This window comes from Heterodontus francisci, unplaced genomic scaffold (genome assembly GCF_036365525.1).
Source record: "Heterodontus francisci isolate sHetFra1 unplaced genomic scaffold, sHetFra1.hap1 HAP1_SCAFFOLD_66, whole genome shotgun sequence".
Taxonomy (NCBI): Eukaryota; Metazoa; Chordata; class Chondrichthyes; order Heterodontiformes; family Heterodontidae; genus Heterodontus; species Heterodontus francisci.
Window position 1 is genome coordinate 8845471 of NW_027140986.1, and position 288358 is coordinate 9133828.

Below are 288358 nucleotides of genomic sequence, written 5' to 3' on the forward strand. Positions count from 1 at the left end.
GCCTTCCACCCCATCACAGTTTCTCTCTTTATCTCCTTCCTTTGTTCCCATTTTCCCAGCCTCTGTCCTTCCTGGAACACTGTTGCAGCACAAACCTTTCCTATTGTGAAGAAAATTCTCTTTCTCAAAATGCTGCCTCGCCTGCTAAGTAGTTACAACATTTTCAGTTCATGATTTAGATTTCCAGCATCTACAGTATTTTGACTTTTTAAAGAAGTTGATGTCATGGAGAAATGTGGTGAGGTTGCAATTGAATGTAAATACATACACACAATAGATAAATAACTTCGTAGAGAGTGGCAAATGGGAATATGATGGGATCAGGAAAGTAATCTTCTTCGGCACACACTTGGTCAAATGTTGACTTGTTGCCGAGGGCAGTCACCTCGATTACCATTACCACCATTACCAGCAATACAGCAATCACTGCGTTTCTGCTCAGTTTTGCTGTATTTGCCCACTGTTGAACAGCAGAGTGTATCTGAGACATTCCTCTCAAAACTTCTGCACTCCATATAAGCTTTATTGGGAAAACTGCCAAATATTTGAGGAAATGTGATCTCTAAGTGAGACTGTCGAGAGACGCAGAACACACTGAGACACTGACTGGTCATCATAAGTTGTGAATATTCACCATCGTTGAACTATACAGGGAGGGATGTGATGTGTTTCCTCTAAAACAAAGGAATCTGTTTTCTGGAAGGTGATCACTTGGATTCAATATCGGCTTTCCATTGCCGAAATCTGTGAAAAGCAGCTCACAGTCTGCAGAGCCTCAGAACAGCCACTGCGTGTTTTTCTGTTCTGTTGAACTGAGAGGAAGCACCTGGCGTTGTGGTGATTTCTCTGCTTCCGTTTTTCTTGCCTGCTGCTCTGTAATGTCAAGATACTGCAGCAGCATATTTCAACTCGGAATTTGAAATTACGTTGTTTAAAATCCAAAAGGCCAAAGTAATGGGGGAAGAATTTCTGGGCAATATCATTAATTCATTGGAAATATTTGACAGCTTAGTGTCTGCAAATAAACGTACCTCTTATCACAAAAACTGAATCACAGCACAGAGTATCTGTAATCTGTGTACAATTTCCAAATGTATAACACACAATATCAACAGGCCATGATAACTCACTCTGAGTTCAATTCAATCAGCAAAGTCAGATACACCAATGCATCAATTCTCGCTGTGGTTTTAATTTAAAATAGAAGAACCCATGAGATGTTGCCAGTATAGATTAATGAAGCAAAATACTGTTAAGAATCAAATACAATCAGGAGGATTGAGCCTGTGTTAATGTAAAGTGTTAACTCGCTGTGATCCGATCACTGGAAATGCAGCCTGTGTCAATATCAGTAGTTAACTTGCTGTGATTCAATTCAAAGAAGGGATCTGAAGGTAGACAGTTGCTTCAATAAACTATCCACTGTGCCCCAATAAATAACATTTAATGTCAGCCTGATTTCTCTGGGAGCGAAAGTAGATCTGGGTAATGAAAAGAGTCTGAAGAACTTAAAACAGATCAAGAAATGAACACAGCTGAGCAGCCACTATAGAGTTATCACAGATAGAAAATGTTCAAATGATTAATTCCTCCGGATCTCACATAGAATGAAACAAAAACTCCCCAGAAATGGACATTTAATAAAATAATTCCACATACTGCATTGTCAATATAGACAAAAATGATTTGAAACAAGGTAAAGCCCCCACAACACTGCCACCCGCTCTTTGGTTTCTGAGGATATGTCCGGTCCTTTCCCAATATGATAGACTTGACCCCTGAGGTGTGTTTTGCAGAAATCACAGACTGACAATTTCCGTATGAGCCATGGGTGTTGACAGCAACTGGTTGTCAGAGAAACATGAAACACACGCACAGAATCGTGGGGATTGAAGATATTTGGGTCAATCTCTTGTATCTGTGAGGAGCTAATCGATCCTGTAAACAGTGGCACTTACACATGAGCATACTGAGAAATGGTAACACTCACCAAGGAACTTGCAGTAAGCACTGATACTCAGCAAAGAACCTATATAAATTATGTTATACATGTAAGATCTCCTCAGACTTTCTCAAATACATAAGAGAATGCAGTATGAAAGTAGAGATCTGCCGATCTCTCTACCAACACTGTCATTTTCTGAGATCCCTGTTAATAATGTGACACTCAGGCAACCCAATAAACCCTGACCTTAAATCAGAAAGTGCTGGAAACACTCAGCAGATCGAACAGCATCTGTGGAGATAGAGTTAGCATTTCAGGTCTGTGACCTTTCATCAGAACTGGAAAAGGTTAGAAATGTAATAGTTTTTTTTACAAAGTGAAAAGAAGGCGGCAAGCAGAAATAAAATTAAGATGTGTGATAGGACGGAGAGCAGGAGAGATTGTTTGTTCTTGTTGTTATTATTCATTCATGGGGAGTGGGCGCCTCTGGCGAGACCAGCATTTATTGACCATCCTTGATTGCCTTTGCGATGGTGTGAGTTGCCTTCTTAATCTGCTGCAGTCCTTGGGGTGTAGGTACGCCCAACAGTGCTGTAAGGAAGGGAGTGCCAGAATTTTAACCCAGCGACAGTGAAGGAACGACGGTCTTGTTCTCAGTCAGGATGGTGAGTGGCTGGGAGGGGAATATTAAGGTGGTGGTGTTCATATGCATCTGCTGCCCTTGGTCTTCTAAGTAATATGGGTAGCGGCTTTGGTATGTGCTTGGTGTGTTGCCACAGTGTACCTTGTTCTTGATACACGCTGCTTCCACTGTGTGTCGGTGGTGGAGGGAGTGAATGTTGGAGGTTGTGAATAGGGTGCCAATCAAGCGGACTGCTTTCCTGGATGGTGTCGAGCTTATTGAGTGTTGTTGGAACAGCACCCATCCAGGCAAGTGTCGAGTATTCCATCATACTTCTGACATGTGCCTTGCAGATGGTGGACAGGCACTGGGGAGACAGGATATGAGTTACTTGCGGCAAAATGCCTCAACAGCCGACTTGTGTCTGCAGCCAAAGTGTTTACCTGGCTGGTCCAGTTCAGTTTCTGGTCAACGGTTACGCACTGGGTATTTATAGTGGGGGATTCAATAATTCTAATACCAGTGAACATCAAGGTGAAATGGTTAGATTGCCTCTTGTTTGAGATGGTCACTGACTAGCACTTGTCTGGTGCGAATGTCACTTGCAACTCATTAGCACAAGGCTTGATGTTCTCCATGTCTTGCTGCATATGAACACAGGCTGCTTTAGTATATTCTGATTCACAAATGGGGTTGAACATTGTGCAATCAGCAGCAAATATCCCCAATTCTGACCTGATAATGGAGGGAAGGTCATTGATGCAGCTGAAGATGATTGAGCCGAGCGCACTGCCCTGAGGAACTTCTGCACTGATGTCCCAGGGCTGAGATATTTGACCTCCAACAACCACAACCAACTTTTTTTTTTCATTGCAGCAGCTTTTTCGGGAGCAGAGTGTGAGCGAGTGAGCAGCTGGGAAGGTCAGTTTGAAAGTAAATTTAATTTCCTTTTGTTTTTCGGCGGAGGCCAGGGGGCTGCTGGGTAAGTAAAACACTATATATTTGGGCGGTTTAAAATAACTTTCCTTTCATTGCAGCAGCTTTTTCGGGAGCAGAGTGTGAGCGAGTGAGCAGCTGGGAAGGTCAGTTTGAAAGTAAATTTAATTTCCTTTTGTTTTTCGGCGGAGGCCAGGGGGCTGCTGGGTAAGTAAAACACTATATATTTGGGCGGTTTAAAATAACTTTCCTTTCATTGCAGCAGCTTTTTCGGGAGCAGAGTGTGAGCGAGTGAGCAGCTGGGAAGGTCAGTTTGAAAGTAAATTTAATTTCCTTTTGTTTTTCGGCGGAGGCCAGGGGGCTGCTGGGTAAGTAAAACACTATATATTTGGGCGGTTTAAAATAACTTTCCTTTCATTGCAGCAGCTTTTTCGGGAGCAGAGTGTGAGCGAGTGAGCAGCTGGGAAGGTCAGTTTGAAAGTAAATTTAATTTCCTTTTGTTTTTCGGCGGAGGCCAGGGGGCTGCTGGGTAAGTAAAACACTATATATTTGGGCGGTTTCTGAACCCGAGACACCACACTTGTCGTGTCTCCCTCCCGCCCTCCTCCTCTAACCAAAAAAAAAGGACTCGGTGGGGTGTTTATAAGGTAAGGCTTTTTCGATTTCTCTGGTTTTATTGTGATTGGTAAAAACTTTTCGTTCCTTATTCATTTAACTAAGTTAAGCTTAAGATTAAAAATGGCAGGAGATCTCAGACCCGTGTCATGCTCCTCTTGCTCAATGTGGGAGCTCAGGGACATGGCTGATGTCCCTGACTCCTTCACGTGCAGGAAGTGTGTCCAACTGCAGCTCCTGTTTGACCGCATGACGGCTCTCGAGCTGCGGATGGACTCACTTTGGAGCATGCGCGATGCTGAGGAGGTCGTGGATAGCACGTTTAGTGAATTGGTCACACCGCAGATTAGGATTGCTGAGGGAGAAAGGGAATGGGTGACCAAAAGGCAGAGAAAGAGCAGGAAGGCAGCGCAGGAGTCCCCTGCGGTCATCTCCCTCCAAAGCAAGTATACCGTTTTGGATACTGTTGAGGGAGATGGCTCACCAGGGGAAGGCAGCAGTAGCCAGGTCCATGGCACCGTGGCTGGCTCTGCTGTTCAGAAGGGCGGGAAAAGGAGTGGAAGGGCTATAGTCGTAGGGGATTCGATTGTAAGGGGAGTAGATTGGCGGTTCTGTGGTCGAAAACGAGGCTCCCGAATGGTATGTTGCCTCCCAGGTGCACGGGTCAGGGATGTCTCAGATCGGCTGCAGAACATTCTAAAGGGGGAGGGTGAACAGCCAGTTGTCATTGTGCACATAGGCACTAATGATATAGGTAAAAAACGGGATGAGGTCCTACAAGCAGAGTTTAGGGAGTTAGGAGCCAAGTTAAAAAGTAGGACCTCAGAGGTAGTAATCTCAGGATTCCTACCAGTGCCACGTGATAGTCAGAGTAATAATGAAAGAATAGTCAGGATGAATGCGTGGCTTGAGAGATGGTGCAGGAAGGAGGGGTTCAGATATTTTGGACATTGGGACCGGTTCTGGGGGAGGTGGGACTATTACAAATTGGACGGTCTGCACCTGGGCCGGACTGGAACCAATGTCCTTGGAGGTGCTTTTGCTAACGCTGTTGGGGAGGGTTTAAACTAATGTGGCAGGGGGATGGGAACCAATTGAGGTCAGTTGACAGTAAGGAGGTAGTAACAAAAGCTTGTAAGGAACTAGATAATGAAGTCAGTGTGACTAAGGGGAAGAGCAGGCAGGGAGCAGATGATGAATATAAAGGGACTGGTGGTCTGAGGTGCATTTGTTTTAATGCAAGAAGTGTAGTAGGTAAGGCAGATGAACTTAGGGCTTGGATTAGTACCTGGGAGTATGATGTTATTGCTATTACTGAGACTTGGTTGAGGGAAGGGCATGATTGGCAACTAAATATCCCAGGATATCGATGCTTCAGGCGGGATAGAGAGGGAGGTAAAAGGGGTGGAGGAGTTGCATTACTGGTCAAAGAGGATATCACAGCTGTGCTGAAGGAGGGCACTATGGAGGACTCGAGCAGTGAGGCAATATGGACAGAACTCAGAAATAGGAAGGGTGCGGTAACAATGTTGGGGCTGTACTACAGGCCTCCCAACAGCGAGCGTGAGATAGAGGTATAAATATGTAAACAGATTATGGAAAGATGTAGGAGCAACAGGGTGGTGGTGATAGGAGATTTTAATTTCCCCAACATTGACAGGGATTCGTTAAGTGTCAGAGGTCCAGATGGAGCAGAATTTGTAAGGAGCATCCAGGAGGGTTTTCTAGAGCAGTATGTAAATAGTCCAACTCGGGAAGGGGCCATATTGGACCTGGTGTTGGGGAATGAGCCCGGCCAGGTTGTTGAAGTTTCAGTAGGGGACTACTTTGGGAATAGTGATCACAATTCCGTAAGCTTTAAAATACTCATGGACAAAGACAAGAGTGGTCCTAAAGGAAGAGTGCTAAATTGGGGGAAGGCCAACTATACCAAAATTCGGCAGGAGCTGGGAAATGTAGATTGGGAGCAGCTGTTTGAAGGTAAATCCACATGTGATATGTGGGAGGCTTTTAAAGAGAGGTTGATTAGCGTTCAGGAGAGACATGTTCATGTGAAAATGAGGGATAGAAATGGCAAGATTAGGGAACCATGGATGACAGGTGAAATTGTGAGACTAGCTAAGAGGAAAAAGGAAGCATACATAAGGTCTAGGCAGCTGATGAAAGACGAAGCTTTGAAAGAATATCGGGAATGTCGGACCAATCTGAAAAGAGGAATTAAGAGGGCTAAAAGGGGTCATGAAATATCTTTAGCAAACAGGGTTAAGGAAAATCCCAAAGCCTTTTATTCATATATAAGGAGAAAGAGGGTAACTAGAGAAAGGATTGACCCACTAAAGGACAAAGGAGGAATGTTATGCTTGGACTCAGAGAAAATGGGTGAGATTCTAAACGAGTACTTTGCATCGGTATTCACCGAGGAGAGGGACATGACGGATGTTGAGGTTAGGAACAGATGTTTGATTACTCTAGGTCAAGTCGGCATAAGGAGGGAGGAAGTGTTGGGTATTCTCAAGGGCATTAAGGTGGACAAGTCCCCAGGTCCGGATGGGATCTATCCCAGGTTACTGAGGGAAGCGAGAGAGGAAATAGCTGGGGCCTTAGCAGATATCTTTCCAGCATCCTTAAACACGGGTGAGGTCCCGGAGGACTGGAGAATTGCTAATGTTGTCCCCTTGTTTAAGAAGGGTAGCAGGGATAATCCAGGTAATTATAGACCGGTGAGCCTGACGTCAGTGGTAGGGAAGCTGCTGGAGAAGATACTGAGGGATAGGATCTATTCCCATTTGGAAGAAAATGGGCTCATCAGTGATAGGCAACATGGTTTTGTGCAGGGAAGGTCATGTCTTACCAACTTAATAGAATTCTTTGAGGAAGTGACAAAGTTGATTGATGAGGGAAGGGCTGTCGATGTCATATACATGGACTTCAGTAAGGCGTTTGATAAGGTTCCCCATGGCAGGCTGATGGAGAAAGTGAAGGCGCTTGGGGTCCAAGGTGTATTAGCTAGATGGATAAAGAACTGGCTGGGCAACAGGAGACAGAGAGTAGCAGTAGAAGGGAGTTTCTCAAAATGGAGACGTGTGACCAGTGGTGTTCCACAGGGATCCGTGCTGGGACCACTGTTGTTTGTGATATACATTAATGATTTGGAGGAAAGTATAGGTGGACTGATTAGCAAGTTTGCAGACGACACTAAGATTGGTGGAGTTGCAGATAGTGAAGGGGACTGTCAGAGAATACAGCAGAATAGATAGATTAGAGAGTTGGGCAGAGAAATGGCAGATGGAGTTCAATCAGGGCAAATGCGAGGTGATGCATTTTGGAAGATCCAATTCAAGAGTGAACTATACAGTAAATGGAAAAGTCCTGGGGAAAATTGATGTCCAGAGAGATTTGGGTGTTCATGATTAGATTAGATTAGATATACAGCACTGAAACAGGCCCTTCGGCCCACCGAGTCTGTGCCGACCATCAACCACCCATTTAGACTAATCCTACAATCCTACCAAACATCCCCATCTGTCCCTATATTTCCCTACCACCTACCTACACTAGTGACAATTTATAATGGCCAATTTACCTACCAACCTGCAAGTCTTTTGGCTTGTGGGAGGAAACCGGAGCACCCGGAGAAAACCCACGCAGACACAGGGAGAACTTGCAAACTCCACACAGACAGTGCCCAGAATCGAACCCGGGTCCCTGGAGCTGTGAGGCTGCAGTGCTAACCACTGCGCCACTGTGCCGCCACAGTGTTCAGGTCCACTGTTCCCTGAAGGTGGCAACGCAGGTAAATAGAGTGGTCAAGAAGGCATGCGGCATGCTTTCCTTCATCGGACGGGGCATTGAGTACAAGAGTTGGCAGGTCATGTTACAGTTGTATAGGACTTTGGTTCGGCCACATTTGGAATACTGCGTACAGTTCTGGTCGCCACATTATCAAAAGGATGTGGATGCTTTGGAGAGGGTGCAGAGGAGGTTCACCAGGATGTTGCCTGGTATGGAGGGCGCTAGCTATGAAGAGAGGTTGAGTAGATTAGGATTATTTTCATTAGAAAGACGGAGGTTGAGGGGGGACCTGATTGAGGTGTACAAAATCATGAGAGGTATAGACAGGGTGGATAGCAAGAGGCTTTTTCCCAGAGTGGGGGTTTCAATTACTAGAGGACACGAGTTCAAAGTGAAAGGGGAAATGTTTAGGGGGGATATGCGTGGAAAGTTCTTTACGCAGAGGGTGGTGGGCACCTGGAACGCATTGCCAGCGGAGGTGGTAGATGCGGGCACGATGGAGTCTTTGAAGATGTATCTAGACAGATACATGAATGGGCAGGAAGAAAAGAGATACAGAACCTTAGAACATAGGCGACATGTTTAGAGAGAGGATCTGGATCGGCGCAGGCTTGGAGGGCCGAAGGGCCTGTTCCTGTGCTGTAATTATCTTTGTTCTTTGTTCTTTGTTCTTTGTTCCTTTGTGCTAGGTAATACTCCAACCAGTGGAGAGCTTTCCCTCTGATGTCCTTTGGTTCCAGTTTTGCTGTGGCTTCTTAATGCCATGCTCAGTCAAATGTTGCCGTGATGTCAAGAGCAGTCACGCTCCCCTCACCTCTGGCATTCAGCTCTTTTGCTCATGTTTGGACCAAGGCTGTAATGAGATCAGGAGCTGAGTGGCCCTGGCGGAAACTAAACTGAGCGTCAGTGAGCATATTATTGCTGAGCAAGTGCTGCTTGAAAACACGATTGATCACCCCTCCCATCTCTTTGCTGATGATCGAGAGTAGACTGATAAGGCGGCAATTGGCCAGGTTGGATTTGTTCTGCTTTTTGTGCACAGAGCATACCTGGGCAACTTTACACATCGCCAGGTAGATGTCAATGCTGCAGCCGTAATGCAACAGCCTGACTCGGCGTATGGCTAGCTCTGGAACACAAGTTATCAGTACTATTGCCAGAATATTGTCAGGGCCCAGAGCATTTGCAGTATCCGGTGCCTTCGGCTATTTCTTGATATCAGGTGGGGTGAATAAAATTGGCTGAAGAATGACGTCTGTGAAGCTGGTGACCTCAGCAGGAAGCCGAGATGGATCATCCACTCTGCACTTCTGGCTGAAGATGGATGCAAATATTACAGCCTTGTCTTTTGCACTGATGTGCTGGGATCCACTATTAGTGAGGATGTGGATATTTGTGGAACCTCTTCCTCCTGTTAGTTGATCATCTGTCCACCACCATTCGTGATTGGATGCGGCAGGACTGCAGATCTGTTTCAGTTTTATTGGACCTGCACTCATCCAGGCAAGTGTTACCTTGTAGGTTTAAGAGCGTACACAAAGCTTGTGGGAGGGGGTGGAGGAGTTTTATATCAACTTTGGGAAAAATGGAGTTCATCGACCAAAGGATTTACCTGTTTTTCTCGACAAGTTTTTTTATCTGGTGTGTCATCTGGCTTGAAAACTTGCCTGATTCAACAGGCTGAATTTTTCAAGCCTTTTGGAGATGGCCTGGGAGTCAGGACGGCTGGCAATACGAGTGGGGCAGGCATCGGGTTGGGGGCTGATCTGTGTGTTGTGGAATTGTTTAACTCTGTCGATCACATGTTGCTTCCACTGTTGGGTCTGCAAGTAGTCCTGTGTTGCAACTTCACCAGGCTGACCCTTCATTTTTAGGTATGTTTGGTGCTACTCCTGGGAAGCCTTCCTACACTCTCATTGAACCAGGGTTGATCCCACGGCCTGATGGTAATGGTAGAGTGGGGGATATGCCGTGCCATGAAGTTACACATTGTGGCTGAATATAATTCTGCTGTTGCTTCTGTTGCCTATGGCACAAAGCGTCTCGTGGATACCCAGTTTTGAGTTGCTACATCTGTTTGCAATCTATGCCATCTCGCATGGTGGCTTTGCCACACACTACAATGGTGACTATACCACTATGTAAAGACAGGACCTTGGCTCAAGAGGGACTGTGCTGTGGTTAATCATAGAGTCAGAGTCATAGAGTTATACAACACACAAACAGGACCTTCGGCCCAACATGTCTGTGCCAGCCATCAAGCACCTAACTATTCTCATCCCATTTTCCAGCACTTGGCCCGGACCATTGTATGCTATGGCGTTTCAAATGCTCATCTACATAATTCTTAAATGTCGTGAGGATTCCTGCCTCTACCACCTCTTCAGGCAGTGCGTTTCAGAGTCCAACGACGCCTCTGGGTTGAAATTCTTTTCCTCAAATCCCCTCTAAACTCCCTGCCCCTTACTTTAAATCCATGCCCCCTGGTTATTGATCCCTCAGCTCAAGGAATAAGTTTCTTCCTATCAAACCTGTAAATTCTTTTTTCTTTTGGACCTCCTTATCTCGAGAGACAATGGATACGCGCCTGGAGGTGGTAACCTGTAAATGCCCCTCAGAATATTGTATACCTCAATCACGTCCCCCCTCAGCCTTCTCTGCTGTATGGAAAATAACCCAAGCCTTTTCAGTCTCTCTTCATATCTGAAATGCTCCAGCACAGGCAACATCCTGGTGAATCCCCTCTGCAATCTCTCCAGTGCAATCACATCCTTCATATAAGGTGGAGACAAAAACTGGACACAGCACTCTAACGGTGGCCTAACTTACATTTTATACAGCTCCATCATAACCTCCCTGCTCTTATATTCTATGCTTCAGCTAAAAAAGGCAAGTATCCCATGTGCCTTCCTAACCACCTTATCTACCTTTGCTGCTGCCTTCAATGATCTATGGACAAGTACACCAAGGTCCCTCTGACCCTCAATTCCCTTGGGTCCTACTATCCATTTTATATTTTCTTGCCCTGTTAGCCCTCCTATGCATCACCTTTTCAGGATTAAACTCCATTTGCCACTGCTCCGCCCATCTTACCAGCACATCTATATTGTCCTGTCATCTAAGGCTTTCCTCCTTCACTATTTACAATATCATCAATTTTAGTGCCATTTGCAAGCTTACTAATCATACTTCCTATATTCACGTCTGAATCATTAATGTACACTACAAACAGCAAGGGTCCCAGCACCGATCCCTGCGGTACAACACTGGTCACACGTCTGCATTCCCAAAAACAACCCTCAGCCATCAGCCTCCACCTCCTGCCACTAAGCCAAATTTCGATCCAATTTACCAAATTACCCTGGATCCCATGGGCTATTACCTTCTTAACCAATCTCCCATGCGGGACCTTAGCAAAAGCCTTACTGAAGTTCATGTAGACTACATAATCCACTTTACCCTCATCTTCACATCTAGTCACCTCCTCGAAAAATGTCAATGAAGTTTGTTAGACAGGATCTTCCCCTGACAAAGACATGCTGACTATCGCTGATTAATCACTGCCTCTCAAAGTGAAGATTAATCCTGTCCCTCAGAATTTTTTTCCCAATAGTTTCCATACCACTGATGTAATTATCTGTTAGATCCCTGTTCCCCTTCTTGAATAATGGTACCACATTCAGTGGCCTCCAGTCCTCTGGTAACTCTCCTGCTTCCAGAGAGGATTTTAAAATTTGTGTCAAGGGCCCTGCTATCTCCTCCCTTTCCTGATATAACAACCTGGGATGCATCTCGTCTGGGCCTGGGGATTTATCCACGTTAAATCCCACTAAAACAGCTAATATTTCCTCCGTTTCAATGCTAATTTGTACAAGTATATCACAATCCCCCTCCCTGATCTCTATGCCTACATCCTCCTTCTCCATCGTCAAAGCAGATGAAAAGTAGTCATTTAAAACCATACTTATGTCCTCCAGCTCGACACACAGATTGACACTTTGGTCCCTAATGGGCTGTACTCTTTCCCCAGTTATCCTCTCGCCCTTAATATACTTGTAAAACGCCTCTGGACATTCCTTTCTCTTGCCCACCAGTGTTTTTTTCTGTCCCTTCTTCGCTCTCTTAATTACATGTTTTCAGTACACCCCCCACCCCCAACCGCCCTCCGCATTCTACAGGCTCGAGGGGCAGAATAGCCTACTCCTGCTCCTATTTTGTATGTATCTATTCTCCCCCATGGCCTCCACTGTTTTCAGCGCTCGAAATATGCCACAAGCCCCCTTTTTTCCTGATCCTATCCTCGAGATCCTTTGACATCCAGAGTTCCCTGGGCTTGTTAGACGTACCCTTCACATTTACGGGTACATGCTGGCTCTGAACTCTCACTATTTCCTCCTTGAATGACTCCCAATGGCCTGATGCAGACATTCCATCAAGTAGGTGCTCCCAGTCCACTTTAGCCAGATCCTGTTTTTCATATTCATATTGGCCTTCCCCCAATTCGGTACTTTTATTTCCGGTCCCTCCCGGTCCTTTTCCATAGCTACCTTAAATCTTACAGAGTTATGACCACTAAGCCCGAAATGCTCCCCCACTGGTACTTCTATAACTTGTCCAGCTTCATTCCCTCGGATTAGGTCCAGGACTGCCATTTGTTGTGTCGGACATTTTACTTCCTGGCTCAAAAACTCTCCGATATGCATTTTAAGAATTCCGCCCCCATTGAGCCTTTTGCACAAAGAATATCCCAGTTAATACTGGGGGAACATGAACTCCCCTACTATAGCCCTATCAGTGCCTCACATTTGCCTACGTATCTGCTCCTCTATCTCTCCCTGACTGTTTGGAGGCCTGTCGTACACTGCCAACCAAGTGATTGCCCCTTTTTTGTTTTGAAGTTCTCCTCATATGCCCTCATTTGAGGTTCGCTCTAAGATACCATCCCTCCTTACTGCAGTAATCGACTCCTTGATCAACAGTGCAATGCCACCTCCTCTTTTACCCCCTCGTCTTTCTCGCCTAAAGATTCTATACCCTTGAACACTGAGCTGCCAGTCCTGCCCTTCACACAAATAAGTTTCTGTGATAGCATTAATATCATAATCCCATGTGCTAATTAATGCCCTCAAAACATTGGCCTCGCTTTAATAAAATAGATGCAATCCATCCTTGCATTATTCGCTCATGCCTTAACAGGTCTGTATTTGCTCTGCCTTCCAAACTGACTTAGATTTTCTTTTTTATTTGACAGTGCATCACCTTAACTGTACATCCAGTCTGATGCCATTGCGCTGCCAAATTAGTTTAACCCCCAAAAGCCCCCCTCCCACCCCAACAGCACTAGCAAGTCTACCAACAAGGATGTTGATAAAACACACACACAGGCACACACAAACCGATCAGACCCCAGGCACTGAGTGAGACAGATATACAACCACAAACACAGACAGACAAAGAGAATCACACACACACCGATCAGACCCCAGGTTCTGAGCCAGACAGATATACAAACACACACACAAACACACACGGTGGGATGGGAACCTTTGCAAAGAGTCAGAGGAGGGACGATCAAAGACAAGGGCAAAAGACAGTAAGGGGAATAGGAAAAGTGAAAGGCAGAGAAAACAAGGGACAGCATCAAACAAGGCCGCAGTGAAAACTAGTGGGAAGGGACCACATAATGTTAAAAAGACAAGCCGTAAGGCTGTGTGCCATAACGCAAGGAGCATTCACAATAAAGTGGATGAATTAATCGCGCAAATAGATATAAACGAGTCTGATACAGTCGGGATTACGGAGACATGGCTGCAAGGTGACCAGGGATGGGAAATGAACATCCAGGGGTATTCAGTATTTTGGAAACAGACAAAAAGCAAAAGGTGGTGGAGTTGCATTGCTGGTTAAATAGGTTTTTAATGCAATAATGAGGAAGGATATTAGCTCTGGCGATGTGGGATATGTATGGGTAGAGCTGAGAAACACTAAGGGGCAGGAAAGGTTAGTGGGGGTGTGTATAGACCCCCCAAACTGTATTGGTGATGTTCGGAATGGCATTAAACAGGAAATTATAGACGCATGCAATACAGGGACATTTGTATTTTCGGGTGTCTTTAATCAGCCTATAGATTGGACAAATCAAATTAGTCACAATACCGTAGAGGAGGAATTTTTGGAGTATATACGGGATGGTTTTCTGGACCAATGCGTTGAGGAACCAACTGGAGAAGAGACCATCCTAGACTGGGGATTGTGTAATGACAGAAGAATAATTGACAATCTGGTTGTGCAAGACCCCATGGGGAAGAACGACCATAATATGAAAGAATTCTTCATCAAGATAGGGAGTGACATAGTTGATTCTGAGACTAGGGCCCTGAATCTTAGTAAAGGAAACTGTGAGGGTATAAGGCGCCATTTGTCTATGATGGACTGGGAAACGTTACTTCAAGGGACGACGGTGGAAAAGCAATGGCAAACATTCAAAGTGTGCAAGGATGGACTGAAACAATTGTTTATTTCTGTCTGATGCAAAAGTAAAACGGGAAAGGTAGCCAAGGAGAGCGAAGATGATTCTCGACAGGTGCGAGAGTAAGAGGGTAATTGTTATGGGGGACTTTAACTTTCCAAATATCGACTGGAAATACTATAGTTCGAGTACTTTAGATGTGTCAGTTTTGGTCCAGTGTGTGCAGGAGGATTTGCTGACACAGTATGCAGACAGGCCAACCAGGGGCGATGCCACATTGGATTTGGTGCCGGGAAATGAACCCGGCCAGGTGTTAGATTTAGATGTAGGTGAGCACTTTGGTGATAGTGATCACAATTCGGTTCGGTTTACCTTAGCGATGAGCAGCGACAGGTATATACCGCAGGGCAAGAATTATAGCTGGGGGAAAGGAAATTATGATGCGATTAGGCAAGATTTAGGATGCGTCGGATGGGGAAGGAAACTGCAGGGGATGGGAACAATCGAAATGTGGAGCTTATTCAAGGAGCAACTACTGTGTGTCCTTGATAAGTATGTACCTGTGAGGCAGGGAGGAAGTTGTCGAGCGAGGACTCTATGGTTTACTAAAGAAGTTGAAGCGCTTGTCAAGAGGAAGAAGAAGGCTTATGTTAGGATGAGATGTGAAGGCTCAGTTAGGGCGCTTGAGAGCTACAAGCTAGCCAGGAAGGATCTAAAGGGAGAGCTAAGAAGAGCAAGGAGAGGACACGAGAAGTCATTGGCGGATAGGATCAGGGAAAACCCTAAGGCTTTCTTTAGGTATATCAGGAATAAAAGAATGACTAGAGTTAGATTAGGGCCAATCAAGGATAGTAGTGGGAAGTTGTGTGTGGAATCAGAGGAGATAGGGGAAGTGTTAAATGAATATTTTGCGTCAATATTTACAGTAGAGAAAGAAAATGTTGTTGAGAATACTGAGATTCAGGCTACTAGCCTAGATGGGATTGAGGTTCACAAGGAGGAGGTGTTATCAATTTTGGAAAGTGTGAAAATAGATAAGTCCACTGGACCAGATGGGATTTATCCTAGGATTCTCTGGGAAGCTAGGGAGGAGATTAAAGAGCATTTGTTCTTGATCTTTTTGTCGTCATTGTCGACAGGAATAGTGCCGGAAGACTGGAGGATAGCAAATGTTGTCCCCTTGTTCAAGAAGGGGAGTAGAGACAGCCCTGGTAATTATAGACCTGTGAGCCTTACTTCGGTTGTGGGTAAAATGTTGGAAAAGGTTATAAGAGACAGGATTTATAATCATCTTGAAAAGAATAAGTTCATTAGAGATAGTCAGCACGGTTTTGTGACGGGTAGGTAGTGCTTCACAAACCTTATTGAGTTTTTCGCGAAGGTGACCAAACAGGTGGATGAGGGTAAAGCAGTGGATGTGGTGTATATGGATTTCAGTAAGGCGTTTGATAAGGTTCCCCACGGTAGGCTATTGCAGAAAATACGGAAGTATGGGGTCGAAGGTGATTTAGAGCTTTGGATCAGAAATTGGCCAGCTGAAAGAAGACAGAGGGTGGTGGTTGATGGCAAATGTTCATCCTGGAGTTTAGTTACTAGTGGTGTACAGCAAGGATATGTTGTGGGGCCACTGCTGTTTGTCATTTTTATAAATGACCTGGAAGAGGGTGTAGAAGGGTGGGTTAGTAAATTTGCAGATGACACTAAGGTCGGTGGAGTTGTGGATAGTGCCGAAGGATGTTGTCGGGTACAGAGGGACATAGATAGGCTGCAGAGCTGGGCTGAGAGATGGCAAATGGAGTTTAATGCGGAAAAGTGTGAGGTGATTCTCTTTGGAAGGAGTAACAGGAATGCAGAGTACTGGGCTAATGGGAAGATTCTTGGTAGTGTAGATGAACAGAGAGATCTTGGTGTCCAGGTGCATAAATCCCTGAAGGTTGCTACCCAGGTTAATAGGGCTGTTAAGAAGGCATATGGTGTGTTATCTTTTATTGGTAGGGGGATCGAGTTTCGGAGCCACGAGGTCATGCTGCAGTTGTACAAAACTCTGGTGAGACCGGACCAGGAGTATTGCGTGCAGTTCTGGTCACTGCATTATTGGAAGGATGTGGAAGCTATGGAAACGGTGCAGAGGAGATTTACTAGGATGTTGCCTGGTATGGAGGGAAGGTCTTACGAGGAAAGGCTGAGGGACTTGAGGTTGTTTTCGTTGGAGAGAAGGAGGAGGAGAGGTGACTTAATAGAGACATATAAGATAATCAGAGGGTTAGATAGGGTGGATAGAGAGCGTCATTTTCCTCGGATGGTGATGGCAAACACGAGGGGACATAGCTTCCAGTTGAGGGGTGATAGATATAGGACAGATGTGAGAGGTAGTTTCTTTACTCAGAGAGTAGTAAGGGCGTGGAACGCCCTGCTTGCAGCAGTAGTGGATTCGCCAACTTTAAGGGCATTGAAGTGGTCATTGGATAGACATATGGATGAAAATGGAATAGTGTAGGTCAGATGGTTTCACAGGTCGGCGCAACATCGAGGGCCGAAGGGCCTGTACTGCGCTGTAATGTTCTAATTCTAATTCTAATTCCATGACTTCCAAGGGAAATTAGAGAAAGCATTAGATCCAAGGAAGATGCATATAAATTCGCTAGACAAAAAAAACAACAAACTTTAGGATTGGGAGCAGTTTAGAATTCAGCATAGGAGGACCAAGGGATTGATTAAGAAGGAGAGCAGAGTATGAGAGCAAGCTTGTGGGGAACAAAAAAACTGACTGTAAAGGTTAGTGAAGTCACATGTAGGTCCCTTTCGGTCAGAAACAGGTAATTTATTATGGGGAGCAAAGAAATGGCTGACCAACTAATTGTATACTTTGGTTCTGTCTTCACATAGGAGGACTCAAATATCATACCAGAAATGTTGGGGAACACAGGGCTTAGTGAGAGATGGGAACTGAAGGAAATCAGTATTAGCAGAGAAATGGTGTTGGGAAATTGGTGGGATTGAAGGCTGATAAATTCCCAGGACCTGATGGTCTGAATCCCAGAGTACTTAAGGAAGTGCTCTAGAAATGGTGGATGCATTGGTGGCCATCTTCCAAGATACGATAGACGCTGGAACAGTTCCTGCAGATTGGAGGGTAGCTAATGTAACCCCACTATTTAAAACGGGAGGTAGAGAGAAAGCAGGCGATTATAGACCAGTCAGCCTGACGTCAGAAGTGGGGAAAATTCTAGATTCCATTATTGAGTATTTTATAGCAGAGCACTTGGAGAACAGTGGTAGAAACGGCCAGAGTCAGCATGGATTCACGAAAGGGAAAGTATGCTTGACAAATCTAATAGAATCCTTCGAGGATGTAACTAGTGGAGATGATGAGGGGGAGCCAGTGGATCTGTTTTATTTGGACTTTCAGAAGGCATTTGAAAATGACCCACATAAGAGATTAGCATGTAAAATTAAAACGCATGGGATTGCGAGTACTGTATAGCAATGGATAGAAAATTGGTTGGCAGACAGGAAAAAAGAAGGAGGGATAAATGGGTATTTTTCCAAATGGCAGGCAGTGACTTGAGGGGTACCACAGGGATCGGTGCTTGGACCCCAGCTATTCACAATACATATTTATGATTTATATGAGGGAACTAAATGTAATATCTCCAAATTTGCAAATGACACAAAACTGGGTGAGAGAATGAGTTGTGAGGAGGATGCAGAGAGGCTTCAGGGTGATTTGGACAAGTTGAGTGATTGGCAAATGCATGGCAGATGCAGTATAATGGGGATAAATGCGAGGTTATCCAGTTTGGCAGCAAACACAGTAAGGCAGATTATTATCTGAACGGCTAAAAACTGAGAGAGGGGAATATGAAATGAGTCCTGTGTGTTCTCATACATCCGTCGCTGAAGGTGAGCATGCAGGCCCAACAGGTGGTAACAACTCAATGTAATGTTGGCCTTCATAGCGAGAGGATTCGAGTACAGGAGCAGGGATGTCTTGCTGCAATTCTCCAGGGCCTTGGTGAGGACGCACCTGGAATATTGGGTGTAGTTTTGGTCTCCTTATCTGAGGAAGGATGTTCTTGCTATAGAGGGAGTGCAGCGAAGGTTTACCAGATTGACTCCTGGGATGGCAGGACTGACGTATGAGAGGAGATTAAGTGGGTTAAGATTATATTCGCTGGAGTTCAGAAGAGTGAGGAGGATCTCATAGAAACCTATAAATTTCTAACAGGGCTTGACAGGGCAGATGTGGGAAGGATGTTCCCGATGTTGGGGGAGTCCAGAAGCTGGGGTCATTGTCTAAGGATACGGGGTTAACCTTTCAGGACTGAGATGAGGAGAAATTTCTTCACCCAGAGAGTGGTGAGCCTATGGAATTCGCTACCACGGAAAGCAGTTGAGGCCAAAACATTTTAAGTTTTCAAGAAGGCATTAGATATAGCTCTTGGGTTTAAGGGGATCAAAGGATATGAGGCGAACGCGGGAACAGGTTACTCAGTTGGGTGATCAGCCATGATCATAATGAATGGCGGAGCACGCTCGAAGGGTCGAATGGCCTGCTCCTGCTCCTACACACATACACACACACGCACAGGCACACACCGATCAGACCACAAGCACTGAGCCAGACAGGTATGCAAATACAGACACGCGCCACACACACACACCACACACACACACACACACACACACACGCACGCACACACACACACGCACACACAATCACTGATCAGACCCCAGGCACTGAGTTGGAGCGATATCCAAATAAATGCAGACAAACAGAGGCAGACACCACACACCCACAGACACACAGCAAACAGATTCCCGGCACTGAGGCAGACAGTTGTACAAACATTTAGACACAAACAGAGAAGACACAAACACACACACACCGATCAGAACACAGGCACTGAAACGGACAGATGTAGACACACGCACAAAGAGAGACAGACAGGCACACATACACGTGCTCTCAAACACAGATCAGACGACAAGCATTGAGCCAGACAGATATACATACACACACAAACACACACACACAAACACTGATCAGACCCCAAGCACTGAGCCAGACCGATGAGCAAGCACATACAGTCAAACACAGTCACACACCACACACCCACAAATGCACACCGATCAGACCCCAGGCACTGAGCCAGACAGATATTCAAACACAAAGACACAGGCACACACAAACACACACACACACACAGATCAGGCACCAGGCACTGAGCCCGACCGATATACAAACACAAACACACACACACACACACACACACACACACATAGACAGAAAGACAAATACTCACCCAATACACACCAATCAGACCACAGGCACTGAGCCAGACAGATATGGAAACACATACATATAAACACAGACACACATATACACAATCGCGCACACACACTTATCAGAGCCCAGGCACTGCGCCAGGCTGATATACAACCACATACACACAGCCAGACAGCGAGAGAGAGACACACGCACACACACACACAATAACACCAATCAGAAACCAGGCTGTGAGCCAGACAGATCTGCAAAGCAGCACACACACATGCACATGTACAGAGACACACACACACACACACCGATCAGAACCCAGGCACCAAGCCTGACAGATCTACAAAGGCAAACACACACACGTGCACACAGATGCAAACACAAACTCACACACACACCGACCAGACCCCAGGCACTGAGCCAGACAGATATACAAATACAGACATGCGCCACACACACACACCACACACACACACACCAATCAGAACGCAGGCTGTGAGCCAGACATACAAAGATTCACACACACACGCAGACATACACAAACACACACACACACACACACACACACACACACACACACACACACACACACACACACACACACACACACACACACACACACACACACACACACACACACACACAGCTCATACCCCAGGAACCAAGCCAGACAGATCTACACATACAAATACAAACAGACGCCACACACACACTACACTCACCGATCAGAACCCAGGCACCGAGCCAGGCAGCTATACAAACACACACGCACACACACACAAACAAACATACACCAACTCACACAGGCCAGATTTGATTAAAGCCTAACCTGCTGCTGTTGGGGCACTGGCTTCCACAATCCCTTCCAGCCTCGAAAAGTAGAGAGGCAGCATTGACAGATTTAGTGGTTCGAATGGAGAGGCGCTTTGGTCGGATCACAGCTGTCCTTTAGTTTTCTCTCATGCAGATCAGTGATAGATAATGTGCAGCCCCATGGGAGCAGACTGGCGCCATGGGAGCTGCAGGCGGTGTCCTCTTTCAAGAAGGAAGTGCATCTGCGCCCTTGACAGGCCCTCGTTCGATGCCCACGCAGGCAACACCAAGTTAGTCGAGATGCAACAACCAGAAGTCAGTCCCACTCTCGGTCGCACTGCCGAAAATTCTGGTTGTAAATATCTGCAGTACCAATGTTTTTACTGCAGTAAGCGTCCACCACGCTGAGGTCAAAGGGGCAGCTCTAGAATTAGAAAACACACAGCCTTCAGGAAAACACTATTAGGTGGCCCATGAATGAATATTAATTTGAGTGCAATTTGTGAACGTAATATTAGTTAAACGTTTATCCATGTCAATTTATGCAGATTGTTTTGTTAATAACTTTAGTTCCTTCACAGTGTGTGGGCATGTGAATGCCTCATGCAGGGATATTCTCTGTCCAGGTGCAGTGGAGATCTGAACTAAATGTCAGAGAAGAATGATGTTCTTGGATCTCTGGGTGCAGGGGTGGGAGGAAGGGGTGTGGGTAGCATTTGAATACATCTGATGTTTAATCACGTGTTCTCAGACCTCTCATGTTACTCGCTGCTTCACCGTGCCATGCCAGGCACCACATGGTCAGCTTTCGGTGTGGTCTCCAATTCTGCCTTCACGATGACAGTGCAGTGACTGGCACGACAGAGTCATCTCTCAGTGTGGGCACCAGGTCTGGCTGCTGATACAGCGCAGTGGGAGGGAAGTATAAAATATTTGTCAAAGAGGAGAATTGCTTTTGTCATCTCCCAATGTGATGTCCCTGTCTCACTGCAGTTACTGTCCCCCTCCCACCATCTCCATCTGCTGGTGTCCCTGTCTCACTGCAGTTACTGTCTCCCCTCTCACTATCTCCATCGATAACTCTGCCACACTCTCCTTGGTTTCTGCAAGTGTATCCGGTCCTTTCTCAATCTGATAGACTCCTTCCCTTGAGGTGTGTTTTGCAGATATCAGAGACTGACAATTTCAGTATGAGACATGAGTGATGACAGCAACCAGTTGTCAGACAAACTTGAAGCACACGCTCAGAATGGTGCAGGTTTAAGATACTTGGGTCAATTCCTTGTGTCTGCGAGGAACTGATCAATCCTGTAAACGGTGGCACTTACACATGAACATACTGAAAATTGTAATAATAACCAAGGAACTTGCAGTAAGCACTGATACTCAGCAAATAACTTATATAAATTATGTTACACATGCAAGATCTCCTCAGAATTTCGCTTAAGAGGATGTCGTATGAAAATAGAGATCTGAGGATCTGTCTGCCAACAGTCATTTTCTGGGATCCCTATTAATAATCTGACACTCGGGCAAACCAATAAACACTGAACTTAAATCAGAAAGTGCGGGAGATACTAAACAGATCTGACAACATTTGTGGAGACAAAATTAGCATTTCAGGTCTGTGACCTTTGATCAGAACAGGGAAAGATGAGAAATGTCATAGTTTATTTTTTGAAAGTGAAAAAAGGGGTCAAGAAGAAATAAAGTTAAGATGTGCGATAGGACGGAGGGCAGGAGAGATTATTTTTTTCATTATTATTCATTTATGGGGAGTGGGCGCCCCTGGCGAGACCAGCATTTCTTGACCATCCTTGATTGCTTTTGAGATGATGTGAGTTGCCTTCTTTAACTGTTGCAGTCCTGGGAGTGTAGGTATAGCCATAGTGCTGTCAGGAAGGGAGTGCTAGAATTTTAACCCAGCGACAGTGAAGGAACGATGATACAGTTCCAAGTCAGGATGGCGTGTTGCTTGGAGGGGATTGTTTCAGGTGGTGGTGTTCATATGTATCTGCTGCCCTTGTTCTTCTAGGTAGTAGTGGTAGCGGCTTTGGTAGGTGCTGTTCGAAGGAGACTTGGTGTGTTGCCACAGTGTACCTTGTTCTTGATACACACTGCTTGCACTGTGCGTCGGTGCTGGAGGGAATGAATGTTGAAGGTGGTGGCTGGGGTGCCAATCAAGCGGGCTGCTTTGTCCTGGATGGTTTCGAGATTCCTGTATGTTGTTGGAGTTGCACCCATTCAGGCAAGTGAAGAGTATTCCATCATACTCCTGACATGTGCCTTGTAGATGGTGAACATGCATTTGGGAGACGGGATATGAGGTACTAGCGGCAGAATTCCTAACCTCCGACTTGAGCCTGTATCCGTAGTGTTTACCTGTTTGGTCCAGTTCACTTTCTGGTTAATGGTTACCCACTGGATTTTTGAAAGTGGGGGTTTCAACAATTCTAATGCCATTGAACATCAACGGGAGCTGGTTAAATTATCTCATGTCTGTGATGGTCACTGACTGGCACTTGTGTGGTGCAAATAGTACATGCCACTTATTAACACAAGACTTGATGTTGTCAGGTCTTGCTGCATATGGACACAGGCTGCTTCAGTATATTATGAGTCACAAATGTTGTTGAACATCAGCGAATATCCCCACTTCTGACCTTATAATGGATGGAAAATCATTGATGAAGCAGCTGAAGATGGTTGAGCCGAGCACACGGCCCTGATGAACTCCTCATGGTGGGGCTGAGATGATTGACCTCCAACAACCACAACCAACGTTCTTTGTGCTCGGTAATTCTCCAACATGCCCATTGATTATAGTTTTTCTAGAACTTCTTAATGTCATGCTCAGTCAAATGCTGATGTGATGTCAAAAGCTGTCACACCCCCCTCACATCCGAACTTCAACTCTTTTGCCCATGTTTGGACCAAGGCTGTGATCCGGTCAGGAGCTGACTGGCCATGGTGGGAACCAAATTGAGCGTCAGTGAACAGGTTATTGCTGAGCAAGTGTCGCTTGATAACAATGACCACCCCTCCCCCTATCACTTTGCTGATGATCGAGAGTAGACTGATAAGGCGATAAGTGGCCAGGTTTGAGTTGTCCTTTTTTTTTGTGAACAGGACGTACCTGGGCAATTTTCCACATTGCATGGTGGATGTCACTGTTGTTGGCATACTGGAACAACTTAGTTTGGCGTATGGCTAGCTCTGGAACATAAGTTATCACTACTATTGCCGGAATATTGTCAGGGCCCATAGCATTTGCAGTATTCGGTGCCTTCAGCTATTTCATGATACGTGGAGTGAATAAGATTGACTTTAAACTGACATCTGTGATATTGGCGGCCTCAGGATGAGGCGGAGATGAAACATTCACCCTGCACTTCTGGCTGAAGATAGATGTAAATATTGCAGCCTTGTCTTTTGCACTAATGTACTGTGCTCCCCGATTAGCGAGGATGTGGATATTTGTGGCACCTCTTCCTCCTGTTACTTGTTCACTTGTCCACCACCATTCGCGGCTGAATGCGACAGGACTGCTGAGCTGTTTGTGTTATTGGACCTGCACTCATCCAGGCAAGTGAGTGGGGACAGTATGAAGAATGATTTTTTTAACTGTTTGCTTGTAGGTGTAAGAGAGCAAGATAAGTTTGTGGGAGGGGGGAGGAGGAGTTGTATATGAACTGTGGGAAAAATGGAGTTCATCGACCAAAGGACTTACCTGCTTTCTCTAAAAGCCTCTTGTGTGTCATGTGGCTGGAACTCTTTCCTGTTTCAATAGGCTGATTTTTAAAGCCTTTTGGAGATGGCTTTTGAGTCAGGAGGACTGGCAATACGGGTGGGGAAGGCAACGTGTTAGGAGCTGATTTGTTCGTCGTGGAATTGTTTAGCTCTGTCTGTCGCACGATGCTTCCACTGCTAGGCATGCAAGTAGTCCTGTGTTGCAGCTTCACCAGGCGGACACCTCATGTTTAGGTATGTTTGGTACTGCTCCTGGGAAACCCTCCTGCAATCTCATTGAACCAGGGTTGATCCCACGGCTTGATGGTCATGGCAGAGAGAGGGACATGCCGTGCCATGAAGTTACACATTGTGGTCGAATATAATTCTGCTGTTACTGATGGCCCAAAGCGCCTCATGGATACCCAGTTATGAGTTGCTAGATCTGTTTTGCAATCATTTTAGCATGGTGGCAGTGCCACACAGCACAATGGTGAGTATACCTCAATGTAAAGACAGGACTTCGTCTCCACGATGACTGTGTAGTGGTCACTCCTACCAATATTGCCTTTGACAGATTCATCTGCAGCAGGTAGATTGGTAAAGACGAGGTCAAGTAGGTTTTCCCCTCTTGTTGCTCCTCTCAGCGGCTGCCACAGACGCAGTCTCGATGTTGTGCCGTTTAGGACTCAGCCAGCTTGGTCAGCAGTGGTACTACCCAGCCACTCATGCTGATGGGCATTGACGTCTTCCACCCAGAGTACATCTTATGCCCATGCTGCGCTAAGTGTTTCTTCCAATGGGTCTTCTATATGGATAAGCACTGATTCTTCAGCCAAGGCATGGGGGAGGGGGCGTGCAGGCGAGGTGGCAATCAGCATGAGGTTTCCTTGTCCATGTTTGATCTGATGCCATGAGACTTCATGAGGTCCAGAGTCAATGTTGAGGGCTTCCAAGGCAACTTAATCCTGACAGTATACCGCAACGCCAACAGCGTCGGTGGACATGTCCTTACAGTGTGACAGGACATATCTGGGGATGATGATAGTGGTGTCTGCGACATTGTCCGTTATCTATGATTCCATAAGTATGACCAAGTCAGGCTGTTGCTTGCGTAGCCTGTGGGACATCCCTTCCAATTTTGGCACATGCCCCCAGATGTTACTCAGGAGGATTTTGCAGAGTTGACAGGGCTGTGTTTCCAGAGCCGAGGTCAATGTTGGATGGTTCTTCTGGATTCATTCCTTTCCTTAGACTTGTTAGTGGTTTGATACAACTGAGTGGCTTGCTAGACTAGCTCAGAAGATATTTTATGAGTCCACCACATTGCTATGGGTCTGGATTCTCCTGTAGGCCAGACCGGGTAAGGACAGCAGATTTCCTTCTGTAAAGGACTTGAGTGAACCAGATGGATTTTTTTCAACAATCGACAATCTGTTCACGGTCACCATGACACTAACATTGAATTCCAGATGTGTGAAATAACAGAGATAACACGGAATAAAAGGAAAAGGGAGTGCTAAGAGTTGTAGTAGACAGACATAGTATTACTCCAGAGAGGGTATTAAATGCAGTGCAATGATAATCTCTGTCCAAAAGCAAAAGCACGCCAAACTGACACATGGTTAAAAATAAAATGAAATCAAATAAATTAAAAAAAAAACTAATGGCAGTCATGAACTCAGATCGTTGAACTCGATGTTGAGTCCAGAAGGCTGTAGAGAGTCTAGTCAGAAGACGAGGTGCTTTTTTCGAGCTTGTGTTGAGCTTCACTGGAACACTGCAGGAGGCCAAGGACAGAAATGTGGGTGTGAGAGCAGGGTGGTGAATTCAAATGGCAAGTAATAGGAAGCTCGTAGTCAAACAACAAAGACAATAATGTCACAAGACCTTTAATTTCTTTGTGTTGAATGTTAAGAATTCTGTGTGACTTTAAATGTTTGAGCAAAATAATTTTCTGTGAACATTGGATGCTGAAACTTGGTGTTGGAACTGAGTTCAGATGGCCGTCACCTGTTGCCAAACAGCTCAACAGGGAAATGACAGGAAGATTTATGAATGTCACATGACTTATTGTTCGGGATGTAGTTTCACTTTGCAGAGTGAGAGATCAGTGAGCTGAGCAGCATTGCAGCGAGCTGGCAGGGACCTATGTTTGCAGACAAGGGAAAAGAGCTATTATCTGAAAAAATAGGATTTTCCTCTCTTGGAAAAAAAATCCGACATTTGCCGTGTGGTTGTGGTCTGCTTGGAGAGGGAAAAAGAGCTCTGGAGAGAGAAAAGACCAAGGAAAAGAGGAGTTGCTACATTCTGTGGTGGAAAACTACTTTGCAGAAAGGAAGCCCTGCATTGTTAAAGGAACAGAATCATATTGCCTCCAGTCTCTGAAAAATCTCTGCCTCAAAACTGATTCCTGTTGCCTGTTATATTTTAGAAAACCCAGATAGCTCAAGAAATCTTATATTGCTAGACAGCTGCTTCAAAATCCAAGTAGGCCTGTTGCTACACCCGTTGCTGAAAGGTCTGTGTGACGCCTGCTGCAGACGAATCGCCTTGAACTCCAAACTATCAACAAACTGTTCATTGAACCCGCCTGTAGAGATTTCAAGCGGCATCCGACTATTGGACTCTGGGACACCTCACCGACCCGGGAATATCTGACCAGAATATTATGACGAAGTTATTTTATTATTCTCAGGAAACAGTTGGAAAGAGAAAATACTTTTCCCCCGGTTAACCAGTGTTTGAATATATATGTGTGTGCATAAGAGTTAGGAAGAGTAATAAGATATAAAATATTTTCATCATTAGATTTGTTTCATAATTGTTTAGGATTTAATTTATTAAAAATAATTAATTTTGTTGTTTAAGAAACCTGGTTTGGTCTGCTTTATTCTTGGGGGGTGGGTGGGGTGGGGGGTGGTAGGGGGTGCAAATAAAGTGTTTAATGTGATTATTTTTCTGGTAGCTGGAACACTTTACTAATATGTTGTGATCTGTGGAGCTGTGAGACTGAATTAACTCTTGCTCATAACAGTATTCTAAATTGAAGGAAGTACAACTAACTTGGTGCTTCACCTGGAAAGATTGCTTTTAGCCATGGATGGTGAGGAGAGAGGAGGTAAAAGGCTTGTGTCACATGGTGTGTTTACCCTGTGCAGAAGATGACTAATCTGCAAGCTGTAGGCTATGGGGTCAATATGAGCGTATGTCATTTGGGTTCATGTCGACAACATTACAGGCATATCACCAGTACCGAGCTACCCCAAGTCTGCCATACACTTCTCCCCCTAGATCACTGTATTTGTGTTGGGGGCAGAGAGACGTTCGGTGTGTTAGTAGTGGTGGTTGGGTTATGAATGCTAATACAACTTACTTTGCTCTTAAACTCAGCAACCTGCTTCTTTGGTAGGTAACTGGCACCCACCCGGAGGCATGGACAGCTCACCTCCCTTAGTGCTGTGGCGTTCTGTACTGGCCTTCTGAGCTCGGGAAGCAACACCGGTAGTGCTCTCTAGTATTTCTGGCCCTCTTGGATCATATGCCTTGAAAAGTATAGGAGGAGATTTAACTCTACCATATGAGCAAACTGTTCACTTCCAGAGTTGGAAAACTGGTACGCTCCAGCAGTTCCCACCAGGCTTAGAATCTAACTACTGGCCATTTTCTTTACAAGAGGGAATGGTAAGAGCACTGTGCCGGTACACCCCGGGCCCTTTGTTTAATCTTGTGACTATTCACCTTGTGGCTTCCCCTGGGCCCAGTGTTTAATCTTGTGACTATTCACTGTGCGGCTCCCCACGGGCCCTGTGTTTAAACTTGACATGGATCACTGTGCAGGTTCTCCCCGAGCCCTGTGTTTAACTTTGACACAAATCACTGTGCAGGATCCACCTGAGTAATGTGTTTAAACTTGACACGAAACACAGTACAGGATCCTCCGGGCCGTGTATTTAATCTTGCGACTATTCACTGTGCAAGTTTCCCCCAGGCCATGTGTTTAAACTTGTCCCCATTCACTGTGCAGGATCCCTCGAGCCCTCTGTTTAGACTTGTGACTAATCACTGTGCAGGAGGCCCTGGGCCCTGTGTTTAATCTTGTGATAAATCACTGTGCATCTTCCGCCCAGGCCATGTGTTGAAACTTGAGACAATTCACTGCACAGGTTTCCCTGGAAGCTGTGTTCAACCTTGTGACGATTCACTGTGCACGACGGAGCCACTAATAAGTTTTCTTTTTTCCATAACCAAGGATTCCTCTCCACTGTGGGTGACAGCGCCCTCAATCGTGTCCAGCCTATTTCCTTCACCTGAGCCCTCAGCCCTTCCTCTGCCTCCCAGAACCGCGACAGGGATCCTCTTGTCCACATTTTCCTCCCACCAGACTGCACATCCAAATGATTATCCTCCGCCATTTCCGCCACGTGCAGCGTGATGCCACCTCCAAATACATCTTCCTCTCCCTGTCAGCCATCCGAGGGGATTGTCCCCTCTGCAACACCCTGGTCCACTCCTCCATTACCCACGCCACCTCGTCCCCGTCCCACGGCACCTTCCCATGCAAGCGCAGGATGTGTATTACCTCCCTTTTTATCTTGTCTCTCTTCACGATCCATGGCCCGAAACACTCATTTCAGATGACACAGCCTTTTACTTGTACTTCTTTCAAATTTGTATAGTGCATTCGCTGCTCACATTGCGGTCTCCTCTACATTGGGGAGACCAAACGCAGATTGGTTAAACGCTTTTCTGAACACCTCCACTCAGTCTGAAAAGAGGATCCAGATCTATCTGTCACTGGCCATTTGAACACACACCCCTGCTGTCATGCCCACATCTCTATCCTTGGATTCCTGCAGTGTTCCAGTGAACATCAACGCAAGATCGAGGAACATCACTCCATTCTCCAGTATGGCACTCTACAGCATTGCGAGCTGAACATTGAGTTCAATAATTTCAGAGCATGACTGGCCCCCCATTTTTTTTATGTTTAACTTTATCTTTCATGTTTACTTGTGTTATTTTACTTTGTTTCATCATTCAATTTTTTTCACCATATTCCTGCCCACTGTGTTTATTCAGCTTTGTGCTTTTGGCTGGAGCTTTCGTTATTCAGTCATTTAAAACCCTCTCTGCACTGACGTGTTGTCTTTAACCACGCCATGAACACACTCTCTTTGCCTTTGCCCCACGACTTCCTGCTCAGCTATTCTCTGTGACACTCTAGCCTATCAACACTTTGCAGTTTGATCTCTTTTGCCCCACGTCCGCTTTATTTGCTTAAACCCTATCACATTTCTAACCTTTGCCATTTCTGATCAAAGCTCACTGACCTGAAACGTTAATTCTGTTGCTCTCTGTCCAAATGCAGCCGGACCTGCTGAGTATTTCCAGCACTTTTAGTCTTTATTTTATAACCCTTTCTTTAGTCGATTTCCAAACTCAGTTTCCATCCCAAGCTCTTGCCTTTACATGGTGCCTCCTTAATTTGTGCCTATCTTTTCCTGAATTCCATGATTGAAGTCCTCCAATCAGACATCCGTCACTGCCACAGTACCATATCAGCTCTTATCAAAATCACAAATGGCATCCCGTGTGCCTGAAATAAACATCAACTTTTCCTCCTTCAGTTCTCGACCTGTCTGCAGCAATTGACTGAGTTGATCAGTCAATCCTCCAAATCTCTCCACCATCCTCACCGTGTCTGGAACTGCAATCACCTGTTTCCATTCTTATCATTATAATCATGGCCAGAATATCGACATCAGTGGATTCTATTCCAATTTCTGCAGCAGTGTCTCTGTTTATCCCTAAAGGTCTATTTATCACTTACATTCTGTCTTCCAGTGACATCACCCAGAAACAGAATGTCAGTTTCAATATTTGTGCTGAATACACCAAACTCTACCTCACCCTCATATCTCTCGTTCCTCAGTTGTCTCTGGATTGTCACACAGCATGCCAGAAATCTGGTACTGGGTGAACAGCAACGTCCTTCAATTAAATATTGGAAAGGCAGAAGCTATATCCTTTGTTTCTTGCCACAATCTTCACTCTCTAGCCATAATTCCTTTTCCTGGAAAGTGTCGATGACTGAACCCTATTTTTTGCAACCTTGGTCAGATAGTAACCTCGAGATGAGCTGACAACCAAAAGAATACGCCATCGCAATGACCCATTCCGCAGCCCCCGTTTCACCTCAAATGCTGCTGATAACTCATCCGTGCTTTTATCAGCTACTGATTTGAATGTTCAAACACACTCCTGACCCAGCTCCCACATTCTGAGCTCGTATTTTTTCTTCACTTTATTTGGAGGAATCATACTCACTGTGTGCGCTGTCAGAACCAGCTGCTGCCCAAGTTCACTAAAGCACATGAATGGTCACCAGGGAGGAAATCTGATCTCAAAGTCAGGAGCCAATCAAACAGCAGCCAGCACATGTTTCTCAACTACCAGTAAGACATGGTCACATGACTAGGCTCTGGACCTGGTCAATTCCACTATCCCTGTCTCCGACTCCAGTTTTTGTCTGCCCACGACCAAATCAGGAGCACAGCCTAAACGGTAGGTATCCCGAGTGCCACAGCTCAATTCCTGGCCAGGATTAATACCCCAATCCCTGTCCAGTACCGTTCCACCTAAATCCCGTTGTCCTCATTGCTCCACTGCAATAATTTGAAGAAACTTGGACGACCTTATCAATCCTGTTGTGGAATACACCCTGTCAATCACAACAATCTGCCAAGCTATAAATCGCTGTGAACTTACTCCACTCCTCCCTTGTCATCTGTTTTCGAACAGTATTTGCTATGCACCACTGTTTCTGCTGTACCGTCAGCAGGTGTTTCCCAATAACCTGTACCCAGGACATCGGGAATTCCAGCACTACATCATTTCGACTCTCTTCTTGTCTTCAAAACCCGTCTCGAAATCGATATCACTTACTACGTGCTTATCAATCTCGCACTCTCTATACTTTTCCACTCGCTCTTGATGTCACGTTGTTTTAACCTGCTCTATTTTGTCTTCTGAGATGTCTCTTTGGATGTGTGTAGCGCTTTGTTAATGTAAGTTGTCATGGTTTTGGTCAGCGACCATTTCGCTGCAGGTCACCGGTTTCTTGCCACCCCACCTTCTACTGTCTGGGTTTACCCACTTCTTTCCTCATTGCAGTGGAATGTATGTTGGTAAAGTGCATAAGTAAAGTAGGAGAGGAACCATCACAAGACGAGTGATACTGGTCAGCTGTCCTATAACTGCTGGAGCCTGCTTTTTTTGAGGACCTGTGCAATGGGATTTGTGTCATTTTTTTTTTCAATATATTTGAGCACTAATATCATCTTCCACAATTATTGTCATGCCCAGTAGAACCACGCCAAATTCATATATTTTAACATAGAACTTCACTGAGTGTGTAGCATTTTGTAACTGACCTTTCTTTTAAAATGGATCAAACGAGCAGCAAATGATGGCCACCAAAGGTCACCTGACCTGATCAGTGAATTTCTAAACAGCCATACTGTCTGGCAAGGACAAAATGATACATTCCAGATTAAGAAGTGGCAACTCAACGTATTCTGAGACAATCCAAGAGGCAATCCTGAATTGAATGGGGCTTTCTGAAACAAAGACCGTAATCAAGCAATAATCCAGTTAATGAATAATCACCCTAATTCCAACAGCATATTTTGGAAGGGGAAATGTGATAATGCACATGGTACGGTAACCATGTTGGTTTATTTTTATTATTTATGTGCTGTCTGAAGAAAGATGCAACAGCAGCAGCAGAAAGGGCAGCAAAATCTATGCCTTAATAATTGAGACTGTAACATGGTGAGGACTCCAAGCCTGTTCTATTTCAAACCCACCAATACTGAAACGTGACCTCGTGGTAACGAAACTAAAAGCAACCAAGTTTGTGGCCTGCAGAAATTCTATCCCTTCAAGAGAATTCTGAAAGCCGCTTCAGCACGTGACACCGGCTGTTTAACTACACTTCAGGAGTGAAGACGTCTTTTTCACAAGATCTGCAATGTGTCTTTTCGAGAACGAGCCATGTGAATTATGAACTATTATTTTGCTTATAAATTTTAAAAGTGCACTATTCTTTTCAACTGTACTTTCCTTCAGTGTGTTTGTGTATGTGGCTGTGTGAGTGAGTGCGATAATGTTTGATTTCGTGGTGAGTGTTGCATGAAGAGTCCAAAGGGTGTGCATTCATGCAATGCAGGACATGTGAAGAGCAGTTCTGGTCTTCAAACAGGAGCTGAAATGCTCACATGTAGCGTGCATATTCGAAGAAGAATCACAAGAAAAAGGATAAAGTATAATGGACACATTGATGGACTGGTAATAAAATGCTACTAATGAGCCAATGTTGCAAATTATATGTTAATTGAGCATGTACAGCTACATGGTCTACTTGTGATGAAGAGCAGCTGATACTAATTGTGGAAAGATCAGGGTACATATGGAATAACCAGTTTTCACCTGGGGAGGGGGACGGGGGAGCTGGTCTGGAGATGGGAAATGTCGTCTGCACTTATGCTGTATGGATTATTGTGAATAAATCTGTGGGAAAGTAAGACTGGCTCCTGCTTTGTCCTTTGACAGCTGCAGGGCAGGTGAACGAAATATTCTGTGAAGCTATGGGCGCCTCCCTCAGGGTAGTTCAAACCAATAAGAAACCCACTCACCGCAAAGTAAAAATCTGCAATAATAATTGCATTTCACGTGAGGCAGAGGCAGAAGGAGGTGGACATGCTTTTGTTGTCAGATTTGCCTTGAAGATTTTTTTAGGGGGTTTGTTGAATGTCAAGTTACTAAGGGTGGATCTGATCCATCCTGATATTGTGCGAAATTGAACATACAATCACATAAATATTAGGGAACAAAATGTAAAACTAGGATGTAGGGGGAAAATTGATCATCCCGACAATGGAAACGAAATTATTGAAAGAGGAAAATGTTTGTATTTACAAAGGATTGAATCTGATTCACCAGAGAGTCCGTGTGTTTGATTTCCGTTTGACATGAATGTGAAATCTGCGGCAGCTTTGTCTTTGCAGCCAACTGGCATAGTCATCGGGGATTTCTTGTTGCTGTGTTTCGGTAACCCAGAAGATACAATGAATTCCTGGGGTGGGAATTATATTACTTACTTTCCATGGAACTCATTCATTCTGTTGCCAATCACATTCAGAACTCGTAGCCAGAGCTGTGCTGTTAACAGCTTTCTCAATCACCTACCAACTGGACCCTCAAGCTGCAGATGCATCAACAAGAAGGTAACGATAGCCCTCCCATTACCCCGACATTCATCACCGCAATTCCCATGTTGCTATGATGGACTGCCAAATAGTGGGAAGAGATGGTTCATCTAATTCCCCAGAGCAAGGTTTGCAAGCCCCATGGTTCGATGGATAGCAGCATAACTCTCCCTCTTGTGTCCTCCCCTTCACAACATGTAAACTAAGTATTGACGGGGAATAAACGAGCCTGTATCAGATCCAATCACCCCTCCTCTTGTCCATATATGATACAACCCTGCGTATTGTAGTTGTTTTCCTGATCATTACAATGTATCTTTTCGATATTATCACAGCCAATCATTGAAGGTCGTGGCTTGATTCAGCAAATAGATCAACGACAGTTTATACTTCCTCCATCTATCTGCAATTTGCCACTTTCAATTATTCGGTCAAACACTGAAGCCAGGATGCGAAGAAACTTACTGTGGATGAATGACAGACAAGCTGAACCTGTCCTCGTTCGCTACCAACTAAAAACACCACAGTTTTTGCATTGTTTGCATCAGGCTTGTGCTCATAAAAGGACATTAAAACCACAGCACACATTTGCCAGGAAATTGCCGAGTGCAACAAGTGAGAAACTAACCTCCTCCCCTTGATATTCATCATCGTGGTCACTCCCTAATTACCACATTATCAACATCCTGGGCATTTCCTTTGATCAGAAATTTAACTTTGCCAGCCAAATAAATTTTGTTGCTCCAAGAAAAGATCAGACGCTGGAATTTATGCAACAAATAACTCATCCACTGCCTCTTACGTTCGCAATCTACAAGGCATAAGTCAGAAATAATGGAATGCTCTCCATTTTCCTGGATCTGTGCCGCTTCCAACAAAACCCAAGCGCCTCTGTAAGATCCAAGCAAGTGAACTCACTTGATGTGCACCTGATGCACCACGTTAACAATTAACCCCTTCCACCACCAGCACACAGTGGCTGCCATGTGTACCATACATAATATCACAATGCAGGAAGTTACTAAATTTACTTCGACAGCTCCTTTCTGGCACGCGACCTCTCACACCTAAAAGGATAAGAGAGTGGACGCATGGAAACATGGACACCTGCAACTTCCCTCCAAGCCAAACACATCTTGAGTTGGAACGACGTCACCATTTATTCACTGTTGCTGTGTCAAAATCCTGGAACTTTCTTTCTAATTGCACTGCGGGTATGCCAAAAGCATATGGAGCCTAGGGTTTCAAGAAGGTGGCTCTCCATCACGTTCTCAAGGCAAACAAAAGATGGATAACAAATTCCAGCCTCGCCAGAAATGCCCTCAACCAAGTAACATGAAGGAAGAGCCTTCAACATGCTCCCTCAGGCTAAGCCCACATTGGCGCCCTAGCCGGCTCGGAGATCAGCAACCTCCCCTTGTATCCAAGCCATCAGAAACCTGCTGTTGATCCCCTCTGAAATATTGGATGCTCTCACACTTTGCTTCCATAACTGCAATCCAGCCTTCTACACCTCGACTCTCAATTTCCATACTTCTCTCCTTACCAAGTGACCCAACTCCTTCCACCGCAACCTACAGGCATACTGAATGCTACAGCTCAGACCTTAATCTGGTCAAGGACGCATACTCTTGAACTCTGCCTTCATGCCAAATTTCACATTTTTGCAGTGGTTCCAGTGAATCAATTTGAAGAACTTTGTCAATTCCTAACATTAGTTTCGTGGTCCAGTCCCCGTCCAGCTCAGTGATCAACCACAGCCATAGATCTCTTTGCATATTCTCCACCGTTTATGAATAGGTGGTCTCCCAATTAAGATGGAGATGAGGACGAATTTCTTCTCTTGAAAGTTCCATCGCATTTAGAATTAACTTACCCAGAAGGCAGTGGAGTCTGAGTCATTGAATATATTCAAGGCTGGTTTCGACTGACTTTTCATTTACGAGGGAGTGAAGAATTATTGTTGTCTGGCAAGAAATTAGAATTACAGCCATGTTCAGATCAGCCATTATGGTATTGAATGGCAGATCATGATCCATGGACTGATAGGCCTACTCCCGCTTTTATTTCCAAAATCTTATCATCAAATATGAGAGGAAAGCTGTTGCATCTCTTGCTCTTGAATAGAAAGAAGCTGCGGGCAAGGAAACTAGATCATGGGTGTGACGGAAGAATGAGCAAAGATATTTTGTTCGCGATTTTAGTTGGACATGGTGGAAATAGAGGATGAGGATGTGTTGAAGGTGGAGGCGTTGGAGTGGAAAGTGAGAATAAGTGAATTAATATCATGGTTCTGGAAGGTAGGGAAGGAGGTGAGGACAGTCACTCGGGTGATGGAACAGATAAAGCTGAGGCCTCTGCAAAACTAATGTGAGGAATGCACGGTTAATGTGAAATGAAGAGACTGCAGATGCTTTGGTATTTAAGATGGCATCGTTGTGAAAAATAGATGGCGATGAGGATGCTGAGAGAATGGAAGCTACTCTTTACGCAAAGCAGAGTTGGAGGAAGTGTGGTCAACATATCTGTGGGACTTGGTGGGTCACAGTAAATGTTGATGCAGAGCCTGTTCATTTAAATGGAGAGAGGGAATTCTTGGAAGAGAAGTGAAGGGTCACAGATGGACCGTTTTCAGGTGAGGGAGGGACAGATATTTCATTGCAATTGTGATTACGTTTTCGAGGTCAATGTGAAAGAAGGTTTTGACACAAATCCAGTCATCAATGTATCGGATAAAGAGGTGGAAAAGGGAACCACAGTAGCTAAGAGCTGGTGAGGGATAGAACGAAATTGAAAATCCTGACATTGTGCCCAGTTCTAGGCACCGAACTTGAGGAACAATGCGTAGGCTTTATAATGGGTGTAGAAAATGATCAAGAGAAAATTTCCAAGTGTGACAGTTGTTTTACACCGACAGATTAGAGAATCAAATTGAGAGAAAGGTTGATATAGTTGTTCCAACCCACGGGCGGTTTAAACAGAGTAGACACAGATAAACGGCTCTCATTGGCAGACGTGGCGAAAACCAAAGGAGACATGCTTAAGGCATTGGCAATAGAATCAGTGGCGACATAAGCGAAAACGTATGCTTCCACAGCACGTGTTGAGGATATGAAATGTGCTGCCTGATAGTGTGGTGAATACAGATTCAATCAGAAACGAACTGAATAAACAACTGAAGAGAAAAACAGTGCAGGTCAGTGAGGTGGAGATGTGGAAGTCAGATTAGCTGATCTGCCCGTGCAGGGAACAGACACGGACAAGACAGACTAAATGGCCAAATGCTGTGTTGCAACCATTCTATGTTCCTTTTTTCTTTGGATTTATGAATTGTTGAACAGAATTGTACAGCGAAAGAGAGCACCCAAAGTGTAGACGAACATCCCTTAGAGGCTTCTCTGTCGAAAGGAATTTAATTTCTGAATAGTCATGCAGAGTGAAGGTCTTCACTGAAACAACATGGGATCTACAGATGGGACTCATGATTTTTGTAGGACTTCCTTGATTTCTGTTTAACACAGCTTCCAGTTATGATTAGTTGCTTATTGTGATTTGATTTACCCAGTCTTGGGGGCTGGGGATGAGGATGGGTCCAAATCAATCTTAGTGCAAAATATATTCCATCAACAGGGAATTAACACAATCTGTTTGTTAAAAGATTCAGAAAAACTGTTTGAGCAATTTTGCAACCTCAGTTTCCCCATGGAGATCCGGGAGGGTATAAAGTTAATGCACTAGGAATGTGTCACCTCAGAATTTATTTCAGAGATATTACCTGCAGCACGAACAGACCGAACACTCCGAGCAGAAAATTCACCGACCAATTCAATGGGTGAGGAAAATAGTCTGTATGATCCTTGCTATCATTGGCGTTCCTGGTAAGTATCTCTAACCAATGAAGTTTACAAATCTGTGTACGAGCTGGTTTCTTCCATTACCATGGGAATAGTAATATTGCATGAGATCGAATGGTTACAATTACACAGACGCACATTCAATAATATCATTGCATTAATTTCCTGAATTATCTGGGCACTTTTAATCTGTTGTCTCAACTGTTTCTAGCTCAAGGCGCACTGCATTGTAAAATTATTGAATTATGTGGAATGTTGTGTTCTGTCGAATCACAGCTCAAAGCAGGAAAATCTCAGAGGGTGAGGATTACTGCAATTATCTGTTAATGTAGAATTATACAGTGTGTGCGCACTGACTGGAGTGGAGCACCTGACCTCAGCGATCATGTATAACTGGGAGTCTCTATCACTCTAGAATTGCACTGATTGTGGCTGACTAACTGGTGTGGACAAAGTAACACGAGGGATCGTGTATTTTCAGGACTATCTGTCATTGTATTCAATGCAGGTCCCCATCTTACTCTTACTCTACGTAGAGTTGTTGGCAGCACTATCGGGTGCTGATTCATTTCCTTCCCAAGCACGGTCCTGAGAAGCGTTTGGTCATAAGTGCACTGAAATAATAAATAATCCTCTTCAATATTACGAAAAAAAACTGATGACTATGACTTTTTAATGGACAAGTTACCGATTTTACAGCACAGGAACTGGACATTTGGCACAACTAGATCACGACTGTCTTCCTGCTGTGCACGAGCCTCTCTTCATTCCAGTTCATCTAATCCTATCTGCATATCCTTCCAATCCTGTCGCTTCTTCTTATTTTTTTTTCCATTGCAAGATGTCTCAATTCCACGTTCTCAGCACTCCAAGTAAATAAGTCTCTCTTGAATTCCATCGTGCATTTATTGATGACCATCTTATTTTGAGGAAATACTGAACTGGTCACCAGCAAAGGTGGAAATATCAGCTCCACGTTTTCCTTCTCTAATCCCTTTAGAATTTCAAAGGCCTCTATTAGTTGGACACACATTCTTCGCTTATCGACAGATTAGAGCCACAACATACCCCGATAATTATAATCTGTCAGTTATGGTATTTTTTGTAAAGAATATGTGCACCTGCTGGTTACCCTGGATACTTTTATCATGTGCAGCCCAGAAGAGTACATTATTATTTATGTGTTCAATCACTGCCTTTCTAATATGTTAATGAAATTCCTGTAGAAATGAACGCCTGCGCTTTGATCATATTTGCACTGTCTCACGAAAATCCCTTCTCAATTTCAATCATTTATACATCAGATGGAATGGCCCAAGACTTATGAGTGCCTCCTATCGGAGGGACTAATTCGTATCAAAGATAAATGTCTTCGACGCCAGGGAGTGATTCGAGTCCGGGATGGGTTTCTGCAGTGGGAGTGGTTGCAGACTGGGTAAAGTTCTTCAATCTACTCGTCTTTTGGCTCCTCATCGCTGTAATGAACTGGTTGACCAGTGTCCGGTGAGCAGTTGTTCACCCCGTCCGGGATTTGTTATATCTGGAAGTGCTGGTGTTTGAGGCAGATTGGCGTCATGGACCCGATCTGACTCGACCCCAACCCACACGGTTTTTGGTGCTAAAATCCTTCCTGCCTGGGTTGAGAAGTGGAGAATGTTTTTCAGTTTTTTCAAGAATTTGCAACCACTTCTCCCTTCTCTCCTTTACAGTTAATTTAGTGTCAATTGTGATCCTGTCCAACGCAAATTGTGGACCCTCCACCTGCACCACTCGCTACCTGGTGGCCATGTCAACGGCGGATCTACTGGTCATTATCACTGAGACCATACTCCGGAGAACCAATAACCTTTATTTCCCATTAAATGTCCTGGTCCACACCTCTGTATGTCGCCCTCTCTCTGTCCTGATCCGTGCAGCCATCGACTGTTCCGTCTGATTCACCAACACTTTCAAAGAACAACAAAGAACAAAGAACAGTACAGCACAGGAACAGGCCATTCGGCCCTCCAAGCCTGCGTCGATCTTGACGCCTGCCGAAACTAATACCTTCTGCACTTCCGGGGCCCATATCCCTCTATTCCCTTCCTATTCATATATTTGTCAAGATGTCCCTTAAACGTCGCTATAGTATCTGCTTCCACCACCTCCCCTGGCAGCAAGTTCCAGGCACTCACCACCCGCTGTGTAAAAAATTTGCCTCGCACATCCCCTCTAAACTTTGCCCCTCGCACCTTAAACCTATGTCCCCGAGTAATTGACTCTTCCACCCTGGGAAAAAAAAAACTTCTGGCTATCCATTCTGTCCATGTCGCTCATAACTTTGTAAACCTCTATCATGTCGCCCCTCCACCTGCGTCGTTCCAGTGACAACAATCCGAGTTTGTCCAACCTCTCCTCATAGGTAATGCCCTCCAGACCAGGCAACACCCTGGTAAACCTCCTTTGTACCCTCTCCAAAGCCTCCACGTCCTTCTGGTAGTGTGGCGACCAGAATAGCATGCAATATTCTAAGTGTGGCCCAACTAAGGTTCTGTGCAGCTGCAACATGATTTGCCAATTTTAATACTCTATGCCCCGACCGATGAAGGCAAGCATGCCGAATGCCTTCTTGACTACCTTATCCACCTGCGTTTCCACTTTCAGTGACCTGTGGACCTGCACGTCCAGATCTCTCTGCCTGTCAATACTCCGAAGGTTTCTGCCATTTACTGTATACATCCCACCTGCATTAGACCTTCCAAAATGCATTACCTCACATTTTCCTGGAAAAAAACTCCATCTGCCATTTCTCCATCCAAGTCTCCATCCAATCTATATCCTGCTGTATCCTCTGACAATCCTCATCATTATCCGCAACTCCACCAACCTTTGTGTCGTCCCCAAACTTACTGATCAGACCAGCTACATTTTTCTCCAAATCATTTATATATATTACAAACAGTAAAGGTCCCAGCACTGATCCCTGTGGAACACCACTAGTCACATCCCCCCATTCAGAAAAACATCCATCCACTGTTACCCTCTGTCTTCTGTGCCTGTGCCAGTTCTGTATCCATCTTGCCAGCTCACCTCTGATCCCGTGTGACTTCACCTTTTGCACCAGTCTGCCATGTGGGACCTTGTCAAAGGCTTTACTAAAGTCCAGATAGACAACATCCACCGCCCTTCCCTCATCAATCATCTTCTTCACTTCCTCAAAAAACTCAACCAAATTAGTAAGACACGACCTCCCCTTCACTAAACCATGCTGTCTCTGGCTAATCAGTTCGTTTGTTTCCAAATGGGAGTAAATCCTGTCCCGAAGAATCTTGTCTAATACTTTCCCTACCACTGACGTAAGGCTCACCGGCCTATAATTTCCTTTATTATCCTTGCCACCCTTCTTAACAAAGTAACAACATTGGCTATTCTCCAGTCTTCTGGGACCTCACCTGTAGCCAATGAGGATGCAAAGATTTCTGTCAAGGCCCCAGAAGTTTCTTCCCTTGCCTCCCTCAGTATTCTGGGGTAGATCCCATCCGGCCCTGGGGACTAATCTACGTTAATGCTTTGCAAGAAACCCAACACCTCCTCCTTTTTGATAATGAGATGAGTGAGACTATCTACCATCCATTCCCTAGGCTCATCATCCACCAAGTCCTTGTCATTGGTGAATACTGATGCAAAGTACTCATTTAGCACCTCGCCCATTTCCTCTGGCTCCACGCATCGATTCCCATCTCTGTCCTTGAGTGGGCCAACCCTTTCCCTGGTTGCCCTCTTGCTCTTTATATATGTATAAAAAGCCTTGGGATTTTCCTTAATCGTGTTTGCCAATGACTTTTCATGACACCTTTTAACCCCTCCTAACTCCTTTCTTAAGTTCCTTCCTACTGTATTTATATTCCTCAAGTGCTTCATCTGTTCATAGCCTTCCAGCCCTCACAAATGCTTCCTTTTTCTTTTTGACTCGACTCACAATATCCCGTCTTATCCAAGCTTCTCGAAACTTGCCAAACCTGTCTTTCTTCCTGACAGGAACATGCTGGTTCTGGATTCTAATCAGCTGACGTTTGAAAGACTCCCACATGTTGGATTTTGATTTACCCTCAAACAACCGCCCCCAATCAAAATTCTTCAGTTCTTGCCTAATATTGTTGCAATTAGCCTTCCCCAAATTTAGCACCTTCACCCGAGGACTACTCTTATCCTGATCCACAAGTACCTTAAAACCTATGGAATTATGGTCACTACTCCCGAAATGCTCCCCCACTGAAACTTCGACCACCTGTCTGGGCTCATTCCCCAACACGAGGTCCAGAATGGCCCATCTCTAGTTGGACTATCTACATACTGTTTCGAGAAGCCTTTTCACATTTGATCGATTTGTCGCCATTTGTTGCCCGAAGCTGAAATCAAAATATTGCACCAGGAAAACTGTGACATTGGTTCTAACAACTACCGGCATTCTGCTCTGTCTAAAAAATATTCACATCTGCTTTAGATTTAAACCGAAATGGATAATCTACAATGTAGAATGGCACTGCTCGAACAAGCCAAGCTATTTTCCTGAACCTCGATGGATTGGATTTACAATGTTTGAAAAAGCTTTAACACCATTATTGCCATTCATTTTAATTCTGTTGCTGAATGCTCTGACGTTCAGACACATTCTTGTGACCAATCGAGTTCGTCAGAGACTGAGGGGTCAGAGCAAGAAAGATAATCACGGTGACTCTGAAATGGAGAGAAGAAGGATGTCTATGATTTTACTCTTCACCATATCTGGCAGTTTCATATTTCTGTGGCTGGTGTATATTTTATATATATTTGATGCTGGTTATTTCTTCGATGATGATTCTGATTGTACCTTTGAAGATGTCGCATCTTTGCTGCGGAATTTAAGTTGCTGTACAAACACTTTTAAATATGTGGCCGCTCAGTCCGAGTTCAGACAGCAGTTAAAGAGCGCAGTGAAATATCCAGTTCCATCAATTATTAAATTAATTAATAAACAAAGCAACTGAGACCAGCTTAAAGATCCAGTGGTGAATGGACAAGAGGTGGCCTCTGGAGGTCCAGATGAAAATGGCCTGTATGAGTAAAGACAAAGCCGAGAGCTGTTAGTGACGGGAAGAGGGGTTCGAGAGCGAGAGGATCGGAAGTAAATTAGCAGGAACCAGAAAAGATAACGAGCAGCGAGCCAAGGGAAAGAGATGAACTTCGTAAAGGGGTCAGGAGGAGAGTGATTGCTCTCCCTAAAGGAGCTGATGTGAAAGAAGCTTGAACTGGATATGACACCTATCATTAAACAAGAACCATGCAGTTTAATAAGTATGCTAACTGACTTGATCAATTAAATATATCTGTAGAAGAAAACATTTATATTTAAGAACAACATTTTTTCCAGAGATTCCACTGGACACATTTATTCTTAATTGCTTTGGCACCCTGGGAAGGTTGAGGTGGATTGTTGTTGACAGTTGACATTGTTGATAAGAAGATGAAACATTGCTTGTACAACTGTTTTGTATCTACAAGGATGTGTTACTTGTTGACACAGTGAAATTTTAACTCTAGGAGCCGAGGAAATAAGCGATGGACAAGCTTTTAGCATGCTCCAATCTAATTACAGAGGTGTGGAGACAGCAGATGAACCTCACGTTAAACTAATGGAAGAGGGAATTCAAAGTATTTAATATTAAGAAATCGGAAGCCCAAAAGATGGAAACTCAGAGTCTTTGCTGGTACAGTTTACAATGGTGTCTGTGATGTAATTATTCTGAAACACAGTTCAACGTAATGTCAATTCAGAGACAGGGGAACAAAGACATAGCGTGTGTGGCAACATTCAAGAAATCCTGGCCTTGAAGGATACGAAACTTCCATGTTGCCTTCAGTGCTTTTTGTTAAGTATTTATAACATCTTGCTTAAAAAATTATTCGGGATTCATAAGTAGCCGTTATTTGTAACTTGTTAGATCAGGCACAACTGAGGATCCCATTGTAATAAATTGAAAATTCAGAACTGAGAATTTTTAAGTAAAATTGTTTCAAGCCTCAAAATCCCAAAAAATGCAATGGTGCAATTTGGATCCAGCCGTTGAAAAAGGCTGAAACGAAATGACTAGCTGTGAAGTTGAGTGGAATCTTGCTCTGATTAGTCTGACCAACTTTTTTTCATTCAAGGAACGGAATTCCTGAGCGCAACAACCAGACATAGATCCGGAAGACCTGTGACTAAGATGTCATTTGAATTACGAGGTCAAGGATTGGTCAAAAACCAAGAACGAATGTCAGCGGAAAAGAGGAATAATTTAGTATTTTAAGCTTCGAACAATCACAGATTCATAGAAACATGAGATTTCTAAGGCACAGAAAGAGACCACTTTGACCCATCGTATCTGTGCCAGTCGAAAAAGGATCCATCCATTCTAATCCGACCTTTCAGCATTTGGTTCATAGCCCTGCAGATCATGGTAGTGGAGGTGCATATCCAGTCTCCTTTTCAGTGAGTTGAGCATCTCTGCCTCAACCACCCTTTCAGGCAGTGAGGTCCAGATCCCTCCCACCCTCTGGGTGAAGAAAGTTTTTCCTCATCTCTCCTCTATTTCTCTAGCAATCAGTTTAAAGCTATTCTCCCTCGTCCCTGACCTCTCAGCTAAAGTGAATAGATCCTTCACCTCCGTTCTATCCCGACTCCTCAAGATTTTGTACATATCAATCAGATCTCCCCTCACCCTCCTCTGTTCCAAGGAGACTAAACCCAGCCTATTTAATCTTTCCTCCTACCTGCACTTTTTCCAGTCCTGGCAACATCCTCATAAATTTGCTTTCCCTCGCCACTGCAATTACATCCCTTCTTTAATGAGGTGACCAGAACTGCACACACTACTTAGGTTGTAGCCAAACCAATAAGTTTGACCGTTCCAGCATAGCCTCCCTGTTCTTATATTCTCTACCACAGCTAATCTTATCTTCTTCTTTGGCCTCCTTATCTCGAGAGACAATGGATACGCGCCTGGAGGTGGTCAGTGGTTTGTGAAGCAGCGCCTGGAGTGGCTATAAATACCAATTCCAGAGTGACAGGCTCTTCCACAGGTGCTGCAGAGAAATTTGTTTGTCGAGGCTGTTGCACAGTTGGCTCTCCCCTTGCGCCTCTGTCTTTTTTCCTGTCAACTACTAAGTCTCTTCGACTCGCCACATTTTAGCCCCGTCTTTATGCCTGCCCGCCAGCTCTGGCGAACGCTGGCAACTGAATCCCACGACTTGTGATCAATGTCACAGGATTTCATGTCGCGATGGCAGACGTCTTTAAAGCGGAGAAATGGACGGCCGGTGGGTCTGATACCAGTGGCGATCTCGCTGTTCAATGTGTCTTTGGGGATCCTGCCATCTTCCATGCGGCTCACATGGCCAAGCCATCTCACAGCAAATAAAGGAAAGGGTTCCCTATGCCTTCAGAACCACGTTATCGACCTGTCCTGCTACCTTCAGGGATCACTGCACATTGACTCCCAGGTCCCTCACTTCCTCTACACTTCTCAGTATTTTCTCATTTATCGTGTACTTCTTTGCCTTGTTTGGCCTCCCAAAATACATCAGCTCGCATTTCTCTGGCTGGAATTCCATTTGTCACTTTTGTGCCAATCTGACCAGACCATCAATATCTTCCCACAGCCTACAGCTATCCTCCTTGCTATCTATCAAACAGCTAATCTTCGTCTGGTCTGCAAACTTCTTGATCATGCCCCCTACCTTCACGTCCAAATCGTTAAGATATACCACAAAGAGCAGGGTACCCAGTACTGAGCTCCACAGAATAACAGTGGAAACAGCCCTCCAGTCATTAAGACACCCGTCAACAATGACCCTTTGGTTCCTGCCACTAAGCCTATTTTGTATCCACCTTGCTGCATTTCTCCGAATCCCATGGGGATTTTTTTTACCAGTCTGCCATGTGGAACCTTGTGAAAAGCTTTGCGAAATTCTATGTTGACCACATCAGCTGCTCTACCCTCATCTGTCTTCCTTGCTACTGCTTCAAAAAATGTAATCAAGTTGGTCAAACAAGATCTTCCCTTAACAAATCCATACTGACTATCCCTGATTAACCTGCGTCTTTCTAAGTGACAGTTTATCCTGTCCCTCTGAATAGATTCCAATAATTTGACAACTACTGAGGTTAGGCTGACTGGTCTGTAATTATTCAGTCTATCCTTCGCTCCCATTTCAATCAGAGGTACGACGTTACGAATTCTCCAATCCTCAAGCACCGCACCCCTGTATCCAGTGAGCACCACGGTGCTGTCGAAGCTGTGGATAGCACGTTTTGCGAGGGAATGGCTGCACAGGCAGAAAAGGGATGGCTGTCCACCAGGAGGAGTAGTCGGCGCAGGCAGTAAGAAATGGAGTCCCCTGTGGCCATCCCTCTCTCAAAACGGATATACTGCATAGGATACTGTTGGGAGGCGGGCGTAGGTGGGGGTGGGGGGGGGGGGATGGCCTCTTAAGGGAAAGCAGCAAAAGCCAAGTTCATGGCACCACAGATGGCTCTGCTGTGCAGCAGAGCAGGAAAAAGACTGGGAGATCCATAGTGATGGGAGACTCAATTATGAGGGGAGCAGACAGGCGTTTCTGTGGCCGCAAACGAGACTCCAGAATTGTGTGTTGTTCCGTGGTGCATGGGTCAAGGATGTCTCAGAGCGGCTTTTTCAAGGAAAAAGCATGTTATCCCTTAAGGACTCTCTCTCATTAAAAAGTGGTTCGAATGTCTTTGAACATGTGTTTCTTTGTCCTTTGCCATTACAAAGAGAGGTGGGATGTCATTACATCCAGAGAGCCTTTGCTTCACCACTCTAAAACTAGTAGAGTTAACCCTTTCCGTTAGCAACATAGAAGCACCTTAAAACATTTGGAACATTTATAACAGCATGGTAATATTTTGATCTGAAGGTTTGGCCTTTTTTAAAAAGTCTGGAATTGGCATTAATTCATTCATACATTTGTTTCTATTTATTATCTTCCCAGAGAAAGCTTTTTTTAATTATTTGCAGTCAACATCCATACAACTGCAGACATTACTGTCTCTGGCAAATTCAGCTGAAACCACGAGACATGGAAATAATTGTTTATGACCTTTAAATCAATAATAAATAAATTAATACAGTTGCTATTCCAAGCACTCAAAAGGATACTTCCCTGTGTTTAAAGGGCTTTAAACATACATAATTTTCAAAAAAGTTAATGGAAATACTGTCTTGGTGGTTGCTGAGTGTGGAGGAAAACCTTTTTTTAAGGCACACAAGTCGAGGATATTGTCAACTGACGAAACCATTATTTGAATTTGGGAAACATAGATTCAAAAGCAAAACAGAACAATTTGGTGCATTTCCTATCAAGAGTAAAGGGGTATCTGAGTAAACAACAAGCCAGCTTACATGATCTGTTGTTTTAACTGTATGTACTGACATGATAATAGTTTAGGAATTAACTGCACTCCTGTGAAAGGATAATGACTGTCATCGAGTGAGGTGATGTGCAGGTGGGGTGACAGTCTTCAATCTGAAGTTTGAACAGATAATAACATTCTTCATCATCAGTAGTCATTCGGGGTTATGACATTTTAGAAGGTAAGAACATGCAAAATGTTTGCAGATCACACCACGTATGAGCTCGAGAATAGAAATAGTGGTCAACAACAATAATGAGATTAAGGAGGAGGCAGATTTTGTCCTGTTGGGGAATTGGAGATTCTTGGAATGGTGTTTTAAAATAACGAACGTTACTTAATGCTCGTAATAATTAATGAGTGGGCACATTAAGAAAGGAATTAGTCAATTTCATACTTTGTGAATGATAATATGATTAGTAAATGGCTCGTAACTATTCCTTGAATTCACATTTAAACATCCATCGACAATATAAATGTGCGAGGTGGGTTAAAATCAGTTGAGCTGCATTTATCTTTAAATAAGCAACAATTGTGTAGCAACTTGCCATAAGTCATTTGAGTTCTAAGAGAATCCAGTTTCTGCTTTACCCTAACATATCTCAAGCAAATAGGAGAGAAGCTATTCCAGTATGACCACTGGGATTTAGAAGTGCAACAACAGCAGAGACAAAGGCAAAGGAATGATTATTGGAGGAATCAAATGAATAGACAAACAAAACATGGCAAGTCGTGGAATCAAATGGAATATTGATTCTTGAAAACTCTGGTGAGGCCGCACCTTGAGTATTACGTGCAGTTCTGGTCACCGCATTATAGGAAGGATGTGGAAGCTTTGGAAAGGGTGCAGAGGAGATTTACTAGGATGTTGCCTGGTATGGAAAGAAGGTCTTACGAGGAAAGGCTGAGGGACTTGGGGTTGTTTTCGTGAGAGAGAAGGAGGAGGAGAGGTGACTTAATAGAGACATACAAGATAATCAGAGGGTTAGATAGGGTGGATAGTGAGAGTCTTTTTCCTCGGATGAGGATGGCAAACACGAGGGGACATAGCTTTAAGTTGAGGGGTGAAAGATATAGGACAGATGTCAGAGGTAGTTTCTTTACGCAGAGAGTAGTAGGGGCGTGGAACGCCCTGCCTGCAACAGTAGTAGACTCGCCAACTTTAAGGGCATTTAAGTGGTCATTGGATAGACATATGGATGTAAATGGAATAGTGTAGGTCAGATGATCGGCGCAACATCGAGGGCCGAAGGGCCTGTACTGCGCTGTAATATTCTAAATTCTAAATTCTAAATATTGTATTGGATAATAAAGTTTCTTCAACAGTTGGTGAGCAACAGTTGTTAGAGAATAACTCCAAATAGCTGGGTTGGTAACTGAAGGTAAAAGGAAAGGTCAACAGTTGTTTTTTTCTCAATATAATAGGTAGGTTGTTTTTTTGAGGGAATCAAGGTCCCTAGCGTAAATAATCTAATTGTTGGGTAATTTAAGGGTATAAATTAAGGGTAAGTCATGCATGGCAGCTCGGCAACCTGGATTGCTCCTCCTGTGTAATGTGCGAAGCCAGGGACACTTCCAGTCTCCAGGGCGAACACGTGTGCAGGAAGTGTCTCCAGCCGCAGCTACTCGAAATCCGCGTTTTGGATCTGGAGCTGCAGCTGGGGACACAGTGGAGCATCCGCGAAGCTGAGATCCTCGTGGATAGCACGTACAGGGAGGTGGTCACACCGCAGGTAAAGACTGCTCATTCAGAAAGTAAATGGGTGACCGCCAGGCAGTGTAGAAGAACTAGGCAGGTAGTGCAGCAGTCCCGTTGTTCCATCTCCATATCTATATTCCGCTTTGGACACTGTTGGGGGAGATAATTTCTCAGTGGAACGTGGCAAGCGCCAAGTCTGTGGCACCATGGGTGGCTCAGCTGCACAGGAGGGGAGGAAGAAGTGTGGGGGAACTATAGTAACGGGGGATTCCATCGTATGAGGTACGGACAGGCGTCAATGTGGCTGCAAACGTGAATACAGGATGGTATGGTGCCTGGCTGGTGCTTGGGGCAAGGATTTCACGGAACGGTTGCAGGACATTTTGAAAAGGGAGGGTCAACATTCAGAGATCGTAGTACACATTGGGACCAACGACATAAGTAGAAAGAGGGATGAGGTCCTGCAACAACTATTTAGTGTGTTCGGCAGCAGATTAAAAAGGAAGACTTCAAATGTTCTAATCTCTTTTTTACTCCTGGTGCAACGCGCTAGTGAGTAGAAGAATAGGAGGATAGAGTAGATGAATGTATGGCTGAGGAGATGGTGCAGGAGGGACGGGTTCAGTTTCCTGGATCACTGGGTCTATTTCTGGAAAAGGTGGGACCTTTAAGGCTGTTGAATTGAGGGTGCTGATTCGCACATGGGAATATATCATTGCCATCACTGTCGTTCTGAGGTTAGCTTTCTCTCGGTCTGCACATTCTTTCCATGTGTCTCTATCTGCCCCCGTGCTTTCTCTTCTCTGTCTCACAATCGCCTTCGCCATTTAAAACTTTAAAAAAACATGCCACACACAGCAATGTGATTTGCCGTTATTTGAAATGGTGAGGCAGATTCAGCAGCTTGTTCCCAGTTTCAAGAGGGTGTTTCGCCCTTTTTGGGGACTGAAATCTGGCTATTGTCGCATTTCTGCTTGTGGGATCTTGCTGTGCATAAAGTACACTGCAGCATTTCCTACATGACAACAATGAGGACACTTTAAAGTTTAGCTTCCTGCGGGTCTGATTGTGGCTTTCTCTGTGGTTTTACAATAATTTTACAACAATTACAAAAGCTGAATGTGATGCTGTGTAAAGGCTTGTCAGAAGTTTAAAGATGGAGTTAAGCATTTTCTGAGGACTGTGATGGGATATCTGGCTATTATCACATTGTGGGATCCTGCTGTGCATACAATCCCTGCATCAATTCCCACATTACAGGTGAGGAAGAAACAGATGGAAAGAAAAAGAGGGTGAGTGAGAAACAGCTGGATGTGGCAGGTTAAATTCAAACAGAGAGAGACAGGCGGACTGTGGGTGAGGGAGGGAAGGCAGAGAAAGATGTAGAAAGGCTGAGAGTGAGAAAGAGCGAGAGAAAGAAAAAAATCAACAGTCAAAAGCTTGGTAGACTGAATTTTGAAGTGTCACCATTGTTGGGATATTGCTGTGCACAGCTTGCCTGCAGAATTCCCTGCATGACAACAGTGACTGCATTTTAGAAGTGAATTCATTGTGTGTAAATCTCTTTCGAAGGCCTGGAATTAAAGACCTGAGCTTGAAGCTGGTATAACTCCCGAATAATTGCTGGTGTTTTGGGCAGTGCCATGAATTTGAGGGTGAAATGAAATGTGTAGCAGCCATTTGAATTCAGAATGAGGTTCTGAGACTGGATTTCTGCGTCTCTCTCTCTCTCCCTCTCTTTCTCTCTCTCTCTCTCTCTATCTGAATGAGAGTAACAGGAGGAAGAGAGATGCAGGAAAGTGAGGGACACATGAAGGGAATCAGAGGGGGAGAGAGGGTTATCACACTGCTGCTTGTGGGATATTGCTGGGCACAAACGGCCTACAGTATTTCCTATATTGCAACAGTGACGGCCACTTTAAAAATTAATTCATTTGATTGTCAAATGCTTCCGAGAATCAGCAATTAAATGGCTGAAATGTGAAGGTTTGTAAAGGCTTGCTATCATTACCAAATAATGTTTGTGTTTTCAACTGTTGGCTGAATTTGACAGTGAAATGAATCGCCTGGGGGACATTTGATTTCAGATTTTCAGGGATGAGAATGTGTATTCCTCTCTCGATCCTTCCAAAGGATAGGGGATTGGGGTCGCCAGTGTTCGTGTGTTTAATCCAGACAAATGTGAGCTCATGCATTTTGGAAGATGTAATGCAGTTCGGAAGTACACAGTAAATGGCAGAACCCTTTGGAGTATTGACAGGCAGAGTGATCTGGGCGTACAGGTCCACAGGTCACTGAAAGTGGCAATGCAGGTGGAGAAGGTAGTCAAGAAGGCATACGGCATACTTGCCTTCATCGGTCGGGGCATAGTGTATAAAAATTGGCAAGTCATGTTGCAGCTGTATCGAACTTTAGTTAGGCCACACTTAGAATATTGTGTGCAATTCTGGTCGCAACACTACCAGAAGGATTTGGGGCTTTGGAGAGGGTACAGAAGAGGTTTACCAGGATGTTGCCTGGTCTGGAGGGCATTAGCTGTGAGGAGAGGTTGGATAAGCTTAGATTGTTTTCACTGGAACGACGGAGGTGCAGGGGTGACACAATAGAGGTTTACAAAGTTATGAGCGGAATGGACAGAGTGGATAATCAGAAGCTTTTTCCCAGGGTGGAAGAGACAGTTACTAGGGGACATAGGTTTAAGTTGAGAGGGAGAATGTTTAGATGGGATGTGCGAGGCAAGTTTTTTACACAGAGGGTGGTGAGTGCCTGTAATTTGCTGCCAGGGGAGGTCGTGGAAGCAGTTACGATAGCGACGTTTAAGAGGCATATTGACAAATACATGAATAGGATGGGAATAGAGGGATATGGTCCGTAGAAGTGCAGAAGGTTTTAGTTTAGGCATGCATCAAGATCGGCGCAGGCTTGGAGGGCAGAATGGCCTGTTCCTTTGCAGTACTGTTCTTTGTTCTTTGTTCTCTGGACACGTGGCTGCAGTTGACCAAAGCTGGGAACTGTAATTTCAATGGTATTCACCATTTCGGACGGAAAGGAAAAAGGAAAATGATGTGGGGCTGTATTGGTAATGAAGGATGAGATGCTGCATTAGTTCAATTCTGCAATGCATAGTCACAAATAACTCTTTTTAATCACTTAATTGAAAGTCCACAGTTAAAGAAGCAGCCATATCCCACAATGAAGAAGAGCAGCCTTGAGAGAGATATTCTGCACTTGGTATTTAATTACTGAATGACCAAAGTTAAAGGGGACAGCCAGAATCCACAGTGAGGTAGAGCAGCCCTCAGGGAAACATCCACACATTAGGAGTTAAATTGCTGAATGGTCACAGTGGAGTGAAGGGCATCACTGAAACAACATGAGACGAGAGATATGATAGATGATGTTTGAAAGAACAACCTCATTGAGAGGAGAATAAGGCATCTAATTTCTATGAGTTAATTGATATGATTAGAATCGCCCAGTCTTAGCATTTTTCCAGTTCAACTTCAGAAACATATGTATTTTATTACAATCGGGACTGAACTCGATGTCGTAATCTGTTTGTTCAAATTAAGAATAAAAGTTGCAGTTTCAATTTCCCCGTGGAGATCCCACAGGGTATAAATTATAGGCTCTGGGAATGTATCACTTCAGAGTTTAATATAGAGAGATTGCCTGCAGTACAAAGGGAAAGATCACTTCAGACAGAAAATGCTTGAAACATTGATCAGTATCAGGAAAATATATTACCTTATCCTTGCCATCATTGGTGTTCCTGGTAAGTGATTATAACCATTGAAGTTGTGTAAAACTGTGTGTGAGCTTGTTTATATTTCTTCTCTGATAAAGAATGTTACTTGGTGATTTAGTGGGCAGCGATATACAGACAACCGATCACTGATATCATTTACTTATGTCAAATATCCAGCATTATCGCTGCGGTTTTATTGTATTCCCTTTACGGATAATAAAGCTCTGATTGTAACAGATAGGCTCTCTGAATTGTCAAGTTATTGCATTCAAAGGAAAATCGTGTAATGTTAACTTAGATATCACTGAAGCCAAAACTTTAAAAAGAAGGTATTATTGGAACTATCAGTCACTGTAGAATTGTACTGAGTGTGGGTCACTAACGAGAGCGAAACATCTGACTCCAGTGGGAGTATCTGTCATTGTGGCATTGTGCGGAGTGTAGGTCATGAACTGGAGTGGGACACCTGATCCCAGTGAGCATGTTTTACTGTAATGACTGCAATTGTCCAATCCGTTTCTATATTGAAATCTTTGTTTCAGATGATAGATCTCTCTATTGAGATGCCTTTGGCTCTTATGAATTGATTGCTAAGTGGAAGATGTTTACTGAGGTCTTCTAATCCATGTATAAATTTAAATGTACTGATATTTCTCTGTTTCTTTGTGAAATGTTCCGACTGAAACAGATGCTAACTATTTAACGACAATTAAATCGCAGGACAGCACTGATACAGTATTCTAATACTGTAATAATTACTTATTCTTAAGATGAGTATAGTTACTGTAAACACTATTTATTTTATTTCTGATTAATCCCTTCACCCAACATCGTCCTGCGAAGCTGTGGGTCACGTGTGCTGAAACCAATTACCTATTAATGGCACAGGATAAATATTGGGCTGTGTTTGTTGAATTGTCCACTGCTGCAACAGATTCATCTTTGACGGATCAGTTCATGTCTCAGGTTCAGAATCTCAACAGATGTAACCTGCACCAATCTCTGTCCTTGGCTCAGTGAGTTGTGTCCCTGTGACGAGATACCGACAGCTAATGAACATACATATCCGGTTTTCATAATGCAGAGATCAGTGCAAGGGAGGTAAATAATAACTTTGTAAAATATGAATGGTGAAATAAACAGTATACTTCTCTCAGCTCTGGTGTCATCCTGTTAAAAATAATTGCACCATCGCGAGTGCATCAGTATCCTTTTTGTAACATGGAGACTAGAACTACACACAGTCCGCCAAGTTTTGTAAAACTATGGTTCTATTTTAGTATAAGCTCAGCTCTTTGTTTTTCTTCAATTCCAATCCTCTGGAATTGAACTCCTGTGATTGTTTTGTATTTTACGGGCCCGTTAATATGTGTTGCTATTTTAAATGATTCGAGAATCTGTCCCCTGAACCTCTTTTCCCCTTTGACCCCATTCAGACTCTTGTCGTCCAAGCATTATTTGAGATGCTTATTTTTCAGAACAAAATTCAGCAGCTCACACTTGGCACTCCTCAAAATAATTTGGCATTTAAATGCCCTTTGTGCAACTTTATCAAGTCTTATTAATAGTGTTTTCAGGTAGTTGGTTGCATTCTTACTCGGTATCAACTGTACTCTGAATTTGGACTTGGCTGCAAATTGTGAAATTGTGCTTCTACTTCCCACATCCATATGGTTTATTTAAGTGGTGAAGGACAGTGTTCACAGCGGTGACCTTTGTGGAAAACACTTCCCAACTTCTGCCAATCTGACAAAATACCTTTAACCCTTATTCCCTGTTTTCTGTTTTTGTAGTCAGATTGTTGTCCATTCTGCTACTTGTCCCCTAAATTCACTTGCTCTGAGTTTAGTCTGATACATGGTCCCTTATTGAAGACCTTTGGAAAATTAATGGCCATTACATCAACTATATTACATGTATCTCAGCTTTCTGACATTATTCAAAAATCCAATAAGGTTGGGCAAGTATGACCTTCATTTTGGAATATGTGCTGAATATTCTTCATTATATTTTGTGTTTCCAGGTGTTTATCCATTACATCTCAGAAAAGGGATTCCAGTGACTTCTGTGCCGCTGACGCTAACTGATATGTAGTTATTTGGACATGTTCTGCCTTATGTGTAAAATACAACAACCACATTAACTGTCCATCAGTCGTCTGAGACTATTTCCTTACCTGATGATTATTAATGAACCGATAATAATGCCTCTTGTCCTGCTTCCCTATCTTTTTAGTATGTGCGGACACAATGAATCCGAACCATAGACTTTTCCCACTCATTGTTACTTTATCAAACATTTACCACTTTCTACCTGAAATGTTGTGAGATTTATTTTATTGGAATTTATTCACTATTATTGGGCAGTTATTTTTTCCCCTCAGAGACCTCTCTTCCCCTTCTTCAGGCTCTGGCTCCTCATTCCCTGGCTCATGTACCCCTGACTGTCCCAAAACACATGAGACTTCCTATCTTTTGAGCTCGCAGATGTGTTCCAGAAATCCATTTCCATGTTTGTCCATGTCAGTTTGTCCTCTCTGCTCCAAAGTCCAGTAAATGCGAGCTGTCCTTATGCTCAGTGGATGGGATCATTCCTGACTGACGCGATGGACTGGGTCCTGTGCAGGAGGCAGGATTCCCGGAGTCGGCCTGAAATGTCAGGTGGAGGCCTGCATATTGTCATCCTCTCCCTCCAACCCTCCTCCCGCCACCCCAGGACCGAACTTCCTTTCCCATTAAAGACTTTACAGGGCTGTCGGTTGCACAATCACAGGGCCGGCAGCCTCGCAGTAATGGCAGCACCACCGGGAGCGGTGGCCACTGCCTTTACTAGGAACATAGGAAGAGGAGTAGGCCATTCAGCCCTTTGAACCTTCTCCACCATTCAATACGATCATGGCTGATCATCCACTTCAATGCCTTTTTCCCACACTATCCCGATATCTCCTTTTGTCATTGGCATTTCGAAATCTCACAATCGCTGCTTTAAACGTACTCAATGACTAAGCTTCCACAGCCCTCTGAGGCAGGGAATTGCAAAGATTTACAACCTTCTGAGTAAAGTAATTTCTCTTCATGTCTCTCCTGAATGATTTACTTCTTATTTTGCAATTATGTCCCCTGGTTCTGGACTCCCCACCCAGGGTAAACATTTTCCTTGCAACGACCCTGTCTGTCCATTTACGTATTTTTTTATGTTTGCATTAGATTACCTCTAATTCTTCGAAACTCGAGAGAATACTCGCCCAAATTCCACAATTACTCTTCATAGGACAGTCCCGCCATCCCGGGAACAAGTCTGATGAACCTTCGTTGCACTCTCTCGATGGCAATAAGATCCTTCCGAGGGTAAGGGGATCAAATCCTTACACAATCATCTTGGAGCGGTCTAACCTAGATTCTATACAGTTGAAGCAAGACTTCACTATTCCTGTACTCAAATCCTCTTGTGATAAAGGCTAGCATACCATTAGACTTCTTAATTGCGTGCTGAACCTGCATGTTAGCTTTCAGTGACTTATTGACAAAGATATCGAGGTCCCTTTGTACGTCTACACTTTCAAAACTCTTGCCATTTAAGATACACTCTGCACTTCAGCTGCTCCTGCCAAAATGGATAAGTTCACGATTTTCCACATTATATTCTATCTGCCACTGTTCTTGCCCACTCAGTGGGTCTGATCAAATCCCCTTGAAGCCAATTTGCATAATCCTCACAAAGCACATTCACACCGAGTTTTGTGACATCCACCAACTTTCAAATATAACATTTGGCCCCAACATCCAAATCATTAAGATATCTTTTGAGCAGCTAAGGCCCGAGTACTGATCCCTGTTGTACCCCACTATTTGCAGCCTGCCAATGGGAGCCTGCAAATGCCAATGACACGTTTATTCTTACTCTCTGTTTTCAGCCTGTTAATCAATCCTTAATCCATGTCAGTATAATGCCTCCTATCCCACGTGCTTTAATTTTGCTATCAATCTGCTGTGGGTGACATTTTCAAAAGCCTTCGGAAAATCCAAGTACAACAGGTCCATCGACTTCCCTTTCTCAAGTTTTCTGATAAAATGCTCAGAAAACTCCAACAGGTTGGTCAAATATGAATTCCCTTTCATGAAACCATGTTGACTGTGCCCAAGCAGAACATTATTATCCAAGTATCCATTTATCACATCCTGTACAATAGATCTTTATATTTTCCCTACTACTGATGTAAGTCTAACAGGTCTGCAGTTCCCTGTTTCCTGTCTCCCTCCCTTCGAAAATAGTGGTGTGACATGTGCTACCTTCAAATCTGCAGGAACCTTCTGCCCCATTCATTTCTCCAACACAGCCTTCATCATCACACTAATGTCCATCATATCCACTTTCTCCCGAGTACCTTGGATCTCTACTTTTGGGAGATTTCTTGTATCTTCCTCAGTGAAGAAAGGCACAAAGAAATCATTTAGCTTCTCTGCAATGTCTTTGTTCCAATTATAAATTTTGCTGACACTGCCTGCAATGAACCCACATTTGACTGAGACAAACATTTCCTTTTTGTGGACATATAGAAGCTTTTGCAGTGCGTTATTGTGTTTGTTTTTTGGTTATTACATTCCTATTCTGTTCTCTCTTTCTTTATCAGGTTGTGGTGCTGCTTTAATGTATTCTCAAATCTTCCCATTCCACTGGTTTACTACTATTTCTGGCAACTTTATTGGCATTTCATTTTAATCTTCTGCAACCCTTAACTTCCTTTGTTAGCCACTGTTGACTTCCTTTACTTTTAGCGTTTTTGTACCTTGAAGGAATGTACGGTTGCTGTAAACTATGAAATGTTTCTTTGAAGACTATCCAGTGCGTCTGTACTGTCAGACCTTTTAATGTATTTTCCCAATCCACCGCAGCCAATTTGCCCCTCATACCTTCATAATTTCATTTGTTCAAAATTAACACCCTGGCTTCAGGTTGAACTACCTCACTTTCAAACATAACGTAAAATTGATCAGAAATGGTCACTCATCCTGGAAGCATCTTTGCCAACAAAATGATGAATTAGCCCTTTCTCATTACCTAATACTAAATCTAAAATAGCCAGTTATCCCGTCTGTTCCCCAACATATTGCTCCAGAAAACCATTCCTAACATTCCAACGACTCGTCCTCCACAGCACTAGTGTTCATTAGATTAACCCTGTCTCTCTGCAGATTGAAGCCACCCATAATCACTGTATTACCCATGCTACATGTTTCTAATCTCCTGATTAATGCCACGCCCCACACTGTCACTACTGCTTGTTGGCCGATGAGCAACTCCTGCCAATGTTTGCTGCCCCTTGCTATTTCGTACCTCCACCCAAACACCACATTTTGTTCTGACGATCTGAGCTCATCCCTTCCGAATATACTAATCCAATCCCTTATTGTGAGCGCAAAACGACCTCCTTTACCTGCTTCCCTTTCCTTTCCAAATGTTGAATCTCTTTGAACATTGGAACATTAGAACATTACAGCGCAGTACAGGCCCTTCGGCCCTCGATGTTGCGCCGACCTGTGAAACCATCCGACCTACACTATTCCATTTTCATCCATTTGTCTATCCAATGACCACTTAAATGCCCTTCAAGTTGGCGAGTCTACTACTGTTGCAGGCAGGGCGTTCCACGCCCCTACTACTCTCTGAGTAAAGAAACTACCTCTGACATCTGTTCTATATCTATCACCCCTCAACTTAAAGCTATGTCCCCTCGTGTTTGCCATCACCATCCGAGGAAAAAGACTCTCACTATCCACCCTATCTAACCCTCTGATTATCTTATATGTCTCTATCAAGTCACTTCTCCTCCTCCTTCTCTACAACGAAAACAACCTCAAGTCCCTCAGTCTTTCCTCGTAAGACCTTCCCTCCATACCAGGCAACATCCTAGTAAATCTCTTCTGCACCCTTTCCAAAGCTTCCACATCTTCAGTTCCCGGTCTTGGTCACCCGATAGCCACGTTTCTGTAATGACAATTAGATCAAACCATTTACCTATGTCTGTGCCTTTAAATAACCAACCTTGTTTCGAATGTTGTGTGCATTCAGGTAGAGTGCCCTTAACCTTGTCTTCTTAATATTATTCTGCATTCAAAACCTGGTTGAGCCTTGCCTTTATTTCGCCTACCTTCTAATGCTGCTGTCTTCTATTCTACCTCCTGTTTCAAGCTCTACTTCCTTCCAATTTGAGCTATGCTTCCGGTTCCCATCCCACTGACAAGGTTGTTTAACCCTCCCCAGCAGCGCTGTCCAATCTCCCTCTGAGGATATTAGTTCCAGTCCTGTGAAGCTGCAGCACCGTTAATAGGCCACTCAAGGGCCTCAGTTGGCCTCTGGGCGTGAAGGCATCATTTGGCCTATCCAGCTCCTGGGAGAATCAGAACCTGCAATCCTGGTGTTCGGTTCTGTGACAAATGATTCTGCCTTGATTCTCCAAGCCCCCACAACAAAACCCGACTTCGGAAGGAGAACAGGCTCCAGAACAGTGAGTCTGTTTCCCACCTAGTTTCCTTCCACCATCTTTTGCTGGTAGATTCCGAGGGTCCCATTTGAAGTTGATTGGTTTTGTGTCATTCGCTCACCATTTCCTCTGGAATTCCACTCTTTGTCAGTGACTCTGGCCTGGGAATCAAAACCAAACCCGTTTTGTGATCCTGACCCCTCTGCAGGAACCCTGTTGTAATTTATAGGTGTATGGACCTCGGGTGTAAACAATGGGAAATTACTCACTCAAATAATGTCTCCAGAAGACTGTATGGGTTAAGCTGTGCTTCATTTGCTTAGAATACCGGGACCATTCTTTGTTCCCTTCCTTCACATTTTTTCCCGATAGTTTGCTGACTGTGTTGATGCATTTTACTTCTTTTGCCTTGAACTGGAATATTTCATCAACTTTTTCCCTCAATCCCATCCTTCCCTGGTCTTCTCATAGCCGTCTCTGACATTTCCTTTTCCTTCCTCGACCATACTGCCTCTATTTCATGGATTGGCTATCCACGAATATCTACGATAAACCCACCAACTCACACAGCTACCTTGATTACCTTTCCTTCCACCCTAGAACGACTCTGTGCCATTCTCCCAGTTTCTCCATCGCTAGTCCATCTGTTCTAATGATGTTACCTTTCAAACCAATACGTCATTAATCGCCATCCAACGATTACCCTCCAGAGTGGTTAACAGGACATTTCATCGTGTCTATCCTATTTTCCGTTTTACTGCCTTCACCCATTCCCCTCCCAGCCAAAACCATCATAATGTTCCTCTTGTCCTCACTTTCCACCCCACTCGCCTCCACAATGAACACACCATCCTCCAACATTTCCACCATGTCCAGTTAACTCCAGCACTAAACATATATTTCGCTCCTGGTCCACTCCACAGTTACCCACAATATCAGATAATTTTCCCTGTCACCTTCCCATGCAAGGGCAGGAGAGGCAGCAACTCCCTTTTCAATTCCTCCCTTCCCTGTATCCAAGGCCCCAAACAATCCTTCCCAGTGAAACAATTTGCTATACTATTTACCATTTAGTAATAGTTTTCAGTACGCATGGTCATTGGGACAGGAGCAAATGCAGATTGGGTGATTGCATTGCATGACTCCTCTGTTCAGTCTGCAAGCGTAATCCTGAACTTCCAGTCACTTATCACTTTAATTCTACACCTTCCTCCACTCTGACCTCTCGATCGCCGACCCCCTACCCTCTTCTATTGCAGCTCAATTTCGAATAGGCGTTTTATTGCATCTCGGGTTCAACATGGAGATTAAAATATTCAGTTAATAAATATTGCTTCCACTTTCTCGGACAGCCTGTGCTGTTACTGGGGAATGGTTACACCCGAGTCAGTCGGAGTGGAGATGGTGTCGGGATTCTCTATTAATGCACAGCTGGTGGGTTTACCCACAATTCTGTGTCACTTTTGCAGGCTCGTCTTTGCCAGAGTTCCTAGGTTCCTCAGTCCTTTTGTAATCTGCTGTAACCATTTTAACCACCTACCTTTTAATCCTCTCCTTTTTCTTTGTCCCATTCGCCATAATTTTGCTTTTCTTTGCACCATTCCTGCCCTGCAACTGATCACAGGCCTTCCCCATTGTTATGTCCTCTCCCATACCCGACTTTTCACAGACTCTATCATTGCTTTAAAACTGTTCATCTCTAATATCGCCGAGTACTGGAGAAAGCCTATCAGATTGAATCGTTAACTCCCTTGCTATATCGACAGATTTTGTCTGCCCTGCTGAGTGTTCTCTTTAATTTTTCCACGGGATGTGTGTGCTGCTGGTCAGGCCAGCATTGATTGGCCACCCCTTATTTCGCTCGACAACTGAGTAATTTGCCAGACCAGTTCAGAGGGCAGCCAAGAGTCACCACATTGCACATGGCCTGGAGTCACATGTAGCCAGATTTCCTTCCCTAAAGGGGATTAGTGTAGCAAATATTTTGTGGCCAATAACAATTGCCAGTATCATTCCACTATTAACTTTTAATTCCTGTTTTTTGTTGATTGGCCGACTTCATAAATTACATTGAATTTAAATTCCACCAACTGCCATGGTGGGATTTGTATCGGTGACCCCGGGGCATTAGCGTGCTCCTCTTTATTACTCACTTAGTGACACTACAACACCTTTTCCTCTTCAACATTGTCCAATTTTCAATCAGATTTACAGCAGTGTCAATATTTTGTTTTTACTTTTGTCTGGATATTAACGGGTGAGTGACATCGGTGGGGTTAGGTGTTCCAGAGTTGTACCTGCATACATTAACATTTTAATCCTTGTCAGGTACACCGCCTGATGTCACACTAACATGTTTTGCTTACAATTGGTCAGGGAGGAGTGTCGAGCAGATCTTCGGACCAGGGCTGTCCAAATACGGACCCCGGGGTATGGGAGGAACTGCCTGACATTGGGGTCTCCAAAGTCTAACTCTGGAGCGAGAGAGAGTCTTGAAATGTCCGATCACTGGGTTGCCAATCCTGAAAGCAGGGGAGGGGGCTCCTTTCCTGAAGTGTGATCTCAGGCCAGGGAAGGATGGGTCCTGGAGAGTATGTTATCCAAGAGACGACGTATGGTCTGATCAAAGGACAGGGGTTCAATCCTGGAGGGAATTCTGATCCCGGAAGGGCGGGTCTAATTCCGGGAGTGGGGTCTAATCTCGCCGTTCGGGGTCCAGTTCTGGTGGGGGGTGTTCAGAATGGTCAAACCTGGCTTTCTTTGTACATGGCGTTTCACATGCAAATGTTCCCGATGATAACAGCGAAAGCAGGCCGGCCATAGTTAAACCTGTCAAACACATAAAAACAGAAATTTCCAGCATCAGTAAAATATTCCAATTGCTAACCTGCCTCCTTGGAGCGTTGGTCTGCCAATCCCCTGTCACAGCTTCATTAAAACCAGAAATGGACGGGTCAGAGGTGGGTTGTGATCGGAGTTGAAATTTCTAAAATGTTAACCTCTGACACGCCAGCAACTCACCTATCTGAGGTGATGAAATCCTGCCCTTACTGTCTGTAAAATGTTGATCATTAATTTACAGTCATTGTTCCCTTTTCTCTTTTCCAGTTAATTTAGTGGCGATTGTGATCCTGGCTCGGGGAAAATGCGGCCTTTCCACCTGCACAACTCGGTACCTGTTGGCTGTGGCAATGGCGGATCTACTGGTCATTATCACTGACGTCATACTGTTTTGGATCAGTACTTATTATTTCCCAATTTCCTTCCTGAAAATCACCCCTGTGTGTAGTGTTAACACTGTCCTGGTCTGTGCAGCCACAGACTGTTCTGTCTGGTTCACAGTCACTTTCACCTTTGATCGATTTGTGGCCATTTGTTGCCAGAGGCTGAAAACAAAATATTGCACCGAGAAAACTGCGGCTGTGGTTCTAGCAACAACCTGCATTCTGCTCTGTTCAAAAAACATCCCCTACTACTTTATCCTTGAACCTCAATGGGTAATAGACAATGTACCGTGGTTTTGTGTTATGAAAGCAAGCTATTATACTGATACTGGATGGGTGGGATTTGACTTGTTTACTAAGCTTCTAACCCCATTGCTCCCTTTCGCTTTAATTCTGTTGCTCAACGCTCTGACAGTTAAACACATTTTAGTGGCCAGTCGAGTCCGTAAGGGACTGAGGCGTCAGATCAAGGAGGAGAATCACAATGACCCAGAGATAGAAAGCAGAAGGAAGTCTGTGATTTTACTCTTCACCACATCAAGCAGCTTCATTCTTCTGTGGTTCGTGCATGTTGTACATTTCTTATATTATAAAATCACAGTATCTGATCCCAGGGATTACAACAGTTCTGAATCTATATTTCGACAAGTCGGATGGATGTTGCGGATTTTAAGTTGCTGCACAAATACATTTATTTATGGGGTGACTCAGTCCAAGTTCAGAGAGCAGTTCAAGAGCGCGGTGAAATATCCAGTTACATCAATTATTCAACTAATGAATAAACAATACAACTGAGAACAGCCCAGAGGCGGGTCCCTGTATCTCCAGTACATTAATGTAATATTTATCCACAATGGGAAAGAGGTGACTGACAGCGGGTTGACCCACAATACATTGGTAGGTTGGGGTCATGAAGAGACACTCGCCAAAGAGCAGTGCAGCAGGAGATAAAAGATGTCAGACAGCTTGATGACTGAAAAACCACTGGTGTTGGGGTTGTCACACACACCAAAGGGCAGCTGGGCAGCGTGCCAGAAGAAAACAGTTGGATACCAGAAATACACTGACCGCGTTTGGCAAGGTGGATGGTTGCACATGGCAAAGAACAGTGTGCTGGTGGGCAAGAATTGACCTTTGGAGGACCGGACAGAAAAGGGGGAAGATAGAGAGTCAGAGTTCCCTCTGTAGAATATGAAGGGAAATAGCAATCACAGTCTCCCCTTAATCACCACCGGTTCCATTCACAGTTCATCAGTGCAACTCAGAAAACAAAACTTGGTCGGAGACCAGAAAAATGCTGCAGATGGTGGAAAGCTTTTTGTGTCAGTCATTGTTGTTAATATTACTTGAGCATATTTTAGAACAAGAACAAAAAACAAAGAACAGTGCAGCACAGGAACAGGCCATTCGGCCCTCCAAGCCTGCACAGATCTTGATGCCTGCCTAAGCTAAAACCTTCTGCACTTCCGGGGTCCGTATCCATCTATTCCCATCCTATTCATGTTTTTGTCAAGATGCCTCTTGAACGACACTATGGTACCTGCTTCCACCACCTCCTCCGGCAGCACGTTCCAGGCACTCACCACCCTCTGTGTCAAGATCTTGCCTCCCACATCCCCTCTAAGCTTTGCCCCTCTCACCTTAAACCTATGACCCCTAGTAACTGACTCTTCCACCCTGGGAAAAAGCTTCTGACTATCCACTCTGTACATGCCGCTTCCAACTTTGTAAACCTCTATCATGTCGCCCCTCCACCTCCGTCGTTCCTGTGAATACATTCTGAGTTTATCCAACCTCTCCTCATAACTAATGCCCTCCAGACCAGGCAACATCCTGGGAAACCTCTTCTGTACGCTCTCCAAAGCCTCCCCATCCTTCTGGTAGTGCAGCGACCAGAATTGCACGCAATATTCTAAGTGTGGCCTAACTGAGGTTCTGTACAGCTGCAACATGACTTGTCAATTTTTATACTCGATGCCCCGACCGATGAAGGCAAGCACGCCGGATGCCTTCTTGACTACCTTATCCACCTTCGTTACAACTTTCAGTGACCTGTGGACCTTTACGCCGACATCTCTCTGCCTGTCAATACTCCTAAGTGTTCTGCCATTTACTGCATACTTCCCACCTGCATTTGATCTTCCAAAATACATTACCTCACATTTGTCCGGATTAAACTCCATCTGCCATTTCTTCACCCAAGTCTCCAACCGATCTATATCCTGCTGTATCCTCTGACAATCCTCATCACTATCCGCAACTCCACCAACCTTTGTGTCGTCCCCAAACTTACTAATCAGACCAACTACATTTTCCTCCAAATCATTTAAATATACTACAAACAGCAAAGGTCCCAGCACTGATCCCTGCCGAACACCACTGGTCACATCCCTCCATTCAGAAAAGCACCCTTCCACTGCTACCCTCTGTCTTCTATGACGGAGCCAGTTCTGTATCCATCTTGCCAGTTCCCCTCTGATCCCATGTGACTTCACCTTTTGTATCAGTCTGCCATGAGGGACCTTGTCAAAGGCTTTACTGAAGTCCATATAGATAACATCCACTGCCCTTCCTTCATCAATCATCTTTGTCACTAACCCTTCGCAAAACCATGCTGCCTTTCGCTAATAACTCCATTTGTTTCCAAATGGGAGTAAATACTGTCCCGAAGAAACCTCTGAAATAATTTCCCTACCACTTATGTAAGGCTCACCGGCCTATAATTTCCTGGATTATCCTTGTTACCCTTATTGAACAAAGGAACAACATTGGCTATTCTCCAGCCCGCTGGGACCTCATCTGTAGCCAATGAGGATGCAAAGATTTCTGTCAAGGCCCCAGCAATTTCTTCCCTTGCTTCCCTCAGTATTCTGGGGTAGATCCCATCAGGCCCTGGGGAATTACCTACCTTAATGCTTTGCAAGACACCCAACACCTCCTCCTTTTTGATAATGAGATGTCTGAGCATATCTACACTCCCTTGCCTTTGCTCATCATCCACCAAGTCATTCTCCTTGGTGAATACTGATGCAAAGTCCTCATTGAGCACCTCGCCCATTTCCTCTGGCACAACACATAGATTCCCTTCTCTGTCCTTGAGTGGGCCAAACATTTCCCGGTTACCTCTTGCTCTTTATATACGTATAAAAAGCCTTGGGATTTTTCTTAATCCTGTTTGCCAATGACTTCACATAACGCCTTTTAGCCCTTCTGACTCCTTGCTTAAGTTCCTTCTTACTGTCTTTTGATTCCTCAAGGAATTCGTTTGTTCCTAACCTTCCAGCCCTTACGAATGCTTCCTTTTTCTTTTTGACGAGATTCACAATATCCCGCGTTACCCAAGGTTCCCGAAACTTGCCAAAGTTATCCTTCTTCCTCACAGGAACATGCTGGTCCTGGCTGATAATCAACAGACATTTGAAAGACTCCCACATGTCAGATGCTGATTTACCCTCAAACAGCCGTCCCCAATCAAAATTCTTCAGTACCTGCCTAATATTGTTATCATTAACCTTCCCCCAATTTAGCACCTTCACCCGAGGACTACTCTTATCCTTATCTACAAGTACCTTAAAACTTATGGAATTATGGTCACTGTTCCCGAAATGCTCCCCTGCTGAAACTTCGACCACCTGGCCGTGCTCATTCCCCAATACCAGGTCCAGTACAGCCCCATCTCTAGTTGGACTATCTACGTCTTATTTCAAGAAGCCCTCCTGGATGCTCCTCACAAGTTCTGCATCTTCCAAGCCCCTAGCATGAAGTGAGCCCCAGTCAATATAGGGGAAGTTAAATCACCCACCACTACGACCCTGTTACCTTTACATCTTTCCAAAATCTGTCAACATATCTGCTCCTCTACATCCCGCCGGCTGTTGAGAGGCCTGTTGTAAACCCCCAACGTCGTGACTGCACCCTTCCGATTCCTGAGCTCCACACATATTGCCTCGCTGCATGACCCCTCCGAGGTGTCCTCCCGCAGTACAGCTGTGATACTCTCCTTAACCAGTAATGCAACTCCCCCACCCCTTTTACATCCCCTACTGTCCAGCCTGAAGCTTCGAAATCCTGGAACATTTAGCTGCCAATCCTGTCCTGCCCTCAACCAAGTCTCTGTAACTGCAACAGCATCATAGTTCCAAGTACTAATCCAAGCTCTAAGTTAATCTGCCTTACCTGTTAGACTTCTCGCATTGAAACAAATGCACTTCAGACCACCAATCCCGCTGTTCCCCGCAACATCTTCCTGCCTGCTCTTTCTCTTAGTCTTACTGGCCTTATTTACTCGTTTCCCTTCATTTAGTTCACTTGCTGTCCTACTGCTCTGGTTCCCACCCCCCTGCAACACAAGTTTAAACCCTCCCGAGTGACGCTAGCAAACCTCGCAGCCAGGATATTTGTGCCCCTCCAGTTTAGATGCAAACCGTCCTCCTCGTACAGGTCCCATCTGTCCCTGAAACGATCCCAATTGTCCAGATATCTTAAACCATCCCTTCTGCACCAGCTGTTCAGCCACGTGTTTAGCTGCACTATCTTCCTATTCCCAGCCTCACTGGCACGTGGCACAGGGAGTAATCCCGAGATTGCAACCCGAGAGATCCTGTTTTTTATCTTTATACCTAATTCCCTGAACTCCCCCTTCAGGACCTCATCCCTCTTCCTGCCTCTGTCGTTGGTACCGATGTGTCCCACAACCTCTGGCTGTTCACCCTCTCCCTTCAGAATACCCCCTGTCCGTTCAGAGACATCCTTGACCCTGGCACCAGGGAGGCAACATATCATCTTGGAGTCTCTTTCAGGTCCACAGAAGCGCCAATCTGTTCCCCTGACTATCGAGTCTGCTATAACTATTGCTCTTCTGCGCTTTGTCCCTCCCTGCTGAACAACAGTGCCAGCCGTGGTGCCACTGGTCCGGCTGCTGCTGTTTTCCCCTGTTAGGCCATCCCCCCCAACAGTATCGAAAACGGTATACTTGTTACAGAGGGGGATAGCCACAGGGGACTCCTGCATTGACTGCCTGCCCCTTCTCGTGGTCACCCGTCCATCTGCCTGCACCTTGGGTGTAACAACGTCTCTAAGACTCCTGTCTATGACACTTTCTGCCACTTGCATGCTCCTAATTGCGTCCAGTTGCCGCTCCAACCTATCCATGCGGTCTGTGAGGAGCTGCAACTGGGTGCACTTCCTGCAGATGTAGTCCTCCGGAACGCTGAAACCGTCACGGACTTCCCACATCTCACATGTGAAGCACTTCACCCCTCTAGCTGTGATGTTAGCACTAATTAGTCAATTAATATAAAATAAATAAATACTTTTTAAATCCTTACTAAATTGTTATGAATAACTATATGGTCCCCAGTGCTAGATTTCGACAATAAATATTAAATGTTGTCTAAATACAGTAATCTCCTCCCTCTGTTTTAGTTACTATACTTATTAATTAGTTAATTAGTGTTTTAATCAATTTTTATCAGTTTTGGTTTCAAATTCCCTTACAGTTTCCCTACCAGCCGATCAGGTCACAGCTTTCCTGTGACGTCACTTTTTCAGTTTTTTCCGCCACCCGAGGTAACTTGCCGCTCCGGAACTCCGCCCTCCGAGTCTGCTCAGAGAATCCACGAGGTAAGTTTTTGATACTTTCCGGTCTCAAACTCCGCCATCCGAGTCTGCTCCGAGAATCCCCGAGGTAAGTTTTTTATACTTACCGCTCTGGAACTCCGCCCTCCGAGTCTGCTCCGAGAAATCCCGAGGTAAGTTTTTTATACTTACTGCACTGGAACTCCGCCCTCCGAGTCTGCCAATTTTATGGACACTTTATTGATTTTCTTTCCCTGACATTTCCCCAACCTGGTCACTGCTCTCTCTCTCTCTCTCTCTCTCTCTCTCTCTCTCTCTCTCTCTCTCTCTCTCTCTCTCTCTCTCTCTCTCTCTCTCTCTCTCTCTATCGCTGGGTCAGACTGTGATGTTGTTGGGAGCTTTATTGGGAAATACTCAAGCTGCCATAAGTAAAGGAGTGCAGAATCTCGGAGAGTGGTAGAGGCTGGAGGAGTTTCCACAGATAGGCGGGGTGAAGTGCTCGAGTCGGAAACACAGATCGGGACGCTTGTAGGGTTTGCAAATATTAAAGGGATATGGATGGTTGTTGGGGCTTGAGGAAGTTAGAGAGATTGGGTGTGTTGGAGGTTTGAAGGATTTGACCGAAGTAAAGAGGGTTGTCCTGCTTGAGGTGGTTGCGGAGATAGGGTGACTTGCAGGGCTGCAGGAGGATACAGGGATAGGGCGGGTTGTAGAGCTGGAGTAGGTTTCAGCAATAGCGACTGTAATAGGGGTTGCAGGAGGAGATACAGTTGGGGAGTATTGCTGGGGCTTGAGGAGGTTGCAGACATAGTGAGGGGTGTGGAACCTGAGGAGGTTGCAGAGATGGGGATGGGGACATGGAAGGATTTGAACACAAGGATGAATATTTCTTTTTTAAAAATCATGTTGTTGGACCAGGGTCGAATGTCGGTCAGCAAACACGAGGTAGATGGGTGAACGGGACCGAATCCGCGTTACTAGATGGGACAGCAAGGAATTGGATGTTCTGAACTTTATGGAGAGTGGGAATAGGGAGGCCAGTAAGAGGAGTATTTGATTTATCAAGTTTTAGATAACAAAGGCATGGCTGATGGTTTCCACCGCAGATGAGCTGAGAGAATAGAGAATATGGGCATTATTCACCTACCCACTCACACTCAGTGTCACTATTAGATTAAGATCGCACATTAACCCATTCATAAACCGCGCTTACTTGCTCACAGATCATAAGTACATAATGCAGTGTCATTCGCCACTCGATGAAAGAATAAATCTGTTTCCAAAATATTTTCTGTCTAGATTGATTCACAGCATCTGCTTCCCATTAGCAACACCAGCATTAATTGCCGATCCTTAATTGCCCCTTGAGAAGATGATGCCCGGCCTTCTGTCTTGAAGTAACTGCTCTTACCCCAGCAATGGAGCTCCCACAGTTGCGACTATTGAGTGAGTTCCAGGATCTGACTCAGTTGTACAGCCTTCCATGGAAGAATTGCATGCCAACAAACTCTGTCTTTTTTTTCTCAGGTAAAGACTGGGCCACGTGGATGAGGGAATCTATGGAATTGCCAGAAAGAAACGTAACATATTTACTTTCATAACAATTTCAAGCAAATAAAACAATCTGCTTGCTGCAGCTAGAAAGCCACAAATTCCTCCTGGCGGCGCTGTTGGAGAAGACGAATAATTTTGGCTCATTCCTGTCTCCTCCCGGATTCTCCTTGCCAACAATAACGGCCATGGGCTGTCTTGCTGCCCGTCAGCGGCCGCCATCTTTGTGAGAGGCAAAGACAAAAAAAAACAACAAATGAACTTCAAATGGGCCTGATTAAAATACTGGCTATTCCCAATGAATGAAAGAAAACTGAAAGTTTTTAAACTAATAATATTATTAGGAGCCACATCGGTTAACACATTTACCCCAAACCCCGCTCAATGTGACATACACACAAGTACAATCGCGCAGTCACATTCATAAACACCATCTCAAAAACACACACACACACACCCACATACTAATTAAAAGTCACCATGTCATTCTCACGAGCAATTAGATATGGGCAATAAATACTGGCCTAGCTAGCCACGCCCACAGCCCATTAAGGAATAAAATCAAAGCACACACACACACACACACACACACACACACACACACAAATACACCTGCACGCGCACCCACCCCCGCCCCCACCACACACACACACAATCCACTGTGATTCTTGTGGCAGTAGGAACTGAGTTCTCGTGGAAAAAAGTGTTGCGGAGAAGAGAATGAGGGTAAATGAGGAGGAGAGGATGTTGCCGTTAATGTGATAATCGTCGGTAGCACAAAAATCTACTGTGAGGTTGCAAGTACATACAAAAATAAATGATTGTTCATCATTCCTTGCACATAATAACGGGATCTAATCTGCTCAGTTTAGTGTTATTACTACTGGTATACATATAATTAGCTGGAGGCCATTCAGCCCTCAAGTTTGAACTGCCATTCAGTGACATCATAGCAGATCGGAATCTGAACTCCATAACCCACGGCAGATTTCATATTCCTCAATCCACTTGGCGAAAAATAAATCTAACCACCGCAGGTTTAAAATTATTCATTAAGCTCCACCGTTTCCTGATTTTTTTTCATGGGGGAGAGTTCCACACAAGCAATATTCTCAATGTGATGCAGTGTTTCCTATCTTCCATCATCTATGGCCTGCCTTGGACTTTAAAGGTCTGCCCTTGAATCTAGCACTAGTAGGAAAAGGCTAATGTCCACACAATTCTTATTAAGTCCTTTCATATCTGAAAAATCTTTAATCAAAACCTATGCTACAGCCCTTCCTATCTCTGTAAACTCCTTCACTCCTACAACTCTCCCTATGTCTGTCATCTCCTCCACTTCCACAGCGCTCCCTATATCTGTAATCTCCTCCAAATCTGAAACGCTCCCTATCTCTGTAAGTTGCTGAGACCCTGAGCTCTGGAATTCCCTCCAGATCCTACAACTCTCCACATCTCTGAAAACTCCTCCAGCCCCTACACTCTCCATATCTCTGCAACTTCCTGAAGTCCCTACAACCCTACCAATTTCTGTAAGAGCCTCCAGCCCCCGAAAGCCCTCCCAAGCTCTGTAACTACCTCCAGACGCAACATCCGTCTCGATTTCTGTTATGTCATCAAACCTGAAAAAATAATCCTACCTCTGTCATCTGCGCCAGCATCTACAACCCTACCTATCGCTGCAATAACGTCTGAAACAGCTAACAATGCCTATGTCTCTGACCTCCTCCAGTCCCTACAGTTTATTACTATCTTGGTAACATTCTCTAGGTAATACAACCCTCCCTATTGCTGGAACATCCTCTGATCCCTACAAGGCTTCTCCATCTCTGTAACCTTCTCAATATTCCACAAATCTTACTATCCCTGTAATCTCCAGTAGCCCCGACAACCCTCACTAGTTCTGAAAACTCCTCCAGCCCCGACAAACCTCCCTATCTTTGAAGGCTCTACCAGCCCCTAAACCCTCATAAATCGCTACCTACTCCAAGCCCTAAAACCATCATATCTCTGTAACCTCCACCAGACCCTGCAGCTCTCTGAATCTTTGTAACCTCTTCCAACGCCTCCCCAGCTCTGCAAAATCCTCCAACCCCAGAAAACCTCCCTATCTCTGTAACCTCCAGCAGCCACTCAACCTTCCCTGTCTCTGTAACCTCTCCAGCCACAAAAAACTTTCCTCCCTCTGTCGAATCCTCCAGCCTTCAAAAGGAGTCAACCGTTTTAATGGCCGCAGCAAGGCAAAAAATAAAAAATATCTAAATAAACGACGCAGACGTTTGAAATGTATTACAGGGTATGTTTGTTGAGAGGCTTAAGGAAGGAATTCCAGAGCTCAGGGCGTCAGCAACTGAAGACACAGCCGCCAATTGTGGAGCGACGTAAATCAGGGACGAAAATGGTCAGAACTGGATGGTCACAGAGATCTTGAAGGAATTGTATGGCTGCAGGAGTCTACAGAGACAGGGCTGGAGGCGATTGCAGAGGTAAGGTGAGTTTACTTCCAGCCGAGGCTTCAGAGATAGGGATGCTTGTAGGACTAGGTGAGGTTACAGAGATAAGGAGGGCCATAGATTCTGCAGGATGTTACAGAGGTCGTGAGCAGTGTGGGACTGGAGGATGTTACATAAATAGGGAGGGTCATAGGTACTGCAGCAGGTCACAGAGATAGGGAAAGGAGTTAGGGACAGGGAAGGATTTGAAGAAAGAGGATTTTTTTTAATACCAGAGTTGCTGGACCAGCAGCTAATGTAAATCATCAAGCACAAGAAGGGACAGGTGAACAGGACTTGGTGCGAGTTAGGATTCGGGACAGCTTGAATGTTACATTGTACGTTAGATAACGTTCCTGTCCACAGTCCCAGAATATGTTCATCACAGCAGGCGTCTTCGTGTTTTATGTTGTATTGATACCTTTCATGCCCGGCCCACTGAAAGCATTTATCACATGGTATAGTATTGCACAGGGGAACAATCAGAGAAAAACTGAATGCAGAGCTTGCGCGATTGCTGCTCACGCTGGCCAACATAAACTCCCACTCATTCCCGTGGTTTAGAGAACTGTCTTCTCTCCGCAATTTTCATAGGGTACTATCCCGCTTCAAGAAAATGGTTTAGAAACAAAGGAAAGTGAAAATATTTACAGAATAGAAGGAGGCTATTCAACTCATCATCCTGGTGCTGGATCTATCCAGTCTAATCCAGCTTTTCAGTGTTTGGGAGTTGCTGAGAGAGTCTCTGTGTCACCGAAGGCAATTCATGGGTTCTTGCTGTGCTATGTTGTTTTCCAATGCTTTTTAATCAATTTGCTCTCTGTCCATGTTGTCTTAAGGAATTTTCATTCTGAAAACTGCATCGTGAAGAAGAAAAGAGGGTAAGTTTAAGACGAGAGATCCTTGGACAGGAACTTTCTCCAGAGGGGATGGACTGAGGCCTTGTCCACAGGCTGCACACAAAGGGCCCACGTGAGTTGTGTCTGTTTATAAGCCCGGGGTTTAAATTCCTCTCTGGTGCCCTGGGTTAACTATTTCCTACTGAATTGGGGCCCTGGAGTTTTAGATAGATTGAAAGCCTGGGGTTGAAGGAGCAGCCCCAGGAGGAAGTCTCATTTGCCACTTGCTCCTTCCAGCCCTGTCTGTGAGGTTTTGTTGGTGCCCATTTTACTTCATTTTACAGTAGTTCTGAGGTTTGCTTTCCCTCCATCTCCGCATTCTTTCCCTGTGTCTCTATCTGCCCCCATGCTTTCTCTTCTCTGTTTCCCTTACCCACTTAAACCTTTAATAAATTAACAAAAAACACACACAGCAATGTCGTTATTTGAAATGGTGAGACAGAATGAACAGCTTCTTCCCAGTCTAAAGATGGGGATTTGCCCTTTCTGGGAACTGTAATCTGGCTATTATCACATTACTGCTTGAGGAATATTGCTGTGCTTCAAGTGCCCTGCAGCATTACCTACATGACAACAATGAGGACACTTTAAAATTCAGGTTCTTGAGAGTCTGAGTGTGGATTTCTCTATTTTTTCTCTCCAACTTCCTCTGCTTTTGTCTCACCCGCACTTTCTCTATTTTAACTATTAATCAACAGGTGCCACAATGAGAGGTGTGGTTATTTTAAAGGGCAATAGAAATACTTCAGAGGACGGTTCAAACCTGATTAAATCCCAGTTTGAGAGAAGAAGAAACATATGTGCATTGAGTGCGTGGCTGGGGGTGGGGCGGGGTGGGGGCGGGGGGAGCTAGAAAAAAGGTAGGGAGAGAGATGTTTGAGATTTTCAAACTGCAGGAATGTTCCTCCCTTTGGGATCTCTAAACCTGCAGCACGAAAAACAGATTATCTGCATCTGATCATAGTGCTGCCCGTGGGATACTCCTGTGCACATATTTCCTGCAGGTTTCCCGCTTTGCAACAGTGATGGCCACTTTAAAACACTAATTCACTGAGTGTCAACTACTCCTGAGGGCCAATAATCACAAGAGCTGAACGTGAAGCTGTATAAAGGGTTGTTTTATGTTTAAGGATGGAGTTCAGCATTTTCTGAGGACTATCTTGCTATAATCACATTGTGGGATCCTGCTGTGCATACATTCCCTGCATCAATTCCTACATTACAACAGATGGAGAGAAAAAGAGCGAGAGTGAGAAACAGCTCTAGGTGGCAAGTTAAACGCAGAGAGACAGGCGAAGTGTGGGTGAGAGAGGGAAGGCAGAGAAAGATGGAGAGAGACAGAGAGAGAGAGGCAGCTGGGGTGTGAGTGAGGGAGGGAAGACAGAGAAAGATGGAGGAAGAGAGAGAGCGAGAGAGAGAAAGGAATCCACAATCAAAACCTTGCTAAACTGAATACTGCTGCATCACCATTGCTGGGATATTAGTGTGCACAGCTTCCCTGCATTATTCCCTGCATTTCAACAGTGACTGAATTTTAGAACTGAATTCATTGCGTGTAAAGCTCTCCAGGAGGCCTGGAAGTGATGTCCTGAGCGTGAAGCCGGTATAATTCCCGAATATTGCTGGTGCTTTTGGCAGTGCCATAAATTTGAGGGTTGAATGAAATGTGCAGCAGCCACTTGAATTGAGAGTGAGGTTCTGAGAGTGGATTTCTCTGTCTCTTTCTCTGTCTCTCCATCTGTCTCTCTGAATGAGAGTAACAAGAGGGAGAGAGACACAGGGGAGTGAGGGAAGCATGGAGAGAATCAGAGGGGGAGAGGAGGGGTTGAGGAGAGGCAAAAACAGATGTAGAGAGACACACAGCGAAATGGAGAGAGAGCGAGGGAGAGAGAGAGAGACAACAGGAAATTACAGGGTAAACACATCAACACTTCCCATTCTCTGGCTCTGTGTCGGGGGAAGTGATTCCAAGATGGGGAGACACTAAGAAATTGTTTTGTGTTAGTGAGTGAGGGAAAGGGTCCGGGGCTCTTGCTGTGTTTTATTTCTGTTCAAAAATGCTTTGCTTTCTTTGAATCAATTTTATTTATCTTATTCCCAAGGAGAATCCCTTTGGAAGCTGCAGTTTTGGTGATGCAGAGGGAGAACCTTCTGGCCACGTGGGATCGTCAGACAGAGAGGTAAGTAATAATAAATATATATGAATCATTGTCAAATTCATTTCTAGATATATAAAAGAAGACTGTGTGATTGCGGGGCTGATAGAAAAACAAAGTGCTGGAAATGCTTGGTATTTCCAACACGGTTTTTATTTCAGATTTTCAGCATCCGCAGTCTTTTGGTTTTGTGTTTTCGGGAGTCTGTGGATTTTGTAACACAAGGGAGGGGGCTGGAGGGGGCAAATAGTTTGGGAAGCGCTGCCCAGAACAGTCAATGTAATCCCGCAGATTTCCCTCTCTCGCTGCAACCTGTTCATGGCACCTTCCTCCTTGTTCCTAGCTCTGTTTCTTCACATATTTAAATCCCTATCTCTGCATCTCTCAACATCCTTTCTATCTCTGCCCCTCTCTAGAGTCTCACAAGTTTTCGTTTTCATTCTCTTTTACGACTCTCTGCATCTTTATCTGTCTCTCTCTCTCAGTCCATTTCTTCCCTCACTCACTTCCAAATACCTGAATCTTTCGATGTCTGCTCCTCCTTTCCTGCAAGATTATCTTTGCATTTCCGCCCGCCGCCCCGGGACGCCACTCGCTATTCTAGGAACACATCTTACTTTGTATCTCTGCCCCTCCAACGCTTTCCATCACTGCTTCTCTCAATATCTGCATCGGTGCTGTATTCGCTCTCCACACCTCCAGCTTTCTCTCTGTCTCTCTCTGTCTCTCTGTATGTCTCCATTTCTCTCACTCCCTGCCCTTCTCGGTATTTCTGACCCCCTGTTCTCAGTTTCTCCCTCACTGGTTTCTCAATCCCTGCATGTCATTCTCCATCTCCCTTTCCAATTATTTTTCTCTCTCTCTGTTCTGTCCGAACTTCGGATTCTGTTTTCTGTGTCTCTATCTCTCTGTTTGTGGGTGGATTTTAACTCTCTGCCTTGGTGTTGCACAGGGATGTTCTGAACCGTGATTCTGATTTTCATCTCTCCCCAGTTTTGCTCCCATTGATGTAAAAACAGAGGAGAGATGCTGAACAGGCAGCCGATTCACAACCACCCTCCACCTTGGTTTGCCACATTGGCACCAAGTCCGAGTCCAGCCCAGAGTTTCTTTGTTTCTCTGTGTACCTGCTCCCCGACTGTCTCTGCCTGTCTTCTTGTGGCCCGATGGGGGAAGGGACATATCAGTCATGATCTAACATGGGTGGGACAGGCTCAAAGGGCTGAATGGCCTCATCCCGTCTTGTGCCAGGCAGTGTGTGCGTCTGAGCGTGTCTTCCTCTGTTTCATTACCTGAAGCTGATGGGGAGAACAGGTGAAACGCCTTTCTGCAGAGAGGGATGTGTCTGGGGCTGGGGTCGTCCTGTGCGTTAAAGGCTCAGAATGCTGTTAGCCACCGCCCAAATATATAGTTTTTACTTACCCAGCAGTCCCCTGTTCCTCCGAAAACAAAAGGGAATTAACTTTAACTTATACTGACACTGACCTCCCAGCTGCAAGTTCGCTCCGCACCTCCGCTTCTGTCAAAGCTGCTGCACAAAAAGCAGTGTTGGATTCACAAGTGAATGGTCGGTGGGGAATGGGCCGTCAGCCAAGTGACAATTGGAACGTTGGAGTCTGGATGAGACAAAGATATGGATGTACATTTCAATATCTAATGGATTGAGACAAGAGTAGAACCAAGAGCAGTGATACTATGATGTGGAAAGAGGGGATAACTGCAACAGCGTGGCACATGGTGTTATGAACGTTACTCTACTTTGTTAAAAATGTATTTTTTAAAGAATGTATAGTTAAGCTAAAAAAATGTTGTGTCAGATTTTTTTACTTTTATTCATGTGGACTAAGGGAGCCGGATTGGCAACAGTATTGCTGTTTGTCACATGGTTTGGGTTAAAGGCAAGCAGAAGCCCTGGCAATAGGGGCAGAACAGTAAGCACTTCTTTGATTGGGCAAGTCCAGTATTAATAGAGGGTATCTGGGTGGGCAGAAAGCTGCCAAGCATTCTGCTTGTCAGTCACAGTGTGTGTGTGTGTGTGATACCTTCTGGAGGAGTCACAACTCAAGTTTGCTGCAGAAGAAGGAGGGAATTTGAAGGACGAACCAAGACCACAACGTCACTCATTTTCCCGCAATTCCAGAAACGACTCTACGAAGTACAATGTATCAGTTTTTCTTGTTTCCTGTATTCCCTGCCAAATTCCTTTTCAATGCCACATGAAGAGAGCAAATTCTGGAAGATTTAAAAGATCTTGCCTGTGTGTGTTCGGAGGTTGGACCTTCTGCCAGTTTGTAGAACTGTGTCTCATCTGCTATTTTTTTTTCAGTGGTAGGCAAGTGATCTGCCCGAATGTGTTTTCTGTCTCTAATAGAGATCTGATCTAAAAATCGTAATTGTACATATGTGTGTGTGTATGTTTCTGTGTGTGTGTGTGTGTGTGTGTGTGTGTGTGCATGTGTGTGTGTGTGTTTGTTTGTTTGTGTGTGAAGAGTTAGGGTAGAAAAGGGGACTTTTTAAGAATTTCGTGTTGGATTTTCAAATGGTTTTCAAACCGGATTGAGTGGCTGGCGGCTGCTGATCTCTGCTTGTTCCAGGTACCGTTTACCGGGTGGTGGCACCCCTCCACCGCCTTTGTTCGGCGGAGAGTTTCATCTGTTGACTTTTTTTAATTAAAATAAAACCACCCAGTTTGTATATTTTTCTGAGTTGCACTCATGCTGGATTTTGGAGGGTGGTGTACCTGAGCAATCATATTGAGTGAACATGCGGAGGTTTGGATAATCTGCAGAAGCGATTGGAGAGAGTTCGAGCGGTAGATAGAGAGAGAATTTGACTGAGAGACGGAGAGAGAGCAAGTGAGAAGGAATAGAGAGAATGAAACAGATAGAGGAAGAGAAATACAGAGAGAAGGGGAAAGAGAGGGAGAAAAGCCACAGTGTAAATAATTCGCGAGGATGAACTGCTGAATTTTCCAGAACGATTACACTGAAATGGTGATTTGAAGGTATGATGAGGATGTTGCCAGATTGGGTGAGATTTCCTTGCTGCACTCACTCCTGTGTGTTTAACCCCGTCATATCCTCAACCTGTTTTAGTGACTGTTCCTCTTCATTGTTTCTGAACAGGGTACAACTAAATAGAACCAGTTATTTACTGATTGGATTCTTTGCTCCACTTGTTCGCTTTCCAAACACTTCAGGACCTGCCTCCCCTCCAGTTCACAAATATCCTTTACTATCCCTCCAATCCAATCACTGGCTCAGACTCCATCGGCCTCTTCCGCCTGATCTGAAGTCTCAAACTCACCGCAGCGGCTCTCGACCTTTTCACATTTTGAGACAGCCCCTGATAGATCTCTTAACCATTAAAACAAAAACAGTTCCCCGGTCCCCTCACTTTCTCGGCTATTGGTCTGGAGGCTAAACTGCATTTAACCCGTTGGATTCCTTGTTTTAAACACCCAACTCCCTTCCAAACTGGCACGGAGCCCTCATTCAGCCCTTCCACTGCATCAAGTAATCATTTTATTTCATCTTTATTTTAAATCAATTTCCCAATCAATTATTGATAACTTTGTTCAAAACCATTATCTGCCCGAAAGTGCTGGATGCTGCAACAAAACTGTAAATTTCACACCAGATCCTGTCAAACTGCTGTGTTAGTTGAAGGTCTGATCAGTAATTTCTCTCCCTCCTTTTCTATCTCTTTCAGTTAACCTGGAGGCGATTCCTATCCTGTCCCGAGGAAAGTGCGTTCTCTCCAAATATATCACTCGCTACCTGGTGGGAATGGCAGTGGCTGATGACCTGGTCGTTATCACTGATCCCATATTGAGGTTGATCCGTGGATATATTTTCCATATTCATTCCTGTTCATTGCTCCCATCTGAAGCTCAGTTCAATTCCTGATTTTTGCGACCACAATGGTTTCTGTCTGGCTGACAGACGCTTTCACCTTTTATCGATTTGTGACCATTTGTTGTGAGAAGTTGAAGACAAAATATTGCATTGAGAGAACAGTGGCTGTGGTTTTCGGAACAGTGAGTGTGCTGTGCTCTTTAGAACGTGTTCCCTGGTGCTTTATATATGAACCTGTATACATAATTGATAATGTTCCCAGGCACTGTATCACTGAACAGAGCATTAAAACTTCCCCCACATGGACCGCGTTTGAGTAGTTCCATCGCATTTTAACTCCCTGTTTCCCGTTCGTTCTGATTTTGCTGCTCAATGTTTTGCTGGTCAGACGTATTTTAGCAGCCAGGAGAGACCGCAGGGGACTCCGGGGCCTCAGCAGTGGAGAGAATCACAATAACCCAGAGATGGAGAATCGAAAGAAATCCATAATTTTACTGTTTAGTATTTCTGGCAGTTTTATACTGATATGGGTGACACAGGTTGTATTTTACATCTATCAGCGAATTACAAAACAATATTCTTCCTCCGCCAATAGCCCTCCTTAGATCACAGAACAGACAGCAGCAATGCTGCAGCTTCTCAGTTCCTGCACCAACACATGTATTTACGCTGTGATCCAGACTAAATTCAGACAGGCACTGAAGAAGGTCGTGAAATACCCACTCAATCTAATTGTTAAATTATTGAAATCGTAGAAAAGAGAAGGTTTCCGTGTTCTTGTAATAAAATCCATTCGACTCCACAGCCCAAACTCACGACACGGTGATAGATTTTCTATTCACAGCACCGAATCCTGATATGATTGTCAATTTGATTTTGTAATGTTTGATTAAACATTGGACCTAATGAATCTGGTTATCTTTGCAGAAAACACATGAAATGTTTCTCAAAAATGACGGTGTTGAAGAGCACAGCTGGAGATCAGCTGAAGCAGCTCTCAATAAAAGGAGGCTTGATGACAGAGTGACAGGGCGGTGTACTGGTAACGTCACTGAGTTAATAATCCAGAGGCCCATGCTAATGCCTTGGGAACACGGGTTCAAATCACCCCATAGCTGCTCATGGAATTCAAATTCATGTAATTCAAAAAAATCTGGAATTTTAAGCTGGTCTCAGTAATAGTGACAAGAAATTAGCACTGCTTGTCGGAATAAAACCATTTGGTTGTCTATTGCCCGTCAGGTTAGGAAAGTTGTAGTCCTTACCCGATCCGGATTATATGTGAATCCTGACCGACAGCAATCTGGTTGTGTTAACTGCACAAGACACTCAGTTATCAAGGACAATTAGGGATGGACTACAAACGTCCCATGAAAGAATAAATAATATACGATGGAGGGTGAGGGAGACACCCAGGAAAGCAAAGGCATGAATGAGGAGAGTGAAAATCAAAGATGAAAATAGGCAACAAGTGAGAATGCCTCGCAGAGACAAGCGAAGGAAAATTGCAAAAGGAGAGAACAGAGCAGAGAAATGTGAAAATGTCTACTCAAACAAAGAGATGTGGAGTTCAGCAGAGCAGGAGCATGAAGGAGAGAAATATTAACACCCCAAAGCCAAGAAGGAGGCGGGAATTGTTTGCTACACAAAGCTATAATTTATTTATTTAAGTTGCATGTATACAGCCTCTTGTTACATGCAAATATCTCTGAATACTTTACACAACGAATGGTATGTGAAGGGCCGGAATTTGTTGGCACAATTGGCAGTCAGAAAAGGCAGCGGGAACACCTAGTTGGCCTTTCTTAGCCTCCCCATCCCCAGACCCTCAACATCGCCCACCGTCACCTCCCTCCTCCTGACCATCCCACCCCCAGCGCAATCTTGGACTGCTGAAGCAGTTCAGTATCCGGCAGCGGAATCTCCATCCCTTTGAAGATGGGATTTCTCGTTTTAAACAGCTGTCAGCTGATCATAGGGCCAGCATTATTGATAGACCACTCGGAGCAGTGGTAAATGCTGGTAATGCTGAGACCTTCGAGAAGGCCTAGCAATGGAGAGCCGGAACTCTGGCAAGTGAAGGGGCGTTTCTGGGGCAAATCTGTCTGCCCCAATGTGGGGGGTGAGGGCGGCTCCAGGGAGTGGTGGGGTGGAAATGAAGTGCAAGGAAGGGAAGTACAGGAATACTGAGATTTGCAGGTGGATTTCCTCCATTGGCCACAGATATCCCACAGAGGAGGGTCCCCTAAGCCTGCAGGGAGGGTGCCTCATATGATTAGGTGATGTCACGGCTGATGGAGGCCATGCTAATAGACAACATAAGGTTCCTAATTGGCCTCTGCTTGGGAACAACATTGTCGCAATATCCCACTCCAAGAAAAGTGGCGTGGCGAGGGGTCATATGACTCCTGTATCCGACCACATCTCCTGAGTGATGCGGGTGGTGAGGGGGAGTTGGTGGAGGAGTTCGGTGTCAATAAAATCCAGTCAGCATTGTGGAGGCTGTTACGGTGTTTGGCACTGTTAACCACAGCATCCTCCTCCAACGCCTCTCCACTGTCATCCAGCTGCACGGGGCTTCTGTTGCCTGGTTCCATTCTTATCCAGCTAATCATAGCCAGTGTATCATTTGCAAAGGCTTCGCTTCCTGTTCCCGCAACGTTACCCCTGGTGTCTAGCAATATTCTATCCATGGACCCTTCTGCACGTCATCTCCATAATGCTGCTGGTGATAGATGGAAAAACGTGCAGAAAAAAAGGTCGAGCGGGCAAAATATACTCAGAGCGACAGAGACAATGAAAGACAGAGAGAAGATAAAGGCTGTGACAGGAAGTGAGTTTAACACACAGACTGCAATGACTATATATCCTTTCTAAACAACACCTCATAATGAGCCTGGAGAATGTATGTGCTAGCTGTCTGAGAATCAACAGATGGAACAAGCAGTCAGGTTAATGTCTGTTCGGGGGTAATACCCTTCAGGGTTTTATGTCAACTCAACAGGTAATGCATATAGGATGTGTCTTGTGTAACTGAACCTGCTCGCATTTACTGCGGCAGTTTAACTTGCTGCTATGTACAATGTGTAACTTTACTAATGAGCTTCAGTCTTGTGTAATCAATCAGAATGTATTCTTAACCATTCTTCTGTGTTCCTGAACTAGGTCCCTCTGCACTGTACTTTTCTCTATTTTCACACCATATTTTATTTTTGATTCACATTGCATATTCAAGATGGTGATTGACGGGATGTCAACTAAACACTGGATTAGAAGCACTTTCAGTCTCAGCCCAGTTTTAGGTCTAACCTTTGAAATAACAGCTCGAATTATATATTCGACAGCAAATACCCTCTTCCTGTGCGTTCTTTCAAAATAATAAACTTCAGTCCATTTACTTTAAACAGATGTCATTACTTCATTCAGTGCACTGCATTCTCTATGTTACAAACTTTAGTATTACAAAGTCAATACAATATTCTGTCTACAGAAGCTCACATTTCAAGGATGAATTCACTCAATCTACTTTATGCCTTGTGTTAATTCCCATCTTGTGATTTTTTAAACACATTTTGCAGGTCTGATGGCGTTAAATCTGTTCATTTATTGCAAACATTGATTTAAAATGAGGGACAAATTAAGTCTTTAGATTTCTATCACCTGTGCCCTCAGACACATATGAATGACTCAATGACTCTTAACAGCCCGTTCTTCCTCGCACATTATAACATACAATGAACTGGAACAAATAGTGACACACTCATATGAGAATGTGATGGTCAATGATCCATGTCTGCCATCCCTTAGAAGCATTCTAGGGAAATAAACTGGGATAGGAAAAATGAATTGGTGATGTAGAAATCTACTGCAATGGAAGAAATGCATTGAGGTTCCAGAACCGATGAGGACAGGAGTAGACCCATCGGAATTCGACGTGTTGGTTGGAATGGTGGAAATCATTAGCTTTTCCAGAAATCAAATGGATCAGGGAAAAAAAATCATTGAGGTTCCAGATATATACTGAGAAAATAGCACTGAGCTTCTATATGTCTACTGGAACGTAACAAATCGATTGGGATCCACAAATATTGGGCAGAAAATAAGGGTTTCTTGAAATCCGCATGGATGAGTGAAAGCAATTGGGTTTACAAAAAGCAACTGGATCTGTTGTGTTGAAGAAATCCATTGTGTTCGAGAAATTAGTTGAGGCTGAAAATTCTGTTGGAGTTCCAAAAATCTACTGGGGTTCTAGAAATCCAGAATAGGTGGAGACATTCATTGGTGCATCACCAGTGTGATTATGACGGCCAATGTACATATATTTCTTGCTCTATTGTACAGGTCCCTTCCAATAGCTTCTTACACGGACAGGTAGAAAATTAATGGCATGAGATAGTGTGTCCGTGATAGAGTTCCACCGGAATTTCAAACATTTCATTGAAGAGCACACAAACGCAGATTGTTAAAAACAGTTTTGTCATGTCATGTCTGGTACGTCTTCATCTGTGTCCTCCAGCTAGTGTCTATTTGTCACCGGAAATAGTTTCCACTCAGTCACTCTGTGAAAATAATCGTTTATTTGAGACACCTTAATCAAATATACTCTCAACTGTCCCTGTTCAAAGCGGCAGTTAATTCACCAAAGGGGAGATGTTATTATATCAAATGTCACCGTGGAAATTTGATTTGAATTGGATTTCGAGTTTGGGATGGACATTCTCATAAAGGACATGTTCCAAGCTTCGTGGGCTGGCAGCGACTTTTGTAAAAGCACAAACAGTGACTTTTTCTCCGAGACCAGGGCTATCAGAATCACCTGAGAACTGCCCCTTTTTCACCATAAGACAAATTGCATTTCCCGTTCAAGACAGAAACCAGCTATTTTAAAACTGATTGCAGATGCTGGCCATTTCTCGAAAGACCGTGCATTTCTCGAATGGAGCAAGAAATAACCTGCTGTAGAAACGACAGGAGAACGGGCTAAACGAAAATTTGTAATGAATAACGAACCAGAATTCATTAATATGCAGACACCAGCGAGCATGATGGTCATAAGATGTTAGAGGCAGACCTTCAGTTTGAGGAGAAAGGTTGCAGAAATGCTCTGCTATTCACCTTGAATAAGGCTGACATGCTATGAAAAGTAGGCTCAGCCCGTTAAACTCGGATGTGTTAATAACAGGCACAACTAGGTACAAATAATCGGAGGCACTGAAATAAGTATTCAGTACAGTAGGTATCCAATAAATAGCACATGTGCCAATCACCTTAGACATCTCTCCTCTGGTTACCTTCCCTTCTGACGGGAAGGAGTTTACTTTGGGAAAACAATTCCTGATTTGGAAAACGTCTGCCCATCTCCTCATGGATTTGCTGATTTAAGACAACAAGCTGAACCATCAAGCACTGCTCCAGGTTGATATGTAGCGCTCCCCTTCCCTCATTCACATCGACTGCTCAGAGAAAAGCGCCAACTACCTGGAAACAAAACACAGTTCTCCTGTTCGCATCCCCTGGTCAGAAGATTCTCCAGGAGCATTTTATGAACAAACAGGCCACTGCCCTTCCAAAGGTCAGCCCTCCTATTGCAGAGCTTATCTATTGTGAAGACACTCAGAATAATGACTGAGTTCAAGACACAAAGGAACATTGATGTGAATAGAACATCTCCCCCCAGGAGCAGCTGTTGCAGCAGAGCAAGGTAAACGGTGTAACATAATGAAAATGAAAGTGAGAGTCGGCTCGGCCGTAGTAAAATGACAATGAAATGGAAGCAAATCAGTATTGAAACTGGACAGGAGAGCAAGCTGGGGGAAGAGGCAGGTCTGCATGCTGGAGAGTGCACGAAAGACATGTGTAACTGTGGGGATGTAAAAGGAGAACAATGGGTTTTGAACATCAAGAACAAATGCATTTACATGGAGTGATGTTTGGTTTCTTGTTGCAGTTCTATTAGCAGGTGTGGCAGATGTTTGAGACAAAAAGCAAGGTAAACCTTAACACAGATTTGAATTGATGTTGTTGTGCAGAATATTAACCAATTGTCCAGTCAAAGCGTCCGAAAATCTGCTCTGGTAGTCTTAAACAGACCACTGCAATGCTGGTGTAAGGAGGATATACTTGGTAAAGAGCATCTCACCAAAAAAGCTGCCTACTCTGATCAAAGTTCCGCAGTTAGCTGCTAACACTTCCAGTTTCTCCTCTCAGCAGTTTTTCTGACAATACAACAGCAATAAATGCATTGATGGGATTGGAGCTTGGCAGAGACTCAACGCTCAATCCAGCAGCTTTGACCGCTCAGTCCCGCCACCACGCCGGGCCGAACTCAGTATTGATGCTGTTGGCTGGTGGTTGAAAGCTGTCATTCCTGCTATTTATTCTCTGAGTGCAATGATTGCAGAGAGAAACAAGGAAACAAGAGAACATTGTGAGGTATATTCACGGGATGATGTCACCGAGAGGTTAAAATAGCTGACCTCGAATCCACTACTCTCTGCATGCATGATTCAGAATTCCAATATCATTGTTATTGTATCTCAGAATAGAGGTGTTTTTGCCTTTCTTTGACAAATCCAAGAGTCCAACATCTGAGTCCCATCCTTCCACAATATGCAGTGCGGATGCTTTGCAGAGCTGTCTTACTCTTCTTTGCTCAAATCAGCAGTTATAATTTCCACCCAAACTATTTCTGCAGGGAGGTGCTGTCAGTTGAAAAATCTGAGCTGCCTGAATTCTCATTCCAAGTAACCAATGACACCCTGGTGATCGAAGTATCTCTGCAAAGTTGATGATTTCATCATTTTTCTATTTTTAAATTTCTGATTTCACAACAACAGTATTACTGAAAATACAAAACCTGCCTCAGGTTCGCAGCACCAGATATACCTTTTCTCAGCTCTTCTCAGACAGATGTTCGCTCTTCACTTTCTTACAGGCACTGTTCAATCAGGCGTTTCCACGCACAGTAGCTGGAAGCAAGGCTCTCCATAGCTACGTTGCTCATGTTATCAGAGTTTCTCAGAGAATTCCAAAGGGAGGGTGTCCCACATTGTCTGTGATGGAGTACAATGGGTTAATGAGTTATCAAGTGGATTTGAAGGATTTAAGCAGGGGTACCAAAAGAGTAAGGGAGTTTCACAAGATATCGGAGAGGTAAGAGACAAAGTGTGGTTGAGAAAATAATGATCTCTAGGTGAATGAAAGCAGGCCAGGTACGCTCAGGGGGTATTGTATGGGATAAGGGACGCTCGCGAGATATAAGAGAGGGTCAAGGCGCTTTCAGGGTAGCGGAGACGGTAATGAACACTAAAAGGCATCACATGGACTGATGGAGGCTCAGGATGTCTTAGAGACCAGAAGAGACGTTCAGGAGTTATTGGGGAAGGTAAAGCGTGCTCAGCTTTTACCAAAGAACGTAACAAACCGCTCAGGATGTTTCAGAAATGTTAAGTTAGGCTCTGGCTATTTCAGAGAATGTAAAGGACACTTATACACCTCGAGTGCTTAGCTCAGACCCTTTGGCATGGAAGCTTCAAGTGTGATATCATTGAGGCATTTAAGATGATTAATGGATTGAGTGGACTGATCGAGTGAAACTATCTGAACAATGAGTCATAATGAGAAAGAATAAAAGACTCTAAAGACACATGAATAATGCAGGAACTGAGGGCAGTAATTTGAACACTCATGCACACTCACTATAAACTAACAGGTAATGGCAAGGACATGGCCATAATATTCCATCACACTCCTGGCTGCTCTATTCTCCATAAGGCTGAAATGATCCAAACCTCTGCTTCCCATATCTTAACTTTGCACCAAATCCCTTTTCTCCCTATCACCCCTATGCTCGTTATCCTACAGTGGGTCCCAGTCAAACATGGTCTTGATTTTAAAATTCTCCTTGTTTACAAATACCACCATGCCTCGTCCCTCCCTCTCTCTTTAATCTCCTCCAGATGCAAAACCCTCAGAGATGTCTGCTCTTCTCTAATTCCGGTATTTTGTCCATCCCTGATTTTAATCTCTCCACCATTGGTGGCCACACCTTCAGTTGCCCAGGCTTCAATCTCTGGAATACCCTCCCTACACCTCTCTGCTTTTCTACCTTTATTTCTACCTCAAAGACACTCCTTACAACCTACATCTTTGACCAAGCTTTTCCTCACCTTTCCTGCTATTTCTTTAGGTGACTCTGTGTCAAACTTTGTTTTATAATTCTCCAGTGAAGCACCTTGAGAAGTTTTATCATGTTAAAGGCGTTATACAAATATAAGTTGTTCTTGTTACTGACATGACCGCTCACTTTAAACTCCATCTGCCCGAAGTATGCCAACACTGGCCTCACTGTAGGCCAGTGAGCATAGGGATGATCGGGGGCAAAAGGAACTTGGTGCAAAGTTAATATATGGGCACCAGAGTTTTGGATCATTTCAGGCTTATGGAGAATAGAATGTGGCAGACCAGCCAGGAGGGTGATGGAATATTATGGCCATGTCCCTGCCATAACCTGTTAGTTTATAGTGAGTGTACATGAGTGTTCACATTGCTGTCCTCAGACCCTGAATTATTCATGTGTCTTAAGAATAGTTTGTTATTTCTCATTATGACCCCTTGTTCAGATAATTTCACTCGATCAATCCAATCAATCCATTAATCATGTTAAATGCGCCAATGATATCACACTTGAAGCTTCCATGCCAAAGGGTCTGAGCTAAGCACTCGAGGTGTATAAGTGTCCTAATTAACCCATCAGGAAGTTTTTACAATGCAATCCTTCCCAAAGTTTAACGTTATTCTTCTGCTCCTTCACCAAGTTTTCTCATTAATCTTTCATTTGATGTGAATCCAGAAAAAGTAAAGAGTCATGGAAGGGATGGAGGGAAAAATCTGGATTTCGTTTGTGATCTCTGTTTGATATTCATCCCAGTGTAACTTGGGTGAAGAATTTCATTGGGACTGTTAATTTTAACATGCTCTCGGCACTTTGGTAAACTGCAGTGTGATGTTGCAAAATGTATTCAAGCACAAATATTCATACATGTATGTTACACAAATAAACATACAGAAGGGGATTCAACCCCGTGCATTGCAGAGCACGATAGATTCCATTGGTTTCACCTCTGGGGCATCTCGGCTTAAACACTGAAGCTGTCCCATGTCATTTTTGAATCCCTGCAATGTTGGACAAGGAAGCTAACATTTGTACATCTCCAGAATGTGCAGCCACAAGCTCATTTTGTAGAGACTCAGAGAAATGTTAGAGCATGGAAGGGGTCATTTCACCCGTTGTGTGTGTGCTGCATCTCTGGAGGAAAAATTCAGCTCGATCCATGCCCCCGCCTTCTTTCCGTAGCCCTGCACATTCTTCCATTTCAGATATTCGTGATATATTTTAATGACCCAGAGCTTGGTATCCAGGGCACAGTTTCAAAGTTTTCGGATAATATGGAACTTGGAGGCATTGTGAACTGTGAGGAGGAGAGTGTTGAACTGCAAAAGGACTTCGACAAGCTGGCGAAATGGGGGAGAGGTGACAGATGATGTTCAATGCGGAGTAATGTGAAGTGATACATTTTCGTAGGAAGTACATGGTGACAGAATACAAACGAAAGGGTACAATTCTCAAGGGGGGTCAGGCGCAGAGGGCCCTGGGTGCATACGAGCATAAGTCACTGAAGTTGGTGGGAGAGGTACAGAGTGTGGTTATTAAGGCAAACAGTATCCTGGGCTTTATTAATAGGGGCATAAAGTACAAGAGCAAGGAAGATATGTTGAACTTGTATTAAACACTAGATCGGCCTCAGCAGGAATACTGTGTCCAGTTCTGGGCAAAACACTTTAGGAAGAATATGAAGGTATTCCGGAGGGAAATTGCCAGCGGCGGATTTGCAGGGGGGAGATTTTGCAGGGGAGGGGGATTTTGCAGTGGCGAAATTTGCGAGGGGTGGAAATTAATGAAGGGGGGCATATTTGGGGGTGAGAAATTTTCGGGAGGTGGACTTTGTGGGAGGAATTTGGGTGGAGGGGGGATTTCCGTGGAGGGAGAGGGAAATTTGAGATGCAGAAATTTGCAGGGGGCAGAAATTTGTGGAGGGTGTGGTATTTGTGGGTGGAATGGTATTTGCAGCAGCAAAATTTGTGGGAGGTGAAGTTTTCAGAGGTATTTGTGTGTGGGGGTGGATTTGTGGGAGGAATTTTGTGTTGGGGGATTTGTGGTGGAGAAGAATTGCCTGGGGTGGGGGGAGATTCGTGGGTGGGGGGATATTAGCAGCGGAAGAATTTTGCAGGGGCAGGGGGGGAAATTGTGGGTCGGGATGAAATCCAGACAGAGAGAAAAAGCCACAGAGGATGAGAGAGATAAATCACAAAGAGGGAAAGCCAGAAAGAGCCAAAGAAAGAGACAAAAAGAGTCAGAGAAATAGAGAAAAGACAGAAAAAGTCAGAGAAATTGAGAAAAGGTCGGAAAAGACAGAGCAATGGAGAAAAGGAAGAAAAAGTAGGAGAACTAAAGAAAAGGCAGAAAAAGTGAGAGAAATAGGGAAAAGGCAGATGTCGGCCCTGAAAGGTCGGTCAAGTAATGTTTTAGACCCAGCATGCTCTAAGGCAGCTAAAGATGGGCACAGGACTTGCTGTAGTAAGCTAACAAACATGTCGAAGCTTGTGGTTAGGGATATGTGACCGTTAGACTTGACTGTTAAACAAGAATAGATTTTAAACTGGAACTACTATAAAAGCAGTGCTTTAAACTTCAAACTGGATTTCTGCCAGACATCTTCAAACCTTCAAGGCTGAAGTTTACCTCTTAGAAAATTCTTCATTTCCTTTCCACATTTGAAAAACCAACTTTCAAAATAAATATACAAACTTTAATTTAAAATATAATTCAATTTTATACCCCACTCCTGGGTGCACAATCTTAAAAATTGAAATGGAGACACGCAAAGATCACTTTTCACCCTCATTCAATTCCAAACAAATTAGAAAATTGAATCCGTAATGATGATTCAAAGTACCAGAATTGGCATCAAATTCCCTGTCTCGATTGAAATGAACACACACAAGTTCAATTAATACACAACCAAAACATTTCTCCAGTTTCCCCACCAAATATACATGTGTAAAAATCGAACAGGTAACAGACTCATTCTTTCATCATCAAGGCCAGACAACAAAGAGGTAACGACTGTCCGTTCGACAGAATACAAGCTGCACATTCCAAGGACATACATTTCATTCGTGGAAGCTTCCAACATTCGCACATTCGACTCAAAAGACAGAGTGATACATCGTCATTTTCTGTCACTCTTCCATAAACTTAATCATGGAGCCTTCTGGCCCGTGAATCCTTGACTAACAGTCTCTATCTCTCTTTCACATAACTCTCTCATGCAACTACCAATTGGAGTGGCCACTTGAGGTTTAGATGCGCGATTTGCCTGGTTTAGCCAGGCTTCTTCCCGATGTTTCTGTCCAATGGGTCCCAGACCTTCCAACGCCTTTGCGGCATATTCAACACATTGGGGCCACTTACGGTTTACGTTCTCGCTGAGCACTGTTTCCCATTCTGGCAGGTTATTCGTCATTTCCTACTCTCACAATTTAGTCAAAAGGCACGGGAGGTGACCGTGGTTGGGGTCTGGTGACAGTGCCCCACGGAAGGGAGGTGTATTGACTGCCTCTTCAGTCTTCCATGGTGATCTGTTGTTCATAAAATTCCAGTCCGATCCCTCCGAGTCAATGCTCAGGAGGTGAGCAGAACACCCCTCAAGGCTGATTTTCAGAGTTTACCCTTACCTATCAGCTGGTGAACGTTAACTCCCTGCCGTTAAGATTTTTGTCCATAACGTCTGTGACCCGGACACGCTATGATTTAAATCAATCACTGAACCGTGCCCACACAGGGATGCCAAAACGTTGACCCTATTCTTCTGTCGGGTATCAACTAACATGACAGTCAAAGATACACTAAAACCAAAGTCTCGTATAACTTCATCTTATTAGTACTAAAATCACTTAAAGCATATAAATACTTACAACAAACTTATTTAGACACCAAATAAGTACAAGTCTCACTTCTTGTACACGATACTACCCGTCAACACAGAGGTGATCAGTCTGTTGTCATGGTTGATCACTACGCCTCCAGACTCAGGGTCCTACATTTGGGAATTGTTCCTGTGTTCTTGCAGGGAATACCCTCCAGTGTTACCCCCTGTATATTCTTTGAAGGTTCCTTGCTCAACCCATGACTCACATGCTGTTCTTTTGCACAAACCTGAAAGCCTTATTTCGTCTCCGGCAAGCATCAGCCATTTGGCCACCTTAACAGAAGTCCAGACTTGTTTACAATAACCACCATTCGTTCCCTTATATCTGTTCCTCTTTTATCTATTCTTGTTCAACACTCTAGTCTAATGGTCGCATATCCCTAACCACAAGCTTTGACATGTCTGTGAGTTTACTTCAGCAAGTTCAGCGCTTATGTTTAGCTGCCTTGCGGCATGCTGGGTATAATGTATTCCTTCACCAACCTTTCAGGGCTTACATGGGCTATGGGGAAAGAGTGGCGTAGTGGGATTAGTTTGGGGATTGATTGAGGGCTATGGGGAGATGGGGATAGTGGGATTAGTTTGGGGATTGATTCAGGGCTCTAGGGAGAGAACGAGACAGTAGGATTAGTTTGTGATTTATAAAGGGATATGGGGAGGGAGAGAGGCAGTTGGATCAGTTTGGGCATTGATACAGGACTATAGGGGAGAGCAGGGCAGTGGGGTTAGTTTGGGAGTTGTCTGGATGAAGGGCTGAATGTCTTCGTTATGCACTGAAGCCCTCTGATTCTGTTGAACATTTAGCTCGACAAAGTTGTGCGCAGAAACTGATATTGCGCTCGGGAACATTGAATCAAATGTCATGTTAACTGGGAAAAATTGCAAAGCATTTTCACTGGACTGGGATTGTGCTGATTTACGGTGTACCAATCTCAAACTAACCTGGTGCTAAATGGGCAGGAACTGAAAGCACTCAAGTGAATGCATTTAAAGGAAAGGCGTTCGAGGCCCTGGAGAAGGTGCAAAATTGATTTATGAACACGATACCAGAACTGAGAGGTTTCACCTATTGGGAGAAACTGAACAGACTGGGGGTCTTTACACAAGAAAGGAGGAGGCTGAGGGGTGACCTGATAGAGGTCTTTAAGATTATGAAAGGGTTTTGATAGGGTCGACGTAGAGAAGATTTTCCCATTTGCGGGTGAGACCAGAAATATAGGGCTGTCAATATAAGATAATCACTAATAAATCCACTGTGGGGGGATTTCAGGAGAAACATCTTTCCCAAAGAGTGGGGAGAATGTGGAACTCGCTACCACAGGGAGTGGGTTGGGGCAAATCACAGAGATGCATTTGAGGGGGAAGCTGAATAAACGCACGAGGTAGAACAGAATAGAAGGGCATGTTGACGCGGTGGGGGTGGGGGGAGAGATGAAGAGGGGGCAGGGAGGAGTCTCGCGTGGAGCAGAAACACCGACATGGTTTATTTGCCTCCGTTCCCTGTTCCTCTGGGCTCTGTCCCTCCAGACGCACCTTTATTATGATGAAAAAGTTCAACAATGTATATTTTATCACCTGCATCCTTCATGTGTGATATCTGAGAGTGTACTATTTAATTTAATGTCGTTTGTCTTGTTATGATCCCCGTGGAGACCAACAAAACAAAAGAACTGAATTTGTTGAACAACCCAAAAGAAAAATAGACAAGATTTAACTTTTATAAATTTTACCTGAAAAATCAAACCAAAATCAACATAACTTAAACATGATTTAACCGACAAATCACTGTCAATATATATTTTACGAATTGCACAGTAACTATCAGATGCGACCCAGATGGGTCTCATGGATTTACTAGGCACCAATTGCAATCAAAAAATTCTTCAAAGCTGTGAACATGTTCAGGTACATCTCCGGTTTCGTTATTCCCAAGATGAAGCTAGAGCCTCCTCAGCTTTGCTTGCAACACTCTTTATCCCTGCACTCAGTGACAACCCTGTGCACTGTCTGACCTGGTATGAATAATAATAACTTTAAGTCACAGAAACCTGAATCCCATCTTCACTTTCTTTCGCTTTTGGGCGCTCCACTCCGGACTGATCTGACTTCGGATGGCTTTGTCTGTTTTATCTGGTTCCAACTAGTTTCTGTTTCCCCATAAACCTGAAGTGTTAGTTTCAGTTTCTCCTTCAGTTTTTGTTTTACTTTCAGTTCGGGTCTGTCTCAGAGAGAGAAAAGGAACAGGCTTTGAAATTGGGGTCAGTGCACCTAACCGAACATCCGATAAGACATATGTCCAGACAACAGCTGGCACGGACACCGCTGCCACTGGTCCTTCAAACTGTACATTGAATTACAGTGTTCTTGGTCCCTTTCTCTCTCTCTTCCATTGAGCTACCTCTTTCTATCATTTCCCTCCTAGTCCACGGTAAAAGACCAGCAATCTTTTGCTCGTCCAAAAGGATGGTGCTCTGCGCCCTAACTCATAACAAGTCCCGTTTGCCAATCACTCCCACTGTGCTTGCTGATCGACACATAGATAAGCTGGCAAAATGGGCAGACAGGGTCACATTCAGGTCAATATAAAGAAGTGGGAGGTGATGCATTTTGGCAGAAGGGATAGGTAGATGTAGTAAAGACTTAACGGCACAGTTCTAAAGATTTTGCAGGGACGGGGTTCCTGTGCATTGATCTCAGTTAGTGGCAGGACGTATTGACAGAGTTCTTAACAAAGCATGTGGGACCATGGGCTTCGTAAAGAGAGTGTCTTGTATGCCCCACACTGCCACAAATAAGGCACATTAATTTCATCACATGAGGATTGACTTTTCCACTGTTGCTTGAGTAAAGAAAGAACTTCGTTCAAAAAATAACACCAGACCCTTGACTGGAAATAAATTTGCATAGCAACGGACAGTACTTGTAGAGGACGAAGGGACTACTCCCTGCTCCAATTTAATCCGCAATGGACTTTTGATTACCAGGCGTTGAAAATGGAGTGGTTAGCATTCCAGAGTAACTGCAAAGATGGCCGAATACACAAACAGACGTGGTCAGACCAGTTTCGTCACATAACTAACTCGCTGTTGGAGATTTTGTTTTGAATTTTTACATGCCACAGAGTTTTAAGAAGTCAGAAAACTGTTTGCTACTGGACTGGAAAATACCTCTCTCCTGTCTACTCCCATCTCTTTCTCACGGAACTCAAAACGTTGAAAACACATGACCACCAAGAGAGAAAAGTCTCCTACAGTGAAAAAGATTTAAGAAGATTATTGGGCCCCAATGAAAAGCAAGGCCAAATTGTCAATCAAAAGACTACTTTGAGGTCTCAGCAAGGTAAAAAAAAATCCCTCCTCAGAGATTGCCTGAAACCTCTCTATTTTTTCTTCTGCTCTTTTCTGTCTCTGTTTCAGGTGAGTGTTCTGTATGCATGCTAATATGGGGTGTGGCGTGTATCGATAGGAATTAATCGAATTAGAGTTTAAGTTTAAATTTTTATATATTTCAGTTCTCTTCTTTAAACCTAAGGTTGGTACTCATTTCTTTGCCTTATAATTGGAAAACAGTGAACAAGGATTCACCAAGGGGGAGCTCAAAGCACGGCATGTTTAAAATTAAATCCTGTTGCAACAAGACCAGCTGAATGCTGAAAGAGATCCCTGGACACATTTCTCACCTGGCCGGAGCAAGAAGCATTGAATACAAAAGCAGGGAAGTTACGCTGAACCTTTATAAATCTCCAGTTTGGCCCCAACTGGAGTATTGCATCCAGCTCTGTTTGGAGGGATGTGAATGTCCCTGAGAGGATGCAGGGGAGATTTACCAGAATGGTTCCTGGGATGGGAGATTTTAGCTGCATGGTTCGTTTGGAGAAGCTGGGGTTGTTCTCCTTGAAGCAAAGGAAATTGAGAGGAGATTTGATCGAAGTACAAAATTATGACAGATTTAGAAAGGATGGACAAAGAAAACTCTTCCCATTAGCTGATGGTGCAAGTTCGACGGGACACAGATTTTAGGTTTTGGCTAAGAGAAAGAATGGGGAGGGAAAGGGGGTGCTGGGGAGAGAATGGGAGGAGGAACATATTTCATGAATCGAGTGGGGAATGGGATGGACTGGAATGATCTACGGGGAGCTAGCATGGACTCAATGGGCCAAGTGGCCTCTTTCTGTGCCGTAGACATACAGTATTATGAATGCTCCCATTTTATTTTGTCAAATGCTGTGTTTAAAAACTGAAAAAAAGGATTCCATAGATGCTGGACTCTTCATTTTTACAAAAGGTTATCGGAAGGTCTTCTGGACTTGGCTTGGAAAACACAGTTACTGGAAGGCACCTGTTTTCAGATAAATGCCCAGTAATGGGGGGGGGGGGGGGTTGTTCTGATTTGGGGAAGATGTGTCCGGAGAAGGGAAGGGTCACGATTTATAGAGATCAGGAGGGTTGATTTTGTTTTTTTTGGTTTCTCTTTGGACAGGTAGTTGGGGTATGGACAGTGTTCTGAAACTGAGTTAAAATTCAACCTGCCAAGGACAAACCCCTACATAGAACATAGAACATTACAGCACAGTACAGGCCCTTCAGCCCTCGATGTTGCGCCGACCTGTGAAACCATCTGACCTACACTATTCCATTTTCATCCATATGTCTAGCCAATGACCACTTAAATGCCCTGAAATTTGGCGACTCTACTACAGTTGCAGGCCGGGCGTTCCACGCCCCTACTACTCTCTGTGTAAAGAAGCTACCTCTGACATCTGTCCTATATCTATCACCCCTCAACTTAAAGCTATGTCCCCTCGTGTTTGCCATCACCATCCGAGGAAAAAGGCTCTCACTATCCACCCTGTCCAACCCTCTGATTATCTTATATGTCTCTATTAAGTCACCTCTTCTCCTCCTTCTCTCTAACTAAAACAACCCCAAGTCCATCAGCCTTTCCTCGTAAGACCTTCCTTCCATACCAGGCAACATCCTAGTAAATCTCCTCTGAACCTTTTCCAAAGCTTCCACATCCTTCCTATACTGCGGTGACCAGAACTGCACGCAATACTCCAGGTGCGGCCGCACCAGAGTTCTGTACAGCTGCAGCATGACCTCGTGGCTCCTAAACTCGATCCCCCTACTAATAAAAGCTAACACACCATTTGCCTTCTTAACAGCTCTATTAACCTGGGTGGCAACTTTCAGGGATTTATGTACCAGGACACCAAGATCTCTCTGCTCATCTACACTACCAAGAATCTTCCCATGAGCCCAAACTCAGCCTTTTCCAGCTCTTTGAAAAGCTCTGAGAATCGAATGTAAGAAATAGAGAAATTGATGCTGCATTTCTCCTGCAAGGCCTACCTGAAACGCCTGTTGTCGCATTTCTTCTGGAAAGCCTACCCCAACTGATGTTCAACGTCGCCGAAAAAAACGGTCTGGGAAGATCCCAGTCCATGTGCATTTGGGAAAGCAAAGAAAAACAAAGGATATCTGACGTCTTTCCGTATCTTTTTTTTTCTTCAAGAATTAGCAAGCATTTGGCAAAGTATTTTTTTATCTGTTTTTTTAGTAATTGTGACCTAAAGATATAATCTCATGTTTCTTTCGGATATCTGGTACATGCATGTGTGTGTGTGAGGGGCTAAGGTAAAAAGGGAACTTTCATATTTCAATCTGTGTGTCAATGCTTTGCGTCATTACTCGTTAAGTCTTGTTGGATGATAATCTGATAATTTTGTTGTTTATTCAAGAAACATGATTGTATTTTATTTTGGGGTTAAAACTATAGTCGACAATTGACCGGATCGGGTAACTGGGTAAAAAATTTAAATATTTTTTGTGATCTGCGCAGAACTAGAACTAGAAATAGAAAAATAGTGCTCTCCTCCCTCCTCGGCCTTAAGAACAGAGTACTAAATGCAATTACCCACTTTCCCATCTCAGTCCAGATGTATCTTTATTGAAACTTTAGTACAGTCACTCTCTCTGGCATGTGGCGGAAAGCTCGAGAGCTTTATAGACCTCTCGTCATGCGCAAAGTTCCAGACAATTCATTAGATCCTGCTCACCGTTATTATGAACAAGACCCAAAGATATTTGATGCTTCCTGCAAAAGATCAAATGCCAAACTGTCCCCACATTCTGTCAAATTATTTCCCTTGTGATGAGCATATTCAGCCCTTCTCCTCTCGCAATGTATAGGTAAACATTAGTCAAATAGACATGAATCAGACACTAAACACCACAGTCAACTAAATTGTACCCTGACACATTAATTCTAAAGTGTCCTTGAAATGAACTACTTTAATAATTTCATTGCTTCCAGCCCCAGTAAATGTATCATTCTATTTTTTTGTCAGTCCATCTATCTGAATTTCTGTCTGTCTGTCTACCTTTGTGTCTCTCTCTCTAGCCACATTTTTATCTGTCTCTCTGTCTCACCATCTGTCTCTCTCTGACCATCTGTCAGCCTGTCTATTTATCTATCTACAGTGAGACGTTGGAAAATGTTGACGTCTGAAGGGACCAGGGTGTCCTTGTTCACTGAGTCACTGAAAGCTAGCATGCAGGTGTAGCAAGCAATTAGGAAGGCAAATGGTATGTTGGCCAGCTTAATCCGTGGGATGGCGGGATTGTCTTTTGAGGAGAGGATGAAGAAACTGGGCCTCTATTCTCTAGAGTTTTGAAGAATGAAAGGTGATCTGGTTGAAACGTACAAAAAATCTTACATGAAGTGACAGGGTAAATGGAGATTGGATGTTTCCCCTGGCTGGTGAGCCGAGAAGCAGGGGACACAGTCTCAGAAGAAGGGCAGACCGTTTAGGACTGAGATGAGGAGGAATTTCTTCACTCAGACGGTGGTGAATCTGTGGCATTCTCTACCCCAGAGAGCAGTGGAAGCTCAATCATTGAGCATGTGCAAGACAGAAATCGATGGATATCTGGATACTAATGGCATCAAGGGATATGGTGATAGCGCGGGAAAGTGGCATGGAGGTACATGATCAGCCATGCTCTAACTGAATGACAGAGAAGGTTCGATAGGTTAAATAGCCTACTCCTGTTCCTATGCTCCGATGTTCCCATATTCCGATACGAGAGCACATGACATTTAATTCACCGAGCAGGTTCTGCTGACTCAAGCCTGATATGCATATATGCAAAAGAAGATGAATTGTAATTTGAAACAGATAGTAATAAAATCAAACTGAATTGCAGGCAGTATCGACCAAAACAGAGAAACAAATGAAAGCCATAACCCGGATACACAGCAGCAGTTCAACTGCATTGCTGCAATTCCAAAAATGAATGCAATCCAACTTCACATATCAATTTGCATGTGAGTCACATGGTGCCTCGCTCTGTCACACACGCCCATATACACTGAAGACGAGCGACGCAAATAAGTATAGATAGTGCATCTTAAATATAGTTTCTTTCACACTGCAGCATCTTCATCGTCCTTTCCAACAGAAGATACTCCTTCGATAACATCGCCTGTCAAACGAGAAAGAAAATGGTTATCAAAAGGTTGCTTCAGCAAGTCGCTGATCTCCTCATGACACTGGTGGACTATATATAGTTACAAAAGTGTCTCTGTGTTTTGTTAAATATATTTTTTGAGGATTCATTTTTGAAAGAATGAAGAAACATTAAACTTTGGGCTTGCCAAAGGGGGTCATGTAAAGGCCGCATGACTTTGGAGAAACAGTCCCTCAAAATATTTTCTAAAAGGGGCCCTGATAGGTCTTGTGAGGAAGCAAGCCTTTCTGGGAAACCACCTGACTTCTAGCTCAGTAAACGACAGAGAGCTTTGGACACCTGGAGCAATTGTTTACAAAGAAGTGATAGGCCAAGTTTGATACAGGGCAAACGTTGACCTCCTACTGTCGGTTTCTCTTTTGAATTGTTTTGAGCAGGGGTTGAACTGTATAAGAAGGCAGAGAACATCCAAGGAGAGAAGAGAATTCCCAATGATTGGGTGAAGACCACAACCCAGCTGAGGTTCCCAGCACCTCTCTAAAAGACCCTGAGCTGTCCACTGTGTCAACTCATCCGTCTCCTGTCATTGAATACATTCCTGCTAAGTTATTTCTCAATACTGCCTGAAAAGAACTGTTCAAGAAGGTCCCAGTGACCTGTCTACATGTACTCGGAGGGCAGACTGTATGCCAGTTTTGGGAACACAAGATATCTCATCTGCTGCTTCTTCAAGAATTAACAAATATTCAGCCCAAGTGTTTTTTTGTCTGTAACAGGGCTCTTAAAAGCAAAAAAAAATATTTTTCCCGTTAAACGGTGTATCTGTGTATGAGTGTGAGGGGTGAAGGTAAAAAGGGCACTTTAGAATTTCAATCTGTGTGTTTATGTTTCACGTCATTACGAGTTATGCCTTATTTAATAATAAACCGATAATATTGTTGTTTATTAAACAAATCTGGCTGGTGTGTTTTATTCTGGGAGCGGAGTGGAACGGAGCTCTTCCAGCGCGCCCGAGTTTTGCCAAAAATCCAACAGCGATGTCAGAGGAGAGCTGCAAGCTGATTGGTTGGTGAGTCTTGGCTGTTAATGCATTTAAATATGTCACAAAATAAGAGGATTTTATTTGTTCTTGAAGAAAACCCCGCTGTTGATAATGTGAGTGCTACTAAAGTGTTTTTTTTAAATTCAGTGTAGCTTATGAAGGATTTTAGATTGGAATGGGTGGAACACGGCCCCTAGCATTCTTTAACGAAGGGAATAACTAATTGATCTGAGGGTAAGTCATGACAGGAGAGTTCAGCCCCGTGATATGCTCTTCCTGCGCTATTTTGAAAGTCAGGGATGCTTCCAGTGTCTCTGATGACCATGTGTGCAGCAAGTGTATCTATCTGCAGCTACTGACTACTTGCATTACGGAGCTGCAGCTGCGGGTGTGTTCACTGTGGAGCATCCGCTATGCCGAGGACGTCGTGGATAGCACGTTTAGTGAGGTGGTCACACCACAGATAATGGCTGCACAGGCAGACAAGAGATGGTGACTACCAGAATGAGCAGTACCCGCAAGCAGGTAGTGTAGGAGTCCCCTGTGGCCATACCCCTCTCACACAGACATACCACTTTGGATACTGTTGGGTGTGGGGGGGGGGGGGGTAATGAATTCCCAGGGGAAAGCAGCAGTATCCATGTTCGTGGCACCACGGAGGGCTCTGCTGCACAGCAGGGGAGGAAAAGTGGTGGAAGAGCGTTAGTGATGGGGATTCTACCATGAGGGGTGCAGACAGGCGTTTCTGTGGCTGCAAACGAGACTCCAGGATGATATATTGCCTCCCTGGTGCTCGGGTCAAGGATATCTCGGAGTGGCTGCAGGACATTCTGAAAGGAGAAGGTGAGCATCCAGAGGTCGTGGTCCATATTGGTACTAACGACATAGGCAGGAAGAGAGATGAGGTCCTGCAAAGTGAATATAGGGAGTGAGGCAGAAGGTTAAAATGCAGGACCTCTAGGGTTGCAATCTCAGGATTACTCCCTGTGCCACGTGCAAGTGAGAGTAGGAATAGGAGGATAAGGCAAATGAATGCGTGGCCGAAGAGCTGGTGTAGGCGGGAGGGCTTCAGCTACTTGGATCATTGAGATCTCTTCTGGTGCAGAGGTGACCTGGACAAGAAGGACGGGTTGCATCTAAACTGTAGGGGGACCAATATCCTTGCTGGCAGGTTTGCTAGTACTGCTCGGGAGGGTTTAAACTAGTCTGGCAGGTGGGGTGGCACCCAAAGTAGTAGTCTCTCCTATGAGATAGATGAGGCAAATGTGAAGGTTAAAGCAAGCAAGTCCAGTAGGCAGGACGGGAAGGGGCAAAACAGGGAGCGTGGAAGGTCTGGTAGGTTAAACTGCATTTACTTTAATGCAAGAAGCCTTAAAGGTAAGGCAGATGAACTCAGAGCATTGCTCGGTAGATTGGAATTGTGATATTATAGCTATTACGGAAACGTGGTTGTGGGATGGGCAGGACTGGCATCTGAATGTTCCTTGATATGGATGCTTCCGGTGTTGCAGAGGTGGAGGTAAGAGAGGAGGGGGAGTTGCACTATTGATTAGGGAGGACATCACGACAGTATTTAGAGAGGATATCCCGTGGGGAACGTCCAGCTGGGTGATGTGGGTAGAACGTAGACATAAGAAAGGGGTGATCATTTTGATGGGATTATAATATAGCCCCCCACCCCCACCCCCCAATAGTCAGAGGGAAGTGGAGAAGCGTATATGTAGGGAAATGACAGATAGGTGTACGAATTACAGGGTTGTAATAGTAGGTAACTTCCCTAATATTGACTGGGACTGCCTTAATGCTAAGGTATCAGATGGAGAAGAATTTAAGTATGTCCAGGATAATTTTCTGAAGCAGTATGTGGTTGGCCCTAGTAGAGAAGGGGTTACACTGTTACTATAGTATCTCCAAAAGGAGAGTGACTGAGTGGGTCTGATATTATTTTTTTCTCCACTGTGAGTGTCACTGAAGGGGTCTGCGTTATCGTTTCTCCACAGGGAGAGTCAATGAGTGAGTTTGTTATTCTATTATCTCAACAGGGAAAGCGACTGAGTTGGTCTGATATTACGTTTTCTCCACTGGGAGAGTCTCTGAGTGGGTCTGTTATTTTACTACATCCGCAGGGAGCTTCACTGAGTGTGTCTGTTATTATATTATCTCCAGGGAGAGAGTCACTGAGGGGGCCTGATACTACAGAATCTCCAGAGGGACCGTCACTGAGTTAGTCTGTTATTATGATATTTCCACAGGGATAGTGACTGAGTGGGTCTGTTATTATTTGATCTCCACTGGAGAGACTCTGCGTGGGTATGTTAATCAGGCATCTCAACAGGGATAGTCAATGATAGGGTATAACATTGTTGGATGCCCGCAGTGAAGGTGGCTGAGATGGTCTGTTATCATAGTTTCTCCACAGGGAGAGTGACGGAGCGGACCTGTTATTGCAGTATCTCCACAGGGAGATTGACTGAGTAGATCTATTATAATATTGCAACTGGGAGAGTCACTGAGTGTTTCTCTTCTTATGGTATCTCCACAGCGAGAGTGAATGAGTGTGAATGTTATTAAAGTATCTCCATAGGGAGACTCACTGATTGCGTCTGTTACTTTAGTACCACCATAATAAGTTGCAGGAAGTGGTAGTTTTATTATAGTATCTCCACAGGAAGGTCACTGAGTGGGTCTGTTATTGTTGTATGTCCACAGGGAAAATCACTCAGTGGGTCTGTTATTTTAGTATATCGGCAGGGTGAATCCCACAGTGGGTCTGTTATTTTAGTATCTCCGCATGGAGAGTCAATGAGTGGGTCTGTTATTATGGTAACTCCACAGGGAGAGTCACTGAGTGGGTCATTTATTATTGTATCTCCACAGGGAGAGTCATTGAGTGGATCTGTTATTGCAGTATCGCCACAGGGAGAGTGACTGAATGTGTTTTATTGAAGTACCTCCACTGGGAGAGTCACTGAGTGGGTCTGTTATTCCAGTATCTCCTCAGCTAGAGTCAACATGTGCATCGAATATTATAGCATCTCCACAGGAAGGATTACTGAGTGGATTTGTTCTGAATGTATCTCCACAGCGAGTGCGTCTGTTATCATAGTATTTCCTCAAGAAGAGTGACTGAGTGGTTTGTTATTATATTATCTCCCAGGGAGGGTCACTGATTGGTCTGTTATTACACTATCTCCACAGGGAGGGTCACTGAGTGTGTCTGTTGTTGCAGTATCTCCACAGCGAGAGTCACTGAAAGGGTCTTTTATTACAGCATCGCCACAGGGAGAGTGGCTGAGTGTGTCTGTTATTATTGTATCTCAACAGGGCGAGTGACTGGGTGGGTCTGTTGATAAGTATCTCCACAGGGAGTGTCACTAATAGGGGATGTTATTCTGGGATCCAAACTGTGAGGGAGGCTCAGATGGTCTGTTATTATGTTTTCTCCACAGGGAGAGTCACCGATTGGGTCTTTGATTATTGTATCTACACGGTGATTGTCCCTCCATGGGTCTGTTATTTTAGCATCTGCACTGGGAGAGTCGCTGAGTGGTTCTGTTATTATTTGATCTCCACTGGGAGAGTCATTGATTGGGTCTGTTATTATAGTATCTCCACAGGAGAAAAACTGACTGTGTCTTTTATTAAGGTCTCTCCACAGAGAGAGTCACTGAGTTGGTCTTTAATCAGGCATCGCCACAGGGGCAGTCACTGATAGGGTATGTCATTATAGAATCCCCACTGTGAAGGTGGCTGAGATGGTCTGTTATTACTTTATCTCCACAGGGAGAGTCACAGAGTGGGTCTGTTGTAGTATCTCCACAGGGAGAGTGACTGAGTGGGTCTGTTATTATAGCATCTCCACAGGGAGTGGCTGAGCGGGTCGGTTATTATTGTATCTCCACAGGGCGAGTAACTGAGTGAGTCTTTTGTTTAGTCGCTCTGCAGGGAGGGTCACTAATAGGGTATGTTATTGTTGGATCCCCACTGTCAGGGAGGCGGAGATGCTCTGTCATTATTTTTGCTCCACAGCCAGAGTCACTGAATGGGTCTGTTATTATAGTACCTCCACAGGGAGAGTGACTGAGTGGGTCTGTCATTATTGTATCTCCACAGTGGAGTGATTGAGTGGGTCTGTTGATTCGTATCTCCACAGGGTGGGTAACGAATAGGGTATGTTATTGTAGGATCCCCACTGACAGGGAGGCGGAGATGCTCTGTCATTATTTTTTCTCCACAGGCAGAGTCACTGAGTGGGTCTTTGATCATAGTATCTACACTGTGATTGTCACTGTGTGGGTCTGTTATTTTAGTGTCTACACTGGTAAGTCGCTGAGTGGTTCTGTTATTATTTGATCTCCACTGGGAGAGTCTCTGATTGAGTCTGTTAATATCGTACCTCCACAGGGAGACTCAATGAGTGTGTCTGTTATTATAGTATCTCCAAAGGTAGAGTCACTGAGTGTCTCTGTTATTATAGTACCTCCACAGGGAGAGTGACTGAGTGGGTCTGTTATTATTTTATGTCCACAGGGGAATTCACTGAGTGGTTCTGTTATTGCGGTATCTCCACGGGGATAGTCACTGAGTTGGTCTGTTATTTTAGTAACTCCACAGGGAGAGTCATGCAGTGCGTCTGTTATTATAGTATGTCCACAGGGAGAGTGACTGAGTTGGTCTGTTCGTATAGTATCCCACAGGGAGAGTCATTGAGTGGTTCTGTGATTTTAGTAACTTCACAGGAAGAGTGGCGGAGTGGGGCTGAAATTCTTGTATCTCCACGGACAGAGTCACTGAGTGGATCTGTTATTACAGTATTGCCACAGGGAGAGTCACTGAGTGGTTCTGTGATTTTAGTAACTTCACAGAAAGAGTGTCGGAGTGGGGCTGAAATTCTTGTATCTCCACGGACAGAGTCACTGAGTGGATCTGTTATTACAGTATCGCCACAGGGAGAGTCACTGAGTGGGTATGTTATTATAGTAACTCCATAGGGAGAGTCACTGAGTGGGTCTGTTATTTCTCTACCTCCGTGGATAGAGTCACTGAGTGGATCTGTTCTGACAGTATCTCCGCAGGGAGATTGACTGAGTGTCTCTGTTACTATTGTACCTCTGTTGCTATTGTTACTATTCCACCGGGAGTGTCACTGAATGAGTCAGTTATTGCAGTAGCTCCTCTGTTAGAGTCACTGAGTGTGTCTGTTATCATAGTATTTACACAAGAAGAGTAAATGAATGGTTCTGTTATTATATTATCTGCACAGTGAGGTGACGGATTGGTCTGTTATTATAGTTGCTCCTCAGGGAGTGTCACAGAGCGGGTCTATTATTATAGTATCTCCTCTAGGAAGGTGAATGATTGGATCTGTTATAATAGGAGCTCCGGAGGGAATGTCAGAGAGTGGGTCTGTTATTCCAGTATCTCCACAGCGAGAGTCACTGATAGGGTATGTCAATATAGGATCCCCACAGTGAAGGTGGCTGAGATGCTCTGTTATTATTTTATCTCCACAGGGAGAGTCACTGAATGATTGGGTCTGTTATTGCAGTATCTCCACAGGGAGAGTTACGGAGTGGTTCTGTTATTATAGTACCTCCACAGAGTGAGTGGGTGAGTGGCTCCTTTATTACAGTATCTCCACAGGGAGAGTCACGGAGTGGGTCTATTTCTATAGCATCACCACAGGCGAGTGACTGCATGAGTCTGCTATGCTATCTCCACAAGGAGAGTCCCTGAGTATGTCTGTTATTATGATATCTCCACAGGGAGAGTCACTCATGGGTCCGTTATTATTGAATCACCACAAGGAGAGTCGCTGAGTATGACCGATATTATGGTATCTCCACTGCGGGAGTGACGGGTTGGGTCTCTCTTTATAGTATCTCCACAGGGCGAGTGACTAAATGGGTCTGTTATTCCAGTATTTGCTCCGTTAGAGTCACTGAATGTGTTTGTTATCATAGTATTTCCACAAGAAGAGTGAATGAATGTGTTTTTATTATATTGTCCCCACTGGGAGAGTCACTGTTGGATCTGTTATTATAGTATCTCCACAGGGAGAGTCACTGAGTGGGTCTGCTATTATGGTATCTCCACTGGGAGAGTCACTGAGTGGGTCTTTTATTATGGTGTCTCTTCAGGGAGAGTCACTGAGTGGGTCTGTTATTATAGCATCTCCACAGGGAGAGTCACTGAGTGGGTCTGCTATTATGGTCTCTCCACTGGGTGAGTCACTGAGTGAGTCTTTTATTATGGCATCTCTTCAGGGAGAGTCGCTGAGTGGGTCTGTCATTATAGTATCTCCACAGGGAGATTCCCTGAGTGGGTCTATTATTATTGTGTCTCCACGGATAGTGTCACTGAGTGGGTCAGTTATTATTGTATATCCTCGGATAGAGTCACTGAGTGGCTCTGTTATTATTGTATATCCTCGGATAGTGTCACTGAGTGGGTCTATTATTATTGTCTATCCTCGGATAGAGTCACTGAGTGGCTCTGTTATTATTGTATATCCTCGGATAGTGTCACTGAGTGGGTCTATTATTATTGTATATCCTCGGATAGAGTCACTGAGTGGGTCTGTTGTTATAGTATCTCCACAGGGAGATTCACTGAGTGGGTCTATTATTATTGTGTCTCCACGGATAGTGTCACTGAGTGGGTCTGTTATTATTGTATATCCTCGGATAGAGTCACTGAGTGGCTCTGTTATTATTGTATATCCTCGGATAGAGTCACTGAGTGGCTCTGTTATTACAGCATCTCCGCAGGGAGAGTGATTGAATGTGTCTGTTATAATGGTAGCTCCACAAGGAACGTCCGAGAGTGGGTCTGTTATTCCATTATCTCCACAGGGCGAGTCACTGACAAGGTATGTTATTATAGGATCCCCACTGTGAAGGAAGCTGAGATGCTCTGTTATTATTTTTTCTCCACAGGGAGAGTCACTGAATGGGTCTTTGATCAAAGTACTCCGCTGTGTTTGTCACTGAATGTGTCTGTTACTTTAGTATCTCCATAGGGAAAGTCGCTGAGTGGGTCTGATATTATGTGTCCTGCTCTGGGACAGTCACGGACCGAGTCTGTTATTAATTTGATCTCCACTGGGAGCGTCACTGAATGGGTTTGTTATTATTGTATCTCTACTGGAGAAACACTGATTGGTACTTTTGTTCAGGTCTATCTGCAGGGAAAGTCACGGATTTCGTCTATTATTCAGGTATCTCCACAGGAACAGTCACTAATAGGGTATGTCATTATAGAATGCCCACAGTGAAGGTAGCTAAGATGGCCTGTTATTATTTTATCTCCACAGGGAATGCCACTGAGTGCGTCTGTTGTTACAGTATCTCCGCAGGGAGAGTCACTGAGTGGTTCTGCTATTACACCATCTCCACAGGGAGAGTCACTGAGTCCGTCTGTTATTATAGTATCTCCACTGGGAGAGTCACTGAGTGGGTCTGTTATTATAGTAGCTCCACAGCGAGAGTCACTGAGTGGGTCTTTTGTCAGAGTATCTCCACATGGAGAGCCACGAAGTAGATCTCGTATTATTTGATCTCCACTGGAGAGTCACTGATTGGGTATTTTATTATGGTATCTCCATCGGGAGAATCACGGAGTTGGTCTGTTATTTAGGTATCTCCACAGGGAGAGTCACTGAGTGGGTCTGTTATTATAGTATCGCCACAAGGATAGTCACTGAGTGGATCTGTTATTTTAGTATCTCCACAGGGAGAGACACTGTATGGGTCTCTTTTGATCGTATATATGCAAGTAGAGTCACTGAGTGAGTCTGTTAATATAATATCTCCACAAGGAGATTCGCTGAGTCGGTCTGGTATAATAGTATCTCTGCTCTGAGTGTCACTGTGTGGCTCTGTTATTCGTGTATCTCCACTGTGAGATTCTCTCTCTCTCTTTCTCCATCTTCCTTTCTATGCCTCTTCTCTCTTTCTGTGTCCATCTCTCTTTCTCCCTCTCTCTATCACTGTCTTTCCCTCTCTATCTCCCTCTTATTCTGTCTCAATCCATAACTTTGCTTTTCTTTCAGATCATCTCTCCCCCCCCCCACTCTGTCTCTTTCTCTACCTCCCTATCTGTCATTCTCTCTCTCTCTCTCGCTCTCTCTCTCTCCCTCTCTCTCTCCGTCTCCCTCTTTCTCTATGTCACTGTCTCTCTGTATCCATCTGCCTGTCTGTCTCTCTTTCTGCATCTCCCTCTCTCTGTCTCACCCCTCTCTGCCTCTGTCTCTCGCACATGCTCTCTCTCCTTCTGCATCTTTCTCTATCTCCCCCTCTCTCTCTTTCTCTGCCTCTGTCTCAGATTTGTTGCATTACTTAAGGAGGCCATTCATGCCATCTTGTCTGCACTGGTTTTCCGAGAGTGCAATTTTCAGTTCCATTACCCCGCCTTCTCCTCATAACCCTGCACATTCTTCTTTTTCATATAACTGTCTAATTCCCTTTGAATGCTTCAATTGAACCTGCCTCCACGACGTTCTCAGGAAGCGCATTCCAGACATTAACCACTCACTGCATGAAAAAGTTTTTCCCCATGTCACTTTTGCATCTCTTACCAAATATTTTCAATCTGTGCCAAATTAAGGCAAAGAAAGGGGCCATTTGGCCCATCGTGTCTGTGCCGGCCGAAAAACGATCCACCTATTCTTATCCCATCTGCCACGATTTGTCCCGTACCCCTGTGGATTACGTCACTTGAGGTGCATATCCAGACTCCTTTTGAATGAGTTGAGGTTCTTTGCCTCAACTGCCCTCTCAGGCAGTGTGTTCCAGACCCTCACCACCCTCTGGGTGAAAAACATTTTCCTCATCTTTCCTCTAAACTTTCTACCAATCACTTTAATTCTATGCCTCTTCATCACTGAGCTGTCAGCTAAGGTGAGTAGATTCTTCACCTCCACTCTATCCAAGCCCCTCACATTTCAATCAGATCTCCCCTCAGCCTTCTCTGTTCCAGAGAGAATAACCCCAGCCTGTACAAGCTTTCCTCATGCTGCATTTCTCCAGTTCTGGCAACATCCTCGTAAATCTCCTCTGCACCCTCACTAGTGCAATTGCATCCTTTCTGTTATGAGGTGACCAGAACTGCACACAGTACTCAAGTTGTGGCCGAACCAATGTGTTATACAGTTCCAGCGTAACCTCCCTGCTCTTCTATTCTATACCTGCCTTGTTGGTAAGGTCATTGCAGTTTGAAAATATCAAACACTGATCCAACACTCACCCGTAAAACATTCACACTAAACTGCCAATACAGGACTGGGCAGATAATGAGGACTGTTACTGATGGTTACATCTTGTCTCATCCTCTATCTGTCTCCCTTTCATGTCTGTCTGTCGCCATCTCTCTCTATCCCTCTATCTCCTTCTCACTCTTTCTCTGCATCAGTCCATGACTGTGCCTGCACCTGTCTCACACCATATCTCACTCTATCTCCCCTTGGACAGAAATGTTTTTATCCAATTCTTGGTTAATTTTGAACCTGTAAATCTTGCCCTTGCTGGGAACGTCACTGCAGTTTGAAAATATCAAACACTGATCAACACTCGCCCCCTAAACACTCACACTAAACCCCCAATACAGGACTGGGCAGATCATGGGGATTGTTACTGAGGTTCTGTCAAGGTCCCCTCTCACTCTGTATCCCCATTCCCCTGCTTCTAAAGTTTGTCAATTTCTGATAATATTTTTCAGCAGCATTAAATGTCCCAGCGGTTTGAAAATGTGAAACAGTGATCGAACAGTTGCCTCCAAAACACTCACACTAAACCCCCAATGTTTCCTTTCAGATTTAGTTCTTGTGCACAGCCAGTTTTATCTTTTAATTTTATCTTTTTTCAAACATTGGTAAATCTAAAGTTTCTCCTACAATCTCGCCCTGTCACACTCTCTCTGTCTGCCTCTCCCTCAGTCTCTGTTTCACCCTCTGTCTGTCTTTCTCCTTCTCGTTGTTTGCCTCTCTCCCTCTGTATCTGTCTCTCGCTTTGTCTTTCTCCCTCTAACTCACTCTCTCTCCCCGCAATGTCTCTGTACCACTCTCTCTGTGTCTGTCTCCCTCCAACTCTCCCCTTTCCTCTCTCCCTGGACAGCAATGTTTAGAGCCATTCCGTGGTTAATTAAGAACCTGCAACTCTTGCCCTTGTTGGGAATGTCACTGCAGTCTGAAAATATCAAACACTGTGCCAACACTCGGCCCTAAAACAGTCGCAGTAAATCCCCAATACCGGACTGGTCAGACAACGGCGATTGTTACTGGGATTCTGTCAAGCTCTCATTTCACTGTCTCTTCTGCCTCTCACTGTCTTTCATTTCGTCTCTCTCTCCATTTGTTTACATTTCCCTCTCTCATTTGTCGTTAATCGCCCTCCACTTTATACATCGAGAGGGAGCTCCCTCCACTTTATACATAGAGAGGGTGCACCTTCCACTTTATACGGAGAGAGGGAGCTCCCTCCACTTTATACGTAGAGAGGGTTCTCCCTCCACTTTGTGCATAGAGAGGGAGCTGCATCCAGTTTATACAGAGAGAGGGAGATCCCTCCACTTTATACATAGACAGGGAGCTCTTTCCAATTTATACATCGAGAGGGAGCTCCGTACCGTTTATACACTGAGGGGGAGCTGCCTCTATTTTATACAGCTGCCATGGTGGGTTTTGAACCGCTGTCCCCAGCCCATAATGTTGGGCCTCTTGATCACTAGCTCAGTGATATTATCACTGTGCGACTGCCTCCCTAATGTACATGTACAGAGCCTGTCACCCAATATCACCCACAGTAGTTTCTGGGCTACAACCCTGAACATGTTCCTGAATCAGATCCTCAAAGTTCACATTTTAACTGGGAAAAGGCAGGAACAGAGTGAAACGGGATTACTTTTTCCCTGGATTCAGTGTCCACTGCAGACAGATCAGTTACATTTACAATAGAAATGCCAGGAGTGAACGAGGTCAATACAATATTATGGAAAATGTAAATGATGCCACGCATAATTGGAGCACGCGTCCAGTATGAGTACAGTTTTCAGGATTATTCCGAGAGAGAAAATGTCATTGACATTGAAATGATTGTGTTTTATCCACCACATTATTTACATCAGAGTCAAAGCTGCTGATGTAATGTGTTTGTTCAGGTGAGTGTAACTAATAGCAATGATCAGGGGTATAACAGTGTCAGTTGAGAGTTATCCCCTGTATAAATCAGGACCCATTGGAATGGATCAGCTCAGAGTGCCTGCTGGAGCTGTGGATTCCAGGCTAACAGAAGTCTCTGCTTCTCACAGAAATGGGATATCCAGTAATCTATCAGTTCATATCCATTTACTATCCTGTACTTGCAGCAATTGGTGTTTCTGGTAAGCAGCATCTCAGCTGTTAATGGTGCAAATCGATGTTAACTGTGCTGCTGTACACGGTGTTATTTTTCACTGTATGTGTATTAAACAGCCGCCTGTTCTTTTCCAGCAATTTACTGATCGAATCTCCTCATTGTCTGTTCTTTCAGTCCTGCAGGAGTTGTATTATGTCCTTGATGGGATTGGTTTCTGCAACCGTGGCATTGTTACCGGATTATTCAGTGTATTGAGAGCATTCAAATCAAGCATCTCAGTTAGTATCACGAATCACACCATCAGGAGCTTTGAACAGTTTCATTATGTGGATCTAACCCGTCCTGCAATACTTTTTAAGGATGCTTTTTTTTCAGTGATTGATCATGAGACATCTCACAGTCTCAGTGTTACAAGGGGACAGCACAATGTCCTCCCTCCCCAATAACGTGGCTCAATTTAACTGGGATTTCAATGTATTTATTGATTATCACTGTTATCAAATATTATTTCATGCTGTGTGTTTCTGACGTTGCTTCAGAGGTCTGGCTACTGAACTGAGTTTCCTGCTGGCAATTTCACATCTCCTTCCCTGCTTCACTGTGGACCCTTCACTGTCACTGGACTACATTGTAAAATAGAAAGTATTGATGTGATGTTATATTGGTTTACACTCTAAAGTTGGAATCAAGAGTCTTTCCATTTATCTGGAGATTATCAGCTGCAGCGCTGATGTTGGTGTTTTATTAATCAAACAATCCCACATTCTAACAGATTACTTTATAATTACAGGAGAAGGAATTTCAATGATTGTGAGGTTTGTCTGGAAGTAGCTTTCGATCCTGTTTATTCCATGTATTGTAGATGAAGTGAAGAGCGTAGGTGATCATATGGAGACTTGTGGACGCATTAAATTATTGAAAAAGGTTTCAACATTGAACAAACTGACTCTGAGAATAGAATCATTGAACCTGGGGCAGGTGAAAAGAACACAGGCGCAGAATGTTAGGTATAAATCATATGTGAAAAGCAGCATTAAGTAACAATTTACAGGGTGTGTGTACTCCAGAGAGATAGGGAAGGAGAAAAGTAGCAGGGAGAACGAAACCGATGGAAAAAGAAAAGCAGAAGTAAAGACGAAGAGAAAGAAGCAGCAGTGTAAATATTTCTATATCATAAAGTGCTGGGATGTCCAGAACAATTAGTGAGAGAAACTGTGAGTTGAAGTTGTTTGTTGTCAGATTGTGTTAATTTTCCTGTTGGACTTGATTCTCTGTGTTGATTTCTGTCAGGTCCTCATTCTCTTTTGCAGAAAGTTCCTATTCCTTACTTAGTGACTGAATAAACAGAATATAATCAGTTCAGCACTGATGGTAATTCATTATTTAAATACTGCACTTTAAAATCTCTGTGACTGTAGTTTAAACAGTAGTTTAAAAGAGGGTGAACAATGTAAAAATCTGTGACTGCTGAATTCATAAAGAGCGAGGCTGATATCAGAAATATATTTAAATTTATATTTAATTGCCTGTACAAACTAAATATATTGACTATACTGTAGAAACAATGAACTGCTCTCCAACACCAATAACTACAGGGATTATTGTTTGAATGTATTAATTGAGTTGTATTACTGGGATCTATAGATTAGATTTCCTCTAACACTCTGCTGCAGTCTCTCCCTGTGAATCTCAGCCTCTCCTCTCACTGTATTGAATCCACAGTCTCCTCATCCATTGCTTCAGTTTATCCACTTTACCAAACCATCTGCTCCAGTCTCCCCCCACCGCCCCCACCCCTCCCCCACCCCCCGCTCCAACATGACCTTTCCCTGGAATTTAGAAGGTTGTGGTGTTATTTGATGAATGTTTACAAGATAAGAGAAACTGAACGGGTGGACAGAGAGTAACTATTCCCACTGGCTGCGGAGTCAGGAACTTGGGGGCATAGTCTAAAAATCTAAACGCAGTCTAAAAACCTTTCAGGAGTGAAATGAACTCTCTTCCACAAACAGCAATTGCTGCTGAGACACTTGTTAGTTTTTAAATCTGAGTTTGATAGATTTTTGTTAACCAAAGGTATTAAGGGGCAAAGATAGGTATATGGAGTTAGATCACACATGAGCCATGAGCTCATTGAATGACAGAAGAGGGTTGAGAGGGCAAATGGCCTCCTCCTCTTCCTCTGTCCAATGACAAATATCTTGCTATCACTCTCTGTGTCTTGGTCTGTGTCTCTCTCTTTATCTCTCTTTCTGTCTGTCTGTCTCTGTCTCTCTCCTCTCTCAAACATCTGTTGAAATCCACAAACATTAGTCAGCCATTTTAGGCTGGTTCTCGGTGTCCCATAATATCACTCACAGTAGTTTCTGGGCTGGAACCCTGAACATGGTCCCGAATCAGAGACTCAAAGTTCACATTTTAACTGGGAAAAGGCAGGGACAGATTGAAACGGGATTGCTTTTGTCCCTGGATTCAGTGTCCACTGCAGACAGATCAGTTACATTTACAGTAGAAATGCCAGGAGTGAACATGGTCAATGCAATAATATGGAAAATGTAAATGACACCACTCATAATTGCAGTATGAGTACCGATTTCAGATTTATTCCCGAGAGAGGTCTAACTAAGAAAATGTCATTGACATTGAATTGATAGTGTTTTATCCACCACATTATTGACATCAGAGTCAAAGCTGCTGATGTCATGTGTTTGTTCAGGTGAGTGTAACTAATAGCAATGATCAGGGGTATAACCGTGTGAGTGGAGACTTATCCCCTGTATAAATAATGACCCATTGGAATGAATCAGCTCAGCATGCCTGCTGGTGCTATGGATTCCAGGTTAATAGAAGTCCCTGCTTCTGACAGAAATGGGATAGCCAATAATGGTTCAGATGGAACGCATTTATTATCCTGTACTTGCAGCAATTGGAGTGGCTGGTAAGCAGTATCTCAGCTGTTAATGGTGTAAGTCGATGTTAACTGTGTGGCTGTACTGGGTATTATTTCCCTCTGTGAGTGTTACACAGCCACCTGTTCTTCTCCAGCAATTTCCTGATGGAATCTCCTCATTGTCTACTCTTTCATTCGAGCAGGAACTGCACCATGTATTTAATGGTATTGTTTTAAATAACTGTGGCATTATTACTGGATTATTCTGTGTATTGAATGTATTGGAATAACATGTTTCAGTGAGGATCAATTATCAGATCATTAGGACTTTTTAACATTTTTCTTATGTGGATCCAACCGCTCCTGGAATATTTTCATGATTTTTTTTTTGGTGATTGATCATGAGACATCTCACAGTCTCAGTGTTACAAGGAGACAGAACAATGTCCTCCCTCCCCAATAGCATGGCCCAGTTTAACTGTGATTTCAATGTATCTATTGATTATCACTGTTCTATAGTGGGAGAGACTTGTGGGAGAGCATTTTGGTGATAGTGATCACAACTCCCTGACCTTTACAATAGTCATGGAGAGGGATAGGAGCAGACGGGATGGGAAAATATTTAATTGGGGAAGAGGAATTACAATGCTATTAGGCAGGAATTGGGGAGCTTAAATTGGGAACAGCTGTTCTCAGGGAAATGCAGGACAGAAATGTGGAGGTTGTTTAGGGAGCACTTGCTGCGACTGCTGGGTAGGTTTGTCCCAATGAGGCAAGGAAGGGATGGTAGGGTGAAGGAACCTTGGATGACAAGAGATGTGGAACAGCTAGTCAAGAGGAAAAAGGAAGCTTACTTAAGGTTGAGGAAGCAAGGATCAGACAGGGCTCTAGAGGGTTACAAGGTAACCAGGAAGGAACTGAAGAATGGACTTAGGAGAGCGAGAAGGGGACATGAAAAAGTTTGGTGGGTAGGATTAAGGAAAATCCCAAGGCGTTCTACAATTGAGTGAGGAACAAGAGGATGGCCAGAGTGAGGGCAGGACCGATCAGGGATAGTGGAGGGAACTTGTGCCTGGAGTCGGAGGAGGTAGGGGACGTCATTAATGAATACTTTGCTTCAGTATTTACTAGTGTGAGGGACCTTGTCGTTTGTGAGGACAGCGTGAAACAGGCTGATATGCTCGAACAGGTTGATGTTAAGAAGGAGGATGTGCTGGAAATTTTGAAAGACATGAGCAAAGATAGGTCCCAGAGGCCAGATGGGATATACCCAGAGTTTTTACGGGAAGCGAGGGAAGAGCTGCCGCGCCTTTGTTGATGATCTTTGCGTCCTCACTGTCCACTGGAGCAGTTCCAGATGTTTGGAGGGTAGAAAATGTTATTCCCTTGTTCAAGAAAGGGAATCGGGATAACCCTGGGAATTACAGACCAGTCAGTCTTACATCGGTGGTGGGCAAATTATTGGAGAGGATTCTGAGAGACAGGATTAATGATTATTTGGAAAGGCACAGCTTGATTAGAGACAGTCAGCATGGCTTTGTGAGGGGAAGGTCTTGCCTCACAAGCCTTATTGAATTCGTTGAAGATGTGACAAAACACATTGATTAAGGAAGAGCAGTGGATGTGGTGCATATGGATTTTAGCAAGGCGCTTGATAAGGTTCCCCATGATAGGCTCATTCAGAAAGTAAGGAGGCATGGGATACTGGGAACGTTGGCTGTCTGGATGCAGAATTGGCTGGCCCATCGAATACAGAGGGTGGTAGTAGATGGAAAGTATTCAGCCTGGAGCTCGGAGACCAGTGGTGTTCCGCAGGGATCTGTTCTGGGACCTCAGCTCTTTGTGATGTTTATAAATGACTTGAATGAGGAAGTGGAAGGCTGGATTAGTAAGTTTGCCGATGGCACGAAGATTGCTGGAGTTGTGGATAGTGTGGAGGGCTGTTGTAGGTTGCAACGGGACATTGACTGGCAGCAGAGCTGGGCTGAGAAGTGGCAGATGGAGGTCAACCTGGAAAAGTGTGAAGTGATTCATTTTGGAAGGTCGAATTTGAATGCAGAATACAGGCTTAAAGATAGGATTCTTGGCAGTGTGGAGGAGCAGAGGGAACTTGGCTTCTACGTCCATAGATCCCTCAAAGTTGTCACCCAAGTTTATAGGGTTGTTAAGAAGACGTATGGTGTGTTGGCTGTCATTAACAGGGGGATTGAGTTTAAGAGCCACGAGGTTATGCTGCAGCTCTATAAGGCCCTGGTTGGACCACATTTGGAATATTGTGATAAGTTCTGATCGCCTCATTATAGGAAGGATATGGAAGCTTTAGAGAGGGTGCAGAGGAGACTTAACAAGATGCTGCCTGAACTGGAGGGCATGTCTTATGAAGAAAGGTTGAGGGAGCTAGGGCATTTCTCATTGGAGCGAAGAAGGATGAGAGGTGACTTGATAGAGGTTTACAAGATGATGAGAGGAATAGATAGAGTGGATAACCAGAGACTTTTACCCAGGGTGGAAAGGGCTATCACCATGGGGCATAATTTTAAGGTGATTGGAGGAAGTTTTTGGGGAGATGTCAGAGGTAGGTTCGTTACACAGTGAGTGGTGGGTGCGTGGAATGCACTGCCAGCGGTGGTAGTAGAAGCAGATACATTAGGGACATTTAAGTGACTCCTGGATAGCTACATGATTGATAGTAGATTGAAGTGTATGTAGGTAGTTTGATCTTCGAGTAGGTTAAAGGGTCGGCACAACATCGTGGGCCGAAGGGCCTGTACTGTGCTGTACTGTTCGATGTTCTATGTTCTAAACGTCTCCATCTCACTAACTCTCGTCCCTCTTTGAAGACGCTCCCTCAAACCAACCTTTTTGACCGAACATTTGTCCGTCTATTGTATTATCTCCTTAAGTGATGCGGTGTCAACCTTTTATCTGCCTTATTTACTTGTTGGATGTGTGCATCACTGGCCAGGCCAGCATTTAATACCCATCCCTAATTGCCATTGAGAAGGTGCTGTTGAGCCTCCTTCTTGAACAGCTGCAGTCCATGTGATGCAGGTACACCCACAGTGCTGTTCGGAAGCGAGTTCCAGAATTTTGACTCAGTAACAGTGAAGGAATGGCGATGTAGTTTCAAGTTAGGATGCTGCATGACTTTAATTGTTGTGTGCGGACAGTATTTTCAGTGCGCAGTCCATTTATATTTTTCACGTGGTTAGATGTAAAGTTTCTCCTGCAATCTGCCTGCCTCCCCGTATCTCCTCACTCTTTCTGCCCGGCTCTTCCTCCTTCTCTAAATCCACTGCTTTACTCTGTATCTGAACTCACACAGCACCTGCCCTGGGAGGTCTCATTATGGTGCTTGAGCAATGAGTTATACGGTTCCAGCATAACCTCCCTGCTCTTATATACTTTAACAGCCTTGTTGGGAATGGCACTGCAGTTTGAAAATATGAAACACTGATCCAACATTCACCCCTAAAACACTCACACTGACCTTCAAAAACAGGACTGGACAGATAATGAGGATTGTTAATGATTGTAACTGCTTATCTCATCCTCTCTCTGTCTCTCCCTCCCATGTCTGTTTCTTCCCTACTGAAGGCTACTGAACTGAGTTTGCTGCTAACACTTTCACTTCTCCTTCTCTTCTTCACTGTGGACCTTCACTGTCACTGGACTACATTGCAAAATAGAAAGCATTTATGTGGTGTTTTACTGGTTTTCACTCGATCAGTTGGAATCAAGATTCTTTCCATTTATCTGCAGATTATCAGCTGCAGCGCTGATGTTGTTGTTTTATTAATTAAACAATTCCACATTCTAACGGATTACTTTATAATTCCAGGAGAAGGAATTTCAATGATTGTGAGGTTTGTCTGGAAGTAGCTTTCGATCCTGTTTATTCCATGTATTGTAGATGAAGTGAAGAGTGCAGGTGAACACGTGGAGACTTGAGTGCTCTGTAGATACATTAAATTATTCACAGAGGTTTCACCATTGAACAAACTGACCCTGAGAATAAAATCATTGAACCTGGGGCAGGTGAACAGAACACTTGTGCAGAATGTTAGGAATAAATCATATGTGAAAAGCAGCATTAAGTAACAGTTTGCAGGGTGTGAGTACTCCAGAGAGATAATGAAGGAGAAAAGGAGCAAGGAGAACGAAACCGAGGGAAAGAGATAAGCTGAAGTAAAGAGAAAGAGAAAGAAGCAGCAGTGTGAGTAATTCACTCTCATAAAGTGCTGGAATGTCCAGAACAATTAGTGAGAGAAACTGGGAGTTGAAGTTGTTTGTTGTCAGATTGTGTTCATTTTCCTGTTGGACTTGATCTTCTGTGTTGATTTCTATCAGGTCCTCATTTTGCTTTGTAGAAAGTTCCTGTTCCTTACTTCGTGAATGAATAAACAGAATAGAATCAGTTCATCACTGATGATAATTCATTATTTAAAAACAGCATTTTAAAATCTCTGTCACTGCTGAATTCAATAAAGAGCGAGGCTGATATCAGAAATATATTTGAATTTATATTTAATTGCCTGTGCAAACTATATATATTGATCACATTGTTTGAACAATGAACTGTCCTCCAATACCAATAACCACAGGGATTATTACTAGAATGTATGAATTGAGTTGTATCACTGGGATCTGTAGATTAGATTTCCTGTAACACCCTGCTGCAGTCTCTCCCTGTGAATCTCAGCCTCTCTTCTCACTGTATTGAATCCTCAGTCTCCTCATCCATTGCTTCAGTTTATCCACTTTCCCAAACCATCTGATCTACTCTCCACTCCCGCTCCAACATGTCCTTTTCCTTCTCTCCCTCCCAATCTCACTCACTGGCTCCACCTCCAGCTGACGTATCCAACCTGATAGGAATGCAGGAACCTCGGAGCAGTAGGAGGCCATTCAGCCCTTTGATAAAGCTCTGCCGTTCTGGAACACAGCAGTTTTGAGCCTTTTCCCATTTGGTACATTCCCTGTCCGTTCCCTGAACCCAGAGCAACAAACCAGCTAACACCCCGCTCACCTCAAACTGTCCTAACAAACAGTCTTGAGACAAATTCCCAATTAACCCCTTGGATTCCATCTCTGTAAATCCCCTTCTCATTTCCCCACTGGCACTGCATCCTCACTCAGTACTTCCAGTAGATCCGGTGCTGACTGTATTCACTTTCTGTATCAATTTCCCAATTCATTATTAATAATTGTGTTTTCAAACATTTCACTGTGACAAAGCTCTGCCCAGGTCAATGAATCAGTTTTCACTGCTCGATGCAGCAACAACGCTGGAAATTTCAGCCCAGATCCTGTCAAACTGCTGCTTTGTCTCCAGCTCTGATCAGTAATTTCTCTGCTTCCTTTTCTCTCTCTCTTCCAGTTAACTTGGTGGCGATTGTGATCCTTTCCCGAGGAAAGTGCGGTCTCTCCAAATGTATCACTGTCTACCTGTTAGGAATGGCAGTGTCTGATCTCCTGGTTGTTGTCACTGATCCCATTTTGTTCATGATTGCTTTAATTTATTTCCAAGATTCATTCCTGAGAATTAATCCTGTGTGTTCTCTCATGGCCGTTCTGCGTTCTGTATCCACAGTTGTTTCTGTCTGGCTCACAGTCACTTTCAACTTTGATCGATTTGTGGCCATTTGTTGTGAGAAGCTGAAAACAAAATATTGCAGCGAGAAAACGACGGCAGTGGTTGTAGGAACAGTGAGTGTGCTGGGCTGTTTCGAGTCTGTCCCCTATTACTTTACACTAGAGCAGGATTATATTATTGATAATGTTCCCATGGGTTGTGTTAATAAACTGAGCTTCTTTACTTCCCCCATATGGGGGGCATTTGAATTGTTTGACCTCAGTTTAACCCCTGGTGTCGCGATTTTTCTGATGTTGCTGCTCAATGTTCTGACTATCAGACGGATTTTATTCTCCAGTAAAGTCCGCAGGGGATTCCGGCGCCACAGCAATGCAGAGAATAACAAGGACCCAGAGATGGAGAATCGCAGGAAATCAATTATTTTACTCTTCAGTATATCCGGCAGTTTTATACTGTTGTGGGTGACCCGGGTTGTGTTTATCATTTATCGGCGACTTGTAGATATTCAGTATTTTTTCTCCCTCACTGACCGTGTCTTTATCATAGATAACACAGCAAAGATGCTGCAGCTTCTCAGTTCCTGCACCAACACATGTATTTACACTGTGACCCAGACTAAATTCAGACAGGAGCTGAAGAATGCGGTGAAATACCCTCTCAATCTCATTGTTAAATTAGGGAAATCATAGAAAGAGCTGAAGGGTTTCAAACAGTGGAACTAAATCCTATTCCCCTCCCCCACTTGACCCCGCTCCACCACCAACCCTCCACCCGCCTTTGTGATTATTTGACCGGCGCCATCTTTAGTCCTGGCAGCTGCCTGAACATGGCAGACCCTGGTGTTTAACTGGAATAGGATACATTTGCGCATGTGCCAGTACTGCGCCACCTAGTGGTTGCTATGTCAACAATCGCCACCAGTGAACAAAGCTGAAAGTCACAGACTTGGTGGGAGGGGCTGTAACTGCAGTGAGACAGGGACACCAGCAGATGGAGATGGTGAGAGTGGGCTGCAGCTGCAGTGGGAGAGGGACACCAGCATTTGGGGTTGGTGAGAGGGGGCAGTAACTGCAGTGAGACAGGGACACCACCTGATGCAGATGATGAGAGGGGGACAGTAACTGCAGTGTGACAGGGACAACAGCAGATGGAGATGGTGAGAGGGGCAGAAATTGCAGTGAGTCAGGGAAACCAGCAGATGGGGATGGTGAGAGAGGGACAGTAACTGCAGTGAGAGATGGACACCAGCAGATGGAGATGCTGAGCAGGCAATAACTGCAGTGAGACAGGGCCACCAGCAGGTGGAGATGGTGAGCGGGGTCAGTAGCTGCAGTAAGTCAGGGACACCAGCAGATGGAGATGCTGAGCCATTACTGATGGGAGAATCTCTTGCTGAGTTTGAAAGTTTCCACAAATCTGAGGAATTTACTTTATTGTAAACTTGAGATGCTGAAAAGAATAATTTCAATGCAACTTTTGTAAAATGGCTATTTTTCTACTATGTGAACACTTGTAACATGAAACTCGTTCCTGTTTGGAAAGTTATATTGAGTGATTAAAGGTAATGTATAAATAAAACAACAGGATGAAATAAAACTCAAACAGTCATTTATAAATAAACACTCTCAATATAAGTTGTGTTGAGTTCTTGATCAACTACGTTATGACATCTCTCTCTCTCTCACACTTCTCTTTCTATGCTGGTATCTTCTCGACTATAACTAAGAGTAGTTGAAATTGGACTCCAATTGTCTTTTGAATGTTAATATTGAATCTGCTTTCAGAAACCTGTCAGACAGAGAATTCCAGGCAATAATAACTCCCTGCCTGTTTGTCTCACCCCTCTGCTAGTGTAAACAGTCTCTCCTCGTGTCTCAAAAGCGAGGGAAAGATTTTGAATGCAATTAATTTCTCCAGGTCAGCAGCTCCAGAGGAGCTGGAACCTCCTGAATTTGGAAAAGCGATGAACAAAAATTCCTCTGAATCCCCCAGGAGAGCAGAGGAAAGAAACTGTCAGGAAGCAAAGTGACACAAGTGACACTTTATTGCAGCAGCAAAAGCTCTGTCAGACTGTGGAGGTCTTTATTTTGAGCTTTATATAAACTGGAGGTGAAAAGTGGAAGATCTTTAATACAATTTGTATTAAATAACCATTTCCCAGCTTTGTGAACCCTTGTAACTTTAAAGTGGTAAATGTTAAGATAGATTTGTTTTCCAATGAGTACAGGGTAATACATAAATACAGCAGCATTAAATAAGGTACAAAGAATCATTGACAAATATAACTGTAAATATGGGTCAGAACTATTGTGTGAAATGTCACCAGTTGTAAAAGTTCACTTGTCTGCATCATTAACCTGGCTCTAGTTTCAGGGTTTGTCACACAGTGGAATTGAAAAGCCAAATAAAAACTGCCTGTTTGTACTGCAGTCAAACTGACCTCTCCAGCAAAAACTCTTTGCCAGAATTTCAAGGTAACTGCAGTGAGACATTTTCAGTAACTTTCTGACCTTTCTGTAAACTGGAGGTGAATAGTGAAAGACATTTAGTGCAATGAGTGTTAAATGGTCATTATCCAAAGCGTCCCCTCCAGGGTTTAAATTACAGCAGCTTTTCTGCACTGTCAGTGAGGCTTTTGGGGGAGGGAGAGAGACAGACAGACAGACAGATAGGTTTCTGTCTGGAATGGTCCATTTGGGATATGGCTGGAATATCCCTCCCTTCCCCATTCCCTGTTTACACAGAGACTCACCTTGGACTGTCCCATACCTGGGAGGGAGTGTCCAGATAGAGGAAGCGGAGAGCTGGTTGGATGAGTTGTATTTTTGGTGAACTCGCTATTTTGAGTGACAGGTTCTGGGATATATTAGGACAACATCAGCCTCCATTCTTTCTTTCCATGTGGCTGGTTTGTGAAGGTGAGTTTCTGTGTCTCAGTCTCTGTGTATCTGTGCCCAGCTGAATTGCAAGCTGATTACAGTGTGTGTGTGTGTGTGTGTGAGAGAGAGAGAGAGAGAGAGAGAGAGAGAGGGAGAGTCCAGTCTGAAACCCCTTCTCTCTGTCCCAGTCCTGACACTTTACTCCAATTCCCACCACAATGTCCCTGTCCAGTATCTTATCCCCATGGATGAGCAGATGGAGGGAAGGTGTTCGAGTCCAACGATGGAGCGCAGACTGTGTGGGATGGTGAGTATCCCATCTTTATTGTCTCTGTCACCCTCATTCGCAGTCTCTTTCACCCAGTCTCTTTCTCTTTGAGTCTTTGTGTTGCTCTCTCTCTTGCTCTCACTCTCTCTTCCTTTGCCTCCTTCTGACTTTCCCTCTCTCTTTTTCTGCTTTCTTTGTCTCTTTCACTTTCCCTGCTTTCTTTCTCTCTCTCCCTTTCTCTGCTTTCTCTCTCTCTCCCTTTTTTTGCCTCTTTCCAACTTTCCCCCTTTCTCTCTTTCGCTCCTTCATCTCTTATTTGCCCCTTTCCGATTTTCTCTCTCTCTCCCTTTCTCTTTCTCTTTCTCTGCTTAATCTCTTTCTCTCTCTCCCTTTCTCTGCTTTCTCCCTCGCTTTCTCTTTCTCTGCTTTCTCTCCCTCTCTCTCTTTCTTTGCCTCTTTCCAACTTTCTCCCTCCCCTCTCTTTCTCTGCTCTTTCTCTCTTATTTGCCGCTTTCCAACTTTCTCCCTCTCTTTCTCTTTCTCTGCTTTCTCTCTCTTTCTTTGCCTCCTTCCAACTTTCTCTCCTTCTTTGTTTCCCCCCGCCCACGGCAAATATTTATCTCCCCTCCGCAAAATATCACGCCACCGCCCACCCCCCACTCCAGCTAAACTTCCCCCACCAATTATTTTCCTTTTGCAAATTCCACTCCCACCCCCTGAAAATTTGCCCCCACAATTTTTCTCCACTGCAATATTTCCCCCGCTGGAAAATTCACGCCCCAACAAATTCCTCCCTGCAAACAAACCCGTCCACATCTAAATACCCCTCGTCTGCAGACGTCTATCTGAAATCCAAATGCGAACTGACACACATCCCCCATGTAATACCATCCTGTGAACAGACACCCTCTAAAATCCCTCCTGGAAAGCAGACTCCCATCAAATACCGATCCTGTGAACACATCCCCTCGAAAATCCCTCCTGTGAACTGACTCCCATCTAATACCCCTCCTGTGAACATTCCCCATCTAAAATCCCTCCTGTGAACTGACTCCCATCTAATACACCTCCTGTGAACAGACCCCTCTACAGCCCCTCCTGTGAACAGACTCCCATCTCATACCCCTCCTGTGAACAGACCCCTCTAAAAACCTTGCTGTGAACTGACTCTCATCTAATAGCCCTCCTGTGAACAGACGTCGATCTAATACCCCTCCTGTCAACAGCCTCCCATCTAATACACCTCCTGTGTACAGGTTCCAATCTAATACGCCTCCTGTGAACATTCTCCCTGCTAATACGCCTCCTGTGAACAGACACACATGTAATACCTTTGCCATGAACAGACGTCCCTCTAACACCCCTCCTGCGAGCAGACTCACATCTAATACCCCTCCTGTGAACAGAGCCCTCAGAAACCCCTCCTGTGAACTGACTCCCATCTAATATCCCTCCTGCGAACAGACCGCTCTAAAAACCCTCCTGTGAACTGACTCCAATCTAAAACACCTGCTGTGAACAGACTCCAATCTGATACCCCTCCTGTGAACAGACTCCCATCTAATACCCCTCCTGTAAACAGACTCGCATTTAATACACCTCCTGTGAAAAGACTACCCTCTAATACCCCTCTGTGAACAGACTCTCATCAAATACCCCTCCTGCGAACAGACTCCAATCTAATACCCCTTCTGTGAACAGACTCCCCTGTAATACCTCTCCTGCCAACAGACCCCCTTCTACTAACTCTCCTGTGAACAGACTCCTATTGAATACACCTCCTGCGAACAGACCCCCATCTAAAAGCCCTCCTGCGAACAGACCCCCATCTAATAACCCTCCTGCGCACAGACCCCCATCTAATACCCCTCCTTTGAACAGACTTACCTCTGATACCCCTCCTGTGAACAGACTCCCCTTTAAGACCACTCCTGTGAACAGAGCCCGATCTAATACCCCTCATGTGAACAGACCCCCATCTAATACACCGCCTCTGAACAGACTCCACTCTGATACAACTCCAGTGAAAAGGCTCCCATCTAATACAACTCCTTTGAACAGACTTCCCTCTAAGACCCCTCCTGTGAACAGATTCCCATCTAAAACCACTCCTGTGAACAGACCCCGATCGAATACACCTCATGTGGACAGACACCCATCTAATACACCGCCTTTGAACAGACTCCCGTCTAATACACCTCCTGTGAACAGGCTCCCATCCAATACTACTCCTGCGAACAGAACCCCCTTTAATACCCCTCCTGTGAAAAGAACCCATCTACTGCACCATCTGTGAACAGACTCGCATCTAATAACCCTCCTGTGAACAGACTCCCCTCTAATACACCTCCTGTGAACAGAGTCCCTTCTAATACCCCTCCTGCGAACAGATACCCCTCTAATTCACCTCCTGTGAACTGAAACCCCTCTAATAACCCTCCTGTGAACAGACCTCCATCTAGAAACAAAGAACAAAGAACAAAGGAAATTACAGCACAGGAACAGGCCCTTCGGCCCTCCAAGCCTGCGCCGATCCAGATTCTCTATCTAAACCTGTCGCCTATTTTCTAAGGGTATGTATCTCTTTGCTTCCTGCCCATTCATGTATCTGTCTCGATACATCTTAAAGGACGCTATCGTGCCCTCGTCTACCACCTCCACTGGCAACGTGTTCCCGCACCCACCACCCTCTGCGTAAAGAACTTTCCACGCGTGCAGGAGATTAGCGTGCAGGAGAGACATGTTCCTGAGAAAATGAGGGATAGAAATGGCAAGATTAGGGAACCATGGATGACAGGTGAAATTGTGAGACTAGCTGAGAGGAAAAAGGAAGCATACATAAGGTCTAGGCGGCTGATGAAAGACGAAGCTTTGAAAGAATATCGGGAATGTAGGACCAATCTGAAACGAGGAATTAAGAGGGCTAAAAGGGGTCATGAAATATCTTTAGCAAACAGGGTTAAAGAAAATCCCAAAGCCTTTTATTCATATATAAGGAGAAAGAGGGTAACTAGAGTAAGGATTGGCCCACTAAAGGACAAAGGAGGAATGTTATGCTTGGAATCAGAGAAAATGGGTGAGATTCTAAATGAGTACTTTGCATCGGTATTCACCGAGGAGAGGGACATGACGGATGTTGAGGTTAGGAACAGATGTTTGATTACTCTAGGTCAAGTCGGCATAAGGAGGGAGGAAGTGTTGGGTATTCTAAAGGGCATTAAGGTGGACAGGTCCCCAGGTCCGGATGGGATCTATCCCAGGTTACTGAGGGAAGCGAGAGAGGAAATAGCTGGGGCCTTAACAGATATTTTTGCAGCATCCTTAACACGGGTGAGGTCCCGGAGGAGTGGAGAACTGCTAATGTTGTCCCGTTGTTTAAGAAGGGTAGCAGGGATAATCCAGGTAATTATAGACCGGTGAGCCTGACGTCAGTGGTAGGGAAGCTGCTGGAGAAGATACTGAGGGATAGGATCTATTCCCATTTGGAAGAAAATGGGCTTATCAGTGATAGGCAACATGGTTTTGTGCAGGGAAGGTCATGTCTTACCAACTTAATAGAATTCTTTGAGGAAGTGACAAAGTTGATTGATGAGGGAAGGGCTGTCGATGTCATATACATGGACTTCAGTAAGGCGTTTGATAAGGTTCCCCATGGTAGGTTGATGGAGAAAGTGAAGTCGAGGGATTTGCCCCTCGAGAGCTGGTGGAGGGCGCCAGTCAGCTCCGCCAACGTGAGCAGAGCCTCCAATCCTTCGGCGCCCTCGGGCTGACCTGCGGCAGGTCCTCTCACAAAACTCTGCGTGCATCCTCGCTGGACGGATCCGGAGAGAACAACGCACTGTAATAAGTACAGACCAGGAGGCCCATTCCCTCCGGATCCGTGATGGAGGATCCGTCGTCGGCCAGCAGCTCGACGAGCTGCTTACGGACCCCCCGCCATTTTTCCAGCGAGTAGAAGACGGGTGAGGCGCGGTCCAAATCTTCCAGGATCTGGATCCGCGACCTCACGTACGCGCCTCAGGACCCTATGAGCTGCAGGTCCCTCAGCGCGCCCTTCTTCTCTTTGTACGCCTGCCACAGGGCCGGGTCCACGACGGCATGACCGAGGCGGGATTCCAAGTCGAGCACCTCCCTCTCAAGGCGCTCGATCTCGGCTTCCCGCCTCTTTGTCGACCCCTTCGCGTACTCCTGACAGAAGACGCAGATGTGAGTCTTGCCCACATCCCACCATAGCCTCAAGGAGGGGAAGCCCCCCTGCTTCCTTCTCCAGTCGGCCCAGAATCGACAGAACGAGTCCCGAAATCGCACGTCCTCCAGCAGCCGGTTGTTAAAGTGCCAGTGGTCCGAGCACGGCATCAGCCGCATGGAGGCCGCCGAGACGCGGGAGACGTACGCCTGCGAAATGTAGAGGCAGTTCTTACGAACATGCCCCACCCCCTTACAGACATGGCACCGCACACCGTCCAAGGTCCAGAAGACGCGGTAGGCCGTCCCCTGGAATTCTACATTAAAGTGGCCCTCTGCCAGCTCCTCCCGCGCCAGCTGCATGAATAACTGGCGGCGGAAGGAGTACACGTGTCGGAGGCTGTTCTCCCGAAGACCGAGCGGGACTGGGGTGAGCCCCGTCTTAACCTCCCCCAGATGGTGCAGGTAGGGAAGGAGGAGCTCACCAGGAATGAAGGGCTGGACAATGGATAGAATGAGCCTTTGTGCAGTGGCCTCCAGGAGGTCCACTTGCAGAAAGGTCCCGCCCACGGTGAGCCCCTTGCTCAGAGCCAGGGACACCGCCCGCTCCGTCCTCAGGAACAACACTGCCTTCCCATACATTTTAGAGGCTGCAACAATGGCCGAAGGGCCGACAACCTCGGCCATTGCTTTCACACATGCCTCGATAGTCATGTTCGGGTGGACGTAGCTCTTGACCCCATGCTTCGATGTTAATAAAGCAAACGGTGACGGGGCAACAGGTACAGCTGCAGCAGCCGCAGCAGCATATGCATGGGAAGGCCACGCCACCGGCGATGAGGGGCTTGCCATGGGGTCGCAGAGCTACGCCCACCCCCAAGAAACAAAGGACACGACAGTTTTCTTTAACACAAACAATATGATGGGGGAGGTGGGGATGGGAGTAGAGGACGATAGGGTTGAAAAGGACAAGGAGAGGCGAGGATAGGTGGCCGAGTGATGGAAGAGAGAGAACAGCTGCGAGGATGTTACAGTTCACTTGGTGGTTGGAGCACCTTCCTGCAGAGTCTACAATTCAATCTTCAAGTTAGGGGAGGGCTCCTCGCCCGGGTCGGCAAGAGCCGCCCGGTTCGCTCCCTTTTCTGTTGTTGTATAAAGCTAGTCTTCAGCCGGGCAGCTCCAGCCGTCCAGAGCCACACAGTTGGGGGTGGGGAGGGAGCCCCTTCTGTGCAGGATGGCAGATAACCACAAGACCAAATACAAGGGCTCCCTATAGAATATGGCAGCCCCACCCCTGGATATTCCAGTGCCTCCTCCCTCCCCCAACAGTCCAAACAACCAACAGTTCTCTGGTGCTCCAACACCCACCTCTCCAAAATGACTTGCAGGTCTTCTTAATCCTTGAAAAAGTGCAACAGTTCCTCAGTAAATGCAGCTGTCTCCACTCGATAGTCAACTCTTTGCAGTTATTCCACTCTCCTCTCCCCAGTTGCTGCCGTCTCCACTCTCCACTCTGCAATTGCTGCAACACAGGTGCAGCTGCTCCACCTGATTGCTGGCAGGAAGTGCTCCAAATTGACCAGCTAATCCCAGTGCTGTACCTGTCCTGGGAGTGTTTGATGGGGGCAGTGACAGAGGGAGCTTTACTCTGTATCTGACATTGACCAAGACATGGAAAGCAAAGAATAGTTGTGAATGGTTGTTTCTCAGAGTGGGTAGAGATGTTCAGCGGTACATCCAATCGTGCACAGCAAGCTCCAACAAGCAGCAATGTGATAACGAGCAGAATCTTGTTTAAGCGATTGTGGTTGTGTTATAAATATTGTCCATGACACCAGGGAGAACTTCATTGAGCCCACACGGGTACGATGGGTGACTGGCCTCTTTCTGTGCTGGAGCAGTCTGTGATTCGGTGAGTTCACAGCGGGCTGTCCGAGATCACATTTAAAAACTGTTTCCTCTGGTTTGAGATTCTCCCTCTTCGCTTAACCCTTGGAGTCCAGGTATCATTCTACTCTCTTTATACCATCCAATATTTCACACTCCTCCTTAACCACAACGTCTGCATCATCCCACTCTTTTATGACTATTTCACAATGTCGTTGTGATTAAAGGGACAGTGACAGAGGGTTTCCAACATTGGGTAAGAGACAGAACACAGAGAGTAGTGGTGAACGGTTGTTTCAGACTGGAGGGAGGTATAGAGTGGTGTCACCCAGAGGTTTGTATTGGGACCACTGCTCTTTTTGATATCCATTAATGACCTGACTTGGGTTTACAGAGCAGAACTTCAAAGTTTGCAGATGGCACAAAACTTTGGAAATGTAGTAAAGAGGGAAGAGAATCGCAGCAGACTTCAGGAAGCTATTGGCAGTCTGGTGCAGGAACAGAGAGGCCTTTCACATACAGGAGCTGACAGCGTTTCTCTCCCCCCCACCCCATTTGACACTCTCTCTTTCTCTTTCAATACCGATCCTGACTTTTCTCGGAATCCTTCTTGGTTTCAGTCTCACTGTTACAAGGAACAAGTCACATTTCTGTGGTATTTTCTATATCTTAATGATTCAGTTTGGAGCTTGGATTGTGTCTGGTAAATGTGGTATCTCATTCAGACATGCCTGCATTGTGGAATTGTCTGTTATCTGTGCATGGAAAGGATATCGGGGTGTTTGAATGGAGTTGAAGATCTTGGTTGATTGAATAGGTTGTGAATTAGATTGTGGATTGCGTCCCTGAAGGTCTTTAAGCCGATGTCCTGAGAGAATGAAGTGGTTTACCAATGTCTGAATAACATCAAAGTCTTTAGACACATGGAAGAACAAGAGTGGGGACAATATACAAAAGCTGAGAGAGTCAGGCAACAACAGGCGGAAGGTGAATGTCTTTTACAGTTTGTAATCTGAAAGCCTGATGACTGAAAAAGCAGGAGTTCAAATCCCACATTGGGCTCTTGTGAATTTGAATTTCTCTGAAAATAAAAAATAAATCTGGAATAATAGCTCCTCCCAGATGAAATGATTCCCTCTCACTGATCTGACACTGATTTACCTTCAAGTAGCTTTTTCCACTCCACTTTTTCTAAATCACCTTCCTCCGGCCCAACTTCATTCCCTAAAACTAAATGTAAAACTGACCCATCTCTTGTTTGCCTTGCTACGTACTGGTCTAAAAAAAGTTCCCCTTAATTTACTTTTAGAATTATGTATCCTCGATACCTTTTACACTCGTCTCAGTTATTAATGCACTGGTTAGGTCTGCACTATACTCCGTCTCTGTTGAGATTACACATGGCCCTGTCTCTGCTATAAAAATGTTTTAAAGAATGGAGAGAACACCCTCCAATTTATACACAAGATTCTAAGAAATAGGAGCAGGAGTAGGCCATTCAGCAACTCGAGCCTGTACTGCCATTCAATACGATCATGACTGATCTGCCGATCTGATAGTGGCCTTAACTCCACTTTCCTGCCTGCCCCCATCACCCTTGAATCCCTTGTCGATCATCAATCTATCTCACTCAGCCTTGAATGTATTCAATGACCCAACCTCCACTACTCTGTGGGGAAGAGAATCCGAAAGTCTAACCAGCGGCAGGGAGAAAGAAATCTTCCTTTGCTCCGTCTTAAATGGCAGACCCTTTATTTTTAAACTGTGCCCCCTAGTTCTAGACTCCCCCACAAGGGGAACATCCTCCCAGCATCCGCCCTGGAAATTCCCCTCACAATCTTGTATGTTTTAATAAGATCACCTCTCATTCTTCTACACTCCAATGAGTCTAGGCCCAACATGTTCAACCATTCCTCATAAGAAAGCCCCTTCATCCCAGGAATCAGTCGAGTGAACCTGCTGTGAACTGATTCCAATACATTCAAGCCTGACCATGTCTCCACTTTCAAAGATAGCGAACACCTTAATATTTCCCTCTCATTCTGTTTATCCCATCCAATATTTCACACTCCGCTTTAACTACAACGTCTGCATCGTTCCCTCTCTTTTATAAAGACAGACACAAAGTATTCATTCTGAACCGTGCCCACATCTCCCACCTCCACACACACATTCCCTTTCTGGTCCCTAATACTCTATCCTTAGTTATCCTCTTGCTCTTCATGTATTTATCAAACATCTCTGTGTTTTCCTTGATTTTATTTGGTAATACATTTACAGCCCTCTCTTTGCTTTCCTAATTTGGTTTTTAATTTCACCCCTGAACTTTCTTCACTCTTCTCGGCTTTCTATGGTATTGAGCTCTCGGTATCTGACATAAGCTTCCCTTTTGTGCCTTATCCCACCCGGTTTGATCCTTGTTATCCAAGGGGCTCTGGATTTGGGAGTCTCACTCTGTTTGTCTTTGTGGGAAAATATTTGTTCTCAACCCGCACTAACTCTCACTACTCTGACAATAATTTACCTTCAGGTAGCTGTTCACAATCCACTTTGCGAAACCCTCCCATCTCTGAAACTGACATCTCCTCTGATCCCCTGAAGGACCCTCACATCCTTCCTAATGTGTGGTGACCAGAACTGGATGCAATATTCTAGTTGTGGCCTAACCAGAGATTTGGAAAGGTTTAGCATAGCTTTCACTCATTTGTATCCACAACTATTTATGCAGCCTAAGATGCCACATACATTGCTGACTACTCTATCAATATGTCCTGCCACCTTCAAAGATGTATGTACATGTATCCCCAGGTCCCTCTGTCCCTGCACACTCTCTAGAACTGTGCTATTAAGTCTATATTGCCACTCCCTATCACTTCTGCCAAAATACATCACCTCACATTTCCTTGTATTAAATTCCATTTGCCACTTGTCTGCCCATTCTGCTCAACTATCAATGTCCTGTTGCAGTCGATTGGTGTCATCCTCACTGTTTGCATCTCCTCCAAGTTTAATATCATCGGCAAACATTAAAAATTTACTCAAACATTAAAACATTCCAAAACGCGAGGGTCACAAATTTAACACAAGTTTCCTTTTCTGAGTCTCTGATTTGGTCTGTTCTGATTTTCTGTTGGGTGGCATCAGCGTGGATTTTGTGTTCTGTCCTAAACCCACAAACATATAACTCAGAGGTAGGACTATTACCCACGGAGCCACAGCTGGCTCCAATGTTCCCTGAAAATTAAGTTGTTGTGCACGGCCAGTTATTTTTTTCTTGCGCTGTCCCTTTAAATATTTGAAGAATCTTTGCAGACCTGTTATTTATCACGGTACAGGACCTGCATGGTACCTTCCATGCTGCTGCACACAGATTTGCAGGAACACTGAATGACATTCTCCATTGAAATCTCTTCCTCTTTCTCTCCGATAATCTCTCGCCTTTGCTATCTTTCCCTCTCTCTGTTATTTTCTCTGCATATCTATCCCTGTCTTTCTTACTGTTACTCTCCCCATGTGGATGGAGGAGGAGAAAGAGAGGCATAAATAGAGGCAGCTTTACTCAGTATCTAACACCACACTGTACCTGCCTGCGAGTGTTTGATGGAACAGAGAAGACAGAGATTTGCTCTGTATCTTGGAGTTAAGAAGGGTGAGGGTTGACTTGATCAAAGTTTACAGGTTAATAGTGGAAACTGATTGGGTAGATAAAGAGAAACTCTTCTCACGAGTTGGGGGAGTCTCGGACAAGGCAGACTGTCTAAAAATCTAAAATTTGTTGAAAGTCCTTTCAAGGGTGAAATTTATGAACACTTCTGCAGACAAAGGGTGATGTAATTTTGGAACTGGCTTCTACAAATAACCCCACCCTATCTCTGCAATCTCCTCCAGCTCTACAATACCACAATATCTGCGATCCTCTAATTCTGGCCTCTTGAGCATCCCCAATTTGAATCGTTCCATCATTGGTGGCCATGCCTTCAAGCTGCCACGGCCCTAACTCTGGAATTCCTTCCCTAAACCTCTCCGACTCATTAATGCTCTTTCCTATTTGATGATGCTCCCTAAATCCAAGCTCTTTGACCAAGTTTTTGGTGCTGAAACCTGGAATTCTGTACCTCAGAGTTGTGGAGGCTAGGTCACTAATTGTATTTAAGGAAGAGATAGATACATTTTTGAAATCTCGAGGTGTCGAGGGTTATGTGGAGCAGGCCTGAAAGAGAAGTTGAGTCCTGGGACAGATCAGCAATGATATTATTGAATGGCAGCGCAGGCTTGAGGGGCTGAATGGCCAACTCCTGCTGCGACTTCTTATGTTCTTCTGTCCAGTTTAAGGTGCGTGGGGCAAAGTTTCGAGGGGATGTGCGAGGCTAGTTCCTTACGCAGAGGGTGGTGAGTGCCTGGAACTTGCTGCCGGGGGAGGTGGTGGGAGCAGATACGATAGCAACGTTTAAGAGGCATCTTGACAAATACATGAATTGAATGGGAATAGATGGATACGGTCCCCAGAAGTGCAGAACGGTTTAGTTTAGACAGGCATCAAGATCGGCACAGGCTTGGAGGGCCGAATGGCCGGTTCATGCGCTGTACTGTTCTTTGTTAGTCTAATATCTCCTGAAGTGACTTGGTGCCAAATCGTTATTATTTTTTATTCATGTGTTTAATGTGTGCGTTACTGGCTCGGCCAGCATTTATTGCCCATCACGAATTGCCCTTGAACATTCTTTAACCAGTGCAGTCCATGTGGGGTCAGTACACCCACAGTGCTGTTAGGAAGGGAGTTCCAGGATTTGGACCCAGTGACAGTGAAGGAACGGCGATATATTTCCAAGTCAGGATGATGTGAGACTTGAAGGGAAACTTGCAGGTGGTGGTGTTCCCATACGTGCTTCCTGTTTGTTTGCTTTCTCTCCCCCTCCTTTCTAGACCTCCCTGTCCACCTGTCCCTCTCTGTTACGAGAACCTAAGAACAGAATAAAGTGGGTGCAGGAACAGAGATCTGGGATATCTGTGCACAAATTGAAGCTGGCAGGGCTAGTTGAGAAAGTGGTTAAAAGGAATATGGGATCCCAGGCTTTGTAAATCGAGACTTTAGAGTAGAAAAGCAAGGAGGTTATGATGAAGCTTTATAAAACACTTCTGGACACCACACTTTAGGAAGGATGTGAGGGCATTAGACTTGGTGCAGAAAAGGTTCACGAGCAAGGTTCCAGGGATGAGAGACTTAGTTACGTGGATAGATTGGAGTAGCTGGGGTTGTTATCTGTGTCTCTATCTCTGTCATCCTCTCTCTGTCTCTCCCTCCTGCTATCTCTGATACTCGGAGTGAGACAGACGGAGAGAGGGTTAGCTATGAAGCCAGGAGAAAAAGACCAACAACTTCAGCAGCCATTTCAGCAGGATAAAAGCCACGAACAAATTCAATAACATCAGAAGGGGGAAAAAACACTGATAAATGGGGCAATGACGCAAGCTGTTGGAGGGACAGGAAATCTTTTACGAAGGGACTGAGTATCTGATCACACCCTGGATGGTGTTGTTGTTGCCAACAAAGCCTATTTCAGCCTGCAATATGAAAAGGAGAGAGCGGGAGCTGAGACGGAATGAGTTGATTTTGACTGAGTTAATGAGGGAGCAATGGCGTCCAGCGGCCCCCACAAGGCCGTGCGGCTGGAAAAAGCCCCGACCTGTGGTACGGGCCGCGCTGCACCCTGGGAGGGAGCTCTGCACATGCGCATTCCGACAAGCCCGTTAACTGCCACTTTTTACATTCTCCCGCGGCTCAGACTTTCAAGTTTCCTCCAATGAGATCGACCACTGAAGCCGCTTTTCCTTTTCCTAGCAGCTGCTCTCTGACGTAAATAAACAGCCGCCGGGACGTCACGCAAACATGGCGGCTGATGACGCCGCGGTCTCTCCACGCGCGTCACTGAGCCCTGATTGGCTGCGTCACTCCACGTGTTTGGAGGTCACAGGGGTCAAAAGCTGCCTCCAGCCTCCGTGCAGCTGCTGTTTGGGCGGCATGTGACCACCCCGGGGTGGGGGAGGGGCCAGCACCACGCTGGTAAAGGGACCCTGCACCGCCAGAACGGTCCCAAACCCTTAAAGGGACCCAACATGGACATACAGAGCAAGAGAGTTAGAAAGTAAGTTATAAAGCGAGAAATAGAAAAGAAAGAGCGATGGGGGGAGTGAGAGGGATAAATGAGATTGAAAGAATAATAGAGAGATGGAGAGACTCAGAGAAAATAGGTGATAGCAAGACAGTGAGAGAGCAAGAGATGGTGAGAAATGGAAGGAGAATTTCCTCAATTTGACAGAGATGGAGAGAGAGTGATAGAGAGATGTGAAGAGAGATCAAAGAGAAAGGAAGGTGGAGAATGAGGGAGAGGTAGAGTTTGAGAGTAAGGAAACAGATCAATGGAGAGATAAAAGTGAGGAGAGAGGAACAGAGCGAAAGAGAGAGAGAGAGAGATGGAGAGAGAGTGGGAAGGAAAATGAGAAATTAGAAGAAAAGAGCCGACACAACGTGTGCAGAAAGTGTGAAAAATGAATGAGAGATAGAGTGTCCGTCAGAGGGAGAGGGAAAGTTCAGGATAGATGTTGGCAGAGAGAAAGGCAGATGTTATATGTGTATGTGTGCGTGTGTATTGTCTGTGTGTGTGTGTGTGTCTGTATGAGGGAGAGATTAGCACACGTTCACAGGAAAGAAAGTCTTGCGGGGTCAAACAGTCATTTAATTGTGTGCACAACCAGACAAAATTAACTTTATTCCGTCCGCATAATGAGTGGAGTCAGACATATAAAAATAGATTGCAGGTTGATGCCCAGATAAGCTCTATTAAAGGTTAAAAGTTGCAGAGAGAAATCACCCAATAATCCTGGTTGCAACCCATTGGACTCAATGCAATGGTCCAAAAATATTATTACTGCCAATCAAACAAATTCATCAGCTCAACAACAAACAGTGAAATGATCCACAAACTGCAATGTTCAATGATTCAAGGACGATTAAAGAGCATGATAGAGAACATGTAGTCAGACACAGAGTATTTGTTTAGCTTCTCTGCCATTGTCCCATGATGAGAGGCTGAGTAAATTGGACCTGTATTCTCTGGAGTTTGGAAGAATGAAAGGTGATCTCATTGAAACATATTCTAAAGGGACTGGATAGGGTCGACACTGAGAGATTATTTCATTTGGTCGGGAATTGAAAGTCTCCCTTATCCCTTCCGAACCAGCTTATCCACCTGTCCTGTCAGCCTCAGGAATCAATGAACATTCACTCCAAGGTCCCGTTGTTCACAGACACAGAGATAATGTTGGAGACAGTCACGTTGTTAGGTTAGATCGAAAGGGCAAATGTCAAATATAATCAGAGTTTGATGTAAACCTGAGTACACAAAGGTACAAGAAGTAAGCATATAGTGTGAAACATCAGGAGAGAGGGAGAAATTTCGACGGAGAGGGTGTAACAGTGAGAAATGGAGAGATCGGCATGGCGAGAGAAGTGGAGAGCTACTCTCACTGGTAATCTCTCCCCATCTCCGATTGCCCCTCTCCCTTACTGACTCAATCTGTATTTCCCCTCACTGCGACACTCTCCATGAATGGGGCTGTTATTATAGTATCTCCACAGGGAAAGTAATTGAGTGGGTCTGGTATCATAGTATCTCCTCAGGGAGAGTCACTGAGCGGGTCTGTTTTTATAGTATCTCCACAGGGAGAAGCACTGAGTGGGTCTGTTAGTATATTATCTCCACAGGGATAGTCTCTAAGTGAGTCTGTTCGTATGTATTCTCCAAATGGAGAGTCACTGAGTGTGTGTTTCACTATATAATCTCCACATGGAGAATCACCGAGAGGGTCTGTCATTCTAGTGTCTCCACAGGGAGAGTCACTGAGTGGGTCTGTTATTTTGTAATCGCCATTGGGAGAGTCACTGTGTGTGTATGTTCTTATAATATCTCCAGTGGGACAGTCACTGAGTGTCTCTGTCATTGTAGTATCTGCACAGGCAGAGTGAATGACTGTGTCTGTTATGAACGTATTTCCACAGGGAGAGTCACTGAGTGGGACTGTTATTATAGTACCTCCACAGGGAGAGTCACTGGGTGTGTCGTTATTATAGCAGCTGCACAGGGAGAGCCACTGAGTGGGTCCGTTATTATAGTATCTCCAAAGAGAGAGTCACTGAGTGGCTCTGTTATTATCGTATCTCCAATGGGCGAGTCACTGAGTGGGGCCGTTATTATAGGATTTCCACATGGAGAGTTGCTGAGTGGGTCTGTTGTAATATCTGCACAGGGAGAGTCAAAGAGTTGGTCTGTTATAATCGTGTCTCCAGTGGGCGATTCGCTCAGTGGGTCTGTTACTATAATATCTCCACAGGGAGACTCACTGAGTGGGTCCGTTGTTGCAGTACCTCCACAGGGAGAGTCACTGAGTGGGTCTGTTACTGTAGTTTCTCCACAGGGACAGTCACTGAGTGTCTCTGGCATTATACTATTTCCACAGGGAGAGTGAATGATTCTGTTTGTGATTATAGAATCTCCAAAGGGAGAGACACCGAGTGGGTCTGTTGTTGTAGCATGTCCGCAGGGAGAGTGACTGAGTGGGTCTGTTATTATAGTGTCTCCACAGGGAGAGTCACTGAGAACATCTGAATTTTCAGTATCTCCATAGGGAGAGTCACTGAGTGGATCTGTTGTTGTAGTATCTCCACAGGCAGCGTCTCTGAGTGGGTCTGCTATTATAGTCTCTCCACAGGTAGAGTCACTGAGTCGGTCTGTTGTTGCAGCAACTTCACAGGGAGAGACACTGAGTGGGTCTGTTATTGTAGTATCTCCACAGCGAGAGTCACGGATTGGGTCTGTTATTATAGTATCTCCAGAGAGACAGTCACTGGGTGGGTCCGTTGTTGGAGTATCTCCAGAGGGAGCGTCACTGAGTGGGTCTGTTATTATAGTGTCTCCAAAGGGCGAGTCACTGATTGGGTGAGTTATTCTGTTATTTCCATCGGGTTAGTCACTGTGTGGATCTGTTAATATTTCATCTCCACAGGGAGAGTCACTGAGTGGGTCTGTTGTTGTAGCATGTCCACAGGGAAAGTCACTGAGTGGGTCTATTATTGCAGTATCTCCACAGGGAGAGCCACTGAGTGGGTTCGTGATTATAGTATCATCACAGTTAGAGTCACGGAGCGGGTCTGTTATTGTAGTATCTCCACAGCGAGAGTCAATGAGTGGGTCTGTTATTATATTATCTCCACAGGGATTGTCACTGTGTTGGTCTATTATTACAGTATCTCTACAGGGAGAGTCACTGAATGGGTCTGTTATTATAGTATCTCCACAGGGAGAGTTAGTGATTGGATCTGTTGTTATATTATCTCCACAGCGAGTGTGACAAAGTAGGTCTTTTGTTATAGTATCTCCACAGGGAGAGTCACTGAGTGGGTGTGTTTTATATAACCAGCACTGGGAAAGTCACTGAGTATGTGTTTCAGTAAATAATCTCCACATCGAGAATCACTGAGTGGGTCTGTCATTCTAGTGTCTCCACAGGAAGAGTCACTGAGTGGGTCAGTTATTTTAGAATCGCCTTTGGGAGAGTCACTGAGTGTGTCTGTTATTATAGTATATGCACAGGCAGAGTGCATGACTGTGTCTGTTATGAAAGTAAAGGAATGGGTTTGTTATTATTGTATCTTTACAGCACGAGACACTGAGTGTCTCTGGTATTACACTATCTCAACAGGGAGAAAGACTGCGTGTGTCTGTTATTATTGCATCTCCACAGGGAGAGTCAGTGAGTGGATCTGAAATTACAGTATCTCCACAGGGAGAGTCTCTGAGTGGATCTGTTATTAGAGTATCTGCACAGGGACGGTGAATGATTGTGTCTGTTATTATTGGAGCTCCATAGGGAGAGTCACTGAGTCGATCTGTTACTATAATATCTCCACAGGGAGAGTCACTGAGTGAGTCTGTTATTGTAGTATCTCCAGTGGGAGAGTCACAGATTGGGGCTGTTATTACAGTATCTCTACAGGGAGAGTCTCTGAGTGGATCTGTTTTTAGAGTATCTGCGCAGGGATGGTGAATGATTGTGTCTGTTATTATTGTATCTCCACAGGGAGACTCCCTGAGTAGATCTGTTACTATAATATCTCCACAGGGAGAGTCACTGAGTGAGTCTGTTATTGTAGTATCTCCAGTGGGAGAGTCACAGATTGGGTCTGTTATTACAGCATCTCCAAAGGGAGAGTCTCTGAGTGGATCTGTTATTAGAGTATCTGCGCAGGGATGGTGAATGATTGTGTCTGTTATGATTGTATCTCCACAGGGAGACTCCCTGAGTGGATCTGTTACTATAATATCTCCACAGAGAGAGTCACTGAGTGAGTCTGTTATTACAGTATCTCCACATGGAGAGTCACTGAGTGGTTCTGTTATTGTGATATCTCCACAGGGAGAGCCACTGAGTGTATCTGTTATTATAGTATCTCCACAGGGAGAGTCACTGAGTGGGTCTGTTATTATAGTATCTCCACGGTACGACTCACTGAGTGTGTCTGTTATTATAATATCTCCACAGGGCGCGTCACTGTGTTCGTCTGCTTTTATAGCATCGCCACAGGGCGACTCACTGAGTGGATCTGTTATTATTGTATCTCCACAGGGCGAGTCACTGAATCGGTCTGTTATTATACTATCTCCACAGGCAGAGTCACTGAGTGAGTATGTTTTCTAGTATCTCTAGTGGGACAGTCACTGAGTGTCTGTGTTATTATAGTGTCTCGACAGGGAGGGTGAATTATTGTGTCTGTTATTATAGTATTTCCACAGGATGAGTCGCTGATTGGTTTTGCTATTCTAGTATCCCCACAGGGAGAGTCACAGAGTGGGTCTGTTATTATAGTATCTTCACAGGCAGAGTCACTGAGTAGATCTGTTACTATAATATCTCCACAGGGAGAGTCACTGAGTGAGTCTGTTATTGTAGTATCTCCAGTGGGAGAGTCACTGATTGGGGCTGTTATTACAGCATCTCCAAAGGGAGAGTCTCTGAGTGGATCTGTTATTAGAGTATCTGCGCAGGGATGGTGAATGATTGTGTCTGTTATGATTGTATCTCCACAGGGAGACTCCCTGAGTGGATCTGTTACTATAATATCTCCACAGAGAGAGTCACTGAGTGGATCTGTGACTATAATATCTCCACAGAGAGAGTCACTGAGTGAGTCTGTTATTACAGTATCTCCACATGGAGAGTCACTGAGTGGTTCTGTTATTGTGATATCTCCACAGGGAGAGCCACTGAGTGTATCTGTTATTATAGTATCTCCACAGGGAGAGTCACTGAGTGGGTCTGTTATTATAGTATCTCCACGGTACGACTCACTGAGTGTGTCTGTTATTATAATATCTCCACAGGGCGCGTCACTGTGTTCGTCTGCTTTTATAGCATCGCCACAGGGCGACTCACTGAGTGGATCTGTTATTATTGTATCTCCACAAGGCGAGTCACTGAATCGGTCTGTTATTATAGTATCTCCACAGGCAGAGTCACTGAGTGAGTATGTTTTCTAGTATCTCTAGTGGGACAGTCACTGAGTGTCTGTGTTATTATAGTGTCTCGACAGGGAGGGTGAATTATTGTGTCTGTTATTATAGTATTTCCACAGGATGAGTCGCTGATTGGTTTTGCTATTCTAGTATCCCCACAGGGAGAGTCACAGAGTGGGTCTGTTATTATAGTATCTTCACAGGCAGAGTCACTGAGCGGGTCTGTTATTATAGTATCTCCAAAGGGCGAGTCACTGATTGGGTGAGTTATTATATTATTCCCATCGGGAGAGTCACTGAGTGAGTCTGTTAATATATTATCTCCTCAGGGAGAGGCACTGAGTGGGTCGGTTGTTATAGTATCTCCACAGGGAGAGTCACTGAGTGAGTCCGTTATCATAGTTTCTCCACAGGGAGAGTCACTGAGTGTTTCAGATATTATACTATCTCCACAGGGAGAGTGAGCGATTGTGTCTGTTATGATAGTATTTCCGCACGGAATGTCACTGAGTGGTTTTGCTATTATAGCATCTCCACAGGGAGAGTCACTGAGTGTGTCTGTTATTATAGTATTTACACAGTGACAGTCACTGAGTGGGTCTGTTATTGTCGTATCTAGACAGGGAGAGTCACTGCATGGCTCTGTTGTTGTAGTATCTCCACAGGGAGAGTCACTGAGTGGATCTGTTATTATAGTATTTACACAGTGAGAGTCACTGAGTGGGTCTGTTATTGTCGTATCTCCACAGGGAGAGTCACTGAATGGCTCTGTTGTTGTAGTATCTCCACAGGGAGAGTCACTGAGTGGATCTGTTATTATGTTATCTCCACAGGGAGAGTCACTGAGTGGGTCTGTTATTATAGTATCTGCACAGAGCGTGTCACGGAGTGGGTCTGTTATTATAGTATCTCCACCATGAGATTCTTTCCATCTCTTTCTCCCTCTCCCTTTCTCTGCCTCTCCTTCTCTCTTTCTATCTCTTTCTCTCTTTCTCCCACTCTCTGTCACTGTCTTTCCCTTTCTCTTTCCCTGTTATTCTGTCTCAATCCACAACTCTGTTTTTCTCTCAGATCATCTCTCCTTCCCACTCTCTCTCCTTCTCTACCTCCCTATCTGTCATTATCTCTCTCTCTCTGTTTATCTCCCTCTCTCTATGTCTCTGTCTCTTTGTCTCCCTCTGTCTGTCTGTCTCTCTCTCTCTCTCTGCCTCTCCCTTTCTTACTTTGCCGCTGCCTCTCCCTCTGTCTGTTTCGTCCTCCCTGTCTCTGTCTCTCTCACATGCTGTCTCTCCTCTGCCTCTCTCTCTCTATCTCTCCCTCTCTCTCTTTCTCTGCCTCTGTCTCAGAGTTGTTGCATTGCTTGATGAGGCCATTCGGGCCATCATGACTGCACTGGTTTTGCGAGAGTGCAGTTCACTCAGTTCCATTACCCTGCCTTCTGCCCATAAACCAGCACATTCTTCCTTTTCATATCAATGTCTAATTCCCTTTTGAATGCTTCAATTGAACCTGTCTCCACCACGTTCTCAGGCAGCGCATTCCAGACATTCACCACTCACTGCATGAAAAAGTTTGTCTCCATGTCACTTTTGCTTCTCTTACCAAATATTTTCTATCTGACTAATCGCATTCTCGATCCTTTCACAAGTGGGAACAGTTTCTCCCTATTTACTCTGTCCAGACCCCTCATGATTTTGAATACCTCTATCAAATGACCTCTCAACCTTCTCTTCTCCAGGGAAAACAGTCCTAACTTCTCCAATCTATCTTCATAACTGAAATTCCTCATCCCTGGAACCATTCTCGTTAATCTCTTCTGTACTCTCTACAATGGCCTCACGCGTTTACGAAAGTGCAGCACTCAGAAATGGACGCAATACTCCAGCCGAGGACGAACTAGTGTCTTATACAAGTTCAACCTAACCTCCTTGTTCTTGTGCTCTGTTCCCCTATTAATAAATCCCAGGATACCGTATGCTTTATTAACTGCTCTCTCAACCTGTCCAACAAACTTCAATGACATCTGCACATATACACCCAGGTCGTTCTGCTCCTACTCCCCGTTTAGAATTGCTCCCTTTATTCTATATTGTCACTCCATGTTCTTCCTACCACACTTCACATTTCTATGCTTTGAACTTCATCTACCACCTGCCTGCCCTTTCCACCAACTTGTCTATGTCCTTTTGAAGTTCGTCACTATCGTCCTCACAGTTCACAATGCATCCAAGTTTTGTATAATCTGAAAACTTTGAAATTGTACCCTGTACACCAAGGTCTCGGTCATTAATATATATCAATAAACTTAAGGGTCCCAACACTGATCCCTGGGGAACTCCACTAAAAACCTTCCTCCAGCCTGAAAAACATCCATCAACCGCTACTCTTTGTTTCCTGTCACTCAGCCAATTCCGTATCCATGTTGTTACCGTCCCTTTTATTCTATGAGCTACAGGTTTGCTCACAGGTCTGTTGCGTGGCAATGTATCAAACGCCTTTTGAAACTCCATGTACACCACATTAACAGCATTGCCCTCATCAACCCTCTCTGTTACCTCCTCAAAAAACTCCAGCCAGTTAGTTAAACATGATTTTCCCAAATGAAATCCATACTGCCTTTCCTTAATTAACTCGTATTTGTCCATATGACTATTGATATTGACCCGAATTATTTTTTCTCGAGGTTTTCCCACCACAGAAGTTAAAATAACTGACCTAAATTTGCTTTTGTATTTTCCCCACTCTGTCACACTCTCTCTTTACGTTTCTATCTTTACTCCCTTTCTCTCTCTCTCTCTCTCTCTCTCTCTCTCTTTGTCCTATCTCTCTCTTTCTCCTATCTCTCTCTCTCGGTCTCCCCGTCTCTCTCTCTGTCCCTGCCTTTGTCCTGCTTTCTGTCCCTCCCTCTATCTCTCTCTCTCTGTCTCTCTCTGTCTCTCTGTCTCACTCTCCCTGTGTCTCTCCCTCTATCCCTTTCTCCTCCAATCCCTGTCTCTCCCAATCGTTCTCTCTCTCTCTGTCACTCCATCGCCATCTGTCCCTCTGTCTGTCTTTCCCTCTCCCTATGTCCCTTCCTCCCTCTCTCGCTCTACCGCTCCCTCTCTCTCTCTCTGCCACTCCCTCTCTGTCTGTCTTTCCCTCCCCTCTACCTCCCCTGTTCTCTCTCTCCCCTGTTTCTTTCTCTGCCTCCTTCTCTTTGTCTGTTTCCCCGTCATTCTCTGTCTCTGTCGCCCCCTCTCTCTCTCTGTAGTCCCTCTCTCTCTGTCTCTCCCTCTCTCTCTGTATCTCCCTCTTTGCCTCACTCTGTCTCTCTCTCCCTCCTTTCATCTCTCCCTTCGTCTCTCTGTCCCAGGACAACAATGGTTTCATACATTTCTTGGTTAATTTTGCACCAGTAACTCTTTCCTTTAGAATCATAGAAAATTTAAGGCAAATAAAGAGGCCATTTGGCCCATCGTGTCTGTGCCGGCCAAAACACGATCCAGATATTCTAATCCCATCTGCCACCAATTGGGCCGTAGCCCTGTAGATTACGGCACTTGACCATGTGACCGTTCAGACCATGTGTTCCAGACCCTCACCACCCTCTGGGGGAAAAACATTTTCCCCATCACCCCTCCAATCTTTCGACCAATCACTTTAAGTCTATGCCCCTTCGTCACTGAGCTCTCTGCTCAGGTGAATAGACCCTTCACCTCCACTCTATCCGAGCCTTTCACATTTCAATCAGATCTCCCGTCAGCCTTCTCTGTTCCAATGAGAAAAGCCCCAGCCTATCCAATATTTCCTCATCGCCACATTTTTCCAGTTCTGGCAACGTCCTCGTAAATCTCCTCTGTACCGTCTCTAGTGCAATTACATCCTTTCTGTAATGAGGTGACCAGAACTGCACACAGTACTCAAGTTATGGTCTAACCAATGAGTTATACAGTTTCAGCGTAACCTCCCTGCTCTTCTATTCTATACCTGCCTTGTTGGAAAGGTCACTACAGTTTGAAAATATCAAACACCGATCCAACACTCACTCGTAAAACATTCACACTAAACTCCCAATACAGTATTGGGCAAATAATGAGGATTGTTACCTGTTGTTACATCTTGTCTCATCCTCTATCTGTCTCTCCCTATCATGTCTGTCTCTCTCCATCTCTCTCTCTCCCTCTATCTTCTTCTCCCTCTTTCTCCGCCTCAGTCCATGACTGTGCCTGTGCCTCTCTCACACCATCTCTCCCTCTCTCTCTCCTTGGACAGAAATGTTTTAATCCATTTCTTGGCTCATTTTGAACCTGCAATTCTTGCCCTTGCTGGAAACGTCACTGCAGTTTGAAAGTATCGAACACTGATCAACACTCGCCCCCTAAACTCTCAGACTAAACCCCCAATACACGACTGGGCAGATAATGGGGATTGTTACTCAGGTTCTGTCAAGGTCCCCTCACACCCTGTCTCCACTCTCCCTTGCTGAGAAAAGTTTGTCAATTTCTGATAATATTTTTTCAACAACATTAAATGTCACTGCAGTTTGAAAATATGAAACACTTTACACGTGGAGAGGGAGCTCCCTCCACTTTATACGTGGAGAGGGAATTCCGTCCACTTAATACACAGAGAGGGAGTTCCGTCCCGTTTATACGCTGAGGGGCAACTCCCTCTAATTTATACACCTGCCATGGTGCGATTGGAGCCTCAGTCCCCAGGCCATTAGGTTCGGCATCTGGATTACCTGACTGGTGATATTATCATTATGCGACTGCTTCCTTAATGGATATGTACTGTGTCCGTCCCCGAATATCACTCACAGTAGTTTTTAGGCTGGTACCCTCAACATGGTCCCGATGCAGAGACTCAAAGTTCACATTTTAACTGGGAAAAGGCAGGAACAGTGAAGCAGGAATGTTTTTGTCCCTGGATTCAGTGTCCACTGCAGAGAGATCAGTTACATTTACAATGGAAACGCTGGGAGTGAACAAGGTCAATGCAATGATATGGAAAATATACATGACGCCACTAGTAATTGTAGCATCCATCCAGTATGAGTACCGATTTCAGGTTTATTCCCGAGAGAGATCTTACGCAGAAAATGTCATTGACATTGAAATGATTGTGTTTTATCCTCCACATTATTTACACCAGAGTCAAAGCTTCTGATGTAATGGGTTTGTTCAGGTGAGAGTAACTAATTGCAATGATCAGGGGTATAACCGTGCCAGTGGAGACTTATCCCCTGTATAATTCAGGACCCATTGGAATGGATCAGCTCAGAGTTCCTGGTGGAGCTGTGGATTCCAGGCTAATAGAAGTCTCTGCTTCTCACAGAAATGGGATATCCAGTAATGTATCAGATACAAGGCATTTACTATCCTGTACTTGCAGCAATTGGAGTTCCTGGTAAGGCAGTATCTCAGCTGTAAATGGTGTAAATCGATGTTAACTGTGCTGCTGTACTCGGTATTATTTCTTAATGTGTGCGTTACACATCCACCAGCTCTTTTCCAGCAATTTATTGAGGAATCTCCTCACTGTCTACACTTTCATTCTTGCAGGAGCTGCATTATGTCTTTAATTGTATTGTTTTAAGTAACTGTGGCATTATTACTGGATTATTCTGTGTATGGAATGTATTTGAAGGAGATATCTTGGTTAGGATCAAGAATCAGACCCTCAGGAGCTTTTACCAGTTTCATGATGTGGATTTAACCAGTCCTAGAATAATTTTATGATATTGTATTCAGTGATTGATAATGAGACATCGCACGGTCTCAGTGTTACAAGCGGACAGAACAATATACTCCCTCCCAATAACATGGCTCAGTCTAACTGGGATTTATTGGTTATCACTGTTATCAAATATTATTTCATTCTGTGTGTGTCTGACGCTGCTTCAGAAGTCTGGCTACTGAACTGAGTTTGCTGCTGACACTTTCACATCTCCTTCTCTGCTTCACTGTAGACCTGTACAACATACACAGTTCTCCAGTCCTCTGGCAGCACGACTATAACCAGAGAGGATTGGAAAATGATGGTCAGAGCCTCTGATATTTCCTCCCTTGCACCTCTTAACAGTCTGAACCTGATGAATTATCAGCTTTCAAAGATGCTAAACCCCTTAATATTTCCTTTCTCATTGTTTATCCCATTCCATATTTCAAACCCCTCCTCATTGACTACAATGTCTGTGTCGTCCCCTCTTTTGTGAAGACAGTCGCTATGTATTCATTAAGAATCATGCCCGCATCATCCACCTCCACTGTTAGGAAAAAGGAGGAGAGACGATATAAAGTAAAGGATACAATTCTAAAGGAGGTGCAGGAACAGACACATCTGGGGGGTATTTGTGCACCAATCACTGAAGGTGGCAGGGCAGGTTTAGAAAGTGGTTAAACGGCAGAAGGAGTCCTGAGATTATAAATAGAGACATTGGATATAAAAGCAAGGAAAATATGACCTTTGTAAAACGCTGGTTTGCCTTCAACTGGAGCATTGTCCAATTCTGGACACCATACTTTAGGAAGAATGTGGGGGCATTAGAGAGGGTGCAGAAACGATTTACAAGAATGGTTCCAGGGATGAGGGACTTCAGTTACGTGGATAGATTGGAGAAGCTGGGGTTGTTCTCTGTGTCTCTCTCTGTCTTCCTCTCGCTGTCTCTCCCACCTGCTATCTCTGACACTAAGAGGGAGACAGAGGGAGAGAGGCTTAGATATGCAGGCAGAGAGACGTCAGTCGAGAGGGTCAAGGTTGGAGAGAGAGAGATTGTTGGGGTGGATTGAAAGGGAGAATGTAAGATATATTCATTTAATGTAATCCTTCACTGCTGTGTATGCAAACAGAGAAATATAGGTATGTCGAGTGAAATATTGGTAGAGTGGGAGATATGTGGATGAAGTTGGGGCCCAGGCGGCCAGTTTTGATGATGAGGAAGGAAAACGCTCCATTGCAAACATCCAGCAAGGTATTCCACCATGGAAGCCATCACACCCTCATGATATTGGTGTGGAAAATTTGTAATATATGCCCATGGTGATTGACCCCTCTGTTAAGGGAAATGGGTCCTTCCTATCCACTCTATCTAGGCCCGTAATTATTTTATACACCTCAATTAAATCGTCCCTTCAACCTTCTCTGTTCCAAATAAAACAATTCCAGCCTATCCAATCTTTACTCATAGTTAAAATTCTCCATTCCTGACAACATCCTCTGTAAATCCCCTCTGTACCCTCTCGAGTGTGATCACATCCTAGCTGTAATGTGGTGACCAGAACTGTACACAGTACTCTAGTTGTGGTCGAACTAGTGTTTTATACAGTTCTAGCATAACCTCCCTGCTCTTATATTCTCTACATCGGCCAATAAAGGAAAGTATTCCGTAAGCCTTCTTAACCACCTTATCCACAGTTACACCAAAGCCCCTCTGTTCACAATCTGAGAGATTGTTCAGTTAGATGGAAAGAGAAAATGTAAAACATTATAATTTGCTGTAATCCTTCATTGCAGTATGCACAGACAAACGAGCGAGAGGCATGGAGTGTGAAACATCGGCGGTAGAAGGAGAAAAATAGATGGAGATGGTAACAAATTGGAAAGGAGTGATAGGGACTGAGAGAGAGGTAATCTCTGGTAAACTCTTTTGCTGGTAATCTCTCTCCATCTCTATCTCTCTCTTCCCATCTCTTCTGCTCTCTGAAACCCTATTTCTTCTCTCTGTTACTCACTTTCCAAGTCTATCTCTCTACTTTTCTCCCTCTTTCTCTACCTCCCTCTGCACACTATCTCAATCTCTCCCTCTTGCTCTCAGGATGGGAAGAGGGAGAAAGAGAGGCAGAGAAAGGGTGTTGCAGGCAGTGAGAGATGAGGAGAAAGAGACAGAGGAACAGTGAGTCTGGCATTGGTAGATGGATCTTTACTGTGTATCTAATCCCGTGCATACCTGTCCTGTGAGTATTCGATGGGAACAGTCTCGGACGGGGGGGACTGTCTAAAAATAAAAAATTAGTCGAAAGCCCTTTCAAAGATGAAATTTAGAAACACTTCTACATACAAAGGGTGGCAGAAGTTTGGAACTGTCTTCCACAAATGACCCCTCCCTATCTCTTCAATCTCCTCCAGCTGGGGCGGCACAGTGGCGCAGTGGTTAGCACCGCAGCCTCACAGCTCCAGGGACCCGGGTTCGATTCTGGGTACTGCCTGTGTGGAGTTTGCAAGTTCTCCCTGTGTCTGCGTGGGTTTTCTCCGGGTGCTCCGGTTTCCTCCCACAAGCCAAAAGACTTGCAGGTTGGTAGGTAAATTGGCCACTATAAATTGTCACTAGTATAGGTAGGTGGTAGGGAAATACAGGGACAGGTGGGGATGTTTGGTAGGAATATGGGATTAATGTAGGATTAGTATAAATGGGTGGTTGATGGTCGGCACAGACTCGGTGGGCCGAAGGGCCTGTTTCAGTGCTGTATCTCTAATCTAATCATAATCTAATATCTACAATCCTCTAATTCTGGCCTCTTGACCATCCCCAATTTGAATTGTTCCAACATTGGTGGCCGTGCCTTCAAGCTGCCAAGCCGCGAACTCTGGAATTCCTTTCCTAAACCTCTCCGTCTCTCTAACTCTCTTTCCTCTTTGCAGACGCTCCTTCAAACCAACATCTTTGACCAAGTTTTTGTTCGTCTCGTGTAATATCTCCTTAAGTGACTCGGTGTCAACTTTTTATTTGCCTTATTTATTTGTTGGATGTGTGCGTTACTGGCCAGGCCAGCATTTATTGCCCATTCCTAATTACCCTTGAGAAGGTGGTGTTGAGCCTCCTTCTTGAACCGCTGCAGTCCATGTGGGGTAGGTACACCCACAGTGCTGTTAAGAAGGGAGTTCTAGGATTTTGACCCAGTAACAGTGAAGAAATGGTGATATAATTTCAAGTTAGGATGGTGTGTGACTTTAGTTATTGTCTGCGGACAGTATTTTCAGTGCGCATAACATTTATATTTTTAATTATTTTTTTCACGTGGTAAGATGTAAAGTTTCTCCTACAATCTGCCTGCCTCCCTGTATCTCCTCACTCTTTCTGCCCGTTTCTCCCTCCTTCTCTAAATCCACTGCTTTACTCTGTATCTAAACTCACACTGTACCTGCCTTGGGAGGTCTCATTATGCTGCTTAAGCAATGAGTTATACACTTCCAGCATAACCTCCATGCTCTTATATACTTCAACAGACTTGTTGGGAATGGCACTGCAGTTTGAAAATATGAAACACTGATCCAACATTCACCCCTAAAACACTCACACTAACCTCCAAAAACAGGACTGGGCAGATAATGAGGATTGTTAATGATTGTTGCAACTTGTCTCATCCTCTCTCTGTCTCTCCTGCTCATGTCTGTTTCTTCCCATCTTTCTCTTTCTCCCTCTCTCCCTCGCCCTCTCCCTCTTTCTCTGCCTCTTTCTATGACTCTGTCTCTAACACCATCTCTCTCTCCTGGGACAGAAATGTTTTTATCCGTTTCTTGGTTACTTTTGAACCTGTAAATCTTGCTCTTGCTGGAAACGTCACTGCAGTTTGAAAATATCAAACACTGTTCAACACTCGCCCCCTAAACTCTCTCAGTAAACCCCCAATACAGGAATGTGCAGATAATGGGGATTGATACTGAGGTTCTGTCAAGGTCCCCTCACACACTGTATCCCATTTCCCCTGCTTCGAAAGACTGTCAGTGTTTAATAATGTTTTTTCAATAATATTAAATGTCACTGATCCAACACTCTCCCCCAAAACACTCATATTAAACCCCTGATCTTTCCTTTCAAAATTAGCTCTTGCACACAGCCAGTTTTACTTTTTAATTCTATCTTTTTTCAACATTATGAGATGTAAAGTTTTCCCTGTAATCTCGCTCACCCTGTCTGTCTTTCTCTCCCTCTGTCTCTGTTTCTCCCTCTGTTTGTCTCTCTCCCTCTCTCTCTCTCTCTGTCCCTTTCTCCCTCTGCATCTGTCTCTCTCCCTCTGCATTTGCCTGCCTCCCTTTCTGTCTCTCTCCCTCTGTCTCTGTTTCTCCTTTTTTCTCTATCATTCTAGCTCTGTCTCTCTCTCTCCCTCTGTTTCTGTCCCACTCTGTCTGTGTCTCTCTCCGTCTGTGTCTCACTCCCTCCATCTTTCCTCCCTCTGTACATGGACAGCAATGCTTTGAGCAATTTGTTTGTTTAATTTTGAATCTTTCACTCTTGCTTTTGTTCGGAATGTCAATGCAGTTTGAAAATATCAAAAACTCATCTAACACTCAACCCTAAAACCCTCACATTATACCCCAAATACCGGACTGGGCAGACAATGGGGATTGTTACTGGGGTTCCGTCAAGGTCTCATTTCGCTATCTCTTCTGTCTCTCACTGTCTTCCACTTTGTCCCTCTCTCTCCATTTCCCCATTTGTTTTCGCTTCCCTCTTCTCCTCTTTCCTTCATCACCCCCAACATTGCTCCTTCCACTTTATAAATTGTGAGGGAGCTCCCTCCACTTTATACATACAGAGAGCGCTCCCTCCACTTTATATGTAGAGGTAGAGCTCCCTCTACTTTATGCACAGAAAGGGAGCTCCCGCTATTTTATATAGCTGCCGTGGTGGGATTTGAACCTCCGTCCCCAGGCCATCAGGTTGGGTCCTCTGGATTCCGTGACCAGTGATATTATCACACCCAACTGCCTCCCAAATGGATGTGTACAGTGTCTGTCCCGTAATATCACTCACAGTAGTTTCTGGGCAGTAACCCTGAACATGGTCCCGAATCAGAGACTCAAAGTTCACATTTTAACTGGGAAAAGGAAGGATCTGAGTGAAACGGGATTGCTTTTGTCCCTGGATTCAGTGTCCACTGCAGACCGATCAGTTACATTTACAATAGAAAAGCCAGGAGTGAACAAGGTCAATGCAATAATATGGAAAATGTAAATGACGCCTATCATAATTGCCATCCATCCGGTATGAGTACAGATTGCAAGTTTATTCCCGAGAGAGGTCTTACTCATAAAATGTCATTGACATTGAAATAATTGTGTTTTATCCACCACATTATTTACATCAGAGTCAAAGCTATTTTAACGCAATACGTGTCAGGAATAAGGGTGATGAACTTAGAGCATGGATCAGTACTTGGAGCTATGATGTTGAGGTCATTACGGAGACTTGGATATCACAGGGACGGGAATGGATGTTGGATGTTCCGGGGTTTAGATGTTTCAAAAGTAATAGGGAGGGAGGCAAAAGAGGTGGGAAGTGGCATTGCTAATCAGGGATAGTATCACAGCTGCAGAAAGGGAGGTCGTCGAGGAGGGTTTGTCCACTGAGTCATTATGGGTGGAAGTCAGAAACAGGAAAGGAGCAGTCACTTTTTTGGGAGCTTTCTATAGACCGCCCAAGAGCAACGGAGACATGGAGGAACAGATTGGGAGGCAGATTTTGGAAAGGTGCAGAAGTAACAGGGTTGTTGTCATGGGTGACTTCAACTTCCCTAACATTGATTGGAATCTCCTTCGTGCAAATAGTTTGGATGGAGCAGTTTTTGTCCGGTGTATCCAGGAAGGTTTCCTGTCTCAATATGTAGATAGGCCGACTAGAGGGAAGGCTATGTTGGATTTGGTGCTTGGCAACGAACCAGGCCAGGTGGCAGATCTCTCGGTGGGAAAGCATTTCGGTGATAGTGATCACAACTCCCTGACCTTTACTATAGCCATGGAGAGGGACAGGAGCAGACGGGATGGGAAAATATTTAATTGGGGGAGGGGGAATTACAATGCTATTAGGCAGGAAATGGGGAGCATAAATTGGGAACAGATGTTCTCAAGGAAATATACGACAGAAATGTGGAGGTTGTTTAGGGAGCACTTGCTTCGACTGCTGGATAGATTTGTCCGGATGAGGCAAGGAAGGGATGGCAGGGTGAAGGAACCTTGGATGACAAGAGATGTGGGACAGCTAGTCAAGAGGAAGAAGGAAGCTTACTTAAGGTTGAGGAAGCAAGGATCAGACAGAGCTCTAGAGGGTTAAAAGGTAGCCAGGAAGGAACTGAAAAAATGGACTTCGGAGAGCTAGAAGGGGACATGAAAAAGTCTTGGCGGGTAGGATTAAGGAAAATCCCAAGGCGTTCTACACTTATGTGAGGAAGAAGAGGATGGCCAGAGTGAGGGTAGGGCGGATCAGGGATAGTGAAGGGAACTTGTGCCTGGAGTCGGAGGAGGTAGGGGAGGTCCTAAATGAATACTTTGCTTCAGTATTCACGAGTGAGAGGGACCTGGTCGTTTGTGAGGACAGCGTGAAACAGGCTGATATGTTCGAACAGGTTGAGGTTAAGAGGGAGGATGTGCTGGAAATTTTGACTGATATGAGGACAGATAAGTCCCCGTGGCCAGACGGGATATACCCAAGGATATTACGGGAAGCGAGGGAAGAGATTGCCGCCCCTTTGGCGATGATCTTTGCGTCCTCACTGTCCACTGGAGTAGTACCAGATGATTGGAGGGCGGCAAATGTTATTCCCTTGTTCAAGCAAGGGAACAGGGACAACCCTGGGAATTATAGACCAGTCAGTCCTACTTCAGTAGTGGGCAAATTATTGGAGAGGATTCTGAGAGACAGGATTTATGATTATTTGGAAAAGCATGGTTTGATTAGAGACAGTCTGCATGGCTTTGTGAGGGGCAGGTCATGCCTCACAACCCTTATTGAATTCTTTGAAGATGTGACAAAACACATTGATGAAGGAAGAGCAATGGATGTGGTGTATATGGATTTTAGCAAGGCGTTTGATAAGGTTCCCCATTGTAGGCTCATTCAGAAAGTAAGGAGGCATGGAATACAGGGAAAGTTGGCTGTCTGGATACTAAATTGGCTGGCCCATAGAAGACAGAGGGTGGTAGTAGATAGAAAGTATTCTGCCTGGAGCTCGGTGACCAGTGGTGTTCCGCAGAGTTCTGTTCTGGGACCTCTGCTCTTTGTGATTTTTATAAATGACTTGGATGAGGAAGCAGAAGGCTGGGTTAGCAAGTTTGCCAATGACACGTAGATTGCTGGAGTTGTGGATAGTGTGGAAGGCTGTTGTAGATTGCAACGGGACATTGACAGGATGCAGAGCTTGGCTGAGAAGTGGCAGAGGGAGTTCAACCTGTCAAAGTGTGAAGTGATTCATTTTTTAAGGTCGAATTTGAATGCAGAATACAGTCTTAAAGACAGGATTCTTGGTGGCGTGGAGGAACAGAGGGATCTTCGGGTCCATGTCCAAAGACCGCTCAAAGTTGCCACCCAAGTTGATAGGCTTGTTCAGAAGGCATTTGGTGTGCTGTCTTTCATTAACAGGGGGGCTGAGTTTAAGAGCCACGAGGTTATGCTGCAGCTATATAATGCATACACTTTGGAATATTGTGTTCAGTTCTGGTCGCCTCATTACAGGAAGGATGTGGAAGCTTTAGAGATGGTGCAGAGGAGATTTACCAGGATGCTGCCTGGACTGGAGGGCATGTCTTACGAAGAAAGGCTGAGGGAGCTAGGGCTTTTCTCATTGGAAAGAAGAAGGATGAGAGGTGACTTGATAGAAGGTACAAGATGATGAGAGGCTTAGATAGAGTGGATAGCCAGAGACCTTTTCCCATTGCGGAAAGTGCTATCACTAGGGGGCATAATTTTAAGGTGACCGGAGGAAGGTTTCGGGGAGATATCAGAGGTAGGTTCTTTACACAGAGAGTGGTGGGTGCGTGGAATGCACTGCCAGCGGTGGTAGTAGAAGCAGCTACATTAGGGACATTTTAGCGACTCTTGGATAGGTACATGGATGATAGTAGAATGAAGGGTAGGCAGTTAGTTTGAATTGAGAGTAGGTTAAACGTTCGGCACAACATCGTGGGACAAAGGGCCTGTACTGTCCTGCACTGTTCTATGTTCTATCTATGTTTTAAAGCTGCTGATGTAATGTGTTTGTTCAGGTGAATGTAACTAATAGCAATGATCGGGGGTATAACCGTGTAAGTGGAGACATATCCCCTGTAAAAATCAGGAACCATTGGAATGGATCAGCTCAGAGTGCCTGCTGGAGCTGTTCATTCCAGGCGAACAGAAGTCTCTGTATCTCTCAGAAATGGGATATTCAGTAATCCTTCAGATAGAAGACATTTATTATCCTGTACTTGCAGAAATTGGAGTTCCTGGTAAGCCAGTATTTCAGCTGTTAATGGTGTAAAAAGCCAGTATTTCAGCTGTTAATGGTGTAAATCGATGCTAACTGTGCTGCTGTACTCGGTATATTTTCCCTCTGTGTGTGTTACACAGCCGCCTGTTCTTTTTCAGCAATTTACTGATGGACTCTCCTTATTATCTTCTATTTCATTCTTGCAGGAACTGCATTATGTATTGAATGCTATTGTTTTAAGTAACTGTGGCATTGTGACTAGATTATTCTGTGTATTGAATGTATTTGAATGAGATATTTCAGTTAGGATCAATAATCAGACCATTAGGAGCTTTTAACAGTTTCATGATGTGGATCTAACCGGTCCTGGAATAATTTTATGATTTTTTTTCAGTGATTGATAATTAGACATCTCACGGTCTGTGTTACAAGGGGACAGAACAATATCCTCCCTCCCAATAACATGGCTCAGTTTAACTGGGATTTCAATGTATTTATTGATTATCACTGTTATCAAATATTATTTCATTGTGTGTGTGTCTGACGCTGCTTCAGAAGTCTGGCTACTGAGCTGAGTTTGCTGCTGACACTTTCACTTCTCCTTCTCTGCTTCACTATGGACCTTCGCTGTCACTGGATTACATTGTAAAATAGAAAGTTTTGATGTGATGTTTTATTGGTTTTCACTCTATCAGTTGGTATCAAGAGTCTTTCCATTTATCTGTAGATTATCAGCTGCAGCCATGATGTTCGTGTTTTATTAATTAAACAATCCCACATTCTAACAGATTACTTTTTAATTCCAGGAGAAGGAATTTCAATTGTGAAGTTTGGCTGGAAGTAGCTTTCGATCCTGTTTATTCCATGTATTGTAGATGAAGTGAAGGGTGCAGGTGAACAGGTGGAGATTTGAGTGCTCTGCAGATGCATTAAATTATTCACAGAGGTTTCACCATTGAACAAACTGACTCTGAGAATAGAATCATTGAACCTGGGGCTGATGAACAGAACACAGACGCAGAATGTTAGGAATAAATCATATGTGAAAAACATCATTAAGTAACAAGTTACAGGGTGTGAGTACTCCAGAGAGATAGGGAAGTAGAAAAGGAGCAGGGAGAACGAAACCGAGGGAAAAAGATAAGCAGAAGTAAAGAGAAAGAGAAAGAAACAGCAGTGTAAATAATTATCTATCATAAAGTGCTGGAATATCCAGAACAATGAGTGAGAGAAACTGTGAGTTGAAGTTGTCTGTTGTCAAATTGTGTTCATTTTCCTGTTGGACTTGATCCTCTGTGTTGATTTCTGTCAGGACCTCATTTTGTTTTGTAGAAAGTTCCTATTCCTTACTTAGTCATGGAATAAACAGAATAGAATCCGTTTTTCACTGATGGCAATTCATTATTTAAATACAGCACTTTAAAATCTCTGTGTCTGCTGAATTCAATAAAGAGCGAGTATCAGAAATATATTTAAATTTATATTTAATTGCCTGTACAAACTGAAGATATTGACTATATTGTATTAACAATGAACCGTTCTCCAACACCAATAACCACAGAGAGTATTGTTTGAATGTATGAATTGAGTTGTATTACTGGGATCTATAGATTAGATTTCCTCTAACACTCTGCTGCAGTCTCTCCCTGTGAACCTCAGCCTCTCCTCTCACTGCATTGAATCCTCAGTCTCCTCATCCATTGCTTCAGTTTATCCACTTTCCCAAACTATCTGCTCCAGCCTCCCCTCCTGCTACAACATGTACTTTTCCTTCTCTCCCTCCCAATCTCACTCACTGTCTCCACCTCCAGCCGCCTCGTCCAACCTGATAGGAATACAGGAACCTAGGAGCAGGAGGATGCCATTCAGCCCTTCTAGCCTGCTCCGCCATTCTGGATCACGGCTGATAATCAAACTCAGTGCTGCAGTTTTTAGCCTTTTCCCATGTGGGAACAGACCCTGTCTGTTCCCTAAACCCAGAGCAACAAACCAGCTGCACATCCCGCTCTCCACAAACCTTCCCAACTAACAGTCTGGAGACACGTTCCCAATTTACCCATTGGATTCCATGTCTGTAAAACCCCTTCTCTTTTCCCCACTGATACTGCATCCTCACCCAGTACTTCCAGTAGATCCGGTGCTGACTTTATTCACTTTCTGTATCAATTTCCCAATTCATTATTAATAACTGTGTTTTCAAACATTTCACTGTGGCAAAGCACTGCCCAGGTCAATGAATCAGTTTTCATTGCTCGATGCAGCAACAAAGCTGGAAATTTCAGCCCAGATCCTGTCAAACTGCTGCTTTGTCTCCAGGTCTGATCAGTAATTTCTCTGCTTCCTTTTCTCTCTCTTCCAGTTAACTTGGTGGCGATTGTGATCCTGTCCCGAGGAAAGTGCGGTCTCTCCAAATGTATCACTGTCTACCTGGTGGGAATGGCAGTGTCTGATCTCCTGGTCGTTGTCACTGAACCCATATTGTACCGGATTGTTTTACTTTATTTCCCAGATTCATTCCTGTACATTACTCCTGTGTGTTCTCTCCTTGCCTTTCTGCTTTCTGCATCCACGGTTGTTTCTGTCTGGCTCACAGTCACTTTCACCTTTGATCGATTTGTGGCCATTTGTTGTGAGAAGTTGAAAACAAAATATTGCAGCGAGAAAACGGCGGCTGTGGTTGTAGGAACAGTGAGTGTGCTGGGCTGTTTAGAGTCTCTCCCCTGGTACTTTACATTGGAACAAGATGACATTATTGATAATGTTCCCATGGGCTGTGTTTACAAACCGAGCTTCTTTACTTCCCCCATATGGGGGGCATTTGACTTGTTTGACCTCATTTTCATCCCTTGTGTCCCGGTCTTTCTGATGTTGTTGCTCAATATTCTGACTGTCAGACGGATTTTATTCTCCAGTAAAGTTCGCAGGGGATTCAGGCGCCACAGCAATGCAGAGAATCACAAGGACCCAGAGATGGAGAATCGCAGGAAATCAATTATTTTACTCTTCAGTATATCCGGCAGTTTTATACTGTTATGGGTGACACTGATTGTGTTTATCATTTATAGGCGAATTACAGATATTTACTATTATTCCTCCGACACTGACCCTCTCTTTATCACAAATCACACATCAAAGATGCTGCAGGCTCTCAGTTCCTGCACCAACACATGTATTTACACTGTGACCCAGAGTAAATTCAGACAGGAGCTGAAGAAGGCAGTGAAATGCCCTCTCAATCTCATTGCTAAATTTGTGAAATCATAGAAAGAGGTGAAGGGTTTAAACATTGGAACTAAATCCCATTCCCCACCCCCCGACCCCACTCCTCCTCCCACCCTCCACCCGCCTTTGTGATTACTTGAAAGGCGCCATCTTTAGTCCTGGCAGCTGCCTGAACGTGCAGACCATGACATTGAACTGGAACAGGATACGTTTGCGCATGTGCCAATACTGTGCCACCGAGTGGTTGCTTTGTCAACAACCGCAGCCAGTGGACAAAGCTGCAAATTGCAGGGATTGTGAGGTTGTGAGAGGGGCAGTAACTGCAATGAGACAGAGACACCAGCAGATGGAGATGGTGAGAGGGGACAGTAACTGCAGTGAGGCAGGGACACCAGCAGATGGAGATGATGAGCAGGGCAGTAACTGCAATGAGACAGGGCCACGAGCAGATGGGGATGGTGAGAGGGGGACAGTAACTGCAGTGAGTCAGGGGCACCGGCAGATGGCGATGGTGAGTGAGGGACAGTAACTGCAATGAGACAGGGATACCAGCAGATGGAGATGGTGAGAGGAGGACAGCAGCTGCAGTAAGACAGGGACACCAGCAGATGGAGATGGTGAGTGAGGGACAGTGACTGCAATGAGACAGGGACATCAGCAGATGGAGATAGCGAGAGGGGGGACAGTAACTGCAGTGAGAGAGAGACACCAGCAGATGGAGTTGCTGTGCCGTTGCTGATGGGAGCATCTCTTGCTGAGTTTGAACGTTTCCACAAAACTGAGGAATTTACTTTATTGTAAACTTGAGATGCTGAATAAAATAATTTCAATGCAACTTTTGTATAGTGGCTATTTTTCTACTGTGTGAACACTTGTAACATGAAACTCGTTCCTGTTTGGAAAGTTAGATTGAGTGATTAAAGGCAATGCATAAATAAAACAACAGGATCAAACAAAACTCAAACAGTCATTTATAAATAAAAACTCTCAATATACGTTGTGTTGAGTTCTTGATCACCTACGTTATGACATCGCTCTCTCTCACACTTGTCTTTCTATGCTGGTATATTCTCTACGATAACTCAGAGCAATTGAAATTTTGATCCAATTGTCTTTTGAAAGTTAATATTTAATCTGCTTTTAGAAACCTGTCAGGCAGTGAATTCCAGACCATAATAACTCTCTGCCTATTTGTTTCTCCCCTCTGCTATTGTAAACAGTCTCTCCTCATGTCTCCAAAACGAGGGAAAGATTTTATATGCAATTAATTTCTCCAGGACAGCTGCTGCAGAGGAGCTGGAACCTCCTGAATTTGGACAAACAATGAACAAAAATCCCTCTGATTCCCCCAGGAGAACAGAGGATAGAAACAGTCTGGAAGCAAATGGAAACAAGTGACACTTTATTGCAGCAGTAAAAACTCTTTGTCCGAATGTAGAGGTCTTTATTGCTGAACTTTAATATAAACTGGAGGTGAAAAGTGGAAGATCTTTAATACCATTTGTGATAAATGGCCATTTCCCAGCTTCCTAAACCCTTGTAACATTAAACTGGTAAATGCTAAGAAGGTTTTTTTTCGAGTGATTACAGGCTAATACATAAAGACAGCAGCATCCAATACAGTGCAAAGAATCATTGACTAATATAACTGTAAATATGGGTAAGAATTTTTGTGTGAAATGTCACTGGTTATAAAAGTTCTCTTTGCTGCATCATTAACATGGCTCTAGTTTCAGGTTTTGTCACACAGTGGAATTGAAAAACCGAATAAAAACTGCCTGATAATACTGCAGTCAAACCGGCCTCTCCAGCAAAAACTCTCTGTCACAATTTCAAGGTAATTGCAGTGAGTCATTTTCTGTACTTTCTGTTAACTGGAGGTGAATAGTGAAAGCCATTTAATACAATTAGTGTTAAATGGTCATTATCCAAACCGGTCCCTCCAGGTTTTAAATTACAGCAGCTTTTCTGCTCTGTTAATGACGTTTTTGGGGGAGGGAGGGAGAGACAGACAGACAGGTTTCTGTCTGGAATGGTCCATTTGGGATATGGCTGGAATATCCCTCTCTTCCCCATTCCCTGTTTACACAGAGACTCACCTTGGACTGCCCCATACCTGGGAGGGAGAGTCCAGATGGAGGAAACTGAGAGCTGGTTGGATGAGCTGTATTTTGGATGGACTGTCTGTTCTGAGTGACAGTTTCTGGGATATATTAGGACAACATCAGCCTTCATTCTTTCTTTCCATGTGGCTGGTTTGTGAAGGTGAGTTTCTGTGTCTCAGTTTCTGTGTCTCTGTGCCCAGGTGAATTACAATCTGATTGCAGTGTGTGCGTGAGAGAGAGAGTCCAGTCTGAATCCCCCTCTCAATTTATCCCCCCCACGCAATTTTTATCCACCACGCAAATGTTTTCTCCTGCAATATTTCCCCCCTTGTACAGACACCCCAATCTAAATAATCCTCGTCTACAGACCCCGATCTGATATCTCCTGTTAACTGACCCTCATCGAATAACCCTCACTATGAACAGACCCCCATCTAATTATCCCCTTCCCTCTGTTACAAGACAACCCATCGAAATACCCCCCCAGGACAGACTCCCGTTTGAATAACCTCCCAGGACAGACTCCCATCTAAATACCCCCCGGACAGACTCGCATCTAAATACGCCCCAGGACAGACTCCCATCTAAATAACCCCCGGACAGATTCGCATCTAAATACACCCCAGGAACCGACTCCCATCTGAATAACCCCCAAGGAACTGACTCCCATCTGAATAACCCCCCAGGAACTGACTCCCATCTGAATAACCCCCCAGGAACTGACTCCCATCTAAATGCACCCCCAGGAGAGACTCCCATTTAAATACCCCCCGCCCAGGAGCAAACTCCCGTCTGAATACCCCCCAGGAACTGACTCTCATTTGAATCCCCCCCAGGAAATGACTCCCATCTGAATACCCCCCCAGGAACTGACTCACATCTGAATAACCCCCGGACAGATTCGCATCTAAATACACCCCAGGAACCGACTCCCATCTGAATAACCCCCAAGGAACTGACTCCCATCTGAATAACCCCCGAGGAACTGACTCCCATCTGAATAACCCCCCAGGAACTGACTCCCATCTAAATGCACCCCCAGGAGAGACTCCCATTTAAATACCCCCCGCCCAGGAGCAAACTCCCGTCTGAATACCCCCCAGGAACTGACTCTCATTTGAATCCCCCCCAGGAAATGACTCCCATCTGAATACCCCCCCAGGAACTGACTCACATCTGAATAACCCCCGGACAGATTCGCATCTAAATACACCCCAGGAACCGACTCCCATCTGAATAACCCCCAAGGAACTGACTCCCATCTGAATAACCCCCAAGGAACTGACTCCCATCTGAATAACCCCCCAGGATGGTATTATTTAGATGGTAAATACTCAGCCTGGAGCCCAGTTACCAGTGGCGTGCCGCAGGGATCAGTTCTGGGTCCTCTCCTGTTTGTGATTTTTATTAACGACTTGGATGAGGAAGTCGAAGGGTGGGTCAGTAAATTTGCAGATGATACAAAGGTTGGTGGAGTTGTGGTTACCGAGGAGGGCTATTGTCGTCTGCAAAGGGACTTGGATAGGTTGCAGTGCTGGGCTGAAAAGTGGCAGATGGAGTTTAACCCTGAAAAGTGTGAGGTCGTCCATTTTGGAAGGACAAACATGAATGCAAAATACTGGGTTAACGGTAGGGTTCTTGGGCATGTGGAGGAGCAGAGAGACCTTGGGGTCTATGTGCATAGATCATTGAAAGTTGCAACTCAAGTGGATAGGGCTGTGAAGAAGGCATATGGGGTGTTAGCGTTCATTAGCAGAGGGATTGAATTTAAGAGCCGTGAGGTGATGATGCAGCTGTACAGGACCTTGGTAAGGCCTCATTTGGAGTACTGTGTGCAGTTCTGGTCGCCTCATTTTAGGAAGGATGTGGAAGCCTTGGAGAGGGTGCAGAGGAGATTTACCAGGATGTTGCCTGGAATGGAGAATAAGTCTTACGAGGAAAGGCTGAACATTCTAGGCCTCTTCTCATTAGAAAGGAGAAGGATGAGGGGTGACATGATAGAGGTTTATAAGATGATCAGGGGAATAGATAGGGTAGACAGTCAGAAACTTTTTCCCCGGGTGGAGCAAAGCGTTACAAGGGGTCATAAATTTAAGGTGAAGGGTGGGAGATATAAGGGGGATGTCAGGGGAAGGTTCTTTACCCAGAGAGTGGTCGAGGCATGGAATGCCTTGCCCGGGGAAGTTGTTGAGTCAGAAACTTTAGGGACTTTCAAAAGGCTTTTGGATAGGTATATGGATAAAGGAGAATGATGGGGTATAGATTAAATTGTCCTTGACAGAGGACAAAGGATCGGCACAACATTGTGGGCCGAAGGGCCTGTTCTGTGCTGTATGTTCTATGTTCTATGTTCTATGTTCTAACCCCCCAGGAGCTGACTCCCATCTGAATAACCCACCGGACAGACTCCCATCTAAACACCCCCCCCCCCCACCCCAGGAACAGACTCCCATCTAAATAAACCCCCAGGACAGGCTCCCATGTAAATACACCCGGAACAGGCTCCCATGTAAATACCCCCAGGAACAGACCCCCATCTAAATAACCCCCCCTTCTGTGAACCGACCCCCAACTAAATGCCCCCAGGAACAGACTCCCATCTGCATACACCCCCATTAACTGACTCCAATCTAATTCTACCCTCACTGTAAACGCTCCCGCCTTTCTATGTACCCTCCCTGTCCTGTAAAAGCCCCCCTCTACTAATTCCCACCCTGTATCATCTCTCTCGTGAACAGCCACCCACGCCCACAACCTGTGTAACTCCCGTCCCAGTCACCAGCCTCCCCGCTGTGTAGATCCCACCTCCATCACTTTCCTGGGTTTGGCTCCGTCTCCCGACAATCTTTCATTCACTTTAATTCCTGATCTGGATAAGCCACTGGAATTCCATCAACTGGCTCCCAGACCCCCCAGAACCTTTATATCATGTCAGGGCAAACACAGGGCCGGGCATAGAGCAAGGACCCCAAAGGCTAACTGGCATTCTGAGCCCTTAACACACAGGAAGATCCCAGCCCCAGACAGATCCCTCTCTGCAGAAAGGTCTTTCACCTGTTCTCCCCATCGGCTTCAGGGAGTCAAACAGAGGGAGAGACACACAAACACACACACTGACTGGCACAGGGATGGGAGGAGGTCATTCAGCCCTTTGACCCTGTCCCACCCATGTTAGATCATGGCTGACTTGTCCCTTCCTCCATTGAGCCACAAGGAGACAGGCAGAGACAGTCGGGGAGCAGATACACAGAGAGGCAAAGAAACACTGGGCTGGACTTGGACTTGGTGCCAATGGTGCAAACCAGGGTGGAGGGGAGGAGGGTGGTTGTGAATCGGCTGTCCGTTCAGCCTCTCTCCCCTGTTTTTACCTCAATGGGAGCAAAACTGGAAAGAGATGGAAAGCAGGATCCCTGTTGACAATCATCCTGTACAACACCAAGGCAGCGAGTTCAAATCCACCCCCAGACAGAGGGACAGAGACACAGAAAACAGATCCCGGGATTAGGACAGAACAGAGAGAGAGAAATAAATGGAAATGGAGATGGAGATTGATGTGCAGGGAGTCCGAAACCAGTGAGAGAGAAACTGAGAACAGAAGTCAGAAGGATCCTGGACAGAGGGAGAGATGCAGAGACAGATACACGTGGAGGGGCAGAGATACAAAGTAAGATGTGTTTACAGAATAGAGAGGAGTGTCCCGGGACAGGGGGGAGGAAAATGCAGAGATAATCTTGCAGGAAAGGAGGAGCAGAGATGGAAAGATTCAGGGATATGAAAGTGAGTGAGAGGGAGATAAAGATGCAGAGAGTCGCAGAAAGAGAGTGACAATGGAAACCTGTGAGACTCTAGACAGAGGCAGAGATAGAAAGGATGTTGAGAGATACAGAGAAAGGGATTTAGATTAGATTAGATATACAGCACTGAAACAGGCCCTTCGGCCCACATCTGTGCCGAACATCAGCCACCCATTTATACTAATCCTACACTAATCCCATATTCCTACCAAACTTCCCCACCTGTCACTATATTTCCCTACCACCTACCTATACTAGTGACAATTTATAATGGCCAATTTACTTATCAACCTGCAAGTCTTTTGGCTTGTGGGAGGAAACCGGAGCACCCGGAGAAAACCCACGCAGACACAGGGAGAACTTGCAAACTCCACACAGGCAGTACCAGGAATCGAATCCGGGTCCCTGGAGCTGTGAGGCTGCGGTGCTAACCACTGCGCCACTGTGCCGCCCTAATGATGTGAAGAAACAGAGCTCGGAGCATGGAGGAAGGTGCAGGGAACAAGTTGCAGCAAGAGATGGAGAGAGAGGGAAATCTACGGGATTACATTGGGAAGCACTGCTCCAGAACAGTTAAACTATTCCTTTTGGGAGCGCCCTCCACACCACTCCCTTGTAAAAAAAATCCACAGACCCCCGAAAACACAAAATCAAAATAATGCAACTGCTGGAAATCTGAAAGAAAAACTGTGTTGGAAATACTGAGCATATCCAGCACTTTGTTTTTCTATCAGCCTCGAAAACACACAGTCTTCTTTTCTGTATCTAGAAATTAATTTGACAATGACACATATATATTTATTATTATTTTCCCTCCCTGAATAAAGCTCTTGTCTGTGAATTCCACGTGGCCAAAAGATTCTCCCTCTGCATCATCACAGCTGCAGCTTCCGGAAAAATTCTCCTTGGGAATAAGAGAAATAAAATTGATTCAAACAAAGCAAAGCATTTTTGAACAGAAATAAAACACAGCGAGAGCCCAGGGCTCTTTCTCTCACTCACTGACATAAAACAAACTCTCAGTGACTCCCCGTCTTAGAAACACAACTCCAGACACAGAGCCAGAGACTGGGAAGTGTGGATGTGTTTACCCTTTCTTTTCCTGCTCTCTCTCTCTCTTTCTCTCTCTCTATTTCTCTGTGACTCTCCACATCTGTTTCTGCCTCATTGTAAAAACACACAAACACTGGTGACCCTCATACCCTCTCCCACAGAAGGATAGAGAGAATAATCCACATGCGCATCCCTGAAAATCTGAATTCAAATGGTCCCCAGGTGTTTCATTTCACTGTCAAATTCAGCCCACAGCCTAACACACCAGCATTATTCAGGAATGAGAACAAGCCGTTACAAACCTTCACATTTCAGCTTCACCTTCAGAGAAGTATTTCACACCCAATGAATTAATTTTAAAGATCTCGTCACTGTTACAATGTTGGAAACGCTGCAGGCCATTGGTACAAAGCAAGTTTCCACAAGCAGCAGTGTGATAACAGCCGGCAAGCGGTGCACAGCAAGATCCCAGCAATGGTGGTACTTCAACCAAGGTTTTGAGTGTGGATTTCTCTCTGTCTTTCTCTATCTTTCTCTGCCTTCCCTCCCTCACCCACACTCCGCCTGTCTCTCTCTGTGTTTAACCTGCCACCTGAGGCTGTTTCTCACTCTCCCTCTTTTTCTCTCCATTTGTTTCTGCCTCAGTGTTGTAATGTAGGAATAGATGCAGGGAGTGTATGCACAGCAGGATCCCACAGTGTGATCACAGCCAGATATTCCATCACAGTCCTCCGAAAATGCTAAACTCCATCTTTAAACTGAAAACAAGACTTTATCCAGCTTCACGTTCAGCTCTTGTAATTATTGGCCCTCAGGAACAGTTGACACTCAATGAATTAATTTTGAAAGTGGTCCTCACTGTTGCAATGCAGAAAACCTGCAGGCAGTGTGTGCACAGCAAGATCCCACAGGCAGCAATCTGATATGCAGGTAATCTGCTTTTAGTGCACAGCAAGATCCCATCAATGGTGACACATCAATATTCAGTTCACCAAGGTTTTGAGCGTAGATTCTCTCTGTGTGTGTCTCTGTCCATCTTTCTCTGCCTTCCCTCCCTCACACACACTTCGCCTGTCTCTCTTTCTCTCTCTTCATTTAACCTGCCACCTCCAGCTGTTTCTCACTCTCACTTTCTCTCCATCTGTTTCTGCCTCAGTGTTGTAATGTAGGAATTGATGCAGGAAATGTATGCACAGCAGGATCCCACCATTGATTAAAAGGCATTGTTAAGCAAAATAGCACAGCAAGAGACCAGGAATTGCCTTCAGTGACAGTCACTCTCTCAACACCCAAATACAAACAAATCACAGTTAATAAACCAAAGGATAAAAGGGTTTAGACAGCAACCTCCACCTGTGTGTGTGTATCTGTCTCTGTATCTCTCTCTCCCCTGTCTCTATCTCTCTCCCCTGTCTCTGTATCTCCCTCTCCCCTGTCCATATCTGTTTTTGTCCCTCTATCTCATATGTAATCTTGACTGAAAATAGCGATGAAATATTTCTGTCTCACCATTTAAACCAACGACGAATCACACAGCTGTGTGTGTTTTTAACTATTAAAGGTTTATTTAGAGAGACAGATGGAAAGAAAGCTGGAGAAAGACAGAGAGAGAATTCGGAACTCAGAACTTCAGTAAAATGAATTGTTGAATCGGGAACATTTGACACTCAGTGAACTGTGGAAGTGCTCGTCACTATTGCAATGTTGGAAACACTGCATGCCATTTGTGCTCGGCAAGATCCCACAATTTCATTTCACCCTCAAATTCACGGCACTGCCCAAAACACCTGCATCACTCGGGAATTATATTGGCTTGAAGCTCAGGACTTTAATTCAAGGCCTTCAGGAGAGCGTTACACACAATGAATTCACTTCTAAAAAGCAGTCACTGTTACAATGCAGGGTATTCTGCAGGCAAGCTGCGCACAGCAAGATCCCAGCAATGGTGACACTTCAACATTCATTCGACCAAGAGTTTGATTGGGGAATACTCTCTCTCTCTCTCTCTGTTTAACCTGCCACCTCCAGCGGTTTCTCACTTTCCCTCTTTTTCTCTCCATCTGTTTCTGATTCAGTGTTGTAATGTAGGAATTGATGAAGGGAATGTATGCACAGAGGATCACACAATGTGATAATAGCCAGATATCCCTGCACAAAGAACAAAGAACAAAGAAAATTACAGCACAGGAACAGGCCCTTCGGCCCTCCAAGCCTACGCCGATCCAAATCCTCTATCGAAACCTGTCACCTATTTTCTAAGGGTCTGTATCTCTTTACTTCCTGCCGATTCATGTATCTGTCTAGATACATCTCAAAAGACGCTATCGTGCCTGCGTCTACCACCTCCACTGGCAATGCGTTCCAGGCACCCACCACCCTCTGCGTAAAGAACTTACCACGCAAATCCCCCCTAAACTTTTCCCCTTTCACTTTGAACTCGTGTCCCCTTGTAATTGAATCCCCCACTCTGGGAAAAAGCTTCTTGCTATCCACCCTGACTATACCTCACGATTTTGTACACCTCAATCAGGTCCCCCCTCAACCTCCATCTTTCTAATGAAAATAATCCTAATCTACTCAACCTCTCTTCATAGCTAGCGCCCTCCATACCAGGCAACATCCTGGTGAACCTCCTCTGCACCCTCTCCAAAGCATCCACATCCTTTTGGTAATGTGGCGACCAGAACAGCACGCAGTATTCCAAATGTGGCCGAACCAAAGTCCTATACAACTGTAACATGACCTGCCAACTCTTGTACTCAATACCCCGTCCGATGAAGGAAAGCATGCCGTATGCCTTCTTGACCATTCTATTGACCTGCGTTGCCACCATCAGGGAACAATTGACCTGAACACTCAAATCTCTCTGTACATCAATTTTCCCCAGGACTTTTCCATTTACTGTATAGTTCACTCTTGAATTGGATCTTCCAAAATGCATCACCTCGCATTTGCCCTGATTGAACTCCATCTGCCATCTCTGCCCGACTCTCCAATCTATCTATATTCTGCTGTATTCTCCAACAGTCCCCTTCACCATCTGCTACTCCACCAATCTTAGTGTCGTCTGCAAACTTGCTAATCAGACTACCTATACTTTCCTCCAAATCATTTATGTATATCACAAACAACAGTGGTCCCAGCACGGATCCCTGTGGAACACCACTGGTCACACGTCTGCATTTTGAGAAACTTCCTTCCACTGCTGCTCTCTGACTTCTGTTGCCCAGCCAGTTCTTTTCTCCATCTCGCTAGTACACCTTGGACCCCATGTGCCTTCACTTTCTCCATCAGCCTGCCATGGGGAACCTGATCAAACGCCTTACTGAAGTCCATGTATATGACATCTACAGCCCTTCCCTCATCAATCAACTTTGTCACTTCCTCAAAGAATTCCATTAAGTTGGTAAGACATGACCTTCCCTGCACAAAACCATGTTGCCTATCACTGATAAGCCCATTTTCTCCCAAATGGGAATAGATCCTTTCCCTCAGTATGTTCTCCAGCAGCTTCCCTACCACTGACGTCAGGCTCACCGGTCTATAATTCCCTGGATTATCCCTGCTTCCCTTCTTAAACAAGGGGACAACATTAGCAATTCTCCAGTCCTCCGGGACCTCACCTGTGTTTAAGGATGTTGCAAAGATATCTGTTAAGGCCCCAGCTATTTCCTCTCTTGCTTCCCACAGGAACCTGGGATAGATCCCATCCGGACCTGGGGACTTGTCCACCTTAATGCCTTTTAGAATACCCAACACATCCTCCCTTCTTATGCCGACTTGACCTAGAGTAATCAAACATCTCTCCCTAACCTCCCTAAGCTAAAACCTAGTTTTTATTAGTTGGGGGATCGAGTTTCGGAGCCACGAGGTCATGCTGCAGCTGTACAAAACTCTGGTGAGACCGCACCTGGAGTACTGCATGCAGTTCTGGTCACCGCATTATAGGAAGGATGTGGAAGCTATGGAAAGGGTGCAGAGGAGATTTACTAGGATGTTGCCTGGTATGGAGGGAAGGTCTTACGAGGAAAGGCTGAGGGACTTGAGGTTGTTTTCGTTGGAGAGAAGGAGGAGGAGAGGTGACTTAATAGAGACATATAAGATAATCAGAGGGTTAGATAGGGTGGATAGTGAGCGTCTTTTTCCTCGGATGGTGATGGCAAACACGAGGGGACATAGCTTCAAGTTGAGGGGTGATAGATATAGGACAGATGTGAGAGGTAGTTTCTTTACTCAGAGAGTAGTAAGGGCGTGGAACGCCCTGCCCGCAGCAGTAGTAGATTCGCCAACTTTAAGGGCATTTAAGTGGTCATTGGATAGACATATGGATGAAAATGTAATAGTGTAGGTCAGATGGTTTCACAGGTCGGCGCAACATCGAGGGCCGAAGGGCCTGTACTGCGCTGTAATGTTCTAATTCTAATTCTAATTCTAATTCTAATTCTCAACATCCGTCATGTCCCTCTCCTCGGTGAATACCGATGCAAAGTACTCGTTTAGAATCTCACACATTTTCTCTGACTGCACGCATAACTTTCCTCCTTTGTCCTTGAGTGGGCCAATCCTTTCTCTAGTTACCCTCTTGCTCCTTATATATGAATGAAAGGATTTGGGATTTTCCTTAACCTTGTTTGCTAAAGATATTTCATAACCCCTTTTAGCCCTCTTAATTCCTCGTTTCAGATTGCGCCTACAACCCTGATATTCTTTCAAAGCTTCGTCTTTCTTCAGCCGCCTAGACCTTATGTATGCTTCCTTTTTCGTCTCAGCTAGTCTCACAATTTCACCTGTCATCCATGGTTCCCTAATCTTGCCATTTCTACCCCTCATTTTCACTGGAACATGTCTCTCCTGCACGCTAATCAACCTCTCTTTAAAAGCCTCCCACATATCAAATGTGGATTTACCTTCAAACAGCTGCTCCCAATCTACATTGCCCAGCTCCTGCCGAATTTTGGTATAGTTGGCCTTCCCCCAATTTAGCACTCTTCCTTTAGGGCCACTCTCATCTTTGTCCATGAGTATTCTAAGACTTACGGAATTGTGATCACTATTCCCAAAGTAGTCCCCTACTGAAACGTCAACCACCTGGCCCGGCTCATTCCCCAACACCAGGTGCAGTATGGCCCCTTCCCGAGTTGGACTATTTACATATTGCTCTAGAAAACCCTCCTGGATGCTCCTTACAAATTCTGCTTTGCTCTAACACTAAGTGAATCCCAGTCAATGTTGGGAAAATTAAAATCTCCTATCACCACCACCCTGTTGCTCCTACATCTTTCCATAATCTGTTTACATATTTGTACCTCTATCTCACGCTCGCTGTTGGGAGGCATGTTGTACAGCCCCAACATTGTTACCGCACCCTTCCTATTTCTGAGTTCTGCCCATATTGCCTCACAGCTCGAATCCTCCATAATGCCTTCCGTCAGCACAGCTGTGATATCCTCTTTGACCAGTAATGCCACTCCTCCTCCCCTTTTACCTCCCTCTCTATCCCGCCTGAAGCATCGGTATCCTGGGATATTTAGTTGCCAATCATGCCCTTCCCTTAACCAAATCTCAGGAATAGCAATATCATCATACTCCCAGGCACTAATCCAAGCCCTAAGTTCATCTGCCTTACCTACTACACTTCTTGTATTAAAACAAATACACCTCAGACCACCAGTCCCTTTGCTTTCATCATCTGCTCCCTGCCTACTCTTTCCCTTAGTCACACTGACTTCATTATCTGGTTCCTTACAGGCTTTAGTTACTACCTCTTTACTCTCCACAGACCTCATTTGGTTCCCATCCCCCTGCCACATTAGCTTTAACCCTCCCCAACAGCGTTAGCAAAAGCACCCCGAAGGACATTGGTTCCAGTCCGGCCCAGGTGTAGACCATCCAATTTGTAATAGTCCCACCTCCCCCAGAACCGGTCCCAATGTCCCAAAAATCTGAACCCCTCCCTCCTGCACCATCTCTCAAGCCACGCATTCATCCTGACTATTCTTTCATTTCTACTCTGACTTTCACGTGGCACTGGTAGCAATCCTGAGATTACTACCTCTGAGGTCCTACTTTTTAACTTGGCTCCTAACTCCCTACATTCTGCTTGTAGGACCTCATCCCGTTTTTTACCTATATAATTGGTGCCTATGTGCACAATGACAACTGGCCGTTCACCCTCCCCCTTCAGAATGTTCTGCAGCCGATCTGAGACATTCCTGACCCGTGCACCTGGGAGGCAACATCCCATTCGGGAGCCTCGTTTTCGACCACAGAACCGTCTATCTACTCCCCTTACAATCGAATCCCCTATGACTATAGCCCTTCCACTCTTTATCCCGCCCTACTGAACAGCAGAGCCAACCATGGTGCCATGAACCTGGCGACTGCTGCCTTCCCCTGGTGAGCCATCTCCCTCAACAGTATCCAAAACGCATACCTGTTGTGGAGGGTGATGACCGCAGGGGACACCTACGCTGCCTGCCTGCTCTTTCTCTGCCTTTTGGTCACCCATTCACTTTCTCCCTCAGCAATGCTATTCTGTGGTTTGACCAATTCGCTAAACCTGCTATCCACTACCTCCTCAGCATCGCGGATGCTCCAAAGTGAGTCCATCCGCAGCTCCAGAGCCATCATGCGGTCTAACAAGATCTGCAGCTGGACACACTTCCTGCATGTGAAGGAGTCAGGGACATCAGCCATGTCCCTGAGCTCCCACTTTGAGCAAGAGGAGCATGTTACGGGTCTGAGATCTCCTGGCATTTTTAATCTTAAGCTTAAACTTAGTTAAATGAAAAAGGAACGAAAAGTTTTTAACCAATCACAAGATAAAAAAAAAGAGAAATAGTAAAAGCCTTACCTTATCTGCACATCACCGGGTCATTTTTTTTTGGTTAAAGTAGGAGGGCGGGTGGTAGACACTACAGGTGTAGTGTCTCGGGTTCAGAAACCGCCCAAATATATAGGGTTTTACTTACCCAGCAACCCCCTAGTCTCTGCCGAAAACAAAAAGAAATTAAGTTTACTTTGAACTGACCTTCCCAGCTGCTCACTCGCTCGCGCACCCTGCTCCCGAAAAAGCTGCTGCAATGAAAGGCAAGTTATTTTAAACGGCCCAAATATATAGGGTTTTACTTACACAGCAGCCCCCTGGTCTCCGCCGAAAACAAAAAGGAATTAAGTTTACTTTAAACTGCCCTTCCCTCCTGCTCACTCGCTCGCACTCTCTGCTCCCGAAAAAGCTGCTGCAATGCTGCCTAACTCACACCAAGTACAGTTCACTCATCACCCCGATGCTCAGTAACCTATCCTGGCTCCAGGTCTGGCAATATTACAATTTTAATATACTCACTCTTGAGTGAAAATCTCTCAATGGCCTCCACCCTCCGATCAGGCCCATTCCCCATTCCCCTGTACATTTCCCATATTCCACGCACTTCTTGTATTTTGATTGTTTATCATTCCCTTTTTAAAGTGAATTTCTTTCCCCATAGCTCACTCTCGGGCTAAGATTTTGGCCTCAGTGGAGTCAGTGGTATAGATGCTATGGAATCCACACCGGGGTGGTCATTTCTGGCGGTCTGCATGCTACCTATGATCGAGATGGTGCTAGTCCCTGAGTAACCTGCATGGACCGGTATCATGAACATTGTCTGAATTTGGCATCAATCAGGCGTTCTGGCAGCTTTCAAACTTGGTCTGTACTGACCACCTGTGTTAGTCACTCTCAGCTCAACAGATGATAGTTACAGTGTATCTTTGTCTGCAACATGATAAACAAATGGAGCAGAGGCTGCAGTGATGGGTCTGCGCAAAGAGGGAGGAGCAGGGGGTTTGCCCTACCCAGCCGGGTTTCCTGAGACCAGTTTTCTTACTTACACGTAACCCCAGGAGCAGTGTGTGAGGTGACTCTGATTCAATAAAGAGGTGGTTACAGAGCTGTTCCACCTGCTACATCACGACCTGAAGCCTCACACCAGGGTGAGGAGAAAGCTGCCAGTGGCCGTTACGTTTAGTTTCATTGAACTTCTGTTCATCCATATCTTTCCAGGAGGAGCAGGCGACATATTCAACATCTTCCAACATGTCATCCCTCGATGTACCCGGGAGGTGATGGAGGCCTCCTATATGGTTTTCTCCCTCAGCCCGGAGAAGCAGGATGAGAAGACCTGTGGTTTTAACAGGATGGCAGGATTTATCCTGGTGTATGTGGCTCTGTGAGGCCTCCAAGTCAACGGGGAGAGGTACAGAAACTGAAATAACTCTCAGTGCATTAATGTAGAGTTGGTGTGTGACCATGCCCAGTACATCACGTTGGTGAATATCCACCAGCCTGGCAGCAGCCACAATACCTTCATTCTGAAGCAGTCAGCCATTCCCAGCATCTTCAGCGCTCCATGCAAAAAGATAAATTGCCTCCTCGGAGACAAAGCCTAACGCCTCTATACATGGTTCATTTTCCACCCACCCACCATTGCTCCCACCCCATCACTCGAAATGCAAGGGCAACATGTATATAACGAGGGCAATGCAATCAGAAAGAATATCATGGAGCAGACCATCGGCTTCCAATGCCTGAACCGTTCAGGGGGAGCCCTCCAGTACACATCGAAGCAGGTGCCGAACTGCATGGTTTTCTGCTGCACCATTCATATCGTTCCCATCATGAGAATACAAATATTGCCACCAGGAATCCGGACGGCACCTCAGGAATGGGAGGCAGAGAGGATATTTCCTGGAGGCCTTCGACCCGGACGGTCTGTCAGAGAATTCCTGATAAGATTCTGGTTCCAATAGGATCATCCGACCATATAACCATACAACTTAGCAGCGGAAATCGGCTTTTCAGCCCCTCGAGCTTGCTCCACCATTTAATAAGGTCATAGCTGATTGGTTTTCTGTCTCTAACTCCACACCCCCGATAATCTGTTATCCCCTTTCCAAACAAGAATCTATCTACCTCAGCCTTAAAAGTATTCAATTACCCCACCTCCACCACCTTCTGTGGCAGAACATTCCAAAGTTACATGATCCTCTGAAAGAAAAACATTCTCCTCGTCTCTGTTCTAAAAGGGCGACACCTAATTTTCAAACAGTGCACGCCAGTTCTGGACTCACCCACAAGAGGAAACATCCCCTCCACATTCACCCTGTCAAGACCGATCAGGATCTTATATACTTCAATCACGTCTCCCCTCACTCTTCTAAATTCCAGTGAAAACATGCCCAGTCTGTCCAACATTTCCTCATAAACAACACGCTCTTTCCAGTTGTCAATCTAGTAGACCTGCTCTGAACCGCCTCCAACTCATTTACATCCTTCTTTAAATAAGGAGACAAAAACTGCACGCAGTATTCTAACTGTGGTGTCACCAATGCCCTGCATAACGGAAGCATAACGTTCTTACTTTTATTTCCTCTCATAATAAAGGGTCACATTCTATCAGCCTTCTTTATTACTTGCTGGAGCTGCGTACTAACCTTTTGTGACTCATGCACTAGAACACCTATAACCCTCTGCACCTCGGAATTCTGCAGTCATTCCTCCTTTAAGAAATATTCTGCTTTCTTATTCTTCCTGCCAAAGTGAACAACTTCACATTTTCCCACATTATACTCCATCTGCCAGATTTCTGCCCACTCACTCAACCTATCTATATCGTTCCACAACCAGCTTATGTCCTTTCCCACCAAGGATCCCCCATTCTCCACCATTCTACCCATCTGCGATGCACCATCACAGCGTCTCCTTGGTCGTAATCCCGCAATAATAAAGCACCAACAAAACCCTTTACATTGACGCATTTATCCAACAACATTTTCAATTATGCAAACAAAACAGAAATATTTACTCTTGTGTATTCCCTTAGTGCATGCTTTGCGGGTTCCCTCGACTTGTCCACTGTTCCTAAACAGTGCTTCCCCATGACTGGTGGAAGGCTGCTGGCTTTCACTGGGGGAGTCTGCAAAAAGACTTCCAAGATGCCCTCGAGCCACTCTGGGCCATGAGGGCTCGGATTCAGACTACACAACGTCGGCCTTTGAAGAAGCAGCCTGGGCTGGCTGATGGGCAACAGCAAGGACACTGGTGGAGTAGCCATGAAGGGAGAACGAATACTGACATCCTCAGAGAGGACAGCAGGTTCATGATCCACGGAGCCACTGCCAGTCACAAGGGGCGACACATCAGCAATCCTAGTAATCTGCTGGATCACAGATTGCTCGACTGCTGTGAGAGCCTGCAAAAGCCTTTGAACACTGAGATCCACAGCCATGATCGCAGCAGTCTGATACTGCATGGCAGCAAGCATGGATCTCATGACCTCAGTCTGAGCTTCCACTGTAGCACTGAAACGTTTTCCACCTGTGCTGCAGTGGAAGCTGAGACAATGGTTACCAGACACTGTATCATGTCTGGGTTCGCGAGTGCTGTCATAGAGTTAGTGACCAATTCCACAGTAGAAAGAATGGGCTTCATGTGCCATATCCAGTGCGATGTCGGAACTGGAATACTGCATGTTCCTTGATGGTGACAACAGACTGTCTGACAGGCCTGTCAATGGATAAATTATCTCAGTGCACATGTCCATCAGCATTCTCCTGTATGCTACTCCAACAATATTCTCATCTGAGACCTGTGTATTATTACACTTTATCGGCTTCGCCCTCCAGTGAGCTGACACACGAGTATCATTTAACCTGGCCTGGCTGCAGTGCACACGTGTTTGGTGACACACCAGGTACTAATTGGGACTCTATACCAGCCTCTAAGATAAATGCAGGGTCAGTATTTGAGCTGGTGGCTGTGAGCAACATACAAAGTGATGGGTCTTCACCATCAGTGCTTTGCTGATTCTCTCTCTCTCCGTCTCCTGGAGCTGCTGTGACTGGGAAGCTAGCAGTGTTGGGTTATTATTGGAAAGTATAAAATCAGAAGTGGGGGTTGGGGTGTGGGATTGGGGGTGGGATGGAAAGCAGGAGGTCCATGGGCTCACCATCTGCAGTTTGTCCATCATCCCAGAGAGCAGGAAGAGGGAAAGGTGGTGGGAGCATAGCATGCTCTCATTGATGTTGGATGCTATATGCTCTGTCACAGCTGGTCCCATGATGTGGACAGCCATCTTCTCCATCAGGCTCAGGGGATGAAGGGAAGCCTGAATTGTGTTGCACTGTGTTTGGGTGATTTGATTGCCATCGTTGAAAATCTGGAAGTATGTGGGTGCAGTGAAATGTGTGTGCTCTTTAGGTAAGCAAATCTGCTGTCTTTAACTGGTGTGTCCTACATGTGACTCCAGATGCACAGCAATATGGTTGACACTCAACTGTCCTCTGAAATGGCCGAGAAATACATTCATTTGTCAAGTGAAATTAGGGATGGGCAACAAATGCTGGCTTTGCCAACGACGCCCATATCCGATGATAGGTTTTAAAGGTCTGGGAATGGTGTTTCAGAGTTTTTCACAAGGGTCGTTATCTAGTCAAGGACATAACTCTGGACACATGTCTATGTGTAAACATTCCTGGTCATGATAATGTGCAGACTCATGTCCACATATTTAAAGAACTGTTACTTATAAATTGTAATCTGCTACCCTTGACTGGTTTACTCTATGTTTCGAACATGAGAATGGTGAGAAATGAGTAGAGAACACTCAAAGGTCAAATTAAACACTAATGACTTTAGTACATTCGGCAGGAATACTACGAGTTAAAAACAATACAAAATATTCGTTAGAATTATACCTGTTGACAAGACACCCATTAGTCACAAATATGTTGCAGGGAGTCATGCATAGATGAGAACCCAGTAGGTGGTAACTTCCCTGTCGATTATTCAGTAGCTGACCAAACTATGTCCATGTCAATTGGCTAGCTGAAAGAAGACAGAGGGTGGTGGTTGATGTCAAATGTTCATCCTGGAGTTTAGTTACTAGTGGTGTACCGCAAGGTTCTGTTTTGGGGCCACTGCTGTTTGTCATTTTTATAAATGACCTGCATGAGGGTGTAGAAGGGTGGGTTAGTAAATTTGCGGATGACACGAAGGTCGGTGGAGTTGTGGATAGTGTCGAAGGGTGTTGTAGGGTACAGAGGGACATAGATTGGCTGCAGAGCTGGGCTGAGAGATGGCAAATGGAGTTTAATGCGGAGAAGTGTGAGGTGATTCACTTTGGAAGGAGTAACAGCAATGCAGTGTACTGGGCTAATGGGAAGATTCTTGGTAGTGTAGATGAGCAGAGAGATCTTGGTGGAAACCTCAGTCTCTGAATGGCTGTGGCAGACCCTACCCATTTTAGATCCAGCAAAGTGCAATTAGGTAGTATTAATAAGAGATACTGTATTTATGGGTCCTCTCGGGGGTAGCAATCACAACAGGGCAGAATTTCAAATGAAGTTTTAGGGCGAGTAAATTGGGTCTCAGACCAGTGTCCTCAATTTAAACAAGGGCAATTACAGAGGTATGAAGTAATAGTTGTCTAAAGCGGGATTGGAAATTAGACTTTTGGGGAAGGTAAGTGGATGAGCAGCGGCAGACGTTTAACCAGATATATCATAACTTATATCAATAGTTTATCCCGGTCAAAAAGAAGGACTCGATGAAAAGGATAAACCACCCGTGGTTGACAAAGGCGGTCAAGGAGAGTATCCCATAAAAAAAACTAAGGCATACAGAGTTGAAATAACTGGTGGTACACAAGAGGATTGGGATTTTTTAAGGAGCCAGCAGCGAATGACTAAAAAGTTAATAACGTCGAAGAAAATTGATTATGAAAGTAAATTGTCAAGAAAAATGTAAAAAACAAACAAACAGCAAGAGCTTCTATGGGTACATAAAATGTAAGGGAGTAGCTAAAGTGAGCGTGCGGCCCTTGGATGGTGCCACTGGTGCATTGATAATGGGAAACAGGGAAATAGCAGATAATTTAAACCAATATTTTGCATCGGTATTCACGATGGAGGACACTGCAAACACCCTGCAGATGTGAGATAAGCAAGGAGCTAATGGGATGAAAGGTCTTCTAAATGTGTCGATCAGGACGGCAAAGTATTTGACAAACTAATTGGACTAAAGGCAGACAGGCTCCCAGGATCTGATGGTTAGTATCTGAAAGTTTTAAAGGAAGTGGCTGCTTAGATATGGAGATATTGGTTGAAATATTCCAGAACTCACTGGATTCTAGCGGGGTCTCAGCGGAATGGAAAACAGCTAATGTGACGCCCCAGTTCGAGAAGGCAGGGGGACCAAAAGCAGGAAACTATAGGCCAGTCAGCCTAACATCAGTCCTTGGGCAAATGCTAAAGTCCATTATTAAGGAAGAAATAACAAGACATTTGGAAAAACGTAACGTAATCAAACAGAATCAAAATGGTTTGTGAAAGTGAAATCATGTTTGACACATCTGCTGGAGTTCTTTGAGGATATAACACGAGTGTTTATAAAAAGGGAACCAGGAGATGTAGTGTATTTGGATTTGCAGAAGGCATCCGATAAGGTGCCACATAAAAGGTAATTGCACAAGATCGGAGCTCACGTTATTGGGGGTAATGTATTAGCATGGATTGAGGATTGGTTAACTCGCAGAAAACAGAGAGCAGGGATTAAGCAGTCTTTCCAGGTTGGAAAGACGTAACTAATGGCGTGTCACAGTCCTAGGGCCTCAATTAGTCACTATCTGTATTAATGACTTGGAGGAGGAGGCAGAGTGTAATATATCCAAATTTACTGAAGATACAAAAACAGGGGGGAGGGCTTGTTGTGATGAGGACATAAGGAATCTGCAAATGGATATAGATAGGTTAAGTGAGTGGGCGAAAACTTGACGGATGATTTAGAAAACTTTCCAGAACATATTCGAGGAACTCCTGCCCCTCTATGCCCTCTACACTACTGCTCCTCCAGTCTTATTTCCGATAATTAAAGTCTTCCATGATAACTACTCCATAATCCTTGCATCTCACTGTAAAACAGACACAACAAAAATCTTTTCATGAACATTTTTATCCAACCACATATCCAGTTATACGAAGAAAAATGAACTATTCACACTTTTGCATTCCCTTAGTGCCTGGATGGAGGGTTCCTTCAAATGGCCTAGTGCTCCTACACAGTGTTTCCCCAGAGGTTGCAGAATAGTTGGTGGAAGGCTGATGACTTTCACTGAGGGAGGTTGCAGATGGCCTTGCAGGACTCCCTCAAGCAGCTCTGGGTTTGACGTCTCGGATTCAGACGACATCAGCTCCCCTGAGCTGGCTGACGGGTATCAGCAAAGACAATGGAAGTAGTGGCAGTGAAGGGAGACAAATTCTCCAATCCTGAGAGAGGACAGCAGGATCGTGCTCCACGGAGCCAATGTCATTCCCACGGAACGATACCTCAGCAATCTGAGTAATCTACTTGATGACTGATTGCTGGGCTGCGGTGAGAGTCTGAAAACCCCTTTGACAACTGCGATCCACTGCCACCATGGCAGCAGTAGGATCCTGCATTGCAGCAAGCATGGATCTTTTGACCTCGGTCTGACATTCCACTGCAGCACTGAGACGTTGAGTGCCTGCCACCTGTACTGCAGTGGAAGCTGAGACAATGGTCACCAGACGCTGTATCAAGTCTGGGTCCTCGAGTGCTGTCATGGACTTAGTGACCACTTTTGCTGGGGAAGAATGGGCTTCAAGCTCTGTGCAAAGTCCTGTGCCCTGTTGTAGTCGGACTCCTCCAAGTTCCTAGACAGTGACAACCGACTCTCTCGCAGGCCTGTCAATGGATAAAGTATCTTAGTGTACATGTGCTTCAGCATTCTCCTGTATGCTGCCCCATTAAGTTTCTCATCTCCGGCGAGCTGGCTCATGAAATCACCACGTACAGCTCCCGACTCTATACCAGCCTCTAAGGTGCACGCAGTATAAATATTTCAGCTGGTGGCTGTGAGTACCAGACCAAGTGATGGAGATTCACCATCAGTGCCGTTGCTGCTGCTCTCACTCTCTCTCTTTGACCCCTGTAGATGCCGTGACTGGGAAGCTGGCAGATTTGGGTTATTATTGGAAAGTATAATATCAGAAGAGGAGGATCGAGGTGAAGTATTGGGGATGGGATGGAAAGCGGGAGGTCCAGGTACCACGATCTGCATCTTGTACATCATCCCATACAGCAGGATGAGGGGAAGCAAGGAGTTGAAGGGTCATAAGGAAGGAACGTAGCATCATCCTGAATGTTCTTGGTGATGCAGGATGTTACCAGCCAGCCTCACACACAGTTAGGCTCCTGTTAAGCTTGCAAGCAGACATCAGCGCGGGTCACCCTTGGCGGCATGTATAATTAATGGCAATTAAGGCAGCAGCAAGTTTTGTGTGTCACCTGCCTCAACAGGAATGGGACAGACGGATCACGAATCACAACCCTTGGCCTGAAGAGAAGCCTTCAAACTGTGTCTTCATTCTGAAATTTCTGACACTGGAAACCTCGTCACCTTAGTAATTTTCCGTTAAGCCAAAATGGCGTTTTTCATGTGCATTTGTAAATGCCTTATTGGAACAGGAAAAAAAAGTTCTCCGGAGAGAAATAAAAAACAAATATTGCAGTGTTTTAAGAAGTTTTAATAATTTAATATATGTACCTGCAAATAAAAACCAATTCAATAGATCAGTTATTTTCATATAATGAGACTCTGACATATGTTTTGCACAGGTTAAGTGTGTGTTATTACTAGTCAAAGCAATTTATCCAGCTTCTTTTGTTAAAAACACTGACTACATCAATATCACCCATTTATAAATTTACAATGAATGAACTGGCCATTACTGATCAAGATCAAGGCAGATTTTGATGACACTGCTATTCATTGTAAAATTCAGTTTGCTTGGTTCAACAAAACCAACAGTATTTGTAACTGAAATACAGAGGTCTACTGTCACAATGAAAAGGAGCAGCCAAAACACAGTGTAATCTTATTTTAGCAGACGGCAGTATCTTCTCTGGAAGCCGGAATTTAAGCCACGTAAAATATTGTCAAGTCAGCAGAGTAAAGCACCTGATAGTGCCATGTAATATATTGAAAGAAATTAAACCCTTCATGGTTTTGAATTCTATATTAAATCTTCCTTTATTCTTCACTGCTTCACAGAGGACAAAGAATAAAACAAAAATACAGAAAATGTTGGAAGTACTCAGTACTAATGCAAGGTCATATATCTGAAACAATAACTCTGTTTCAGTCACCACAGGAGCTGCCAGAACTGCTGAGTATTTCCAGCACATTCTATTTTTACCTTATGCATTTTAGAGGATTGAAGCCATTGTTTTCAGTCGGCACTGCACACAGCATTCACAGCTACCGACTTCTTCCCTCTCCCTGACTACTGTGTGAGACTAAAGCATTCTGTTTGCAACCTTGATGTCATATTTGACCCCAAGATGATCCTCCGACTACGTATATGCACTTTCACTAAAATGGCCTATTCCCACCTCGGTTACATCGCCTGACATTTCCCTTCTCGCAGCTCCTCTGCTGAAACCCTCATTCATGTATTCATTACCTCCAGTCTGAACATTCTAATGCCGTCCCGTTGATCACTCACATGTTACTGTCTGTAACCTTAAGGTATTCCGAAACTCTTCGGCTGATGTGTTTACTCACTACGCCTCCCACTCACCTATGACTCCTGTGCTCTCTGAACTACATTGGCTGTCAATTAAGGAAAGTCTCGTCATTGTTTTCACATTCGTTCATTGCCTCAAAACTCCCTGCGCTGGATTTTATGGACCTCCATGAGTTGAGGTCGGAGGTGGGTGGCTACAGCATCGCGACGGGTGGCGGGGGCAGTGGACCTGCCGTCGCCCCATCGCCAAGTGATCTTGCCGGGGGTAGGGATAGGCTGACGATAACCTTCCCACCCAAAGGCCAATAGAGGCCCTTAAGTGGTCACCTAAGAGCCAATTCCCGCTACCTCTGGGATCTAACGAGCCGTGTGGGGGTGGAGCGGGTGGAGTGGTTGGAGGTACCTCTGTCAAGTGGGGTGTGCACCTTTTAAAATGCGGGACCCTTTCTACCAGCTTGGTGGGTTCTCCCTCCTCCTTGGGCAATCTGTGGCCCACGGAGGAACCTGATGGGAAACAACGATCCTCCCTGGACACCCCGGACCCTGGGCTTTATGGCCACCCCTTCGATCCCCCTCACCAGAGACTTCCAGATTGTCCCTGGTGACCCCACCACACTCACCTTGGGACCACGTTCCAGCGCTGGGCTTGTATCCAAGACCTCTGCAGTACTGAAAGTGGCAACCACTCCCAGTGCTAGTGCTGATGCTGCTGAGCTGTCAGTTGTCGGATTGGCCAGCAGCTGTTGGAGGTGGGATCCTCATCTTCAAAGGGAATTGGAACACAGCATGAGACATTTAGACCAAAAAAAAGCGCAGGATCGCTCTGTGGTTCGGTGGGTTGAGGGTGGTTGGCACGAAAAGGCCGAGGTGCTGTTAACCCCGCCTTTCTGTCCCGGCGCTGGGAGCCACGCCTCCTGCACGTGTCCAGCCCCATATCGCTGTAATCTCCTCCTGTTCCACAACAAACGAACATATCTACGTTCATCTTATATTGGCTTCTTGAGCAGCCCTGATTTTAATCTCGTCACCACTGATGGTTGTACCTTCAGTTATATGGGCCCTAAGCTCTATAATACCCTCTCCACAACTCTCTATGCTCGCTTTCTGTTTTTAATACACTCCTTGAAGCATTTCTATTGATCCACCTTTTGGCCATCTTACCTACATCCTCCTTTTGTGACTCAGTGTCTTATTGTGTTGTATAATGCGCCTATGAAACCTCTTGGGACATTTTACGACATTAAAGGCGCTATAGAAATACAAGTTGTGGTTATTGTTTCTGCCCAGTCCATACCCTGTCTATACCCTCGTGAATTCTATTGCTATCTTGCTCGCTCATCACTATACTTCCACGCTTCATCACTTCTGCAAATTGCGGCAGTGTGAACTGTAGCCTCCTCCGTCGGTAACCTGTGGCCACTGGAAGGACCCCTGGCAGCAAAGGTGATTCTCCCTGAAACACCCCGCACTAAGCGAGTGCCATCACTCATCTTCCAGGGGTTACCAGACTGGCACCAGCAATCCCAGCCAACTCACCTGGGGTTTGTGACTCCAAGGCTTCTCCTGGTCCCAGGTCTGGTGTAGTACCAACAGTAGTCCCTGCTCCCTGACTATCCCCTGCTGCAACACTTCATTTCCTTCGGGTTCTGGGCTCTAACAATGGGCCTTGTCCCAGACCTGTTGTATTACCGGCACCGGCCCCAATCAGCTTACTGTGCCTGGTGTCATCACCAGGCCTACCTATGGATGTAGGGCACCATGGGTTTAGGGTGTAATACTGGCAGTTCCACTGCTCTCAGTGGCGTTGCCGATACTACTGAGCAGCTGGCCATGATTGTTCAGCAGCTTTGGAAGGTGGGATTCCCATCCTCTAAGGGATGTGGACCACGGCACCAGGCAGTTAATTGCCGAAGAGCCACTGATATTCACAGGGTGTCGGCTCCGAATTGGAAGACAGGGTTCCACTCATATTTTCGACCCGCTGTCTGGAACCCCATTGGCTCCGCTAAATTCAGCTCCCTGTCTCCAGCAGAAATGCCTGTCACTGGCAAAAATAATTCAATACATAGTGAATGCAACAACAAATGTGCGAACGTCATCCGAAACTCCTTGAAACTGTTGTTTTTACTCCCAACCCGATGCATAATTTCCTGATAATTTCCATTGTTTACAGTTAACTTAGTGACGATTGAGATTATTTGTTTCATTGATTTTTCAATTGACTCATTCCCAATTTTTGCTTTGGAATAATTGAATTCCGTGCTGCCTGTCACAGGTGAGGATATCTCTCTGTCAGTCCAACTTTTAATTTTATGCACAAGAGTAATGTGCAGCAGACGTTGCAAATCTGAAATAAGAACAGAAAAAGCTGGAAATATTCATCAGATCTGGCAGCATCTGTGGAGAGAGAAACAAAGTTAACGTATCAGGTCAATGACCCTTCATCAGAACTACGGGAATTGGGCTTCATGCTACAGCTGTTGAGCTGCTGCACAGAGATAGCGTTTTATGCCGTGACCCAGACTCAGTTCAGACAGCAGTTGAAGAATATGCTGAAATATCCCTTTACTCCAATTTTTAAATTCATTCAATGTTGTGATGAGTGCGTGACAGACCCGTTGTCAGTGCGAGAGAGAAATGTGTGTGAGAAGTTTGTGTGAGAGAGACAGACAGGGATGGAGTGTGAGGGAGAAAGACAAAGTGTGTGTGTGAGAGAGACAGACAGGGAGTTTGTAAGAATCCGTTAGCGAATGTCTGTGAGAGATAGGCAGACAGGCATGGAGTGTGAGGGAGAAAGACAAGGTGTTTGTATGTGAGAGACAGACAGGGAGTGCGTGTGAGAAAGGGAGACAGGGAGTCTGGATGAGGGAGACAGACAGGGCTTGTGTGCGAAAGAGACAGACAGGGAGTGCGTGTGTGAGAGAGACAGACAGAGAGTGTGTGTGAGAGAGAGAGAAAAAGGGAGTGGATGCGAGAAAGATAGACAGGGCGTCAGTGTGATAGAGACAGACAGGGAGGATGTGTGGAGAGACAGACTGGGAGGGAGTGTAAGGGAGACAGACGGGGAGTTTATGTGAGAGAGACATACAGGGAGTGTGTGAGAGCGAAACAGACAGGGAATGTGTGCGAGAGAGACAGACAAAACGTTTGTGAGAGAGACAGACAGTGAGTTTGCGTGAGAAAGACAAATAGGGTGTGTGTGAGAGACAGAGACAGACAGCCAGTGTATGAGAGAGAGACAGATAGGAAATGTGTGTGAGAGAGAGAGACAGACTGGGAGAGTGTGCGAGGGAGACAGACAGATAGTGTGTGTGAGAGAGACAGGCATGGAGTGTGAGAGAGAGACAGACATGAAGTGTTTGAGTAAGAGACAGACAGGGAGTGTGTGAGATAGACAGATAGGGACTGTATGTGAGATAGACAGACAGGGAGTGTGAGTGAGTTGGACAGACAAGGACTGTGAGTGAGAGAGACTCTGTGTGTGTGTGTGTGTGTGTGTGTGTGTGTGTGTGTGTGTGTGTGTGTGTGTGGGCACGATACAGACAGGGAGGAAGTATGAGGGAGAGGCAGATAGTGTCCTGGATTTGAGAGGTTGACATACAGCGATTGAGTGTGTGAGTGAGACTGATAGTGAGAGTGTGTGGGAGAGACAGACAGGGGTTGTGCGTGTGAGAGAGATGCAGTGTCGGTGTGAGAGAGACTGACAGGTTTTGTATGCGAGAGCGAGGCAGAGAGGCAGTGTGTGTGAGAAAGACAGAGGGATCGTGTGTGTGACAGAGGCAGTCAGGCCGTGCCTGAGAGAGAGACAGGCAGTGCGTGTGAGAGATACAGGCAAGGAGTATGTGTGAGTGAAGCAGACAGGGTATGCAAGAGAGAGAAACAGGCAGTGTGTTTAAGAAAACAGCCTGGTCGTGTTAATGAGCGAGACAGGCAGAGAGTGTGGGACACACATCAATTGTCTGTGAGAGTGAAAGGGAGGAATTCTGTGTGAGTGAGGGAGACAAGCAGTGTGTTTGATATGCAGACAGGAAGGGTGCGTGAGAGACAGTCAGCAATTTAGTATGAGAGATAGAGACGCACAGTATTTCTACTGGGGAGAGCGACGGGTACTGTGTGTGTATGAGAGCCACAGAAGGTATGAGAGAGAGAAAGAGAGAGAGAAAACAGGGACTGGAAGAGAGAGGGAGACAGACAGGGAGTGAGGGAGATAGAGGCATGGAGTGAGATAGTGACTGGGAATGGGATAGAGAGAGACAGGGTTTTTGAATGAGAGAAGGGAGAGAGACAGAACGAGGTGCGGAGCGGACTTTCAGCTGAGCGGTCAATTTCAGTAAGTTACAAGTTAATCCCCTTTTGTTTCGGAGGACCAGGGGACTGCTGGGTAGGGGAAAACTATTTATTTGGGCAGTTTTAAAATCTTTGTCTTTTGCGAGGAGCAGCCTTGACAGAACGAGGTGTGGAGCGGACTTTCAGCTGAGCGGTCAATTTCAGTAAGTTACAAGTTAATCCCCTTTTGTTTCGGAGGACCAGGGGACTGCTGGGTAGGGGAAAACTATTTATTTGGGCAGTTTTAAAATCTTTGTCTTTTGCGAGGAGCAGCCTTGACAGAACGAGGTGCGGAGCGGACTTTCAGCTGAGCGGTCAATTTCAGTAAGTTACAAGTTAATCCCCTTTTGTTTCGGAGGACCAGGGGACTGCTGGGTAGGGGAAAACTATTTATTTGGGCAGTTTTAAAATCTTTGTCTTTTGCGAGGAGCAGCCTTGACAGAACGAGGTGCGGAGTGGACTTTCAGCTGAGCGGTCAATTTCAGTAAATTACAAGTTAATCCCCTTTTGTTTCGGAGGACCAGGGGACTGCTGGGTAGGGGAAAACTATTTCTTTGGGCAATTTTAAAATCTTTGTCTTTTGCGAGGAGCAGTCTTGACAGAACGAGGTGCGGAGCGGACTTTCAGCTGAGCGGTCAATTTCAGTAAGTTACAAGTTAATCCCCTTTTGTTTCGGAGGACCAGGGGACTGCTGGGTACGGGAAAACTATTTATTTGGGCAGTGGCAGTACCCGAGACACTACACGTGTAGTGTCTCCCACTCCCCCTCCTCTAACCAAAAAAAAAGGACTCTAGTGTGTTGATAAGGTAAGCTTTTTATTTAAAAAGTTCAGTCCGTCGGATTGCTAAGCGAACAAGTTTTGACTTTTTTTTTCGTTTGGTTTTTCAGTAGATTTATTGGGAATCTAGAATAGTGGGAATGGAGGTAAAGGCAGTTGTATGTTCCTCCTGCAGAATGTGGGAGGTAGGGGTCGCCAAGAGTGTCCCTGCTGACTGCATCTGCGGGAAGTGCACCCAACTCCAGCTCCTCGCAGACCGCGTTAGGGAACTGGAGCTGGAGCTGGATGAACTTCGGATCATTCGGGAGGCGGAGGGGATTATTGACAGGAGTTATAGGGAGGCAGTCACACCTCAGGTAAAAGAAGTAGGTAGATGGGTTACCGTCAGGGGAAGGAAAGGGAACCAGCAGGCAGTGCAGGGATCCCCTGTGGCCGTTTCCCTCAACAACAGGTATACCGTTTTGGATACTGTTGGGGGGGACGAAATACCAGGGGTAAGCAATGGGGTGCAGGTCTCTGGCACAGAGTCTGTCCCTGTTGCTCAGAAGGGAAAAGGGAAGAGGAGCAGAGCATTGGTCATTGGGGACTCCATAGTTAGGGGAACAGATAGGAGGTTCTGTGGGAACGAGAGAGACTCACGGTTGGTGTGTTGCCTCCCAGGTGCCAGGGTACGTGATGTCTCCGATCGTGTTCTTGGGATCCTTAAGGGGGAGGGGGAGCACCCCCAAGTCGTGGTCCACATAGGCACCAACGACATAGGTAGGAAGAGAGATGGGGATTTAAGGCAGAAATTCAGGGAGCTAGGGTGGAAGCTTAGAGCGAGAACAACCAGAGTTGTTATCTCTGGGTTGTTGCCTGTGCCACGTGCTAGCGAAGAGAGGAATAGGGAGAGAGAGGAGTTGAACACGTGGCTGCAGGGATGGTGTAGGAGGGAGGGTTTTGGTTTCCTGGATAATTGGGGCTCTTTCTGGGGTAGGTGGGACCTCTACAAACAGGATGGTCTTCACCTGAACCAGAGGGGTACCAATATCCTGGGGGGGAGATTTGTTAGTGCTCTTCGGGGGGGGGGGTTAAACTAAATCAGCAGGGGAATGGGAACCTAAATTGTAGTTGCAGTGTACAGGCTGTTGAGAGTAGTGAGGTAGAGGATAAGGTTACAGGGACGCAAGATGGCACTGGCAAGCAAGAACTTGGTTTAAAGTGTGTCTACTTCAACGCCAGGAGCATCCGGAATAAGGTGGGTGAGCTTGCAGCATGGGTTGGTACCTGGGATCCTGATGTTGTGGCCATTTCAGAGACATGGGTAGAGCAGGGGCAGGAATGGATGTTGCAGGTTCCGGGATTTAGATGTTTCAGTAAGAACAGAGAAGAGGGTAAAAGAGGGGGGGGGGGGGTGTGGCATTGTTAATCAAGGAAAGTATTACAGCGGCAGAAAGGACGTTTGAGGACTCGTCTACTGAGGTAGTATGGGCCGAGGTTAGAAACAGGAGAGGAGAGGTCACCCTGTTGGGAGTTTTCTATAAACCTCCGAATAGTTCCAGAGATGTAGAGGAAAGGATAGCGAAGATGATTCTCGACAGGAGCGAGAGTAACAGGGTAGTGGTTATGGGGGACTTTAACTTTCCAAATATTGACTGGAAATACTATAGTTCGAGTACTTTAGATGGGTCTGTTTTTGTCCAGTGTGTGCAGGAGGGTTTTCTGACACAGTATGTGGACAGGCCAACCAGGGGCGATGCCACATTGGATTTGGTACTGGGTAATGAACCCGGCCAGGTGTTCGATTTAAATGTAGGTGAGCACTTTGGCGATAGTGATCACAATTCGGTTAGGTTTACCTTAGCGATGGGCAGGGACAGGTATATACCGCAGGGCAAGAATTATAGCTGGGGGAAAGGAAATTATGACGCGATTAGGCAAGATTTAGGATGTGTAGGATGGGGAAGGAAACTGCAGGGGATGGGCACAAACGAAATGTGGAGCTTATTCAAGGAGCAGCTAATGCGTGTCCTTGATAAGTATGTACCTGTCAGGCAGGGAGGAAGTTGTCGAGCGAGGGAGCCGTGGTTTACTCAAGAAGTTGAAGCGCTGGTCAAGAGGAAGAGGGCGGCTTATGTTAGGATGAGACGTGAAGGCTCAGTTAGGGCGCTTGAGAGTTACAAGCTAGCCAGGAAGGATCTAAAGGGAGGGCTAAGAAGAGCAAGGAGAGGACACGAGAAGTCATTGGCGGATAGGATCAAAGAAAACCCTAAGGCTTTCGATAGGTATATCAGGAATAAACGAACGATAAGAGTTAGAACAGGGCCAATCAAGGATAGTAGTGGAAAGTTGTGTGCGGAATCAGAGCAGATAGGGGAAGCGTTAAATGAATATTTTTCGTCAGTATTTACAGTAGAAAAAGAAAATGTTGCCGAGGAGATTACTGAGATACAGCCGACTAGGCTAGATGGGATTGAGATTCACAAGGAGGAGGTGTTAGCAATTTTGGAAAGAGTGAAAATAGATAAGTCCCCTGGGCCAGATGGGATTTATCCTAGGATTCTCTGGGAAGCAAGGGAGGAGATTGCAGAGCCGTTGTTGTTGACCTTCATGTCTTCATTGTCGACAGGAGTAGTGCCGGAGGACTGGAGGATAGCAAATGTTGTCCCCTTGTTCAAGAAGGGGAGTAGAGACAGCCCTGGTAATTATAGACCTGTGAGCCTCACTTCGGTTGTGGGTAAAATGTTGGAAAAGGTTATAAGAGACAGGATTTATAATCATCTTGAAAAGAATAAGTTCATTTGCGATAGTCAGCACGGTTTTGTGAGAGGTAGGTCGTGCCTCACAAACCTTATTGAGTTTTTCGAGAAGGTGACCAAACAGGTGGATGAGGGTAAAGCCGTGGATGTGGTGTATATGGATTGCAGTAAGGCGTTTGATAAGATTCCCCACGGTAGGCTATTGCAGAAAATACGGAAGTATGGGGTTGAAGGTGATTTAGAGCTTTGGATCAGAAATTGGCTAGCTGAAAGAAGACAGAGGGTGGTGGTTGATGGCAAATGTTCATCCTGGAGTTTAGTTACTAGTGGTGTACCGCAAGGTTCTGTTTTGGGGCCACTGCTGTTTGTCATTTTTATAAACGACCTGGATGAGGGTGTAGAAGGGTGGGTTATTAAATTTGCGGATGGCACGAAGGTCGGTGGAGTTGTCGATAGTTTCGAAGGGTGTTGTAGGGTACAGAGGGACATAGATAGGCTGCAGAGCTGGGCTGAGAGATGGCAAATGGAGTTTAATGCGGAGAAGTGTGAGGTGATTCACTTTGGAAGGAGTAACAGCAATGCAGAGTACTGGGCTAATGGGAAGATTCTTGGTAGTGTAGATGAACAGAGGGATCTTGGTGTCCAGGTACATAACTCCCTGAAAGTTGCTACCCAGGTTAATAGGGCTGTTAAGAAGGCATATGGTGTGTTAGCCTTTATTAGTAGGGGGATCGAGTTTCGGAGCCACGAGGTCATGATGCAGCTGCACAAAACTCTGGTGAGGCCGCACCTGGAGTATTGCGTGCAGTTCTGGTCACCGCATTATAGGAAGGATGTGGAAGCTTTGGAAAGGGTGCAGAGGAGATTTACTAGGATGTTGCCTGGTATGGAAGGAAGGTCTTACGAGGAAAGTTTGAGGGACTTGGGGTTGTTTTCGTTGGAGAGAAGGAGGAGGAGAGGTGACTTAATAGAGACATACAAGATAATCAGAGGGTTAGATAGGGTGGATAGTGAGAGTCTTTTTCCTCGGATGAGGATGGCAAACACGAGGGGACATAGCTTTAAGTTGAGGGGTGAAAGATATAGGACAGATGTCAGAGGTAGTTTCTTTACGCAGAGAGTAGTAGGGGCGTGGAACGCCCTGCCTGCAACAGTAGTGGACTCGCCAACTCTAAGGGCATTTAAGTGGTCATTGGATAGACATATGGATGTAAATGGAATAGTGTAGGTCAGATGATCGGCGCAACATCGAGGGCCGAAGGGCCTGTGCTGCGCTGTAATATTCTAATTCTAAAAAAGACGGTGGAGAGCAATTTAGGTAAACAGGGAGTTGGGGAGAGTGGGAGAGGGAGTGAGACAGAGAGAGAGTGAAAAACATAGAGAGTGCGAGGAGTGTGGGTGCGAAACAGAGCGATATCGGGAGTGAAAAGGGGAAACACGGAGTGGGAGTGAGTGAATGTGAGAGACAAGCAAGAAGTGACAGAGAACGAGTTGGGATTGAGGGACGGATAGAGGGAGTGGCAGAAGGTGTGAGAGAGACATGAAATGTGTGAGAGATCAAGAGAGACGGAGTGAGAGGGAAAGAGACAGCGATTGGGAGAGAAAGAGAGAGAGGGAGGGATGGAGAGAGCTGGGAGTGGGATATTGAGAGATATGGTCAGAGAGAGAGAGTGACATGGATTGGGAGAGACAAACAGACAGATTGTGTGTGGGTGAGAGAAACATAGTGACAGAGACAGACAGAGTGTAAGAGTGAGTAAGAGAGAAATAACGGGACAGGGAGAGAGAGATAGAGACCGAGAGTGACAGCTTAATATTCTCAGCCATCACGTTCCCCTGCCTGCCTCAACAGCGTCCACTTCTCCCGGTGGGGCTGTTGAGGCTCCAGAGTTGCTGGCCTTCTGATCTAATAGCAGCGGGAACATGCTCTGTGCCCTTCATTGGACAGTGAGCACAGAGCGTAAATTTAGGAAGCTATGTCCCGGGAAGATTGTTCCACCAATCTCGCTGTTGGGAAGAGGCTCAGGCCTCCCATGTGGTCCTGACATCAGGTTTCTGAAACCGCAAGAAGATCCAGTGCAGAGCTGCAGACATTGAGAAAGGGAATGACAGATGGAACATACTGGGTTTAATATTAAGTATGAGCTGTATGTGGAATTGACCAGTGTCACTGGTTCATTTCCTCGTCCTGTGTGGGGTCTGTGAGTGGAATCAGATATTTGCAAGCTACAGTACTGATCCCGTCAAGGGCTTGGAGTTAAATATATTAAATCAGTAAAACAGATCTCCTGGTCAAACCTGGATCAATGTGTCAATGGATGGGGCACAAACGGAACAGATTGAGAGTTATCTCAACATGTTACACTCAGTGCCTGGACGCAAACTGCTGATCTGGAGGGTTTCTAGGTGGGATGCGAGCCAGTCGCAATCCCAAATCCTCCTCCCTCCCTCTCTGCCAGGGAATAGACATCTCTCTCAGTCTGGAGTCTGTGGGTTGTGTGTTCTCAGTGTCTCTCAGTCTCAATCTTGATCACTTTCAATCCTCTGTTTTCTAAGCGGTATTTGTTTGCAATGGGATGTTTCTGAGAGGATGTCAGTGTAACTGAGATAGGAAACTCTGGGATCTTTCTGTACCTTTTCTTATGAATCACTTGTTTTGATTTATCCAATTTCCGTTTTCCCTCTCTACCTGGGAAAATGTGTTCTTACTTTGAAAAATGTCATGACAAGCTGTAAAGAGAGAGAGAGTTTTGGGATGAGAAATTTTATTGGACAGTATTTTCCTCTTCCTTCGAGAGACACCTTCACCCTGAAGCTGCATCAAATGGGTCTCTGTGCGTTTGTATCTGCTTATTACACTGAGAGTGAATTTCTTCTCCAGGAGCAGTGTTTTGATACCTCGGTTAAACGTGTTCCTGTTGGATTTCGGTCCTTGAGTTTTGAAAGTGGTTTCAAGCTTTGGTTAATTTCGACCTGGCCTTTCAATGTGACACAAACAGGTTACTTCAATATGCAGAATAGGGTGTTTCCACCCCGACGGAGAGGATATTGGAGCCATCAAGCGGAACATGTGCGAAGGTTTCTTAAAGGTCCATAATAATGCATCTGTTTCCGGGCAGTGGAATTTCGTCAGTGTTTCAGTGAAATCCATGGCAGCCATTTTAAAATAAAAGCAAACCATGGTGGTCATTTGAAGTGTTAACTTCAGTGGCAGGGATGATATTTGACAAGCAGTGCAGCCATTTCAAGTGATATGCAATGTGGCATTCTTAATATGAATGCGTACAAACATTTTATGTGTCATGCAGTGGGACCATTTTAAGTGATATTTCAGGTCAGAGGCTGGGAATTTTGTGGTGACAAACCAACATCCATTCTCCCCAATGTCTGTCCGACAGCTTGAAGGCAAAAGTCAGGAGTGTGATGGAATGCTCTTCACTTGTCTGGATGGGTGCAGCTGCAACAACACTCAAGAAGCTCGACACCATCCAGGACAAAGCAGCCCACATGATTGTCACCCCATCTACAAACATTCACTCCCAACACCACCGACGCACAGTGGCAGCAGAGCGTACCATCTACAAGAAGCACTGCAGAAAGTCACCAGGGCTCCTTAGACAGCACCTTCCAAACCGGCGAACCCAGCCACCGTGAAGAACGAGGGCAACAGATGCAGGGGAACACCAGCACCTGAAAGTTCCCCTCCAAGTCACACACCATCCCGACTTGCAATTATAGCACCGTTCCTTCACTGTCGCTGTGACAACATCCTGGAGCTGCCTTCGGAACAGCACTCTGGGTGCACCTGCATCCCACACGGAATGTAGCAGTTCAAGTAGGCAGCTCACCACCACCTTTTCAAGGGAAATTCGGGATGGGCAATAAATGCTGGTCGATCCAGCGATGACCACATCGCAAGAATAAATAAAAAGAAGACATGTCATGCAGCCAATTTAATTAACACACATTGCGGTCATTTTCAGTGACATTTGATATTGCCATTTTAAATGATGTGCACGATGGCATATTTAAGTGGTGTGCATACGACCATTCTAAGTGACATGCACAGCGTCGATTTTAAGTGATATGTAATGCGACCATTTAAAGTGAGATGCAGTGCAACCATTTAAGTGAGATGCAGTGTGGCCATTTTAAATTATATTCAGTGTGACAGGTTTGATTGATATGCAGTGCGATCATTGTATGTCATTTACAATGCGACCACTTTAAATGATCTGCAGTGCGATTATTGTAGGTGATATGTCGTGCAGCCATTTTAATTGATATTTGTTATTGCCATCAGAAATGATGTGCGCTGTGGCCCTTTTAAGTGGTATGCATACAACCATTCTAAGTGACATGTCGTGCGACCAGTCTAAGTGAGATGCAGTGCGGCAATTTTAAATGACTTGCCCTGCAACCATCTTAAGTGATATGAATTGCGACCATTTCTGGTGACATGCAGTGCAGCAATTTTAAGTGACACGCACTACAGCCATTTCAAGTGAATTGAAGTGCGACCATTTGAAGGGATATGAACAGCGGCCATTTTAAAGGATATGCCCCTCGACAATTTTAAGTGTCATGCCATATGTCGATTTTTGCTGATATGCAATGCAACCATTTTAAGTGAGATGCAGATAGACTATTTTAAATGGCATTTACAGCCGCCATTTTACGTGATATGCACTACCACCACTTTGAGTGATGCGAACTGCGACCGTTAATGTGACGTGCAGTGTGACTATTTGAACTGGCATGTATTACGGCCGTTTTAAGTGACTATCAGTGCAGCAATTTTATGTGACAAACAGTGCTGCCATTTTAAGTGGCATGCACTGTGGCCATTTTAAGTGGAATGCAGTGAGACCAATTGACGTGATGTAGCCTCTGGCCCTTTTAAATGACATGCACGGGCGCCATTTAATGTGATATGTTCAGCCAGCATGTGCAATGACATACGCTTCCGCCATTTTAAATGAAATGCATTAAGACCATTTTAAGTGATATGCTCAAGTCTATTGAAGTGTCATGCACTGTGACCATTGTAAAACGAGAGCAGTCCACAGCGTTCATTTTCAGGGTTTTCTGTGCACAGCAGTGAATGAATGAGATGCAGCGGGTTATAAATGAGTATAAGAGTTCATAAAGGATAATACAGGCTTATCAAGGATTATAAAGGATTATAAACAGTTACAAACGATTATAAACGGTTTTATACAACCATAAAGGATTATGAAGCTTCATAAAGAATTAATAAAAGTTATGAACAGTTAAAAAGCTTATGGAGGATTGTACAAGTTGTAAGGGATTATATAGGCTACAAAGGAATAAAATGAGTTACAAATCGTCATAGCGCATTATAAAGGGTAAAAAGGGGGTGTAACGGTTGAGAAATGATTCTTCTTCTTCTTTTTTGGCCTCCTTTTCCCGGGAGACAATGGGTAAGCGCCAGGACGTGGTCAGTGGTTTGTGGTGCAGCGCCTGGAGTGACTTTCAAGGGCAATACTAGAGAGACAGACTCTTCCACAGGTGCTGCAGAAAAAATTGGTTGTCAGGACTGTAACACAGTTAGCTCTCCCCTTGCGCTTCTGTCTTTTTTCCTGCCAACTGCTAAGTCTCTTCGACTCACCACACTTTAGCCCCCCCCTTTATGGCTGCCCGCCAGCTCTGGTGATCGCTGGCAACTGACTCCCACGACTTGTGATCAATGTCACAGGACTTCATGTCGCGGTTGCAGACGTCTTTAAAGTGGAGACATGGACGGCCGGTAGGTCTGATACCAGTGGCGCGCTCGCTGTACAATGTGTCCTCGGGGATCCTGCCATCTTCCATGCGGCTCACATGGCCAAGCCATCTCAAGCACCGCTGACTCAGTATGTGTATAAGCTGGGGATGTTGGTCGCCTCGAAGACCACTGTGTTGGAGATGCAGTCCTGCCGTCTGATGCTAAGGATTCCCCAGAGGCATTGAAGATGGAATGAATTGAGACGTCGCTCTTGGCTGACGTACATTGTCCAGGCCTCGCTGCCGTAGAACAAGGTATTGAGGATACAGGCTTGATAAACTCGGACTTTTGTATTCCGTGTCAGTGCGCCATTTTCCAACAATCTCTTGGCCAGTCTGGACATAGCAGTGGAAGCATTTCCCATGCGCCTGCTGATTTCTGTATCGAGAGATAGGTTACTGGTGATAGTTGAGCCGAGATAGGTGAACTCTTGAACCACTTCCAGAGCGTCGTCGCCGATATTGATGGATGGAGCATGTCTGACGTCCTGTTCCATGATGTTCGTCTTCTTGAGGCTGATGGTTCGGCCAAATTCATTGCAGGCAGCCGCAATTCTGTCACTCAGTCTCTGCAGACACTCTTCTGTGTGGGACGATAATGCAGCATCGTCAGAAAAAGGGAGTTCCCTGATGAAGACATTCCGTACTTTGGTCTTCACTCTTAGACGGGCAAGGTTGAACAACCTGCCATCCGATCTTGTGCGGAGGAAAATTCCTTCTTCTGCAGACTAGAGCGCATGTGAGAGCAGCAGTGCACGAAAGATCCCAAACAGTGTCGTTGCAAGAACACAGCCCTGTTGCACACCACTCAGGATAAGAAAGGGGTCTGATGAGGCACCACTATGCTGAATTGTACCTTTCATATTGTCATGGAATGAGGTGATGATACTTGGTAGCATTGGTGGTCATCCGATCTTTTCTAGTAATCTGAAGAGACCACGTCTGCTGACGAGGTCAAAGGTTTTGGTGAGATCAATGAAAGCAACGTCGAGTGGCATCTGTTGTTCGTTGCATTTCTCCTGTCGCTGGCGAAGGGAGAACAGCATATCAATGGTGGATGTCTCTGCTGGAAAGTCACACTGTGCCTCAGGGTAAACACGCTCAGCCAGTTTCTGGAGTTTGTTAAAAAGACTCGAGCGAATACTTTCCCCACTATGCTGAGTAGGGAGATTCCACGGTAGTTGTTGCAGTCACTGCGGTTACCCTTGTTCTTATAGAGGGTGATGATATTGACATTGCGCATGTCCTGTGGTACTGCTCCCTCATCCCTGCACAGGTAAAGCTGTTCATGGAGTGCTGAGAGTGTAGCAGGCTTGGCACTCTTGATTATTTCAGGGGTAATGCCGTCCTTCCCAGGGGCTTTTCCGCTGGATAGAGAATCAATGGCATCACTGAGTTTCAATTTTGTTGGTTGTTCATCCAGCTCATCCATGACTGTCAGAGACAGGGCTGCATTGAGGGCGGCATCAGTGACAACATATTCCCGGGAGCACAGTTCCAGGTAATGCTCAACCCAATGGTCGATTTTCTTGCTTTGGTCAGTGATCATTTCCCCAGATTTAGACTTGAGGGGGGCGATCTTGATGGTTGGCCCAAAAGCTCTCTTAATGCCATGTTACATTCCTCTGATGTTTCCAGTGTCTGACGCCAGCTGAATACGACTGCACATGTGTTGCCAGTGGTCATTTGATCAACGTATGGCTGTTCTCTGTGCAGCCCTTCTGGCTACTTTAAGTGCTACGGATGTTAACTCGCTGGGAATTTCTTGTACTTCAACAGTGCAATGCATTAGCGGCTAGGACAGGTTCCAGCTCTTCAAAGTGAGATTGAAACCAGTCGACATTCTGCTTATCACGTTTGCCAAAGGTGGTCATTGCTGAGTAATATATGGCGTCTCTGCACTCCCCAGAGGAGTGTTTTTAAGGGTTTTTTCAAGTAAATTTAGAAACTTATGTTACAGCTGTGGATAAGAAATTGTTAGTGTTGGTGCGTGGGTGGCTCTTCTGCTTGGAGTGATGTAGCTTATTTGGTTTGAGTCTAACTTTGCTGCACACCAGGAAGTGGTCGTTGTCACAGTCTGCACTAGGGAAGCTGTGTGTGACTTGGACGCTGTTTATTGAGTCTCGCTTTGTGATGATGAGGTCCAGTTGATGCCAATGACGTGATCTTGGGTGCCTCCAAGAAACCTGGTGATAGGGTTTAGTATGAAAGAATGAGTTGGTGATGCAGAGGTTGTGATAGGTACACAACTCTAGCTGTCTCTATCCATTCTCATGCATCCATCCAATGCTATATCCCCAAGGTAGGAGGGCCATGAGTCATGGTCGGCACTCACACTGGCATTAAAGTCCCCCAGCAAGAACAAATGTTTGGTATTGGGGATGCTACTAATGATATTATGGAGTTCCTCGTAGAACTGATCTTTAACTTCAGGTGGGGAGCAGAGTATTGTAGCGTAGATGCTGAGTACGTGCACTGGACCAGAGGTGGTGAGCAGTCGGATGGACAATATGTGTTACGAGCCATTTGAGGGTGGCTCTATCATGCTGAGCAAAGAGTATCTGATGGTGAAGACCACTCCAGGCTGTCCTGGTTCTTCAGGATCCCTACCCTGCCAGTAGAAGGTGTAGTCTTGCTCTCTTAGAGATCCGCTCGCAGGGGGGCGTGTCTCCTGAAGTGCTGCAATGTTCATATTGAGTCTACTGAGCTCGTTGTTAATGATGGCGGTCTTCCAAGTGTCGTTGATTTGTTAGGGCCTTCCGACAGGCTAGGACACATTGTTCTGACGTTCCAGCTTGCAAAACGAACGGCTGGTACCTTCTTTCCTTTTTTGTCGTGCGGTTTGGTGCGGGCAATGACCCTGAGCTCCAAGCACTCATTGAAGCAAGTGGACTGTGGTGGAACAGAATCTTATTGACTGGGTGCTGCCCGGTTTGAGGCGGACGGTAGCTGCACAGTGAGATGCGATGACCTCTCCCACCGACAAGCACAACCCGTGGCGCCCAATCTCTACACCAATTGAGCTGGACATACAACCCGGAACTGCTGCCTTCCATTTTGTTTTGGTAGCTGTGTGGTGGCGATGGAGTGACCTCTCCATGACGCGTGCCTGGGCGGATGTATGGAGGTTGTGAGTTGCCCAAACGTCAAAACCCCCTTCTCAGCCTTCCTAGTGGGGTCCAAAGGAATGCAGAGCACGACGTTTGGCATCAGTCTGGCTGCAGGAGCTGCCGGAAACATGCCAAATGTGATACACAACCGCCTTCGGTGTTCCGCTATGGATTTTATGTTAGGGTTTATTCCCTTAGCCTTGGCCTCTCCCGAGACGCCCACAAGGCAGTGAGGTTGTTAGCTGCTATCCCTCAGCAGGGGCCTTTACAAGTAAACTGCGCGATTTCATGGAGGGAGAGGGAAGGGTTTGCGAAGGGGGAGGGGTGCGAGGAGGGAGGGGGTGCGAGGGGGAGTGTGTGCACGGGGGGAATCTAACAGATTACTGTCAAAACCGAGCCTGTTTGAGTTATTTGGCTTCAGTTAAAACAGCACTCGGGTCTCCACAATTAAGGAGTCCCAGATGAAGGTGGTTAAACTCAACCAGGGTTCCTGCTCTGTTGATGACTGTGCAGTGAATCCTGATTCATTGTGAATATGGGGTAAGGTCAAGAGAGTCTGCAAATCGACAGACATGCTGTAATCACAGTGAAGCGCGATGACAGGGCTTCCCTCAAAACCCTGCCAGCACTCCCTGTGATCGCGGAGATTTCTATTAGGAGCTGGACGGGGAGGAGCAGGTGGCCGGAGTGCCGATGAGGCGTTCGTTGATGATCAAAACCTCGATCCGTCCTCGGTCACCCTTCCGCCGTCACTGCTGGGAGGCGGGAGAGGAGCTCCATCGGGAGCTGGATGGCGACCCCGAGCGCAGCGTCAGCCTGGAGGACTCTGACACCGGGGAGGCAGTGAAGGCTGTGGGCTGGCCCGCTCACTAGGATCGCGACTCCCGCCGGAAAGATTCCCCTCCGCCCCTCGCAGACCCTTCCCTGCTCACCACACTTCCCGCGTCCCCCTCACCCTCTCACCCCCTTCCCAGCTCACCACTTCACCCTACCCCCTCTCCCCTTCTCCCTCCCTTTACCCCTCCCCTCCCACTCGCACCCCTTCCCAGCTCACCACCTTTCCCCTCCCTCCTCCCCCTCTCACCCACTTTCCAGCTCACCCATTCACCCTCCCGCTCCCCCCTTCCCCCTCCCCCTGCCGCATCCTCTCGCACCCCGCGCACCCTTCCCATCTCACCCGCTTCCTCCTCCCTCCTCCCCCTTCCCGCTCCCCCTTCCTCCTCTACCCACCCCCTCCCCACCTCGCATCCCTTCCCCCTCACCCACCTCCCCCATCGCACCTCTGTCTTATTTAAACATTCGTTTTATTCACTCAAAATAATTTTCAAATAGGAACCATTTTAATGCTATAAGCGCTGACATAGTAGCCATTTAACACAAACTATATTGAAAGTATTTCATTCAGCATCTCAAATTGCCAAAAAGGAAAGTCCTGAAACTTGGGGAAACTTTCAAACTCTCAGGAACACCAAATGCATCATCAGCAATCACTCACCATCTCCATCTGCTGGTGTCCCTGTCTCGCTGCAGTTACTGCCCCCTCTCAGCATCTGCAGCTGCTGGTGTCCATGTCTCAATGCAGTTACTGTTCCCCTCACCATCTCCATCTGCTGCTGTCCCTGTCTCACTGCAGTTACTGCCCCCTCTCGCATCGCCATCTGCTGGTGTCCCTGTCTCACTGCAGTTACTTTCCCCCTCCGACCATCTCCATCTGCTGGTGTCCCTTTCTCACTGCAGTTACTGTCCTCCTCTCACCATCTCCATCCGCCAGGTGTCCCTGTCTCACTGCAGTTATTGCCCCTCTCACCATCTCTATCTGCTGGTGTCCCTCTCACACTGCAGTTACTGAGCCCCTCTCACCATCTCCATCTGCTGGTGTTCCTGCCCCACTGCAGTTACTGCCCCTCTCAACGTCTCCATCTGCTGGTGTCCATGTCTCACTGCAGTTACAGCTTACTGAGGGAAGCGAGAGAGGAAATAGCTGGGGCCTTAACAGTTATCTTTGCAGCATCCTGAAACACGGGTGAGGTCGCGGAGGACTGGAGAATTGCTAATGTTGTCCCCTTGTTTAAGAAGGGTAGCAGGGATAATCCAGGTAATTATAGACCGGTGAGCCTGACGTCAGTGGTAGGGACGCTGCTGGAGAAGATACTGAGGGATAGGATCTATTCCCATTTGGAAGAAAATGGGCTTATCAGTGATAGGCAGCATGGTTTTGTGCAGGGAAGGTCATGTCTTACCAACTTAATAGAATTCTTTGAGGAAGTGACAAAGTTGATTGATGAGGGAAGGGCTGTACATGTCATATACATGGACTTCAGTAAGGCGTTTGATAAGGTTTCCCATGGTAGGCTGATGGAGAAAGTGAACTCGCATGGGATCCAGGGTGTACTAGCTAGATGGATAAAGAACTGGCTGGGCAACAGGAGACAGAGTGCAGCAGTGGAAGGGAGTTTCTCAAAATGGAGACGTGTGACCAGTGGTGTTCCACAGGGATCCGTGCTGGGACCACTGTTGTTTGTGATATACATAAATGATTTGGAGGAAAGTATAGGTGGTCTGATTAGCAGGTTTGCAGACGACACTAAGATTGGTGGAGTCGCAGATAGTGAAGGGGACTGTCAGAGGATACAGCAGAATATAGAGAGATTGGAGAGTTGGGCAGAGAAATGGCAGATGGAGTTCAATCAGGGCAAATGCGAGGTGATGCATTTTGGAAGATCCAATTCAAGAGTGAACTATACAGTAAATGGAAAAGTCCTGTGGAAAATTGATGTACAGAGAGATTTGGGTGTTCAGGTCCATTGTTCCCGGAAGGTGGCAACGCAGGACAATAGAGTGGTCAAGAAGGCATACGGCATGCATTCCTTCATCAGACGGGGTATTGAGTACAAGGGTTGGCAGGTCATGTTACAGTTGTATAGGACTTTGGTTCGGCCACATTTGGAATACTGCGTGCAGTTCTGGTCGCCACACTACCAAAAGGAGGTGGATGCTTTGGAAAGGGTGCAGAGGAGGTTCACCAGGATGTTGTCTGGTATGGAGGGCGCTAGCTATGAAGAGAGTTGAGTTTCAGTGCTTTATCTCTAAACTAAAACTAAGATTAGGATTATTTTCATTAGAAAGGCGGAGGTTGAGGGGGGAGCTGATTGAGGTGTACAAAATCATGAGAGGTATAGACAGGGTGGATAGCAAGAAACTTTTTCCCAGAGTGGTGGTTTCAAATACTGGGGTCTCTCGTTCAAAGTGAGAGAGGAAAAGTTTAGGGGGGATATGCGTGGAAATTTCTTTACACAGAGGGTGGTGGGTGCCTGGAACGCGTTGCCAGTGGAGGTGGTAGATGCGAACACGATAGTGTCTTTTAAGATGTATCTGGACAGATACATGAATTGGCAGGAAGCAAAGAGATAGACCCTTAGAAAATAGGCGACATGTTTTGATCGAGGATCTGGATCGGTGCAGGCTTGGAGGGCCGAAGGGCCTGTTCCTGAGATGTAATTTTCTTTGTTCTTTGTTCTTACAGTCCCCTCTCACCATATTATTTAATAAACCTTCGTCTCTTTCTATTATTTCACTAATTTAACAATGAGATTGAGAGGGTATTTCACCGCCTTCTTCAGCTCCTGTCTGAATTTAGTCTGGGTCACAGTGTAAATACATGTGTTGGTGCAGGAACTGATAATTTGCAGCATCTTTGATGTGTGATCTGTGATAAAGTGAGGGTCAGTGTTGGAGGAATAATCCTGGATATCTGCAATTCGCACATAAATGTTAAACACAACCAGTGTCATCCATAACAGTATAAAAGTGCCGGATATACTGAAGAGTAAAATAATTGATTTCCTGCGATTCTCGATCTCTGGGTCCTTGTGAGTTGCTCCATTACTGTGACGCCGGAATCCCCTGCGGACTTTACTGGAGACTAAAATCTGTCTGACAGTCAGAACATTGAGCAGCAAAATCAGAAAGACCGGGACACAAGGGGTTAAAATGAGGTCAAACAATTCAAATGCTCCCCATATGGGGGAAGTATAGAAGCTCAGTTTATGAACACAACCCATGGGAACACTATCAATAATGTAACGTTGTTCCAGTGTAAAGTACCAGGGGAGAGACTCTAAACAGCCCAGCACACTCACTGTTCCTACAACCACAGCCGCCGTTTTCTCGCTGCAATATTTTGCTTTCAGCTTCTCACAACAAATGGCCACAAATCGATCAAAGGTGAAAGTGACTGTGAGCCAGACAGAAACAATTATGGCTACGGAAAGCAGAACTTGAATGAGAGAACACACTGCTGTCATTCTCAGGAATGAATACGGGAAATAAATTAAAACAATCCAGTGCAATATTGGGCCAGTGATAACGACCAGGAGATCAGACACAGCCATTCCCACCAGGTAGACAGTGATGCATTTGGAGAGACCGCACTTTCCTCGAGACAGGATCACAATCGCCACCAAGTTAACTGGAAGAAACAGAAAAGGAAGCCGAGAAATTACTGATCAGAGCTTGAGACAAAGCAGCAGTTTGACAGTATCTGGGCTGAAATTTCCAGCTTTGTTGCTGTATCGAGCAGTGAAAACTGATTCATTGATCAGGGCAGTGCTTTGTCACAGTGAAATGTTTGAAAACACAGTTATTAATAATGAATTGGGACATTGATATGGAAAGTGAATAAAGTCAGCGCCGGATCTAGTGGAAATACAGCGTGAGGAAGCAGTGAAAGTGGGGAAATGAGAAGGGGCTTAACAGAGACGGAATCCAATGGGTTAATTGGGAACTTGTGTCCAGACTGTTGGTTGGGAAGGTTTGGGGAGAGCGGGATGTGTAGCTGGTTTGTTGCTCTGGCTTCGGGTACCGACAGGGATTGTTCCCAAATGGGAAAAGGCTGAAAACTGCAGCGCTGACTTAGAGTATCATCCATGATCTCGAATGGTGGAGCAGGCTCAGAAGGCTGACTGGCCACCTTCTGCTGCTATGTTCCTGTATTCCTATCAGGTTGGAAAAGGCAGCTGGAGGTGAAGCCTGTGAGCGTAATTGGGAGGGAGAGAAGGAAACGGACACGTTGGAGCAGGAGGGGAGACTGGAGCAGATGTTTTGGAAAGTGGATAAACTGAAGCAATGGATGAGGAGACTAAGGATTCAACACAGTGAGAGGAGAGGCTGAGATTCACAGGGAGAGACTGCAGCAGAGTGTTAGAAGAAATCTAATCTCTCGATCCCGGTAATACAACTCAATTCATACATTCAAACAATAATCCCTGTGGTTATTGGTGTTGGAGAACAGCTCATTGTTTATACAATATAGTCAATATATTTAGTTTGTACAGGCAATTAAATATAAATTTAAATATATTTCTGATATCAAACTCGCTCTTTATTGAATTCAGCAGTCACAGAGATTTTAAAGTGCAGTATTTAAATAATGAATTGCCATCAATGAAGAACTGATTCTATTCTAGTTTATTGAGTCACTAAGTAAGGAATAGGAACTTTCTACCAAACAAAATGAGGACCTGACAGAAATCCACACAGAGGTTCAAGTCCAAAAGGAAAATAAACACAATCTGGCAACAGACAACTTCAACTCACAGTTTTTCTCACTAATTGTTCTGGACATTCCAGCACGTTATGATAGTGAATTATTCATATTGCTGCTTCTTTCTCTTTCTCTACTTTTGCTTATCTCTTTCCGTCGGTTTTCTTCTCCCTGCTCCTTTTCACCTTCCCTATCTCTCTGGAGTACTCACACTCTGCAAACTGTTACTTAATTCTACATATCACACATGATTGATTCCTAACATTCTGCACCTGTGTTCTGTTCGCCAGCACCAGGTTCAATGATTCTCCTCTCAGAGGCAGTTTGTTCAATGGTGAAACCTCTGTGAATAATTTAATGTGTCTACAGAACACCCAACTTTCCACCTGTTCACCTCCACCCTTCACTTCATCTACAATGCATGGGATAAACAAGATCGAAAGCTACTTCCAGTCAAACTTCACCATCATTGAAATTCCTTCTCCTGAAATTATAAAGTAATCTGTTAGAATGTGGGATTGTTTAATTGATAAAAAAACAACATCAGCACTGCAGATGATAATCTACAGATAAATGGAAACACTCTTGATTCCAACTAATAGAATGTAAACCAATAAAACATCACATCAATACTTTCTGTTTCAAAATGCAGTCCAGTGACAGTGAAGGTTCCACAGTGAAGCAGCGAAGGAGATGTGAAAGTGTCAGCAGCAAACTCAATTCAATAGCCATACCTCTGAAGAAGTGTCCGACATACACAGAATGAAACAATATTTGATAACAGTGATAACCAATAAATACATTGAAATCCCAGTTAGACTGAGCCATATTATTGGGGAGGGAGGAAGTTGTGCTGTCCCCTTGTAACATTGACAGCGTGAGATATCTCATCATCAATCAATGAAAAAAACATGCATAAAAATATTCCAGGACCGGTTGGATCCACATCATGAAACCGTTTAAAGCTCCTGATGGTCTGATTATTGATGCTAAAGGAGATGCTTGATTTGAATGCAGTCAATACACAGAATAATCCAGTAACTATGCAACGGTTACCAAAACCAATACCATCAAAGACATAATACAACTCCTGCAGGACTGAAAGAGTAGACAATGAGGAGATTCTATCAGTAAATTGCTGGAAAAGAACAGGTGGCTGTGTAACACACACAGTGAGAAATAATACCGAGGACAGCAGCACAATTAACGTTGATGTACACCATTAACAGCTGAGATACTGGCTTACCGGGAACTCCAATTGCTGCAAGTACCGGATAGTAAATTAATATGAACTGAATGAATACTGGAGATCCCATTTCTGTGAGAAGCGGAGACTTCTGTTAGCCAGGAATCCACAGCTCCAGCAGGCACTCTGAGCTGATTAATTCTAATGGGTCCTGATTTATACAGGCAATACGTCTCCACTGACACAGTTATACCCCTGATCATTGCTATTAGTTACACTCTCCTGAACAAACACATTGCATCAGCAGCTTTGACTCTGATGTAAATAATGTGGCGGATAAAACACAATCATTTCAATGTCAATGACATTTTCTGAGTAAGACCTCTCTCGGAAATAAACCTGAAATCTGCACTTTTACGGGGATGGATGTGACAATTGTGAGAGGCGTCATTTACATATTCTATATTATTGTATTGACCTTGTTCACTCCTGAATGTTCTATTGTAAATGTAACTGATCTGTCTGCAGTAGACACAGAGACCAGGAACAAAGCAATCCCGCATCACCCTATTCCTGCCTTTTCCCAGTTAAAATGTGAACTTTGTGGATCTGATTCGGGCCGTGTCAGAGTTTAAGCTTAAACACCACTGTGAGTGATATTAGCATCTAGACACTGACCCCTTAAGGGGGAGGGGGTGCAGCCAGAGGTCCTGGTACATATCGGCACCAATGACATAGCTAAGAAAAGGGATGAGGACCTGAAAAGCGAATATCGGGAGTTAGGTTGGAAGCTGAAAGGCAGCACGAGCAGAGTAGTGTTCTCAGGATTGCTACCGGTGCCACGAGCTAGTGAGGCGAGGAACAGGGAGCGAGTGCAGCTGAACACGTGGCTACAGAACTTGTGCAGGAGGGAGGGATTCCGATATGTAGATCTTTGGGATACCTTCTGGGGAAGGTGGGACCTGTACAAGAAGGACGGGTTGCATCTGAACTGGAGGGGCACCAATATCCTGGGCGGGAGGTTTGTTGGAGCTCTTCGGGAGGGTTTAAACTAGTTCGGCAGGGGGATGGGAACTGGAGCTACGGATCTGTGGATGGGGTAGATGAGGAAGAAGGAAGCTTACTTAAGGTTGAGGAAGCAATGATCAGACAGGGCTCTGGAGGTTGACAAGGTAGCCAGGAAGGAACTGAAGAATGGACTTAGGAGAGCTAGAAGGGGACATGAAAAAGTCTTGGCGGGTAGGATTAAGGAAAATCCCAAGGCGTTCTACACTTATGTGAGGAACAAGAGGATGGCCAGAGTGAGGGTAGGGCCGATCAGGGATAGTGGAGGGAACTTGTGCCTGGAGTCGGAGGAGGTCGGGGAGGTCCTAAATGAATACTTTGCTTCAGGATTCACTAGTGAGAGGGACCTGGTCGTTTGTAAGGACAGCGTGGAACAGGCTGATATGCTCCAACAGGTTGAGGTTAAGAGGGAGTATGTGCTGGAAATTTTGAAAGACATGAGGATAGATAAGTCCCCGAGACCAGACGGGATATACCCAAGGATATTACAGGAAGCGAGGGAAGAGATTGCTGCAGCTTTGGCAATGATCTTAGCATCCTCACTGTCCACTGGACTAGTACCGGATGATTGGAGGGTGGCAAATGCTGTTCCCTTGTTGAAAAAAGGGAATAGGGATAACCCTGGGAATTATAGACCAGCCAGTCTTACGTCGGTAGTGGGCAAATTATTGGAGAGGATTCTGAAAGACATGATTTATGATTATTTGGAAAGGCATGGTTTGATTAGAGACAGTCTGCATGGCTTTGAAAGGGGCAGGTCATGCCTCAAAAGCTTTATTGAATTCTTTGAAGATGTGACAAAACACATTGATGAAGGAAGAGCAGTGGATGTGGTGTATGTGGATAGTAGCAAGGCGTTTGATAAGGTTCCCCATGGTAGGCTCATTCAGAAAGTATGGAGGCATGGGATTCAGGGAAAGTTGCCTGTCTGGATACAAAATTGGCTGGCCCATAGAAGTCAGAGGGTGGTAGTAGATGGAAAGTATTCAGCATGGAGCTCGGTGACCAGTGATGTTCCACAAGGATCTGTTCTGAGACCTCTGCTCTTTGTGATTTTTATAAATGACTTGGATGAGGAAGTGGAAGGCTGGGTTAGCAAGTTTGCCGGTGACACGAAGGTTGCTGGAGTTGTGGATCTTGTGGAAGGCTATTGCAGGTTGCAACGGGACATTGACAGGATGCCGAGCTGGGCTGAGAACTGGCAGATGGAGTTCAACCTGGAAAAGTGTGAAGTGATTCATTTTGGAAGGTCGAATTTGAATGCGGAATACAGGCTTAACAACAGGATTCTTGGGAGTGTGGATGATCAGAGGGATCTTGGGGTCCATGTCCATAGATCGCTCAAAGCTGCCACTCAAGTTGATAGGGTTGTTAAGAAGGCGTATGGTGTGTTGGCTTTCATTAACAGGGGGATTGAATTTAAGAGCTGCGAGATTTTGCTGCAGCTATATAAAGCCCTGGTTAGACCACACTTGGAATATTGTGTTCAGTTCTGGTCGCCTCATTATAGGAAGGATGTGGAAGCTTTAGAGAGGGTGCAGAGGAGATTTACCAGGATGCTGCCTGGACTGGAGGGGATGTCCTACGAAGGAAGATTGAGGGAGCAAGGGCTTTTCTCATTGAAGCGAAGAAGGATGAAAGGTGAATTGATGGAGGGGTACAAAATGATGAGAGGCATAGATGGAGTGGATAGCCAGAGACATTTTCCCTGGGTGGAAAGGGCTATCACCAGGGGGCATAATTTTAAGGTGATTGGAGGAAGGTTTCGAGAAGATGTCAGAGGTAGGATCTTTACACAGAGAGTGGTGGGTGCGTGGAATGCGCTGCCATCGGTGGTAGTAGAAGCAGATACATTTGGGGCATTTAAGCGACTCTTGGATAGGTACATGGATGATGGTAGAATGAAGGGTACGTAGTTAGTTTGATATTCGAGTAGCTTTAAGGTTCGGCACAACATCGTAGGCAGAAGGGCCTGCACTGTTCTGTACTGTTCTATGTTCTTTGTTCACATCCATTAGGGAGGCAGACGCATAGTGATAATGTCACTGGTCAAGCATTCCAAAGCCCCAATCTAATGTCCAGGGGACAGAGATTCAAATCAGAGCTTGGCAGCTGTACAAAACAGAGGGAGCTCCCTCCCTACCGAGAAAGTGGAGGGATCTCCATCTCTAGGCATAAAGTGGAGGGAACTCCCGCTTTACGTCGAAAATGGAGGGAACTCCCTTTCTACGTATAAAGTGGAGGGAGCTCCCGCTCTACTTATAAAGTGGAGGGAGAGAGATAGTGAGACAGGGTGGGAGAGAGAGAGAGGGACACCGTGTGAAGGAGAGAGTGAGGGTGAGGGAGCGAGAGACAGTGTGAAGGACAGAGAGATATGTTGAGGTAAAGCGAGCGAGAGAGAGACAGAGAGAGGCAGAGAGGAACATTGGGTGAGGGAGAGAGAAAGGCAAAGACAAGGTGAGAGAGACAAAGAGAGAAAAAGGGAGAGACTGGGTACCGGAGAGAGAAAGAGAGAGACAGGATGATAGACAGAGAAAGAGAGAGACAGTTTGGAAGAGAGAGAGGGTGAGGGAGAGGGAGAGAGAGCGAGAGCAAGACTGGGTAAGGGAGATGGAAAGGGCGAGGCAGTGTGAGGAAAAAGAGAGAGAAAGAAAGAGACAGTGTGGCACAGAGAGAGAGATAGGGCGAGGGAGAGGGTGAGCCAGTGACACACGTGGCGTGGGAGAGAAATGGAGAGAAAGAGCGACAGAGGGTGAGGGAGAGAGAGAGAGAGAAGGACAGGTTGAGGGAGAACAGAAAGAGACAGGGTGAGGGAGAGAGAAAGAGATAGAGAGTGGGTAAGTGACAGAGAAAGGGACAGACAGCGTTAGAGAGAGAAAAGAGAGAAATAGATGGACAGCTGGTGGGGGGAGTGAGAGAGGGTGAGGGAGACGGAGAGAGAGACGGAGTGAGGGACAGATGAGAGAGAAGGAGAGAAACAGGTTGAGGGAGAGAGAGTAAGAGACTGGGTGAGGGAGTGGGAGAGAGAAAGAGAGTGAGACTCGGTAAGGGAGATAGAGAGAGAAAGAGGGGCATTGTGGGGGAGGGTGAGAGTGAGACACACACTCATGGTGAGGGAGCGAGAGAGAGAAAGGAAGTGAGACACGATGAGGGAAAAAGAGAGCGATAGATAGAGAGAGAAAGAGGGTGAGAGAAACGGTGAGGGAAAGAGGGAGAGAGACAGTTGAGGGTTAGAGAGAGACAGGTTGAGGGAGAGAGAGTAAAAGACAGGGTGAGGGAAAGGGAGGGAGAAAGAGAGCGAGACTGGGTAAGGGAGATAGAAAGGAAGAAACAGAGTGAAAACGAAATGGGGAAGAAAGAGAGAGACAGGTTGTGGGGGGAGGCAGACAGCGTGAGGGAGAGGGACAGAGAGAGACACATGCATTGTGAGGGAGGTAAAACGAGAGACAGGTTAGGGGAGAAAGTACAGACCCACTTATTGACTCTTCCTGTGGTGGTACAATAATAACAGACCCTTTGTCTGACACTGAATGAGGGGATTCTCTAATAACTGACCCACTCAGTGACTCTCCCTGTAGAGAAAAATTATAACACCTCCTCTCAACCTCTCTCCCTGTGGCGATACCATAATAACTGACCCACTCAGTGACTCTCCCTGCAGAGAAAAATTTATAACACCTCCTCTCAACCTCTCTCCCTGTGGCGATACCATAATGACAGATCCACTCAGTGATTCTCCATTTGTAGATACTAGTATAACAGACCCACTCAGTTACTCTTCCGGTGGCGATACTAAAATAACAGAAACACTCGGTGACTCTCCCTGTGGAGATACTATAATAACAGACCCACGCAGTGACTCTCCCTGTGGAGATACTATAATAACAGACCCACTCAGTGACTCTCCCTATGGAGATACTATAACAACAGACCCACTCAGTGACTCTCCCTGTGGAGATACTATAATAACAGACCAACTCAGTTACTCTCCCTGTGGAGATACTATAATAACGGACCCACTCAGTGACATTCCCTGTGGAGATACTATAACAACAGACCCACCTAGTAACTCTCCCTGTGGAGATAATATAATAACAGACCCACTCAGTTACTATTGCTGTGGCGATACCATAATAACAGACACGCTCGGTGACTCTCCCAGTGGAGATAAAATAATAAAAGACCCACATCGTCACTCTCCCTGTGGCGATAGTATAGTGACAGACCCACTCAGTGACTCTCCTTGTGCAGGTACTATAATAACTGACCCATTCAGTAACTCTCCCTGTCGTGATACTATAATTACAGACCCACTCAGCGACGCTCCCTGTGTAGATTCGAGAATAACAACCTCTCTCAGTCACTCTTCATTTGGTGATACTATAATAGCAGACCCACTCAGTTTCTCTTCCAGTGGCGAAACTATAATAACAGACACACAGAGTCACTCTCCCTCAGGAGATACTGTAGTTACCGACCCACGCATTGACTCTCCCTGAGGATATACTATAATAACAGACACACTCAGTGACGCTCCTAGTGGAGAGAAAATTATGTTAGAAACATTATGTCACTCTTCCTATGGAGATTGTTGGTCCATCCACATACTGCTTCAGAAAACTATCCTGGACGCACTTAACAAATTCTTCCCCATCTGATCCCTTAGCACTAAGGCAGTCCCAGTCAATATTAGGGAAGTTAAAGTCACCTACTCCTACAACCCTGTATTTCCTACACCTACCTGTGATTTCCATGCATTTTTGCTCCTCCACTTCTCTCTGACTATTTGGGGGCCTATAGCATAATCTGCTCAAATTGATCACCCCTTTCTTATTTCTAAGTTCTACCCAAATGGCGTCGCTGGACGTTCCACCAGGATATCCTCTCTAAGTACTGCCATGATGTCCTCGCTACTCAATTGTGCAACTCCACCTCCTCCCTTACCTCCACTTCTGTCAGGCCAGAAACATCCGTACCCTGAAACATAGAACTGCCAGTCCTGTCCATCAATCAACCACGTTTCCGTAATCGCTATAATATCACAATCCCATGCTCTGAGTTCATCTGCCTTACCTGTAAGGCTTCTTGAATTAAAGTAAATTCATTTTAGCCTACCAGAGCTTTTACACTCCCTGTTATGACCATTCCTGGCCTGCCTACTGGACCTGCTTGCTTTAAACTCTATATTTGCCGCAACTATCTCATCGGAGAGACTACTACTCTGGCCCCACCCCCCTGCAAGACTAGTTTAAACCCTACCGAATAGCACTAGTAAGCCTCCCCGCCAGGATATTGCTCCCCTTCCAGTTCAGATGCATCCCGTCCCTCTTGTCCAGCTCACCTCTGCTCCAGAAGAGATCCCAATGATCTAAGTAGCTGAAGCCCTCCCGCCTGCACCAGCTCTTCAGCCACGCATTCATTTGTCTTATACTACTATTCCTATCCTCACTAGCACGTGGCACAGGGAGTAATCCTGAGATTACTGAGAGAGGTCCTGCTTTTTAACCTTCTGCCTATCTCCCTATATTCAGTTTGCAGGACCTCATCTCTCTTCCTTCATTTGTCCTTAGTACCAATATGGACCACGACCTCTGGCTGCTGACCCTCCTCTTTCAGAACGTCCTGCTGCTGATCCGAGACATCTTTGACCCTAGCACCAGGGAGGCAACATCCCATCTGGAGTCTCGTTTGCGGCCACAGAAACGCCTATCTGCACCTCTAACGATAGAATCCCCTATCACTATAGCTCTTCCACCCCTTTTCCCCCTCTGCTGTGCAGCAGAGCCCTCTGTCGTTCCACGAACTTGTCTGTTGCTGCTTTCCCCTGTGAGGTCATCCCCCCACCCGCCAACAGTATCCAAAGTGGTATATCTGTTTGAGAGGGGGATGGCCACAGGGACTCCTGCACTACCTGTCAGCGCCTACTATTCCATCTGGTGGTCACACATCCCTTCTCTGCCTGTGCATCCATTATCTGCGGCGTGACCACCTCATTAAACGTGTTATCCACGATGTCCTCAGCATTGTGGATGCTCCACAGTGAATCCACCCGCAGCTCCAGCTATGTAATGCGGGTAGCCAGTAGCTGCAGATGGATACACTTCCAGCACTCATGGTTCCCATGACACTGGAAGCATCCCTGATTTCCCACATAGCGCAGAAAGAGCACATCACAGGGCTGGACTCTCCTGTCACGACTTACCATTAGATTAATTAGTTACCCCCTTAATATAAAGAAAACGAATTACACTTGTTATATCCACTCCAATCTAATGTCCTTAATAAGATACACTGAATTGAAAAACACACTTTAGTAGTACTCACCTTATCACGAGAGCGTTTTTTCTCAACAAATAAACTTTCCCCTTATTGTTTTGAGATATTTAAGTGCGCTAACAGCAGTGACTCACTAACCATTCACCTGACAGCTCTCCTCTGACGTCACTGTTGGCTTTTTTTCATAACTCCTGGCGTGCTGGAATAGCTCCGCTCCGCTCCCAGAAGAAAACACACCAACCAGATTTCTTCAATAAAAGCAATACTATCAGTTTATTATAAAGCAAGACATAACCAGTAATGAAGTAAAGTATAAACACACAGATTGAAGTGCTAAAGTTCTATTTTTAAACATAGCCCCTCACACTCATACACAGATACACCGTTTAACTGGACAAATAAAGGTATTTTTGTTTTTAGAGCTCTATTACTGACAGAAAAGCACTTGGGCTCAATATTAGTTAATTATTGAAGGAACAGCAGATGACACATGTTGTGTTCCCAAAACTGGCATACAGTTTGCCCTTCGAGTAAACGTAGATAGGTCACAGGGATCTTCTTGAACAGTTCTTTCCAGGCAGCATTGCGAATTAACTTAGTAGGCTTTTCTTCAAAGACAGGAGACGAGATGAGTTGACACAGTGGACTTCTCAGGGTCGCTTAGAGAGGTGCTGGTTACCTTAGCTGGTTGTGGCCTTCACTCCATCAATGGGAATTATGTTCTCTCCTCGGATGTTCTATTCCTCCTCAGACAGTTCAACTCCAGCTCAAAACAATTCAAAAGCGAAACCGACAATAGTAGTCCTGCATCGATCATGGCTGTCACTTCTTTGTAAACAATTGCTCCAGGTGTCCGAAACGCTCTGTCGTGTATTGAGCTAGTAGTCAGATGGTTTTCCGAAAATGCTTGTTGTTGTTCCTGGAAGTCAGGTGGTTTCCCAGAAAGGCTTGTTTCCTCATAGGACCTCTCAGGGCCCCTTTTAAAACACATTTTCAGGGTCTGTTTCTCCAAAGTCATGTGGCCTTTACATGACCCCCTTTGGAAACCCCAAAGTTTAATGTTTCTTTACTCTTTCAGAAATGAATCCTCAAAAAATATATTTAAAAAATCACAGAGGCACTTTTGTAACAGTATATAGTGGACTAGTGCCATGAGGATATCACTGAATTCCTTGATCAACCTCATTGATAACCATTTTCTTTCTCATTTGACAGGCGATGTTATCGAAGGAATATATTCTGTTGGAATGGACAATGAAGAGGCTGCAGTGTGAAAATACTATATTTAAGATACACTATCTATACCTCTTTGTATCAATAGTCCTCTGTGTATATGTGTGTGTGAGAGAGTGAGTCACCATGTATATATCGTGACCCACATCCAAACTGATATGTGAAGTTGGATTGCATTCAGATTTGGAATTGCAGAAATGCAGTTGAACTGTTGCAGAGTATCCGGGTTATGGTTTTATTTGTTTCTCATTTTTGGTCGATACTTCCTGTATTTCCAGTTTGGTTTTATTACTATCTGTTTCCAATTGAAATTCGTCTTTATTGTATATCAGATTTGAGTCAGCAGAACCTGTGCGGTGAATTACATGACATGTGGTCTTGAGTAGGAACATGGGAGCATAGGAGCATGGGAACAGCAGTAGGCTATTCAACCTATCGAGCCTTCTCCGTCATTTAGTTAGAGCATGGCTGATCATCTACCTCCACGACACTTTCCCACGCTGTCCCCATATCACTTGATGCAATTAGCATCCAGATATCCATCGATTTCTGTCCTGAGCATGTTCAATGATTGAGCCTCCACAGCCCTCTGGGGTAGAGAATTCCAAAGATTCACCACCCTCTGAGTGTTGAAATTCCTCCTCATCTCAGTCCTAAACGGCCTGCCCCTTAGTATGAGACTGTGTCCCCTGCTTCTGGGCTCATCAGCCAGGGGAAACATCCCATCTACATCTACCCTGTCACGCCCTGTAAGAATTTAGTAAGTTTCAACCAGATCACCTATCATTCTTCAAAACTCTAGAGAATACAGGCCCACTTTGCTCAACCTCTCCTCATAAGACAATCCCGCTATCCCAGGGATTAAGCTGGTGAATCCCTGTTGAACTCCCTCCATCCTTCCTTAGATGAGGAGAACAAAAATGTACACAATACTCGAGGTGCGGTCTCACCGAGTCTCTGAAGAATTGCAGCAAGACATCCTTACTCTTGTACTCAAATCCCTTTGCGATGGAGGACAACATACCAGTTGCCTTCCTAATTGCTTGCTACACCTACATGATAGCTTTTAGTGTCTCATTGAACAAGGACACGCAGTTCCCTTTGGAAGTCAGCATTTTCCAAACTCTCACTGTAGATAGATAAATAGACAGACTGACAGATGGCCAGGGAGAGACAGATGGTGAGACAGAGAGGCCGATAAAAATGTGGATAGCGAGAGAGAGACAGAAAGGTAGACAGGAAGACGGAAATGTAGATCGATCAACTGACAAAAAGATAGATTGAGATATGTACTGTTGCTGGAATCAATGAAATGATTAAAAGTAGCTCATTTCAAGGACACTTTAGAATTAATGTGCCAGGGTACAATTTAGTTGACTCTGCTGTTTAGTGTCTGATTCAATTTGACTATTTTTACCTATACATTGCGAAACGAGATGGGATGAATATGCTCATCATAAGGGCAATAATGGGCCGGAATGTGGGGACAGGTTGGCATGTGACCTTTCCAATGAAGTATCAAATATCTTTGGGTCTTGTTCACAATATCGGTTAGCAGGATCTAATGAATTGTCTAGAACTGTGTGCATGACTAGAGGTCTAGAAAGCTCTCGAGCATTCTGCCACAAGCCGAAGAGAGCGACTGTACTAAAATTTGAATAAAAGCACATCTGCACTGAGATGGGAAACTGGGTAAGTGCATTTAGTGCACTGTTGTTACAGCCGATGCGGGAGGAGCGCACTATTTTCTAATTCTAGTTCTCCACAGATCACAACACATATTTAATTTTTTACCCAGTTACCCGATATGGTCAATTGTAAACTCTATTTTTTTTATCCCAGAATAAAATACACCAACCAGGTTTCTTGAATGAACAACAAAATTAACAGATTATCATCAAACAAGACTTAACCAGTTACGAAGCAAAACTTTTTTACACACAGATTGAAATACGAAATTTCCCTTTTTACCTTAGCACCTCACACACACACACACACACACACATATACCAGATAACAAAAAAAAAAAGAGATTTTCTCTTTAGATCACTGTTTGAAAAAAAGACAGAAAAAATACTTTGCCCAAATACTTGCTAATCCTGAAGAACAAAAAAAGATATGGCAGGATGTCAGATGTCCTTTGTTTTGCTTTGGTGTCCCAAATGTGCATAGACTGGGATCTGGAATCTTCCAGAAACCATTCTTTTAAGGCGACGTTGAAGATCAGTCTGGGTAGGCTTTGCAGGATAAATACGGCAACAGGGGCTTCAGGTAGGCCTTGCAGGATAAATGTAGCATTAATCTCTCTATTTCTTACTCTCGCTTCTCAGAGCTTTTCAAAAAGTAGGAAAAGGCAGAGTTGAGGGTTTGTCCTTGGCAGGTTGAATTTTAACTCAGTTTCCGAACACTGTCCATACCCCAACAGCCTGTCCAAAGTAAAACCAAAAAAACACTCTCAGGAGCCAACCCTCCTGATCGCTAAAAATCTTGGCCCATCACTTCTCTGCAAACATCTTCCCTAAATCAGAAAAAAGGCCTCCTTTTGGGCATTTATCTGAAAACAGTTGCCTTCCAGTTACTGTTTTTTTACAAGCCAAGGCCAGAAGACCTTCTGATGACCTCTTGTAAAAAATAGAAAGAGTCAAGCATTTATTTTAGTTTTAAAACACACAATATTGATAAAATAAAATGCAAACATTCATAATACTGCATGCCTACGGCACAGAAAGAGGCCACCTGTCCATTTGAGTCCATGCTGACTCCCCATAGATCATTCCAGTCCGTCCCATTCCCCACTCGATGCATAAAAAAAGTTCCTCTTCCTATTCTCCACCCCCCCCCGCCCCTCCATTCTTTCTCTTAGCCAAAACCTAAAATCTGTGTCCCCTCGCCACTTGTACTGGGAACAAATTTTTTTTGTCTACCTTATCTAAATCTGTCATAATCTTGTACCTCGTTCAAATCTCCCCTCAGTCTCCTTTGCTCCAAGGGGAACGACCCCAGCTTCTCCAAACAAACCTTGTAACTAAAATCCCCCAACCCTGGAAACATTCTGGTAAATCTCCTCTGCACCCTGTCAGGGACCCTCACATCCTTTCTAATGTGTAGTGGCCAGAACTGGGTGCAATACTCCAGCTGGGGCCGAACCAAAGCATTAGAAAGGTTCAGCATAACTTCCTTGCTTTAGTACTCAATGCTTCATGCTACGACAAGGTGAGAAAAGGTGTTTCGGGGTCTCTTTCAGCGTCCAACTGGTCTTGGTGTAACAGGGTTTAACTTGAAACACAACGTGCTTTGAGCTCCCCCATGGTGAATCCTTGTTCATCGCTTTCCAATTATAAGGCAAATAAATGAGTAAAAACAGGCTGCCTTATGTTGAAGAAGCAAAGTGAAATTTATTGAACCTTAAACTTAAACTAGGGATAGGGCCATACTGGACCTGGTATTGGGGATTGAGCCCGGCCAGGGGGTCGAAGTTTCAGTAGGGGAGCATTTCGGGAACAGTGACCATAATTTCATAAGTTTTAAGGTACTTGTGGATAAGGATAAGAGTAGTGCTTGGGTGAAGGTGCTAAATTGGGGGAAGGCTAATTATAACAATATTAAGCGGGAACTGAAAAATTTACATTTGGGGCGGCTGTTTGAGGGTAAATCAACATCTGACATGTGGGAGTCTTTTAAATGTCAGTTGATTAGAATCCAGGACCAGCATATTCCTGTGAGGAAGCAAAATACGTTTGGCACGTTTCGGGAACCTTGGATAACGCGGGATATTGTGAGCCTCGTCAAAAATAAAAAGGAAGCATTCATAAGGGCTGGAAGGCTAGGAACAGACGAATCCCTTGATGAATATAAAGACAGTAGGAAGGAACTTAAGCAAGGAGTCAGGAGGGCTAAAAGGGGTCATGAAAAGTCAATGGAACACAGGATTAAGGATCATCCCAAGGCTTTTTATATGTATATAAAGAGCAAGAGGGTAACTAGGGAAAGGGTTGGCCCACTCAAGGACAGAGAAGGGAATCTATGTCTGGAGCCAGAGGAAATGGGCGAGCTACTAAATGAGTACTTTGCATCAGTATTCACCAAAGAGAAGGACTTGGTGGATGATGAGCCTAGGGAAGGGAGTGTAGATAGTCTCAGTCATCACATTATCGAAAAGGAGGAGGTGTTGAGTGTCTTGCAAGAGATTAAGGTAGATAAGTCCCCAGGGCCTGATGGGATCTAATCTAGAATACTGAGGGAGGCAAGGGACGAAATTGCTGGGGCCTTGACAGAAATCTTTGCATTCTGATTGTCTACAGGCAAGGTCCAGGAGGACTGGAGATTAGCCAATGTTGTTCCTTTGTTTAAGAAGGGTAGCAAGGAAAATCCAGGAAATTATAGGCCAATGAGCCTTACGTCAGTGGTTGGGAAATTATTAGAGTGGATTCTTCGGGACAGGAGTAACTCCCATTTGGAATCAAATGAACTTATTAGAGAGAGGCAGCATGGTTTTGTGAAGGGGAGGTCGTGTCTCAGTAATTTGATTGAGTTTTTAGAAGAAGTGACGAAGATGATTGATGAAAGAACGGCAGTGGATGTTATCCATATGGACTTCAGTAAAGCCTTTGACAAGGTCCCGCATGGCAGACTGGTTCAAAAGGTGAAGTCACCCGGGATCAGAGGTGAGCTGGCAAGATGGCTACAGAACTGGCTCAGTCAAGGAAGACAGAGGGTAGCAGTGGACGGGTGCTTGTCTGAATGGAGGGATGTGACTGGTGGTGTTTTGCAGGGATATGTGCTGGGACCTTTGCTCTTTGTAGAATATATAAATGGCTTGGAGGAAAATGTAGCTGGTCTGATTCGTAAGTTTGCGGTTAGTAAGGTTGGTGGAGTTGCGAATAGTGATGAGGATTGTCAGAGGATACAGCAGGGTATAGATCGGTTGGAGACCTGGGGGGAGAAATGGCAGATGGAGTTTAATCTGGACAAATGTGAGGTCATGCATTTTGGAAGGTCTAATGGAGGTGGGAAGTATCCAGTAAATGGCAGAACCCTGAGGTTCATTGACAGGCAGAGAGATCTGGGTGTACATGTCCACAGGTCACTGAAAGTGGCAACGCTGGTGGATAAGGTAGTCAAGAAGGCATACGGCATGCTTGCCTTCATCGGTTGGGGCATAGAGTATAAGAATTGGCAAGTCATGCTGCAGCTGTAGAGAACTTTAGTTAGGCCACACTTAGAATATTGCGTGCAATTCTGGTTGCCACACTACCAGAAGGACGTGGAGGCTTTGGAGAGGGTACAGATGAGGTTTACCAGGATGTTGCCTGGTCTGCAGGGCATTAGCTATGAGGAGAGATTTGATAAACTCGGATTGTTTTCACTGGAACGACGGAGGTGGAGGAGCGACGCGATAGAGGTTCACAAAGTTATGAGCATCATGGAAAGAGTGGATAGTCAGAAGTTTTTTTTTCCATAGGTGGAAGAGTCAGTTACTGGGATACATAGGTTTAAGGTGAGAGGGGCAAAGTTTGGAGGGAATGTACGAGGTAAGTTCTTTTCACAGAGGGTGTTGAGTGCATGGAACTTGCTGCCGGGGGAGGTGGTGGAAGCATGTATGATACCTACGTTTAAGAGGCATCTTGACAAATACATGAATAGGATGGGAATAGAGGGATACGGTCCCCGGAAGTGCAGAAGGTTTTAGTTTAGGCAGGCATCAAGATCGGCGCAGGCTTGGAGGGCCGAATAGCCTGTTCCTGTGCTGTACTGTTCTTGGTCCTTCTGTTCTTGTTCTTAAACCCGATTTGGTTATCGCATATTGATACATGCCACACCCCATGCTAGCATGCATACACGACACGCCCATGCAAAGAGAGACAGAAAAGAGCAGATGAAAAAATAGAGAGGTTTGAGGCAATCTCGGAGGAGGGGTTTTTGTTACTGTGCTTCGAGCTCACTGCAGTCCTTGAATGAAGATATGGGCTTGCTTATCGTTGGGGCCCAGTAAGCTTCTTGAACCTTGTTCACTGCAGGAGACGTTTCTCTCTTGGGGTTCATGTGTCTTTTACGGTTTTCAGTTCCATGAGAAAGAGATGAGAGCAGACAGGACAGAGGTCTTTTCAGTCCAGGAGCAAACAGTTTTCTAACTTTTTATAACTGTGGCAATTTCAAATTTGAAAAAAAACTCCAACAGCCAGTTAGTCATGCGAGTAAACTAGTCTGACCACGTCGGTTTGTGTCTTCAGCCATCTTCGCAGTTAACCTGGAATGCTGGCCTCTCCACCTTCAACGTCTGGTCGTCAAAAGTCCATTGCGGATTAGATTGAAGCAGGGAGTGGTTCCTTTGTCCTGTCCAAGGACCGTCCGTTGCTAGGCACATGTCGTTCCAGTCAAGGGTCTGGTGTTCTTATTTTTGAACAAAGTTCTTTCTTTGCTCCAGTAACAGTTTAAAAAATCAACGTTCATGTGGTGAAAATAATGTGCCTCATTCGTGGCAGGTGGGAGCCTGCATGACACTCTCTTTATGAAGCCCAAGATCCCATATGCTTTGCCTAGCACACTCTCAATGCGTCGTGCCACCGTCCGAGATCAATGCACATGGACCCCGTCCCTGCACACTCTTTAGAACTGTGCCATTAAGTCTTTATTGCATCTCCCTATCCCTTCTGCCAAAATGCATCACCTCCCACTTCTCTATATTGACCTGCATCTGTCCCCTGTATGCCTATTCTGCCAGTCTATCTATGTGTAGATCGGTAAGCACAGCGGGGGTGATTGGCAATCGTGACTTAGGATGCAGAGCACCAGAGTTTTGGATAAGCACATGATTGCTGGTCTGCTACCATGCACTAGGAGGGAAATGAAAGAAAGAGGTAGCTAAATGGGAGAGAGAGAGAAAGAGACCAAGAATGCCTATACACTGTGATGGAATGTGCAGTTAGCGGTTTCTGGGGAAACTGAAAATGGTTGGAACCAGAGAAAAAGGAGCTAGAGCCATCTGAGCTCAGATTGCACTGGAATGAAGTGCCCGCAAATGAAAGAAAGTGAAGATGGGATCCAGGTTTCGGTGACTTAAAGTAATTAGTATTCAGAACAGGCCATACTGTGCCTCGTGTTGTCACTGAAGGGCTGGGATAAAGAGTGCCATAAGCAAAGCTGAGGAGGCTCTGGTGATAATCGATAGCTTCATCTTGGAAGAATGAAAATAGAGATCTACCTGAAGAAGTTCAAAGCTTTGAAGAGCTTGGTGACGGTGCCTTATGTACAGAGTGGACTGCCTATTAAATCCATGAGACAGAAATAGGTTGCATCTGATAGTTACTGTGTAATTCATAAAATATATATTGACTGTCATTTGTCGGTTAATTCATGTTTAAGTTATGCTGATTTTGGTTTGATTGTTCGGGTAAAATTTATAAAAGTGAAATCTTGTCTATTTTTCTATTGGGGTTGTTCAGCAAATTAATTTATTTTGGTTTGGGGATCGTAACAACACAGACAAAGTTAAATTAAATAGAACACTCTCAGATGATCACACAGGAAGGATGCGGGTGGGAAAACGTACATTCTTTAACCTTATAATCGTTGTACAGGTGCGGTTGGAGGTGCAGAGCCCAGGGGACCAGGGAATTGGGGAAAGTACAGCCATGTCAGGGTTTCTGCTCCACGCGAGCCTCCTCCCTGCCCCCTCTTCATTTCACTCCTCCCTCCCACCAACATGCCCTTCTATTCCTTTCTCCCTCGTGTGTTTATCCAGATTCACCTGATTAAATTTATCTCTGTGATTCTCCTGAACGCACTCCCTGTGGTAGCGACTTCCACACTCTCCACACTCTCTGGGGAAAGACGTTTCTCCTTAATTCCCCCCATTGGAATTATTAGTGATTATCTTCTATTGATGACCTTCTTGTTCCTGTCTCGGCCGCAAGTGGAAACATATTCTCTACGTTGACTCTATCAAATGCCTTTTCATCATCTTAAAGGCCTCTATCGGGTCATCCCTCAGCCTCCTCTATTCTTGTGTAAAGAGCCCCAGACCGTTCAGTCTCTCCTAATAGGTAAAACCTCTCAGTTCTGGTATTGTCCTGGTAAATCTATTTTGCACCTTCCCCAGGGCCTCGAACCCCTTTCCTTTAAATGAAACACTTCAGGGTATTCACTTAAGTGCTTTCAGCTCCTGTCCAGTTAGCACCAGTTTATTTTGAGATTGGTACGCCGTCAATCATCAGAATCCCAGTCCAGTGAAAATGCTTTGCAATTTTTCCCATTTTACATGACATTTGATTCAATGCTCCCGAGCACAATGTCAGCTGCTGCACACAACTTTGCAGAGCTAAATGTGCAACAGAATCAGAGGGCTTCAGTGTATAATGAAGACATTCAGCCCTTCATCCAGACAGCTCCCCAACTAATCCCTCTGCCCGTCTCTCTCCCTGCAGCCCTGTAACAATCACAAAGGAATCCCACTGCTCCGCTCTTCCCCAAAGGCCTGTATCAGTTCCCAGACCAATTCAACTGCCTCGCTCTCTCCCTATAGCCCTGTATCAACCCCCAGACTAATTCCACTGCCTCGCTCTCACCCCATAGCTCTGTATCAATCCCCAAACCAATCCTACTGACCCACTCTTTCCCCATCTCCCCATAGCCCTTTATCAATCCCCAAATTAATCCCACTGCCCCGCTCTCCTCCTACAGCCTTGTATCAATCACAAACTAATCCCACTGCCTGGATCTCTCCCCATAGTCCTGTATCAATCCCCAGACTAATTCCAATGCCTCGCTCTCTCCACATAGCCCTGTATCAATCAACAAACCAATTCCACTGCCCCGCTCTTTGCCCATTTCCCCATAGCCATTTATAAATCCCCAAACTAATCCCACTACCCCACTCTCTCCCCATACCCCTTGTAGGACCTGAAAGGTTGGTGAAGGAACGCTTTATACCCAACATGCTGTCAGGCATGATAAGCGCAGATCTTGCTAAAGTAAGCTAACAGACATGTCAAAGCGTGTGGTTAGGGTTCTGTGACCATTAGACTAGACTGTTGAACCAGAACAGATAAAAAAGGAACAGATGTAGGGAAACGAATGGCAGTTACTGTAAACAGGTTTGGACGTCTGTCCAGGTGGCTAAATGGCTGATGCTTGCCAAAGATGAAATAATGCTTTCAGAGTTGTGCAAAACAAGCGCATGTGAGTCATGGGTTGAGCAAGGAACCTTCAAAGAATATACAAGGGGTTAACACTGGAGGGTATTCTCGGCGAGTACACGGGAACATCTCTCTAAGACAGGACCATGAGTCTGGAGGCTCAGTGATCAACCGTAACAAGAGACGGACCACCTCTGTGTTGACGGGTGGTATCTTGTACACGAATTGAGACTTGTACCTGTTTGATCTAAATAAAATTGTTCCAAGCATTTGTATAAAATGAAGTTAAACGAGAATTTGGTTCGACTGTATCTTTGTCTGTCACGTCAGTTGATAGCCGACAAAGGAATAGGTCAGCATTTTGGCATCCATGGGTGGGCACGGTTAAGATATTGCTTTAAATCACAGCGTGTCCAGATGACAGACGTTACAGACAAAAATCATAAGGTTAGGCATTTAAAGTTAACCAGTTGATAGGTCATGGTAAACTCTAAAAATCAGCCTTGAGGGGTGTTCTGCATACCTCCTGAGCATTGACACAGAGGGAACGGACGGGAATATAATGAACAACAGACCACCACGGAAGACTGAAGAGGCAGTCAGTGCACCTTCCTTTAGTGGGGCACTGTAACCAGACCCCGACCACGGTCAGCTCCCATGCCTTTTGTTAGATTAGGACCAATCAAGGATAGTAGTGGGAGGTTGTGTGTGGAATCAGAGGAGATAGGGGAAGCGCTAAACGAATATTTTTCGTCAGTATTTACAGCAGAGAAAGAAAATGTTGTCGAGGAGAATACTGAGATACAGACGTCTAGGCGAGAAGGGAATGAGGTTCACAAGGGGGAGGTGTTAGCAATTTTAGAAAGTGTGAAAATAGATAAGTCCCCTGGGCCAGATGGGATTTATCCTAGGATTCTCTGGGAAGCCAGGGAGGAGATTGCACAGCCTTTGTCCTTGATCTTTATGTCGTCATTATCGACAGGAATAGTGGCGGAAGACTGGAGGATAGCAAATGTTGTCCCCTTGTTCAAGAAGGGGAGTAGAGACAACCCTGGTAATTATAGACCTGTGAGCCTTACTTCGGTTGTGGGTCAAATGTTGGAAAAGGTTATAAGAGATAGGATTTATAATCATCTTGAAAAGAATAAGTTCATTTGCGATAGTCAGCACGGTTTCGTGCCTCACAAACCTTATTGAGTTTTTGAGAAGGTGACCAAACAGGTGGATGAGGGTAAAGCCGTGGATGTGGTGTATATGGATTTCAGTAAGGCGTTTGATAAGGTACCCCATGGTAGGCTATTGCAGAAAATACGGAAGTATGGGATTGAAGGTGATTTAGTGCTTTGGATCAGAAATTGGCTAGCTGAAAGAAGACAGAGGGTGGTCGTTGATGGCAAATGTACATCCTGGAGTTTAGTTACTAGTGGCGTACCGCAAGGATCTGTTTTGGGGCCACTGCTGTTTGTCATTTTTATAAATGACCTGGATGAGGGTGTAGAAGGGTGGGTTAGTAAATTTGCGGATGACACGAAGGTCGGTGGAGTTGTGGATAGTGTCGAAGGATGTTGTAGGTTACAGAGGGACATAGATAGGCTGCAGAGCTGGGCTGAGAGATGGCAAATGGAGTTCAATGCGGAAAAATGTGAGGTGATTCACTTCGGAAGGAGTAACAGTATTGCAGAATACTGGGCTAATGGGAAGATTCTTGGTAGTGCAGATGAGCAGAGAGATCTTGGTGTCTAGGTACATAAATCCCTGAAAGTTGCCACCCAGGTTAATAGGACTGTTAAGAAGGCATATGGTGTATTAACTTTTATTAGTAAGGGGATCGAGTTTCGGAGCCACGAGGTCATGCTGCAGCTGTCCAGAACTCTGGTGCGGCTGCACCTGGAGTATTGCATGCAGTTCTGGTCACCGCATTATCGGAAGGATGTGGAAGCTTTGGAAAGGGTGCAGAGGAGATTTACTAGGATGTTGTCTGGTATGGACGGAAGGTCTGACGAGGAAAGGCTGAGGAACTTGAGGTTGTTTTCGTTAGAGAGAAGGAGGAGGAGAGGTGACTTAATAGAGAAATATAAGAAAATCAGAGGGTTAGATAGGGTGGATAGTGCGAGTCTTTTTCCTCGGATGGTGATGACAAACACGAGGGGTCATAGCTTTAAGTTGAGGGGTGATAGATATAGGACAGATGTCAGAGGTAGCTTCTTTACTCAGAGAATAGTAGGGGCTTGGAACGCACTGCCTGCAACAGTAGTTGACTCGCCAAATGTTAGGGCATTTAAGTGGTCATTGGATAGACATATGGATGAAAATGGAATAGTGTAGGTCAGATGGTTTCACAGGTCGGTGCAACAGCGAGGGCCGAAGGGCCTGTACTGCGCTGTAATGTTCTATGTTCTATGTTCTAAATTGTGAGAGTAGGAAATGAAAAATAACCGGCCGGAATGGGAAACAGCGCTCAGAGAGTACTTAAACCATAAGTGGCCTGAATGGGTCGAATATACCAAGAAGGCGTTAGAAGGTCTGGAACCCGTTGCACAGAAACATTGGGAAGAAGCCTGGCTAAGCCAGGCAAACGTGCATCTGAACTTTAAGTGGCCACTGCAATAGATAGTTGCATGAGAGAATTATGCGAATTTGAGATAAAGATTGTTTGTCAAGAATTCAGGGTATCCTCACGGGCCATAAGGCTCAATGACTAAGTTTATGGCAGAGTGACATAAAAAGGCGATGTCTCTGTGAAATTTGAACTGAGTACAAACAAGTTACTGTGTCTTTAGAGTCGAGTGTGTGAATGTTGGAAGCTTCCGCAAATGACATGAATGTCCTTGGAATGTGCAGCTTGTGTTCTGTGGAATGGAGAGTCGTTAACAAGTTGTTGCCTGGCCTTACTGATAAATGCATGAGTCTGTTACTTGTTCTCTTTTTACACGTGTATATTTTTTGGGAACCTTGAGACATGTTTTTGTTGTGAACAAGTTGAACTTGTGTGTGTTCATTTCAATCGGGACAGTGAATTTGATGCAGATTTTGATACTTTGAATTTATCATTCCGGAATCAATTTTCTAAGTTGTTTGGAATTGAATGAGTGTGAAAAGTGATCGTTGAATGTGTTCATTTCAATTTAAGATTGTGCCCGCAGCAGTGGGGATAAAATTGAATTATATTTTAAATTAAAGCTTTTACTTTTATTATAAAACTTGGTTTTGCAACTGTGAAAAGACAATGAACATTTTTCTAAGAAATAAGCTTCAGCCGTGAAGGTCTGAAGATGTCTGGCAGAAATTCAATTTGAAGTTTAAAGCACTGCCTTAATTGGAGTTCCAGTTTAAAATCTATTCGTGTTCAATAGTCTAGCCTAAAGGTCACATATCCCTCACCACAAGCTTTGACCTGTCTGTTTGCTAACTTCAGCAAGTTCTGTGCCCATCTTTAGCTGTCTTGCAGCATGCTGGGTATAAAGCATTTCATGACCTACTTTTCAGGACCATCTGCCTTTTCTCTATTTCTTTGACGTTTTCTGCCTTTTTTCCATTTCTCTGCCTTTTTCTATCTTTTCTCTATCTTTCTGACTTTTTTCTGCTGCTTCTCCATGTCTCTCACTTTTTCTGCCTTTTCTCTATTTCTCTGACGTTTGTGTCTCTTTCTTTTGCTCTTCCTGGCTTTCTCTCTCTGCTGCTTCTCTCTCATTCTCTGTGGCATTTTCTCTCTTTCTGGACTTCACCCCGCCCCCACAAATTCTGCCCCTGCCCCTCCAAACTTCCCCCCGTTGCAAATATCCCCACCCCCTCTGCAAATCTCCTCCCACCCCTGGCAAATCTCCCCTCACCACAATTCCCACACACTAAATTCCCTCCACAAAATCGCGCAGTCCGCAAATTAACCCGCACCCACAAGTTCCTCTAAAAACTTGTCATCCCACAAGTTTCACTCCCGCAAAGACCACCCCACCCGCAAATCGTTCCCCCCAGAAATTTCTGCCAACTGAAAATTTCTGCCTATGACAAATTTCGCTCGCCCACCGCGAAAATCCCCCTCCACCCAAATACCGCCCCCCACTCACAAATTCCATCCCACGCAAATTTCTGGCCTCCGAAAATTCCCGCACCCGCTCAAATTTCCATCCCTCTCAAAGTTCGCCACTGCAAAATCACCCTCCCCCGCTAATTCTCCCCCTTGCAAATTACCCGCTGGTATTTTCCCTCTGGAATGCCTTCATATTCTTCCTAAAGTGCGGTGCCCAGAACTGGATGCAATACTCCAGCTGAGGCCGATCTAGCGTCTTATACAAGTTCAACCTAACGTCCTTCCTCTTGTACTATATCATCGACTTCTTTGGCCTGCTTGTCTCCGGAGATGTAAGCGTCCGGGGGTGGTCTGTCGTGTGTGACGCAGCGCCTGGAGTGGTTATAAAGGCCAATTCGACAGTGACAGACTCTTCCACAGTTCCTACAGAGAAGATTGGTTGTTGGGGCTGTTACACAGTTGGCTCTCCCCTTGCACTTCTGTCTTTTTTCCTGCCAACTGCTAGGTCTCTTCAACTTGCCACTCTTTATGGCTGCCCGGCAGCTCTGTCGATCGCTGGCAAGTGAGTCCACGACTTTTGATCAATGTCACAGGACTTCATGTCGCGTTTGCAGACGTCTTTAAAGCGGAGATACGGCCGGCCGGTGGGTCTGATACCAGTGACGAGCTCGTTGTACAATCTGTCCTTCGGGATCCTGCCATCTTCCATGCAGCTCACATGGCCAAGCCATCTCAAGCACCGCTGGCTCAATAGGCTGTATATGCTGGGGATGTTGGCCGCCTAGAGGACTTCTGTGTTGGAGGTGCAGTCCTGCCAGCTGATGCCAAGGATTCTCCAGAGGCAGCAAAGATGGAATGAATTGAGACGTCGCTCTTGGCTGACACAGGTACTCTATGTATCTATTAATAAAGCCCAGGATACTGTATGCTTTAACAACCACGCTCTAAAACTGTCCCACCAACTTCACTGACTTATGTCCATATGCACCTAGGGCCCTCTGCTCCTGAACCTCTTGAGAATTGTATCCTTTACTTTGTATTCTTTTTCTATGTTCTTCCTACGAAAATGTATCGCTTCACATTTCTCCGCATTGAACATCATCTGCCACCTCTTCCCCATTCTACCAACCTGTCTATGTCCTTTTGAAGTTCAACACTCTGTTCCTCACAGTTCACAATGTTTCCAAATTCCATTTTATCAGCAAAGTTTGAAACTGTGCCCTGTAAACCAAGCTCTGGGTCATTAATATATATCAGGAATATCTGAAATGGAAGAATGTGCAGGACTATGGAGAGAAGGCGGGGGTTTTGGATCAACGTGAATTTTCCTCTGCAGATGCAGCACAGACACGACAGGTGAAATGACTCATTCCATGCTCTAACAATTCTCTGAGTCTGTGCAAATTGAGCTTGTGGCTGTACAATCGGGTCATGTGCAAATGTTAACTTCCTTGTCCAACATTGCAGAGATTCAAAAAGGATGTGTGACGGCTTCAGTGCTCATGCCGAGGTTGCCGAGTGGTGAAACCAATGGACTGCTAATCTATCGTGCTCTGCAATGTATGGGTTTGAATCCCCTTCTCTTTGTTTATTTATGTAACCTACATTTATTAATATCTGTGATTGAATACATTTTTGAAATACCTTTGATTAATAAATTGGCCATTGCAAATTGCCCCTAGTGTAGGTGAGTGCTGGCGAATATCGGGTTAATGTAGGATTAGTAGAAATGGGTCGTTGTTGGTCGGCACAAACTCGGTGGGCCGAAGGGCCTGTTTCAGTGCTGGATCTCTAAATAAATAAGTAAAAGGAAAAAGAATATAAGTTTCCCAAAGTGCCGAGGGCATTTTAAAATTAACACTCTCAAATAATAATCTTCACCCAAGTTACACTGGGATAAACATCAAACAGAGATCCCAAATGAAATCCAGATTTGTTTCTCCATGCCGCTTTACAATTCCTGGATTCACCTCCAATGAAAGAGTAATGAGAGAACTTGGTGCAGAAGCAGAACGTTAACCTTTGGCAATGCATGCATTGTCAAACCTTCCTGATAGATTATGTGAGACATACTTCGGGCAGTGAGGGGTGATCTAAGCAACAACAACGCATATTCACATAACGCCTTTAACGTAATAAAACGTCTCAAGGTGCTTCACTGGAGAATTATAATGCAAAGTATGGCACCGAGCCACATAAAGAAATAGTAGGACAACGAAAGGCTTGGTCAAAGAGATAGATTGCTCTTCAATGCAGTGTTTGAAATTCTGGTGGAACTCTGTCTCAGACACACTAGCTCATTCATTTTAATTATCTAGCTGTCCAGGTAAGAAATTATTGGAAGGGACCTGCATAATAGTGCATGAAATATATTTACATTGGCCGTCACTATCACACCAGTGATGCACCAATGGATTTCTCCATCTATTCTGGATTTCTAGAACCCCAGTAGACTTTTGTAACACCAGCAGAATTTTCTGCCTCAACTGATTTCTCCAACACAATGTATTTCTTCAAAACAACGGATTTCTCCTGATCCAATTGAACTATGTAAACCTCATTAGTTTCACCCATCCAAACGGATTTCCAGAAACCTTTTTTAAAAATCTGTCCAATATTTGTGGATCCCAATTGATATCTTATATTCCAATGGACACATAGAAGCGCAGTGTTATTTTCCCACTATATATCTGGAAACTCATTGATATTTTTCCCTGATCCATTTGATTCCTGGAAAAGCAAACGATTTCTACCATTCCAACCAACACTTATCATCCCGATGGGTCTAGTCCTGTCCTCATAGGTTCCATAATCGCAATGCATTTCTCACATTGTAGTAGATTTCTGCATCACCAATTCATTTTTCGTTCCCAAATTATTTCTCCAGAATGCTTACAAGGGCTGGCAGACATGGACATTTGGTTATCAAATTCTCATATGGGCGTGTCACTGTTTGTTCCAGTTCATTGTCCGATATAATGTGCGAGGTGGAACGGGCTGTTAAGCGTCCTTGAAGCGTTCATATTTGCCCGAGGGGCCAGGTGATAGAAATCTAAAAACTTAATTGGTGCCTCATTTTAATTCAATGTTTGCAATAAATGAAGAGGTTTCATACAATCAGACCTGCAAAATGTGTTAAAAAATCACACGTTGGGAATAAACACAAGGCATGTAGTGGATTGAATGAATGCATCCTGACAATGTGAGCTTCTGTAGAGATAATGTTGTGTTGATTTTGCAATACTAAAGTTTGTAACACAGAGAATGCAGTGCATTGAATGAAATAATGACATCTGTTTAAAGTAAATGGACTGAAGTTTATTCTGATACAACGCACAGGATGAGGGCACTTTATGTCGAATATGTAATTCGGGCTGTTATTTCAAAGGTTAGACATAAAACTGGGCTGAGACAGAGAGTGCTTCTAATCCAGTGTTTAGTTGACATCCCGTCAACCACCATCTTTAATATGCAATGCGAATCAAAAATAAAATATGATGTGAAAACAGAGAAAAGTGCAGAGCAGTCGGACCTAGTTCAGAAACAGAATGGTTAAGAATACATTTTGATTGATTACACAAGACTGAAGCTCATTAGTAAAGTTACACATTGTATACAGCAGCAGGTGAAACTCTTGCACTAAATGCGAGCAGGATCAGTTAGACAAGACAGATCCTGTACGAATTACCTGTTGAGTTGACTTAAAACCCAGACGTGTATTGCCCAGGACAAACATTAACCTGACTGCTTGTTCCATCTGTTGATTCTCAGACAGCCAGCACGTACTTTTTCCAGGCTCATTATCAGGTGTTGTCTAAAAAGGATTTATAGTCATTGCACTCTGTGGCTTAAACTCACTTCCTGGTACTGCATTTATCTTCCCTTGTTATCTCTGCCTGTCTCTCATTGCCTCTGTCGATCTGAGTATACATTGCCTGCTCGGTCTTTTTTCAGCACGTTTTTCTGTCCATCACCAGGGGCATTATGCAAATGAGATACAGAAGCGTCCATGGATAGAATATTGTTGGACACCAGGGGTAACGTTGCGGGAACACGACGCAAAGTCTTTGAAAGTGATACACTGGCTATGATGGCTATGATTCGCTGGGGAAGAATGGAATCGGGCGGCAGAAGCCCAAGCCAGCTGGATGACAGTGGAGAGGCGTTGGAGGAGGATGCCGTGGTTAACCGTGCCAAAGTGCATAACGGCTAGCACAATTCTGGCTTGATTTTATTGAGCCCCCGCCACCGCCCGCCCCCCCCCCCACCCCCCACTCAGGAGATGGGGTCGGATTCAGGGAGCAGATGGCACCTCGACAAGCCATTTAGCTTCGGGTGGGATCGGCCGACAATCACCTTCCCAAGCGGAGGCCAATTAGGAACCTTATGTTGCCTATTAGCATGGCCTCCATCAGCCGTAACATCACCTAAGGATCCTTGCAGGCTTAGGGGACCCTCATCTGTGGGATATCGGTGACCAGTGGAGGAAATCCACCGGTAAAAAACCCAGTATTTCTGTACTCACCTCCGTTGAACTTCATTTCCACCCCACCTCTCCCTGCAGCCCAGCTCATCCCCCATATTAGGGCAGATGGATTTGCCCCAGAAACGCCACTTCACTTACCAGAGGTTCGGCTCTCCAAGTCTGGGCCTTTTCGAAGATCTCTGCAGTACCAGCATTTACCACTGCTTGGAGGGTTCGGTGATGTGAATAGAAAATCTATCACCATGTCGTGAGTTTGGGCTGTGGAGTCGAATGGATTTTGATACTGGAACACGGAAACTTGCACTTTTCTATGATTTCACTAATTTAACAATGAGATTGAGTGGGTATTTCACAACCTTCTTCAGCTCCTCTCTCAATTTAGTCTGAGTCACAGCGTAAATACACGTGTTTGTGCAGGAACTGAGAAGCTGCATCATTGCTGCTGTCTGTTCTGTGATCTAAACAGGGTCATTGGTGGAGGAAGGATATGTTCTGTAATTCGCTGATAGATGTAAAATGCAACCTGTGTCACCCATTACTGGAGAAAATTGCCAGATATACTAAACAGTAAAATTATGTATTTCTTTCCATTCTCCGTCTTTGGATCATTACGATTTTCTCCACTGCTGAGGCCCCAGAGTCTCCTGTGACCTCTACTGGCCACTAAAATACATCTGGCAGTCAAAACACTGAGCAGGAAAATCAGAAAGGATGGGAAACAGGGAGTTGAAATGCGATTTAACAACTCAAACGGTCCATGTCGGGGAAGTTTTGAAGCTCTGTTTAATGGTACAGTGCAAGGGAACATTACCAACTAGATCTACAGATTCACATGTAAAGTACCAGGGAACACTGTCTGAAGAGCACACCACACCCACTGTTCTGATAACCGCAGCCGCTGTTCTCTCAGTGCAATATTTTGTTTACAGCTTCTCACAACAAATGGTCACAATTCGATCAAAGGTCAAAGCGACTGTCAGCCAGACAGAAACCATTGTGGTTGCAAAAATCAAGATTTGAACACGACTGAAGATGGGCGTAATGACCAGGAATGAATATGGAAAATAACTCCTCGGAATCCACCTCAATATGGAATCAGTGAAAACGACCAGGAGATCAGACACTGCCATTCCCACCAGGTAGCGAGTGATACATTTGGAGAGACCACACTTTTCTTGGGACAGGATCAGAATCGCCACCATGTTAACTGAAAGAGATAGAAAGGGGAGCAGCGAAATTACTGATCAGACCTCAAACTAAAACAGCAGTTTGACAGGATCTGGTCTGAAATTCACAGTTTTGTTGCAGCATCCAGCACTTTAGGGCAGAGAATGCTTTTGAACACAGTTAGCAATAACTGATTGGGAAATTGATTTAAAATAAAGGTGAAATAAAATGATCACTGTATACAGTGGAAGGGCTGAGTGAGGGCGCTGTGCCAGTGTTGAAGGGAGAAGGGGGTAGAAAACAAGGCATCCAGTGGTTTAAATGCAGTTCAGCCTCCAGACCAATAGCCGAGAAAGTGAAGGGATTTGGAACTGTTTTTGTTTTACTGGTTAAGAGATCCATCAGGAACTGTCTCAAAATGTGAAAAGGTCGACAGTCGGTGCGGTGCGTTTGAGACTTCAGATCAGGAGGAAGAGGCCGATGGAGGCTGAACCAGTGAGTGGATTGGAGCGAGACAAAGTAAAGGGGATTTGGGAATTGGAGGGAAGGCAGGTCCTGAAGGGTTTGGAAAGCGAACAAAGTGAAGCAAAGAATGCAATCAGTAAATAGCTGGTTTTATTAAGTTATGTACTCGTCAGGAATAATGAAGAGGAACAGTCACTAAAACAGGTTGAGGATATGACGGGGTTAAACAAACAGGGAGTGAGTCCAGCAGGAAAGCTCATCCAATCTGGCAACATCCTCATTATACCTTCAATTCATCGTTTCACTGTAATCGTTCTGGAAAATTCAGCATTTCATCCTCTTGAATTATTCACACTGTGGCTTCTCTCCCTCTCATTCTCCTGCGCTCTTCTCAGTCTCTCTCTCCCTCTCTCTCTGTTTCGTTCTCCCTATTTCTTCTTGCTTGCTCTCTCAGTCAACTTCTCTCTCTCTCGACAGCTCGTACTCTCTCCAAACGCTTCTCCAGATTATCCAAGCCTCCAAATGTTCACTCAACATGATTACTCAGGTAAACCACCCTCCACCATTCAGCATGAGGACAACCCAGAAAATTCTGATGAAATGTCACAGACTTAAAAGGTTAACTTTTGTTTCTCACCCCAGATATGCTGACAGATCTGCTGTGTATGTACAGCACCTTTGGGTTTTTATTTCAGATTTTCAGCATCTGCAGTATTTTGCTTTTATTTACCTATCCAACACAACGTCTATGGATGGGCCATAATTGTCGTTTATCTAACCATGTCAGGACTGAATCCATCACCTTTATTCCGATCCAGAAACTGTATCCCAGGTATCCATTCCAGTCCACATGATGGCTGCTGTCTCTGAGTGCCCCTTAGCACACTATCTGACCCCTGGTTATGCTTCTTACTCATTGTTGTGACCGAGGCCAGAGGCGTGCACTGTTAATTCAGTCCCACCACTCGACATGTCACAACATATTCTTTAAATTTTCCGAATTACTGACCCAGTCAACTATCATCCCCAGAATAGAACGGACTAACCATGTTTCTTTACTGAGCAGCAAAATTAACAGTTTATTATAGAACCAGTCTTAACTAGTGAGGAACTAAAACAATATAACATAGATCACATTTTTAAAAGTCCAACATGAAATTTTGTACAAACACACACACACACACACACACACACACACACACACACACACACACACACACACACACACACACACACACACACACACACACACACACACAGACATACACACACACACACCACATTCGGGCAGATCACCTGCCCAGCCCATACAAAAAGCAGATGAGACACACTGCGACAGACTGGCACAAAGTCCAACCTCCGAGCACAAACAGGCAAAATATTTAAACTCTTCAAGAATTTGTCCTCTTCAGGCGTCGTTGAAAAGGAATTTAGGATGCCTCTTGAGCTTATTCAAGGAGCAGCTACTGCGTGTCCTTGATAAGTATGTACCTGTGAGGCAGGGAGGAAGTTGTCGTGCGAGGGAGCCATGGTTTACTAAAGAAGTTGAAGCGCTTGTCAAGAGGAAGAAGAAGGCTTATGTTAGGATGAGACGTGAAGGCTCAATTAGGGCGCTTGAGAGCTACAAGCCAGCCAGGAAGGATCTAAAGGGAGAGCTAAGAAGAGCAAGGAGAGGACACGAGAAGTCATTGGTGGATCGGATCAGGGAAAACCCTAAGGCTTTCTATAGGTATATCAGGAATAAAATAATGACTAGAGTTAGATTAGGGCCAATCAAGATAGTAGTGGGAAGTTGTGTGTGGAATCAGAGGAGATAGGGGAAGTGTTAAATGAATATTTTGCGTCAGTATTTACAGTAGAGAAAGAAAATGTTGTTGAGAATACTGAGATTCAGGCTACTAGGCTAGATGGGATTGAGGTACACAAGGAGGAGGTGTTAGCAATTTTGGAAAGTGTGAAAATAGATAAGGCCCCTGGGCCAGATGGGATTTATCCTAGGATTCTCTGGGAAGCTAGGGAGGAGATTGCAGAGCCTTTGTCCTTGATCTTTATGTCGTCATTGTCGACAGGAATAGTGCCGGAAGACTGGAGGATAGCAAATGTTGTTCCCTTGTTCAAGAAGGGGAGTAGAGACAGCCCTGGTAATTATAGACCTGTGAGCCTTACTTCGGTTGTGGGTAAAATGTTGGAAAAGGTTATAAGAGACAGGATTTATAATCATCTTGAAAAGAATAAGTACATTAGAGATAGTCAGCACGGTTTTGTGAGAGGTAGGTCGTGCCTCACAATCCTTATTGAGTTTTTCGAGAAGGTGACCAAACAGGTGGATGAGGGTAAAGCAGTGGATGTGGTGTATATGGATTTCAGTAAGGCGTTTGATAAGGTTCCCCACGGTAGGCTATTGCAGAAAATACGGAAGTATGGGGTTGAAGGCGATTTAGAGCTTTGGATCAGAAATTGGCTAGCTGAAAGAAGACAAAGGGTGGTGGTTGATGGCAAGGGTTCATCCTGGAGTTTAGTTACTAGTGGTGTTCTGCAAGGATCTGTTTTGGGGCCACTGCTGTTTGTCATTTTTATAAATGACCTGGAAGAGGGTGTAGAAGGGTGGGTTAGTAAATTTGCAGATGACACTAAGGTCGGTGGAGTTGTGGATAGTGTCGAAGGATGTTGTAGGGTACAGAGAGACATAGATAGGCTGCAGAGCTGGGCTGAGAGATGGCAAATGGAGTTTAATGCGGAAATGTGTGAGGTGATTCACTTTGGAAGGAGTAACAGGAATGCAGAGTACTGGGCTAATGGGAAGATTCTTGGTAGTGTAGATGAACAGAGAGATCTTGGTGTCCAGGTGCATAAATCCCTGAAGGTTGCTAACCAGGTTAATAGGGCTGTTAAGAAGGCATATGGGGTGTTAGCTTTTATTAGTAGGGGGGTCGAGTTTCGGAGCCACGAGGTCATGCTGCAGCTGTACAAAACTCTGGTGAGACCGCACCTGGATTATTGCGTGCAGTTCTGGTCACCGCATTATAGGAAGGATGTGGAAGCTATGGAAAGGGTGCAGAGGAGATTTACTAGGATGTTGCCTGGTATGGAGGGAAGGTCTTACGAGGAAAGGCTGAGGGACTTGAGGTTGTTTTCGTTGGAGAGAAGGAGGAGGAGAGGTGACTTAATAGAGACATATAAGATAATCAGAGGGTTAGATAGGGTGGATAGTCAGCGTCTTTTTCCTCGGATGGTGATGGCAAACACGAGGGGACATAGCTTCAAGTTGAGGGGTGATAGATATTGGACAGATGTGAGAGGTAGTTTCTTTACTCAGAGAGTAGTAAGGGCGTGGAACGCCCTGCCTGCAGCAGTAGTAGATTCGCCAACTTTAAGGGCGTTTAAGTGGACATTGGATAGACACATGGATGAAAATGGAATAGTGTAGGTCAGATGGTTTCACAGGTCGGCGCAACATCGAGGGCCGAAGGGCCTGTACTGCGCTGTAATGTTCTAATTCTAATTCTAAAGGAAACATGAAAGACTGATTCATTGAACTTCGTAAGGTCATTTTTGGAATTGCGGGGAAATGAGCTGGGTTGTGGTCTTCGATTCATCCTTGAAATTATCTCCTTCTTCTGCAAAGCTTGAGATTTCTCTCCTTTCAGATGGTATCGCACGCACACACACACACAGGCACACTGTGACTGACATCCAGAAGGCTTGACAGTTTTCTGCTCACCCAGATGTCCTCTGTTATTACTGGGCTTGCCCAATCAAAGAAGTGTTTGTACTTTTCTGCCCCTATTCAACGGACCAATCTGAACAGATGACTGTGTCAAACATTCAGCAAGTAAAACATTAGCAAGTACAACAGTCGATGTAATATTGATTTGCAACATTAACAGCTGGATATAGAAGCTTACCGGGAACTCCAATGGTTCCCAGAACAGGACAGCAAATATCTTCCATCTGATGTATTGCTGGATATCCCATCTCTGTGAGAAGCAGCAACTGGTGTTGTTCTGAAATCCACAGCTCCGGTAGCCACTCTGAACTGATACATACTAATAGGCCCTGATTTATACAGAGGAGAAGTCTCCACTGGCATGGTTCTTCCCCTGATCTTCGCTATTAGTGACAGTCACTTGAACAAACACATCACATCAGTAGCTTTGTCTGCAATGTAAATAAAATAGTGTATACTACTTAAATAACTCAAAGTCCAGCAAAGTATCTTAATCAGTCCTCTCTTGGGGAGAGGGCTGAAACACGAAAGCATGCAGTAAAGATCCCAATATAATGAGCGGCTTCACTTGCAGACTTCATGCAATTGTAATGACAATGTTCACTCCTAACGATTCATGTATAAATGCTATGGATTTCTCCACAGTATACACAGTGGAGGCAAACAGTTAAAATGTAAACTTTGACACGTGGACAGTTCAATCCATGTTCAGGATTACAGCAGAGATCCTACTATGGGTGATATTAGGCGACAGAGTCTGAGCATGCTCCATTGACATTCCTCTCTCTGTTATTTCATTGCAATTGCTTATCAGTTCATTCTAAAATGGCGAAAGGCTACAGCAAAATTAGAACTGGGCCACCTGCTGACACTATTCCTCCAGTTCACTACACACTGACAAGCCAACTTCCACCTTCCTTTTATCCAAAACTCTACCGAACATCTCCATCGGCCAAAACGTCCGACAGCTGGCACAACGCAATGATTTTCACTGACCCAATTAGATTTCAAACGGCTCAATGGCTTAAATTTAAAATTCTCGTCCTCAGCTTAAAGTCTCTTACATAGAACATAGAACATAGGACATAGAACAGTACAGCACAGTACGGGACCTTCGCCCCACGATGTTGTGCCGGCCCTTTAACCTACTCTTAGATCAAACTACCTAAATACCCTTCATGCTACTATCATCCAAGTGCCTATCCAAGAGTCGTTTAAAAGTCCCGAATGTAGCTGCTTCTACTACCACCGCTGGCAGTGCATTCCACGCACCCACCACTCTCTGTGAAAAGAACGTACCTCAGACATCTCCCCTAAATCTTCCTCCAATCACCTTTAAATTATGCCCCCTGGTGATTGCAATTTCCGCCCTGGGAAAAAGTCTCTGGCCATCCAATCCATATATGCCTCTCATCATCTTGTGCACCTCTATCAAGTCACCTCTCATCCTTCTTCGCTCCAATGAGAAAAGCCCCAGCTCCCTCATCCTTTCTTCATAAGACATGCCCTCCAGTACAGGCAGCATCCCGGCAAATCTCCTCTGCACCCTTTCTAAAGCTTCCACATCCTTCCTATAATGAAGTGACCAGAACTGAACACAATATTTCAAGTGTGGTCTAACCAGGGCATAACAGAGCTGCAGCATAACCTTGCGGCTCTTAAACTCAATTCCCCTGATAATGAAAGCCAACATCCCATAAGCCTTGTTAAGAAGCCTATCAACTTGGGTGGCACCTTTGAGGGATCTATGGACGTGGATCCCAAGATCCCTCTGTTCCTCCACACTGCCAAGAATCCTGTTTTTAAGCCTGTATTCTGCATTCAAATTCGACTTTCCAAAATGAATCACTTCACACTTTTCCAGGTTGAACTCCATCTGGCACTTCTCAGCCCAGTGCTGCATCTTGTCAATGTCCAGTTGCAACCTCCAACAACCCTCCACACTATCCACAACTCCAGCAACCTTTGTGTCTTCGGCACACTTACTAACCCAGCCTTCCACTTCCTCATCCAAGTTATTTATAAAAATCACAAAGAGCAGAGGTACCGGGACAGATCCCTGCAGAATACCACTGGTCACCGAGTTCCAGGCTGAATACTTTCCATCTACTAGCACCCTCTGTCTTCAATGGGCCAGCCAATTCTGTATTCAGACAGCCAACTTTTCCGTTATCCCTTGCCTCCTTACTTTCCGAATGAAGCTACCATGGGAAACCTTAACAAACGCCTTGCTAAAATCGATATACACCACGTCCACTGCTCTTTCTTCATCAATGTGTTATGTCACATCCTCAAAGAATTCAATAAGGCTTGTGAGGCGTGACCTGCCCCTCAAAAAGCAATTCTGACTATCTCTAATCAAACTATGCTTTTCCAAATAATCATCAATTCTGTCTTTCAGAATCCTCTCCAATAATGTGCCCACCACCGACGTAAGACTGATTGGTCTGTAATTCCCAGGGTTATCTCTATTGCCTTTCTTGAACAAGGGAATAACATTTGCCACCCTCCAATCATCTGGTACTACTTCAGTGGACAGAGAGGACGCAAAGATCATCGCCAAAGGCGCTGAAATATCTTCCTTCGCTTCCCGTAGAAATCTTGGGTATATCCGGTCTGGCCACGGGGACTTAACTATCCTCATGTCTTTCAAAAATTCCAGCACATTCTCCTTCATTACATCAACCTGTTCGAGCATATCAGCCTGTTTCACGCTGTCCTCACAAAGGACAAGGTCCCTCTCACTAGTGAATATTGACGCAAAGTATTCATTAAGGACCTCCCCTACCTCCTCCTACTACAGGCACAAGTTCCCTCCACTATCCCTGATCGGTTCTAACCTCACTCTGTCCATCCTCTTGTTCCTCCCATAAGTGTAGAACGCCTTGGGATTTTCCTTAATCCGACCCGCTAAGACTTTTTCGTGCCCCATCTAGCTCTCCTAGGTCCATTCTTCAGTTCCTTCCTGGCTACCTTGTAACCCTCTAGAGCCCTGTTTGAACCTTCCTCAACCTTAAGTAAGCTTCCTTCTTCCACTTGACTAGCTGTTCCACATCTCTTGTCATCCAAGCTTCCTTCACCCTACCATCCCTTCCTTGCCTCATCGGGACAAACCGATCCAACAGACGCAGCAAGTGCTCCCTAAACATTTCTGTCGTGCATTTCCCTGAGAACATCTGTTCCCAATTAAAGCTCCCCAGTTCCTGCCTAATAGCATTATAATTACCCCTCCCCCAATTAAATATTTTCCCATCCGTCTGCTACTATCCCTCTCCATGACTATGGTAAAGGTCAGGGAGTTGTGATCACTATCACCGAAATGCTCTCCCACCGAGAGATGTGCCACTTGGCCTGGTTCGTTGCCAAGCACAAAATCCAACATAGAGTCCCCTCTAGTCGGCCTATCTACATATTGGGTCAGGAAACATTCCTGGACACTGCTGACAAAATCTGCTCCATCCAAACTATTTGCACTAAGGAGGTTCCAATCAATATTCGGGAAGTTAAAGTCACCCATGACAACAACCCTGTTACTTCTGCACCTTTCCAAAATCTGCCTCCCAATCTATTCCTCCGTGTCTCTGTTGCTATTGGGGGGTGTATAGAAAACTCCAATAATTGACTGCTCCTTTCCTGTTTCTGACTTCCACCCATCCACCCTCTCTAAATATTCACCATCTCGACCCATTCCTCCAAACCTGCATCAAACCTCGCCCGTGATCTCTCCATACTCTGGTGTGGGCAATTTTGGTGGGACAGCGCTTTCTTGGTACCTTTCTTCCCAATACGATGACAGACACACATTCTCCCGCAATGGATCCCTTCCACCTGCCAGCACTATTAATTCGCCTGTGCCTGAACTTTCGATTTTTCCTGCTCCTCTTCCACATCTGCCAGTTTACCAATTTCACCATCATCTACAGACATGGGGTTACCTTTCACATTTGTGCTGACAACACCCTAGTCCAGCTCTCCACCATTTCTCTCGACCATCCACTGCCTCTGTGTGACCACAGCACAGATGTCTGTTTCGCAAGAGCTGCAATCTTTTCCAAATGAATATATGAAATGCCAAAGCAATCATCTTTTTCTCTATACAAACTCTAAACTCATTTTACTGACACCATTCGCCATCCTAGCTGTTGTCTATATTGTTCCACGCCTGACCCATACCTCGCATAACCCCTTGGTCATACATTAAATCCATTTCCGCCTCCATAACAATGCCAGCCTCGAGAACTGCCTCAGCCCATCTGTCAATGAAACACTCAATCACTACTTCCATATTAGCATCTTGGACGAGAAGACATGGTAACTTACCTGAGGAAATCCGTCATTTTGTTGCACTGTGGAACTGTTTGGCACCATCTTGTTGATAAACCTGTTCAGAGGATGCGTCCGGAATATATATGCTAATTGTATATACTAATTAACGTGTAACCATTTGGATAAACAAACATCAAAAGTGGTTTAACGATTCGTTCATGTTTAATTTACATTAAATCTTGAATTGAGAATGGAAGGCGCAAAGCTGGAGGACGTGATTTGGAGGTGAAAGATGAGATTGGCCAAGGAGAAATTCCTTGTAGCTCTGATTTGACAAAGTATATTTACCTGGTACCTAAAATTAGTGAAGAGGGAGTAATAGTTTACATTGTGTCATTTCAGAAACTTCCATATTTAGAGTGGCCGTACTCATCTTCAACAAGCTCCTGGAGACAGTTTTCGAAGGGCGATCTCCTGCAGATGATCATTCACGTGACCATGACAGAGTAAAGACTGCTGTTCTCAAATGTCTCCAAGTTGGTACCAGAGGCCCACAGGCCAAAAAAAAAAAAAATTTGCAAAATGAAACAAAGCCAATCATTCTATGGAATTTTTGGAGGCAATAAAACGTTGCTTGGCAGATGGCATCGATCGATAATGTTTTCAAAAGACTTTGAGAACCTTAGGCATGTAATTCGATGGAGGAATTCGAATTAGTGTCCCTTCAGGGGTCAGTTCCCACCTGGAAGAGCATAAAGTTGGTAAAATAAGATATGCTGCAGGAACGAGAAGTGGCGACCCTGGCACAGCCATCATTTAATGCCCATGTGTAATTGTCCTTGACAACTGAGTAGTCTGTTCGGCCATTTCAGAGAGAAGCTAACAGTTAATCAGATTTCTGTGAGTCCAGAATCACATATAGGCCAGAGTAGCATATTTCCTTCCCCAAAGGGGAATTAGCCAATTAGATGGGTGGTTCTGACACCAGATGTCAGTTTTCACGGCCCTTTCTTCCATTCTTTGGCTCCTATTCTCGGGAGACAATGGATAGGCTCCTAGAGATGGTCGGTGGTTTGTGGAGCAGCGCCAGGAGTAGCCGAAAAGGCCATTCCAGAATGATAGACTCTTCCATTGGCGCTGCGGATAAAATTACACAGTTACACAGTTGGCTCTCTCCTTGCACTTCTGCCTTTTTTATTGCCAATTGCTAAGTCTCTATGGCTGTCCGCCAGCTCTGGCGATCACTGGCAACTGACTCCCAAGACTTGTGGTCAATGTCACCTCACAGTACTTCATGTCGCGTTTGCAGACGTCCTTAAAGCGGAGGCATGGACGGCCGGTGGGTCTGATACCACTGACGAGTTTGCTGCACAATGCATCCTTGAGGATCCTCCCATCTTCCATGCGGCTCAATGGCCAAGCCATCTCAAGAGCCGCTGGCTCAGTAGGGTGTATATGCTGGGGATGTTGGCCGCCTCGAGGACTTCTGCGTTGGAGATACGGTCCTGCCACCTGATGCCAAGGATTCTCCAGAGGCAACGAAGATGGAATGAATTGAGACGTCGCTCTTGGCTGACATACGTTATCCAGGCCTCGCTGCCGTAGAGCAAGGTACTGAGGACACAGGCTTGATAAACTCAGACTTTTGTGTTCTGTGTCAGTTCGCAATTTTTCCACACGCTGTTGGCCAGTCTGGACATAGCAGCGGACGCCTTTTCCATGCGCTTGTTGATTTCTGCATCGAGAGACTAGTGATAGTTCAGCCTTGATAGGTGAACTGTTAAACCACTTCCAGAGCTTGGTCGCCAATTTTGATGGATGGAGCATTTCTGACGTCCTGTCCCATGATGTTCGTTTTGTTGAGGCTGATGGTTCGGCCAAATTTGTTGCAGGCAGCCGCAATCCTGTCGATGAGTCTCTGCATGCACTCTTCTGTATGGGATGTTATTGCAACATTGTCAGCAAAGGGGAGTTTCCTGATGAGGCCTTTCCATGCTTTGGTCTTCGACCTAAAACGGGCAATGTTGAACAACCTGCCATCTGATCTTGTGTGGGGGAAAATTCCTTTTTCTGAAGTCCTGAACGCATGTGACAGCAGCAGTGAAAAGTGGATTCGACGATGACGTCTATACAAGGTCGCACGTTGCTGCCATGAGTCTTCATGTGAATGAACAGGCCGATTCTCAACCCACAGATCTTTGGGCACATGGGACAGGACTTCACACGAGGTACAGGGATCCTGAGTATGGGATTTTCTTCCTTTTCTTTCCTTCTCTGCGGCCACTCTGACTCAACATTAAGGCAATTGGACACAAAGCATGAAAGGCAAGTTGTCACCATTTTGAAGGATTGGTCGTAAGCTCCTGCCAGTCATCAATTTCAATGATGCCGCGCTTTAAAGAGAGCTTCAGACTGTCTTTGAAGCATTTTCTGTGGCCGCCCCGTAACTTTGGCCATTTGAGAATTTGGAAAACAGGACCTGGATGGAGGAGATGGGTTTTAGTCACCCAGACACAGTGTCCAGTCCATCGAAGTTGGCTTTGCAGGACTTTTGCCTGGATGCGAGTGGAGTTGGCTTCAAGAAGGAAACTAACATTTGTTCAATGGTCCTTCCCTTTAATCTGGAGGATGCATTGGAGGCAGTGCTGAGCGAATTACTGTCACGCTTTTATATATTGTTCGTAAACAGTTCAGGTCTCACTGGATGACAGGAGTGTGGTGACGACAACTGTTTGTACACTAGGACTTTTATTGACTTGCAGAGGTCTTTATTGACAAACACTCGCTCCTGTAGTTTGTAGATGGCTGAGCTAGCACTGCTGATCCTGTGTTGGATCTGCCCATCAATGGTGGCCTTCTGAGAGAAGTAGCTGTCAAGGAATGGGATGCTTTCAATGTATTCCAGAGTCTTTACTTCAACATATTTGGAATATGGAACATTTGGGTGACCATGTGTAGGTTGATATATCAGTTTTGTATTGTCAACATTAAGAAAAAAAACATTCCAGTCCCCTCCATGGAGAAGTCAAGAGATCGAAAGTAGCTTGCAAATCCGGTGCAGAGTGGGCAATGACACTGCTGTCATCCAGAAAAGGTAGATCATGTATGTCTATGGTGTATAGTTTAGTTTTGGCACAGAGACGACTGAGGTTAAAATGTTTTCCATCCAGGCGAAATGTGATACCTGGACCAGAGAGCAGTTGAACTTTGATGAGGCGAGCAGCCATGGTCAGCCAGATTGCGAATAAAATATGGCATGTGTTATTGCAGCATAAGAAAGTGTCATCTCTGCTGTACGCAATAAGTTATTTGTTAAAATGTTTCTGGTATTAAGAACTTATTGTATTTTTGAATCATTTGAATGAAATCCTTTCAGCAGTAAGGCATTCTTTTTCCCAAGATGAGGAGTGTGATGAATCCTAGGCCTGAATTTAATGCCACCCGTCTCGGCGAGATGGGTTCAGAGGCGTGTGTCCCAAAGATGTGCGATGACAGGCAGGGGATGCAGAGCCCGTCATATTTCCATCGCTCTGAAATAAGTTGGGAGTGGAAAAAGCCGTCAAAGAAGTTCCTGCCCAGAGGCCATTGGAGGCCTTTAAGAGGCCTAGTATTACCGACTTAAGGGCCTCTTCCCACAGGTCCTGGAATTAGCCCAGTAAATTGAGGTGACCTCCCTGTTGGTTTGGGAGAAAAGGCATACTCGGACCCAGGCCCGACCCAATCACATCCAACTTGAACCCGAACCGGGCCCGAGTCCTTTCATCTTTTTTTGGACCCAACCCAACCCAACTATGGTAATGACGGTAGTGATATCAAAGAGGTTTTTGTGCAGTGCTTTGTCCAAATGTTGTGATCAGGCTCATCCATTCCGGCAGCAAGCTCTTCCTGCAGATGGACCTGTGGGGAATCTGAGCCTGATCTCTTCACCAGGAAGCAATGCCCCCATCGCCACACCAAAATTTCACACACGTGCACTTTGTGGCATCCTTCATTGGACAGTGATCAGGGATACAAACCAAATGATTTCCTTACCCTCTCCCCTTTTTAGTCAACACAGCTTTTGCAAGGTTGTAGGGCTGTAGAGATTTCGAGTGGTGGTTTGAGGGGGTGGGTGTGCAAGGCCATGAAGATTTGATCATGAGCAACACAGAGACAAATGATAATTTTCTTTCTGCTATTCCTAAGCTCAGTGAATTCAATTCAGAGAGATTGGCCTGGAAGGTAGTTTTCAGTCAAAGGAAAGATTGATTGATTGGAAAAATCACAGATCAGATTGCGGGCTTTCCCAGTGCTGTTTGCTTGCTAATGGACAGTACTGCAGGTTCCCGGTGCTGTCTGATCATCAGTCTTCAGTACTGCAGATCTGCTGCACTGTTTGATTGACGAATTCTGGTTGATCAACACACACATTGTTGCCAGCACCTCGAATAGCCTGCAGAGCAAAAATCAAAACAAAAAAACAAAACAGACATGTTAATGTTGCCAAAGCATGTTGAACAATGTCTAGCGTTGCAGCTAATACAAATTTACACAAGGGTTCATATCACTTTAAAAGAAATATTCTTATACTAGATTTTTTGACTTCATGGGTGAATCTCAACCCTCCAAAGCTTTCATATTGTCCATCTATCAAAGAACAAGAACAAAGAGCAAAAAACAGTACAGCACAGGAACAGGCCAATCGGCCATCCAAGCCTGCGCCGATCTTGATGTCTGCCTAAACTAAAACCATCCGCACTTCCGGGGTCCATATCCCTCTATTCCCATCCTATTCATGTATTTGTCAAGATGCCTCTTAAAAGTCTCCATGGTACCTGCTTCCACCACCTACCCCGGCAACAAGATCCAGGTACTCACCACCCTCTGTGTAAAGAACTTGCCTCGCACATCCCCTCTAAACTTTGCCCCTCTCCCCTTAAACCTATGTCCCCTAGTAACTGACTCCTCCACCTATGGAAAAAACTTCTGACTATCCACTCTGTCCATGTCGCTCATAACTTTCTAAATCTCTATCTCGTCGCCCCTCCACCTCCGTCGTTCCAGTGAAAGCAATCCGAGTTTATCCAACCTCTCTTCATAGCTAATGCCCTCCAGAACAGGCAACATCCTGGTAAACCTCTTCTGTACCCTCTCCAAAGCCTCCACGTCCTTCTGGTAGTGTGGCGACCAGAATTGCACGCAATATTCTAAGCATGGCCTAACTAAAGCTCTCTACAGCTGCAGCATGACTTGCCAATTCTTGTACTCTATGCCCCGTCCGATGAAGGCAAGCATGCCGTATGCCTTCTTGACTACCTTATCCACCTGCATTGCCACTTTCAGTGACCTGTGGACCTGTACGCCCAGATCTCTCTGCCTGTCAATACTCATCAGGGTTCTGCCATTTACTGTATACCTCCCACCTGATTAGACCTTCCTAAATGCATTACCTCACATTTGTCCGGATTAAACTCCATCTGCCATTTCCCTGCCGAAGCCTCCAACCGATCTATATCCTGCGGTATCCTCTGACAATCCTCATCACTGTCCGCTACTCCACCAACCTTTCTGTCGAATGCAAACTTACTAATCAGACCAGCTACATTTTCCACCAAATCATTTACATATACTACAAACAGCAAAGGTCCCAGCACTGAGCTGTGCGGAACACCACTAGTCACATCCCTCAATTCAGAAAAGCACCGTTCCACTGCTATCCTCTGTCTTCTATGACCGAGCCAGTTCTGTATCCAGCTTGCCAGCTCCCCTCTGATCCCGTGTGACTCCACCTTTTGTACCAGTCTGCCATGCGGGACCTTGTCAAAGGCTTTACTGAAGTTCATATAGAAAGCATCCACTGCCCTTCCTTCATCAATCACCATCGTCACTTCCTCAGAAAACTCCATCAAATTCGTGAGACACGACCTCCCCTTCACAAAACCACGCTGTCTCTTGCTAATAAGTCCAGTTGTTTCCAGATGGGAGTAAATCCTGTCCTATCCTTTGAGATCTTTGTAAGTTTTTGCAGCACTGCCAGATAATCAGTCAGCAACCGCTGCTTGTGAATTGCTTTTACATACTGGACTGTCTTGTTCCTCTGTAAGATTTCAGTTCAGTCTTAGAATAGAGAAAACATCCCAGAAAACCTGATTTTAAGTATTAACATGTAAAACATATAAAACAACAGCGAACACATACAGTCATGTATTCAGTGAACATCGTTCTTCCAACTCCTTGAGTACATAAATGTCAAGACCCTAACTCTCGGAAATGAACTAAGTTTTTGGAGATAAATTTCAAATGCACACAGTATTTCTCTTTTCTGTCAGAAATATCAGCTTGTCTCTTCTGAGACTTTCAAACAATCTTTGACTCCCTCGTGATGTTTGAGCAATCTTCTCATGAGATGATCCATTTTCTGTCTGCTAAGAAATACTTGCTCTTCTCTCGCACCTTTCACGACCTTAGGATGTCCCAAATCACTTTCCACCCAATGAAGATCTTTATAAATTGCAGTCACTGTTGTAAAGTAAGAAACAAAGCCACCATTGCCCACAGAAAGAGTCCACATGGTCAATTCTGTCAGTGCCAGCCGAAAAACGATCCACCTATTCCAATCCCACCTTCCAGCATTTGGTTCGTAGCCCTGTGGATTACAGTACTTCAGGTGCATATCCAGACTCCTTTTGAATGAGTTGAGGGTCTCTGACTCAGCTACCCTTTCACGCAGCGAGTTCCAGACCCACATCAGCCTCTGGGTGAAAACGTTTTTCATCATATCCCCTCTGATTATTTTGGCAATTACTTTACATCTATTTCGCCTAGTCACTGACGTCTCTGCTAAGGACAATAGAACCATCACCTCCACTTTATCCAGGCCCATCAAAATTTTGTACATTTCAATCAGATCTGTTCCAAGGAGAACAACCCCAGCCTATCCAATCTTTCCTCATAGCTGCATTTTTCCTGTCCTGGCAACATCCTCGTAAATTCCCACTATGCTCTCTCCAGTGCAAATATATACATTCAGTAATGAGGTGACCAGAACGCACATAGCATTCAAGTTGTGGCCTTACTAATGAGTAATACAGTTCCAGCATAACCTCCCTGCTCTAAAAATCTATACCTCGACTAATAATGGAAAGGATTCCATATGCCTTCTTGAACGCCTTATCAAACTGTCCTGCTACATTCAGGGATCTGTGGACGTTCACTCCAAGGTCCCTCTGTACTTCTTAGTGTTTTCCCATTACTCATACATTAAGTTGTGTTGTTTGAACTCCCCAACTGCATCACCTCACAACTCTCTGAGTTGAACTCCATTTGCCATTTTCGTGCACATCTTACCAGATCAATATCTTCCTGCAGCCAATAAATATACTCCTCGCTATCTACTATAAACCCAATCTTTGTGTTGTCTGCAAACTTCTTGATCATTCCCCCTACATTTCCATCCAAAACGTTAATATATATCACAGAAAGCAGGGGCCCCAGTACTGAGCCCTGCAGAAGGCCACTGGAAACAGCCCTCCAGTCGCTAAAACGCCCGTAAGCAATCGCCCTTTGTGTCCTGCCACTGAGCCAATTTTGTATCCACCTTGCTGCATTTCCCTCTATCCCATGGAATTTTATTTTTTAACCAGTCTGTCCTATGGTGCCTTATCAAAATCCTTGTTACAATCCTTGTAGTCTAAATCAACTGCACGACCCTCTTCTATCTTTCTTGCTATTTCTTCAAAAAATTCAATCAGGTTGGTCAAACAAGATCTTCCCTTAATGAATCAATGCTGACTATCCTTGATTAAGCTATGCCTTTCTAAGTGCCAGTTTATCCTGTCACTCAGAAAATATTCCAATTATTTGCCCTTTACTGAGGTTATACCGACTGGCCTGTAATTATTCGGTCGATCCTTCGCTCCCTTTTTAAACAGAGGTAAAATGTCAGCTGTTCTCCAATCCTCCAGTACCACATCTGTGTCTAGTGAGCACACAAACTCCCTATCTCTGTCACCTCCGCCAGTCCCTACAACCCTCCCTTTCTCTGTTACCTGCTCCAGCCCATGCAACCGTCTCTATCCCGGTAGCATCTTCTAGCCCCGAAAACCCTTCCTATTTCTGTATTTCCTCCATCTCCTGCCGCCCTCCCAATCTCGGTTAACTCCTCAGTCCCACAACACTCACTATCACTGTGATATCCGCCAGCCCCTGCAACCCTCCCTATTTATCTTACCTCCTCCAGCCCATAAAAGCGTCCAAGCTCATTTACCTCCTCAGCACCCCAACTCTCCCTATCTCTGTAACCTCCTCCAGCTGGGAAAACACTTCCTATCTCTGTAACCTCCTCCACCCCGACAACGTTCCCTGTCTCATGTTTCAGGTCAGTGATGAAGGTTCTGATGACCGGATAACGACTTGCAAATTTAAGTCTGATTCTCTCTCCACAGATGCTGCCAGACCTGCTGAGTATTTGCAGCATTTCTTGTTTTTATTTCAATTTATATCTATGCCCCTTTGTCAATGACCTCTCTGTGAAGGTAAATAGGCCGCTTAAATACACCTTAAAACTTTGTGAATTTCAAACAACACCTCAGACTTCTCTGTTCCGCGCACAACAACCCCAGCCTTTCCAATATTTCTGCACAGCAGCATTTTTATGACCTGGCAACGTAATCGTAAATTTGCTCCGTTCACTGTCTAGTGCATATAAATCCTTTCTGTAATGTGGTGACCGCAACTGCACACAGTATTCAAGTTGATACCCAACCAATGACTTATATAGTTACAGTATAACTTCCCTCCTATTCTGCACCTCGGCTAATAAAGGAAACGTATTCCCTATGTCTTCTTAACACACCTAGCGACCTGCACTGCTATCTTGATGGATCTGTGATCATTCACTCTAAGGTCCCACACTTCTTCCACACCTCGACGGATTCTCCCATTAATTGCGCCGTCCTTTTGCCTTGCCCAACCTGCTCAAATTCATCACCTTACACGTCTCTGCGTTGAATACCATTTGCCACTTTCCTGCTCACCTGGCCAGACCATTAACATCTTTCTGCAGTCTATCGCTATTCAGCAGTCCATCAACCACACGGCCATTGTTTTGCATCGCGTGCAATCTTTTTGATCATGCCTGCTATATTTACGTCCAAATCCTAAATCTCTAGCACAAAAAGCATTGGATCTATTAGTGAGCCTTGTGGAACGCCACTGCCGGATGCAGAGAGTCGGGATGAATAGGTTATTTTCAAGGTGAAAAGCTGTAACTAGTGGAGAGCAACAGGGATCAGCGCTGGAGCCTCCAAGTTTTACAATCCATATCAATGACTTGGATGAAGTGACATACTGTCTTGTAGACAATTTCTTTGAGGAGGCAAAGATTGTTAGGAAAGGAAGTTGTGATGAGGGGAAACGTAGTCTGCAAAAGGAAATAGATATGTTAAGTGAGTGGGGAAAAATGTGGCAGATGGAGTATAACGTGGAGTATGATGTGAGCTTTCCACGTCGGTGGGAATCGCAGAAAAGAGGACGATTATTTATGTGGTGGGAGTCGGCAGAATGCTGCGGTGTGAAGAAACTGGGTGTCCATGTTCAGGAATCAGAAAATGTCAGCATGCAAGTACAGCAAGTAATTCAGATGGTAAATGGATTGTTGGTATTCTTTGCAAGGGGAATGAAGTATAAAGGTAGTGAAGCATTGCTACAATTGTACGGGCCATTTGTGAGAAGGCAGCGAGAGCATTGTCTACAGTTTTGGTCACCTTATTTAGGGAACGATATACTTGCAATGGAAGCAGATCAGAGAAGGTTAACTAGGTCGAATCCTGGGATGAGAGGTTTGTCTTATGAGGAAATGTTGGACCAGTTGTGTCCAGACTCAACGGAGTTTGAAGACTGAGAGTTGATCTTACTGCGAAGTATAGGATTCTGAGGAGATCTAACTCGTGGGGGAAACTTGAATTAGGGAGCACAGTTTCATATTAATGGGTCTCCCATTTAAGTCTGACGTGAAGACGAATTTCCTATCTCAGACTGATTTTAGCATTTGAAATTCTCCACCTCAGCGAGCAATGGAGTTGAGTAATTGAAAATATTTAAGGCTGATATCGATAAATATCGATTAACATGAGAGACAACGGTTCTGGTGTGGGGGAGAGTGTGGGTGGGGGTTACAAATAGGGAAGTGGACTCAAGGTCGCGAATAGATCATGCATGATCTTCTTGAATGGAGGAGCAGGTTCGAAGGGCCGAATGGCCTACTCCTTCCGTTGGAGGGAGCAGTAAAGACGGACTACTGCACTATTGGAGGGAGCGCTGCACTGTTGGATGGACAGTATTCAGGAATCTCTGCAGAGCCAGTGGGGCAATAGAGTGGGAAGCTACACCGTTGGAGGGGCAGCAATGTGGGGGCGATGCCCTTTTTGAAGTGAATTACTAATGGCGTGCGACAGAGTTGTTGGGTACGTACAGAGACAGTACTGCACTGTGGGATTCAGTAATGAAGAGGTACCGGACTGTCGGTGGGATATTGCTGGGGGACCTCGGCCCTGTCAGTAGAGACAGTGCTGGATGAATGCTGCACTGTCAGAGGGGCAGTAACTTTGAGACCCTGCACTGTCAGCGGGGCAATATTAGTGGAGAGCTGCACTGTCCGATGTTTAGTACTGCGGGAGCGCTGCACTGTCGAAGGGCCAGTACTGATTTGATTAGATTAGAGATGCAGCACTGAAACAGGCCCTTCGGCCCACCGAGTCTGTGCCGAACATCAACCACCCATTTTATACTAATCCTACACTAATCCCATATTCCTTATTCCCAACAAACATCCCCACCTGTATCCATATTTCCCTACCACCTATACTAGTGGCAATTTATAATGGCCAATTTACCTATCAACCTGCAAGTCTTTTGGCTTGTGGGAGGAAACTGGAGCACCCGGAGAAAACCCACGCAGACACAGGGAGAACTTGCAAACTCCACACAGGCAGTACCCGGAATCGAACCCGGGTCCCTGGAGCTGTGAGGCTGTGGTGCTAACCACTGCGCCACTGCGCCGCCCCTGTCGAAGGTGCATTTTTGGAGATGAGACGAAAAAACGAGCCCCCTCTGCCTTCTCTCTGGAGATAAAAGATCACAAAGTACTATTTGGAAGGAGAACGGTGGCTTATCTGCGGTGCCCTGGCCAATATTTTGCCCTCGATGATGATCTGTTTATTATCACCTTGCTGTTTGTGATATCTTACTGTGGGTTAATTAGATGCTCTGTTTTCCACATTCCAACAGTGACTCCACCCCAGAAAGATTTACATGGCTGTAAGGCACTTCGGGACGTCCCGTGGTTCTAAACAAGGAAATGTAAATGCAAGCCTTCCCTCCTTTTCCTTCTTTCATGCCACGAAACATAACTGCAGGAAATATCTCGTAAAATGGCCACAGCAAATATCAAATATGATTTTAAATGACCAATAGGTAAATCACATAAAATGGATTCAGGGTAGATCACTGAGAGCTGCTACAGCAAATATTTTGTCATTTCATTGACCTAAATACAATTAAAACAGGCACAGAAAATATCACTTAAAATGTCCTCACCATATTTCACTTAAAATAACCACTATGCCTGTCAGTTGAAATGGCTACAGGTGATATCACATAACATGGCCACAGTGCTTATCACTTAACATATGCACCTTGCATGCCACTTAAAATGGCTGCATCGCATATCACATAAAAGGGCAGCCATACATATAACTTAAATGACCGCTGTGCTTGTCATTTAAAAGAACCAATCGGCATATCACATAAAATCACAGCTGCGGTCATAAATCACTTAAAATGGCACGGTGGATCAAACGCATTATACAATGGCTGATGTGCATTTCACTTCACCATGGAAGTCATTGCATTGCCCGCAAAACAGGCATTGTCCTGGAATTCTAAGACATCTTCGCACTTCTCATTGATGACTAATGGGATTACAGGAAATAGGAGCAGGAGTATGCAATTTGGCTGGCGAGCCTGCACTGTCATTCTAACTGTGCCGTTCAAACAGATCATGGCTGATCATCTATCTCTCCGCCATTTTTACCCACTATCTCCATATCCCAAAATCTCACTAATATCCAGAAATATATAGATTTCTGCCTTTAACATACTCAGTGATTGAGCTTCCACAGCCCTATGGGGTACAGAATTCCACAAATTCACCGCCATCTGAGTAATGAAATTCCTCCCCATCTCAGTCTTATATGGCCTTCCCCTTATTCTGAGACTGTGTCACTTGGTTCCAGACTCACCAGCCACAGAAATATCCTATCCACATCTACCCTGTCACACCCTATAAAGAATGCAGTACCTATCAATGAGATCAACTTTCATTCTTCAAAACTCCAGCAAATACAGGCCCAGTTTCTGCAATATCTCCCAATAAGATAATATCTCCATTCCAGGGTTAATCTACTGAACCTCTGTTGCACTCCCATTAATGCACATCTTAACAGGAGGAGACCACCACTGTATGGAACACTCCAGGTGAGCCTCACCAATGCTTTTTACAGTTGCAGCAACATATCTTTATAACCTGTATTAAAATGCCGTTGCAATGAAGGCCAGCATACCATTTGACTTCCTAAATGCTTACTGCGTCTGCATACTAACTTTTAGTGACTCATGAACCAGGACACGCAGATCCCTTTGGACATCAACACTTCACAACCTCTCACCATTTAAGAAATACGCTGCCTTTCTGTTTTTCCACCAAAGTGGATCACTCTCTGGAACTGGTTCAAGAGTTCAACGACCAAGGCTCAACTATCACCAGCAACCTATCTCTCGATGCAGAAATCAACAAGCGTATTGGAAAGGCGCCCGCTGCTGAGTCCAGACTGGCCAAGAGCATGTGGGAAAATGGCGCACTGACACGGAACACAAGTGCCCGAGTGCATCACGCCTGTGTCCTCAGTACCTTCCTGTACGGCAGCCAGGCCTGGACAACGTATGTCAGCCAAGAGCGACGTTTCAATTCATTCCATCTTCGCCACCTCCGAAGAAACCTTGCTATCAGGCGGCCGGAAAGTTTCTCCAACGCAGAAGTCCTCGAGGCATCCAACATCCCCAGCATATACATCCTACTGAACCTGAGGCACTTGAGATGTCTTGGCCATGTGAGCCGCATGGAAGATGGAAGGATCCTCAAGGACATATTGTCCAGTGAGCTCGGCACTGGTATCAGACCCACCGACCGTCCATGTTTCCGCTTTAAAGACGTCTGCAAACGCGAAATGAACTCCTGTGGCATTGATCATAAGTCGTGGGAGTCAGTTGCCAGTGATCACCGGAGCTGGTGCGCAGCCATAAAGGTGGGGCTAAAGTGTGGCGAGTCGAAGAGACTTAGCAGTTGGCAGGAAAGAAGACAGAAGTGCAAGGGGAGAGTCAACTGTGTAACAGCCCCGACAACCAATTTTATCCACAGCACCTGTGGAAGTGTCTGTCACTGTGGTATTGGACTTTATAGCCACTCCAGGCACTGCTCGACAAACCACTGACCAACTCCAGGCGCTTATCCATTGTCTCTTGGGATAAGGAGGCCAAAGAAAGAAAAAAAGAGAAAGAAAGAAAGAAGTAAAGATCACTCCACACTTATTCACATCTCTTCCATCTGTCATGTTCCTGCACATTCACTAAACCTGTCCAAATCTCCTTAAAGCCTCCTGGCATCCTCCTCACAACTTAACTTCCCACCTAGTTTTGTGTCATCAGCAAATTTGGAAATATTCCATTTGGCCCCCACTTACAAATATAGATTGTGAACAGCTGTGGCTGAAGCACTGACCCTTGCGTTACCCTATTAGTAACAGCCTGCCATCCTGGCAATGGCCCATTTATTCCTACTCTCTGCTTTCTTTCTATTAACCAGTTCTCAATGCATAGCTGTATGTTACTCCCAATCCCATCTGCTCTAATTGTGTTTATTAACCTCCGGTGCGGGACCTTATCAAAAGCCGACTTAAAATCCAAATACAGCACATCCACTGGTTTTCCTTTCTATATGCTACAAGGAACATCCTCAAAATGTAAACTCCAACAGCTTTGTCAAACATGAGTTCCATTTGATAAATCCACGTTGACTCCGCCGATCATATGATTTGTTCCAAGTCGTGTTATCTCATTCTTCTGAACAGATTCTAACATTTTCACGATTACTGACATCAAAATAACAGGTTTGTAGTTCTGCTTCTCTATCGCTCTCTTCTTAAATATTGTGGAGACATTTGCTCATTTACTGTGTGCAGGAACTCTTCTGGAATCTGAAGAATTTTGAAAGACAACCAGCGATGCATCTATTATCTTTATAGCCACTCCTTCAATACTCTGGCATGTAGCTCATCGAGTCCAGGGGATTTATTAATTTACAATACAATTATTTTTTCACGTACTACCTCTTTATTTATACTAATTGATTTCAGTTCCTCATTTTTACAAGTCCCATGGTTCCCCAGAATTTATTGAGCATTTTCTGTATCTTCCTCCGTGAAGACAGATACAAAGTAATTGTTTAGTCTCTCCTCCATTTCCTCATTCTCCATGTCAAACTCTCCTGTCACCGCTTTAATTGGAGCCACATCCGTCCTTGCTAATCGATTCCTTTTCAAATACATAAATAAGCATTAAGTTTCTCGCTAGCTTACTTTCCAGGTATATTCTCCCTTTCCCTATTAGTTTATTGGTTCTCCTTTGTTGGTTTCTAAATCGCTCCCAATCCTTGGGCTTGCCTGACGTTTCCTGGTGACATTACAAGGCTTACAAGTTTGACCTAATGCAATTTTTAACTTGTTTTGTTAGCCACGGCTGATTCACCTTTCCTGTTGGATTTCTGCTCTTCGAGGAATGTACATTTCTTGTCAACCCTGAATTAACTTCTGCAACTACTGGCCATTGCCTGGCTACTGTCAAATCGTTTAATGCATTTTCATAATACACCATAGGCAACTTGCCATTCATACCTTCATAGTTTCCTTTGTTCAGATTTAAGAGCCTAGTTTCAGAAGGAACTACATATTTTGTTCAAATGTAAAATTCTATCATACTGCGGCCACGATTTCATAATTGCTCCTTTACAGCAAGGTTATTAATTAGCCCTTTCTCATGACAAAATACTAAATCTGAAATAGCTCAATCCCTAGATGGTTCTTCAACATTCTGCTCCAGGCATCCATCTCGTACACATACTCGGAATTCATCCTCCAGAGAATTAGTGCTAATTAGGATGAGACAATCTATCTGTAAATTGAAGATGCCCATTGTTACTGTACTGCCCATGTTACATGCAGCTGTAATTTCCTGATGTTTACCATGTCCAACATTTCCACTGGAGTTTGGTGGTCTACAAAACATCTCCCACCAATGTTTGCTGCCCCTTGCTGTTTCTTAGCTCCACCCAAACTGATTCCACATCTTGCTCCTTTGATCTAAGATACGGTCTCACTAATGTACTGTCTCGTCCTGCATTAAAAGCGCTATTATACTTCCTTCTCCCCTCCACCTATCCTTCCTAAATGACTGCCTCGAGGATTAACATGTTTGTGTCGTAATGACGGGCATGGCCGAAATTAACGAAACCTTTAGTCCATTTAAAAACTCAAGGACCACAATCCAATCGGCGCATGTTGAAATGAGGGATCAAATGCCAGACAGAAATGCAAGTGGACACATTGAATCCTGCCTCTGGGTGAAGGACACTGTCCAAGGCGGATGGACAGCCTGTCCAATAATATTCCTCATCCCAAAACACTCTCACTCTCTTCACATGTTTCATTACAGCTTTCAAAGTAAAACAAATGTCCCCAGGAGCAGTGAAGTAAAAATAAACTAAATTGGATAAATTAAATCAAAAGATTCTCAGGAATAGGTGCAGCAAAATCCCAAAACTGTTTTCTCTCTGTTGTACTGACAATCTCTCAGTAACATCCCCATACAAACAAATGCTGGTTAGAAAGCAACGGATCAAAAGCGATATCGATTGAGGCCACAATGTGAGCACACAACCCACACACACCAGACTGAGATAAATATCCCTTCCACTGGAGGGACAGGGAGAGGGAGGGTTTCGGATTTGAACTGGGATTCCTTTCCACCCAGACACAACCCAGCTCAGCAGTTTGCTTCACCAGTGAATATGTTACACATCGGGATGTTGTTCAATATGTTCCACGGGGTCCTGTCCACTGACACATTAATTCAGCATGATCGAGGACAGAACCAGTTTGACCAGGGGACCTGCTTTGCTGATGTAAAACATTTAACTCAAAGCCCTTGTCGGGAACATTACTGCAGTTTGAAAATGTGTGATCCTGCTTCCAGGCCCCACACAGAGATTGGAGAATGTTCGGGAGGCAGTGACACATGCCAATTCAAACCACAGCTCAAAACGCACGTTGAACAAATTCAGATCCATCTGCCTGTCTTTCTCTCAGTGTCTGTCTGTCTCTCCCTTACTCTCATTGTCTGTCTCGCTCTATCAGTTTCACTCGCTGACTGTCTGTCTCTCTCCCATGCTCTGTCTGTCTCACTCTCACTCCCCTCTCTCTCACTCATTCTATGTCTGTCTCTCTCCGTGTCTGATTCACTCTCTCATTCCATGTCAGCCTCTCTCTGCTTCTTTTATGCTCTACCTGTCCAACTTTCATTCACCCTCTCTTTCTCTCCCTCTCATTCTCACTCTCCCTCTTCGTCTCTCATTTTCATTGCTTGCCTGCCTCTCTCAACCTATCACTCTCTCTCCCTGTCGGTCTGTCTCATTCCATGTCAACGCCTCTCTCTTTCATGCCCTTTGTTTCACTCTCGCTCGCGCTCTCTCTCTGTCTCAATCTCTATCTCTATCAATCTATATATCCATCTATCCATCTATCTATCTCTTGCTTTTGTGCTCTGCCTGACTCACTCTCACGTTTGTTCTCTTTTTTCTCCATCTCTCTCTCCCATTCCCTGTCTGTCTCTCGTACACACTCCCTCTGCCTATTTCTCTTTTCATACTGTCTCTCCACATCTCTACCTCACTCTGTTTGGTGCTCTGTATATTTCTTCTCTCTCTCTCTCTCTCTTCAATCCTCTCTCTCACTCCCTGTCTGTATTTCTCTATCTATCTCTGCTTCCCTTTTCTCACTATCTGTCATCCCGTCTCTTTTGTTCATACGATTTCGCTCATTCTCTCTCCCTCTCTACATCCATCCATCCATCCATCCATCAATCTATCTATCTATCTATCTATCTATCTATCTATCTATCTATCTATCTATCTATCTATCTATCTAGCTATCTATCTATCTATCTTCCTATCTATCTGTCTGTCTATCTATCTTTCTATCTATCTATCTATCTATCTATCTATCTATCTATATATATCTATCTATCTATCCATCTATCGTTCCATCTATCTATCGTTCCATCTATCTATCTATCTGCCTATCTATCCATCCATCCATCTATCTATCTATCTATCTATCTATCTATCTATCTATCTATCTATCTATCTATCTATCTATCTATCTATCTATCTATCTGTCTATCTATCTATCTATCTATCTATCGATCTATCTATCTTCCTATCTATCTGTCTGTCTATCTATCTTTCTATCTATCTATCTATCTATCTATCTATCTATCTATATATATATATATATCTATCCATCTATCGTTCCATCTATCTATCTATCTATCTGCCTATCTATCTTTCCATCCATCTATCTATCTATCTATCTATCTATCTATCTATCTATCTATCTATCTATCTGTCTATCTATCTATCTATCTATCTATCTATCGATCTATCTATCTATTACTTGGTTTTGTGCTTTGTCTGACTCACTCTCACTTCTGTTCTCTTTCTCCTCAATTCTCTCCCATTCCCTGTCTGCCTCTCATACACATTCTGTCTGCCTATCTCTCTTTTTCATTCCCTCTCTCCACGTCTCCACCTCACTATGTTTGGTGCTCTGTATATTTCCTCTCTCTCTCTCTATCTCTCTCTCGCTCTCTCTCGCTCTCTCTGTCTCTCTTCAATCCTCTCTCTCACTCCCTGTCTGTATTTCTCTATCTATCTCTGCTTCCCTTTTCTCACTATCTGTCACCCCGTATCTTTTGTTCATACGGTTTTGCTCTTTCTTTGTCTCTCTCTCTCTCTCTCTCTCTCTCTCTCTCTCTCTATCTATCTATCTATCTATCTATCTATCTATCTATCTATCTATCTATCTATCTATCTATCTATCTATCTATCTATCTATCTATCTATCGATCGATCTATCTGGCACAGTGATTAGCACCGCAGTCTCACAGCTCCAGTGTCCCGGGTTCAATTCTGGGTACTGCCTGTGTGGAGTTTGCAAGTTCTCCCTGTGTCTGCGTGGGTTTTCTCCGGGTGCTCCGGTTTCCTCCCACAGTCAAAAGACTTGCAGGTTGGTAGGTAAATTGGCCATTATAAATTGCCCCTAGTGAAGGTACGGGGGAGGAGAATGGTGGGGATGTGGTAGGAACATGGGATTAGTGTAGGATTAGTCTAAATGGGTGGTTGATGGCCGGCACAGACTCGGTGGGCCGAAGGGCCTGTTTCAGTGCTGTATCTCTAAACTATCTATCTATCCATCTATCTCTTGGTTTTGTGCTCTGTCTGACTCACTGTCACTCTATTTCACGCTCTGTCCCTTTATCCCTCTCTCTCCCTTTTCCTCTATCTCTCACTCTGTATTTTTTTACACTCTCATCACTTCTTCCTGGATTGGAATGTACTTTGAATTACTCAGTTATTTAAAGCTAGTACTAAACACATTTGTGTTGTATTTTTAATATATTTTATATTGAAATCGGGGAAAGAATTGAATCTTCAAATCGTACTGGAGCCTGGGAACAGAATATTTTTTTATCTATACATTGCCACATTGTAGATCTGCCTTTTATCAGGGCCAGAACGAGGATCTCCCATTGCACAATGCAAACTGTAGACTTTTATCATTGACATTTTAGAACTGCGTGTTTTCTGGGCCAGAGAGAGCAGGTTGCCTAGTTAAATGGAGATTGGGGATATGTTCATTCCCACATTGTGGAATTGCCCTGTTACTGGACAAGATAGAGAGAGAGGAGCAGGGTTTGCTCATTGGAGACGGGGGAGTTTTGAGTTGTTCATTCCTGAATTGTGGAACTGTCTGTTATCTGAGCCAAAGAAAGCAGCGGGGAATGATCTTTGGAATTCGATGTGACGTTTATTGTAACGAATGCATTACTCTGGTTGGATGGCTTAATATTAACAAGAGAACGTCATTTCTTGGCTAATTTATTTGAAACGTTGAATCTTAGAAATAGAATCATAGAAAGTTTAAGGCACAGAAAGAGGCCACTTGGCCCATTGTGCCAGCCGAAAAACGATCCACCTATTCTAATCCCACCTTCCAGCATTTGGATCATAGCCCTGCAGATTACAGCACTTGAGGTGCATCTCCAGACTCGTTTTGAATGAGTTGAGGGTCTCTTCCTCAACTACCCTTTCAGGCAGCGGGTTCCAAACCCACATCAGCCTCTCGGTGAAAACGTTTTTCCTCATCTCCTCTCTGATTTGTTTAACAATCTCATTAAATCTATTCCCTCTCGTCACTGACCTCTCTGCAAAGGCGTGTCGAACCTTCACATCCACGCTATCCAAGCCCCTTCAAAATGTTGTGCATTTCAATAAGATCTGTTCCATGGAGAACAATCCCAGCCTATACAACCTTTTCTCATAGCTGCATTTTTCCAGTCCTGGCAACATCCTTCTAAATTGCCTCTGTACCCTCTCCAATGCAATTACATCCTTTCTGTAATGAGGTGACCAGAACTGCACACAGTACGCAAGTTGTGGCCTAACTAATGATTTATGCAGTTCCAGCAGAACCTCCCTGCTCTTGTATTCTATACCTTGGCTGATAAAGGAAACGGTTCGATATGCCTTCTTGACCATCTGATCGACCTGTCCTGCTTCCTTCAGGGATCTGTGGACATTCATTCCAAGGTCCCTCACTTCCTCTATACTTCTCAGTATTTCCCCATTAATCGTGCATTCAGTTGTCTTGTTTGACCTAACGAAATGCATCACCTCACAATTTTGTAAGTTGAACTCCATTTGCCACTTTACTGCCCATCTTGCCAGATCATCAATATCTTCCTGCAGTCTAAAATTACACACTTCGCTATCTTGTACAAGGCCAATCTTTGTGCTGTCTGCAAACTTCTTGATCATGCCCCGTACATTTCCGTCCAAAACGTTAATATATACCACAAAAAGCAGGGGACTCAGTACTAAGTCCTGCAGAAGGCCACTGGAAACAGCCCTCCAGTCGCTAAAATGCCCATCAACAATTACACATTGTGTCCTGCCATTGAGACACTTTTGTATCCATCTTCCTGCATTTCCCTGGATGCCATGGGATTTTATTTTTTCAACCAGTCTGTCATGTAGGACCTTGTCAAAAGCCTTGCTGAAATCCTTGTAGACTATACCAACTGCACAACCCTCTTTGATCTTTCGTGTTATTCCTTCAATAAATTCACTCAAGATGGTGAAGAAAGATCTTCCCTGAATGCATCAACGCTCACTATCCTTGATTAACCTGTGCCTTTCTAAGTGACAGTGTATCCTGTCTCTCAGAATATATTCCAATCATTTGCCCACTACTGAGGGTATACTGACAGGCCTGCAATCCTTCACTCCCTTTTTAAACAGACGTATGATGTCAGCTGTTCTCCAATCCTCCAGCACCACACCTGTGTCCAGTGAGCACCCAATCTCCCCATCACTGTCACCTCCTCCAACCCATAAAACTCTCCCTATTTCTGTAACCTCATCCATCCCCTGCAACCCTCCCTATTTCTGTAATCTCCTCCAGTCCCTGCACCCTCCTAGCTCTGTTACCTCCTTGGCACCCCAATTCTACCTACCTCCGTAATTTCCTCCAGCCCGGACAGCCCTACATTGCGCTGTTAACTCCTCAGCCCCTATAACACTCCCTCTGTCTATGACCTCCTCCAGCTCCTACAAACTTCCCTATCTCTGTCACCTCCTCCAGTCGCTACAAGCCTCCCCATCTCAGTTATATCCTCAGCACCTCAACACTCGCTATCTCTGTAGCCTCCTCCAGCCCAGACAACATTCCCTTATCTCTGTAACTGCCTCCGGACGCTCCAACCCTCCGTACCTCTGTTACCGCCTCAGTCCCAATAATCCTTATCTCTGTAAGCTCCTCAGCAGCTGCAACCTTCCATAAGTCTGTAAAATCCTCCCTCCCCTATAACCCTCCCTATCGTTATCAACTCCTCCAGTCCCGACAACTATCCCTGTCGTGTCACATCCTCCAGCCCCTACGACCCTTCCTATCTGTCTTACCTCCTCCTACACCGGCAACCCTTCCTGTCTCTGTAACCTTCTCAGCACCTAGAACTATCCCCATCTCTGCCATTTCCTCCAGCCCTTACAACCCGCCCTGTCTCTGTAATCCCCTCCAGCCTCTACAACTCTCCTTATCTGTGCAGCCTCCTCCAACCCTCGCTATCTTGGTCACCTCCTCCAGCCCCTACAACGCTCCATATTTCTGTCACCTCCTACATCGACTACAATCCTCCCTAGCTCTGTTATCTCCTCAGCCCCACCACACTCCCTATCTCTGTTAACTACTTCACCGCATAAAACCCTCCCTATTTCAGTAACCTCCTCCAGCCGCTACAACCCTCCCTAGCTCAGTGGCCCCTTCAGTGCAACAACACTGCTTATCTCTGTGAATTTCTCCAGACCCTACAACTCTCCCTATCTCCGTCACCTCCTCCAGCCCCTCTAGCCCTCCGAGGCTCTGTCACCACCTCCAGGGCTTACAACCCTCCCTATCTATGTCACATGCCTATCTCTGTAACTTCCTCCAGCCCCTATAACCCTCCCAATCCCTGTGACTTCCTCAGCCACTACAACCCTCTCTATCTATGTCGCATCCTGCAGCCCCTACAACCCTCCCTGACTCCTTCATATCCTCCAGCCCCTACAACCCTACATATCTCCGTAACCTCCTACAGCCCGGAAAACCCTCACTATCTCTGTAACCTGCTCCAGCCCCACAACACTCAATAGCTCTTTCACCTCCTCCAGCGGCTTACAACCCTCCCGATCTCTGGCCCCTACTCCAGCCCCTACATCGCTCCCTATCGCTGTAATCTCCTCCAGAGCTACAACCGTCCCTAAAACTGTAACCTCTTCCCGCCCCTAAAACCGTAACCTCTTCCTGCCCCTAAAGCCATCCCCAACCCGATAACATCCTCCAGCACCTCAAACCATCCCTATCTCTCTAAACTCCTCCAGCCTCGATATCCCTTCCTATATCTCAGAAGTCCTCCAGCACCAACAATCCTCAATATCTCTGTAAACCCTTCCACCCGCGACAAACCTCCCTATCTCTGTAACCTCCTCCAGCCCCTAAAAGCCTCCTTATCTCTGTAACCTCCTCCATCCCGACAACATTCCCCATCCCTGTAACATCTGCCATCCACCATAACCCTCCCTGGATCTGCCACATTCCCCAGCCCCTACAACCATCCCAACATCTGTAACCCTTCCTGTCCTTACAACCCTCCCTTGCTAAATGACCTGCTCCAGCCCCTACAACACTCCTTATCTCTGTGACCTCCTCCAGGCCCTCCACCCTCCCTATCTCTGTAACCACTTCCAGCCCCGCAACCCGCCCTAGCTCTTTCACCTACTCCAGCCCCGACAAACCTCCTTATCTCTTTAACATCGTCAGCCCCTACTGACCTGCCTAACTCTGTTATCTCTTCCAGAGTCGACAAACCTCCCTAACTCTGTCACATACTCAAGCCCTTCCGACCATCCCTATCCCTGTAACCTCCTCCAGTCGCTACAACCCCCCCAATCTCTATAACATCCTCCAGCCCAGACAACCGTCGATCTCTCTGACACCTCCTCCAGCCCCTTCAACCCTCCCAGTCTCTGTCACCTTCTCCAGCCTCGGCAATCCTCCGTATCTTTGTACCCTCATCAGCCCCTGCAACGCACCCTCACTCTGTCGCATCTTCCAGCCCAACGGCCCTCCCCAGCTCTATCACCTTCTCCCGCCCCGACAGCCCTCCCTATCTCTCGAACTACCTCCAGCCCCTACAACCCTCCAAATCTCTGCAACCTCTTACATCCCCTACAACTCTCCCAATCTCTCTAACCTCCTCCAGCCCCGACAACACTCCCAATCTCTGTCATCTCCTCCAGCACCACAACCTTCCCTATCTCTGTAACCACCTCCACCCCCTACAACCCTCCCTATCTCTGCTGCCTCCTCCAGCCCCTATAACAGGTCCTATCTCTGTCACCACCTCCGGGCCTGACAAGCTACCCTAACTGTGTCACCTACTCCAGGCTCTACAACCCTCCCTCTCTCTGTAACGTGATCAGCCCTACAACCCGCCCGATCTCTATAACCTCCTCCACCCCTACCACCTTCCCTGTCTCATGTTTCAGGTCAATGATGAAGGTTCTGATGAGGAGTCACCATCATGCAAGGTTATCTCTGCTTCCCTCTCCGCAGATGCTGCCAAACCTCCTACGTATCTCCAGCATTTCCTGTTATGATTTTACTTTACATCTATGTCCCCTTGTCACTTAACTCTCTGCGAAGGTAAGTAGGCCCATCACATACACTCTTTCCAGGACTCTCAAAATTTTGACATTTCAATCTAACCTCACATCAGACTTCTCAGTTCCAAGCACAACTGCCCCAGTCTATCCATTATTTCCTCAAAGCAACATGTTTCCAGACCTGGCAACATCCTGCTAAATTTGCTCTGTACCCTCTCTACTGCAATTACATCCTTTCTGTAATGTGGTGACCGGAACTGCACACAGTACTCCCGGTGTAACCCAACCAATGACTTATATAGTTACAGTATAACCGCTCTCCTATTGCGCAGCTAGGATAATAAAGGAAACGTTTTTCCTATGGCTTCTTAACTCTCTTAGCGACCTGCCCTGCTATCTTCATGGATCTGTGAACATTCACTCCAATGTCACACATTTCGCATTAATTGTGTATTCCTTTGCCTAGCTCAACCTCCCCAAGTTCATCACCTAACACGTCTCTGCGTTGAATAACATTTGCCACTTTCCTGCCCACATGGCTAGGCCATTAACATCTTCCTGCAGTCGACAGCTATTCTGCTATCTATCAACCACATGGCCATTTTTTTGTATCGCCTGCAACCTTTTTGATCATGCCCCTTCATTTACGTCCAAATCCTAAATATGTAGCAGAAAAAGCAGTGGATCTATTAGCGAGCCCTGTGGAACGCCACTGGAAACTGCTTTACCGTCGACATATCAGCATGAAAGGAGAATTGGCTAAATAACAGGAAGCAGATAGTCGGGATGAATGGGTTCTTTTCAGGGTGGAAAGCTGCAACTAGTGGAGGACAACAGGGATCAGCGCTGGAGCCTCAAATTTTCACAATCGAGATAAATGACTTGGATGCAATGACAGACAGTCTTGTAGCCAAATTTGTTGAGGAGGCAATGATTGGTAGGAAAGCAAGTTGTGATGAAGGTAAACATAGTCTGCAAAGGGAAATAGATAAGTTAAGTGAGTGGGAAAAATTGTGGCACATGGAGTATAACGTGGAGCACGATGTGAGCTTTCCACGTCGGTGGGAATCACCAAAAAGGGGACTATTATTTATGTGGTGGGAGACGGCACAATGCTGCGGGATGAGGAACCTGGGTGTACATGTACAGGAATCAGAAAATGTCAGCATGCAAGTACAGCAAGTAATTCAGATGGTAAATGGATTATTGGTATTCTTTGCAAGTGGGATGAAGTATAAAAGTAGTGAAGCATTGCTACAATTGTACGGTCCATTTGTGAGAAGGCAGCTAGAGCATTGCCTATAGTTTTGGTCACCTTATTTAAGGAGCGATATAGTTGCAATGGAAGCAGATCAGGGAAGGTTCACTCGGTCGATTCCTGGGGTGAGAGGTTCCTCGTATGAGGAAATGTTAGACCTGTTGTGTCCATACTCAACGGAGTTTGAAGATTGAGAGTTGATCTTACTGCAAAGTATCGGATTCGGAGGAAACCTGACAAGGTAGAAGTTGAGGGGAATCTAGAACTAGGGAGCACAGCTTCATATTAATGGGTCCCCCATTTAAGTCGGTCGTGAGGTGAAATTTCCTCTCTCAGACTGTTGTTACTATTTGAAATTCTCCACCCGAGCGAGCAGTGGAGTTGAGTCATTGAATATATTCAAGACTGAGATCGACAAATAACATGAGAGAAAACGGTTATGGTGTGGGGGAAAATGCGGGTGGGCGTTGCAATGAGAGAAGTGGACTCAAGGTCGCGATTAGATCATGCATGATCTTATTGAATGGAGGAGCAGTTTCGCTGGACCGAATGGCCTACTCCTTCTGTTGGAAGGAGCAGTGCAGACGTACTACTGCACTGTTAGAGGGAGCAGTACTGTCGGAGTGCTGCACTGTTGGATGGGCAGTACTGAGAGAGCGATTCACTGTTGAATGGGATGTATTGAGGAATCTCTGCATAGCCAGTGGGGCAATAGAGAGGGAAGCCACACTGTTGGAGGGGCAGCAGTGTGGGAGCGATGCCCTTTTTCAGGTGAATTACTAAGGGCATGCTACATAGTTGTAGGGTACGGACAGAGCCAGTACTCCACTGTGGGAAGGTCAGTATTGAAGAGGTACCGGACTGTCGGAGGGATATTACTGGGGGAGCTCGGCCCTGTCAGCAGAGACAGTACTGGAGGAATGCTGCACTGTCAGAGGGGCAGTACCCTTGGGGTCCTGCACTGTCAGCGGGGCAATATTAGTGGAGTGCTGCACTGTCCGATGTTCAGTACTGCGGGAGCGCTGCACTGTCGAAGGAACATTTCTGCGGATGAGACGTTAAACCGAGCCCCGTCGGCCCTCTCTCTGGAGATAAAAGATCACAAAGTACTATTTGGAGGAGAGCGGGGGCTTATCTGCGGTGCCCTGGCCAATATTTTGCCCTCGATGATGATCTGTTTATTATCACCTTGCTGTTTGTGATATCTTACTGCGTGTTAATTATCTGCTCTGTTTTCCACATTCCAACTGTGACTCCACATCAGAAACATTTCCATGGTTGTAAAGCACTTCGGGACGTCCCGTAGTTCTAAACATCGCAATTCCAGTGCAAGCCTTTCCTTCTTTTCTTTCCTTCATGCCACGACAGATAACTGCAGCAAACTTCATTTCAACTGGCCACCGCAAATATCTCTTCAAATGGCCACAGCAAATATCAAAATATGATTTTAAATGACCAATAGGCATATCACATAAAATGGAATCAGGGTACATCATTGAAAATTGCCACAACAAATATCTTGTCATTTCATTGACCTAAATATAATTAAACCAGCAACAGAAAATATCACTGAAAATGACCTCACCATATTTCACTTAAAATGACCACTGTGCCTGTCAGTTGAAATGGCGACAGGTGATATCACTTAAAATGGCCACACTGCTTATCACTTAATATATGTACCTTGCATGCCACTTAAAATGGCTGCAACGCATATCAGATAAAATTTCAGCCATACATATAACTTAAATGACTGCTGTGCTTGTCATTTAAAAGAACCATCGGCATATTACATAAAATCAAAGTTGCGGTCATAAATCACTCAAAATGGCATGGTGTTTCAATCGCATTTTAAAATGGCTGCATTTCACTTCACCATGCAACTCCTTGTATTGCCAGAAAAACAGGAATTGTCCTGAAATTAAAATAAATCTTCGCACTTCTCATTGATGACTAATAGGATTACAGGAAATAGGAGCAGGAGTATGCAATTTGGCTGGCGAGCCTGCTCTGTCATTCTAACAGTGCCGTTCAAACAGATCATGGCTGATCATCTACCTCTAAGCCATTTTTACACACTATCTCTCATCCCTAAATGTCATTAATATCCGGAAATCGATAGATTTCTGTCTTGAACATACTCAGTGATTGAGCTTCCATAGCCCTATGGGGTACAGAATTCCACAAATTCACCACCATCTGAGTAAAGAAATTCCTCCCCATCTCAGTTTTATATGGCCTACCCCTTATTCTGAGACTGTGTACCTTGGTTCCAGACTCACCAGCCAGATAAACATCCTACCCACATCTACCCTGTCACACCCTGTAAGAATGCAGTAACTTTCAATGAGATCAACTTTCATTCTTCATACAGTAAATGGAAAAGTCCTGGGGAAAATTGATGTCCAGAGAGATTTGGGTGTTCAGGTCCACTGTTCCCTGAAGGTGGCAACGCAGGTCAATAGAGTGGTCAAGAAGGCATACGGCATGCTTTCCTTCATCGGACGGGGCATTGAGTACAAGAGTTGGCAGGTCATGTTACAGTTGTATAGGACTTTGGTTCGGCCACATTTGGAATACTGCGTACAGTTCTGGTCGCCACATTATCAAAAGGATGTGGATGCTTTGGAGAGGGTGCAGAGGAGGTTCACCAGGATGTTGCCTGGTATGGAGGGCGCTAGCTATGAAGAGAGGTTGAGTAGATTAGGATTATTTTCATTAGAAAGACGGAGGTTGAGGGGGGACCTGATTGAGGTGTACAAAATCATGAGAGGGATAGACAGGGTGGATAGCAAGAGGCTTTTTCCCAGAGTGGGGGTTTCAATTACTAGAGGACACGAGTTCAAAGTGAAAGGGGAAATGTTTAGGGGGGATATGCGTGGAAAGTTCTTTACGCAGAGGGTGGTGGGCACCTGGAACGCATTGCCAGCGGAGGTGGTAGATGCGGGCACGATGGAGTCTTTTAAGATGTATCTAGACAGATACATGAATGGGCAGGAAGAAAAGAGATACAGAACCTTAGAAAATAGGCGGCATGTTTAGAGAGAGGATCTGGATCGGCGCAGGCTTGGAGGGCCGAAGGGCCTGTTCCTGTGCTTTAATTATCTTTGTTCTTTTGTTCTTTGTGTACTCTAGCAAGCGAATACAGGCCCAGTTTCTGCAATCTCTCCCAATATCATAATTCCGCCATTCCAGGGTTAATCTACTGAACCTCCGTTGCACTCCCATTAAGGCAAGTATACACATTTTGACAGGAGGAGACCACAACTGCAGAGAATACTCCAGGTGAGTCTCACCAAGGCTTTTTACAGTTGCCGCAACATATCTTTACAAGCCGTATTCAAATGCCGTTGCAATGAAGGCCAGCATACCATTTTTGACTTTCTAAATGCTTACTGCGTCTGCAAACTTGCTTTTAGTGACTCATGAACCAGGACACCCAGATCTCTTTGGACATCAACACTTCTCAACCTCTCACCATTTAAGAAATACTCTGCCTTTCTGTTTTTCCACCAAAGTAGATCACTCTCTGGAACTGGTTCAAGAGTTCACCGACCAAAGCTCAACTATCACCAGTAACCTGTTTTTCGATGCAGAAATCACCAAGCGCATTAGAAAGGCACCCGCTGCTATGTCCAGACCGGCCAGGAGATTGTGGGTAAATGGTGAACTGACACGGAACACAAGTGCCCGAGTGTATCAAGCCTGTGCACTCACTACCTTGCGGTACGGCAGCCAGGCCTGGACAATGTCTGTCAGCCAAGAGTGACGTCGCAATTCATTCCATCTTCGCTGCCTCCGGAGAATCCTTGGCATCAGGTGGCAGGACTGTATCTCCAACACTGAAGTCCTCGAGACAGCCAACATCCCCAGCATATACACCCTACTGAGCTTGCGGCGCTTGAGATGAGCCGCATGGAAGATGGCAGGATCCCCAAGGACACATTGTACAGCAAGCTCGCCACTGGTATCAGACCCACCGGCCATCCAGGTCTCCGCTTTAAAGACGTCTGCAAACGCGACATGAAGTCCTGTGACATTGATCACAAGTCGTGGGAGTCAGATGCCAGCGATCGCCAGAGCTGGCGGGCAGCCACAAAGGCGGGGCAAAAGAGTGGCGAGTCAAAGAAGCTTAGCAGTTGTAGGAACGATGACAGAAGCGCAAGGGGAGAGCCAACTGTGTAACAGCCCCGACAAGCAATTTGATCCGCAGCACCTGTGGAAGAGTCTATCCCTCTGGTATTGGACTTTATAGCCATTCCAGGAGCTGCATCACAAACCACTGACCAACTCCAGGCGCTTATCCATTGTCTCTCGAGACATGGAGATGAAAGAAAGAAAGAGAAAGAAAGAAAGAAGTAAAGATCACTCCACACTTATTCACATCTCTTCCATCTGTCATGTTCCTGCACATTCACTATGCCTGTCCAAATCCCCTTAAAGCCTCCTTGCATCTTCCTCACAACTTAAAGCGAGTTTTGTGTCATTAGCAAATTTGGAAATATTCCATTTGGCCCCCACATACAAATCATTTATACAGATTGTGAACAGCTGTGGCTGAAGCACTGATCCTTGCGGTACCCTATTAGTAACAGCCTGCCATCCTGGCAATGGCCCATTTATTCCTACTCTCTGCTTTCTTTCTGTTAAACAGTTCTCCATGCATAGCAAATGTTACTCCCAATCCCATGTGCTCTAAATGTGTTTATTAACCTCCTGTGCTGGACCTTATCAAAAACGCGGTCTTAAAATTCAAATACAGCACATCCACTGGTTTTCCTTTCTCTATGTTACAAGGAACAACCTCAAAAAATAAACTCCAAAGCTTTGTCAATCATGAGTTCCGTTTTATAAATCCAGGGTGACTCCGCCGATCATATGATTTATTCCTGGTGTCGTGTTATCTCATTCTTCTTAATAGATTCGAACATTTTCACGACGTCTGGCATCAAACTAATAGGTTTGTAGTTCTCTGTTTCTCTCTCGCTCTCTTCTCAAACATTTTGGTGATATTTGCTCATTTACAGTGTGCAGACCCCTTCCAGAATATATAGAATATTGAAAGACAACCAGCGATGCATCTACTATCTTTATAGCCACTCCTTCAATACTCTGGCATGTAGCTCATCGAGTCCAGGGGATTTATTAATCTACAATACAATTATTTTTTCAAGTACTACCTCTTTATTTATACTAATTGATTTCAGATCCTCATTTTTACAAGTCCCATAGTTCCCGAGAATTTCTTCAGGATTTTCTGTATCTTCCTCCGTGAAGACAGACACAAAGTAATTATTTCGCTTCTCCGCCATTTCCTCATTTTCCATCCCAAACTCTCCTCTCACTGCTTGCAATGGACCCACATCCGTCCTTGCTAATTGATTGCTTTACATTTACATAAATAAGCATTAAGTTCCTCGCTAGCTTACATTCCAGCTTTATTTTCCATTTCCCTATTAGCTTATTTGTTCTCCTTTGTTGGTTTCCAAATCGCTCCATATCTCGGGTTTGCCACGTTTCCCGGCGACCTTACAAGGCTTACAAGATTGACCTAATGTAACCTTTAACTTATTTTGCGAGCCACGGTTGATTCACCTTTCCTTTTGGGTTTTTGTTTCTTCCAGCAATTTACATTTCTTGTCAAGCATGAATCAAATTTTGTAACTACTAGCCATTGCCTGGCTACTGTCAAATTGTTCAATACATTTTCCCAATACACCTAGGCAACTTGCCATTCATATCTTCATAGTTTCCTTTGTTCAGATTTAAGAGCCTCGTTTCAGATTGAACTCTGTCTTTTTTTCAAATGTAAAATTCTCTCATATTGTGGTCACGATTTCACAATGGCTCCTTTACAGCAAGGTTATTAATTAGTCCTTTCTCATTACAAAATACTAAATCTGCAATAGCTCAATCCCTAGTTGGTTCTTCAACATACTGCTCCAGGCATCCATCTCGTACACATACTAGGAATTTATCCTCCACAGAATTAGTGCTAATCAGGATGAAGCAATCTAACTGTAAATTGAAGATGCCCATTGATTCTGTATTCTCCATGCTGCATGCAGCTGTAATTTCCTGATGTTTACCGTGTCCAACATTACCACTGTAGTTTGGTGGTCTAGAAAACATCCCCCACCAATGTTTGTTGCCCCTTGCTGTTTCTCAGCTCCACCCAAACTGATTCTACAACTTGCTCCTTTGAACTAAGATACGGTCTCACTAATGTACTGATCTCGTCCTCCATTAACTGCGCTATCTTACCTCCTGTCCCTTCTTCCTCTCTCTCTCTTTTATGCTCTATCTATAAAACTTTCATTCGCCCTCTTTCTCTCCCTTTCATTCTCTCTCTCTCTTTCTCTCTCATTTTCCTTGATTACCTGCCTCTCTCACCCTATCACTCTCACTGGCTGCCGGTCTGTCTCATTCCATGTCAGGCCCTTGTTCTTTTATGCTCTCTGTTTCACTCTCAGTCGCCCTCTGTCTCTCCGTCTCAATCTCTCTCCCCCCCCCCACTCTCTGTTATCTATCTATCTATCTATCTATCTATCTATCTATCTATCTATCTATCTATCTATCTCTCCATCTATCTCGCTATCTCTCTATCGAACATGGAACATAGAACATTACAGCGCAGTACAGGCCCTTCGGCCCTCGATGTTGCGCCGCCCTGTGAAACCATCTGACCTAAACTACTCCATTTTCATCCATATGTCTATCCAATGACCACTTAAACGCCCTTCAAGTTGGCGAGTCTACTACTGTTGCAGGCAGGGCGTTCCACGCCCCTACTACTCTCTGAGTAAAGAAACTACCTCTGACATCTGTCCCATATCTATCACCCCTCAACTTAAAGCTATGTCCCCTCGTGTTTGCCATCACCATCCGAGGAAAAGGATTCTCACTATCCACCCTATCTAACCATCTGATTATCTTATATGTCTCTATTAAGTCACCTCTCCTCCTCCTTCTCTCCAACGAAAACAACCTCAAGTACCTCATCCTTTCCCCGTAAGACCTTCCCTCCATACCAGGCAACATCCTAGTAAATCTCCTCTTCACCCTTTCCATAGTTTCCACATCCTTCCGATAATGCGGTGACCAGAACTGCACGCAATACTCCAGGTGCAGTCTCACCAGAGTTTTGTACAGCTGCAGCATGACCTCGTGGCTCCTAAACTCGATCCCCCTACTAATAAAAGCTAACACACCATATGCCTTCTTAACAGCCCTATTAACCTGGGTGGCAACTTTCATGGATTTATGTACCTGGACACCAAGATCTCTCTGTTCATCGACACTACCAAGAATCTTCCCATTAGCCCAGTACTCTGCATTCCTGTTACTCCTTCCAAAGTGAATCACCTCACACTTTTCCGCATTAAACTCCATTTGCCATCTCTCAGCCCAGCTCTGCAGCCTATCTATGTCCCTCTGTAGCCTACAACATCCTTCGGCACTATCCACAACTCCACCGACCTTCGTGTCATCCGCAAATTTACTAACCCACCCTTCTACACCCTCATCCAGGTCATTTACAAAAATGACAAACAGCAGTGGCCCCAAAACAGATCCTTGCGGTCCACCACTAGTGACTAAACTCCAGGATGAACATTTGCCTTCAATCTATCTATGGATCCATCTTTATATGGACGCCCCAGATTATTTTACGTCCACTTTTTTCCCCAGATTCTATCAGCCGTGGTGAGAGATAAGAGATTGAGAAAGATTTTTACCTGAGCAGATGACGCCGGCATCATTGGCGTGTGACAGGGGATAGTGACCCCATTGAACTGACTTATAGTCCGACAGAGCGGCCTCGGTCCCGCCGCACGTTACATCGTCTGTCACAATGGGTCTGGAACCTTCCCCAAAGTGAGCCCGGCCCGGTGCAGAGACCGCGGTCCCGCAGCCCAGCTCCCAACACACAACAGCGGCGTCTTGCAGGTCCCAGTAAGAGTCTTCCACAGTCCTCCACTGTTCCCTGTAGTGAATCTCCACCCTCCCAGCGCATCGACTGCCCCCATTCACCAGTCTCAGCTTCACCATCTCTGTTAACTAACAGTAATATCACCAAGCGATTACAATCGATTAAACCCACAGGTTCCCAGCACACGGTCCCTCCCCATTTACCAGGAAAGAGGGGAATCGGTGCCAGACTATATCCAGAACACGAATAAAACCCGAAGTAAATGTCAAACATGGAAAAAGGAGAGGGAAATTATAATAAACGGTGCAAACGAGCAGGGAACCGAGAGACAACCGGACATTTCCAACAACACAACGGCTCCAATGGGATCTCGGTGGTGATGGGCTCGGAATAGATTTAACCTGCAGAAGTAGGAAGATGGGCATGACTGTAATTATAACATATTTACGTGCTCAGTACTGATTGGACGAACACAGTGAGATCCCAGAACCAGTAAAGATCAAAAGAATTTGCACCCTCACCCACCACAGCCAATAAAGACAGGGCTGGATGGCCATATGATCTCGATGTCAGTGCTGATTTGTGAGGTCCAAAATGTGAGCACCTTTTGTCATTGGAGCTGAATCCTCATAATCTGCTTTCAGAGACCCTCAGTTAATGTCCCTCCGCATGAAGGTTGCAATTGTCTCCCAGCTAGAGTTGAAGATCATTGGTAACACTATGAGGGACACACTCCCTTTCTGACCAGCAATCGGGCAGCGGGTTAATCCGTGATCAAAAACGTACTGAGATTGTCGCCCACGCTTAACATTTAATGGGGTGCATTAGAACAGAGAGATAGCAGATCTATCTAACCCGTTCGATTATCTAACGGGTCAGCCTATCTATCCTCAGGTCTGCCTCAAATAAGAAGTTAACAATTCGAGTTCACTGCGGCAAGAAATGAATGAAACTGTGAGAAAGAAATGGCACAAGTACATCTAACTGCTGGGTCATTATTCCCCTCACCTTGGGGAAGAAATTATATAAGGATCGGTGATCTCATCTGTTCTTCATTCCTTAAATCGAAAATGCAATTTCTGCAATAAATTAATGTTGGTACTGGGCCAAAATGTATCCAGAATTGTTTTCACATGTACACACACTAACACCCGGATGCACTCTCTCCTTGTGGTAACGGTGGGTGGGCTCCATGTATTACCAGTGTGGAGGTGCCCTGAGAAGGCGGTGGTGATGGTCATCTCCCTTACAGAATCTTACAATGATTCAGCACAGAGGGACGCCAATCGGCCCATGATGCTTATGCTGCCTCTTTGCAAGAGCAGTCTAATTCGTCCCACTCCCTTTCCCCATCACCCTGTAAATTTGCGCTGATGGTGCACTGAGCATGGATGACCGGTGTGTCGGTGCCCTGAGAGGACGGTGCTGATGGAGCCCCTTTTGAACCCGCTGGTGATGGCACTCTCATTGAATTCAGCACTCTGATCTGAAGTTCCTGATGGGATGGCAACACAAATTAAAGCTTTTCTGATCCTGTGGTAAATTTCAATGCCTTTTAATTTCCTGCAAAGTCTTCCACCTGTAACTTTCAAAGTTTCTATAAAGGTGTAATTGGACTATTCGATCGTTCAGTGAATTATATAGCTTCCTCAAACAAAACAAAACAAAACAAGATGAACGGTCTGGCAGTCTTCCAACTGCGTGCTGACTGTTTCCTATTACGTTCCTGCTGTTCTGATTCTCTTGTAACCTGTCCTCGCCCGCCTGCCCTATTCTTTTAACTGGAAATGAATTTCGATCAATGGCCCTCCCGTTTATTGGCTAAGCGTTTGTAATTTTCAAAAATGCATTCAGTGTGTTGACTGCTCCCATCCCCTGATGATAATGTGCCTCATAGATTTCCAGGTGTTTTTCTATTAACAACATAATATACAATCGATGATGTGGTGACCTGATCCCCATCTCCCTGGTGATAATATTTCTCCCATGTATCGTTGTCTCTTTGCATACTCTGGTGATATACTATAGACACGGGGATACCGATTCCTGCCCTCAGCTGTGTTTACCGTTTTAATCTTGAATGTGTTACAGTTTCCCAACTATAATCTCACTGGTCTCTTTATGCTTCCAGTTACACAATGTAAATACTATGTGACTTCTTCCCAGTCATGGAGCCTCATCATTCCTCCCAACTTTCCCTGATAATAGTCAGCTCCTGCAAATTCCCCTTTTACAGTGTCCAGGCTCAGTGCTTCGATAGGGTCCGTGAATCTTCTTCAATCCACTCAGTCATTTATTGTACATTTCCTGCATTTACCATTCAGCCTGTAACCACTCATGTCACGCCAGATTTTTTTTTCCAGATAATCCACTGGTGCAAGGAGTAAGGTGATGCACACCTTGTTAGGGAAATTAAGGGTGGACAATAAATTCGTGCAGAAAAATATCGCCAAAATGACGACAGTACTTCAGGAAAACACACCCCAACGATTTAGGAAATTTCAGTAACATCAGTTGTTTTTGCAGAGTGCACTTGATAAATATACTAGCAATGGAAACAAATTGAAAAAAACAGTTAGTTACATCTCCAGTTGAGAGTTTATTATAGATTTAATACAGCACTTCAATCTGAACAAACTATTTTAAACTGTATAGTTTTGTGAACTGTATTACTAGGCGAGCGGACAGTACTTATATTGAGAAATATCTGTGACAGAAATATGTCTGGCGGTTCAGTCGATAGCAGATGTAGTTTTGACTGGTGTTCTACACTCAATGAGGTAACTTGCACCCAGACTCGATTTACTGTATTCAAACAAAGACCGTACTCTACTTCTATTAGGCTGGCTTTAAATAATCAGATTAGAATTTCAAACCCAGCTGGCTGTGTCAGTACAAGAAACGCAGGGGGAAAAGTAAAACAAACTGTCACAGTCTTTGTGTTCGACACAAATTCAACTGGGAATTTAAAATTTTACATTTAATCAAATGGAAAATATTCCATCTCCTTTACTGTCAGCAAAGCAGTATTGCTGTCAGCAATAGTTCAGTTGGTAGCTCTCTCACGTCTGAGTCAGGCAATGGTGGGTTCAAGTCGAATTCCAAAGACTTGAGCACAAAGTCTGGGCTGCCACTCCAGTGCAGTACTGAGGGTGTGCTGCAGTGTCCAAGGTGCTTTCCTTCAGAAGAGAAGTTAAACAGATGCTCCCTCTGCCCTCTCAGGTGCACTATTTGGAAGAAGGGCAGGGGACCTATCCCTCGTGTTCTGGCCGATGTTGATCCCTCAACCAACAGCACACACACACATATATGTTATTCTAGTCATTATAACATTGCTGTTTGTCTTGGTTTGCTGTGTGCAAATTGGTCCCCGTGATTCCTACATTACAGTATAGGCAACACGACAAAGCAGCGCTGAATTGACAGGAAAGATCTTTGAGACGTTCCGACGTCGAGAAAAGCGTTATTTAAACGCAAGACTTTTTTTTTATATAGAAATGGAGGTTTGTTCTTATTGTACTTGATAAAACTTAAAATGGAGACAAACAAACCAAAATATGTATCAAATGAAACTTCTACAAATTATATAAACCATTTCAGTATCCGTTTCATACCATCTCAATGAATGACAACTGTAAATAAAATAGATTAATTTTCTGTAAATTGATCCCAGACACTGACAGATTCTATTCGAAAAGCGAATTGACTCTTTTTCGAACAGACGCATCTTAAATACTCTCATAACATTTTCAACATCAGCCTGCTCTTTCTGTACGAGCGGCAGGTAGAAGGCAATAAACAACTTCTGATATTTCATTAAAATCTACACAGGAAAATTAAAATGTATAAAGTTTTATTTACTTTCTACATCACCTGAATGTGTTCGGTAGTACAGGTGATAATTAGATTAATGATACACATCTTGCAATAATAATCAGTGTATCACTAACTAACATAATCGATTCAATAATCCGTAACTCACAGTTCAAAAGATGCAGTAGAAACAGGGTCAGGAAGGACTGCAGCATGGTTCTCGAGTCGGGTACAGGGATGAGAACAGAGCATGAACCGAACGCCCTCCGGTACCTTCCGCAACTCGGGCTGTTGTGGTAATTATGGTCCCAAAATTGGACCCTTCGGAATGGTCCCTTCGTAACGCTGACAGTGAAGAGGAGGGGATGATGCATCACGCTGTTTGTGGCGGAAATGCAGGAAGATGACATTTTGGATGTGGAAACTGCTAGGGTGGTAATTGAGGGCAAGGAGATCCCTGATGCTGTTTTAGAATGAAGGGGTTGGGGTGAGGGCAGAAATGTGGGAATGGGTTCGACAGATGCAGACAGATGCCTGATCTGCAAATTGCTTGATATTCACACTGGCCTCCCGATGATACATCCAGACTCCCAGAGATCCTGTTCAAATACTGTCAATTCCATGAAATACTGGGAAATATCGATACACGATCCCAGAACCGTCTATATTTCTTTGAAAATCTAGAGGCATCAATAACAGGACATCGAGTCTCACCAGGAACACCAGCATCAGCGAGTTCGATATCGTACTACCCAGAAATGCAATATATATTCAAATTTCAAAAGATGGTATATGGTCATTTGACTGTACATATTGAAGCTCGCAGATCATACTCTTCCAAACGAATCTTCTCAGACGTTGATCCATTCTCTACCTTCCCATACAGCAGCTGATACAATGTCTGTCCCCGAGTTTGTTGTCACTGACGTTTTGGGGGAATAACATTACAATGAAGCTGACTCATAGCAAAGAAATTCAATTGGTCCCATGAAAATTGACATTCATTACAGTAACTAAACAATCAAGTTCAGCGAAAAACTTTCATCTGAACACTATGTATATAGATATGAAAATAGACTTAACCAGATATCGTGCAGATAGGAATTGTAACTTACCAGATATAAGTTGGCTAACTGTCACACTGGTGAAAACTGCACAGAGCAATGTTTACATTGATTCAATAATGTCCACATCTGCCTGCGGATTCCGTATGGATCAGATTTTACACTAATGTCTCCCTCTGCTGGTCAATATTGCACAGTTCATTGGCTGTATTAAAACAGTAATATGTCCCTCTACTTGTGTATAACCAATTCAATATTTATAGTTACAGAGATGATGAATGCTGAAGACTGAAAGGCGTAATTTGATTAATTAATATCTCCCTCCATTGATAAGTCCTGTTTTTTACCTCTGTTGTGGAATTCTGCACAGAGCACAGCTACATTTACACAGTGATATCCTCATCCTCTTTTGAAAACAGGGCAGCAATTGGTTATACTTACACCATAACGCTTAGATGCACTTGTAGATGCTCCTGCATTAACTGTGCCAATTGCTCCAACTGATGCAATATGTGCTTTCCCAACTTGGAACCGCACACCCATCCAGTATTTCTTCACTTCTTCAAGATCAAGGCAGAAAATGCGAACAACAGCCAGAGAACGAAGCATAAACCAACTAGTGACCCGCTAACCATTAACTTATAGTTTTCATAAATTGACCTCATTACGTACAAACTCAATTAGTTCATGCTAACTGACCCACGCCATAACTCCAACCAACACATGAGATGACCTGTGACTCATCAATTGAACACTTCTCCAAAGATAAAATATCGGCAATGTAATACATAACGGTCCAAACTGATCTTAATTGCGGTTGGCTCGCTTCCCTTCCATTTGTTCTGCTAGCGAATCTCTTTCAGGAAGCTTCTCAAGTTTGGATGCCTCACCACACCCAGCTGGAGCAAGCTGTAAACCTGCTCAATGTTTTCCATTCGTTCATCGTTTTTTTCTGTTTTGACTGGTTAGTCTCTTCAGAAAATGCGAGTCCGACCAGCAACACCAATATGTACCGTCACCCCCTCAGTCTTCAGCACACACCAACTCAGAGATTATCATCCCGCGTGGAAATGATAGTGAGTCAGAGGAGTCTGTTCAAGGTAAAGTTCACAGCTCAGTTGCACAGTACCGACAGCAGTGGAAGGTACAACAGAGGACTGTTGTGACTGGAAGGTAAGCCTGGACCCAAGCATTGCTGAAGAAGCCGGGATAAACAGTTCATTAACCCATCTTTAACAGAAGGATATTATAGTTACACCAGTAGATCACGGATGCATGAACTACCAGCCAAGGAGCTCTGGTTCTTTGCTCAGGTTTTGAAGGCAGTCATATGTGTATTTATAGTGCAAGAATTAAGTTTTCAGTGCTCTTTTATGAAGCATACATATACTTAATATATACTTAGTATACCTAATCAATACTTAATATCAGTGTTCACTCAGGAAGTGGGAACTGACAAAATGTCTGCAGAAGCAGGGAGAGTAGAAGCAATGGATAGGATAAACTTTGAGAGGGAGAGATACTAAAAAGGTTGGCTAAGGTAAGGGTCGATAAGACACCTGATCTAGATGACTAGATTCCCAGGCTGCAATGGGAAGCAGGGATGGCGGTAATGGAAGGGCTTACTATAATCTTCAATCCTTCCCTGCAGATGGGGTGGGGGAGGGTTGGAGCCAGAGGATTGAAAAGTGGCAAATGCGTTGAAGACAGTGTGTAAAGACAGACCTCGCAACGACAGACCAGTTAGTTTAGCATCAGTGATGCGTAAGGTTTTAGAAACAATAATCAGGGCGAAAATCTACACATACCTGGAGACGTTCTAATTACTTAAGGATAGCCGAAACAAATTTGTAAAATGCAGATTTTACTTGACTAGCTTGATTAAATAATAGAGAAGGTTGATGAAGGGAATGTGGTGGATGTTGTTTTGCATGGATTTGAAGAAAACGTTTGATAAGGCACCACATAAAGGTTGGTGAACAAAATTGAGGTACACAGAATAGAAGGGGCAGTGTTCAATTGAATCAAAAATTGGTTTCAGAACAGAAAACATCGACTCATAGTAAATGATTGTTTTTCAGACTGGAGGTTGGTAGACAGTGGTCCCCCCAAGAGTCAGTGGGGGAGCAATATTTTCCTGTTTTGATCTTTATAAATTCTTTGGATCTTAGAATACAGAGTAGAATCGCAAAATCTCCAGATGACACCAAACTTGGAGAGGTGGCAAAAAGTGAGGATGAGATGAACCGCCTACAACGGGACATAGATAGGCTAGCAGAATGGGCAGACAAGTGACAGATGGAATACAATACTGACAAGTGTTAGTTGATGCATTTTGACAGATGGGATAAGGAGAGTCCATATATACTTAATGACACAGTTCTAAAGAGTGTGGGGGAAAAGAAAGACTGCGGGGTGCATGTACATCGATGTTTGAAAGTGGCAGAACATATTGAGAGAGTGATCAGCAAAGCATATGGGATGTTGGGCTTCCTGAACAGAGGCATTGAGTACAAAAGTAGGGAAGTTATGTTGAACATGTATAAAGCTCTTATTTAGGCTCCAACTGGAATATTGTTTCCAATTATGGTCACTACACTTGAGGAAGAATGTGACGGTTTTTGAGATGCTGCAGAAGAGATTTGCCAGAATAGTTCAAGGGATGGAGGATTTTAGTTATAAGGTTAGGTTGGAAAAGCTGGGCTGCTCTCCTTCGAACAAAGGAAGTTGAGGGGAGATTTATTGGAAGTGTACACGGTTATAGAAGGCTTAGATAAGTTAGAGAACGAAAAACCTTTCCCAGCAATTTGTGGTACAAGGAAGAGAGGACACAGATTGAAGACATTGAGCAAGAGACACCGGCGAAATATGATTAGGATGTATTTTTTTACACAGCGGCTGGTAATGATCTGGATCCTGCTGCCCACAAGAGTGGTGAAAGCAGAGACAAGCAATGACTTCAAATTGAAATTGTACATAAACGTGAAGGAAATAAACTTGCAGGACTATGGGGATTGAGTGGGAAGAGTAGGAATGACTGGAAAGCTCCGTGAAGAAACAGCACAGATGCAATGAGCTGATATACCATCTTTAAACTGCTTCACTATCTGTCCTACTTTTAAAACACTCCTTGAAACGTCCCTCTTTGATCAAGCTTTTGGTCATTTGTTCTGCTATCTTCTTTGGTCATTTGATCTAAATATCCCCTGTCTTAGTGCTAATGTTTCTTTGATAGTTTTCCTGTGAAGTGCCTTGGGACATTTTGCTACCTCAAAGCTACTGTATAAATACAAGCTGGTGCACTGTGCAATGTCTGTTCTGGACTTATCTTCTGTTGAAGCCTGTAATTCCACTGATTTCCAATTTGACAGGTGTTAGTAGTTCCCCACGACCTTGCCCAAGAAGCTATTCTTCAAACGTGAGTCTTCGAACTGAGTGGTAGCAGGCTATTCGACTATGTGGGTATTGACTACTAATTTTGCATCTGAAGCCCACACATGAATACTTACTGTACTGCGACGCTTGCATCACATAGTGTGTTTACCCTGTGTATAAGATGAGTAATCTGCAAGCTGTAGGATCTGGGGTCAATATGAGATAACTCATTTGGGTTCATGCCTACAACATCACGGGCATACCAACAGTACCCAGCTACCCCAAGGCTTCCATACACGTCTACCCCTAGATCACTGTACTTGTGCTGGGGGTAGAGAGACGTTCGGTGTATTAGAAGTGGTGGTTGGGTGTTGAATGCTAATACAACATACTTTGCTCTTAAAAGTCAGCAACCTGCTTCTTTGGGAGGTAGCTAGCACCCACCCGGAGGCATGGACAGCTCACCTCCCTCAGTGCTGTGGCGTTCTGTACTCGCCTTCTGAGCTAAGGAAGCAACACCAGTAGTGCACTCCAGTAGTTTTGGCCCTCTTGGCATCATATGCCTTGAAAACTACAGAAGGAGATTTAACTCCATTGTGTGAGCAAACTGTTCACTTACAGAGTTGGTATAACTGGAACGCTCCAGCAATTCCCACCAGGCTTCGAGTCCAACTCGTGACCATTATATTTACGAGAGGGAATGGTCAGAGCACTGTGCCGGTACACCCTGGGCTCTTTGCTTAATCTTGTGACTATTCACATTGTGGCTTCCCCCTGGTCCCTGTGTTTAATCTTGTGACTATTCACCTTGCGGTTTCCCCCTGGTCCCTGTGTTTAATCTTGTGAATATTCACCTTGCGGCTTCACCCCGGGCCATGTGTTTAATCTTATGACTATTCACTGTGTGGCTTACCCCGGGCCCTGTGTTTAATCTTATGACTATTCACTGTGCAGCTTCCCCCCGGGCCCTGTGTTTAACCTTGACACGAATCACTGTGCAGGATACCCCGGACCCTGTGTTTAAACTTGTGACTATTCACTCTGCGGTTTCTCCCCGGGCTCTGTGTTTCCATTTATTACGAATCACTTAGCAGGATCCCCCGGGGCCCTGTGTTTAACCTTGACACCTATCACTGTGCAGGATCCACCCGAGCAATGTGTTTAAACTTGACACGAATCACTGTGCAGGATCTCCTGGACCGTGTATTTAATCTTGCGACAATTCACTGTGCAAGGTTCCCCCAGGCCATGTTTTTAAACTTGTACCCATTAACTGTGCAGGATCCCCCGGGCCCTCTGTTTAGACTTGTGACTATTCACTGTGCAGGATCCCCTGAACCCTGTGTTTAAACCTGTGACAATTCACTGTGCAGGATCCCCTGGGCCCTGTGTTTAAACTTGTGACTATTCACTATGCAGGAGCCCCGGGCGCTGTGTTTAAACGTGTGAGTATTCACTGTGCAGGATCACCTGGGCCCTGTGTTTAAACCTGTGACTATTCACTGTGCAGGATCCCCCGGACCCTGTGTTTAATCTTGTGACTATTGACTGTGCAAGTTACCTTCAGGCCATGTGTTTAATCTGGTGACTATTGACTGTGCAGGATCCCGCCACCCCCACCCCCCCCCACCCCCCGTTAACCCTGTGCTTACACTTGTGACCATTCACTGTGCAGGACCCCTAGGCCATGTTTTTAAACTTGTGACTATTCACTGTGCTGGACCCCCGGGCCTTGCGTCTAAACTTGTGACTATTCACTATGCAGGTTCCCCCGGGCTCTGTGTTTAAACTTGTGACTATTCACTGTGCAGGAGCCCCTGGTCCCTGTGTTTAATCTTGCTATAATTCACCGTGCATCTTCTGTCCAGGCCATGTGTTTAAATTGTGACTATTCACTGTGCAGGATCCCCCGAGCCCTGTGTTTAAACTTGTGACTATTCACTGTGCAGGTTCCCCACGGGCCCTGTGCTTAAACATGTGTCCAATCACTGTGCAGGAGGCCCTGGTCCCTGTGTTTAATCTTGTGATAATTAACCGTGCATCTGCCGCCCAGACCATGTGTTTAAACTTGTGACTATTCACTGCACAGGTTTCCCTGGAAGCTGTGTTCAACCTTGTGACAATTCACTGTGCATGACAGCGCCTCTAATATGGTTTATTGTTTCCTCAACCAAGGATTCCTCCCCACTGTGGGTGACAGGGCCCTCAACCGTGTCCGGCCTATTTACTGCACCTGTACCCTCAGCCCTTCCTCTCCCTCCCAGAACTGCGACAGGGATCCTCATTTCCACATTTTCCACCCACCAGCCTGCACATGCATATGGTTATCCTGCGCCATTTCCGCCACATCCAGCGTAATGCACCACCAAATACATCTCCTCTCACTGTCAGCCTTCTGAGGGGATTGTTCCCTCTGCAACACCCTGGTCCACTCCTGCATTACCCTCGCCACCTCGTCCCCTTCCCACGGCACCTTCCCATGCAATCGCAAGGATGTGTAATACCTGCCTTTTTACTCCTCTGTCTTTGCTATCGAAGGCCCGAAACACCCATTTCAGATGAAGCAGCCATTACTTGTACGTCTTTCAAATTAGTATACTGCATTCGCTGCTCACATTGTGGTCTACTGTACATTTGGGAGACCAAACGTTGATTAGGTAAGCGCTTTTCTGAACACCTCCGCTCAGTCTTAAAACATGATCCTGATCCATCTGTCACTTGCCATTTCAACACACACCCCTGCTGTTAAGCCCACATCTCTGTCCTTGGATTGCTGCAGTCTTCCAGTGAACACCAACACAAGATCGAGCATCAGCATCCCATTCACCAGTTAGGCACTCTACAGCCTTGCGAGCTGAAGACTGAGTTCAATAATTTCGAGCATGACAGGCCCCCAATTTTTTATATTTTTAACTTTGTCTTTCATGTTTACTTTTATTATTTTACTTTGTTTCATCATTCAATTTTTTTCACCATATTCCTGCCCACTGTGTTTATTCATGTTTGTTGCTTTCGGCTAGAGCTTTTATTATTCAGTCATTTAACATACTCTCTGGACTGACGCGTTGTCTTTCACCACGCCATTAACACAGTCTCTTTGACTTTGCCCCATGACCTCATTGTCAGTTATTCTCTGTGACCCTCTGGCCTATCAACACCTTCCATTTTGTTTTCTGTTGCCCCACCCCCGCTTTATTTACTTAAAACATATCACATTTTTACCCTTTGCCATTTCTGATCAAAGCTCACTGACCTGAAAGGTTAACTCTGTTGCTCTCTCCACAAATGCAGCCAGACCTGCTGCATATTTCCAGGACATATAGTTTTTATTTTGTAACCTTTTCTTTAGTCGATTTCCAAACTCGGTTTCCATCCAAAGCTCTTGCCTTTCCGTGTTGCCACCTTAATTTGTGGCTATCTTTTCCAGAATTCCATGATTGAAGTCCTCCAATCAGACATCCGTCACTGCCACAGTACCATATCAGCTCTTCTCAAAATCAAAAATGGCATCCTGTGTGACTGAAATAAAAATTTACTTTTCCTCCTCGAGTTCGTGACCTGTCTGCAGGAATGGACTGAGTTGATCAGCCAATGCTCCAGATCTCTCCACCATCGTCCCCGTGTCTGGAAGTGCAATCATCTGCTTCCATTCTTATCATTATAATCATCGTCAGAATATCGACATCAATGGATTCTATTCCAATTTCTGCAGCAGTGCCTCTATTTATCTCGAAAGGTCCATTTCTCATTTACATAGAACATGGAACATAGAACAGTCCAACACAGTACAGGCCCTTCGGCCCACGATGTGGTGCCGAACCTTTAACCTACTCGAAGATCAAACTAACTACCTACCCTTCATTCTACTATCATCCATGTACCTATCCAAGAGTCGCTTAAATGGCCCTAATGTATCTGCTTCTACTACCACCGCTGGCAGCGCATTCCACGCACCCACCACTCTCTGTGTAAAGAACCCCTAGCTCTGACATCTCTCCGAAACCTTCCTGCAATCACCTTAAAATTATGCCACCTGGTGAGAGCCCTCTACACCCTGGGAAAATGTCTCTGGCTATCCACTCTATCTACGCCTTTCATCATCTTGTACCCCTCCATCAAGTCACCTCTCATCCTTCTTCGCTCCAATGAGAAAAGCCCTCGCTCCCTCAATCTTTCTTCATAAGACTTGCCCTCCAGTCCAGGCAGCATCCTGGTAAATCTCCTCTGCACCATCTCTAAAGCTTCCACATCCTTCCTATAATGAGGCGACCAGAACTGAACACAATATTCCAAGTGTGGTTGAACCAGGGCCTTATAGAGCTGCAGCATAACCTCGCAGCTCTTAAACTCAATCCCCCTGTTAATGAAAACCAACACACCAGACACATTCTTAACAACCCTATCAACTTGGGTGGCAACTTTGAGCGATCTATGGACATGGACCCCAAGATCCCTCTGTTCCTCCACACTACGGAGAATCCTGTCTTTAAACCTGTATTCTGCATTTAAATTCGACCTTCCAAAATGAATCAATTCACACTTTTCCAGGTTGAACTCCATCTGCCAGTTCTCAGCCCAGCTCCGCATCCTGTCAATGTCCCGTTGCAACCTGCAACAGCCTTCCACACTATCCACAACTCCAGCAACCTTCGTGTCATCGGCAAACTTGCTAACCCAGCCCTCCACTTCCTCATCCAAGTCATTTATAAAAATCGCAAAGAGCAGAGGTCCCAGAACAGATCCTTGTGGAACACCACCGGTCACCGAGATCCATGCTGAATATTTTCCATCTACTACCACCCTCTGACTTCTATGGGCCAGCCAATTGTGTATCCAGACAGCCAACTTTCCCTGAATCCCACGTCTCCTTACTTTCTGAATGAGCCTACCATGGGGAACCTGATCAAACGCTTTGCTAAAATGCATATACACCACATCCACTGCTCTACCTTCATCAATGTGTGTTGTCACATCTTCAAAGAATTCAATAAGGCTTGTGAGGCAGGACCTGCCACTTACAAAGCCATGCTGACTGTCTCTAATCAAACCATGCTTTTCCAAATAATCATAAATCATGTCTCTCAGAATCCTCTCCAATAATTTGCCCACTACCGACGTAAGACTGACTGGTCTGTAATTCCCAGGGTTATCCCTATTCCCTTTCTTGAACAAGGGAACAGCATTTGCCACCCTCCAATCATCTGGCACTACTCCAGTGGACAGGGAAGACGCAAAGATCATCGCCAAAGGCGCGGCAATCTTTTCGCTCGCTTCCCGCAATATCATTGGGTATATCCCGTCTGGCCCCGGGGACTTATCTGTCCTCATATCATTCATAATTTCCAGCACATCCTCCCTCTTAACCTCAACCTGTTCGAGCATATCAGCCTGTTCCACGCTGTCCTCACAAACGACCAGGTGCCTCTCAACAGTGAATACTGAAGCAAAGTATTCATTTAGGACCTCCCCTACCTCCTCCGACTCCAGGCACAAGTTCCCTCCACTATCCCAGATCAGCCCTACCCTCGGTCTGGCCATCCTCTTGTTCCTCACATAAGTGTAGAACGCCTTGGGATTTTCCTTAATCCTGCCCGCCAAGACTTTTTCATGTCCCCTTCGAGCTCTCCTAAGTCCATTCTTCAGTTCCTTCCTGGCTACCTTGTAACCCTCTCGAGCCCTGTCTGATCCTTGCTTCTTCAACCTTAAGTAAGCTTCCTTCATCCTCTTGACTGACTGTTCCACATCTCTTGTCATCCAAGGTTCCTTTACCCTGCCATCCCTTCCTTGCCTCATCGGTACAAATCTATCCAGCAGTCGCAGCAAGTGCTCCCGAAACAACCTCCACGTTTCTTTTGTGCATTTCCCTGAGAACATCTGTTCCCAATTTATGCAACCCAGTTCCTGCTAATAGCATTGCAATTCCCCCTGCCCCAATTATATATGTTCCCATCCCGTCTGCTCCTGTCCCTCTCCATGACTACAGTAAAGGTCAGGGAGTTGTGATCACTATCACCGAAATGCTCTCCCTCCGAGAGGTCTGCCACCTGGCCTGGTTCGTTGCGAAGCACCAAGTCGAACATAGTCTCCCCTCTCGTCTGCCTATCTACATGTTGAGTCAGGAAACCTTCGTGGACACACCTGACAAAAACTGCTCCATCCAAACTATTTGCACCAAGGAGTTTCCAATCAATATTAGGGAAGTTGAAATCACCCATGACAACAATTCTGTTACTTCTGCACCATTCCAAAATCTGCCTCCCAATCTGTTCCTCCATGTCTCTGATGCTATTGGGGGATCTATAGAAAACTCCCAACAAAGTGACTGCTCCTTTCCTGTTTCTGACTTCCACCCATAATGACTCAGTGGACAAACCCTCCTCGACGACCTCCCTTTCTGCAGCTGTGATACTATCCCTGATTAGCAATGCCACTCCCCCACCGCTTTTACCTCCCTCCCTATTCCTTTTGAAACATCGAAACCCCGGAACATCCAACATCCATTCCTGCCCCTGAGATATCCACGTCTCCGTAATGGCCACAACATTGTAGCTCCAAGTACTGATCGAAGTTCATCACCCTTATTCCTGACGCTTCTTGCGTTAAAATAGACACACTTCAACCCATCATGCTGGCTGCAACTTTGCCCTGTCAACTGTCTAACCGTCCTCGCCGTCTCTCTGCACTCGGTACCTGCCTGTTCAAAAGCTACCCCATCCACTGATCCGTAGCTCCGGTTCCCATCCCCCTGCCAAACTAGTTTAAACCCTCCCGAAGAGCTCTAGCAAACCTCCCGCCCAGGATATTGGTGCCGCTCCAGTTCAGATGCAACCCGTCCTTCTTGTAGAGCTCCCACCTTCCCAGAAGGTAGCCCAATGATCTACATATCTGAATCCCTCCCTCCTGCACCAGTTCTGTAGCCACGTGTTCAGCTGCACTCGCTCCCTGTTTCCAGCCTCACGAGCACGTGGCACCGGTAACAATCCTGGGAATACGACTCTGCTCGTCCTGCCTTTCAGCTTCCAACCTAACTCCCTATATTCCAGTGATATCACCCAAAACAGAATGTCAGTTTCACCATTGGTGCTGAAGACACCAAACTCTCCCTCACCCTCACATCTGTCTTTTCTCAGTTGTCTCTGGATTGTCAAATGGCTTGTGAGAAATCTGGTACTGGGTGAAAAGCAATGTCCTTCAGTTAAAGATTGGAAAGGCTGAAGCCATTAACTATGTTCCTTGTTACAAACTTTACTCTCGAGCCAGAATTCCTTTTCCTGGAAGTAGTCGATGACTGAACCCTTTTTTCGCAACCTTGGTCACACAGTAACCTCGAGAAGAGCTTACAACCACAAGCTTGTGCCATCACAATGACACATTCCGCTGCCCCCGTTTTACCTCAAATGCTGCTGAAAGCTCATCCGTGTGTTTA